At 42.6% G+C, this 276,849-nt stretch overlaps 6 protein-coding genes and 2 long non-coding RNA genes across 43 annotated transcripts; 5 read left to right on the top strand and 3 right to left on the bottom strand.

Annotated features, from left to right (window-relative positions):
• Positions 1 to 282: 282 nt before the first annotated feature.
• LOC139575204 (uncharacterized) lies at positions 283 to 1,110 on the bottom strand. Its single transcript, XR_011674909.1, has 2 exons — positions 544 to 1,110; positions 283 to 442 (listed from the first exon to the last, which is right to left on the bottom strand). It is a non-coding gene; the product is annotated as an uncharacterized lncRNA (long non-coding RNA).
• A 60,615-nt stretch (positions 1,111 to 61,725) lies between these two features.
• Positions 61,726 to 63,389, top strand: LOC139576270 (fin bud initiation factor-like). The gene has a single exon (XM_071402159.1). The coding sequence runs from the start codon at positions 61,854 to 61,856 to the stop codon at positions 62,481 to 62,483; it is 630 nt and encodes a 209-aa protein (XP_071258260.1). The 5' UTR covers positions 61,726 to 61,853; the 3' UTR covers positions 62,484 to 63,389.
• A 108-nt stretch (positions 63,390 to 63,497) lies between these two features.
• On the top strand, positions 63,498 to 63,981 carry LOC139576271 (uncharacterized). The gene is made up of 2 exons (XR_011675080.1): positions 63,498 to 63,607; positions 63,698 to 63,981. It is a non-coding gene; the product is annotated as an uncharacterized lncRNA (long non-coding RNA).
• A 9,204-nt stretch (positions 63,982 to 73,185) lies between these two features.
• Positions 73,186 to 99,895, top strand: LOC139576274 (gamma-butyrobetaine dioxygenase-like). Its single transcript, XM_071402178.1, has 8 exons — positions 73,186 to 73,321; positions 74,706 to 75,191; positions 77,014 to 77,128; positions 91,740 to 91,938; positions 95,671 to 95,776; positions 96,004 to 96,200; positions 97,882 to 98,048; positions 98,326 to 99,895. Exons 2-8 carry the CDS (start codon positions 74,757 to 74,759, stop codon positions 98,484 to 98,486), a joined length of 1,380 nt encoding a protein of 459 aa, XP_071258279.1. The 5' UTR covers positions 73,186 to 73,321; positions 74,706 to 74,756; the 3' UTR covers positions 98,487 to 99,895.
• A 574-nt stretch (positions 99,896 to 100,469) lies between these two features.
• On the bottom strand, positions 100,470 to 180,762 carry LOC139576272 (MAP kinase-activating death domain protein-like). 17 transcript variants are annotated; one of them, XM_071402174.1, is made up of 37 exons: positions 180,428 to 180,762; positions 157,111 to 157,328; positions 156,323 to 156,961; positions 153,881 to 154,184; positions 149,100 to 149,231; positions 148,546 to 148,659; positions 147,721 to 147,801; positions 143,591 to 143,647; positions 142,463 to 142,635; positions 141,181 to 141,416; positions 139,065 to 139,224; positions 138,439 to 138,539; positions 137,864 to 138,084; positions 137,380 to 137,633; positions 136,994 to 137,133; positions 136,542 to 136,655; positions 134,051 to 134,110; positions 132,087 to 132,201; positions 131,603 to 131,789; positions 131,335 to 131,485; positions 129,217 to 129,423; positions 127,647 to 127,703; positions 125,897 to 126,000; positions 125,485 to 125,568; positions 124,773 to 124,931; positions 124,405 to 124,537; positions 122,961 to 123,023; positions 122,350 to 122,470; positions 122,140 to 122,245; positions 121,891 to 122,001; positions 120,481 to 120,588; positions 120,118 to 120,282; positions 119,858 to 119,930; positions 119,029 to 119,135; positions 114,090 to 114,159; positions 104,101 to 104,147; positions 100,470 to 103,770 (listed from the first exon to the last, which is right to left on the bottom strand). In XM_071402174.1, exons 2-37 carry the CDS (start codon positions 157,167 to 157,169, stop codon positions 103,657 to 103,659), a joined length of 5,127 nt encoding a protein of 1,708 aa, XP_071258275.1. In that variant the 5' UTR covers positions 157,170 to 157,328; positions 180,428 to 180,762; the 3' UTR covers positions 100,470 to 103,656. The 17 variants fall into 17 exon arrangements, with proteins under 17 accessions (XP_071258275.1, XP_071258272.1, XP_071258270.1 ...); XM_071402171.1 differs by having other exon boundaries at positions 138,439 to 138,542; XM_071402169.1 differs by having other exon boundaries at positions 129,217 to 129,426; positions 138,439 to 138,542.
• Positions 180,763 to 184,928: 4,166 nt separating this feature from the next.
• Positions 184,929 to 209,072, bottom strand: LOC139575054 (oxysterols receptor LXR-alpha-like). 14 transcript variants are annotated; one of them, XM_071400014.1, is made up of 12 exons: positions 208,405 to 209,070; positions 208,218 to 208,289; positions 200,199 to 200,306; positions 194,782 to 194,865; positions 193,213 to 193,452; positions 192,649 to 192,915; positions 192,155 to 192,363; positions 191,584 to 191,763; positions 191,200 to 191,299; positions 189,502 to 189,630; positions 188,204 to 188,298; positions 184,929 to 187,939 (listed from the first exon to the last, which is right to left on the bottom strand). In XM_071400014.1, the coding sequence occupies exons 4-12, from the start codon at positions 194,822 to 194,824 to the stop codon at positions 187,793 to 187,795; spliced, it is 1,410 nt and encodes a 469-aa protein (XP_071256115.1). In that variant the 5' UTR covers positions 194,825 to 194,865; positions 200,199 to 200,306; positions 208,218 to 208,289; positions 208,405 to 209,070; the 3' UTR covers positions 184,929 to 187,792. The 14 variants fall into 14 exon arrangements, with proteins under 14 accessions (XP_071256115.1, XP_071256111.1, XP_071256112.1 ...); XM_071400010.1 differs by having other exon boundaries at positions 208,195 to 208,289; XM_071400011.1 differs by having other exon boundaries at positions 200,199 to 200,407; positions 208,195 to 208,289; positions 208,405 to 209,069.
• Positions 209,073 to 210,621: 1,549 nt separating this feature from the next.
• On the top strand, positions 210,622 to 213,232 carry LOC139575056 (THAP domain-containing protein 3-like). 6 transcript variants are annotated; one of them, XR_011674870.1, is made up of 5 exons: positions 210,622 to 210,806; positions 211,019 to 211,208; positions 211,316 to 211,459; positions 211,608 to 211,755; positions 211,963 to 212,100. XR_011674870.1 is itself a non-coding variant. In XM_071400027.1 (4 exons), the coding sequence occupies exons 1-4, from the start codon at positions 210,736 to 210,738 to the stop codon at positions 211,625 to 211,627; spliced, it is 477 nt and encodes a 158-aa protein (XP_071256128.1). In that variant the 5' UTR covers positions 210,622 to 210,735; the 3' UTR covers positions 211,628 to 211,978. The 6 variants fall into 6 exon arrangements, 4 of the variants coding, with proteins under 4 accessions (XP_071256128.1, XP_071256126.1, XP_071256129.1 ...); XR_011674871.1 differs by having other exon boundaries at positions 210,623 to 210,806; positions 211,617 to 211,755; positions 211,963 to 213,232; XM_071400027.1 differs by having other exon boundaries at positions 211,316 to 211,511; positions 211,608 to 211,978.
• Positions 213,233 to 233,081: 19,849 nt separating this feature from the next.
• Positions 233,082 to 243,523, top strand: LOC139576275 (potassium voltage-gated channel subfamily A member 1-like). 2 transcript variants are annotated; one of them, XM_071402179.1, is made up of 2 exons: positions 233,082 to 233,144; positions 240,674 to 243,523. In XM_071402179.1, exon 2 carries the CDS (start codon positions 241,228 to 241,230, stop codon positions 243,184 to 243,186), a length of 1,959 nt encoding a protein of 652 aa, XP_071258280.1. In that variant the 5' UTR covers positions 233,082 to 233,144; positions 240,674 to 241,227; the 3' UTR covers positions 243,187 to 243,523. The 2 variants fall into 2 exon arrangements, with proteins under 2 accessions (XP_071258280.1, XP_071258281.1); XM_071402180.1 differs by lacking the exon at positions 233,082 to 233,144 and adding an exon at positions 239,856 to 240,325.
• The last annotated feature ends 33,326 nt before the right edge of the window (positions 243,524 to 276,849 follow it).

Genomic DNA, 276,849 nt, shown 5'->3' on the forward strand with positions numbered 1-276,849 from the left:
CCTGCCGTGGCTGTGACACCTGGTCCTGCCGTGGCTGTGACACCTGGTCCTGCCGTGGCTGTGACACTGTCCTCTGAAGTCTCTCTCCCTGGCTCTTTCCCTTTCACCACCCCCACTGACTCAGTCTGTCTCCTAGAAAATAAATAAGGTGTTTGCCATACTCCTAACTACCGGTACCTAAAACTACACAATTAGTCACAACAGCAATACCATTGCCTTAAACAAATCTTAGTTCAGTCACCAGTTTAAGTTGAGAGTGGGGGTATCCATGGCATTTTCCAATTATGTCCCTATTTTACAAAAAAAAAAAAAAAAAAAACTTTCATAATGTTGCCAAAGAAAGACTCAACAAACTTACCTGAGACTCCCCGTCTCTGCCAGTCTGTCCCTGCATATCTGTCCCCAACTCTGCTGTCTGTGTGCCATCTGTTGCCTGCTCTGCCTAATGACATCATTGTGAAACATTTCCATTAGCATTTCACTTCTTTCTTATGGACATTGTATCAACTAATCTTTGAGATATTAGGCTACTAGGGTTCTTACTTTGCGTTTTGGTGTACTGAAAAATACTCTTGATGTCCGTCTTTTTTCTGCCATTTTTCTACCTGACTGGCTGGCTACACAGACGTTTCTGTGGTGTTTGCTATAATCTTTGCTACCTGATTAAATAAAGGTGAAATAAAAATAAAATAAAATGTTCACTAGCGACAATTTAGCTTTTGCAAGGACAATGGTAGAAGAGAGTGTAGTTCTGTTCTGTTCAGTTTGGACTTCAGTTTATCGCTAACCTTATCACAGGGACTTTGAAGCACTCCAGCTGCATGCTGATCTTGGAATAAACTGACGATAGCAAAGATTCCATCTTTGACGACGCCTCATAAATGGAATAGGTACTAGCTAGCTTGATGGTTAATGTTTGCTTTAGTTTGGTGCTAGTTCTGCAAATTCAGCTAGTGTGTGTGTGTGTGTGTGAACCCTGCCAACATAAAAAAAAACATTGCTATGGCCGATTGACTAGATAAACCTCACGTCAGTTACGTGCATTGAGTGCCTTTCACACAGTAGATACGAACCCTCTTTTACCTTGCCAGCTAAGGAACTGGCAGTGGATCAAACCATTGTGAGGAAAAGGGCGGTGGGTCACAATCTTTTGAAATTTAAAAACGCGCTATTAAGTGTCTATAATCAGCATAAGTGCTTTCATTGCGTATTATTAATATTATTGAAATTACATAGTTATGTTTACAGTGATATATTGGGGGGGGGACAAATCATATTTTTCCCAGGATGGGGGGATCGTGTCCCTCCCCGTCCCCCCTGGGATTTCTGCCTATGCTTTAATCAGGATTCAATGTCATTTTTCAATGTCATTTTTTTTTCTTCAAAACTCACAGGTAGTGATTAGGATAATCTTGATGACAAAAATCTGGATTATGTTGATCCCACTGGGCCAGGTGGATTCAGGGTGGATTTAGAAAGGTGAAAGGCACTACAGCCAAGAAACGTCAATGTAACAAAGGTGGTTTAAAAAAACTAAAGGTTCATTATGTTAAATTGAGTAGTTATATTGCATAGTGTCAAATAAATGTGTGTACTTACTTAAAAGTGATATGTAGGCTCTTAGCCTCGCTACTGTATATAGCCTATCTTTTTACTGTTGTTTTATTTCTTTACTTACCTATTGTTCACCTAACACCTTTTTTGCACTATTGGTTAGAGCCTGTGAGTAAGCATTTCACTGTAAGGTAAGTACCTGTTGTATTCGGCGCACGTGACAAATAAACTTTGATTAGATTTTTAAGCTCTTGGCTGCGAATACAGAGTTTTTGCCACCACCCCTCCCCCTCCCGCCCCTCCAGAAATCTCCTTCTCAAAGCTAAGGATCTGGATCACGTTCTGCACATATGTTATTTTATACTCTGAAATGAAATGGATCAAATGCAGAGATGGTATTATTAACATGAAAGGATCTCCAATAGGTCTCTCCAATCAGGAAACTACCCACTGTATTTCCGAAAGCACCTATTCTCTTCAGTAACATTTGCCCAGGAGAGCATTCTGTGCCCATAAAGATGCCAGGACCAGCATCAGGGCACAATAGAGGCATTAATGGTGCTGGCAGTAGGCAGATGTTGAGGACACGAATCCGTTCCTGTGGTGGGCACTTAGGCAGACGGCACAGAGTTGAGCACCACTGCCACAATTCACCAGCAGCACAGTCCAACGATTACCGCACCGGCTCAGCTGTGTTGCCAACTACCACATAAAATGCTTACTGCATTTGGAAAGCATGTGTGCTCCCTGCTCACCGAGCTAAAATAAGCAGGCCACATGGCTGCATTTCAAAAGACACTCAACAACTCCATTGTGTGTCTGAATTGCACTTTTAAAGGACACGGTTTGGTCTGCAATTACAACCTATTTGCAGGTGTTGGGATTCAATGATCATGGAGGGATGGCTACCACAGGACTAGTATCCTAACTTGCAAACCTATTGAAGAATAAAACAGTAGCAGAATGTGAAATGGCTCTTCTTTTATGTGACTTGAAATGATTAACATATGAATTCAGTTGTCATTCAAACCAAGTCTTTAACATTAGTCTATTTGTGGTAAGACATGACTGCTTTCATCCGATTACATGCCACATGATTGGCATTGCAATTTCCTGAGGATTGTCATGAAATTGGGAACGGCACAGTAAAATTAGAGAACAATGTATTGTGTTACATTCTGTAGACGCAATAACTGTTTCAAGGATTGTTTTGTATTTAGGTGCTATTATCAATAAATGCCATTATCAGTGAATGCCATCTCATCATCCTTAAACTGAGACTCTACAATATGATGACGCCACGAGCAGCAGGATATTGCAGATGAGAGTGACGCAAGACATTGCACTTGCAAAGAAAAATATCTGTGCAGGTGCGCTTCACACTGCTGCAATGTGATAGCTATGGGACCAAAACAGCAGAGAAGTTTAGTCACGCGATTCATACTCTTAGTTATTGTGGAAATCGGCCCAATGGAGGAACTGCATTTCCCTCTCAATTTGATGCTTGTTTGTAATGTGATGCTTTCTATGCCTTAGATTCAACATTGGTAACAGTAGAATGATGGACACCCACTGACCAGAAATTCCTTAGATTTTTGAAAGGAGTTGAGAACTATTCTTTTTCTTATAGCAAATCCCTATAGCATCAACAACAACAAAAATTATGTTTATTTCATTTAACTAGGCAAGTCAGTTAAGAACAAATTCTTATTTACAATGACAGTCTACACCGGCCAAACCCGGAAGACGCTGGGCTAATTGTGCGCCGCCCTCTGGGACTCACAATCACGGCCGGTTGTGATATAATGTAGCCTGGATTTGAACCAGGGTGTCTGTAGCGATGAGATGCAGTGCCTTAGACCACTGCACCACACAGGAGCCCGAGTCATTCACACCTGATGTTTACAATGATTCTCCCTCAACCACCTGGACATACATTCTGATCTAGAATCATCTACTTCAAACCTAATACCAAGAGGAGGTAAATTGCAAAACTGACCTTAGGTCAGTTCACAAGGGCAAAAATCCTCCGCACACAGTGTCCTACATCAAGCTGTAACAGTATGACTTGAAAAATAGCACCGCCTGTTTTTTGGAACAGACATGCACCATCTGCGACCGTTTCCCAAGGCGGAGTGTTCTCATGTAATTACACGTTGTGGACCTCTCTGCCACAGCAGTAAAAGCATAAGCTTCATTAAAAGCAGTCATGGGTCTTTCAAGGACTTTCAACGCTGACTTCATTTCTTGTTTTCCTTCCTTCCCGCTAGTTTTACCCAGTCTCCCTTGACTGAATCCAAAGTGGCACACACTTTACACCCATTTAATCCCCACTCTAACAAATGCTATGTAACATGAGTTACCCCACTGAGTTCACAAATCTGCCAGGTCCAATAAAAATACAAAAAATATGACTTAACCTTTATTTAACTAGGCAAGTCAGTTAAGAACAAATTCTTATTTACAACCCAGACAATGCTGGGCCAATTGTGCGCCTCCTTACGGGACACCCAATCACAGCCTGGTTGTGATACAGCCTGGAATTTCGAACCAAGGTCTGTAGTGACACCTCTAGCATTGCGCTGCAGTTCCTTAGACCGCTGCGCCACTCGGGAGCCCCAATATGCCATGGAAAGTGGAGATGTCACAAATATAAAAAAGTAGACATTGGTGGAGACACGTGTTCAGTTTGAGGCTGAGTTACATTTGCTAGAATGCCTCTGATTCATTCTTTAGCTTGACTGTCTGAGCTTGTTCCGTGAATGAATTCATCACCCTACTTGTCTGTCTGATTCTGTGGGTTACCTTGATCTATCCCTCGCCTTGTCAGACTGATTCTTGAGGGCGAATGTTTGATTCGCTCCACAGTTTTGTTGATTGTCAACAGTATCTGATTCAGCCCTTTATCTGTGATCCTGGCAGTCATCTGGGTCTAACCTGACTGTTTGGCTTACTTGGTTCCTGGTGAAGAGGAATCAGACTCATGTTGTTACCCCAATCTTTTTAAATCTGGAATCCTTCATTGTGAATCGGCCACGTTTGCAATACTACAACTATAAAGAAGTTACTGCAAACAATGAACACAGTTTTTTCCCTCTTGAACATCATTGCATGCGCGATAGAAGAGCAGTTTTGTTTTACCATGATGTGCGATGCTCCTCAGTTCAGCAGCAAAATCAATGGCCAGTGGCACTGTTTCCCCCTACTGCGAATTCCATCTATACATTCAGCTTGTGATCATCCCCGACTGTGGGAGGGGTCTCGAATGGTTGAGGGACAGCTATTGGGGAACTGTGGGGGGATCTTGGAGGGTTCGGGTTTCACAAGATTGTGATCATGAAAAAGGAAACTATGACATATATTTAATATCACTATCATGCACACACACCCTCACACATAAGGATGGCTCTGTTGCAGAAAGACTGATACATGTTTGATGCTGTATTGTTTGTCCTTCATGTTCTAATACTTTAATGTTACCCCTTCCTTGTGTTTTTTTGTAATAAATAATTATAAAAAATTAAAAAATTAAAATTTTAAAAGCTTGTGATCATCCTCAATGTTTTGTTTCTTTACAAATGTCTGTAGCTTTTCGGAGCAATAAGACATCAACCGAGATTACATTCTAACCATGTTTTACTAGATGCATACCATTACGCTGTTATGTTCCGTTAGTCGATTGGAAACATCTCTAACCTCTGTTCTCCATTAGTCATCCCTTTGTGCCAGCAGGCAACTGGTTTGATTTACAACTTTCAATATGAAAGCAAAGCAGAACATCCAAGTTCTCCTTATAACATGCCCGTGGATTAGTAATCTATTCGTTTTGTTCTGTACACTTTTGTATTGTGACTTTCTTAAGTTGGTTTCAAAACAGCTGCTCCTGCCAATGGCAGTAATGCTCAGAAGAAGGGTAGGATGTGCAGAAGGATTTCTGTGTACCTATATTTTGTACAATATGGATCATTTAAAAATGATTGAAGCAAACATGATTCATTCCTATTCATTCCTTTACACTTGTGTGTATAAGGTAGTTGTTGTGAAATTGCTAGGTTAGATTACTTGTTAGATATTACTGCATGGTCGGAACTAGAAGCACAAGCATTTCGCTACACTCGCATTAACATCTGCTAACCATGTGTATGTGACAAATAAAATTTGATTTGATGGGATTTTTTTGGGACATTTCCTAATATACAGTGGGGTCTGAAATGACTGACACCCTTGATAAAGATGAGCAAAAATGACAGTATAAAAGAGTTCTATTCTCATGTCATTTAACAGATTACATGAAGATAGAGCTCTTTGGCCATGCACACCATTGGTGGGTTTGGCGTCGAATTTAGAATGCATAAACAGAAAAGAACCCCATACCTACTGTAAAATATGGTGGTGGATCTTTAATGTTATGGGGATATTTTTCTTCCACTGGTCTTGGGGCCCTTGTTAAAGTCAACGGTATCATGAACTTTACCCAGTACCAGGACATTTAAGCCCAAAACCTTGTTGCCTCTGCCAGGAGGCTGAAACTTGGCCACAAGTGGATCTTCCAGCAAGACAATAACCCCAATCACACATCAAAATCCACAAATTAATGGTTAATTGGCCACAAAATCAACATTTTGCAATGCCCATCTTGGTCTCTGGACTTGAAAACCATTGAAAGTATGTGGTTTGAATTGAAGAGCAGAGTCCATAAGCACAGACGAACAATATCAGGTATCTGGAAGGATTTTGTATGGAGGAATGGTCTAAGATCCCTTACAATGTGTTCTCCAAAGGCGAGGTATTGAAAACAGGGGTGTCAATAACTTTGACCCCTACCTTTTTAAGAAAAAAAGCATTACTTGTAAAAACAAATCTCTTTCTCTGAGCAATTGTATATATATATATAATTTCCCAATTGTTTTGCTTACAATATATCTCAGTATTTGAATTATTTATTTTATATAGTCATTTTTGTTCATCTTTATCAAGGGTGTAAATAATTCCGGACCCTACTGTATTTATTATCACATGCACTCATTTAGTTCTCATTCATCAATTGGGACTATTAAGGAAAGGGGATTGATGTTGCTGTAGAAATAAGTGTTTAAACATGCTATAAGTTAAACATGTCAAATTCTATGTCCTTTGTGAACTTAAGTAGAAACATGTCCCTCTTGATCATAGGAGAGCCAAAGTCATTAATAGCTTTTTTATAGCGTTGTTGATGTCCACTTGATGTCTGCTTTCATTTAAATGAAAGATCAGGAGAAGTGAGATCAGGTGCACCATTGAGCCAGTATCCACAAGTCAGAACAAATTGTTCTCGTGATTAATCTGTCCCCTCGGTTAACTAGTGATGAATGGGTAAGAAAAATTCCTCTCAGCCTCAGTCGGGATGCAAAATATGCTTCTTCTAAGGATATTCTGCTTCTTTAGCTACTCCAACAATTTAGTTCATAAAAAAAGATGATGCCTTGTTTTTCTGGTTGCTCTTTCCATTCTGAAATGTGCTGGCAACCTGACTGCTGTGTCTGGCGTCGTTATAAACATCAGTCGGCGTCTGATAATTCACTCTCTCCCTCTCTAGTCACATTGTGTGGTTGGTGGTGCTCGTCCAAAGGAAACGCTCCTGGTTAAAGGGTCTGACAATCTGTTCTGAAGTCAGTTTTTCCTCTCTTTTACCTCTCAAAGGGAGATATGGCTTCTCCCCTAAATATTGAATGGCACGTTGGAGGCTGGAACCGGATGTTGGGCTCGGGTTCTCGCCATGGCAGCCCCAGAGGTTCATAAAACACCAACAGGCTGTTAAAAGGAACTCTTAAAAGCATGTGGATATTTGTTGGAGGAAGTTCAATAGAAACGTGAACTGGTATGACCCATTCATTCACTGCTATTATAGAATATTACGTTGTGTAGGGGGAACGGTTGTCTTTTCATCGACGGACAGATGTCCTAGCAGTATCAGTAGCAGTATCAGTAGTTGATATGGGCTAATAACAGAGTGGACTTTGTGCACAGATTTGAACACATCAGTGACCAGTGAACCTTTTCTGTGAGTTACTCAAACGCAAATGCACTAATAATTTAGTTTGGCACAACAACAACACCTAGCTGCACGATTAATGCCTCTAATCTCAAGAGATCTATGTACAAAATTGACTATAGACTATAAACGATGAATAAAAAGTACCATCAAATGTTCTCCTTTTCTCCTGCTGTGAACGAATGAAGCCATTGTGTCTTTATTAGCTTTTTTTACTCCGATGCCACAACGCTTGTTCGCTTGTCATCGTCATCGAAGGATCGTGAAAAGGTCACATCGCGGAGCGATGCCATCCTTTAAAGACAGCCATATGCAAACCATTATATTTTTATGATTATGGCTCTCCTAAAGAAACAGCATGGTTACTAGTCTCACTAAGGAGGTAATATTTTGGGGGCAAGCATGGTTACTAATCTCACTAATGAGGTAATCGTTTGGAGGCAAAGTGGTAAAACTAAGGTTCTCCATTTCTCTCCGTCTCTTTCTTCCTCTCAGCAATGTGAAACTCACTTTCAAAGAGTAAGAGAGGTAGTCAGACTCCCTCCCCATCCATTTAGGATAATGATATTGTAATTGTGTTGTGTCCTTTCTGTTCCTGCAGTGTAATGGCAGTGTAATTGCTTCAGTGTTGCTTTGCTTGAAAGTGGCCCTACTTAAGAAACATTCTGTTCAGCTTGAAATGTAAAACTTTCTTCCTATGTTTCTATAATGACAGTGAGTCATATATCCCGAAGCAGAATTCTTAAATCTGTGCAGCCAGTGACAAACCCAAGTCATGGGTATGTCACTGGAAATGTGCGTGTGTGTGTGTGCGTGTGTGTGCGTGTGTGCGTGTGTGCGTGTGTGCGTGCGTGCGTGCGTGCGTGCGTGTGTGCATGCGTGCGTGCGTGCGTGCGTGTGTGTGTGTGTGTGTGTGTGTGTGTGTGTGTGTGTGTAAGGAAGGAGTTCAAGTAGATAAGGCAAAGATGAAGGTGGGTCCTTGCATTTACTAAAGTGATTGCTAAGCAAGAAAAAGGAGCAAGTTTCAACCCAATCTTTCTTTTGTTCTATTGTAGCCACATAAGAACAAGAGGGTGTGCAACATGCGCACCAATGACACATCCCACAGCAACCTCACGTAAAGGCCCAGTGCAGTCAAAAACGTAATTTATCTGCGTTCTAACATACATTTCCACACTATGGGGCGGTTTCCCGGACAGAGTTAAATTTAAGTCAGGACTAGTTTATTTCTACTTAAATTAAGCCATATTTAAAAAATGGCTTTCTGAGAAGTTGCTTAACTTCATATTAATTCGTTCTAGACTAGGGAGTCCCAGACTAAGTTAAGTAAGGACTAACCAATTAATCTTTGTGAAGCCTAAGTAAATTAACGATGTGCCCTTGGTGCTGACCTGAGGACCAACCAGGGATGGGACACTAATACATAAGTATTGTGTGGAATTGGAGCAAGTCACCTAAACCAAACAATGGACGGAGGTAAAAGAAAATGTTCAAAGAATGTGACCCTCTTGAAGCGAATTGTGTCAAACCAAACAATTATCGAGAACAAACAGCATGATTCATCAACAGAAAACAAGAAAAAGAATGCCTGGACTACCATTTGTAATGAATTCAACTCAAATTAAAAAGTAAACAAATGGACGCTACAACAACTTCAGGTAAGATACTGTATTTATTGTTAGCCCACTTTTACAAATCAGAGTCACTTTGAAATGTTTGTTTTCTTGTATAACACTACACAGTGGGGCCTAAATGTATTTGTGTAACAGAAATGTAACACAAACAATATAATTCCTATATTGTCTTGTCTTTCTAAGTTCCTGTGGAAAAACATACAAATCTACATAACCTTTAGGATCCGCCCCTTTTTTCAATTTTCACCTAAAATGACATACCCAAATGTAACTGTCTGTAGCTCAGGCCCTGAAGCAAGGATATGCATATTATTGGTACCATTTGAAAGGAAACACTTTGAAGTTTGTGGAAATGTGAAAGGAATGTAGGAGAATATAACACAATAGATCTGGTAAAGATAATCCAAAGAAAAAAACAACTGTTATTTTGTATTTTTTTGTACCATCATCTTTGAAATGCAAGAGAAAGGCCATAATGTATTATTCCAGCCCAGGTGCAACTTAGATTTTGGCCACTCGATGGCAGCAGTGTATGTGCAAAGTTTTAGACTGATCCAATGAACCATTGTATTTCTGTTTAAAATGTTGCATCAAGACTGCCCAAATGTGCATAATTTGTTAAAAATTGTGCAATCTCCTCAAACAATAGCATGATATTCTTCACTGTAATAGCTACTGTAAATTGGACAGCGCAGTTAGATTAACAAGAATTTAAGCTTTCTGCCAATATCAGATATGTCTACATCCTGGGAAATGTTCTTGTTACTAACAACCTCGTGCTAATCGCATTAGCCTACATTAGCTCAACCATCCCGTGGACGGGACATTGATCTCGAACATTAAAGAAGACAAATGCTGTTGCTCACAGGGAGTGTTTCAAGACTGGTGGTGGACCCCCAGTAAGACCAGAGACAGATGAGCTGGGAGACTTGTTGACTGGGATCATTGATAGCCAGCAACCCCTGGAAGGTATCCCTGATGATGACCATTTGGACAGTTCAGATGGGGCACCATTCCAATCCTCATTTGGTAGGACACATTCATTCAACATGTGCCATCCCCGGACTGCCGGGAATATGAAATGTTGTCAGTCATCTCTTGCACTCCCATAATATACATTATGTAATGAACTCAACTCTTGAAGAAACAATGTTCTCTAATGCAGCAATGTCATCATTTTCTAGAGACAGATGATCACCATGGCTCGGAGGGCATAAGACAGGATGAAGGTCAGCCCGCTACATCTGCAGCAGCCAGGAGGGAAGATTGTGTCACTAAGAGGCTGAGCATGCATGAGAAACTAGCCATGGAATTTTATGAGCACCAACTAATGTATTTACAAGAAGAGCATGATATGAAGATACACGTCCTTCATGTTGAGTTGAAGGAGGAGTAGAGAAACATGAAGCAACAGCAGTACCAACGTTCTCAAACCAGGACTAGTTCTGGGTACCGATATTTCCATTTGTGAATTAAAAACCTTTCATTCATGGCTGTTGTTTGCTTCAACCACTTGAGCTATCTTTGTTGTGAGAAGTGGTGCATAGTAAAAGCATCTCTGCAGGCTAGTCCATTACTGTCATTGTCTGCCTCAACCATGGGAACATCTGGGTCATCCTCATCTTCAATGCGATGATCTGGGCAGCCATGCTGTTTGAGGTAATTGTGAAGCACTGCTGTTGGAAATATGACAATGCAGCATCTTCTTGGTTGAAAGTGCAATGTGTTTCTGAGACACTGGAAACAATTCTTCAATACACCAAACATGCACTCCACAACACCTCTGGTGCAGATATGAGATTGGTTGTGCCATTGTTGCTCACGTCCTATTGCATGAAGATAGGGGGTGAACAAGTAGTCGGTCTGTGCATACCCACTGTCACCAGGTATGATTCCACTATGTTGTCCTCCTTCAAGCTGAGCATACAAAGAGGAGTTTTGGAAAATCCTTGAGTCATGAGTTGCACCTTTCCAACATGATAGTATGATAATGCCCTTTTAGTGTAAGAGCTGTTTGAAAATAGACTGAAATGTTAGAGAACGGCAAATTGGGAGTGCACACACTTTGTACATTTATTGAGAACCAGTTTTACGGTTCCTGTACTCCTCAGCATCTGCTGTAGAGGGACAGTTGATGGGAATATGACATCCATCTATACAGCCAATGACTCCAGGGAAGTTCCCATATTCATAGAAATCTACCTTGTAGGTGGCTTGGGCAGCTGCATCAGAGAAGTTGATGTAATTGTCTTTCAGTTCACATGTAGCATTGCAGACTTTGTGGACTATTCTGCATAGAGTCGGTTCACTTACATCACACAAATCTCCTGTTTCGCAATGGAAGCTTCCAGATGCCGAAAACCTCAAGGGGATCAGTACTTGCAGGGAAGAAGGGATGGGCCTTCCCCTAAGAGAGTCAGATAAAAGCCTTGGCTCATGCAAACAAATGATGTCAGCTGAATTTTCTTTGTACACACGGAAACAGTCATTCAGTGGGTTGCTCCTGTTTATAACTGCCCTTCTGTCTGGCCTTGGTGATGCTCTTTGATCATCATTGAAATAGTCCAGGTAATCCATTTTCCTCTATTGCCAAGATCAACCTGGGGGCCAACATCCATTAATCTGAAGTTAAACCTGCCTCTGGCCAGGTTTAATTTAAGCCTTCACTTAGAGCTAGATTAACTCTAATTGTCCTTCTGGAAATCAGACTTTTTAAATCTAGACTAGGGCAAGTCTGAGACTATTGTAAACCATGTGTGAGAAATTCCATTTCAATTAGTCCAGTTAAAAAGTGCATTTTAGTCTAGAATTAGGCTTAATCTGACCGCGAAACCACCCCTATGAGGTTGGAATAATACTGTGAAATTATGATAATGCCCTTTTAGTGTAAGAGCTGTTTGAAAATAGACTGAAAAATCTGCCTATTTTGGTGTGATTAAAGTTTTGGCCTGCCTGGTGTCATCACCGGCGCAGTAAATGAGTTAACAGACAAATAAGAAACAGTTCCAAACCACTCTGACAAAAACAATAGAAGCTAGTTTGGGGTTTTCCCCTCACCACTCAGACCACTCCTAGACAGTCCTAGCAAAATTCTTGCTTGAGAAATTGCTATTGCTAAGAAGCAATTTTTGTTTCTTTTTGACTATTTTATTTGAAAACAATCACAGTAAAGTACTTAATTGTTGCCCAGAAATTATTTGATATTGAGATAAAAATGGCTACATTGAATTTTTAAGATTATATCCCATCCAATAATAAAATTGAGATCACATTTTTTGATGCTGGTGTCAACAACGAGCATCTAATGATCCATCAACAGCAAGATAACTACAATTATTTTCATATGACTGGCTTTTAGAGTCATGAAACAATTTCTGATTTCTGTACAGTCTGAGACAATGTTTCTTCCCATAGTACATTAGGTATTGCCTACCTCACTGAATTGGCTCACTCAGAGGGCAAGTGATTTTACACATCTTGGTACCCAGTTTATAAATGCTATTCCATACACTGCTTCTAAATACAAGATGGCAGTTCCAATTGCAATGCTGTTCTGGCATCTGACTCTAGACAAGGCGACAAATCTCACAACGATTTAAGGTGAATGGATGTTGATCTGTCTGTTTGAGATCCTTGACCTACAGTCTGTGTCATATAAGTAAAAGCACTACAACACTCTTCCTAATAACTCAAGGTATTCCTGGCGGATGGCTGTCAACAGAACATACTGTACATTTGATACTAACTATGGAGGAGACAGACACATGCCAATCTTTCCAGAAGTAACAGGGGTGTTCTACACCTTATCTTCTCTTGAGATAGTAGTTCTGTCTCCAACCTAAATAAGTCACATATCGAATGTGTGAATGTTTCTGAAGGTGACAGTTCTGTTGTATTGTCATGACAACGTGAATGAATCACCTCTGCGTTCTGATAGCCGCAAAATGGCTGCCGTTGCACCACTTAGGTGGGCGCATCAAATTACGGGTTGATGAGGGGAATACCCCCTACCTGTATAAGTCGTTTTAAGGCCTACGGTAGTGACACACACCATATAAATGCAATCCCTTAAGACTAGCACACTCCTAAATAATAATAAAAACATCACTTCATTTTCATGGAGGAATATATACACTGCTCAAAAAAATAAAGGGAACACTTAAACAACACAATGTAACTCCAAGTCAATCACACTTCTGTGAAATCAAACTGTCCACTTGTGCACATTTGTGGCCTGCTGGAGGTCATTTTGCAGGGCTCTGGCAGTGCTCCTCCTTGCACAAAGGCGGAGGTAGCGGTCCTGCTGCTGGGTTGTTGCCCTCCTACGGCCTCCTCCACGTCTCCTGATGTACTGGCCTGTCTCCTGGTAGCGCCTCCATGCTCTGGACACTACGCTGACAGACACAGCAAACCTTCTTGCCACAGCTCGCATTGATGTGCCATCCTGGATGAGCTGCACTACCTAAGCCACTTGTGTGGGTTGTAGACTCCATCTCATGCTACCACTAGAGTGAAAGCACCGCCAGCATTCAAAAGTGACCAAAACATCAGCCAGGAAGCATAGGAACTGAGAAGTGGTCTGTGGTCACCACCTGCAGAACCACTCCTTTATTGGGGGTGTCTTGCTAATTGCCTATCATTTCCACCTGTTGTCTATTCCATTTGCACAACAGCATGTGAAATGTATTGTCAATCAGTGTTGCTTCCTAAGTGGACAGTTTGATTTCACAGAAGTGTGATTGACTTGGAATTACATTGTGTTGTTTAAATGTTCCCTTTATTTGTTTGAGCAGTGTATATACAGTTGAAGTCGGAGGTTTACATACACTTAGGTTGGAGTCATTAAAACTCGTTTTTCAACCACTCCACAAACTTCTTGTTAACAAACTATAGTTTTGGCAAGTCGGTTAGGACATCTACTTTGTGCATGACACAAGTAATTTTTCCAACAATTGTTTACAGATAGATTATTTCACTTATCATTCACTGTATCACAATTCCAGTTGGTCAGAAGTTTACATACACTAAGTTGACTGTGCCTTTACACAGCTTGGAAAATTCCAGAAAATTATGTCATGGCTTTAGAAGCTTCTGATAGGCTAATTGACATAATTCGAGTCAATTGTCAACTGTTCTCTCCTCTCTGCACAGACCATACAAACGCTTCACACCGCGTGGCCGCTGCTACTCTAACCTGGTGGTCCCAGCGCGCACGACCCACGTGGAGTTCCAGGTCTCAGGCAGCCTCTGGAACTGCCGATCTGCGGCCAACAAGGCAGAGTTCATCTCAGCCTATGCTTCCCTCCAGTCCCTCGACTTCTTGGCACTGACGGAAACATGGATTACCACTGATAACACTGCTACTCCTACTGCTCTCTCCTCGTCTGCCCACGTGTTCTCGCACACCCCGAGAGCTTCTGGTCAGCGGGGTGGTGGCACTGGGATCCTCATCTCTCCCAAGTGGACATTCTCTCTTTCTCCCCTGACCCATCTGTCTATCGCCTCCTTTGAATTCCATGCTGTCACAGTTACCAGCCCTTTCAAGCTTAACATCCTTATCATTTATCGCCCTCCAGGTTCCCTTGGAGAGTTCATCAATGAGCTTGACGCCCTGATAAGTTCCTTTCCTGAGGATGGCTCACCTCTCACAGTTCTGGGTGACTTTAACCTCCCCACGTCTACCTTTGACTCATTCCTCTCTGCCTCCTTCTTTCCACTCCTCTCCTCTTTTGACCTCACCCTCTCACCTTCCCCCCCTACTCACAAGGCAGGCAATACGCTTGACCTCATCTTTACTAGATGCTGTTCTTCCACTAATCTCATTGCAACTCCCCTCCAAGTCTCCGACCACTACCTTGTATCCTTTTCCCTCTCGCTCTCATCCAACACTTCCCACACTGCCCCTACTCGGATGGTATCGCGCCGTCCCAACCTTCGCTCTCTCTCCCCCGCTACTCTCTCCTCTTCCATCCTATCATCTCTTCCCTCTGCTCAAACCTTCTCCAACCTATCTCCTGATTCTGCCTCCTCAACCCTCCTCCCTTTCTGCATCCTTTGACTCTCTATGTCCCCTATCCTCCAGGCCGGCTCGGTCCTCCCCTCCTGCTCCGTGGCTCGACGACTCATTGCGAGCTCACAGAACAGGGCTCCGGGCAGCCGAGCGGAAATGGAGGAAAACTCGCCTCCCTGCGGACCTGGCATCCTTTCACTCCCTCCTCTCTACATTCTCCTCTTCTGTCTCTGCTGCTAAAGCCAATTTCTACCACTCTAAATTCCAAGCATCTGCCTCTAACCCTAGGAAGCTCTTTGCCACCTTCTCCTCCCTCCTGAATCCTCCTCCCCCTCCTCCCCCCTCCTCCCTCTCTGCTGATGACTTCGTCAACCATTTTGAAAAGAAGGTCGACGACATCCGATCCTCGTTTGCTAAGTCAAACGACACCGCTGGTTCTGCTCACACTGCCCTACCCTGTGCTTTGACCTCTTTCTCCCCTCTCTCTCCAGATGAAATCTCGCGTCTTGTGACGGCCGGCCGCCCAACAACCTGCCCGCTTGACCCTATCCCCTCCTCTCTTCTCCAGACCATTTCCGGAGACCTTCTCCCTTACCTCACCTCGCTCATCAACTCATCCTTGACCGCTGGCTACGTCCCTTCCGTCTTCAAGAGAGCGAGAGTTGCACCCCTTCTGAAAAAACCTACACTCGATCCCTCCGATGTCAACAACTACAGACCAGTATCCCTTCTTTCTTTTCTCTCCAAAACTCTTGAACGTGCCGTCCTTGGCCAGCTCTCCTGCTATCTCTCTCAGAATGACCTTCTTGATCCAAATCAGTCAGGTTTCAAGACTAGTCATTCAACTGAGACTGCTCTTCTCTGTGTCACGGAGGCGCTCCGCACTGCTAAAGCTAACTCTCTCTCCTCTGCTCTCATCCTTCTAGACCTATCGGCTGCCTTTGATACTGTGAACCATCAGATCCTCCTCTCCACCCTCTCCGAGCTGGGCATCTCCGGCGCGGCCCACGCTTGGATTGCGTCCTACCTGACAGGTCGCTCCTACCAGGTGGCGTGGCGAGAATCTGTCTCCGCACCACGTGCTCTCACCACTGGTGTCCCCCAGGGCTCTGTTCTAGGCCCTCTCCTATTCTCGCTATACACCAAGTCACTTGGCTCTGTCATATCCTCACATGGTCTCTCCTATCATTGCTATGCAGACGACACACAATTAATCTTCTCCTTTCCCCCCTCTGATAACCAGGTGGTGAATCGCATCTCTGAGTGCTAAGAACCTTGGCGTGATCCTGGACAACACCCTGTCGTTCTCAACTAACATCAAGGCGGTGACCCGTTCCTGTAGGTTCATGCTCTACAACATTCGCAGAGTACGACCCTGCCTCACGCAGGAAGCGGCGCAGGTCCTAATCCAGGCACTTGTCATCTCCCGTCTGGATTACTGCAACTCGCTGTTGGCTGGGCTCCCTGCCTGTGCCATTAAACCCCTACAACTCATCCAGAACGCCGCAGCCCGTCTGGTGTTCAACTTTCCCAAGTTCTCTCACGTCACCCCGCTCCTCCGCTCTCTCCACTGGCTTCCAGTTGAAGCTCGCATCCGCTACAAGACCATGGTGCTTGCCTACGGAGCTGTGAGGGGAACGGCACCTCCGTACCTTCAGGCTCTGATCAGGCCCTACACCCAAACAAGGGCACTGCGTTCATCCACCTCTGGCCTGCTCGCCTCCCTACCTCTGAGGAAGTACAGTTCCCGCTCAGCCCAGTCAAAACTGTTCGCTGCTCTGGCACCCCAATGGTGGAACAAACTCCCTCACGACGCCAGGTCAGCGGAGTCAATCACCACCTTCCGGAGACACCTGAAACCCCACCTCTTTAAGGAATACCTAGGATAGGATAAAGTAATCCTTCTAACCCCCCCCCTTAAAAGAGTTAGATGCACTATTGTAAAGTGGTTGTTCCACTGGATATCATAAGGTGAATGCACCAATTTGTAAGTCGCTCTGGATAAGAGCGTCTGCTAAATGACTTAAATGTAAATGTAATTGGAGGTGTACCTGTGGAGGTATTTCAAGGCCTACCTTCAAACTCAGTGCCTCTTTGCTTGACATCATGGGAAAATCAAAAGAAATCAGCCAAGACCTCAATTGTAGACCTCCACAAGTCTGGTTGATCATTGGGAGCAATTTCCAAATGCCTGAAGATACCACGTTCATCTGTACGAACAATAGTACGCAAGTATAAACACCATGGGACCACGCAGCCGGCATATCGCTCAGGAAGGAGACACGTTCTGTCTCCTAGAGATGAACGTACTTTGGTGCAAAAAGTGCAAATCAATCCCAGAACAACAGCAAAGGACCTTGTGAAGATGCTGGAGGAAACAGGAACAAAAGTATCTATATCCACAGTAAAATTAGTCCTAAATCGACTTAACCTGAAAGGCCGCTCAGCAAGGAAGAAGCTACTGCTAAAAAAACGCCATAAAAAAGCCAGAATACGGTTTGCAACTGCACACGGGGACAAAGTTTGTACTTTTTGGGAAATGTCCTCTGGTCTGATGAAACAAAATTGAACTGTTTGGCCATAATGACCATCGTTATGTTTGGAGGAAAAAGGGGGAGGCTTGCAAGCCGAAGAACACCATCCCAACCGTGAAACACGGGGGTGACAGCATCATGTTGTGGGGATGCTTTGCTGCAGGAGGGACTGGTGCACTTCCCAAAATAGATGGCATCATGAGGTAGGAAAATTATGTGGATATATTGAAGCAACATTTCAAGACATCAGTCAGGAAGTTAAAGCTTGGTCACAAATGGGTCTTCCAAATGGACAATGACCCCAAGTATACTTCCAAAGTTGTGGCAAAATGGCTTAAGGACAACAAAGTCAAGGTATTGGAGTGGCCATCACAAAGGCCTGACCACAATCCTATAGAAGATTTGTGGGCAGAACTGAAAAAGCATGTGCGAGCAAGGAGGCCTACAAACCTGACTCAGTTACACCAGCTCTGTCAGGAGGAATGGGCCAAAATTCACCCAACTTATTGTGGGAAGTTTGTGGAAGGCTACCCGAAACGTTTGACCCAAGTTAAATTATTTAAAGGCAATGCTACCAAATACTAATTGAGTGTATGTAAACTTCTGACCCACTGGGAATGTGATGAAAGAAATAAAAGCTGAAATAAATCATTCTCTTTACTATTATTCTGACATTTCACATTCTTAAATTAAAGTGGTGATCCTAACTGACCTAAAACAGGGAATTTTTACGAGGATTAAATGTCAGGAATTGTAAAAAAAAAAAAAAATTTGTTTAAATGTATTTGGCTAAGGTGTATGTAAACTTCCGACTTCAACTGAAAACTAGTACTTATTTGGTGTGACAACCATTTGCCTCGTGCAGCATGACATATCTCCTTCGTATAGACTTGATCAGGCTGTTGATTGTGACGTGTGGAATGTTGTTCCCACTACTCTTCAATGGCAGTGCGAAGTTGCTGGATATTGGCAGGAACTGGATCACGCTGTTGATTACGTCAATCCAGAGCATCCCAAACATGCTCAATGGGTGACATGTCTGGTGAGTATGCAGGTCATGGAAGAACTGGACATTTTCAGCTTCCAGGAATTGTGTGGTGATGGCGGCAGATGAATGGCACAACAATAGGCCTCAGGATCTCGTCACGGTATCGCTGTGCGTTCAAATTGCCATCGATAAAATGCAATTGTGTTCATTTTCCTTAGCTTTTGCCTGCCCATACCTTAACTCCACCACCACCATAGGGCACTCTGTAGGCAAAACGCTCGCCCAATCGACACCATACACACTGTCTGCCATCTACCTGGTACAGATGAAAGCGGAATACATCCGTTGAAGAGCACACTTGTCTGGCGAGCCAGTGGACATCGAAGGTGAGCATGTGCTCACTGAAGTCGGTTACGATGCTTAACTGCAGTCAGACCCTAGACCCGGGTGGCTGGTCTCAGATGATCCCGCAGGTGAAGAAGCTGGATGTGGAGATCCTGGGCTGGCATGGTTACATGTGGTCTGCGGCCGTGAGGCCGGTTGGACGTACTGCCAAAATCTCTAAAATGTTGATGGAGGCGGCTTATGGTAGAGAAATTAAACATTAAATTCTCTGGCAACAGGTCTGGTGGACATTCCTGCAGTCAGCATGCCAATCGCACACTCCCTCAAAACTTGAGACATATGTGGCATTGTGTTGTATGACAAAACTGCACATTTTCGAGTGGCCTTTTATTGTCCCCAGCACAAGGTGCACCTGTGTAATTATCATGCTGTTTAATCAGCTTCTTGATTTGCCACACCTGTCAGTTGGATGGATTAACTTGGCAAAGGAGATATGCTCATTAACAGGGATGTAAACAAATTTGTGCCAAACATTTTTGATAAATAAGCTTTTTGTGTGTATATGTATTTCTGGGATCTTTTATTTCAGCTCATGAAAAATGTGACCAACACTTTACCTGTTGCATTTTATATGTTTGTTCAGTGTAAAATTGTAAACTTAAGTTTACAAAAACAAATTTGGTTCTGCAATGTTGACAATCCAATATGAATTTGTGGGGACCCAAAGTTTTTTGTTTCTATTTGAACTTGTTTTTAGAAGAAATAGGGAATTATTCAAGAAAAGTGCAAGGGTGCCAATATATATGTCAAATTATAACATCTAAATGTATTGTGGTATGGTGTAATAAATGTACTGTATAATAAGATGCAAGGGTGTGTCCCGCTGCTGTGTGCCACTGTAAGGTAATGGCAAAACCCTTTATAAGTCTGGAGAAGAACAACAACTTCCACCCAAAAGGCTTAGTCTGACAAAGGAATTCCAGTCTGGTGTCTGTCAAGATGAAATCCCGACAGGAAAATGTGAAAAGTGAGTCACAAGGGTGTGTCTGCTTCATTTCGTTAGAACCCTGTTGTGGCACACAACATATTGTACATGACGCATTCAGGATTGACTCGTCCACCTACCATACTTGCGTAAGATAATCAGTCTCATACAAATCCTACAAAGTGGCTCATGACCTCACTGTCATTATGCTGCAGAGACTGGAAAAGAGGTTTGGGGTGTATATGTGTTGTCCGTGATGAGTTCTGCAGTCAGCCAGAGTGGCCTTCTCCAGAGACTCTTTGAACTTTTATGACAGAGCTAAACACAAGATACCCCTTGGCCTCTTTACATCCCTTTAGGTCCGGGCCCCTCCTGAGATGTCCTTGTATCTGTTTAAAGAGGAGGTCCTGGCCTTAGACAGCAATGAAATCCTTAGATGCCAGAGAGGCTGTCACTGGAAATAAAGGTCAATGAAACACAGTAGGACCTCTTTGGACTTTATTTACTTTGCCTTTACAAGATATGATGTAGATTAAGTAGTAGTAGGTTTTATTGGTTTCTCGCAGTCAAAAACCAATTTCAATTACAATTCTTGCAATTGTACACCAATTTACAATCATAAATAATGATCAAATAGTAAAAACCTAAACTACCAAAACACTTTTAATATAATACAATGCTAAAATATATATGCAATAATGAAAAACAACAATACTACAAAGACAAGGTTTGGGGTGGCAGCTTTAGAAAACACATCTTTAGCGTTCTTAGGAAGGCATTTTAAGGCCCTTGGGCTATATGGTGTGCTCATTGATCAGATTAGTGAAGAATGCAATGGGAGAGTTTGTCACACCCTGATCTGTTTCACCTGTCTTTGTGCTTGTCTCCACCCCCCTCCAGGTGTCGCCCAACTTCCCATTATCTCCAGGGTATTTATACCTGTATTCTCTGTTTGTCGGTTGCCAGTTTGGCTTGTCTCGTCAAGCCTACCAGGGATTTTCCCGTACTCCTGTTTTTTCCTAGTTCCTGATTTTCCATTTTGACCATTTCTTCCTGCTGTTCTGTACCTTTTGGACTGTTCTAGATTACTGATCTCTGCCTGCCCCCCTGTTTTTGGAATAAACTGTTGTTACTTTGAAACTGTCTGCATCTGGGTCTTCTCCTGAGTTGTGACAGCGTTCTGATAGCGGCCTGTGTGTGTCATGGGAGTGTTCAGTTTGTGGCTGTTGCGGGTTGCCCGTCCAGGAATATGCTGTCTGGTTGGGGGGAGCCAGTCTGCAAACTGGGAGTTCTGCAGGGATTTAGCAAATGTCAGGCAGATCTGTTCCCGTCTGCTCTCCAAGGACATGATTCTGAGGGTTTCGAGTGCTTCCTGGTAGCTAGTGTACAACCCGCCCATAATTATTCTGCAGGCTCTCTTCTGCATACCTCCAGCTGAGCAGTCAGGGTTTGAGTGAAGCCATGGTGTCAGGCAGGGACAGCATACTCCAGAACTCATCTTACCTAGCCAATGTACACTGATTATACAAAACATCTTTCCATTTCCAAGGACTGACCATGTGAATCCAGGTGAAAGCTATGATCCCTTATTGATGTCACTTGTTAAATCCACTTCAATCAGTGTAGATGAAGGAGAGGAGACAGGTTAAATAAGGATTTTTAAGCCTTGAGACAATTGAGACATGGATTGTGTATGTGTGCCATTCAGAGGATGAAGGGACAAGACAAACATAAGTGTCTTTGAACGGGGTATGGTAGTAGATGCCAGGTGCACCGGTATGTGATAAGAACTGCAACGATGCTGAGTTTTTCCATGATCAACAGTTTCGCCTGTTTATCAAGATCAACAGTTTCGCCTGTTTATCAAGAATGGTCCATCACCCAAAGGACATCCAGCCAACTTGACACAACTGTGGGAAGCATTGGAGTCAACATGGGCCAGCATCCCTGTGGAACGCTTTTGACACATTGTAGAGTCCATGCCCGATGAATTGAGGCTGTTCTGAGGGTAAAGGGTGGGGGTGCAGCTCAATATTAGGTAGGTGTTCCTAATGTTTGTTATACTCAGTGTAGATGGACAGTAGGTCTGCTGTGGTTACAGAGAAGCACTTAATGCGCTTGAGGAGGAACAGCTTCCTGCTGGTACTTGTGGTCATGGTGTCAACCTGACTGCTCTGGCGCAGGTCCTGCTGAACAGTGAGACACAGCACCCTGACCTTTGATGTCTCTGACAGGGGGACACCATTGATGAAGAGGGTTGATGCAGGGGGCGGGTTTTTAGAGATGGCAATATGCATCACTAAACAATTATTTTCATTGAAGAGCATGTCATTGGTAGCAGTCCAGGTGCTGAGCTCGTCCATACTTCTGCATTGATGATGGTTGCTACAGTTTCCTGGTTTCAAGCAGATTCATGTCATCACACAGGGTTGGCAGCTGCGTGTGCAGCATCATTGATGGGGGGTTAAAAAGGACAGGTCCAAGAATGGTCCCCTGAGCCACCCCACATGTGAGGGATTCTCGTTTAGGTAGGGCACCACGATTGCGCACCCACCCATTGTCTCCTGTCAGAGATAAAGTCACAAATCCATGGACTATTTCAGGCCTCACCCCCATTGATAGGATATTTTCGATGACAGTAGGCTAGACACACATTTACATATTAAACACACGCTTATACACAAACACACATTCTCACACACACACACACACACATACAATTACATAGGCTACACGACATGCACACATTCAACAGCCATACAAGCAGACATGCATGTACACATGGATAAATGCAAACCAATTTTACAAATCACATGGTAGAAACGTGATTGCTATGTCTGAGAAATTAGAAAGTGGAGACCATTAAACGGGTTAAGTCAGACAGTGAGCTTGTACAAAACAAGTTATAGTAGTTTGCATCACTGTTTGCTTGCCTATCCGTTGGTTACCTGGAAGATTCAGACTGGCAGCCATTATGAGTACAAATGTGTTGATGTACAAAGAGAAGAAGCATGATCCATCCCTGTACCTGTCCCCTGTACCTGTCCCCTGTACCTGTCCCCTTTTGCAAAGAATGCATAGCACCAATATTAATGTCTGTTTTCTTTCATGCACACATTTCAGCAAGCGAACATTGGTTCACAGTGGAAGTGTGTCACTAAAACAATGTATAAAATTTCCATGGGGACAGGTGTGCACAGAGACTATGGGATCAATATCATGTCAAATGTATTTGCAAATGTAAATCACCAATCCACAAATGTAAATCACCAATCCACAAATGTAAATCACCAATCCACAAATGTAAATCACTTTCCACAAATGTAAATCACTTTCCACAAATGTAAATCACCAATCAACTCCATATTTGGAAGCACTTAGGTCACCTAACTTTTGGCAGGGATTTGACGTTCTCACACAGAAAAAAAGTTATCACGGCAGAAAGTGATTTGTAGTCGTAGAAAAAAGGTTAGTACCCATAGAAAGAGATTTCTATAAATCGCTGGCAGCCTCTCGTTCGGCCATGTCGATGCCTGCCTTTCAAGGCTGCAGAAATTATAGTATGGTAACCATAATATGTTAACCATATGTGTAACCATAGTATGTCCAACGTAAATAACCGAAACCCTAGCCCTAGATTCCTTTATATTTGCAACACTATTGCGGTGTACACCAGTTCATCACCCAAATAGTTGAATTAGCTGGCCAGTGTGATAGCACTTCACTAAATGTGAAGGATATGTCATACATTGTAAGTGATTATAATCCATCCGCTGTCTCATGTTGCACAAACAATGAGCATTAAGGAGGCATAAGTATTCCTGAGGCCTCTAACCGTTTTCCCAGGAGAGGCATGCAAAAGGTAGTCCATGGATTTAGGATATGTGATCAGACTTTGTAACAGTACTACTTCCGTCTCTACCCTCACTCCATTCTGGGCTTGAACCAAGGACCCTCTGCACACATCGACAAGTCACCCTCGATGCATCGTCACCCCACAAAAGCCACGGTCTTTGCAGAGCAAGGGAAACACCTACTTCAAGGTCTCAGAGAGAGTGACGTCACCGATTGAAACGCTATTAGCGCACACCGCTAATAGCATCCGGGTCAACAGCATCAACTTTTTTTTCTACAACTACAAATCGCTTTCTACCGTGATAACTTTTTCTATGTGTGAGAACTTATTGTCTACTCGTAAGAACTTGTCTTTTTCTTGTCGTAAAATCCCTGCCAAAAGTCAGGTGAACTTAAACGCTTCTTAAACGCTTTACTGAAGACCCTCGATTTACAAATACAAATCAAAAGGTGTTTGTTTGTGGATAGTGAATTGCATTTGTGGTTAGCGACTTACATTTATGGAAAGTGATTTACATTTGTGGATTGGTGATTTATGTAGCAATATTGATGTTACATATTGAAACATGGTGGTAGTGGTACTCAAAAGAACCTGGATCTCCTCGATGTAAATGAAGAATACATCCCAGGCAGCAGTTAGAAAAAGTGCCGCGTTTACAGGCTAGCCATCGCGCCGAACGTCTACGTTAGCTGGCTATCGTGAGTGACTCTATGCTAAAAGCTAGATGGCTATTGGATACAAGCAGATTCGTGAGTAGCTAACATTCCATTCTACAAATAAATTGCCATGAAAAATGCACTGAAACCCCCGGGAAAAATAGACTTTGATGATTGTAATTTAGCACTGACCTGGAAAAGATGGAAAAAGGAATTCAATTTGTACATGGCTCTTACAATGAGAGAAAAACCTGAGGAATACAAAGTGAAGCTACTGTATTATCTCATTGGGGGAAAAGGCAGAGAGATTTTTGAGACCATATGTGTGTGCAGTACAAAAGACAATCTCTCTGTTGAGGAAGTAATTGCAGCAATGAATGCATTTTGATCCAAAGAAAAATGAAACAATTGAGAGATATCATTTTTTTCATGCGAAGTCAGGGCCAAGATGAGAGTTTAGAGAAATAGCTCACTGAATTGAGGACTCTAGTGGCCACCTGCAGCTTTGGAGTAATCACAGACTCACTTATCAGGGACAGGATTGTGTGTGGCACGTGTGACCCACACTTAAGAGAGCGCTTACTCAGAAAGACTGATCTCAGTTTAGAGAAATGCATACAGATTGGAAGAGCTGCAGAACTGTCCAGACAGAGAGCTAAAGTCATAAATGTGCAGGGCCCTGTAGCAGTGAATGCAGTAACACAGAAAGCGATACCGAGAGGGAGAGGAGACCCTACAGAGGGACAGAGCAGTATACAATGCAGATACTGTGGACGGACACATGAGAGAAAAAAGGAAAAATGCCCTGCGTATGACAAAAATGTGAATCCTGTGTAAAAAACAATCACCTCTCTACGGTTTGCAAAAGTGCAGGGACCAGCAAGAGAAACAGAGTCCGGGCAATGGAAAATGCGTCAGCTGACTCAGAGAGCGGTGAGGATGTTCTCTGCATCACACTAGGGCCAAAGTCAGAGAGCATCAACGTGGTGCAGGAGAAATCCACAGACCCCAATGCAGCTCTCTTTGTAAACATGCTGGTCAACACGAAGTCAGTCAGATTTCAGCTAGATTGTGGTGCTAGTTGTAATGTTAACCCTGCAAACCTCATAAAGGCCAGTCACCTAGAGCCCTGAAGTCAGGTATTCGTGATGTATAACAAGAGTACTCTGACGGCACTTAAAGTGTGCACTTAAATCCACGCAATAAGAAAACCTACAGATTTGAGTTCGTCGTAGTCAACAAGAATGTGCACAGGTCCATTGTAGGCAGTAAGGCTATCTAGGCAATGGAGTTGATTACTGTGCAGCATCACAACATCCTGGACATCGAGAAAACAACAGGATCCTGGACTAAAGAGAAAATTAAACAGGAGTACTCTGATGTATTCCAGGGAGATGGAAGCTTACCCGGCTAACTGAAGCTGGAAGTGGATGAGCGAGTGGAGCCCGTCCAGCTGCCAAAGAGAAGAGTGCCAGTAGCACTATATAAACCACTCAAAGAGGAGCTCAGTGGTCTAGAGAAAAGAAGGATGAGAAAAGCAGTTGAAAAAAGCACAGATTGGATTAGCAGCCTGATCGTAGTGAAGAAACCGTCTGGAAAACTACGAGTGCGTATTGATCCGAAACCTCTCAACAAGGCGCTCAAGAGGAGCCATTACCCACTTCCCACTATTGAAGACGTTCTGCCAGATCTGAACAGAGCACATGTGTTCTCTGTTTGTGATGTAAAAAACGGATTTTGGCATGTGGAACTGGAGGAGGAATCCAGCTATCTCACCACGTTCTCTACTCCCATGGGACGCTACAGGTGGCTGCGCATGCCAATGGGAATCAGTCCAGCCCCAGAGATCTTTCAGAGGAAGTTGAACCAGGCAAGGGGAGGTCTTCCAGGAGTCAAAATCATTGCAGATGACATCCTGATTGTGGGAGAAGGAGACGATGATGAAGCGGTGACTCTGGACCATGACAAAAACCTGAAAATGCTCCTGGACAGATGCAGGAAGCTCAATATCAAGCTGAATCCGGAGAAGAGATGATGCAGAGAATCCATTCCTCACACATAGGAACAGAGGGATGTCTGAGAAGAGCTCGCGAGTGTGTCTACTGGCCAGGCATGAATGCACAGCTGAGAACATACATGGCACAATGTAGCACCTGCACTGCATGGGGTATGAAGCAGCAGAAAGAAACGTTGAGGCCACACGAAGCACCAAAGTGTACCTGGGTAAAAATAGGGACTGACCTGTTCCAGTTCAATGACAGACACTACATGGTCACAGTAGATTATCTCTCCAACTTCTAGGAAGTGGACCATTTGGAGAACACACAGTCAAACCGTCATTCAGAAACTGAAGACACACTTTGCACGCTATGGGATACCTGACATCCTTTACTCTGACAATGGTCCCCAGTACTCTTCAGACAAGTTCTGAAGGTTCAGCAAGGCTTGAGACTTTACACACAAACATCGTCTCCAGGATACCCCCACAGTGATGGGAAAGTGGAATAGGCAGTGAAAACTGCCAAAGACTGATGCCAAAAGCAAAGAGAGCAGGTGCTGACCCATACCTGGCCATGCTGGATCACAGAAATACCCCGTCACAAGGAACAGACAGCAGCCCTGCAATGCTGCTCATGGGAAGACTTACGAAGACCCTACTTATAATGAGTGAAAATCTTCTGAGACCGGGGATGGCAAACTGTGAGCTGGAGAAGTCCAAAGAAAGACAGCAGAAACAGGCAAAGTACTTTGACACCTCTGATAAGGATCTCACAGAGCTACAACGAGATGACAGGGTGAGAGTGCAGCCACTTACAGGACAGAAACAGTGGTGGCAGAGGGCCACAGTAGTCAGACCTGTGTAGCAAAGGTCCTATGAGGTGAAGACAGAACAGGGACAAGTCTTCAGGAGGACACCTGAGGATGAGCAGAAAGATAGAGGAGGATTTCCCCACTGTTGAGGACCCTGGCACAGAGCCAGTAAACAGAGCACCAGCTGACGCCCAGCAGGGTGCTGAACACAACCTAGAGGTGAACGCTGCACCTCAACAAGAAGATCCAAACATCTCAAGTCAAGCACCTCCTGATGTAATCAACACTCCCCACACAAGGTCTGGTAAGGCCTTGTGTGGGGAGTGAAAGAATTTGTGTGAAGGTAAACAATTATAATAATTAATGGACAGTCAGAGACAGTAAACAAACATTCAGTTCACATTCCAGTTAATTGCAGACATGGACTACAAGCCAAAGTTAGGTGGAGTCTGCCTTTGTTGTAAAAAATAAAAAAATAAAAAAAGAGAACATCTAGCCATATTGAACAGAAACCAGTTGTTACTTACTTTATTAATGTGCTGGGTGACAACATGCCTAGTAAAGTTTGCTTAACTTTATATCTTTGTCTGTCATGACTACAACACAAAGCATATTGAAACAATTTACATTTGTGGAAAGTGACTTACATTTGTGAAAAGTGACTTATATTTGTGGATTGGTGATTTACATTTGCGAATACATTTGGCATGATATTGATCCCATAAGAGATAGCAGGATCGTGCCAAAAAAAGGAGCACATTTATTACAAGACAATAAAAAGCTTTTTCGTTGGGGGAGTTGAACGGGAAATGGAAGCCGGGTGATTACTCTGGTAGAATTTGGCTAGAAAAGCTGTCAGACAGCATGCCAAGCTGTACATTTAATAAGATGTGTGTTTTTTACAGCGCCAGATCTATTATATAAATTGATCCATGGCACAGAACGCAGGCATTACTGCAAACGAGGCCCGACAAAATCCTCTTTATGGGAGCTTCTAAGAAGCCTGGTACAAGTTAAATTAAGCCTACGTCACCCTGCCGTTGTTTTCTTCGAATGATCAGACACGTGCTCCCTTTTTTAATGTGCGCAAACTTTTTTTCTACGACTACAAATCGCTTTCTACCGTGAGAACTTTTTTCTATGTGTGAGAACTTATTGTCTACTTGTAAGAACTTGTCTTTTTCTTGTCGTCCAATCCCTGCCATAAGTCAGGTGACCTTAAAGCGCTTCCAAATATGGAGTTGCAGAGTTTGCCGTATCTGTCATGTTTGCGCATATCTCTCCTATGTGCAAATCTTTACGGCAGTCATTTTACTTAAGAACCTCGATTACAAATACAAATCAAAAGGTGTCTGTTTGTGGATAGTGAATTGCATTGGTGGATAGTGATTTACATTTGTGGATTGGTGATTTACATTTGCAAATACATTTGGCATGATACTGATCCCATAAGAGATAGCATGATCGTGCCAAAAAAAGGAGCACATTTATTACAGGACAATAAAAAGCCTTTTCGTTGGGGGGGGATTTCGAGCAAGGCCTCCTTGCTCGCACATGCTTTTTCTGTTCTGCCCACAAATCTTCTATAGGATTGATGTCAGGGCTTTGTGATGGCCACTCCAATACCTTGACTTATGGTCCTTAAGCCATTTTGCCACAACTTTGGAAGTATGCTTGGGGTCATTGTCCATTTGGAAGACCCATTTGCGACCAAGCTTTAACTTCCTGACTGATGTCTTGAGATGTTGCTTCAATATATTCACATAATTTTCCTACCTCATGATGCCATCTATTTTGGGAAGTGCACCAGTCCCTCCTGCAGCAAAGCATCCCCACAACATGATGCTGTCACCCCCGTGCTTCACGGTTGGGATGGTGTTCTTCGGCTTGCAAGCCTCCCCCTTTTTCCTCCAAACATAACGATGGTCATTATGGCCAAACAGTTCAATTTTGTTTCATCAGACCAGAGGACATTTCTCCAAAAAGTATGATCTTTGTCCCCATGTGCAGTTGCAAACCTTTTTTTTTTTGCAAACCTTGCTGAGCGGCCTTTCAGGTTATGTCGATATAGGACTCGTTTTACTGTGGATATAGATGCTTTTGTACCAGTTTCCTCCAGCATCTTCACAATGTCCTTTGCTGTTGTTCTGGGATTGATTTGCACTTTTCGCACCAAAGTCTGTTCATCTCTAGGAGACAGAACACATCTCCTTCCTGAGCTGATGGCTGCGTGGTCCCATGGTGTTTATACTTGCGTACTATTGTTTGTACAGATGAACGTGTTATCTTCAGGTGTTTGGAAATTGCTCCCAAGGATCAACCAGACTTGTGGAGGTCTACAATGTTTTTTCTGAGGTCTTGGCTGATTTGTTCTGATTTTCCCATGATGTCAAGCAAAGACGCACTGCGTTTGAAGGTAGGCCTTGAAATACATCCACAGGTACACCTCCAATTGACTCAAATTATGTCAATTAACCTATCAGAAGCTTCTAAAGCCATGACATCATTTTCTGGAATTTTCCAAGCTGTTTAAAGGCACAGTCAACTTAGTGTATGTTAATTTCTGACCCACTGGAATTGTGATACAGTGAATGATAAGTGAAATAACAATTGTTGGAAAAATGACTTGTGTCATGCACAAAGTAGATGTCCTAACCGACTTGCCAAAACTATAGTTTGTTAACAAGAAATTTGTGGAGTGGTTGAAAAATTTGTTTTAATGACTCCAACCTAAGTGTATGTAAACTTCCAACTTCAACTGTATCTGTGACCAACAGATCCATGTCTATGTTCCCAGTCATGTGAAATCTATAGATTAGTGCTTAATGAATGTATGTCAATTGACTGATTTCCTTATATGAACTGTGTCTTAGTAAAGTCTTTGAAAATGTTGCATGATGCGTTTATATATTTGTTAAGTATATATACATTTTAACAAGAAACTTGCATTGTTGATGGTAGCCTACATGCAGGTATACAGCACAGCCAACGCAGGCCCATATTTATGGATTAAGGAATCACAATAATGAATTCTTAATGTTGTAGTACAGATTAACCAGGTAATCCAAAAACCCATTAGGTGTGTCATTCAGTACAAGAAAAAGTAATGTTTTATGATTTGATGGTGACGACATCTGCAGAAGGGGTTATGGAAAAACTGAGTAAAATCCATGTATTGCCGTATAAAATGTTCACAGCCAATACCAGTTTATGGTTCCTGACAAACTGAGAAAAGTATTTATGTTGATAAGTTTTCTCCAAGAAAATAAGAAATGCCAAAAGTGCCTGTAATTTCAAAATCACCCATAAACTATGTTCGTCAGGAAGTTTTAATATAAATACCCATTTGTGTGAGAATAATACATCTGCCTCTATCATTGTGCAGTAGTGGCAGCCTCAAACACCTTTTAAAGTCCATGATTTGGACAGGAGACAAACTTCACGCTAAACAATATTTGCTGGAATATATGACTTCACTTTTTTGGCGACCCCATCCTAGTTACTTTATTGAAATTTTTTCTTGTGGAGGATGTAAAGCGAGAGGCCATAGCAAAGATGTGGTGATGTAAATGCAGGACCAGGGTCTGTTCAGGCTCAGTTCCTGGGGGTCATGACCTCCAAGTCATCACTCAACAGGCCTGTATAGAATATCATCAGGTGGAGGGTTTGGACTGCACAGGGATATGACGTGTAAAAACAGAAGGACTTCTTCAGTATAAAGGGACGGGGTTGAACAGGAAATGGTGGTGTGTCTGATGTTTCCATTGCAGAACTGTGCACACATTCAGGACAGGAGAGGCACGGGAGTTAGGTAGCACTACTAAATACTATGGGACCCTATTCAATCAAATCAAAATCAAATCAAATTGTATTGGTCATATACTGTACACATGGTTAGCAGATGTTATTGCGAATGTAGCAAAATGCTTGTGCTTCCAGTTCCGACAGCGCAGCAATATCTAACATGTAATCTAACAATTCCACAACAACTGCCTAATACATATAAATCTAAGTAAAGGAATGGAATAAGAATATATACAGTGGGGAGAACAAGTATTTGATACACTGCCGATTTTGCAGATTTTCCTACTTACAAAGCATGTAGAGGTCTGTAATTTTTATCATAGGTACACTTCAACTGTGAGAGACGGAATCTAAAACAAAAATCCCGAAAATCACATTGTATGATTTTTAAGTAATTAATTAGCATTTTATTGCATGACATAAGTATTTGATACATCAGAAAAGCAGAACTTAATATTTGGTACAGAATCCTTTGTTTGCAATTACAGAGATCATACGTTTCCTGTAGTTCTTGACCAGGTTTGCACACACTGCAGCAGGGATTTTGGCCCACTCCTCCATACAGACCTTCTCCAGATCCTTCAGGTTTCGGGGCTGTCGCTGGGCAATACGGACTTTCAGCTCCCTCCAAAGATTTTCTATTGGGTTCAGGTCTGGAGACTGGCTAGGCCACTCCAGGACCTTGAGATACTTCTTACGGAGCCACTCCTTAGTTGCCCTGGCTATGTGTTTCGGGTCGTTGTCATGCTGGAAGACCCAGCCACGACCCATCATCAATGCTCTTACTGAGGGAAGGAGGTTGTTGGCTAAGATCTCGCAATACATGGCCCCATCCATCCTCCCCTCAATACGGTGCAGTCGTCCTGTCCCCTTTGCAGAAAAGCATCCCCAAAGAATGATGTTTCCACCTCCATGCTTCACGGTTGGGATGGTGTTCTTGGGGTTGTACTCATCCTTCTTCTTCCTCCAAACACGGCGAGTGGAGTTTAGACCAAAAAGCTATATTTTTGAATCATCAGACCACATGACCTTCTCCCATTCCTCCTCTGGATCATCCAGATGGTCATTGGCAAACTTCAGACGGGCCTGGACATGCGCCTGCTTGAGCAGGGGGACCTTGTGTGCGCTGCAGGATTTTAATCCATGACGGCGTAGTGTGTTACTAATGGTTTTCTTTGAGACTGTGGTCCCAGCTCTCTTCAGGTCATTGACCAGGTCCTGCCGTGTAGTTCTGGGCTGATCCCTCACCTTCCTCATGATCATTGATGCCCCACGAGGTGAGATCTTGCATGGAGCCCCAGACCGAGGGTGATTGACCATCATCTTGAACTTCTTCTATTTTCTTCTATTTTCTAATAATTGCACCAACAGTTGTTGCCTTCTCACCAAGCTGCTTGCCTATTGTCCTGTAGCCCATCCCAGCCTTGTGCAGGTCTACAATTCTATCCCTGATGTCCTTACACAGCTCTCTGGTCTTGGCCATTGTGGAGAGGTTGGAGTCTGTTTGATTGAGTGTGTGGACAGGTGTCTTTTATACAGGTAACGAGTTCAAACAGGTGCAGTTAATACAGGTAATGAGTGGAGAACAGGAGGGCTTCTTAAAGAAAAACTAACAGGTCTGTGAGAGCCGGAATTCTTACTGGTTGGTAGGTGATCAAATACTTATGTCATGCAATAAAATGCAAATGAATTACTTAAAAATCATACAATGTGATTTTCTGGATTTTTGTTTTAGATTCCGTCTCTCACAGTTGAAGTGTACCTATGATAAAAATTACAGACCTCTACATGCTTTGTAAGTAGGAAAACCTGCAAAATCGGCAGTGTATCAAATACTTGTTCTCCCCACTGTACATATAAATATATGGATGAGCAATGACAGAGCGGCATAGGCAAGATGCAATAGATTAGAGCAACGAACCGCCCTTGCTGTCTCTGCCTGGCCGGTTCCCCTCTCTCCACTGGGATTCTCTGCCCCTAACCCTATTACAGGGGCTGAGTCACTGGCTTACTGGTGCTCTTTCATGCCGTCCCTAGGAGGGGTGCGTCACTTGAGTGGGTTGAGTTACTGACGTGATCTTCCTGTCTGGGTTGGCGCCCCCCCTTGGTTTGTGCTGTGGTGGAGATCTTTGTGGGCTATACTCGGCCTTGTCTCAGGATTGTAAGTTGGTGGTTGAAGATATCCCTCTAGTGGTGTGGGGGCTGTGCTTTGGCAGAGTGGGTGGGGTTATATCCTTCCTGTTTGGCCCTGTCCGGGGGTATCATCGGATGGGGCCACAGTGTCTCCTGACCCCTCCTGTCTCAGCCTCCAGTATTTATGCTGCAGTAGTTTATGTGTCGGGGGGCTAGGGTCAGTTGGTTATACCTGGAGTACTTCTCCTATCTTATCCAGTGTCCTGTGTGAATTTAAGTATGCTCTCTCTAATTCTCTCGTTCTCTCTTTCTTTCTCTCTCTCGGAGAACCTGAGCCCTAGGACCATACGTCACGGCAAACCGGGCATGATGACTCCTTGCTGTCCCCAGTCCACCTGGCCTTGCTGCTGTTCCAGTTTCAACTGTTCTGCCTGCTGTTATGGAACCCCTACCTGTTCAACTCTTAATGATCGGCTATGAAAAGCCAACTGACATTTATTCCTGATTATTATTTGACCATGCTTGTCATTTATGAACATTTTGAAAATCTTGGCTCTCTCTAATTCTCTCCTTCTCTCTTTCTTTCTCTCTCTCGGAGGACCGGAGCCCTAGGACCATACGTCAGGACTACCGGGCATGATGACTCCTTGCTGTCCCCAGTCCGCCTGGCCCTGCTGCTATTCCAGTTTCAACTGTTCTGCCTGCGGTTATGGAACCCCTACCTGTCCCAGACCTGCTGTTTTCAATTCTTAATGATCGGCTATGAAAAGCCAACTGACATTTATTCCTGATTATTATTTGACCATGCTTGTCATTTATGAACATTTTGAAAATCTTGGCTCTCTCTAATTCTCTCCTTCTCTCTTTCTTTCTCTCTCTCGGAGGACCGGAGCCCTAGGACCATACGTCAGGACTACCGGGCATAATGACTCCTTGCTGTCCCCAGTCCGCCTGGCCCTGCTGCTATTCCAGTTTCAACTGTTCTGCCTGCGGTTATGGAACCGCCACCTGTCCCGGACCTGCTATTTTCAACTCTTGATGATTGGCTATGAAAAGCCAACTGAAAATTATTCATGATTATTATTTGACCATGCTTGTCACTTATGAACATTTTGAACATCTTGGCATAGTTCTGTTATAATCTCCACCCAGCACAGCCAGAAGAGGACTGGCCACCCCTCATAGCCTGGTTCCTCTCTAGGTTTCTTCCTAGGTTTTGGCCTTTCTAGGGAGTTTTTCCTAGCCACCGTGCTTCTACACCTGCATTGCTTGCTGTTTGGGGTTTTAGGCTGGGTGTCTGTACAGCACTTCGAGATATTAGCTGATGTACGAAGGGCTATATAAAATAAACTTGATTTGATTTGATTTGATTATATACATATGAGATGAGTAACGCAAGATATTATGCAAAATATTATGCAAGTGGCATTATTAAAGTGACTAGTGATCCATTTATTAAAGTTGCCAATGATTTCAAGTCTGTATGTAGGCAGCAGCCTCTCTGTGTTAGTGATGACTGTTTAACAGTCTGATGGCCTTGAGATTGAAAAACAGCTTCTCTCTCTCGGTCCCAGCTTTGATGCACCTGTACTGACCTCGCATTCTGTATGGTAGCGGGGTGAACAGGCAGTGGCTCGGGTGGTTGTTGTCCATGATGATCTTTTTGGCCTTCCTGTGACATTGGATGCTGTAGGTGTCCTGGAGGGCAGGTAGTTTGCTCCCGGTGATGCGTTGTGCAGAGCTCACTACCCTCTGGAGAGCCTTGTGGTTGTGGGCGGAGAAGTTGCCGTACCAGGCGGTAGTACAGCCCGACAGGATGCTCTCAATGGTGCATCTATAAAAGTTGGGGGGGGGGTTTTAGGTGATACGCCAAATTTCTTAAGCCTCCTGAGGTTGAACAGGCGTTGTTGCGCCTTCTTCACCACACGGTCTGTGTGGGTGGAATATTTCAGTTTGTCCATAATGTGTACGCCGAGGAACTTAAAACTGTCCACCTTCACTGTTGTCCCGTCAATGTGGATAGGGGGGTGCTCCCTCTGCTGTTTCCTGAAGTCCACGTTCATCTCCTTTGTTTTGTTGACGTTGAGTGAGAGGTTATTTTCCTGACGCCACACTCCGAGTGCCCTCACCTCCTCCCTGTAGGCTGTCTCGTCGTTGTTGGTAATCAAGCCTACTACTGTTGTGTCGTCTGCAAACTTGATGATTGAGTTGGAGGCATACATGGCCACGCAGTCATGGGTGAACAGGGAGTACAGGAGGGGGCTGAGCACACACCCTTGTGGGGCCCCAGTGTTGAGGATCAGTGAAATGGAGATGTTGTTTCCTACCTTCACCATGGGGGCGGCACATCAGAAAGTCCAGGACCCAGTTGCACAGGGCGGGGTTGAGACCCAGGGCTTCAAGCTTGATGATGAGCTTGGATTGGAGGGTACTATGGTGTTGAATGCTGAGCTGTAGTCAATGAACATTCTTACATAGGTTTACATACATTTTTATTTGTAATTTTGTAATTTTTTTAAATATTGTGTTTATTTTTAATTAATAGGATTTTTTTGATTATTTATTTATTTATTGTCCTTTTTTCTCCCCAATTTCGTGGTATCCAATAGGTACAGTAGTTACAGTCTTGTCCCATTGCTGCAACTCAATACGGACTCGGGAGAGGCTAAGGTCGAGAGCCGTGCGTCCCCCGAAACACAACCCAGCCAAGCCGCACTGCTTCTTGACACAATGTCCGCTTAACCCGGAAGCCAGCCGCACCAATGTGTCGGAGGAAACACAGTACACCTGGGGACCGTGTCAGTGTGCATTGCGCCACAGGAGTCGCTAGAGGGCGATGGGACAAGAACATCCCTGCCAGCCAAACCCTCCCCTAACCCGGACGACGCTGGGCCAATTGTGCGCCACCCCATGGGTCTCCCGGTCGGCCGGCTGCAACAGAGCCTGGACTCTGAACTAGGATCTATAGTGGCACAGCTAGCACTGCGATGCAGTGCCTTAGACCACTGCGGTGATATGATCATTGACTAGTCTCTCAAAGATCTTCATGATGACAGAAGTGAGTGCTACGGTGCGATAGTTATTTGCCTTCTTGGGTACAGGAATAATCATGGCTATCTTGAACCATGTGGGGAAAGCAGACTGGGATAGGGAGATATTGAATATGTCCTTAAACACACCAGCCAGCTGGTCTGCGCAGGCTCTGAGAACGCGGCTAGGGATGCCGTCTTGGCCGGCAGCCTTGCGAGGGTTAACACGTTAAATGTCTTACTCACGTCGGCCACCGAGAAGGAGAGCCCACAGTCCTTGGTAGCGGGCCACGTCTGTGGTACTGTATTATCCTCAAAGCAGGCAAAGAAAGTGTTGAGTTTGTCTGGAAGCAAGATGTCGGTGTCCGTGACGTGGCTGGTTTTCCTTTTGTAGTCCGTGATTGTCTGTAGACCCTGCCACATACGCCTCGTGTCTGAGCCGTTGAATTGCGACTCCACTTTGTCTCTATACTGACATTTCGCTTGTTTGATTGCCTTGCGGAAGGAATAACTACACTGTTTGTGTTTGGCGATATTCCCAGTCACCTTTTCATTGTTAAATGCGGTGGTTCGCGCTTTCAGTTTTGCGCGAATGCCGCCATCTATCCACGGTTTCTGGTTAGGGTAGGTTTTAATAGTCAGAGTGGGTACAACATCTCCTATACACTTCCTTATAAACTCACTCACCGAATCAGCGTATACGTCGATATTATTCTCTAAGGCTACCCGGAACATATCCCAGTCCACGTGATCAAAACAATCTTGAAGTGTGGATTCCAAGACCAGCGTTGCATAGTCCTTACCACAGGTACATCCTGTTTGAGTTTCTGCCTATAGGAAGGTAGGAGCAAAATGGAGTCATGGTCAGATTTTCCGAAAGGAGGGCGGGGGAGGGATTTGTATGCATCGTGAAAGTTAAGACCAAGTTTGCAAGTACAATAATAGCACCATATCTTGGATTCCTTTTGGGGCCCAAATGGTGCTACATGTACAGTTGAAGTCGGAAGTTTACATACACCTAGGTTGGAGTCATTAAAACTAGTTTTTCAACCAGTCCACAAATTTCTTGTTAACAAACTATAGTTTTGGCAAGTCGGTTAGGACATCTACTTTGTGCATGACACAAGTAATTTTTCCAACAATTGTTTACAGACAGATTATTTCACTTATAATTCACTGTATCACAAATCCAGTGGGTCAAAAGTTTACATACACTACGTTGACTGTGCCTTTAAACAGCTTGGAAAATTCCAGAAAATGATGTCATGGCTTTAGAGGCTTCTGATAGGCTAATTGACATCATTTGAGTCAATTGGAGGTGTACCTGTGGATGTGTTTCAAGGCCCTACCTTCAAACACAGTGACTCTTTGCTTGACATCATGGGAAAATCAAAAGAAATCAGCCAAGACCTCAGAAAAAAATTTGTAGACCTCCACAAGTCTGGTTGATCCTTGGGAGCAATTTCCAAACACCTGAAGGTACCACGTTCATCTGTACAAACAATAGTACGCAAGTATAAACACCATGGGACCACGCAGCCGTCACACCGTTCAGGAAGGAGACGCGTTCTGTCTTCTAGAGATGAACGTACTTTGGTGCGAAAAGTGCAAATCAATCCCAGAACAACAGCAAAGGACCTTGTGAAGATGCTGGAGGAAACAGGTACAAAAGTATCTATATCCACAGTAAAACGAGTCATAACCTGACATAACCTGAAAGGCCGCTCAGCAAGGAAGAAGCCACTGCTCCAAAACAGCCATAAAAAAGCCAGACTACGGTTTGCAACTGCACACGGGGACAAAGATCGTACTTTTTGGAGAAATGTCCTCTGGTCTGATGAAACAAAAATAGAACTGTTTGGCCATAATGACCATTGTTATGTTTGGAGGAAAAAGGGGGAGGCTTGCAAGCCGACGAATACCATCCCAACCGTGAAGCACGGGGGGTGGCAGCATCATGTTGTGGGGATGCTTTGCTGCAGGAGGGACTGGTGCACTTCACAAAATAGATGGCATCATGAGGTAGGAAAATTATGTGGATATATTGAAGCAACATCTCAAGACATCAGTCAGAAAGTTAAAGCTTGGTCGCAAATAGGGTCTTCCAAATGGAAAATAGGGTCTTCCAAATGGACAATGACCCCAAGCATACTTACAAAGCTGTGGCAAAATGGCTTAAGGACAACAAAGTCAAGGTATTGGAGTGGCCAACACAAAGCCCTGACCTCAATCCTATAGAACATTTGTGGGCAAAACTGAAAAGGCGTGTGCGAGCAAGGAGGCCTACAAACCTGACTCAGTTACACCAGCTCTGTCAGGAGGAATGGGCCAAAATTTGCCCAACTTATTGTGGGAAGCTTGTGGAAGGCTACCCGAAACGTTTGACCCAAGTTAAACAATTTAAAGGCAACGCTACCAAATTCTAATTGAGTGTATGTAAACTTCTGACCCACTGGGAATGTGATGAAAGAAATAAAAGCTGAAATAAATCATTGTCTCTCATATTATTCTGCCATTTCACATTCTTAAAATGAAGTGGTGATGCTGACCTAAGACAGGGAATTTTTACGAGGATTAAATGTCAGGAATTGGGAAAAACTGAGTTTAAATGTATTTGGCTAAGGTGTATGTAAACTTCCAACTTCAACTGTATAGTAATTTCCTGCTTTATAAAAGCAATAAGCAGTCATCATTTCCTTAAATACCATGTCACCATGTGTTGGACATGTGGGTTCATGTTCCGTGACCAACTTTAGCCATTGTTCAAGGTTTTATAGCCATCTTGAATGACAACGTGGTACAAAAATGTTGAATGAAAATGTTCCAATTTTAAAAATTGTGGTTAACCACTTTTCCACTGGACATTACTGACTAGAATCGGCACAGTCTAATATGGTACATATTTATCGTAAAAAAATTGTATCAATATAATATCGACATAAGAAGAAAATAAAGCCACGCTGCAATCGGTCTGTTCACCCTGTGTAGAAATTTAACGAAAACAATACTACCATAAATATGAAATTGATAGAGGTACAGTATATTGTTGATGATAACTGTCTTCAATATAGATTAGTTGCCATCAAATGTTGAGCAGTGTGGCGACAAACTTTTATTATGCTACTCCATGTTCAAAATGTTCACAATTATTTTCAGATGTACTCTTTATGTAACACATCTATTAGAGACATAAGCTAAACTGTTTTGTCTTTTTTCACTCACTCAAAAATAGGAACCAGTCATGCCCGTTTTAGGCTGCATGTGCAGTACTGACAGGTGATGGAAATGACAGGTGGCCTGTAGTTCATGGGAATTACTTTTGGTGAGGGTGGCTTTGTAAACGTGGATACTTGAGTCTACGCTTACTAGTGCTGAGCGATTAAGCAACATTTCAAGTTGAAGTTTAAGCCCATAAGTCGCTCTGGATAAGAGCGTCTGCTAAATGACTTAAATGTAAATGTAATTTCAGTTAATTTTCAGTTTTTAAACAACTAATTGACTATTTGAATTCCCTTTCGTTCATTTTTTTTCTGTGAGCTCAATGCGCACATTGCACAGTTTCTCTAGAGATAAATCAGATCAAGCCCGAAATGTGCGATGAGTTAGGGAGATATAGTTTCCAACGGGCAAATATTCTGCTTTATTTAATGTGGTAATTAATTACAATGACCATAATCCATTGGGCTCCTACTTGTCCAGCCTGTGTGTTTCTTTTATGCCTGCTACTTTAGGTTAGTGTGGGGCAGACAGTGTTGGGGAGTAACAGATTACATGTAATCCATTACATGTAAGGGATTACAAAAAAGCGTTAACTGTAATCTGTTATGTTACCAGCAAAAATATTGCAATCAGTGTCACACCCTGATCTGTTACACCTGTCTTTGTGCTTGTCTCCACCCCCTCCAGGTGTCACCCATCTTCCCCATTATCCCCAGTGTATTTATACCTGTGTTCTCTGTTTGTCTGTTGTCAGTTTGTTTTGTTTGTCAAGCCTACCAGCGGGTTTCCCCTTGCTACTGTCTGTTTCTGGTTCCTGTTTTCTAGTTTTCCCAGTTGTGACCATTCTGCCTGCCCTGACCCTGAGCCTGCCTACTGTTCTGTACCTTGTCACACCACAATGGATTATTGACCTCTGCCTGCCCTGACTCTGAAACTGCCTGCCGTTCTGTACCTTTTGGACTCTGATCTGGATTACCAACCTCTGCCTGCCTTTGACCTGTCGTTTTGCCTACCCCCTATTCTATTAATACATTTTTGTTACTTCGACACTGTCTGCATCTGGATCTTCCCTAACACGTGATAATCAGATTACGTATACTTTTGAAAAACTAGATGATTACTTCGAGACTACTTTTAAATTCAGAAAGGATGTTTGTGAATGAAAGTTGAGCGAGTCTGACCACAAATCAGAAACCCCTATGATGACACACCAAATGTGTTTGATGGATTGCGGGAAAAGAGCAGAAATAGGCTTTTGTAGGCTACAGTCCAAGCTATGTCTTCTACATAGCACATTGATGTGAATCACACTGCTGCTCTCTCATTTAGCTTTTTGCGCTTTACAGATTGTGGTTGTTATGGATAGCTGTTCACAAATCTAAATGTGTTTTTGAACCCTGTAATGGTTGAATTCAAGAAGTTTAAGCTGCCTATCAATCATTGTTTTTGAAACCAGTCTACAGCCAGTGAAAAATGTGCTCTTGCAACAGTTGCATAGTGCGGATCCCAGCCTATGGAAGTGTGGCTTTTATTGCTCAATCTAATTCATGCTGCTAAAAAAAAAAATCCATAGGCCTAATGGACACATGCTCAAACTTGCACACTTTTGATAGACTTAAAGGGACAATCGGTAGTTACTACATCCATTTTTGGACTTATAAATTATATATATATATATATATATATATGCCTTCATTCTTGAAGAATATAATTTATAAATGCCTCATGAGCTTAGTTCAACTGTCACACTCCATGAGAACCCAAAATATAAGCTTGTTTTTCTCCAATGTTTGTAAACATTGTAAATGTAAACTAACACTGTATACAGCCTCTTAACATGGTTAAGACAATCATTTTGATATCATGGATGGTCAGTCCTTGCATCCATTTCTCTGTCTATTAATCTGAGAATGGTTACATTTCTCCAGGCCCATCCTTCAGCTTTTTACCAAAACAGAGGCGGGGCGACCGTTTTGTTATTGTATCATCTGTGGATTTGCCCTTTAAACAGCTGCATATTATCAAGACATCAAAGTGTCATTAACAAAAAGGTCAACAATAGGCCTACAGCAAATGCAGCATATGGCATTCATTTTTCACATGTAAATAGTACTTTTCCGTAGTGCTCAAAGCATGCCATGCCATGAGCGCAGCGTTTATTTTTCAACTCGAATCAATGATCCCAATCAGTCCTCCATGACAACAAAATCATAAACAACAGAGTAGGGCTGGCTAATAAGTCCTTAGTTTTGGGGTTATGCTCAGGTAAAACAATTTGGCTAATCTATACTTCCATATCTCCAAGTCCTATTCTTGAAGATCAAGGCGCATGACATTTTTTGGAATGACTGGAATTCTGATATACTTGGGTTTATAATATAAAGATATCATTTAATCGTATTAGAAGCCTACATAACCAACCCATAGAGTAACATTTTACATCCATATATGGCCAGCTATGTAAACTTTAACATTGATTTATCCTGCAATAGATGTCGTTCAATTGGTAACATACATTGTTGTCTTCTTCTTTTTCCCTCATTCAACTTTTTCACTCCGGACGCTTTATCTGGACATGGTTCGTCAGCACTTTCAACAGCCGAAGCTAAGTAGTAACATTAACATGATGTCTTCTAATTGCAGTCGCTGTACTCATAATATACAGGAGAACGATCGCCTTATGGCGAGGATAGCTGTGCTGCAAGCCCAGCTTCAGACGCAATCGTTAGGCAAGGGTAATTTCAGTGTAGGAAAGGATGAAACAGCGTCTGTGCCACCAGTAAGTACAGATAGTAACGTTAGTATAAATCCCCCCGCACAGTCCCCGCAGCCGGACAACTTTCTCATGGCTTCTGGAGGGAAATGCTGTAGGAATGCTCAACTGGTATCGCTCATTCAGCCGACAGAAATTTTCAACCGGTTTTCCCCATTAAGTAGTGAGTCGGAGTCTGAGGCCGAGTCTTCTCTTGTCTCTACTCCTCCCGTTACGGGGTCTGAGACGCCGAAGGCTCCCACCATTAGCTCTGACAAATTGAAAACCCTAGTCATTGGTGACTCCATTACCCGCAGTATTAGACTTAAAACGAATCACCCAGCGATCATACACTGTTTACCAGGGGGCAGGGCTACCGACGTTAAGGCTAATCTGAAGATGGTGCTGGCTAAAGCTAAAACTGGCGAGTGTAGAGAGTATAGAGATATTGTTATCCACGTCGGCACCAACGATGTTAGGATGAAACAGTCAGAGGTCACCAAGCGCAACATAGCTTCAGCGTGTAAATCAGCTAGAAAGATGTGTCGGCATCGAGTAATTGTCTCTGGCCCCCTCCCAGTTAGGGGGAGTGACGAGCTCTACAGCAGAGTCTCACAACTCAATCGCTGGTTGAAAACTGTTTTCTGCCCCTCCCAAAAGATAGAATTTGTAGATAATTGGCCCTCTTTCTGGGACTCACCCACAAACAGGACCAAGCCTGACCTGCTGAGGAGTGACGGACTCTATCCTAGCTGGAGGGGTGCTCTCATCTTATCTACCAATATAGACAGGGCTCTAACTCCTCTAGCTCCACAATGAAATAGGGTGCAGGCCAGGCAGCAGGCTGTTAGCCAACCTGCCAGCTTAGTGGAGTCTGCCACTAGCATAGTCAGTGTAGTCAGCTCAGCCATCCCCATTGAGACTGTGTCTGTGCCTCGACCTAGGTTGGGCAAAACTAAACATAGCGGTGTTCGCCTTAGCAATCTCATTAGGATAAAGACCTCCTCCATTCCTGCCATTATTGAAAGAGATCGTGATACCTCACATCTCAAAATAGGGTTACTTAATGTTAGATCCCTCACTTCAAAGGCAGTTATAGTCAATGAACTAATCACTGATCATAATCTTGATGTGATTGGCCTGACGGAAACATGGCTTAAGCCTGATGAATTTACTGTGTTAAATGAGGCCTCACCTCCTGGTTACACTAGTGACCATATCCCCCGTGCATCCCGCAAAGGCGGAGGTGTTGCTAACATTTACGATAGCAAATTTCAATTTACAAAAAAAGAAAAATACGTTTTCGTCTTTTGAGCTTCTAGTCATGAAATCTATGCAGCCTACTCAATCACTTTTTATAGCTACTGTTTACAGGCCTCCTGGGCCATATACAGCGTTCCTCTCTGAGTTCCCTGAATTCCTATCGGACCTTGTAGTCATAGCAGATCATATTCTAATTTTTGGTGATTTTAATATTCATATGGAGAAGTCCACAGACCCACTCCAAAAGGCTTTCGGAGCCATCATCGACTCAGTGGGTTTTGTCCAACATGTCTCTGGACCTACTCACTGCCACAGTCATACTCTGGACCTAGTTTTGTCCCATGGAATAAATGTTGTAGATCTTAATGTTTTTCCTCATAATCCTGGACTATCGGACCACCATTTTATTACGTTTGCAATCGCAACAAATAATCTGCTCAGACCCCAACCAAGGAGCATCAAAAGTCGTGCTATAAATTCTCAGACAACACAAAAATTCCTTGATGCCCTTCCAGACTCCTTCTGCCTACCCAAGGACGTCAGAGGACACAAATCAGTTAACCACCTAAATGAGGAACTCAATTTAACCTTGCGCAATACCCTAGATGCAGTTGCACCCCTAAAAACGAAAAACATTTGTCATAAGAAACTAGCTCCCTGGTATACAGAAAATACCCGAGCTCTGAAGCAAGCTTCCAGAAAATTGGAACGGAAATGGCGCCACACCAAACTGGAAGTCTTCCGACTAGCTTGGAAAGACAGTACCGTGCAGTATCGAAGAGCCCTCACTGCTACTCGATCATCCTACTTTTCCAACTTAATTGAGGAAAACAAGAACAATCCAAAATTTCTTTTTGATACTGTTGCAAAGCTAACTAAAAAGCAGCATTCCCCAAGAGAGGATGGCTTTCACTTCAGCAGTAATAAATTCATGAACTTCTTTGAGGAAAAGATCATGATCATTAGAAAGCAAATTACGGACTCCTCTTTAAATCTGCGCATTCCTCCAGGGCTTAGCTGTCCTGGATCTGCACAGCTCTGCCAGGGCCTGGGATCGGGAGAGACACTTAAGTGTTTTAGTACTATATCTCTTGACACAATGATGAAAATAATCATGGCCTCTAAACCTTCAAGCTGCATACTGGATCCTATTCCAACTAAACTACTGAAAGAGCTGCTTCATGTGCTTGGCCCTCCTATGTTGAACATAATAAACGGCTCTCTATCCACCGGATGTGTACCAAACTCACTAAAAGTGGCAGTAATAAAGCCTCTCTTGAAAAAGCCAAACCTTGACCCGGAAAATATTTTAAAAACTATCGGCCTATATCGAATCTTCCATTCCTCTCAAAAGAATTTGAAAAAGCTGTTGCGCAGCAACTCACTGCCTTCCTGAAGACAAACAATGTATACGAAATGCTTCAGTCTGGTTTTAGACCCCATCATAGCACTGAGACTGCACTTGTGAAGGTGGTAAATTACCTTTTAATGGCGTCAGACCGAGGCTCTGCATCTGTCCTCGTGCTCCTAGACCTTAGTGCTGCTTTTGACACCATCGATCACCACATTCTTTTGGAGAGACTGGAAACCCAAATTGGTCTACACGGACAAGTTCTGGCCTGGTTTAGATCTTATCTGTCGGAAAGATATCAGTTTGTCTCTGTGAATGGTTTGTCCTCTGACAAATCAACTGTACATTTCGGTGTTCCTCAAGGTTCCGTTTTAGGACCACTATTGTTTTCACTATATATTTTACCTCTTGGGGATGTTATTAGAAAACATAATGTTAACTTTCACTGCTATGCGGATGACACACAGCTGTACATTTCAATGAAACATGGTGAAGCCCCAAAATTGCCCTCGCTAGAAGCCTGCGTTTCAGACATAAGGCAGTGGATGACTGAAAACGTTCTACTTTTAAACTCGGACAAAACAGAGATGCTTGTTCTAGGTCCCAAGAAACAAAGAGATCTTCTGTTAAATCTGACAATTACTCTTGATGGTTGTAAAGTCGTCTCAAATAAAACTGTGAAGGACCTCGGCGTTACTCTTGACCCTGATCTCTCTTTTGACGAACATATCAAGACTGTTTCAAGGACAGCTTTTTTCCATCTACGTAACATTGCAAAAATCAGAAATTTTCTGTCCAAAAATGATGCAGAAAAATTAATCCATGCATTTGTTACTTCTAGGTTAGACTACTGCAATGCTCTACTTTCCGGCTACCCGGATAAAGCACTAAATAAACTTCAGTTAGTGCTAAATACGGCTGCTAGAATCCTGACTAGAACCAAGAAATTTGATCATATTACTCCAGTGCTAGCTTCCCTACACTGGCTTCCTGTTAAGGCAAGGGCTGATTTCAAGGTTTTACTGTTAACCTATAAAGCGTTACATGGGCTCCTACCTATCTTTCCGAGTTGGTCCTGCCGTACATACCTACACATACGCTACGGTCACAAGACACAGGCCTCCTAATTGTCCCTAGAATTTCTAAGCAAACAGCTGGAGGCAGGGCTTTCTCCTATAGATCTCCATTTTTATGGAACGGTCTGCCTACCCATGTGAGAGACGCAGACTCGGTCTCAACCTTTAAGTCTTTACTGAAGACTTATCTCTTCAGTAGGTCATATGATTGAGTGTAGTCTGGCCCAGGAGTGTGAAGGTGAACGGAAAGGCTCTGGAGCAACGAACCGCCCTTGCTGTCTCTGCCTGGCCGGTTCCCCTCTCTCCACTGGGATTCTCTGCCTCTAACCCTATTACAGGGGCTGAGTCACTGGCTTACTGGTGCTCTTTCATGCCGTCCCTAGGAGGGGTGCGTCACTTGAGTGGGTTGAGTTACTGACGTGATCTTCCTGTCTGGGTTGGCGCCCCCCCTTGGTTTGTGCTGTGGTGGAGATCTTTGTGGGCTATACTCGGCCTTGTCTCAGGATTGTAAGTTGGTGGTTGAAGATATCCCTCTAGTGGTGCGGGGGCTGGGCTTTGGCAAAGTGGGTGGGGTTATATCCTTCCTGTTTGGCCCTGTCCGGGGGTATCATCGGATGGGGCCACAGTGTCTCCTGACCCCTCCTGTCTCAGCCTCCAGTATTTATGCTGCAGTAGTTTATGTGTCGGGGGGCTAGGGTCAGTTGGTTATATCTGGAGTACCTCTCCTGTCTTATCCAGTGTCCTGTGTGAATTTAAGTATGCTCTCTCTAATTCTCTCCTTCTCTTTCTTTCTTTCTCTCTCTCGGAGAACCTGAGCCCTAGGACCATACGTCAGGACTACCGGGCATGATGACTCCTTGCTGTCCCCAGTCCACCTGGCCTTGCTGCTGTTCCAGTTTCAACTGTTCTGCCTGCGGTTATGGAACCCCTACCTGTCCCAGACCTGCTGCTTTCAACTCTTAATGATCGGCTATGAAAAGCCAACTGACATTTATTCCTGATGATTATTTGACCATGCTTGTCATTTATGAACATTTTGAAAATCTTGGTTCTCTCTAATTCTCTCCTTCTCTCTTTCTTTCTCTCTCTCGGAGGACCTGAGCCCTAGGACCATACGTCAGGACTACCGGGCATGATGACTCCTTGCTGTCCCCAGTCCACCTGGCCTTGCTGCTATTCCAGTTTCAACTGTTCTGCCTGCGGTTATGGAACCCCTACCTGTCCCAGACCTGCTGTTTTCAACTCTTAATGATCGGCTATGAAAAGCCAACTGACATTTATTCCTGATTATTATTTGACCATGCTTGTCACTTATGAACATTTTGAACATCTTGGCCATGTTCTGTTATAATCTCCACCCGGCACAGCCAGAAGAGGACTGGCCACCCCTCATAGCCTGGTTCCTCTCTAGGTTTCTTCCTAGGTTTTGGCCTTTCTAGGGAGTTTTTCCTAGCCACCGTGCTTCTACACCTGCATTGCTTGCTGTTTGGGGTTTTAGGCTGGGTTTCTGTACAGCACTTCGAGATATTAGCTGATGTACGAAGGGCTATATAAAATAAACTTGATTTGATTTGATGATTTCTAAAAGTAATCTAAAAGTAATCCGATTACGTTACTGAGTTTGGGTAATCCAAAAGTTACGCTACTGATTACAATTGTGGGCAGGTAACTAGTTACTGTAACGGATTACATTTAGAAAGTAACCTACATAACCCTGGGGGCAAACACGGAGAGGGAAAGGAGAGACTGCAGTCGAGAGGGATAGAGAGCAGCTGCTTAGCTCGGTATCGCTACCTGAAAATACATTATCTAAGTGATTGATAGTTGGTATTCAGCAGTTATAAAAGTAGGCCTTATTTACTTTGAAGAACTACTAAAATAGTGATTTTGTCAGACAGCATAGGCAGCAGCTCTATAGAGATGAGATGATGACTTGGAATGAAATAACAAAGTCATCAAATAAAGCATGTAATATATACAACAACTGAGATATTTCATTAAAGTAAATGTAAATAAATGATGGTTAATAATTGCTAAGTAGTAATGGGTAGTCACTACCATCATGGGACTTGTATTAATTGTTTTATTCTCTTGTTACAGCATTCAACCCACATAATACATAGTGCATCTAATGTTGTAAAAAAAATCTGAAATCGAAAACTGTGACTCTCCGAAACCGAACCATCCTCAAAAAGCACTAATCGCTCAGCACTAAAGCTTACATTTGTGTAAAAGTTTTAATGTAAGCCTATTTATTATTTAACTTTGTTGCCATTTCAGTCTATCCGTCATAAAAATGACACCCAAGCCTACTTGTTTTCGAATTAAACTGGAACAATCAATGTTTCACTTCAAGGTGCACATATTGTGAATTAGTTCCCTACAAAATCATGTAGGCTAAAATAGTCTGAAACACAACCGAAACAAACAGCAAATGATTCCAAACATGTTTGTAGAGTCACAAGCTTGATGTAATCATTGTGTGCTAGGAATATGGGACCAAATACTAAACGTTTGACTACTTTAAATACACATACAGTGGGGCAAAAAAGTATTTAGTCAGCCACCAATTGTGCAAGTTCTCCCACTTAAAAAGATGAGAGAGGCCTGTAATTTTCATCATAGGTACACTTCAACTATGACAGACAAAATGAGAAAATAAACTCCAGAAAATCACATTGTAGGATTTTTAATGAATTTATTTGCAAATTATGGTGGAAAATAAGTATTTGGTCACCTACAAACAAGCAAGATTTCTGGCTCTCACAGACCTGTAACTTCTTCTTTAAGAGGCTCCTCTGTCCTCCACTCGTTACCTGTATTAATGGCACCTGTTTGAACTTGTTATCAGTATAAAAGACACCTGTCCACAACCTCTGGTCCCCTAAAATGGCGGGACTATCTACAAAAAGTGCAGTCATTTCTAAACAGTTCACTCGATATGGATAAAAATATCTTCAGATTAAAGCTGACAGTATGAACTTTAACCTCTTAGTCATTGTATTATTTCAAAGTGCTGGAGTACAGAGCCAAAACAACAAAAAATGTGTCACTGTCCCAATACTTTAAGTTCACTGTATATAATGGGGAATTTATATATTTAAAAAACTATCAAAGGGCAAACAATTCACACAATAAAACAATGAATGTACAAGAATTGGCGGGAGACAGCTGAACACATTCTGAAGAGCTGAGTGCATTCTGGAGAGAGATATTCCAAAGACACATTATCTTCACACATGTATTTTTTTCACTGAAAAGCAACTCAATAATCAGCTTGGCCTATTGCCACATGTGCTGCCCGAACTGTGGACTTCCCAACTAGGCATAGGCCTACTCGCTTGTGATTTGATACAATCCATACCAATTTTTTTTTAAAGAAGCTAATGATCCTCTGTGGCTGTCATGCTTTATGTTGGGGTATTTTGAATAATTTCATTTATTTCTGTAAAGACAGGAGTAATTATATAACTTTGGCAAATGTATTTAAATTTACTTTAGTGAAAGATCGAAATTGACTGAGGAGGCCAAACTTTTTGGGGGGCTTGGGGAAGGGTGGATCATTTTTGGGAGGGAACAGGAGAGGGTACTGCATTTTTTCCCTGGTTTACATTTGCTCTTCTGCTTGTATTTTCCCTATAAACAATGGCTGGACTTACTTTTGATATCACCATAATAAAGTTTAGAAATGTTTGTGAAGGTTTGGTATGGTGTGGCTATAGCCATGGTGTGGCTAAGCTTTAGCTACTGCAGGCCTATGATATGAAGACAGTGCACCCTGGCGCTCCAACTGACTCTGACAATTGAACTTGAGATGAGGAAGACTGTTTCAGGCATACCATAGTTACTCCTATAATCTAACAATATAATGCTCATCTTTATACAACATATTCAGATTGAATATTAACAAATTATCCTCCTTCTGCACTCTATGTCTGTATAGCAGACGCAGTAGCCATCTGACATAAAGAAATGCATGTTGGTGTCATAGCATGGCACCGGCACATCTCTATCTCTCTGGGGTTATGCCTAAGCTTCTCTTCCTTTATATATACACTACCGTTCAAAGGTTTGGGGTCACTTAGAAATGTCCTTGTTTTTGAAAGATAAGCACATTTTTGTCCATTAAAATGACATCAAATTGATCAGAAATACAGTGTAGACATTGTTAATGTTGTAAATTACTTTTGTTGCTGGAAACGGCAGATTTTTTAATAGAATATCTACGTAGGCGTACAGAGGCCCATTATCAGCAACCATCACTCCTATGTTCCAATGGCACGTTGTGTTGGCTAATTGTTCATTAGAAAACCCTTTTGCAATTATGTTAGCACAGCTGAAAACTGTTGTCCTGATTAAAGAAGCAATAAAACTGGCCTTCTTTAGACTAGTTGAGTATCTGGAGCATCAGCATTTGTGGGTTTGATTACAGGATCAAAATGGCCAGAAACAAAGTACTTTCTCCTGAAACTTGTCAGTATCATTGGTTAAGGGCTTGTAAGTAAGCATTTCACTGTAAGGTCTACCTACACCTGTTGTATTCGGTGCATATGACAAATAACATTTGATTTGCATCACTGGTCATCTCACGGCCGGGTTTCTCTTTGTAATCCATTATCGTCTGCAAGCTCTATTCTTGTTCTGAGAAATGAAGGCTATTCCTTGTGTGAAATTGCCAAGAAACTAAAGATCTCGTACAATGCTGTGGACTACTCTCTTCACAGAACAGCGCAAACTGGCTCTAACCAGAATAGAAAGAGGAGTGGGAGGCTCCAGTGCACAATTGAGCAAGAGGACAAGTACATTAGAGTGTCTAGTTTGAGAAACAGACGCCTCACAAGTCCTCAACTGGCAGCTTCATTAAATAGTACCCGCAAAACAACGTCAATAGTGAAGAGGCGACTCCGGGATGCTGGCTTTATAGGCAGAGTTGCAAAGAAAAAGACATATCTCAGACTGGCCGATAAAAAGAAAAGATTAAGATGGGCCAAAGAACACAGACACTGGACAGAGGAGTGGCCATCACATTCATCGGATCTCAAGCCTATTGAGCTGTTGTGGGAGCAGCTTGACCGTATGGTACGTAAGAAGTGCCCATCGCATCAATCCAACTTGTGGGAGATCCTTCAGGAAGCATGGGGTGAAATCTCTTCAGATTACCTCAACAAATTGACAACTAGAATGCCTAAGTTCTGCAAGGCTGTAATTGCTGCAAATGGTGGATTCTTTGACGAAAGCAAAAGTTTGAAGGACACAATTATTATTTCAATTAAAATTCATTATTTATAACCTTGTCCACGTCTTGACTATATTTCCTATTCATTTTGCAACTATTTTCATGTATGTTTTCATGGAAAACAAGGACATTTCTAAGTGACCCCAAACTTTTGAACGGTAGTGTATATGTTTACACACACTAGATGATCAAAAGTATGTGGACACCTGCTCATCAAACATCTCATTCCAAAATCAAGAGAATTATTATGGAGTTGGTCCCCCCTTTGCTGCTATAACAGCCTCCACTCTTCTGGGAATGCTGTCCACTAGGTGTTGGAACATTGCTGCGGGGACTTGCTTCCATTCAGCCACAAGAGGCATTAGTGAGGTCGAGCACTGATGTTGGGCGATTAGGCCTGGCTCGCAGTCAGCGTTCCAATTCATCCCAAAGGTGTTCGATGGGGTTGAGGTCAGGGCTCTGTGCAGGCCAGTCAAGTTCATCCACACTCATCTTAAAGCAAGGTCCAAACCATTTCTGTATGGACCTCGCTTTGTGCACGGGGGCATTGTCATGCTGAAACAGGAAAGGGCCTTCTCCAAACTGTTGCCATAAAGTTGGAAGCACAGAATCATCTAGAATGCTAATGTATGCTGCAGCGTTAAGATTTCCCTTCACTGGAACTAAGGGGCCTAGCCAGAACCATGAAAAACAGCCCTAGACCATTATTCCTCATCCACCAAACTTTACAGTTGGCACTACGCATTCGCACAAGTAGCGGTTTCCTGGTATCCACCAAAAATGTGATTTGTCCGTCGAACTGCCAGATGGTGAAGTGTGATTCATCACTCCAGAGAACACGTTTCCACTGCTCCAGAGTCCAATGGCGGCGAGCTATCCACCATTCCAGCTGATGCTTGCCATTGCACATGGTGATCTTAGGCTTGTGTGTGGCTGCTTGGCTATGGAAACCCATTTCATAAAGCTCCCGACGAACAGTTATTGTGCTGACGTTGCTTCCAGAGACAGTTTGGAACTTGGTAGTGAGTGTTGCCACCAAGGACAGACGATTTTTACGCACTATGTGCTTAAGCACTCGGCGGTCCCGTTCTGTGAGCTTGTGTGGCCTACCACTTCGCAGCTGAGCCGTTGTTGTTCCCAGGCATTTACACTTCACAATAACAGCACTTATAGTTGACCAGGGAAGCTCTAGCAGGGCAGATATTTGACGAATTGACTTGTTGGAAAGGTGGCATCATATGACGGTGCCACGTTGAAAATCCCTGAGCTTTTCAGTAAGGCCATTCTACTGCCAATGTTTGTCTATGGAGATTGCATGGCTGTGTGCTCGAAGAAATTCCACAAATTAACTTTTAACAAGGCACACCTGTTAATTGAAATGCATTCCAGGTGACAACCTCATGAAGCTAGTTGAGTGAATGCCAAGAGTGTGCAAAGCTGTCATCAAGGCAAAGGGTGGCTACTTTGAAGAATCTCAAATATCAAATATATTTTGATTTGTTTAACACTTGTGTGGTTACCACATCATTCCATATGTGTTATTTCATAGTTTTGATGTCTTCACTATTATTCTACAATGTAGAAAATACTAAAAATAGACAGCCGGCCTGTCAGGTCCAGAAAGATATATCCATATTTTGTTTTGTTATGTTTTGACATCTCCTTTTGTCTAAGTATTCAGCCCAACTAAGAAGCTTCAATTGCTGGAGAAAACTGAATCCAGTAAATATCTATTTGAGTATCAACCATTCATCAATTCTTGAGTAAGAAATATCCTCACTATATAATGATGAGTAGTCTTGTTGATACATTTCAATGTTAAACAAATTACTTTTAACATTAACACTACAATTAAAATGGCTGCTGTAGTTGTGGCTATTTCCAGCGATGCAAAAACATGGAGACCTGGAACAAGGTCGTGAGACGAAATGCCCCGAAAGGACACTGTTTTGGATTGGATGGATTGAGTAATTCTGACAAAGGAGGAGGCCATAGCCAACTCCATTGAGGAAGAGCTCTACCACAGTCTCATACATGAAATTCATCCAAACCACTTGAGGTCAGTACAGAGTACGTACACTCTGGCATATATATCTTCTTAGTAAGGAAGCAAGGGCAAAGCTTCTGATCAAAGGAAAACATGTTCAAAGAGAATAATGCTTTCAGTTTGAAGTCACGCATGGCTGACCCGAACTCAATTCAAATTATAATTAAAGAACTACCTGAATCAGCAGATGATAGTGTTGTGACTGAGTTTCTGGCAAAAGCTGTATGTAAGGTGGTGGCGAGAGTGAGGCCCATGATAAGATACAAGGGTCAACTTACAAACTGCTCCAATGGAGATCGTTTTGTATATGTTGAAGCAGCAACAATCACTCCTATAACACGGTCTGTAAAGATAGGCCCTCACTGGATCAAAGTATTTTATGATGGACAAGGCCCTGCATGTAGACAGGACTGGCAGACACAATCTCACGCTAGAGGGGGTTAGGGGATGGTAGAGTACAGGCGTACTACACTGGACAACATAAGGTGCATAGACAACTTTTTCACACTATATAGGACAACAATCCTGTCCCCATGAGTAGGGCAGACGTATCACATATCTCAGCTGAAATGACAGAAAGTGAGACAGGTTGAAGAGCATAATTTCTCAGCTCCCAAGGACAAAGACAGAGTGAATGAAACATTGGAGTTGGTACCTGGTGAGCCAGAGTCTACAACAATGACCTCTCATTCCAAGGCGAATAAGAGGAAAAATCCTAAAAATTAAGCTGGTAAAGTGCCTACTGAGACCAGTGACAATTATAATCCAATAGAAAACTCTGAGGATAGTAAGGGACACCAAAGGCGGTGCAACTCTCTGCGGAACACAAAACAAGGCAGCCAAACATAAATGCTGGCCTTCATTCAAACAATCCACATTCAACAAGCACCCAAGCAGCCCAGGGTTCCAAGCTCCCCATTAGAGTCTGTAGTTAGGTCACCTGCAGAAAAAAAGGCTGATATGGAGGATGTAATTCTGGGAGAAGTGGAGAAAAGTTCCCCTAATTAGCCATCCAGACCGAATTCATTGATGAATGGTGGAAATTATAATTTTTTTGGTTTATTATTCATTACTTGTTTTTTTATTTTTTTATTTTTGTTTTTTTTAATTTTAATATATATATATTATATATATATATATATATATTTTTTAATATATTTTAACTAGGCAAGTTGGTTTAGAACAAATTCTTATTTACAATGACGGCCTACCAAAGGCCTCCTGCGGAGACGGGGGCTGGGATTTAAAAAAAATATATAATATATATATATATATAAACACACATCACGACAAGAGACACCACAGCACTACATAAAGAAAGACCTAAGACAGCAACATAGCATGGCAGCAACACATGAAAACACAGCATGGTAGCAACACAACATGACAACAACATGGTAGCAGCACAAAACATGGTACAAACATTATTGGGCACAGACAACAGCAAGAAGGTAGAGACAAGAATACATCACGCAAAGCAGCCACAACTGTCAGTAAGAGTGTCCATGATTGAGTCTTTGAATGAAGAGTTGGAATAAAACGGTCCAGTTGGAGTGTTTTTTGCAGCTCATTCCAGTCGCTAGCTGCAGCGTACTGAAAAGAGGAGCGACCCAGTGATGTGTGTGCTTTGGGGAGCTTTAACAGAATGTGACTGGCAGAATGGGTGCTGTATGTGGAGGATGAGGGCTGCAGTAGGTATCTCAGATGGGGAGGTGGGGGTGAGGCCTACAGAGATGACCAGTTTGCAGAGTAATAGTGCAGTGATGTGTCCTATAAGGAGCATTGGTGGCAAATCTGATGGCCGAATGGAAAATAACATCTAGCCGCTCGAGAGCACCCTTACCTGCCAATCTATAAATTACATCTCCGTAATCTAGCATGGGTAGGATGGTAATCTGAATCAGGGTTAGTTTGGCAGCTGGGGTGAAAGAGGAACGATTACGATAGAGGAAACCAAGTCTAGATTTAACCTTAGCCTGCAGCTTTGATACGTGCTGAGAGAAGGACAGTGTACCGTCTAGCCATACTCCCAAATACTTGTATTAGGTGACTACCTCAAGCTCTAAACCCTCAGAGGTAGTAGTCACACCTTAAAGAAGAAAGGGTCTAAACCATCTGACCCAGATGTTTTTTGGGGATCAAGATTAAGGAGCTCCATTTACACCTCGGACTCAGTGACCACCTGCAGGGAGAAACTTTGTAACGGGGCATGGGAAAAAGAGGGAGGCGCATCGGGGATAGTTGCATTAGAAAGGGTGGGAGATGAGGAAATATTGGATGGGCAAGGAGGCATGGCAGAGTCAAATAGGAATCCTGAAGTGGTGATTAAAGTGCTCAGCCATGTGCTCCTTATCAGTAACAACCACATCATCAACATTAAGGAACATGGGCAGCTGTGAGGAGGAGGGTTTATTCTACAGGTCTTTAACTGTTTTCCAGAACAACTTGGGGTTAGACCCACAGAGAGAGAACTACTCCTTAAAGTAACTAACTTTGGCCTTCCGGATAGCCTGAGTGCACTTATTTCTAATTTGCCTGAACGAGAGCCAGTCAGCCTGAGTATGCGTGTGCAGAGCGATTTGCCAAATGGAATTCTTGAGGTGGAGTAACTCTGCTAGTTCACTGTCGAACCAGAGGTTGAACCTGTTTTTAATTCAAATTTTCTTTGTGGGCGCGTATTTGTTAACGATACCACTGAAAATATTAAAAAGAAGGTCCAAGCATTTTCGACAGAGGGGATCAAGCTGATTCTATACCAATTTACAGAGGCCAGATCATGAAGGAAGGCTTGTGCATTAAAGTTTTTTAGCAAGCGTCTATGATAAATCAGGACAGGTCGTTTCACTGAGCAGCCATTACGAACACAGGCTGTAAAACAGTGATCACTAAGGTCATTACAGAAAACACCAGACTGATACCTATCAGGATTATTTGTAAAGAAAACATCAAGGAGAGTAGCCTTTTCTGGGTGTTTGGAGTCATATCTTGTGGGATTGGTAATAATCTGAGAAAGATTTAGGGAGTCCCATTGCTTTAGGTCTTAGTCAAGTGGTTTAAGCATGTCATAGTTTGTCACCTAGCAGGACAGAGAGCTTAGGGCATTTAGGGTACAGGCCGTTGCTGATGGTGGCCGATAATACCCAGCAACAGTCAACAAAGAGTTATTTGAAAGTTTAATATGTAAAACCAGCATTAATAATCTATATTTGAATAGCCTATATTATCTGGTTATCTGGTTCAGAGAAGGATATTCTGTGTATGTGAGCATAACCTCTGTCACTAACATGGCTTTTCAAGAGAATGAGCAATCTGCAGATAATCTCTTTTTAATGCAAACTCTTGATACATGTCCCAAATAAGACCCACCTTCGAGACAAACTCAATTCCCGTAACCCAGCTATTAGAAAACATTGTACCATGGAACTTTTTCAAACTGTTAATCAGGCTAAAGTTCTCTGGTACACTCGTTCCAAGTCTAGAGGAATATTAGGCAGTCAACTGAATATTCGTAGCATTATTTCTAAGAGTGAAAAGGTAGAACATTTATTAAATGACTCATCTTGGTTTTTTTCTGTTTCTCTGAGACATGGCTGAAGAAATCTTCGCCTATTTCTGTCTTTAATGTCCCTGGATATTCCATATATATATATATATATATATATATATATATATATATATATATATATATCCTAAGGAGAGGGCAGAGGGGGTGGACTGCTTATGTACATGAAAGATAACTTTAAATGCAATCGTATTATCATATGGAAACATGCCAATGACCTTGAATGTATGGGGCTGAATCTCTTCCTCTCCCCTCATGTGTCTCACTGTTATTGGATTATATCGACCACCAACATCTATCTCATTTTATGACCATCTAAATGCTATGCTTAAAGAATGTGATCATAAGAAGTAGATCATCTTCATGGGCAATTTCAATATAAACTAGGAAAACAAAACTTGCAGATCACAGACCACAGACCATACAAGGACCAACCAGCGTAACACAGACATCCCAGACTCAAATTGATCTGGTGTTTACTAACAGACCTGATCGAATAACTAAGTCCATTACCTTACCAACTGGCATATCTGACCACAATGTTACATTGGTGATTAGAAAGCTAACTAAAAAGAGATTTAAGAACCATATTAATGTGCAACAGTGCGATAAAAAAATCCAGAAAGGTGAGCAGAGTAACTACGATGCAGCTATAAGTCAAATTGACTGGTCTGATCTGTTAAAACCTCTACAGCAGGGGTCGGGAACCTATGGCTCCCGAGCCAGGTGTGGCTCTTTTGATGATTGCATCTGGCTCGCAGATAAAACAAAATATTCTATTTTTTTAATTTTTTTAAATAAATTTTATCCCCTTTTCTCCCCAATTTTCCTGGTATCCAATCGCTAGTAATTACTATCTTGTCTCATCGCTACAACTCCTTGTTTTAATCCATCCATCGATTTTTCACTGCTCATGTCCTGTTCAGGGCTGCAGGAGCAATTGTCCATTATTTGAATTAAATGATACTGGCCTACGTTGGCCGTTGCTAGGTAAAACAGGTAAACGCCTCCTTTTGAATCAGTCTGCTCGGTCATTAGCTCAAAGCTAACCCTTCGACGAAGAAGATGGCGAAAAGAAAAAAAGATGACGAGTATCGTACATTTCAGGACGAATGGACCGAAGAATTCGCCTTTGTGGAGAGAGCAGGTTCTGCGGTGTGTCTAATTTGCAATGACAAAATTACATCGATGAAACGGTCGAATGTAAAGCGGCACTTCGACATGCGCCATGCTACCTTTGCATCAAAATACCCTGCGGGAGACAGCAGAAAGAAAGCGTGCCAAGAGCTACTGAGCAGGGTGCAAGCGAGTATTATAACAACATTATTTAAGAATAAATTCAGAGGCTTATTATACTGACATTTAGTTGAATTCACTTTTAAAATATATTATATGGCTCTCACTGAAATAAATTTCCAATTTTTTTGCTTTCATGGCTCTCTTAGTCAAAAAGGTTCCCGACCCCTGCTCTACAGGATCGGTGTCCCTCCCGTGGGACGGTTGAGCTAATGTAGGCTAATGTGATTAGCATGAGGTTGTAAGTAACAAGAACATTTCCCAGGACATAGACATATATGATATGGGCAGAAAGCATAAATGATTGTTAATCTAACTGTACTGTCCAATTTACAGTAGCTATTACAGTGAAAGAATACCATGCTATTGTTTGAGGAGAGTGCACAGTTATGAACTCGAAAATGTATCAATAAACCAATTAGGTACATTTGGGCAGTCTTGATACAACATTTTGAACAGAAATACAATGGTTCATTGGATCAGTCTAAAACTTTGCTCATACACTGTTGCCATCTAGTGGCCAAAATCAAAATTGCGCCTAACCTGGAATAATACATTGTGACCTTTCTCTTGCATTTCAAAGATGGAGAAAAAAAACATGTTTTTTTCTTTGTATTATCTTTTACCAGATCTAATGTGTTATATTCTCCTACATTAATTTCATATTTCCACAAACTTCAAAGTGTTTCCTTTCAAATGATATCAAGAATATGCATATCCTTGCTTTAGGTAATGAGCTAAAGGCATTTAGATTTGACTTCGGGCTTTTTTCAAGGAAAGATCCCATTCTCTCATCTACCTCCAGAGGTCCTCGTTGAGCCATGGTAGAGAGGTTTTCCGTCTTGGCTTACATTGAAATGTCCTGGTAAAAGAGGCATCCACTTTGTCAATAGCTGATAGAAAAGTTCTGTATCCAGACTGGGTCTTCATTGCTTAAATCTAAACTGGACATAGGTGGTGAAGTCGGCACAGTCTTTTTGGATCTTAAAAAGGCCTTTGATACTGTGAATCATGAGGTTCTCCTATCCAAACTATCCTCCCTTAATGTGTCCACTGAAGCCATTAGTTGGACGTATTCCTATCTGACAAACAGAAGTCAAAGGGTTCGTCTGGGGGACACTCAGTCGGATTCTCTTTACTGTAACATTGGGGTCCCACAAGGGTCAATATTAGGCCTCCTTCTGTTTACCATCTATATAAATGATCTTCCACTTGTTTGCCAACAAATTAACATACAGATGTATGCAGACGATACAGTCCTGTATGTACACTCAAAAAATAGAGAAGTTGTTAACTAGTTAACTGAAGCTATGGTATACGTTTCTAAATGGATGACTGATTCCTGCCTGCATTTAAATATCAACAAGACTCTTTGTATGTACTTCTCTAAGAAATTAATAGATTTTTCCCAACAAGCTGTTCTTGTTAATGGGAAGAATCTGAAAGTTGTGTCTAACTTCAGGTATCTTGGCGTCATTTTGGACTCCAACTTGACATTTAAGAAACATGTGACGAAGGTGCTTAACACGGTCAAGTTTGGATTATCCAACTTTAGGTTTATAAGACCTTACCTTCCTCTGGAGTGCACCAAACGACATATGCATGCTATGATCTTCACATCTGCAATATTACCTCACATGCTGGTCACAATCAGGAGCTACTTTTCTGAAACCAATTGAATCTACAAACAAACACTTAAGATTTCTGATAACAAACCAGTTACCACCATTGTCACATCATTCACAAACATATTTTTTTCAGTCTGGATAGCTTTAAGCAGATGCAAGCCTTGTCTTTAAGTTCCTGCTTGGTGTTGCCCCTCCACCCCCTTTAATTTGAAATTAAAATCTAAAACATGGCTCAAATCTATCCAAACTTGGTTCCTCATACACTACCGGTCAAAAGTTTTAGAACACCTACTTATTCATGGGTTTTTCTTTATTTTTACTATTTTCTACATTGTAGAATTATAGTGAATACATCAAAACTATGAAATAACACATGGAATCATGTAGTAACTAAAAAAGTGTTAAACAAATCAAAATATATTTTATATTTGAGATTCTTCAAATAGCCACCCTCCTGGAATGCTTTTCCAACAGTCTTGAATGAGTTCCCACATATGCTGAGCACGTGTTGGCTGCTTTTCCTTCACTCTGCAGTCCGACTCATCCCAAACCATCTCAATTTGGTTGAGGTCAGGGGATTGTGGAGGCCAGGTCATCTGATGCAGCACTCCATCTCTCTCCTTCTTGGTAAAATAGCCCTTACACAGCCTGGAGGTGTGTTGGGTCATTGTCCTGTTGAACAATAAATGATAGTCCCACTAAGCCCAAACCAGATGGGATGGCGTATCGCTGCAGAATGCTGTGGTAGCCATGTTGGTTAAGTGCGCCTTGAATTCTAAATAAATCAGTGTCCCACCGTGAGCATTTCTCCTTTACCAAGACAATTCATCGACCTGACAGGTGTGGCACATTAAACAGCCTGGTCATTACACAGGTGCACCTTGTGCTGGTGATAATAAAAGGCCACTCTAGTGCAGTTTTGTCACAACACAATGTCAGAGATGTCTCAAGTTCTGAGGGAGTGTGCAATTGGCATGCTGACTGCAGGAATATCCAACAGAGCTGTTGCCAGAGAATTGAATGTTCTTTTCTCTACTATAAGCTACCAATGTCATTTTAGAGAATTTGGCAGTACATCCAACCGGCCTAACAACCGCAGACTACGTGTATCCAAGCCAGCCCATGATCTCCGCATCTGGCTTCTTCACCTGCGGGATAATCTGAGGAGGGGAGGAGGGCGTGTTGAGGAGTATTTCTGCCTGTAATAAATCCCTTTGTAGGGACAAACTGATTCTGATTCGGTGCCCCTGCCCAGTAATGTGAAAGGGCCTAATGAATGTATTTCAAATGACTGATTTCCTTCTATAAACTGTAACTCAGTAAAATCTTTGAAATTGTTGCATGTTGCATTTAATTTTTGTTCAGTATAATTAGTCTCGAGTCTGTCAGGTATCAGGACTATAAAGCCAATGTAACTGCCTGTTTTTACAAAAGTAGGCTACCACATGGATAGGCATTCATTCAACTTTAAAGTGTATTGTGAACTGATACTGTATTCTACTTATCGGCATATCGGCCAGGGCCGGGCCTGCAGTCAATTGAAACTGCGCTTCCTTTTAAGTGACGGAGCAGGGATGTAATTTGAGAGTTGAGAGGGGGTAGGCTATCATCAGTCAAAACCAAGCGCGGTGCTTGAGAAATCCAGATGTTGAACTTGAAATTGAGGCACAAAGCTACGTCGGGCACTCTCACATTTATTTCAGTTGGGTGCGTTTGGTATATTACTCCTGCGTGACGTCTTTGGGGTTTCTCCGTGTAAAGCTTAGGGAAAGTATTCCAAACTTTCACGTGACTGTCTGTGGCTGAACCAACAGCTACTTTCCTTGAAAAATAGTTGGCAACACTTGCTGCATAGGCTACACGAGGAGCGACCTGAAAGTAGACTTACAAATATCACAAAGCCTGACTGGGCACCTAGCTACTTTCGGTATTTTAGCTCTTGGATACCACGTTTGGAAATGTTTGTGATTGGTGAGGGAATTAGATAACTTTTTTTTTGCGCTATAAAGGAAAGCGTCTTCTGTTGCTCACGTATTGCCAAGAAGTGGATAGGATGGCTTTTCTCCACCTACTCGCTATTGGGATGTTTTCATTGCCGCTCTGCGGTGCGTTTTTTAATGGACCTCTGTATCCCGAGATGTCTAACGGCACGTTCCATCACTACTTTGTGCCAGACGGCGACTATGAGAATAACGATGATCCGGAAAAATGTCAAATGCTTTTTAAAATGACAGACGACCGAAAATGCGTTCTTGACGAGGACCAAGATTCGGTCATCCGAGATGATTTCACGATCATCAAGAGACACATCGAAGACGCGGCCAGAATGCTGGAGGGGATCGGGAAAAGTATTTCTTTTGATTTGGACGGCGAGGACAGCTATGGAAAATATTTGAGAAGGGAGACGACTCAGATTGGCGAGGCTTTTACAAACTCTGAAAAGGCTCTGTTAGAACTGGAGGTGAAATTCAAACAGAGTCAGCAAAATGAGCTGAAGGAGGAGCACCGCATAAACGACGACTTTCTGAACATGGTTGTCCACACAAGGGACGTGCTAAAGGGAACACTGGACATATCTGTGGGGTTGAAGGATAAACACGAGCTTCTCTCTCTCATAATTCGAAGTCACGGGACCAGATTAGGACGCCTGAAAAATGAATACATGAAGGTTAAACTTGGGTAAATAGGTTAAACCTAGTTGTAAAAGTAGACTATGAGGAAAATAATATTGGCGAAGTCATGTCGAATTTCATTTCATATTTATATTAACGGAGAGATAAAACATGCAGAGACAGATATGATACCAGTGTTTTATTTATTCAAAAAATACAATAGACCTAGTAAAATGTAATTAATTGACAATGTTGACGGTTCATTTTGGGTAGGTAGGTTTACTTGTGCTAACATTATTTGGGCATTTGCAATATGGCGTTCCGTTAAAATGCCTTTGCGATTGATAATTGTCGATGCCTTGCTCTGACGGAGATTTCAAAGATGACTATTCATTCATAGCGATGACGTTGTCTAACAGTTGCAACAGGTGTTATTTATACAGTATGTGACATAAGCCAACAGAATCTACTTGGCAGCATATTTCTCTGATAAATCTTGCCTTCAGTTGAGTGAATTTGGCTGGAAATTATTGAAATGTTTACAATGCATCACAATTTGCATTTTTCTTTTTACAGTAAGGCCAATTAACAAGAGCTTTAAATAATACTTTGAACAATTCTTGACTTTGTTAAACATATAAGGTTGTGACTTATTATTTGTATATCCCTTTGCCATTTTGTGAATGCAATATAATTTGGGGAAATGTTCAGAGCATGTTATTGGAATAAATGCTGTGCGTGTCAATATCTATGTGACAGAAGAGCTTAATTGTATTCGTTATTTTTGGCTAATATGTTTCAATATCTGCAATATATATTGTTTTTCTTTTTAAAATTCTATATATGGCAAAAAGTATGATACATACTTAAGACTGCAGGCAGCACTCATGGACTTCAAACACAGATGTCTGTGGCAACATTCCTAAAAGGTTTTGTGTGTTCCGTTTTTAATTAAAGATTTTGTGTTTGAAGTTCTACTCAGTTGTTGGGACACCTCGTTATTATAGACAAGACTGAACTACAGCTGGTGAAACCAATGATTTGCACAGCTTTCTAGGTCAAATGGTAGTTTGCCTCTTTACAGGTTTATCTCTTGTATGATCTAAATTGATCTTGTTTTATGATGATACCATTTATTTTTTCATATTTGTGCAAATCTTTCGAAAACAGAAAATGGACATCAATCAACAAAGAGGTAAGAATATGTACTGAATGCTATGAGAATATGTTGAAGGCTAGCTGTATTGGGTGCCGATGACTGAACTGCTCACTTTTGTGTCTGTAGGTATCTGAACAAAATCCAAGGTATGAATACTGTCATGTGCTATTTTCTGGATTCACAGACTTCACACCCGTACATCTCTGATGAATATAACAGGAAACCTGTTTGATCACCATGCACTGTAAAATCATTCTGGCTATGTATACGGAGAACATCAACACATTGACATCAACACATCAGAGGATATACCCATTGGACTTGGGGCTCTGCTGGGAGTTTAACTCATATTTGGATATTTGTATTCTGCTTTGCCATTTAAATCATAATAAATACTGACAACTAAAATATTGTGTTATTGTTATGCATATTATTATTAATAATAATATGGTTGGGGGTAGATAAAAATTGAAACCCAAAAGGTTCTTCAAGGATCCATTAAAAGGGGTTCTTCGAAGAACTTATAGGAGTTCCCCCACAATTTCAATTTGAAAAACCCCTAAAGGATACTCCAGGAACCTTTTATTTTTAGAGTGCAAGGGCTTACTTCAAAGTGCCCCTACATGCCCACCAAGAAGTGTTTTATTACAAGGCTTTGAGTACTTCTGTGAGTAAACTGCACATACACAAATGTATGCACAGACACACACACCACGGTGTTTTCCCATGAGGAAGTAGTCTGTGTGCATTTGCAAGAGGGAGGAATAGCCTAGACTTGCTGGAAATGATACCTCATAATTGTGACCTGAAGACTTGTGTTTGCTCCCAGATCAAATGCCTAAGCTTTTGCTCAGTGGACTAAAGCAGTCTTGGTCTCACAGACAGGCATGGGCCTTGGATAATATAGTTTGTCTGCTGTTGCATTGAGGGGAGATGAGTTAACATGTTCTCTAGCAGAAGTTAAGACTAATGTTCTCTCGCAAAACTTACACTAACAGTATATCATCAAGCACTTTCATAAAACAATTCAACACAAATGGAAACTACCTGCAAACAAATAGTATCGGAAGATAATGAGTATTCTATTACAATGTGATTACTATTGTTTGAAGTATTTTCTAAGTCAATACCAGGTAAGTAGCAGACAGCCACTCAGCTACTTTTAGCTGTGTGGGTGATAATGACACTAGTACTACTACAGTCATACTCTAGACCAGAGGCTCCCAAACTCTTTCACCTGGCCCCCCTTCTAGCATTGGGGAACCACTGCTCTAGACTTATGGTGACACAATAAAAAGTAGATATTTAACGCTCAATGTGTTACATAAAGTAGGTTACATGTAGACATCTAAATGTCACATCTTGATTGACAAGATTTGAAAAACCCTGATTCGTGGCTTGATGTGTAATAATGCAGTTGATTTCCAACTCACTACATTTCTTTTTTCATTTCCTGAAATGACTGAGTTAAAATGGAATTTATCCCAACCCTGGTGGTAGCCTGACAGAAGTCAAGGGCTGTACGTGCAATAGCGATATGAGCAATTGGGCCAGAGAGAACACAATGTTCAAAGATTTACTCTTGGCATTGCTCTAGTTGATTTATTAGAAACAGTATGTACTTTATTGTTTATTATGCTGGTATTTATGATCCCTCTGTATTTATGATCATGGAAACAGAATAAAAATCTCTTGCCTAATGCTGTTTCTACACCTTGGAAGATTCCAATGCATGGACTTCAGATGCAGGCCAGTATCCTGTTATAGGAAGGATACAAGTTTTAAACAGAGCACAGACAACTTGTTTGTCATATGATTTAAAGTATCTGATAAAGTTCATTGTTGAACATCCTGGGCTAACTTACCATCACCAATGGAACTGCACAACATTTTAAAAATATTGTGGTGTTCATGTAGGCTCAGGGGCGAAAATCTGATATCAACCTTGGAGGGGACAATTACATTACATTTTCTCAAGAGCAATTCCTGAGGGGGACACCAAAAGTACTGCTGTAACACATAGATAGCCTACGTTGTAATATGTTAAATGTATATTGAGGAACCATAATTCCTACAACTGAATAATTGATAGGTACAGTAGTTAACTGAAGGGTTTAACCAACTTGTTCAAATGTTTAAATCATTATAATACTACTACTAATAATAGTTATAGCAGTGCTCCTTACCAGTCCAGTATGTATGCAGGTATTCGTACTTACAACTAGCAATATCAAGAAAGGCCAGTAGGTAACAATGGTACTGTACACTGTATGGGTGTAGTTTTCATAAATACAATGAACATGGTGTGATCTCATCTAAAAGAGTCTCCATTGAGAACCATCACAAAGTTAGTCTCCGTATTGAATTGACCTTTTAATTTTACTTTTTCTGACACATTTATATAGTCATTAAATGTGCCACTGGCCTGAGTCTACTACAATATCTTTACAAGAACAAAAAGCTTAAAATAAGTACAGTTCTAAAAGCAAAATAACTACTTCAATGAAAAACCCAAATAAATCAAACAAAATATCCTTCAGTCAGTGTCTCAACTCTTCAAACAGCAGCTATGGACAAGTATGTCGCACAAAGTATGCAATTTTAAATAAAATAACATGAAATAAATAATTTGTAAGTGTACTGTCATGTACTAAAAACTACTCTCCTCTAGGCTGCTTAGTACCCGCTCATACTGCCCTAGCACAGCTCTAATAGCAGTATTCCGCACAGTCCACCTTGTTGGACATAGGGGTTTCCGGGTGGGCAGATGTGTTTCTTTGGACGTGGCAATTGATTCAAACATGCTCTTAAACTTTCCTGACTGGCCATAGAGGACACCTAACTGATGGACCCAAGAAAGGGAATCCCGGATCAGTGGGGAGGCTGAGCAGCAAGCCTGTGTAATCAGATTTACTGTGTGCTCCACAATGTACATAGAGGGCTAATGGCTGCTGCCTTCTCACAATTGCCTGTGCACCTGTGTATTTTCCTGCCATGTTTGAGGCACCATCGTAACTCTGCCCACGTAAGCCAGACATGGGCAAATTGAGCCTCAACAACACTTCAGTTGCCACTTTCGCAATGCCCTCGCCTGTTGTCTCCGACACCCTGTATAGCCCAATAAACTCCTCGTGAGGGACAAGGTCATGGTCAACATAATGCAAAAAGACACTCCTGTTCAGCACCAGAGACATCTTGAGTACCATCAACAATTAATGTAAATTGTACAATCGGAAGAGACCTAATCTCAGCTGCAATGCCTCGAATGATTGTATTGGCCATGATGTTCAGAATTTCATTCTGTGCTTTGGGGCCTCTTGAAACGTCAACACTCTGTTGGCAAGAGTTTGCGGTTCAAAAATTGTGGGTGTGGCTGATATGGTTTTGTGCCATCACTGAGGTAACAGGACAATGCTGTGGCACTGTCCCCTATACTGGTGCTGCTGGCAACAAGGGTGACACCTGGTCCTGCCGTGGCTGTGACATTGTTCTCTGAAGTCTCTCTCCCTGGCTCTTTCCCTTTCACCACCCTCACTGACTCAGTCTGTCTCCTAGAAAAGAAATAAGGTGTTTGCCGTACTCCTAACTACCGGTACCCAAAACTACACAATTAATCACAACAGCAATACCATTGCCATAAACAAATCTTAGTTTAGTCATCAGTTTAAGTTGAGAGCGGGGGTATCCATGGCATTTTCCAATTATGTCCCTATTTTACAAGTAAAAAAATTTGAGAACCTTTCATAATGTTCCAAACAAAGACTCAACAAACTTACCTGAGACTCCCTGTCTCTGCCAATCTGTCCCTGCATATCTGTCCCCAGCTCTGCTGTCTGTGTGCCATCTGTTGCCTGCTCTGCCTAATGACATCATTGTGAAACATTTCCATTAGCATTTCACTTCTTTCTTATGAACATTTTATCAACTCGTCTTTGAGATATTAGGCTACTAGAGTTCTTACTTTGCGTTTTGGTGTACTGAAAAATACTCTGATGTCCTTTTTCTACCTGGCTGGCTGGCTGGCCTAGCTGCACACACACACATTTATTTACACAACATATGCTACAACCTTTTCTAATTTTAATATAGTTTGTTTCATATTGGCTGGCTTCCAACAATAGCTGAATTTGTAAAGCTAGCGAGCATGTCATATATACATATATGAATATATGTATATATGACAAGCACCAATTCCGTTTGTGGTGTTTGCTATAATCTTAAAAAAAAAAAGGTGAAATAAAATAAATTTAAAAAAGTTCACTAGCGACAACTTAGCTTTTGCAACGAGACCATTAAATATATTTAAGACAATGGTATAAGAGAGTGTAGTTCTGTTCAGTTTGGACTTCAGTTTATCGCTAACCTTATAACAGGGACTTTGAAGCACTACAGCTGCATGCTGATCTTGGAATAAACTGACGATAGCAAAGATTCCATCTTTGACGACGCCACATTAATGGAATAGGTACTAGCTAGCTTGCTAGTTAATGTTTGCTTTAGTTTGCGCGCTAGCTCTGCAAATTCAGCTAGTGTGTGAACCCTGCCAACATAAAAATGTAAACATTGCTATGGCGCGATTGACTGGATTAACCTCACGTCAGTTACGTACATTGAGTGCCTTTCGGACAGTAGATACGAACCCTCTATTACCTTGCCAGCTAAAGAACTGGCAGTGGATCAAACCATTGTGAGGCAAAGGGCGGGGTGGTCGCAATCTTTTGAAACTTAAGGCGCTATTAAGTGTCTATAATCAGCACACCTGCTTTCATTGCGTATTATTAATATTATTGAAATTACATAGTTATGTTTACAGTGATAGATTGGGGGGGACAAATCATATTTTTCCCAGGATGGGGGGGTCGGGTCCCCCCCGTCCCCCCTGGGATTTCCGCCTATGTGTAGGCTACTATTTATGCAGGCTCCATTAAATTGTTTGTACCTTCATCACATTGTTTGCGTTCAACACTATAATGCCCACAAAGGTCATCACTAAGCTAAGGACCCTGGGACTAAACACCGCCCTCTGCAACTGGATCCTGGATTCCTGACTGGCCGCCCATAGGTGGTAAGGGTAGGCAACAACACATCTGCCACGCTGATCTTCGACACAAGGGCCCCTCAGTGGTGAGTGCTTAGTCCCCTCCTGTACTCCCTGGTCACCCACGACTGTGTGGCCAAGCACGACTTCAACACCATCATTAAGTTTGCCGACGACACAACAGTCGTAGGCCTGATCACAGACAACGATGAAACAGCCTATAGGGAGGTCAGACATGGCAGTGTGGTGCCAGACAAAGGACGTGAGCAAGACAAAGGAGCTGATTGTGGACTACAGGAAAAAAAGGACCAAATATGCTCCCATTCACATCGATGGGGATGTAGTGGAGTGGGTCGAGAGTTTTAAGTTCTTTGGTGTCCACATCACCGACAAACTATTATGGTCCAAACACACCAATGCAGTCGTGAAGGGGGCACGACAACACCTCAGGAGACTGAAAAGATTTAGCATGGGTCCCCAGATCCTCAAAAAGTTCTACAGCTGCACCATCGAGAGCATCCTGACCGGTTGCATCCCCGCCTGGTATGGCAACTGCTCGGCATCCAACCATAAGAAACTACAGAGGGTAGTGCGTACGGCCCAGTACATCACTGGGGCCAAGCTCCCTGCCATCCAGGACCTACAGTGCCTTCAGAAAGTAGTCAGACCCCTTGACTTTGTCCACATTTTGTTATATTACAGCCTTATTCTAAAATGGATAAAATACAAATCCTCAGCAATCTACACACAATACCCCATAATGACAAAGCAAAAACAGGTTTTAATATTTTTTGCAAATAAAAAAAAATAAAAAAAGATGGTATTTGGACTCTTTGCTATGAGACTCGAAATTGAGCTCAGGTGCATCCTCTTTCCATTGATCATCCTGTAACGGTTGTCGTCGGAATGAGAAGGATCGGACCAAGGTGCAGCGTGGTATGTGTTCATGATATTTATTTAACTCAGAACACTAAGACAAAATAACAAAAATAGAAAACATAGAACACAAAACATAGAATGCCCACCCCAACTCACGCCCTGACCAAAACAAAATAGAGACATAAAGGGAACTCTAAGGTCAGGGCGTGACAATCCTTGATGTTTCTACAACTTGATTGGAGTCCACCTGTGGTAAATTCAATTGTTTGGACATGATTTGGAAAGGCACACACCTGTCTATATAAGGTCCCACAGTTCACAGTGCGTGTCAGAGCAAAAACCAAGCCATGAGGTCGAAGGAATTGTCCGTAGAGCTCCGAGACAGGATTGTGTCGAGGCACAGATCTGGGGAAGGGTACTAAAAAATATCTGCAGCATTGAAGGTCCCCAAGAAAACAGAGGCCTCCATCATTCTTAAATAGAAGAAGTTTGGAACCACCAAGACTATTCCTAGAGCTGGCCGCCCGTCCAAACTGAACAATCGGGGAGAAGGGCAACGAGCCATCCTCAACAAGGTTGGAAAGTGACAGTGAAGATGAGGCCTCAGAGTCTGATGTTCAAGAGGTTGACATTGAGGAGGTCCAGGGAGAAGACATGGTTGTCTTCCTCTCAGGCTTCCAAAGCTTTAGTTTCTAGACTATAATTTTACAGATGTATGTTGAAAACGTTTTAGGGAGATGCGATGGATCATTGGAGATTGAATATTCCCTTTCTTTTGTTGTTCAGTGAAATCATCCCATGTGAAGAGTCAACTAATTTATTTTAAGTTTTTATTTCTATTGGAATCATTTGCAATTATGTCTACTTATGATAAGGTAAAAGGTTTGTTTCTGTCTCCATATGATATGGTAAATATATCCAATGCAAAAAAACTTTACATTTAAATGGTATTAATATTAATTTGCATATATTTGTGTTAATTCCCACAGAAAGTGTCCACCTCTGAATATTCCCCAAAATGTGCAACCCTAATTGCTGCCAAAGGTGCTTCAACAAAGTACTGAGTAAAGGGTCTGAATACTTATGTAAATGGTTTTTAATAATTTTTTATAAAGTAGCAAAAATAAAATGTTTTTGCTTTGTCATTATGTGGTGTTGTGCGTAGATTGATGAGGGGAAAAATGTAATACATTTTAGAATAAGGCTTTAACGTAACAAATTGTGGGAAAAGTAAAGGGGTCTGAATACTTTCTGAAGGCACTGTATATACTAGACGGTGTCAGAGGAAGGCCCAAAAAATTGTCAAGACTCCAGTCACCCAAGTCATAGACTGTTATCTCTGCTACCACAGGGCAAGTGGTACAGCAGCGCCAAGGCTCCTTAACAGATTCTACCCCCAAGCCATAAGACTGCTGAACAATTAATCAAATGGCCACCCGGACTATCTACATTGACACCCCCCTTTATTTTTACACTGCTGCTACTCACTGTTTATTATAGTGGGGGGTACAGTGCTGGGGTACAGGTTAGTCGGTCAAAAGTTTTAGAACACCTACTCATTCAAGGGTTTTTCTTTATTTGTACTATTTTTCCACATTGTAGAATAATAGTGAAGACATCAAAACTATGAAATAACACATATGGAATCATGTAGTGACCAAAAGTTTTAAACAAATCAAAATATATTTTATATTTGAGATTCTTCAAATAGCCACCCTTTGTCTTGATGACAGCTTTGCACTCTTGGCATTCTCTCAACCAGCTTCACCTGGAATGCTTTTCCAACAGTCTTGAAGGCGATCCCACGTATGCTGAGCACTTGTTGTCTGCTTTTCCTTCACTCTGCGGTCCGACTCATCCTAAACCATCTCAATTTGGTTGATGTCGGGGGATTGTGGAGGCCAGGTCATCTGATGCAGCACTCCATCACTGTCCTTCTTGGTAAAATAGCCCTTACACAGCTTGGAGGTGTGTTGGGTCATTGTCTTGTTGAAAAACAAATGATAGTCCCACTAAGCCCAAACCAGATGGGATGGCGTATCGCTGCAGAATGCTGTGGTAGCCATGCTGGTTAGGTGTGCCTTGAATTCTAAATAAATCACAGACAGTGTCACCAGCAAAGCACCCCCACACCATAACACCTCCTCTTCCCTGCTTTACGGTAGGAAATACACATGCGGAGATCATCCGTTCACTCACACGCGTCTCACAAAGACACGGTGGTTGGAACTAAAAATCTCCAATTTAGACTCCAGACCAAAGGACAAATTTCCACCGGTCTAATGTCCATTGCTCGTGTTTCTGGGTCCAAGCAAGTCTCTTCTTCTTATTGGTGTCCTTTAGTAGTGATTTCTTTGCAGCAATTCGACCATGAACGTCTGTCTCCTCTAAACAGTTGATGTTTCTGTACTTGCTTCTCGTCTCCCAGCGTCTGTCCTCACAGAATCACATTGTCTCCTCTGAAAGTTGATGTTGAGATGTGTCTGTTACTTGAACTCTGTGAAGCATTTATTTGGGCTGCAATCTGAGGCTAGTAACTTAAATGAACTTATCCTCTGCAGCAGAGGTAACTCTGGGTCTTCCATTCCTGTGGCGGTCCTCATGAGAGCCAGTTTCATCATAGCGCTTGATGGTTTTTGCAACTGCACTTGAAGTAACTTTCAAAGTTTTTGAAATGTTCCATATTGACTGACCTTCATGTCTTAAAGTAATTTCTCTTTGCTTATTTGAGCTGTTCTTGCCATAATATGGACTTGGTCTTTTACCATATAGGGCTATCTTCGGTATACCCCTTACCTTGTCACAACACAACTGATTGGCTCAAACACATTAAGGAAATAAATTCCATCAATTAATTTTTAAGAAAGCACGCCTGTTAATTGAAATGCATACCAGGTGCCTCATGAATCTGGTTGAGAGAATGCCAAGTGTGCAAAGCTGTTATCAAGGCAAAGGGTGGCTATTTGAAGAATCTCAAATATATTTGGATTTGTTTAACACTATTTTGGTTACTACATGATTGCATATGTGTTATTTCATAGTTTTGATGTCTTCACTATTATTCTACAATGTAGAAAATAGTAAAAAATTAAGAAAAACCCTTGAATGAGTAGGTGTTCTAAAATTTTTGACCGACTAACCTGTACCCCAGCACATTGACTCGGTACCGTTACCCCCTGTATATAGCCTAGTTATTATTTTTTACTTTAGTTTATTTTGTAAATGTTCTTAACTATATTTTCTTAACTGCATTGTTGGTTAAGGACTTGTAAGAATTTCACGGTAATGTCTACACCTGCTGTACTCGGCGCATTTGACAAATAAAATTTGATTTAACCTTATTAGGATATAATTTGAACACTAACTCTCCACTAACAGGGTTCTGAGTGATGTGAATATAGTTTTAAGCAGTTTTTGTACCCAGTTCCAGCTCACAGGCTAGTTTAATTCAACCTGTTACTGACAAACTACACTGGACAAGTCCAAACTGTCTCACTGACACAACTGAAGAGCTGAGAGGTAAGAGATTGCTCTGCCATATTCTGTAATATGGAAACCGAGTGGGAGAATGATATGGATTTTCTTTAATGATTAATTAAGCTATTCTAATTGTGATCGACTTCCTAAGTTCCCAACCTTGATATTGGGACACTATAACACTGGTCTGTGGCTATCAATAAATGTGCATTGGCCTTGATGTCATCTCAGCAAAATCCAATGACGCCACGACAGTGGTTATGTCATTCACCTACGTGCTAACCTAACCTGCGTTGTTGATAGACGCTTCCTTGACAAAACACATTCAAAAGTTAAAAAGCCTACCAAAATAACAGGTAAATCCATTTTTCATAATATTTTAGATACTACATATTGTAATGTTGCGGGTAAATATAGCATGTGTTGTCACTGGAATGTCTTGTTGCGTAGTTAAAGCTAGGTAAAGAATTTGTTACCTGTCTCCACATAAATGAATGGGATATTTGCTAACGATAGCTAATGCTAGCTAGCTCGCTACAAACACTGGCTTTTTGTAAATCCTTCAATTAATGTCAGCAAGCGAGCGTCTAATGGCAACTATTTTGTCATTGGAGGCTAAATTAAATGGTAATACTAGTAGGTAACTAGTAGAAGATAGCTACAGTAAAGCTATCCTAGCAGTTCAGACTCGCATAAGTACAAATAGTTAAAAATATATAGTTTGTAAGGTTTCAAAATAACAACATTTGTCTATCTATTACATATATATATATATATATATATATATATATATATATATTAGCAATTTTTGTAAATCTGTAGCGCTAGCTGCTTTCGGGACGCTTGCTCATTGTTTTCACCTTTCACCTAGATTCCAAAGCGGAAACATGCTCAAATAAAATATTTGGATAATACTGTTCTATTGTATCACGAGATATTGTGGTTTCCACTAGATAGTCAATTTTGATCTGGCTGTGCTATCGTACAAAAATAGTTTTTGTTGTTGATTTTATCTTAATTTAAGATTAGGGTTAGCAGTATGTTTAAGGTTAGGATTATGTGTAAAATCACATTTAAGAAGATAAATTGTAGAAATAGGCGGGGTTTATGACTTTGTGGCTGTGATAACTAGTGACGACCCAATGTTTTCGCGCTTGTAATAACAAGTGAAAGCAATTTTGGATACCAAAAGTTGCAAGGTCCTATTCTCATCAGTGTGGTAGCAAGGTGCATTTAGTATTATAACACATTTTGCGTATATAACTAGCTTATTTGAAATCAAAACAATTTCAATGAAAGTGCATTTTTAAAACATCTAAGTTCCATTTATGGTGAAATATGCCTAGATAATACAAAACATTAAAACAATAATTCTAAATAAATTCTAAATAAAAGTAAAAAAACAAGTAATACAGGTCTACATGTGTCCTGACCTGTAACCTTATTAACCTTTGGAATATTTATGTTGACTTGGAACCCAGAGTGTACTGTCCTGGTGCGTGTCTTGGCATAAAAACTCTTTAGTCTTCAGAACATCAGATAAACCTAATGATGTGTCTTAGTTTCCATGGCTGTGACTGTGAAGCACACTGTCACTTGCTTGGCTGTATTTTTTCCTCATGTTTTATTAGGCCATTTATAAGAAGGTGACGTAAGGTATAATAAACCAATGCAGCAATAATCACCCATTGAAACTTTAAACCCTTCCATAAACTCCTTCTTATTCCCCTGCTTCTTCAGACACCCCTTCTGTTCTGGAGAAGCAGCTCATCCGGAGGTCCTGGTTCGAGGATGTGGACGACCACTATAGCACGATGCACCCTGCCGAGCATGCGCAAGCGAAGCTCCGTCTTGGCCTGCCATGCCTTGAGGGCTGAGGGTAGGCCTAGATGGGCAGTTGCCACAGCTGCCACCTCTCCATCTCCTTCTCTTCAACTGATCTGGAAGCAGCTCCGTGGGTATGGGACCCAGGCACCCACCCCGCTCCCCTCCACTGCTCTGGGGAACAGCCCTGGGGTGAGGCAGGTCCGTGCCCTGGAGCAGGAAAGGCAACTGGAGGTGGAGTGGGAGGACAGCAGGCAGAGCCTGTACCCGTACACATGGCTGAGGGACAACTGTCAATGCCCGCTGTGTACCCTGCAGTCAGCCCATGCGCGCAGCCTGCTGCTCTCCCAACTGGACATCCACACTGGGGTCGACCGTGTCCAAGTCACTGACAACAACAAGGTAACAGATCTTGGATCAACTTATCTTTCCCCAATTCTAAATGTAACCATAAGGAGGAAAATGTAAAACTTACCTTATATCAGTGTCAATCTAATGGCACTCATTTTACTCCACTTATGTTAATTTTGTACAGAACAAAAATATAAACACAACATGCAACAATTTCTAAGATTTACAGTTCATATAAGGAAATCAGTCAATTGAAATACATGTATTAGGCCATAATCTATGGATTTTACATGACTGGGAATACAGATATGCATCTGTTGGTTACAGATACCTAAAAAAATAAAGTAGGGGTGTGGATCAGAAAACCAGTCAGTATCTGGCCACCATTTGCCTCATGCAGCGCTACACATCTCCTTAACATAGAGTTGATTTAGGCTGTTGATTGTGGCCTGTGGAATGTTGTCCCACTCCTCTTCAATGGCTGTGCTGAAAACCACTGTCATAACACGTCGATCCAGAGCATTCCAAACATGCTAAATGGGTGACATGTCTGTTGAGTATGCAGGCCATGGAAGAACTGGGACATTTTCAGCTTCCAGGAATTGTGTACAGATCCTTGCGACATGGGGCAGTGCATTATCATGCTGAAACGAGGTGATGGCGGTAGATGAATGGCACAACAATGGGCCTCAGGGTCTTGTCACGGTATCTCTGTGCATTCCATTTGCCATCGATAAAATGCAATTGGGTTCAATGTCCGTAACTTATCCCTGCCCATACCATAACCCCACCGCCACCATGGGGCACATGGTTCACAACGCTGACATCAGCAAACCGCTCGCCCACATGGCGCCATACACCTTGTCTGCGTATGAGATGCCGGTTAGACATACTGCCAAATTCTCGAAAATGACATTGGAGGTGGCTTATGATAGAGAAATGAACATTCAATTCTCTGGCAACAGCTCTGGTGGACATTCCTGCAGTCAGCATGCCAATTGCACGTTCCCTCAACTTGATACATCTGTGACATTGTGTTGTGTGACAAAACTGCACATTTTAGAGTGTCCTTTTATGGTCCCCAGCACAAGGTGCACCTGTGTAATGATCATGCTATTTAATCAGCTTCTTGATATGCCACACCTGTCAGGTGGACGTTCTTGAAATGCCACACCTGTCAGGTGGATGGATTATCTTGGCAAAGGAGAAATGCTCACTAACAGGCATGTAAATAAATTTGTGTACAACATTTGAGAGAAATGCGTTTTTTGTGCACATGAAAAATTTTGGGGCACTTTTTATTGCAGTTCATGAAAAGTGGGACCAAAACTTTACCTGTTGCGTTTATATTTTTGTTCAGTGTAGATGGCAATATTGTTGCTAGTGTAAAGGATTTCACGCTGCTTACCAGTTGCCGCAACACGAGAAGCTAGCTATTCACTGGCGCAAGTGGGGACACTTTAGGCTGAGAAGCAAGTTTCACACATCCACATGTGCTACATTCACTCCTCAAACTTACTCAACACCGACAGAGCTGAGCGCAACTGTAGATCAGAGTCACTAGGCACCACTGAGTCACTAGGAATCACTGTAAAGGACATTACGCTGCTTGCTTAGCGAGTACCACTTCCTCGGCCCATACCTGGTGCGAACTCGGGACCTCTGCCTTGCTAGCACACGTGACCGCCTTCTTAAAGCGTCTTACCAGTCGGCACCACACAAAAAGCCAGCTATTCGCTGGCGCAAATGGGGACACTTCAGGCTGAGGAGCAGGTTTCACACATCCCCATGTGCTACACTAGTGTGAGCTGCATTTAAGGAAGGTTTGGGATTCTCATGCAAACCCTTAACCATCCTCTGTGGTTGTCCTCAGGTGTCCATAGTGTGGCCGGACCAGCACACCAGCGAGTTTGACCCAGAATGGCTGAGGAAACGGTGCTTCTCTCCTGCTGCCAGACAAGCCCTACAAGAGGAGCTCTTCCTCAACAGTAAGACTATTACGCCTAGGACTGCTATATGGTAATTTCCGTACTGTTGCTGAAAGTAGATATTCTGGAATAAATCAGGATAAATCCTTTGTTTATTTAATTATTGATTGTGATCCAATCCCAAACTGGTAGGGCCTATATAGTTTCATAGCTGTTAGTTTGGGTTGAGCATGTGTCTCTGTCTATTGAAATTCACTGCTACAGTACAGTACATGCATACACACACACATTGCCAATTCAGTCATGCTGACAGTGTCCGTTCCAGTCTAGTCTAGCAGTAGCTGACTCCTGCGTAACTCTGAAGACCCATGAGATAAAGGATTTTCGTTCTTGAAAATATCCCTGAAGAGTTTCTCTGAAAAAGAAAATAAGGGTCTGTGCCCTCATACAGTACTTAAAGCAAGAATCCTGCAAATTCCAATGTTACTTTTTGATTGGCATTTTCTTTGTGCAATACAAACTGAATTTTCATATGCTACAGGCCACAAGTAATTTAGAAAACCATTATTGATATTAAGGATTTTTACTGTATATCAGTATATGCTTTTTACAAGTGATCTAAATGGTCAGATGGTTAGCTAAGGGTTGAGCACACACATATTCAAGATTAACAGTCTAACATCCAAGATAACATTTCTGTAATATCTGTTGCATATCCAATAGGTTTCATGCACCCCCCCCCCCCCCCACACACACACACACACACACACAAACACACAGTTATAAACTAAGTTTAATCTCATTGACCTTATTAACATTGCTGATAATCTGTTTTCTCTAAAACTGAGCAGGATGAATCTAATCACATGCCATAAAAAAAACGTAAATACACTTCAATGCACCCTGAGTGTACAAAACATTAGAAACACCTTGCTATTATTGAGTTGTACCCACCTTTGCCTGCAGAACAGGCTCACTTCGTCAGGGCATGGACTCTACAAGATGTCGAAAGCATTCCATGGGGATGCTGACCCATGTGGACTCCAATGGTTCCCACAGTTGTGTCAAGTTGGCTGGATGTCCTTTGGGTGGTGGGCCATTCTTGAGACACACGGGAAACTGTTGAGCGTGAAAAACCCAGCAGCACTGCAGTTCTTGACACACGCAAACCGGTGCGCCTGGCACCTACTACCATACCCTGTTCAAAGGCACTTAAATATTTTGTGTTGTCCATTCACCCTTTGAGTGGCACACATAGACAATCCATGTTTTAATTGTCTCAAGGCTTAAAAATCATTCTTTAAACTGTCTCCTCCCCTTCATCTACATTGATTGAAGTGGATGTAACAAGTGACATCAATAAGGGATCATAGCTTTCACCTGGATTCACCTGGTCAGTCTATGTAAAAAAAAAAAAGCCATGTACAAGGCAGTAGTAAAAGTGAAATGAAAGCTGTTGCTGCATTTCAAATGAGGAGAGACTATGGTATGTCCACACGTGGTCCTGAAGGACCCACAGGTTTGAGTGGCTCCTGCTTTGTCTCCACTCGAGTGATTTAAAGGCAGTGTGTCGATAGCAACCCGCCCCTTCTCCCCTCTCTCCTTTAGTACAAGTGTAAGAGGTCCCCTTCCACACACACTTACACGCACACTTTGTCAGTGCAGGGTTTCTGTTCTTCCACTGTTGCTAGCTCAACACCAGGAGTGCTCCTACCAGACAGAGATTAGCTCATGTTCTGTCTGGCTCTGTGCGTTTTCTTTTTCTCTCTTTCTCTCACGCACGCACACACGCACGCACGCACGCGCACACACACACCAGCCCCCTTGTCTCTGGGTTTAATTATATCCTCCTGAGGTCTGGTCTGAAATTCCTCCTGCCGAAAAACCATGGAAAAGTTTACATTTTTAGATGGATGGATGGTGAAATAATGTTCACATGTGGAAGTTTTGTTACTCAAGTTCAGTTCACATCCCTACCTAGCTACCTATAGCTCTTTCTCTTTCCACTCACATATATGGGCCTAGTTTTGAACATCTGTATGTTTTCCTAGAAGACGGGTAAGATTGTGAAAGTGTAGCACCCGCTGGAGACGCCGAGGTCAATATGATAATATGAGGTGTTTCTCAGACTGAATCACAACTCACTTGTTTTTTGTCCTTTAGTGTCAGTAGGAATTAGGAGTTTCCCCCTAACCATTTACTTAAATAAAACGTATTTATCTTTAATTTATTTAGACAGCATAGAAATGAGATTCGGAGAATGGACAGTATAGAAGCTGGATTTGAACCCCCACTGTTGGGGGCACATGTAGTCCGGAGGCGGCTGTGTTGACCATTAGACCAACCTCCGGGTCCACGTGCCCCAATCATTTCCAAGGATATGGTGTTCCCCAGACACGGCTGCTTCTGTCAAAGTGTGCAGCCTGTCAATCTCTAGCCCAGAGGATGTCGTTTTCACACGTAGACCAGACTACATCGCTGAGGTATGCAGCGGCTGTATGTGAAATAGCTTAATAACCTGAGACCTTCGGCATGGGGTAAAGTCTGTGTGCAGTCCTGTTCAACTCCCCTCTTCTGCCTCTGCCATATGGAATACTGATTATAGGGAGGCTTAGTGGAAGTGGATGCTTAGAGACACCATTTTTAAGCCAAACTCAACTCTCTCTGCAACTGAGGGGACCTTGTTCTGACCAGTCTTGGATTCAAATAGTATGCTATTTGGCATTTTTTTTAGCCTGCCTGGAGTGCCAGGCGAGTGGGGTTTGCACTTTTGAGACTATTCCATTGGTTGTACTATGCAATGCAAGCTCAGTCGAGCACAGCATTAGTATTTTAATTATTTCAAGTAATATTTTAAACCCAGGTCTGGTTCTGACCTCACTCAATCATCCAGGCTAGAGCTTGAAGCCATAGTGTGTGTATAGTATACAAACAAACACTCAAAGACTTGTTTTGTGCACAGGGAGATTGGAATGTTTATCTTACCGAGGGCCTTAGCAACCGCAAGTTGTTTTGCCTTCTTATTCCTAAGGCATTCTAGGAATGGTACCATAGTCATTTTCGGTTTCCGAAACCCTTGTCTTGGAGATGTGGCTTTGGGGGCTGTGGATCTGATTCAATCATTTTATGGATCTGTTTCAATCACCCCTCCATGGGAAATACTGGATCGCGCTCTTTTATTGAAGTACAGTGGTAAGAGAAAGTATGTGAACCCTTTGGAATTACCTGGATTTCTGCATAAATTGGTCGTGAGTCAAAACAGACAGTCTGCTTAAGCTAATAACACACAAACAAAAATGTTTTCATGTCTTTATTGAACACACCGTGTAAACATTGTGAACTCTTGGACTTAATAACTGGTTGACCCTCCTTTGGCAGCAACAACCTCAACCAAACGTTTTCTGTAGTTGCGGATCAGACCTGCACAACGGTCAGGAGGAATTTTGGACCATTCCTCTTTACAAAACTGTTTCAGTTCAGCAATATTCTTGGGATGTCTGGTGTGAACCGCTCTCTTGGACTCCAGGTTAGCTGATTCCTGACTCCAATTAGCTTTTGGCGAAGTCATTAGCCTAGGGGTTCATATACTTTTTCCAACCTACACCGTGAATATTTAAATGATGTATTCAATATAGACAAGAAAAATCCAATCATTTGTGTGTTATTAATTGAAGCAGACTATGTTTGTCTATTGTTGTGACTGAAAATATGATCTAATCTTCATCTATGACCAATTTATGCAAAAGTCTAGGTAATTCCAAAGGGTTCACATACTTTTTCTTGCCAGTGTAGTTCCAACAGTAGTGTAGTTATTATTACCATTATTATTAGGCATTATCTATCTAGGCCTACATTATTAACATTATCAGTACACTCTTAGAAAAAGGGTTCCAAAAGGGTACTTTGGCTGTCCCCATAGGATAACCCTTTTTGGTTCCAGGGAGAACCCTTTTTTTGTTCCACGCAGATCCCTTTTGGGTTCCATGTAGAAACCTCTGGGGAAAGGATCCTACATGGAACCCCGAAGGGTTCGAGCTGGAACCAAAAATGGTTCTTCAAAGGGTTCTCCAATGGGGACAGCCGAATTACCCTTTTAGGTTCTAGATAGCATCTTTTATTTTGAGAGTGTAGTAGTCATTACCTTCTGCATGTTTATCAAATGTTCCAACTTGCCGCCTCCTGTGAACAGTAATAAAGCCTGTAAACTGGCACTATTGTGTCCTTAAGGTCTCTTTGAATGCTTGAGGAGGATAAGGAGTATCCTCGGTGAGTGACGTGGTGTTTTCTCACTTTCTGGCTAGTGTACTTTGAGCCTTTTACCTACCGTGAGGTGACGAAGCAGTGTTGGCTGGCTTACCCAACAGGCCACAGTTTTTTCTCACAGATCTTCCTCTGGACTCTTCTCCACCAACTGCTGCCAGTAAATGTGTCAACACCTTTACTCACTGTCTGCTTGGTCACTACTAGAGGTCGACCGATTAATCGAAATGGCCGATTATTAGGGCCGATTTCAAGTTTTCTTAACAATCGGTAATCGGCATTTTTGGACACCGATCATGGCCGATTACATTGCACTCCACGAGGAGACTGCGTGGCAGGCTGATTACCTGTTATGCGAGTGCAGCAAGGAGCCAAGGTAAGGTGCTAGCTAGCATTAAACAAATTTTATAAAAAAACAATCAATCTTAACATAATCACTAGTTAACTACACATGGTTGATGATATTACTAGTTTATCTAGCTTGTCCTGCGTTGCATATAATCGATGCGGTGCCTGTTAATTTATCATTTATTCATAGCCTACTTCGCCAAACGGTTATTTAACAAGGTCATTCGTAAAAAAAGCACTGTCGTTGCACCAATGTGTACCTAACCATAAACATCAACGCCTTTCTTAAAATCAATACACAAGTATATATTTTTAAACCTGCATATTTAGTTAATATTGCCTGCTAACATGAATTTCTTTTAACTAGGGAAATTCTGTCACTTCTCTTGCGTTCTGTGCAACAGAGCTATATGCAACAGTTTGGGCCGCCTGGCTCGTTGCGAACTAATTTGCCAGAATTTTACGTAATTATGACATAACATTGAAGGTTGTGCAATGTAACAGGAATATTTAGACTTATGGATGCCACCCGTTAGATAAAATACGGAACGGTTCCGTATTTCACTGAAAGAATAAACATTTTGTTTTCGAAATGATAGTTTCCGGATTTGACCATATTAATGACATAAGGCTCGTATTTCTGTGTGTTATTATGTTATAGTTAAGTCTATGATTTTATATTTGATAGAGCAGTCTGACTGAGCGGTGGTAGGCAGCAGCAGGCTCGTAAGCATTCATTCAAACAGCACTTTCGTGCGTTTGCCAGCAGCTCTTCCCTGTGCTTCAAGCATTGAGCTGTTTATGACTTCAAGTCTATCAACTCCCGAGATTAGGCTGGTGTAACCGATGTGAAATGGCTAGGTAGTTAGCGGGGTGCGCGCTAATAGCATTTCAATTGGTGACGTCACTCGTTCTAAGACCTTGAAGTAGTTGTTCCCCTTGCTCTGCAAGGGCCGCGGCTTTTGTGGAGCAATGGGTAACGATGCTTCGAGGGTGGCTGTTGTCAGTGTGTTCCTGGTTCGAGCCCAGGTAGAGGTCGAGCGGAGGGACGGAAGCTATACTGTTACACTGGCAATACAATAAGAACATCCAATAGTCAAAGGTATATGAAATACAAATGGTATAGAGAGAAATAGTCCTATAATAACTACAACCTAAAACTTCTTACCTGGGAATATTGAAGACTCATGTTAAAAGAAACCACCAGCTTTCATATGTTCTCGTGTTCTGAACAAGGAACTTAAACGTTAGCTTTTTTACATGGCACATATTGCACTTTTACTTTCTTCTCCAACACTTTGTGTTTGCATTATTTAAACCAAATTGAACATGTTTCATTATTTATTTCAGGCTAAATTTATTTTATTGATGTATTATATTATGTTAAAATAAAAGTGTTCATTCAGTATTGTTGTAATTGTCATTATTACAAATAAATAAAAAAATTGGCCGATTAATCGGCATCAACTTTTTTTGGTCCTCCAATAATCAGTATCGGCGTTGAAAAATCATAATCGGTCGAACTCTAGTCACTACCATAGTGCCTACTGAGTCACTCTCTTCCCTGCAGTGCAGATTTTTGGAGTGCATCCCTTCATGAGATAAACAGGCCTAATCTGACTCTGGGCCAGTTGTTAGTGGTATAACGAGAGATCCTTAAGACTGTCCTTAAAACACTCCTTGTTTGGCCACTAAGAAATGGAACATTCTGCTCTGATGTAGTTTTAGCAAGCAAGCCATGTTTGTAAATGGTAATAAAATAAAATAGAATTGTTTATCACTTTTTAATGAGACATTGATAACTAGCTTGGCTTAGAGATGAACACAAGTATGAATGTTTTTTTAAATAGTTACTTAACGGCATACATATTGCATTCACTGGGTTCACTGTCTACAGTGGCTTGCGAAAGTGTTCACCCCTTTTGCATTTTTTCCTATTTTGTTGCCTTACAACCTGGAATTAAAATATATATTTTTTTTGGGGGGGGGGGGTTGTATCATTTGATTTACACAACATGCCTACCTTTTTGAAGATGCAAAATATTTATAAAAAAATATAAATAAAAAAACAGAACACTTGAGCGTGCTTAACTATTAACCCCCCCAAAGTCAATACTTTGTAGAATCACCTTTTCCATCAATTACAGCTGCAAGTCTTTTGGGGTATGTCTCTATAAGCTTGGCACATCTAGCCACTGGGATTTTTGCCCATTCTTCAAGGCAAAACTGCTCCAGCTCCTTCAAGTTGGATGGGTTCTGCTGGTGTACAGCAGTCTTTAAGTCACACCACAGATTCTCAATTGGATTGAGGTCTGGGCTTTGACTAGGCCATTCCAATACATTTAAATGTTTCCTCTTAAACCACTCAAGTGTTGCTTTAGCAGTATGCTTAGGGTCATTGTCCTGCTGGAAGGTGAACCTCCGTCCCAGTCTCAAATCTCTGGAAGACAAACAGGTTTCCCTCAAGAATTTCCCTGTATTTAGCGCCATCTACCATTCCTTCAATTCTGACTAGTTTCCCAGTCCCTGCCGATGAAAAACATCCCCACAGCATGATGTTGTTACCACCATGCTTCATTGTGGGGATGGTGTTCTCGGGGTGATGAGAGGTGTTGGGTTTGCGTTAGACATAGCATTTTCCTTAATGGCCAAAAAGCTACATTTTAGTAAAAAGCTATGCTTTTTTTCTGGCCACTCTTCCGTAAAGCCCAGCTCTGTGGAGTGTACGACTTAGTGGTCCTATGGACAGATACTCTAATCTCCGCTGTGGAGCTTTGCAGCTCCTTCAGGGTTATCTTTGGTCTCTTTACTGCATCTCTGATTAATTCCCTCCTTGCTTGGTCTGTGAGTTTTGGTGGGCGGCCCTCTCTTGGCAGGTTTGTTGTGGTGCCATATTCTTTCCATTTTTTAATAATGGATTTAATGGTGCTCCGTGGGATGTTCAAAGTTTCTGATATGTTTTTATAACTCAACCCTGATCTGTACTTCTCTACAACTTTGTCCCTGACCTGTTTGGAGAGCTCCTTGGTCTTCATGGTGCCGCTTGCTTGGTGGTGCCCCTTGCTTAGTGGTGTTGCAGACTCTGGGGCCTTTCAGAACAGGTGTATATATACAGAGATCATGTGACACTTAGATTGCACACAGGTGGACTTGAACTAATTATGTGACTTCTGAAAGTAATTGGTTGCAACAGATGTTATTTAGGGGCTTCATAGCAAAGGGGGTGAATACATATGCATGCACCACTTTTCAGTTTAGAATTTTTTTAAACAAGTTATTTTTTAAATTTCACTTCACCAATTTGGACTATTTTGTGTATGTCCATTACATGAAATCCAAATAAAAATCCATTTAAATTACAGGTTGTAATGCAACAAAATAGGACAAACACCAAGGGGGATGTGTAATGGCTGTCAAAGTCGTTCTCCTCCTCAGACGAGGAGGAGCATGGATCGGACCAAGATGCGGATTGGTAATTGTACATGTTTAATGTAAATAACAAGAAAACACTACAAACTACAAAACAACAAACGTGACATACCTCAAAACAGTCCTGTGTGGTCCAAACACTGACACAGGAAACAAACACCCACAAAAGCCTACTGCCTATGGCTACCTTAAATATGGCTCCCAATCAGAGACAAATGAATGACAGCTGTCTCTGATTGAGACCCAATCTAGGCAGCCATAGACATAACTAGACAACCTAACAAACACTATCCCATACACATACAACACCCATAGACTAACCAAACACACACAACATACAATGCCCACCCCAACTCACGCCCTGACCAACTAAACATAATCAAAATAACATAAAAATAGGTCAGGAACGTGACATAACCCCCCCCTCAAGGTGCGTACTCCGAGCGCACCACCAAAAGTCTAGGGGAGGGTCTGGGTGGGCATCTGTCCACGGTGGTGGCTCCGGCTCTGGACGCTGTCCCCACACCACCATAGTCACTCCCCGCTTCCGTATCCCCCACCCAATGACCACCCTCCAACTAAACCCACCTAACTGAAGGGGCAGCATCGGGATAAGGGGCAGCACCGGGATAAGGGGCAGCACCGGGATGAGGGACGGCAGCTCCGGGCTGAGGGACGGCAGCTCCGGGCTGAGGGACGGCAGCTCCGGGCTGAGGGACTGCAGCTCCGGACTGGCTGGCGGATCCTGGCTGGCTGGCGGATCCTGGCTGGCTGACGGCTCTGGCTGGTCATGGCTGGCTGACGGCTCTGGCTGGTCATGGCTGGCTGACGGCTCTGGCTGGTCATGGCTGGCTGACGGCTCTGGCTGGTCAGATCTGGCGGAAGGCTCTGGCTGATCCGGTCTGGCGGAAGGCTCTGGCTGATCCGGTCTGGCGGAAGGCTCTGGCTGATCCGGTCTGGCGGAAGGCTCTGGCTGATCCGGTCTGGCGGAAGGCTCTGGCTGATCCGGTCTGGCGGAAGGCTCTGGCTGATCCGGTCTGGCGGAAGGCTCTGGCTGATCCGGTCTGGCGGAAGGCTCTGGCTGATCCGGTCTGGCGGAAGGCTCTAGCGGCTCCTGTCTGGCTGACGGCTCTAGCGGCTCCTGTCTGGCGGACGGCTCTAGCGGCTCCTGCATGGCAGACGGGCGGCTTTGCAGGCTCATGGCAGACGGGCGGCTTTGCAGGCTCATGGCAGACGGACAGTTCAGACGGCGTTGGGCAGACGGGCAGTTCAGGCGCCGCTGGGCAGACGGGCAGTTCAGGCGCCGCTGGGCAGACGGGCAGTTCAGGCGCCGCTGGGCAGACGGCAGACTCTGGCCGGCTGAGACGCACTGTAGGCCTGGTGCGTGGTACCGGAACTGGAGGTACCGGGCTAAGGACACGCACCTTCAGGCTAGTGCGGGGAACAACAACAGGGCACACTGGACTCTCGTGGCGCACTCTAGGCCTGGTGCGTGGTACCGGAACTGGAGGTACCGGGCTGAGGGCACGCACCTTAGGGCGAGTGCGGGGAGAAGGAACAGTGCGTACAGGGCTCTGGAGACGCACAGGAGGCTTGGTGCGTGGTGCCGGAACTGGAGGCACTGGGCTGGAGACACGCACCATAGGGAGAGTGCGTGGAGGAGGAACAGGGCTCTGGAGATGCACTGGAAGCCTGGTGCGTGGTGTAGGCACTGATGGTACTGAGCTGGGGTGGGAAGGTGGCGCCGGATATACCGGACCGTGAAGGAGGACACGTGCTCTTGAGCACCGAGCCTCCCCAACCTTACCAGGTTGAATGGTCCCCGTAGCCCTGCCAGTGCGGCGAGGTGGAATAGCCCGCACTGGGCTATGCAGGCGAACCGGGGACACCACCTGTAAGGCTGGTGCCATGTACGCCGGCCCGAGGAGACGTACTGGAGACCAGATACGTTGGGCCGGCTTCATGGCACTCGGCTCGATGCCCAACCTAGCCCTCCCAGTGCGGCAAGGTGGAATAGCCCGCACTGGGCTAAGCACGCGTACTGGGGACACCGTGCGCTTTACCGCATAACACGGTGTCTGACCAGTACGACGCTCTCTCACTCCACGGCAAGCCCGGGGAGTTGGCTCAGGTATCCAACCCGGCTTCGCCACACTCCCCTTTAGCCTCCCCCCAAGAAATTTTTGGGTGAGCCTCTCGGGCTTCCAGCCTCTCATACGTGCTGCCTCCTCATACCAGCGCTCCTGGGCTGTGGCTGCCTCCTTCTCCTCCCGAGAGCGGCGATTCTCTCCCACCTTAGCCCAGGGTCCTTCTCCATTGAAAATTTGCTCCCAACTCCATTCCTCTTCTCTCCATTGCTTTAGTTCTTGCCCTCCTTCCTCAATCCGCTTGGTCCTGTTGTGGTGGGTGTTTCTGTAATGGCTGTCAAAGTCGTTCTCCTCCTCAGACGAGGAGGAGCATGGATCGGACCAAGATGCGGATTGGTAATTGTACATGTTTAATGTAAATAACAAGAAAACACTACAAACTACAAAACAACAAACGTGACATACCTCAAAACAGTCCTGTGTGGTCCAAACACTGACACAGGAAACAAACACCCACAAAAGCCTACTGCCTATGGCTACCTTAAATATGGCTCCCAATCAGAGACAAATGAATGACAGCTGTCTCTGATTGAGACCCAATCTAGGCAGCCATAGACATAACTAGACAACCTAACAAACACTATCCCATACACATACAACACCCATAGACTAACCAAACACACACAACATACAATGCCCACCCCAACTCACGCCCTGACCAACTAAACATAATCAAAATAACATAAAAATAGGTCAGGAACGTGACAGGATGAATACTTTTGCAAGGCACTGTATAATACTCTCATCAGTTCAACTAGCAAACTGTCTGAATGTGATGATAATCTGAATGACTGGGCCTCAGTTAGTCCTAATGGGACTTGGTTCCTCCTCATCCAAACAGCAGCTGATATGTCTTTCCTTTGACTTAATGGGAGTCTGTGTCTTCCTTGACTCATGAATGTAGAATCCATCTGGACCTATGTGCTCTTGTGGCGATGCGTGAGAACACATCAGTTTAAAAAAACAAGGCTCCTGAAAACATAGCTGTAGTGGTGCATCAATGGAAAAACACGCATCTTTCCCCAAACCTCACCATTTCCATATATACACACACACACACACACACACACACACACACACACACACACACACACACACACACACACACACACACACACACACACACACACACACACACACACACACACACACAGTTGGATGCGTGTGGTATCCTAAAGTGGATGTGTAACCAGGTCAGCACAGCACAGTACAGCTCAGTTCAGCTCAGTTCAGCTTTACTGCTCAGGAGAAGGAAAATGATATTAAAGATCTGGAAGGACTGAATAGGTGTAAGCAAGATGGGGAAATTCCATCCAGCCCATCTGAGGGCTAGGTCAAGCTAAAACCAGAAGGGCAAGGTATTATTGCTGACTCCTATCCAAGTCTTCCAGATCTATAAAAAGTACCATGGGGCAGAGGTAGGTATTAGGGGTCCTTGAGCGTTCCAGTAAGAACACTGTATACACTGTGTTATTAAAGCTGAGAAGGCAGAGGTGGCTCTGTGGTGCAGGTTTCTCCATTAAACAGAGAAAGGTTAGTTTGTTGTATTGGACGGAGGGTGGGGAGCGTTCTCCAGAGAAGGACTAGCTGTGCCACGTCAGTTTAAGACAGACTCTTTGTAAATAGGACTATAACAGCTACAATGTGATACACCGCAGGTGACGTGTGTGTGTGACTGTGTGTTTATGTGACTTCACTTCTCACATGATTGGATGCAGGATTGTAGTAGTTTTGCGGAAACCTCCGTATTCCACTAGATGTTAACATTCCTCTGGCCGATATACCACACAATTCCATTCATCTAAAATTTCAGTACAGCTGCAAGCTTGTCCTGATAATCGTAGAGGGCACACTCACTGGCATCAGCCCCCTTTGCAATGAAAGCACTTAATGAATGCCACCATGTTTGTGAAGGCCTTTACAACAAATACAATACGGCGTCTAATTCCTCCAGTCGAAACAGAGCGCCGTCAGAAGGACTGAACTCCACAATTGACCCTCTGAGGAAGTTGATCTAGTGGATTAGAATTGTGACAGACCCTGCTTACACACAAAGCAGCTTTTTGGAGAACCACGACTCAAGTAGAGCGTTGAGAGAGCCTCCAGCTCCAGAGGAGAGCAGACAGAGAGAGGGCGAGGGATGGAGGAGAGAGAGCGGGGGGTGGGGGAGAGAGAGCGAGAGATAGAGAGAGACTGCCGTCAGCAACAGGAGCCGCAGCTTCAGGTTTCCTCGTCTGGAAAAGCCACAGCAGCAGACCAAGACCAACGTAAGGGAGGAAAGGCATTATGCACACACGAATACACTCACATAAACGTGTGTGCATACACACACTCCCATCAAACAGACAGATAACACGTACATTCACAAGTATAATAGTGTCACATAAAAACTCCTGGGTTCTAATACACATACATACTATGACAGACACAGGAACTAGCTCTCTCTAAACACACAATCTCAGGCTGTGTGTATCTCAGTTAACCCCGGCTGGAAACTATGCAAGAGTCAGGGAGACTAATCGCTAATTGGCTTGGTGGACCGACGCTACACGTTCCAGGAAATCAGAGCAGCGATTTTGCGCTTGGTGAGACGTTGAGTGTCAAGCATTACACGGCAATAACCGAGCAGAATGTTCTGGGCCCTGCACCATCTGAACCCTCCCAGCCCGGGCCCACTGCCCAGCCAGCCGCTCTTTTACCCCATCCATCACCCACTAAAGGGCCTACCTGGGTTTAGCTCTCTCTGCTCTGATTCTCTCTATGCTCCTTTCCACTCTCCACTCTCTCTCGCTCTCTTTTCTCTCCATTTGCCTCTCTCTTCCTCTCTCTTTACTCTCTCTTTATTTTTCTTGTCACTTAAAGATTGAAATCGATTTGTTCACAACATAACGGTACTTGGTTCAAAACATAACAGTGAAGGTAGTGAGTACTGGTCTTGAGTCAATCAGGAGATAACCAGTGATGTTAGACAAGTTTACCAGACAAGAAAATGTCCACTTACAGGGGGGAAGGCAAGTTCAGCCAAAACTCCTAATTCGATATGACATGCTTTTACCTCCGCTGTTATGGCTTACTCCGTCATGTGTGATATCCAAAACCTCAGGGCTGTCCCTGAATCACCGTTCTGCCTCTAGCCAAGAGCTTTATGTCCCCCTTTGTGTGCGGATACATACTAGCTGGTCAAATTGTATCTATTGGCTAGTCTGATTTCATGGGAGTACTTGTAACATTCGAATATTGGAAGGAACTAGCCTATATTCTAGAAGTTCCTCATACTTCAACATTCTCTTCGTCGGTGACCCTCAACATCAGCCAGCCTTTAATAAAGTGTTATTTTACTTTTTGACCTATGCTACAGTTTTTTGGGAGATGACAGCGTGAAGGGAGATGTAAAAAACCTGCTGTGGGTTAAGTCATCAGTATCAGTGAAGGGTATCATTGTATCTCGATGACTCATTGTTTCAGCTGAAAAGAGTCAGGATCATTCCCCAGGGGTGGCAATCAAGCTGCAGCTTCTTCCTGCATGAGCCCCTACACACACAGAGACTCCATGCGTTACCGTAGCTGTACTCACGGAGCAAAATCCATTGACTACCCCACACAAGTATTTACGTCAACTGAGTTGATGCAAAGTCAAGCTTTCTAACATCTTTCTTTGGATTTTTACTCTACTTAATCCTGATGAATTGCCACTGAAGAGGTTTGTTGTACCCCCTTGGTTTGTTTTTGAATAATTAATTAACACTAGCTTTGTACCCACACACACACACACTAAATGTGCTCGGCAGCTGTGTCTGCAATGCAGGAGCCACTGGAGAGAGCCTCTATGGAAAAAGGGCTGAAGCCAGCTGGGTGCGAAGCGAAGCGGTGGGAGGCTTTTTCCACTGCTGTCAGTCGAGAAATGCAGACTCTTCTCACCCCTCTCTCCCCCTTCCCCGTCTTCCTCACAGAGTATTCCAACCATAGCGAGCTGGCCTCCCTCCCTCCCTCCTATCCCTTGGAGGAAACGTTTCATGGACACAGACACATTATGTACAGACAGTACAGACTGTGTCCAGGAGCATAAGACATATTGCCATTAGAGTCCATTGTCCATTGACAGGCTGTGGTTTCTGTCCATGTGTCCATATGGTTGTGACAACCTGAGCTGTCCTACACCAAGGCAAACAAGCATTCTGTTCTGTCCCACCTGCACCCCAGGCAGTTTAATCACTGCACAGAGCAGAAACTGTCAGTTGTCAACATTGGTAGAAAATGGCCGAAATGTTGTATTGCAAAATTCTGACGTTGAAAAATTCCGGAGATTTACTACGTTTTTCAGAAATCCTGCATCAAGGATATTTAGTTGAAGGATTCCCTCCCTACTCATTCCCTCCTGATTCTGGGGAACCTCCAACTGGAATTTCTGAAAAACCTGGGAACTTTGACAAACAATGATACGATACAGGACGGTTAATGAAGTGCATCTATCTCCTTGGCTCTCTCAGAGCGTATGTACTGGGACTCAGAGCTACGGATCCCCACGGCCAACTTCGAGGAGGTCCTCCACGATGACAAGGCCGCCCTGGCCTGGCTGCTGGCTCTACGCCGCGTGGGCATCGTCTACCTGAAGGGGGCGCCGGTGGAGCAGGGTCAGGTGGCCCGCCTCAGCCAGAGGATCGGATACCTAAGACTGACATTCTATGGGTGAGAAACCATGCTCTCTGACTGTATTAGCTTCATACAATCTTAAGCCAAACCACGGTCATACAATTTCTAAAAGCTCTGCATTTTCCACACAGCTTTATATTTCAACCACAGCAGATTCACTAGGGTGCGTTTGAACTTTGCCATCATGTCCGATTTTTCCTAAAATATCCTAATTATAGAAAGCCATTGCTACTCTCAACTATCCGCTCCTTTTGTATACTGAGGATAACATGGACAGCCTGGTTAAACCAGACTGAATGCTACGCTCGCTATTGTTGCCTTCAGTCTGGATTAACCAAAAGTTTTATGGACATGCAACCTAATTGAGTTTTGGTAGGTGGGCCTCAGTCCAAAATTCATCCAGGGGATGTTAAGCCCGAGGTATTACCCAATACATTCAATCAAATCAAATGTTAAAAAATCAGATGCGCGCCGAATACAACCTTACCGTGAAATGTTTATTTTACAAGCCCTTAACCAACAATGCAGTTCAAGAAATAAAGTTAAGAAAATATTTACTAAATAAACTAAAGTAAAAAAAAAAAATCTAATCAAATGGGAAAATAATTACATAACAATAACGAGGCTATATACAGGGGGTACCGGTACCAAGTCAATGTGCAGGGGTACAGGTTAGTCGAGGTAGTTTGAAAAGTGACTATGCATTTATAATAAACAGCGAGTAGCAGCAGTGTAAAAACAAAGGGGGGCGGTCAATGTAAATAGTCCGGGTAGCCATTTGATTCATTGTTCAGCAGTCTTATGGTTTGGGGGTAGAAGCTGTTAAGGAGCCTTTTGGTCCTAGACTTGGCGCTCTGGTACCACTTGCCGTGCGGTAGCAGAGAGAACAGTCTATGACTTGGGTGACTGGAGTTTTTGGCAATTCTTTGGGCCTTCCTCTGACACCGTCTAGTATATAGGTCCTGGATGTCAGGAAGCTTGGCCCCAGTGATGTACTGGGCCGTACGCACTACCCTCTGTAGCGCCTTACTGTTAGATGCCAAGCAGTTGCCATACCAGGCGCTGATGCAACCGGTCACGATGCTCTCAATGGTGCAGCTGTAGAACTTTTTGAAAATTTGGGGATCCATGCCAAATCTTTTCAGTCTCCTGAGGGGGAAAAGGTGTTGTCATGCCCTATTCTGACTTGGTGTGTTTGGACCATCATAGTTTGTTACCACCTGGGGGCGGCCTTTGTCTTGGTCACGTTGAGGGAGAAGTTGTTGTCCTGGCACCACACTGCCAGGTCTCTGACCTCCCTATAGGCTGTGTCATCGTTGTATCGTCAGCAAACTTAATGATGGTTTTGGAGTTGTGCATGGCCACGCAGTCGTGGGTGAACAGGGAGTACAGGAGTAGACTAAGCACGCACCCCTGAGGGGCCCCAGTGTTGAGGATCAGTGTTGCAGATGTGTTGTTGCCTAACCTTACCACCTGGGGGCGGCCCGTCAGGAAGTCCAGGATCCAGTTGCAGAGGGAGGTGTTTAGTCCCAGCTTTGTGGGCACTATGGTGTTGAACACTGAGCCAATCCTCACATAGGTGTTCCTTTTGTCCAGGTGGGAAAGGGCAGTGTGGAGTGCGATTGAGTTTGCGCCATCTGTGGATCTGTTGGGGCGGTATGCAAATTGGAGTGGGTCTAGGGTTTCCGGCATGATGGTGTTGATGTGAGCCATGACCAGCCTTTCAAAGCACTTCATGGCTACCGCCGTGAGTATTACAGGGCGGTAATCATTTAGGCAGATAACCTTCACTTTCTTGGGCACAGGGACCATGGTGGTCTGTTTGAAACATGTAGGTATAACAGACTCGGTCAGGGAGAGTTTGAAAATGTCAGTAAAGACACTTGCCAGTTGGTCCATGCATGCTTTGAGTATACGTCCTGGTAATCCGTCTGGCCCCGCAGCTTTGTAAATGTTGACTTGTTTAAAGGTCTTGCTCACATCAGTTACGGAGTGCGGGATCACACAGTCATCCGGAACAGCTGGTGCTCTCATACATGCTTCAGTGTTGCTTGCCTTGAAGCGAGCATAAAAGGCATTTAACTCGCCTGGTAGGCTCGCGTCACTGGGTAGCTCGTGGCTGGGTTTCCCTTTGTAGTCTGTAATATTTTTCAAGCCCTGCCACATCCGACGAGCGTCAGAGCCAGTGTAGTAAGAGCGGTTACTGAGGTGATATACTCCTCAATACCATTGGATGAATCCTGGAACATATTCCAGTCTGTGCTAGCAAAACAGTCCTGTAGCGTAGCATCCACATCATCTGACCACTTACGTATTGATCTAGTCACTGGTATTTCCTGCTTAAGTTTTTGCTTATAAGCAGGAATCAGGAGAATAGAATTATGGTCAGATTTGTCAAATGGATGGCTGAGGAGAGCTTTGTATGCGTCTCTGTGTGTGGAGTAAATGTCACGCCCTGGCCATAGAGAGGTTTTTATTCTCTATTTTTGGTTAGGCCAGGGTGTGACTAGGGTGGGCATTCTAGTTTCTTTATTTCTATGCTTTGTATTTCTATGTTTTGGCCGGGTAGGGTTCTCAATCAGGGACAGCTGTCTATCGTTGTCTCTGATTGGGAATCATACTTAGGCAGCCTTTTTTCCTTTCACATTTGTGGGTAGTTATCTTTGTTAGTGGCACTTAGCCCTGTTAAGCTTCACGGTCATTTCTTTGTTTCTTGTTTTGTTGGCGACATTAAAATTAAAGTAAAATGTACGCTCACCACGCTGCACCTTGGTCTCCTTCCGACGACGGTCGTGACAGAAAAGGTGGTCTAGAGTTTTTTTTCCCATCTGGTTGCACATGTGACATGCTGCTGGAACGGATTTAAAGTTGCCTGCATTAAAGTCCCCAGCCACTAGGAGCGCCGCTTCTGGATGAGCGTTTTCTTGTTTGCTTATGGCCTTATACAGCTCATGAGTGCGGTCTTAGTGCCGGCATCGGTTTGTGGTGGTAAATAGATGGCTACGAATAATATAGATTGTGTGGTCTACAGCTTATCATAAGGTATTCTACCTCAGGCGAGCAATACCTCAAGACTTCTTTAATATTAGACATTGTGCACCAGCAGTTATTGACAAATAGACGCACACCCCGCCCCTCGTCTTACCAGATGTAGCTGCTCTGTCCTACCCATACACAGAGAAGCCAGCCAGCTCTATATTATCCGTGTCATCGTTCAGCCACGTCTGTGAAACATAAGAGATTACAGTTTTTAATGTCCCTTGGTAGGATAGTCTTACTCGTAGATCGTCCAGTTTGTTTTCCAATGATTGCACGTGGGCCAATAAAGCTGAGGTTGGAACAACAAGCATCCCACAGCCAGCAGTTTAGCTCAGGTCAGAGGAAGCTAACAGCTGCGAACCAAAGCAAGAGACATGTCATTAAAGAAGCTGCAGTTTTTGTTTATTGTAAAGGAAAAAAAGAAGTCTTCCGCAATCAACAACCCAAGAGAGACAACAAAAAACCAGGGCACATATTTGCATATATTTGAGCACAGTGACTCCATGCCAAGAGCAAAGAAGACACCTAGTATAATTGGCATACTATTTAACAAATGCTAGAAATGTAGGACGATGAATAACTTTATCCATGTCCTGTTGCTCTTGAACCTTTTTAATGTTTCCAAAGACAATGCCTTGGTCCTTAGTTCTCAACACCGTTTGTGATTAGATAATTAGTTAATAATCATTAATAATAGACCTTTCTTAACTTTTCTCATTCCTTCCTCAGGCACACATGGCAGGTGCAGGACAAATCCCAGGCTAACAACGTGGCCTACACCGCTGGCAAACTCAGTCTCCACACTGACTATCCAGCACTGCACTACCCACCTGGAGTGAGTAGACAGGATCCACCGTCATCTTCATGAAATCTACATTAATCCTCTACTTTCCCACTATCAGTCAGACAGCTGAGTCACATCTGGATAAAACACTCTTGCGCAAGCACACGCATATATTTAAACCGTTTACTGCACACAGTCCCCAACCCATGTAAGATGTATGTATCCTGTATGGGATGGCTGTTAGCAACAGTACTAATATCCTGTATGGCTGTTTGCAGGTGCAGTTCCTGCATTGCCTGTGCCAGGCTGGCGAGGGTGGGGAGAGTGAAGCGGTGGACGGCTTCCACATGGCAGATCAACTGAGAAGAGAAGACCCCGAGGCTTTCAGGACCCTCACCTCCCTGCGGGTGGACTTCACCGACACAGGGTCCGACTACTGTGACTTCATGGTGCAGTCCAAGAACCACATCATAGAGTGAGTGATCGCCACACCATTAAAATACATAAGACATGGATGCATTGGCCTGTTTTTTGCACACATAAGAGCCATCACTCAGCTTACATATTAATGTGACTTGACAGGTCAGTCTAGAACTGCTCCAGGTAGCACATGGACCAAAATACACACATATACGGACACTCACTCACTTACATTCTCAAGATTATCTTAAAGCTACATGGATGTGATTTAGGAGCTTGATAGATATGTGTCGCCATCTGCTGCTCAGAATGTAAACCGCAGAATCAATGTATAATACACAACCTGCAACCAATGTTCACTCTAAGGAGCTGTGCGCAGAATAAATATCAGCCCGCTCAGAGAAGCACGAGATTGAACTTCACACAACTTTCTAGAGTTTCCCCTTTAGTTAACACTATCAACATTTCACTCTGCTGTGGGAATTGTGCTCGAATCAACCCGTATTAGCCACTTTCAATGTAACATACAGAAACAAAACGAACTATGCAGGATTTAATATGCAAAACTAACTGTGCAAGAGATTTTCTTGTAGGAAGAGCGCATTGGAGTAGGATTCAATTGCATTGACAGGCACGACTCAGGCCCATACTCTAGATAGACCAGTGCACCATAAACAATCAGAGCTGCAGTAGGCCTATATGCAAAAACATTGCCATATGGATCTGTGCCATTTACTTTGAACTGGACTGTGTTTACAGCGTGAGCAGTCGTGAGTAGATGCGCTTGTTTTTAGATCAAAGCGAGAGCTCATGTAGCCACTTGTGCACATTTGTTCATATTATTTTCTAGTTAGTGAGTTATTATCCCAGTTATAGCTACTTTTTTGTCAGCAATGCTTCATACAAGAGCACAAAATGTGCGCATTTCTAGCCATCTTTGAAAAGCAAGTTAGGTAAAGAGCTTGTTTATGTCTTAAAGGGGCAGTGTTATATTTTGAGATGGTCTTGAATAAGCTAAGTAGCCAATAGGTAGAGGGTAGCATACTTTTTCTGGTTATCTGTAAAGTGGAATGGGAATAATAAAACATTTTACTTTTGGTTTCTTGCATCAAACCACACATGTTCAGTCCCCTCCTTGTCTGAAGAACAAGTGGATCAACAGGTTAATGTCAAGCCCTGCATGTTTTTTTCCCCAAAAGTCTCATGGAATGTAGACCTACTTTGTACACCACACATTTGCTGCTACTGTAGGCTGAATGATAGACCAACTATTTACATGTTAAAATGTTATGGGATACATTTTCTCTCCATGGTTTTTGATGGTAGGCCACTCTAGTAGGCCTACATTATGATCAAATACCCACAGTAACCTACTTGGCCACTGTTAAAACTGTAACTTAAAGCGTTAAAGCCTCAGTGTTCACAGTAAACTTGGCCCGGAAGTTGCACAGAATTTTGCTCAGTGAAATTTGCTCAGTGCCCAATTTTTTGTGAGGGAACATTGCCTTCAACTGATGGGTGAGAAGGTGATTTTAAGTGAGCAAGCAAGGTCACTGTGGGAATTTCTAATTACGGATACTGATCATTCTTGTATGATTGTATCAGATATGAGCATCTGACACTTGTCAACTTATTATGCAACAAAACCTAGATGTCCATCATGCAGTCATTTTCATAGTTTCTAAAGGTTGACACACAAACTCACTAACATTGGCACCCCTCTTCTCTCTGAGCAGTGTTGACAGTGATGGGCGGGTGGTACGGATCAACTACAACAATGCCACCAGGGACTCTGTGCTGGACCTCCCCCTGCACCAGGTCCAGGCCTTCTACAGCTCCCTCAAGGCCTACATCCAGCTGATGACGCGGCCAGAAAACATGCTCACCTACAAGATGGAGCCTGGTTAGTGTGTGTGTGCATGAGTGTGCCCCTTCAAGATTAGCAGTTCAAGTGAATCTTCCCTGGATAAAAGTTGGCAATAGGAATTGTATTGTAAGATATTGCATTAATTGTAGTTACAAATGTTGTAGGGATAGACATACCGTCTATGACTATTGGTTATCTTTTATGTGACATACTGAAGAGGCACTTGAGAGGTAGCCTATTCGTTTGAACTTTCATCTTGAAATATCTGTATATCATGGGTGAGTACTGAGTGGGCATATCCTTCCTCCTGCAGGCGACCTGGTCACCTTTGACAACTGGCGCCTGCTCCATGGGCGGAAGAGCTATGTGAGCCACCCAGACCGGGTGAGACACCTGGAGGGAGCCTACCTGGACTGGGACGAAGTCATGTCTCGCCTGCGCATACTCTGCAAGTCTGTCAACGGAGAGAGCTAGACCCACAAAGCCCCCCAGAGCGAAGCCTCCTCCAACTATATAGAACAGCATCGATCTACAGCAGGGCTCTCCAACCCTGTTCATGGAGAGTTACTGTACAGTCCTGTAGGTTTTCACTCCAACCCTAATCTAGTGCACCTGATTCTAATAATTAGCTGGGGTTGGAGTGAAAACCTACAGGAGGGTATCTCTCCAGGAACAGGGTTGGAGAGCCCTGATCTACAGGATTTCTGAGCGGGGAAAAGAGGCAGATGGCTAATTGTCTAGTAGGCTAAAGGCTACCCCTGTGTGGGTCAAGATGGCTGCCAGTCTTTTGAACAGAGTGACAAGTGGGCAAAGTGCAAGAAGATGGGGAAAAATTTGAGGGAAAAGGGTTTAGCACTTCCCTAAATGATAAACACTCCCCTTCATAAGTGCTAACAGAGGCATATAAACTGTATATGAGTAGCATACCTAAGGAAAATCTGTCATTTACTGTATGAAGCAGGTAGACTATAATGCCTTTGTTCCTATATTTTCGCTATCTTTCACTTTGCACTAATCTATTTTTCTATCGCCTGTGTTCTGCTGGTCAATGTCTTAAGGGTGTCACATCAACAAGAGGTGATGAAGTTTGTGACATTTTCTACCTCTGTCACAATATAATATTGTGTCTAGTTCAGTTACAGATATCTAACCTTAAGAAAAAAAAGGTGGGCCTACCTGTTTGACAGATGAAATTAGGCTATAGAATGCTATATCCATAGATGTGTCACTCAATTCCTCTACCCACTCTTTAAATAGACTACCTCCATATCACTGAAGGGCTGTTAAGTTACAATCAAGACTCGAATTGAGGTGGTACGAAAGGGGATGCCATTGGCCTACGTTTTATTAAAGAAAATGGCAAAAAGCACAGACCTACCTCTTGTTCGCTTAAGATATGGAAGAAAATCAAACTGATCCGATTATATAAAGTGATCTAAAGCAGCGCCTTGACCTGCGATGCTTTATGCTAGAAACAAGCGTAAAGCAAGGTGTAAAATACCCGGGAAAGATGTTACTTAATGCATTTGGGAATATCATTGTTTCATTTCTTTGACATTCAGAGGCTGAGATTAAACCTTCTATAGCCGAGAAGACATAAAATAACTTTGCTTGGGAAGAAATCTAATTCCGTCACTATAAATTGATTACGCTATTCACTTTCTGTAGGCTAAGATATGTTTAAACCTAGACAGCTTGTAGGGAAACACTTTTGGAAGTACCATGTTTAGATTCCTAATGACGTCTCAGATTGAATTATTTGCAAACAAGAAACTGATTTGGCATTGGATAAATATAAGACGTACTCTCTGTCAAATATTGATATTTGAAATGACGTAGAATTTAATGACATTTTTATTAAAGGCTTTTTAAAAACCTGCAAACACGATTTTCGATTAATGCAATGCTTTTACTATAAAGGAGATATTTCCACCCCTAGGTTACTCTTGTCCGTGGTGGTCTGAAAACCTACAAGCTTTTGGCCCGCAGCCCAGTGCGATATCAAAATTCCGGCGTTGCCATGTAATGTGGTTTCTAAAACTGCATATCTAAGGTTCAGGGACAATATATTTTGCTGAAAGGAGGGCCCTCCATTTTCATTTCAAAGATGCTTGATTTTCTCAATGTAACCCTTATTATAAATAACATTCACTCCCTAAATGGCATATTTTATTTACATTGTTTTGTCAATGAATATATCTGCCATCCAGCAAGTATTTTTTATAGTTCGTTACAATCATAGGTGTCAATTGTCTATTCTATATTACATATATAGTTCATGCTAACAGCGCTCATTGTAATAATTTGTGGTGATGTGTTAATTAAAAAAGGGTATTTGCATTAAATCTTCACAAATGTTACTCTAGATTTCATTCTAGATATGTTTTCCAAATATATGGATGTGCTACATCATTTGTGTTCATCCAAACTGTGACATAATAATGACTTGAGACAAAATGGAGGGCTTTAGTTTTGACAACTTTTATTTTGATATTGCCAAAGCTGTACATGTTCTATAAATACTTTTTTCACACCCATTTCAATTATTCCATCACTTTCTCCACAGCAGCAGGCTAGCTACCACAATAATAGGGTTGGTTGGTTTCAAATACTCCAGTTTCTTAAGGTTCTCAAATGTAACTAGTCTAAGAAACTATACCCTGTCTTCAAACTGTTTTGAGACACTCATATTTACACCAGTGTTTTTATTGTCAATAATGAAATGCCTTAAATAATTGCCTCATGGAATTTGTAACTATGTTCCTTACACAAGCATTTCCTCTCTAAAAAATAAAAGCCACTTAAACACTAAAAACAATATCCTGATCATATAGCTGTATTATTCATATATTGCTGATCTGGCAAAACAATACACTGCATGTATACACACAAACTGTGGGATTTACAGTTGGGCTGAAATGGGTCTAGAATGGATGTATTTGTCTTACTACAGTACAGACACAACATGAAGACTTAACGGACAAAACCATAACAGCAGGGCTTGATAGCACAGCAGTAGGTTTAGAATCTCCAAATAGTGATTTTGCACTTATAAACAATAGGTCATCATTTATTTACTTCAATAAATATGTAAGACAAGGAAGTCCTTTTATACATTCTTTGCACTTTGAAAGCCATAATAGCCGAGATGTTTTATCAGAACAATGATCTGGCTCTGGCTAACTATGTAAAGTATTGCACATCTAGTGAATAAACCACACATTGTAAAACATTTTCTAATGGTGAAATGTACAGCATTCTGCTTCTCTTTAAATATTTTTTCTCTCCATAGTAACATGCAATTCAATAAAGAGGACCACAGACAAGAAATTTGACAGTAGAATTACAGTAGTTTAGCCTCACTGGGCAAGCTAAAGAGATACACGCATCTTGGACCACACAATATAATTTTGTGATCAAAAGGAATGAAACCTTTAAAAAGCTTTTACATGCAGTGTTTGATGCACCATACAGTAGTAGCATTTAACAAAGTGACACCCGTCAGTACTAGAGTGCTTTTTAAACGCTTCACTGGTTTGGACTTGGACAGACTGGAGTTTTACAGTAATACCACGTAGCACATAGAATATTCATCACACAGTCATAGGGAGTGGACAGGGAGGTTGGTTGCTTTCTTATCGACTTGCAGGGCTGTGCCTCACATATCCCTCCCCCTCGCTGTCTCCATCCCATTAAAAACAACCAATGAAACCTTGGCAGCAGGCCAGGACGAGAGGACAGTCACAAAGAGGAGATGGGGGACGGACAGACCAAGTCTCCCCTTGAAGAACAAGCACGCTTACAGCCAAGGCCTCAGGCTGGGCATGTATGGGAGGAGTCTAGAGGACGTGACCAGGGTTGGGAAAGGTGTACGCACGATGCCACAGACCAGGGTTCATACATATATAAACTCAGCAAAAAAAGAAACGTCCCCTTTTCAGGACCCTGTCTTTCAAAGATAATTCGTAAAAATCCCAAATAACTTCACAGATCTTCTTTAAACACTGTTTCCCATGCTTGTTCAATGAACCATAAACAATGAATGAACATGCACCTGTGGAACGGCCATTAAGTCACTAACAGCTTACAGACAGTAGGCAATTAAGGTCACAGTTATGAAAACTTAGGACACTAAAGAGGCCTTTCTACTGACTCTGAAGAACACAAAAAGAAAGATGCCCAGGGTCCCTGCTCATCTGTGTGAATGTGCCTTAGGTATGCTGCAAGGAGGCATGAGGACTGCATGTGGCCAGGGCAATAAATTGCAATGTCCGTACTGTGAGACGCCTAAGACAGCGCTACAGGGAGACAGGACACACAGCTGATCGTCCTCGCAGTGGCAGACCACGTGTAACAACACCTACACAGGATCGATACATCCGAACATCACACCTGCGGGACAGGATGGCAACAACAACTGCCCGAGTTACACCAGGAACGCTTAATCCCTCCATCAGTGCTCAGACCGTCCGCAATAGGCTGAGAGAGGCTGAACTGAGGGCTTGTAGGCCTGTTGTAAGGCAGGTCCTCACCAGACATCACTGGCAACAACGTCGCCTATGGGCACAAACCCACCGTCGCTGGACCAGACAGGACTGGCAAAAAGTGCTCTTTACTGACGAGTTGCGGTTTTGTCTCACCAGGGGTGATGGTCGGATTTGCATTTATCGTCGAAGGAATGAGCGTTACAACGAGGCCTGTACTCTGGAGCGGGATCTATTTACAGGTGGAGGGTCCATCATGGTCTGGGGTGGTGTGTCACAGCATCATCGGACTGAGCTTGTCGTCATTACAGGCAATCTCAACGCTGTGCGTTACAGGGAAGACATCTTCCTCCCTCATGTGGCACCCTTCCTGCAGGCTCATCCTGACATGACCCTCCAGCATGACAATGCCACCAGCCATACTGCTCGTTCTGTGCGTGATTTCCTGCAAGACAGGAATGTCAGTGTTCTGCCATGGCCAGCAAAGAGCCCGGATCTCAATCCCATTGACCACGTCTGGGACCTGTTTGGATTGGAGGGTGAGGGCTAGGGCCATTCCCCCCAGAAATGTCCAGGAACTTGCAGGTGTCTTGGTGGAAGTGTGGGGTAACATCTCACAGCAAGAACTGGCAAATCTGGCGCAGTCCATGAGGAGGAGATGCACTGCTGTACTTAATGCAGCTGGTGGCCACACCAGGCACTGACTGTTACTTTAGATTTTGACCTCCCCTTTGTGCAGGGACACATTATTCAATTTCTGTTAGTCACATGTCTGTGGAACTTGTTCAGTTTGTGTCTCAGTTGTTGAATCTTGTTATGTTCATACAAATATTTACACGTTAATTTTGCTGAAAATAAACACAGTTGACAGTGAGAGGACATTTCTTTTTTTGCTGAGTTTATGTATACATACACACACACAATAGGGATTTTACTTACAGGGCAATGCACAAAGAGTAGAGGGTACTTCTTGGAGATGTACTTACAGGGTGCAAAGAGGAGTAGAGGTGTGTGCTTAAGTAGTTCAAGGATTGTCAGAACTCAATGTCATAGTAGGACCGAGATCCCACTTTGTTGCAGAGTGAGAGGCACAGAGGAGTTTTTTTGTGTGTGTGTGTGGGGGGGGGGGGGGGGGGGGGGTAGATTGGATGGGTCGTAGACTAGCTGGGCAGAGGTCTTGGAGATAGGAGCTTGGGCTTGCCTTCTGCTTCCTTCCCCTTCACCGCAGCCACGTAGGAGAAAAGGCAGAGGACGGAGTAACAGATCTGGTGTGCCTGTTTGAGAGCAAGAAAAAAAGAGAGCGAGAGCATGAGGGAAGTGTAGCTTTGACATAGCTACTTGTGGCGTAGTCATACTACTTGTGCCTCCTTACTCTTTATTATTTGGTGTCATGGCTCTGTAGAACTTACACTAATCGTGATATGAACAAAAAGGGGATTATATTATTTGAAAAAAAATATTACATGCATTTTAGAAATGAAAGGGATTACTCTTCAAAATTGTGTCAGGACATATATGCAATGCAGTACTGTTAAAACAGATCTGGTGGCTATTGAATGCCAAGAGTATGGCGTTAGCTACGAGAGCGGAAGAGTTCAACTCACCATGGGTGTCTTGTACTTGTGGATCACCACTTCTTTAGTTTCAGGAACTACAAGTGCAGGTGCAAGAGACAAAACAAAGGATTCAAGAGGTTGAAACCTCCCTTTAAGAAAGAGTGAGAGCTGGGGATTGCAGGGCGTGTAGCATGTTACCAATGTTTTCAGACTATGAGAGGGTGCGCAAAAGAAGCTGTGGGCCAAGAGAGTCCACAAGTACTGGTTCAGAGTTCACACTTATCTCGAAAATGATGCTACCCGATTTGCATTGGGCATATGCTAGATTGGACCAAATCAAAACACAGACACGCTTTACTTGGGCATGATGAAACCTGAAGTCTAAGACGTTGGATACTCTCATATACTATCTGAAAAAGTGTGGCATTGTCAACGTTAGGTCTAGCAAATATATTTGATATTTAAGGGGGAGGGACAGTAGAATCGAAGTGCAACTTTGGGTGGTTCTTGCAGACATAAAATACGTTCTTCAAAAAACCCTCTTAAATTATAGTATTGCGAAGCGAAGTTCAATAATGCGCTAAGAAAGCCACTGTAGGTGTAAGTTAGCTAGCTAGGTGAAGAACCCCCTTCTACCTCAGTCACGAACAGGGTTGGATAGGTTACTTTGTAAATGTAATCCGTTACAGTTACTACCTGTCCAAAATTGTAATCAGTAACGTAACTTTTGGATTACCCAAACTCAGTAACATAATCTGATTACTTTCAGTTCTTTTTTGATTACTTACCTCTTATGAGGCATTTGAAGCAGTGGTGTGTATTCATGGATGCCAAGGGAAGAGCGACACAGCACCCCTCTGTCTCTGTATGTGTAGGACATCTATCTGATGCTGTCTGGTCTTAAAGATGATGACATTGTTGCCACCCGTAGCATTGAATGCAAGGGAAGCCAGCGAGCATTTGGCCTCCCTTGATAATTTTGTAAGTAAAATAATAGCCAATCAGCGTTACGCTGAACTGAGTGAGCTCAACCAATTTGGATTTGGCTTCACTCCTATCACACTGCACCAAGAAAAATACGTAACTGACAGAAACAACTTGAATTGATGTAGAGATGGCGCCGGAGGAGATGGCTGACGTTTTATGGGCTCCTAACCAATTGTGTGTTTTTTGCATTATTTGTAACTTATTTTGTACATAATGTTTCTGCCACCGTCTCTTATGACGGAAAAGAGCTTCTGGATATCAGAACTGCGTTACTCACCTCATACTGGATGAAGATTTTTTCTTTAACGAGTCGGACACAAAGGATTTTCTTCAGACACCCGACAAGGCCCAAATCCCCTTAATTTGCATGAAGAGACAGAGATATCGGGGACGTAGGTCGGGGTGCCTTGTAAGGATCCGACAGCGAGTGAGTAATCCCCCCTCTACCATCAGTCCTATTAGCCAATGTGCAATCATTGAATTACAAAATGGATAAGCTCAGATCAAGATTATCCTACCAACAGGACATTAAAAACTAATATCTTATGTTTCACAGTCGTGGCTGAACGACGACATAGATAACATAACATACAGCTCACGGGGCTTTCGGTACATCGGCAAGATAGAACAGCTGCCTCCGGTAAGACAAGGGGTGGCGGTCTGTGTCTATTTGTAAATAACAGCTGGTGCACAAAATCTAATATTAAGGAAGTCAATCTCATGATAAACTGTAGACAACACTATTTATGAAGAGTTTATCATCTATATTTTCGCAGCTGTCTATTTACCACCACAAACCGATGCTGGCACTAAGACGTCACTCAAAGAGCTGCATTAAGGCCATAAGCAAACAAGAAAATTATCATCCAGAGGCAGCGCTTCTAGTGGCCAGGGACTTTAATGCAGGGAAACTTGAATCCGTTTTACCTAATTTCTACCAGCATATTAAATGTGCAATCAGAGAGAAAAAAAAAAAACTCTAGACCACTTTTACTCCATTCACAGAGACGTGTACAAAGCTCTCCCTCGCCCCCCATTTGGCAAATCTGACCATAACTCTATCCTCCTGATTCCTGCGTATAAGCAAAAAGTAAAGCAGGAATTACCACTGACTCGCTCAATAAGGAAGTGGTCAGATGACGCAGATGCTAAGCTACAGGACTGTTTTGCTAGCACAGACTGAAATATGTTCCCGGGATTCTTCCGATGGCATTGAGGAGTACACCACATCAGTCCCTAGCTTCATCAATAAGTGCATCGATGACATCGTCCCCACAGTGACTGTACATACCCCAACCAGAAGCCATGGATTACAGGCAACATCCGCACTGAGCTAGGGTAGAGCTGCCGCTTTCAAGGAGAGGGCCTCTAACCCAGGACGCTTATAGGAAAACCCGCTGTGCCCTCCGACGAAACATCAAACAGGCAAAGCATCAATAGAGGACTAAGATTAAATCGTACTACACCGGCTCCGACGCTCATTGGATGTGGCAGGGTTTGCAAACTATTACGGACTACAAAGGGGAGCACAGCCATGAGGTGCCCAGTGACACGAGCCTACCAGATGAGCTAAATAACTTCTATGCTCGCTACGAGACAAGCAACACTGAAGCATGCATGAGAGCTTCAGCTGTTCCGGACAACTGTGTGATCACACTCTCCGTAGCCGATGTGAGTAGGAACTTTAAACAGGTCAACATTCACAAGGCCACAGGGCCAGACGGACTACCAGGACGTGTACTCCGAGCATGCGCTGACCAACTGGCAAGTGTCATCACTGACATGTTTCAAGCAGACCACCATAATCCCTGTGCCCAAGAACACCAAGGTAACCTGCCTAAATGACTACTGACCCGTAGCACTCACATCTGTAGCCATGTAGTGCTTTGAAAGGCTCACATCAACACCATTATCCCAGAAACCCTAGACCCACTCCTATTTGCATACCGCCCCAACAGATCCACAGATGATGCAATCTCTATTGTACTCCACACTGCCATTTCCCACCTGGACAAAAGGAACACCTGCGTGAGAATGCTATTCATTGACTATAGCTCCGCGTTCAACACTATAGTGCACTCAAAGCTCATCACTAAGCTAAGGACCCTGGGACTAAACACCTCTCTCTGCAACTGGATCCTGGACTTCCTGACGGGTCACCCCCAGGTCGTAAGGGTAGGTAACACCACATCCTTCAAGCTGATCCTCAAAACGGGGGCCCCCCAGGGGTGCGTGCTCAGTCCCCTCCTGTACTACCTGTTCACCCATGACTGCACGGCCAAGCACGACTCCAACACCATCATTAAGTTTGCCGACGACACAACAGTAGGCCTGATCACCGACAACGATGAGACAGCCTATAGGGAGGAGGTCAGAGACCTGGCAGTGTGGTGCCAGAATAACAACCTACCCCTCAACATGATCAAGACAAAGGAGATGATTGTGGACAACAGAAAAAAGAGGACAGAAAACTCCCCCATTCTCATCGACAGGGCTGTAGTAGAGCAGGTTGAGAGCTTCAAGTTCCTTGGTGTACACATCACCAACAAACTATCATGGTCCAAACACACCAAGACAGTTGTGAAGGGGGCACGACAACGCCTATTCCCCCTCAGGAGACTGAAAATATTTGGTGTGGGTCCTCAGAAAAAAGTTCTACAGCTGCACCATCGAGAGCATCCTGACTGGTTGCGTCACCGCCTGGTATGGCAACTGCTCGGCCTCCAACCGCAAGGCACTAGAGGGTAGTGCATACGGCCCAGTACATCACTGGCGCCAACTTTCCTGCCATCCAGGACCTCTATACTAGGCGGTATCAGAGGAAGGCCCAAAAAAGTGCCTAAGACACCGGAGAGCCAAGTCTAGGTCCAAAAGGCTTCTTTACAGCTTCTACCCCCAAGCCATAAGACTCCTGAACAGCTAATCAAATGGCTACCTGGACTATTTGCATTGTCCCCACCCCCCATTTTTACACTGCTGCTACTCTCTGTTAATTTTCCACGCATAGTCACTTTACCTCTACCTACATACCTCAACTAACCGGTGCCCCCGCACATCGACTCTGTACCGGTACCCCCTGTATATAGCCTCACTGTTATTTTATTATTGCTCGTTAATTATTATTATTTATTTATTTTAAATTCAGTTTATTTTAGTAAATACTTCAACACTTTTTCTTAACTGCATTTTTGGTTAAAGGCTTGTATAAATAAGCATTTCACTGTAAGGTCTACACCTGTTGTATTTGGCGCATGTGACAAATAAAATGTGATGATTTGATTTGAATTGTTGCATCTCGTGTTGTTGTCCTCCAGTGGCTAGCTAGCTAAAATTAGCCCTTTCCTTGGCATGGATGGAGATAGGGATTTGGACTTATGGTTTTATTTAATTCTCCGTACTAGGCAATAATTATAAAGGGAATTCTGATCCAACCATAAATTCATACATTGTTCCCCTGGACTGAGAGGATGATAGTTCAATAGCTACGTAGCTATACGGAGAAGGCTAATGTTAACTAGCTCACGTTTCCCACGAAAGGAAGTTAGGCTAGCGAGCAAGCATTTTAGCCAGGTAGCCTAGGATAACAAAAAATAAAAGCGTATATTGTATGACAGTCAGACTGTTTCGTCAACATGAGAGGATGGCATTGGCGTTTCAAATTTTATTGGTCACATACACATATTTAGCAGATGTTATTGCGGGTGTAGTGAAATGCTTGTAGTAGGGTGAGTGAACATGTTTTTCTGCATTCACACACACAAATCAGAACCATGGACAGCCACATCATATTTAGCTTACGTTGATTGGACTAAATTGTTTTTGGTATCTTTTAGTTGTCACTGTATTAGACTAAGCATAGATGATTTGATGATGTTGAAATGTTGCAGTTGAAATGGTGCTGGAATAGTGGAGGCAGCTCCTGTTTTCTTTGCGACTTGCGGTAACGCTTCTTTGTTCTAAATCAATAGTTGTTTAGTAGTCAGAAAATGTCGTAAACATTAACTTGCTTGACCATGCTGTAGGTCATGTAACTGTTTGTTACACGCAATTTGCTTTGTGGACTTCAACGGACAGAGGTTACTCTCCGGTTTTGTGATGAAACAAAGGTGGTTGAATTCAGGGGCGCAACTTTGGTTTTAGAAGTGAGGGGTACACTTTCTTAATCCATTCGGATAAATACCAAACAGCCTACCCGACCGCTCAGAGGCATCCACATGGTCCTAAAGCACACCGTTGCCTCGTTTTGTTTCACATTTCAATGATAAAAGTGGGTGGGACAAAAATGCTATTTCAGAATGTGGGGGAATGTGATGTCCCCCCATCCCCAGTGAAAGTTGCACCCCTGGTTGAATTTATTCTGCCACTGTCTTTTTATTATCTCGGCCTTATATCACGGTCGCAAGGCATATGAACTAACAGGTTACAGAGCAAACAATGCAATTATCACAACACATAGGTTGTAATATTGCTTTTTTTCCTGGCTTGGCTTCCCCAGTGATTTTACCCATGCACCGCTACAGAGTAGAAGGCAAAAAGTATCCAAACGCATTTGGTGCATCATCATAGTGGTCTCTGGCTTGTGGTCAGACTCACTCAGGTGGAACAAACTTAAACGTGTCTTTTTTCCAATGCTGAATTGAATGTGATTGAGAAAACAAAGTGGTGTAAATTTGTAAAAAAAAAATCGCTATGCCTGTAATCTGATTACAAAATGTTTGCTATGCCTGTTGTATAAATCGCCACAGATAAACCAAGTTATAACTGTAACATTCTACTGCATCATTGTATCTTGCCTTGCTAACTTATCCTGGTTAGCCTATGCTAGTTCCCAGTTAATGTAGCCTTGCTACTCATTTTTATACATTGTCCATTACAAATTAATGCATCAGTATTGGGTTACAACATATAGTTCACGTTCCTTGTTTAGCTGTATATTATGTGCTTCCATCACGGTTCCTCTAACTGGTCTAAGCCGTGGTCAGAACAGTATCTTGTACAGGTTTATATTCCATATTATCTTACTTCTATACCTTTTGTTACTTCTATCCCTTTTGTTACTGTGTATGCTTACACCCTGCATGTTATTTGTACCTGTAAATTCCTATTCTACAGTGTTGTATGTAACTGTAGGCCATTTAGGCAGTTCGACATTTATGCCTGATATTCTCTATGGGGAAATACGGCACCCAGTCCAAACACGTTATTTTTACCCACTCAGCCCTTGGTCTAGCAATTGTCCCTCTGGGAATCCCCAGTGAAACTGGATGCAGTTTGATTGCCATCGGAGCGAGTGAAGAACTTTGGTCACTTGCAGGGTATCAGGATATCACCCACAATTCAATCTGTAGTCACATGTCAAACTCTGGTGGCCACAAAGTTTTACATTTACATCAACAAGGCTGCATTTTCGGCATGTCAGAAAACATTATGAACTTAGCTTGCTAAAAAAATATATAAATGACATTGATTTTAGCATTGGAAAATTGGCGTAGTCTCGTAGTGAGGAGCCTATAAAACGTAGCTAGATTCATAAACATATTTTTTGGAATTCAGATATTAGAGTAAGTTACCAAACTATAAAACTAGCTAGCCAGCTTGTGGTAACTGTAGCTAGCTACCTGACAGGAGTGCTAGCTAGCTACGTTAGCTTACTAGGTACATTGTGCTCTCGAGTGGCGCAGCGGTCTAAGGCACTGCTTCGCAGTGCTAGAGGCGTGACTACAGACCCTGATTAAATAAAAATGTAATAAACACTAATAGCTTTAGGTTGGTTGTTTTTAAGCTCAACTTCAAGATTTCCACCAAGGACATTGAATCTCCGATCATCACTCTCCCTTGCTTGGGCAAGGGACATTTAAAGAACACTCGGATGTGACGATGTAAAACGTCATTCAAGGCCTGAGGGTTAGGGCCTAGGGCTGTCTACTTTGAGTTTGAAACGCAGCCGTTAAGAGTTGTCGTTCTCTAGCGCCGCCCTTTCCGGAATCTTCCCGGATGTCAGTCAGCCTTTGCAATTAGAGCTATTACAGGGCTCGTCTGCAGCCTAGTGGCACAGTTTATTATTGCAATCAATATATGCATATTGTTTACGTGTATCACCTATTATGTATATATCACAGCCACTTATTATGTATGCCTATTTCTTAGGTATTATTGACATTATGTTTATGTATACATTCCTTTCTACTATTTATGCAGATTATTTTCTGTATGTTTATGCATATTACCTATTCTATACTTATGTCAATGTCTTATCTAGTGAATTCATATACATTACTAATATTGTATTATTATTCATTTTCTCAAATAGAAACCACACACATCGTTACTACTATATATTCACCATTATTCTGGTTACTGTGGAATTGAAGTGTTCACAGTGAATCAACGGCTTGCATGTCTTTTTGACCGAAGACACAGGGGCTAGGGTCGCACTATCCCAGGGCATAACGCACATAGTATTCTACAAGCTATGCTGACTGGCAAACAACCACAGCTAAGTTACGTAGCTAGCTATCATCTTTCAAGCTAAATATGGAAAACTGCTTGTGTGTGAATAAAACTTAGGGACAGTTTGGTTATGTTCCCACCATGTCTGCATACCGGACTACCATCTTGATGACGGTCTGCATAGTTCACCAGAGATGAGTTCACAAAGTTAGAGAATTTCATCTGCTCAGTCCACAGCGAGTGGCAAACAGCTCTGACAAAAAGCTGGCTAGTTTGTTTATTTTGCTTCATTTGCGAGAACCACCCAAACTTCAACCTCGCTTCTAGCTTGCCGCCAGCTTAATCCTTGTGGTACATGTCAAACAGTATACCTGTATGAGTTGGCTCAGTTTCTCAGCTGATAAAAAATATATAGTTTGGTTGTTTCCTAAAAAGGGTTTTTCCTGCCCCCATTACTTACTGTTCCTAGATTTGTTTTGGTGAATAGATTCAACTGTTTGTAGCAGCAAACCATTTGAATACAGGCATCAAAATGATTGTGTAAAGAAGGACATACATGGCCCACGGAAAAGGAAAGAACTCACACGAATGGCTTGAAAATACAAAAAATCTGAGACTGTGCATGAGTCACAGTGCGAACAAATGTGTACAGCAACAACAATAACAATGTAAAACAATGTGGAGAATGGGAAAGAAACTAAGCAGGACATTATAGGGGAAAAACAAAGCAAGAAACTGAACACTTAAAGACGTCACAAATACATAAACTGTTAAAGGGATACTTTGGGATTTTGGCATTGAGGCCCTTCATCTACTTCCCCATTGTCAGATTAACTCATGGATACTATATTTATGTCTCTGCGTGCAGTTTGAAGGAAGTTGCTAACTAGCACAATTGCTAACTAGCGTTAGTGTAATGACGAAGTTTTTGGGCTCACGAAACTACCTCTAACTTCCTTTATACTGGACACAGAGACATAAAAATGGTATCCACAAGTTCATCTGACTCTGGGGAAGTAGATTGCTAAAATCCCAAAGTGTCCTTTTAATGAGGCCCAACTCCCTAGACCAAGTTCAAAGCCAGTGTCGGAGGACAGACTTTTCATTAGTAACTGTGAACCTACGAAAGAAGGGACAGATGTAGAGGTCGGAAAGATGGGGGAGGGGAAGGGGGCAGTTCAAAACCCTCTGCTCTCCACATTGTCAAGTCGCTAGGTTTCTTCGTCTCAAAACATTGAGGGAAAAACAACGCTAGAGGGGTTTGCTTTTTTCAAGTGATGGAGAGGAGCAGAAAGCTTCAGTTTCATAAACTGTCAGAAGGACAGGCAGAAACTCAGGCAAGGGTACAAGAAAGGAACGAGGGGGATTCTGCATAAAGAATGAGGGGCATGAGAGAAGGTGGGAACGGAGAGGAGGAATGCTCTTAAGTGAGGAAAGGAGAAGAGAGATTTGACAGCACTTTACCTGCTGGAGAATGAAGGTTTTCATAGCGGCAAGGATGAGGGTAGCGTATTACAAAAGCAGCACAGAGACGCGGCAGTAACCCAGTCCAGCGCTGACATAGATGGGGGCTATCACCTCACAGATCTAGGCCTCGCCTAACAATCTCATTGGTCACTGGTTATCAGTTTCAAATATGGCAGTATAATAAGCCATGACGAACCATCTACTGTACACATCAAGAAGGAAATGCTCTAAATATCTAAATAGTAGCCCTGGTCTCAGGAAAGGAATCACTAATCGCATTTAGTAGGCACCATTGAGCGAAAACGTTTTGAAATGGCTGAGATACTACCTGAACATGCCTAAGAAAGCACATTTTCCTTTTCTTAATGTTTTTTGTTGTTGTGCCTACTCAACGCAACCCAGATGTGGCCATTTCAAACAAGTTAGCATCCTTCTATCCTGAAGATCAAGCAGATCAAGTCCCCCCTAGGAATCTAAATTGAAACAATTTTTCAAGATAATTCAGCTTCAACTGAGAGCTGAGAACATAAATCAACGTAGGTGTCCTTTATTCTTAATGAGCGTTTTTAAAACCGTTAAAACACGATCTGGGGCTCTGCTTCCCTTTGCTCTAGGCTTTGATGAATTTCCCTCTCATGCACATACCATCTTATTTGGTCGAGTGAACCCTAAAATGATTTCCTACCCTAAAGCTCGAATTTCCAACATTTGATCCTTACGAAAGTCTGATGCAGAAACAAGCTGTGCATCAAGTCTTCCATCATAATACGACAGATCTGACTCCTAAGACCTCATGGTTAAAAACTAAAAATACTTCTGGACGAAATAAAATGACGGCAAATAAAGACAGAACTCTCACAATTAGGGCTGTTTTGTCTTATTTTATAATCAGCAATAAATATAAAATTAGCAAACATTCCTATTTGTGAGGGCTGGACTTCTCAATTGCTAAATGAAACTAGCTAATTCTAACACTGACTATATTTGCCCCGAGGTATGCAAGAGCTGTTGTGAATCCACTGAACCCTGAGTCGTTACAGTTGCTATCTCTGTGCGTCAGCGTTGCGTTTGTCGTGAAGCTGAGTTACCGCCGTGTCGAGTACAGACCTAGAATCAATAGATGGGGTAATTACCAAATTCCTCCAGGACAAAGACTCCCTTCACAGTATTGCACTTTTTAATGTGATTCAGCTCTATGAAAACCTAAAACAAAAAACAAACAAAAACAGCAAGACAGAACATTAGCAACTCAATGACAACAGGCTGAAATTAAACATTTCAGATAGAAAATGAACAACGTTAAATTCTCATCTAGTCAATACTAAAAGGGAAAAAGGGATGGTATATGCAAGCTTTTAAACGCTACCAAAAAGAAATAGGAAAGCACAAAACAGAAGTTTCCATGATTGAATGCTTACATGGGCTGGGGTTAGGTGAGTAGAAATGCATTGTGGGAAGGTCTATGATGAAGTGAGTGCTATTAATGACTACTTGCTGAATGAAACTATAATATGGCAATTTGTTCGCACTATAGTGCCTTAGCTATAGTGTGCATCAACAAAGCTATTGTGAAGCAACAGTGAAGCAATGGTGACTGCTATTAATTCCTGTTTTCCCTACTAATGCAAATGCACTGTGGCCCATGTAATGCTTAGAATACATGGAAATTCCATATGAAAACAGAGATGAGGACACATAAAATAAAGTTTGCCACACACAGCTAAAACAATTGAGGAAAAATAACCCAACCAAAGAATGACATAACCGCTAACAAATAAACACAGCAGAGGTTGTGTACCTTCCGCTCCTTGCAGGGGAGAGAGCATGGAAGAGAAACGGTTTGAATTATTATCGGACAGAAGAGCACAAACACTGGACGGCGCACAAAGAGGGCGCTGCACTATCCCCAGAAAAACAATCCACCTAATGGACGGGACTTGACGTATTAACAGCTGTCAATGCCAATATAATATACCCATCACAGAAATTTCTACTGGAATGATAAAGTGCTAAACTACGAAAGGTGGAAAAATAACTACTGAAAGTTGGTCTAGTCTATACTTGTAACAGCTGGTCTTTTTTTGGTTTGTTCCTGGGCCTAACCCAGAAAAATACAGTTACTACCAGCTTACCAAAACCAATAATACTACATGATGTAATTACATCATTTCAACCAGTTTTGACTGCTGGGAACCCACTCCCGCCCCCCATGCCCTCCATGCCCCCTCCTCCAGCAACGAGGGCTGGCACCAACAGCTCAGTAGTACAGGTACAAGAGGGCACTCAGCCACAATCGCCTCCCCAACAAAACAGGCTGCCGCCTATAACAACCTCACCCGTCTGTAACATGCCCACGTATTTAACCCTACGGTGCCCCATGTCTGACACTGGAAGCTTGGGTGGGCCTGCACTGGGAAAATGTAATGGGTTGGCGTTAACTATTATATGAAAAAGTTCTTTACAACAAGATTGTTAAGTGTTTGTTGTTGTTGTTTTATTGCGTGAATGACGTCTATGAATATGACATCTACTACTGGTGCTTAAGCTCCTGCAGAGCTGACGGTGGAAAAAGAGGTGGTTTGAATTTGCCAAGCAGCATCTCAATGAGCGCTATGACCATTATCGTACAATTAGGTTGCACAAACGTATGTGTTGTTCCTTAAAAGGTAAGTTAGGTGTCTGTAGTAGGGAAAGGGTTTTACAAACGTATGACTCTTGTACCCTTGTTAAATTCTATATGATGATGACGATGATGTAACTGTTCTTCAACCATAGCTACCGTGTTCTCACCTGTTAGGTGGCTCAAATTAGACCAATGTGTTGAAGTGTTGCATCAAAAAGAAGGCACAATCAAATACACTCTCGATTGGCCGCTGCAATGTCTAGCCTTAATAACTTTCAATTAGGTGCGCTGTGTGATCTAAAGAAATCAAGAAAGCAGTTCAAAAAGATAGGACCTTTCATAAAGAATGTAGTGGTCCAAAACATGATTTTCTATTCTACTACAATTGAGTATTACCTTATGAGTAGGCATTTCCCTGTGTTGATTCAATGCGTTTTTGCCCCAATCCTACAGTGTGATATGTCCAGTGTGTTTCGTCACTTTGCTTATATTAAATGAGTGCCACTCCTATGACCCTCAATCATTGGCGGAGCAATTGTATAATTGTTATTTCAGATCCAAGCATTTCCTTTAGGTCCAAAAAGATCTACTTGTGACAGTCGTGAGGACTGAGGTCAATTATATTCTTACTCAAGTTGATTAAGGATATGGAATTGCCCCACCCCCAAAAGATGTGAATACTTGAAGAGGTATTTTTCATCTAACTTTAATATGCAGGTCAAGGGAATTTAAGGGGACAAAACTTTAAAAGAACAGTAAAATAAAATGGCAATTATTAATGAAAAGTCTTTGCACAAGGTCATCCGTCTTATCTCTGATCTCTGAAATCTCTCTAACACAAACAGAACACTCGCCCCCCCCCCCCACACACGAACAGACGACAAGGTTTGGGCACCACAAGTAAGAATGCTAAGTATTAACATAATATTTATGTATTTTTGAAATGTCCAATTATTATATTTCTTAACCCCTTTTTTCCTCCCCAATTTCGTAATATCCAATTGGTAGTTACAGTCTTGTCCCATCGCTGCAACTCACGTACGGACTCGAGAGAGGCGAAGGTCGAGAGCCTTGCATCCTCCGAAACACGACCTGCCAAGCCACACTGCTTCTTGACACACTGCTCGCTTAACCCGGAAGCCAGCCGCACCAATGTGTCGTACAGCTGGCGACCTGAAGTCAGCGTGCATGGCCCCGGACGCCACAAGGAGTCGGTAGAGCGCGATGGGACAAGGACATCCCAGCCGGCCAAACCCTCCCCTAACCCGGACGACGCTGGGCCAATTGTGCGCCGTCTCATGGGTCTCCCGGTTACAGCCAGCTGCGACACAGCCCGGGATTGAACCAGGATCTGTAGTGACGCCTCTAGCACTGCGATGCAATGCCCCGATCGCTGCGCCACTCGGGAGGCCTTTAACAGAAATGTTTAAGTGGATATGTGTTTTCTTCTTGAAACACACATCTTAGTGACTGCACAAATAAAACATAACATCTTTTAAATCATAGAAAGACAAAGCACAAAAATGTACAGTGAGGGAAAAAAGTATTTGATCCCCTGCTGATTTTGTTCGTTTGCCCACTGACAATGAAATGATCAGTCTGTAATTTTAATGGTAGGTTTATTTGAACAGTGAGAGACAGAATATCAACAAAAAAATCCAGAAAAACGCATGTCAAAAATGTTATAAATTGATTTGCATTTTAATGAGGGAAATAAGTATTTGACCCCTCTGCAAAACATGACTTAGTACTTGGTGGCAAAACCCTTGTTGGCAATCACAGAGGTCAGATGTTTCTTGTAGTTGGCCACCAGGTTTGCACACATCTCAGGAGGGATTTTGTCCCACTCCTCTTTGCAGATTTTCTTCAAGTCATTAAGGTTTCGAGGCTGACGTTTGGCAACTCGAACCTTCAGCTCCCTCCACAGATTTTCTATGGGATTAAGGTCTGGGGACTGGCTAGGCCACTCCAGGACCTTAATGTGCTTTTTCTTGAGCCACTCCTTTGTTGCCTTGGCCGTGTGTTTTGGGTCATTGTCATGCTGGAATACCCATCCACGACCCATTTTCAATACCCTGGCTGAGGGAAGGAGGTTTTCACCCAAGATTTGACGGTACATGGCCCCGTCCATCGTCCCTTTGACGCGGTGAAGTTGTCCTGTCCCCTTAGCAGAAAAACACCCCCAAAGCATAATGTTTCCACCACCATGTTTGACGGTGGGGATGGTTTCTTGGGGTCATAGGCAGCATTCCTCCTCCTCCAAACACGGCAAGTTGAGTTGATGCCAAAGAACTCCATTTTGGTCTCATCTGACCACAACACGTTCACCCAGTTGTCCTCTGAATCATTCAGATGTTCATTGGCAAACTTCAGACGGGCATGTATATGTGCTTTCTTGAGCAGGGGGACCTTGCGGGCGCTGCAGGATTTCAGTCCTTCACGGCGTAGTGTGTTACCAATTGTTTTCTTGGTGACTATGGTCCCAGCTGCCTTGAGATCATTGACAAGATCCTCCTGTGTAGTTCTGGGCTGATTCCTCACCATTCTCATGATCATTGCAACTCCACGAGGTGAGATCTTACATGGAGCCCTAGGCCAAGGGAGTTTGACAGTTCTTTTGTGTTTCTTCCATTTGCGAATAATCGCACCAACTGTTGTCACCTTCTCAACAAGCTGCTTGGCGATGGTCTTGTAGCCCATTCCAGCCTTGTGTAGATCTACAATCTTGTCCCTGACATCCTTGGAGAGCTCTTTGGTCTTGGCCATGGTGGAGAGTTTGGAATCTGATTGATTGATTGCTTCTGTGGACAGGTGTCTTTTATACAGGTAAGAAACTGAGATTAGGAGCACTCCCTTTAAGAGTGTGCTCCTAATCTCAGCTCGTTACCTGTATGAAAGACACCTGGGAGCCAGAAATCTTTCTGATTGAGAGGGGGTCAAATACTTATTTCCCTCATTAAAATGCAAATCAATTTATAACATTTTTGACATGCGTTTTTCTGGATATTTTTGTTGTTATTCTGTCTCTCACTGTTCAAATAAACCTACCATTAAAATTATAGACTGATCATTTCTTTGTCAGTGGGCAAACGTACAAAATCAGCAGGGGATCAAATACTTTCTTCCCTCACTGTATTCTTCCTCTAAGGTCATGATCAAAACGGTGACTGAAGTACCTTCAAAATGTGCTCTGCTTTTGCACTCAATTCAGTAGGCTATAAAATATTTATCAATGTCAAACATAAAAAACCCTAAATGCCTTCTATTCTCTCTCTTTTTTTAAAGGGACCTTAGAGGAAGTGAGCCACAGTTGTGTGTGTGAGAGAAAGAAAATAGAAAAAGAGAAGAATTGAGGTGGGTGGAAAGAGGTTAAGTGGTTTTGCGTGTGTGTATGTGTGCGTGTGTGTATATATTGTATATGTGTGTATGTGGTAATACAGGCCTCCTACCTGGCTGTGCATGAATTTGAGGTTGATGCCTTCCAGGGTGACTTGCAGCAATCCTCCCTCGCCCGTCTTCATGTCCTGCACAGGGAACTCTCCACCCAGCTCTGGACCTATGGAGAGGGGCAGATCGCTTAAACCAAAGGATCCCTCCCCTATCCATTCCGCAGTACATCTCTTTTGAAAAGTGTTAGTGATGACAGATATTAAAGTCTTTACTTGGCCAACTGAGCTGATTGACTCAAAAGGTTATAGAATTTCTTGGATGATAAAGCAGTAATCTAGAGCTCACCTTTACTCAGAGTTATTCCTACACCCTAAATGTATACTTTTCCATAGACTATGAACTATTGCTAACTGCTATTAGCCCTTAGGGCAGTGGTATACAAACCTTTTCATTGGGGACCCCATTTTGTTTGCAAGCATTTCTGGGGATACCCTTTTATTGGACAAATGCAATGACCCAACCTTAAAAATTGGAAAATGTCCATTTTTACATGAACAAATAACCTTCAATTCATTACTTTTCATCTCTCTTATCAAAATGAAAAGAACCCAATTAATACATTTCCTCAGTAACATTCATTTTTAAAATGATCTTTCTCATAAACGTTTGTATATTTTCCCATACAATAATCTGTACTCTTAAAAAAAAAAAAACTCCAAATTTCTTTAATATATTTAGGCAATCCCACTGCTATTCCTCTGCAACTTCACTAGGGGTCCCGACCCAGACTTTGAATACCATTGCCCTAGGGCTATACATTTCCAAACGCAGCGCAATCATACATTGGTGCTGCCTCAAAGAAAGGGTCTAGCCAACGTGCACACATACCTGGTTTAATGCTCTGCTGTCGTGCAGCAGCCCTTTCCATGCTGTCCTTCACGCAGTAATACAATTCACGACACTAGACAAGAAAACATTTGAATTCAGATTATGGACTATGGAATACGAAAGTTGTCTATACAAAGTCTGACACGAAAGTCACCACATTTACAGTCACCTTAATCAGAGGTTCCACTGACACGGATATCATTGTGTTCATAATTGCTAGCCGCATTTCAGTACGCGAAGCGCAGACGGTAGAGGCTCACCTTCTTGGTGTAGAACTTGTTGAGTTGGGTTTCCTGGCCATTGCGTCTCCACAGACACAGCACCTTGGTCTTGGGACAGTAGGTCATGTTAATGAGCTTCTCGTACCACCAGCGCTCATACACTGTGCCGATGTTGCTGCGCAGGACTATGCAGTCGTCACACACCTGAATGGGGGAAATGGACAGAGGCAAAGAATGCAATTAATTGATATCTACTGTAGAGCTAAACGCTTGATCTACTGAAACAACAAATTGCAGCATTTTGACAGTTCTTAAATTTGATCTATTCAGATACACTTGTCTGGCTTTCATGCATCTCTTGGGCACAATAAAAAGTGAATTCTGAAAGTGTCTTTCTCATACCTCCATGAAGAAGATGTCCCCCGTGGTGTCTGTCCCAGCATGCACCACGAAGGTCTGCTTCTTGATGTGACGGCTTCCACTAGGTCTGATGGACAGCTCGCGGCCATTCTGAAATGTGAGTGAACAAGACGTTAAGTTAACCCTTCTCTTACAATTTTTGCGGGGCCCCATGGAAATATAATTAACATAAATAAATCTGTGTCAAAATACATCTGTTTAAGCTAGAGATATGTTTTTTGTTGTTGCATGGGCTGCCTCTCAATCCACCGCATCCGCTGAGATCGCCCTACCACATCTGGGGTGAAAGGTGGCAGAATTAGAAGAACGGTGTTTGTCAGACCACGAGATACTCAGAAAAATCGGTCTTCTCACAAAAACGTTTGTAGCGTCTGAACAGTTTGGCCTATAAAACTATTATGACCCCTCTGTGGAAAGATGACTCTCACGAACCCGATGGTGTTCTCCGTTTTGCTCTACGGAGTTGTGACAGCCCCATCTGCCAATTTCTGTCTGTAGGCTTCAAACAGTTTGGGCTACACAGTGATATGACCCCTCTGTGGAAAGGTGAGTCTCTCACGAACACGTCAAAAGTTTGGACACACCTACCAGTCAAAGGTTTGGACAAACCTACTCATTCCAGGGTTTTTCTTTATTTTTGAAAAAGAGAAGAGAATGCCAAGAGTCCAAAGCTGCCATCAAGGCAAAGGGTGGCTACTTTGAAGAATCTCAAATATAAAATATATTTCGATTTTATTTTACACTTTTTTGGTTACTACATGATTCCATATGTGTTATTTCATAGTTCTGATGTCTTCACTACTATTCTACAATGTAGAAAATAGTACAAATAAAGAAAACCCGTGAATGAGTAGGTGTGTCCAAAGTTGACTGGTACTGTACATGTCGGTTGTTTTGCTCTAGGAAGCCCACAAGCCTCATCTGAAGGTCCACATAACCAGTTTTTTTTTTTTTTAAATCATGGAAGTATATATGGAGACTGTTTAGTGACTAAAATAAGGGGTTAAATACATGGAAAATTATAAAACACATTTCCTGATCTTTCTTATATCTCTCAGATATAAGACAGAACTTCCTTTACATTTTTCTAGGGGATTGTTGTTCCATGTAATGAATCTGTTATTCAATGCTTTTCTATGGGCTAATAGAAGTAATGCCAAATCAAATGTTTCATCCCCGGCTTAGACAGGGCTTAGACTCTAGCGGGTTAAACAGAGATACTGTCTCAGCAACACTGATATTCTCACACACACTAAAAACATGTGTTGCATAAAATGATCTGGCTTGAAGGACCATATAAAACTTTGAATCTATATGCCACTTGGTAGAACAGTTGACCGCCTTAGTGGCTCCTGTTTTATTGAAGAGAGAGAACCTTTGGTGCCTTCTTACCAAATTAGCCAGTTTGTCCAGACACTCGTTGATCTCCTGGCTGTGGCTGAGGCCGATGTGGGACTTCCCCATCAGACGCCTCACCTTCTTCCTGATGTCATTCTTGCTCACCTGGACAGACAGAAACGGACAAACAAATTTCGCAAGACACATTGGAAAATATACGATGCCTACCTATCTTAACATTTGTAGTTGCTGCAGTTGACATACGGGGGTTACGGAGTAAAACATTGTGTATGATAGGCCCACCTTAACCATTAGCATGTAGGCGATCATATTATGCAGTAGAGTAGCTAACAGCCTGTCCTCATCGTCCTCCAGGCGCTTACGGTCGTGGTCCCCGAGTGACAGGTATCTGTGTAAACAGTGGTAACCATCAGCCTCTAAACAGGAAACACAGCTATACAAGGATGGCTGACATTTCAAAAATACAGATCCACTCTAATAGGCAACTTGTACCTGTCAATCATCTCTTGAGGTCCCTGGTCCATGCCCATCCCCTCCCTCTCCAACATGACAGCATCCAAGTAAGCATCCTCCCAGAACTGGACCTGGTCCCACAGTGTAGAGCGCTCCTTACCTACACAAATATAACACACACTGCTTATCTGTGTCCAAAAGGACACACACAAACACATCATGACCACAATCACAAGGGCACACAAAAACACAAAACTAGTGTTACTGTACAAAATCATCACGAGGTCAAAATCCCCTTCACACTGACAACTACGTCACCCCACACTCGCCAGTAGACATGCATTAACAGACACATGATCCCACAGAACCTTACATAACTGCACACACGCACACGAACACACCTGACCTTGTGATTGTTGAAAATGTGTTTGTCAACCAAGAGACATTTTCTCTTGTTTACTTATTCATAGGAGCCGTGCTACATTGTTTACAATACAAACCCCTCAGTGTGATGGGAAATCCAGTGGTGGTAAAGATCAAAGCACCACATCAAAGCACCAGACAATACACAAGTGAGCACCAGAGCCCAGGTGGGCATTGCATCCAAGCATAAACATAGAAGGTCAAAAGATGAAAGAGGTCAGCCCTACTCAGAGAGAAGGTTTCCATGGCAGCATCCTCCAGCTGGTCCCACATGGAGCTCTTGTCGCGCCCTGCAAGGCGTTCCCGGGACACGCAGCAGGGAGGAAGAGGAGCAGCAGAGCAAAGAGGGTTAAGCTCAAAGCTGAGTGGGTTAATGGCAAGCCAAAAGCAGAGAGAGAGGAGTGAAAGGACAAAAAAATTGACCCAGCCTCATTCACTTCAGACCTACCTTCACGCTTTATAGTACAGTTCATGCAGTGTTAGTCAAATAGTGAGACAGAGTTTTAGATAAAGAGTTTGACGAATCATGTATATATGTAGCTGGAAACGGCAGATTTATGGAATATCTACATATGCGTACAGAGGCCCATTATCAGCAACCATCACTTCTGTGTGCCAATGGCACGTTGTGTTAGCTAATCCAAGTTGATCATTTTAAACGCAAAACACCAGTCTCAACAGTGAAGAGGGGACTCCGGGATGCTGGCCTTCTAGGCAGTTGCAAAGAAAAAGCCATATCTCAGATTGGCCAATAAAAATAATTGTGTACCATTGGTACACAGGAGTGATGGTTGCTGATAATGGGCCTCTGTACGCCTATGTAGATATTCCATAAAACTCTGCCGTTTCCAGCTACAATAGTAATTTATAACATTAACAATGTCTACACTGTATTTTTTATCAATTTTATGTCATTTTAAAATCGACAAAATTTGCTTTTCTTTCAAAAACAGGAAGATTTCTAAGTGACCCCTAACCTTTGAACGGTAGTGTATACACACACACACACATACAGTACCAGTCAAAAGTTGACACACCTACTCATTCAAATCAAATTGTATTAGTCACATGCGCCGAATATAACAGGTGTTGCAGTGAAATGCTTAAAAATACTGATAAGAAGTAAAAGTAACAAGTAATTCTTCTTTATTTTTTACTATTTTCTACATTGTAGAATAATAGTGAAGACATCAACACTATAAAATAACACATATGGAATCACGTAGCAACCAAAAAAGTGTTATATTTAACTTAACAAGACACGTCTGTTAATTGAAATGCATTCATTGAAAAGTGGGTTGAGAATGCCAAGAGTATTTTGAGTAGGTGTGTCTAAACTTTTGACTGGTACTGTATATCTGTGTTTTGCCTTATAGGAAGGATTCACTTTAAAAAGGTAGACTTCGCGAGATGACGTTACAACGAGCAGCACCGCAGATATGAGATGAGCACGATGCAAGACAGCAGACACGTTTAGCCTCGCGCTTCAACGCTCTTAGATGTGGAAATTGACCTAATATTTTGTTTACTTTGTGCATGCAACATCTTGCTGAGTCTACTACATATTTACTGTAACTTTTTACCACAAAGTTGAACAGAGGGAGACTAAAGAAGACACGAGTAGATATTAAACCATAGCCTTTCTAAAACATCAGCCATCTTGGAACATACCCAGCAGGCCATCACACAGGTAAATCCTCATGCTGATGTCCTCCAAGGGCTGGGCGGGAGGCCCCTTAGCCAGGACAGGCACAAGTTTTGCCTTCGCCTCCTTCACACCAGGCTTCATCTTTTGGGTCTTACCCTGGGCAAACACCACAAAACATAAATCATGGGGTAATTTCATCTTGCCAAAGATAGTCAAAAATTGGAATCACCCCTCAATCCTGCATTTACAAGATTGACATCCACAGGTAGACTTCATGTCCCACAGGGAATGCATTCGCACATCTAGAAAACACCCCCAAAACAAAACAATTGCACTAATATTAACTGGTGAATCAAGCAGTGTGATCAGCCAGGAAGTATTTTCCACTCACAAACACTGAGCTGGTGGCCGGGTTGGTCTCAATCTCGCTGTCGGACAGTGTTCCCCTGGAGAGGTTGAGGTGGGGGGCTTGCCTGCCACCCAAGCCCTCCCCAGCGGTGCTACTCAAGTCACTGTCAGCTCCCAGCGTCTCCCCTGAGCTGTTACTTATCTGGAAGTGTCAGGGGTCAAAGTGTTAGGAGACTAGTGAATATCAGGCATACAGATACACAGAGAACTCACACTGAGTAAGGCTAAGGCTAAAAGACACACAGGATGTGTTCGACTAAGGCCAAAAGAGACAAGAGTTAGATCAGTACTCCTCAACCCTGCTCTTGGAGAGCTGTTTTTTTTGAGAATCACTGAGTTACACTAAGGCTAAGAAACACTGGGGATGAGGTAGATTAGTATGACACGTACGGTTTTGGTAAGAGCCATTGTGCCAGGCTGAGACAAAGCAAGACAAGAGATGAGTAGGACCAAAGTTAACAAAGACTAGAAATTATTCAAGCTTGGAATTTGGTAAGATTGGGAAGCAACCTGTTTGGGATAAGTGTTACTGGGGATGTATGGCTTGAGCTTGAGTGTAAACCTTGTAAGACTAGACTAAGGATAGAAATCACACTTTGGGAGTAAGCGGTCCTTGGGATGAGTCACACGGAGGTAAGGTTGAGAGGGGTTTAGGATTGGGGTGAGATTGTTTCTCTGTATTGGCCATGCCCTACCACTGTGCTGGCCTCTGAGTCCTGGCTGGTGCTTCTGGTAAGGACTGGTGGTTCAGTGCTGGTCACAGACTCTGTGTCACTCTTCTGCAAAGCAAGACCAAGAAAAAGAGAGGTGAGCAGACAGAGGCATATAGAAACAGTGGAAATGAACTTCTTTTCAAGGGCCGTAGTGACTCCTGTTTTTTGTCATCTCCTTAATACTAATTCACAAGTCCATGCCATCAAAACCCAAACACTCAGTCTACAACCCTGGTTGCCCAGGTCTATATCAGACTCAGATTAAAAGGCAAGAATGAGAATCAGCAGATATTGTGGCCCTCAAGCGCCAGAGTTGGGAGATAACCGACATGAAAAATGTCAGATTCCACGTGCTTCGCTTAGTTACAAGAGCTGGCTTTGGAAAATAACAGACCTGGGATCCGGAGGTGATGCTGAGGCCACTGTCAGCACTGATCTGGGACTTCTTCTCCTCCGTGTCGGTCAGCTCAGGGTGCTGTTTCTTAGCCCCCTCCGCTCCTGCAGGATACATGTTGTTGTCAGCACGGGTGCCATGGGCACTTCCACACTGCCCCCTTACTGAGTGTCACATGATTGGCAACTGGCAGAGAGGTGGGGGGGGTGGTGACCTAACTGCTATTGAAAGGCTCGCACACGTCGCACTGAATGTGGATTTAGCGTTCGTCTTCCGATCTGACTGACGACACTTTTCACACGATTCTCCATGTGAAATTGGTGCGCACTCGGTTTGCAAATTACGTTCAGAGGTGCAAGGTACTCTCTGCCTGCAAACGCTATTGGTGTGTCTGACCTCGAACACCATAACTTTGACCGGAAAAACTGGCCCTAAAATAGGGACACTTCCATTCAGCCGGAGGATCTTGTCTTTCTTTTTTGTTGTGGAATTCAATGAACAAAAGTAACAACAGCTATGTTGTTTTTTTAATATTCAGGAAGCATAAAAAAAAGAATAAATAACAATAGCTCATGTTCAGTAGGCCAAAACAGAAGTAAATAGCCCAAAACAGAGAGATACTATCTCATTTGTTTTCGGTTGCAAAACATTGGTACGTGTGCCCTAATGAACATGATCCAGTGGTCAGCTTTCAAAGGACCAATCATGTGACTTTTTAGAGGCAAGTGGAGAGTGCAAAATCAGTAGGAATATTGATGGATGTAGATCAAACTGTAATTGACAAAAGGCAGATACCAATATAAAAAGAGGTCAAAGTTGACATACAGACTCAGGCAGTTAGACATGCAGACAAACTGAGGGACAGTCAAAATAGGGGACCATTTTCTGCACAAGTTTGCTTTTAGACAAGCATTGAACAACAGCACTTTTGTTAATATATCAGTCAGTTGTTGCAGAAACACCTGGTTATGACTCACATAATGCACCTCTAGGAACATTTTACTACAATGAAACAAACGCTGGCCTGCAATCTGTACATTTTGAAGAGTCCAGGATATCAAACCTTTACATTGGAAGAAAGTACAGTCAATTATAATAGTTCAATGCAAATGTAACCATGACTTCTGTGATACATTTGGTCATGCAGCCAAGAAACCTGCAAGCAGTGTTTGTACTCTAACAAACTATTATGTATTCATTCATGGCTCAGCTATCTGATTTGGGGAAAAAAGTACAATTTACCTTCTGGCCGTGAAGTGATTTTCCAGAAAAGGACATTTGTTAAATGAAATGCCACAACTGTCTTAACCTTGACAGAACCTCAAGAGCCCAGGAAAAACAGGGAACGATTGGGTATGTGTCAGACAGACTACGTTTCCAACGACTATTTCACAACTCAGGGAATAAGAATGGAACGAGTTGTTGGCAAACATATGACAGAGTATCTCTATGGAGAGTAAGAGACTCACTAAGTTATGACTCCTGATTTGAGATATGCAGGCGTAACTCAGTTATTCCACTGATACCCAAAATGTACAAACCGTTACGAACACACCTCAAATCAAGATTATAGACCTAGTCCTAGAATCATTATCCATGTCAACATGATCACTTATATTAACTATTTAAATCATTTGTGACTAATAAACATAAGTAGGTCGGGGAAAGGTGGAGAGAAGGGCGTGGAAATGTTAAGAGCTGGCAGTTATGCAATACCCCCAGTCTTTTTTGTGTGTGAAAAATATCTTACTCTGTTGTTTTTCCATAGCTTTTTGCTTATCCTTTTCATGGTGCCTGCTCCACAATTCTACCCAAGATGCATTGCAAGCAAGGAGAGAAAGACAGAGAGAGTGTCAGAGAGCTGGTTGAGTAGGCAGGTATGGAGGATGAGCATTAGATAAACCATAACATAAAACAAAATTAGGCATTCAAAAAATCTGTTATTTTAACAATTGAGGATGTTTTGTAATGTCTGAGAGTAGTCACATTTCAGCTTGGCAATATGGAACACTATGACATAATTATATGTATGCAAAGTTTGATCCATTGCCAGTTACTGCTACTGAGGTGTAACATTACAACACACCCAACACTCCTGGACCATGGTCCTGGAGAACCACACAAGGTGGAATACTGGGGTTCCTTTCAAATGTTCTGTGACCGAGGTGCTAACTTATTGGCTAGCAGTGTGTGGCTCTCCAGAACCAGGGTGACTGAGGCAGCAGGGCTTTGTGAAGGGCATGGAATGGGGGTGGAGTGGCCAGCCAGCTAGCCAGCAGGTTGAATGGAGCTGTTGCAGAAGCAGGGGTGCAAGTCTCAAAAAGACATTCCGTAGAATTGAAGCTGCATCTTCCCAAAGAGAAAAAAGGGGCTGGTGAAGTGAGCTTAGGTTGGGAGATTGAGGGAGTTGGGTGAATCTGTCCCCTGTATACAGACCCAAAGTAACATTTGAGATAGTAGAACGGTGGTCGAAAGGGGAAGCAATGCATCGCTCCTTTTCCACGATGTTCAGTGTTAATTAGCCCTATCCCTCAGCTAAACTCCAACCGTGGCTTGCTAACGGTGAGCATGAAATTTGTCTCTTCCTTGGGCCTGTTTACTGGGGAGTGACGCTCCACCCGCCATGCTAGAGCTGAGAGAGCTGCTACTTGTACAGCACGCTTTAAGGAAACCTGCAGTAAAGGCAGAGACAGGTCTTCAGACTCCTTAGCACGGTACTGCAGATTTTGAGTTGAGAAGACAACGGAAAACGAAGACATGCAGTCAAGGTGCTAGAAGGCAAACAAAGGAGGACTCCACGAGAGGAGGCGGCAAACTGGGGCACTCAACATTCAGAGAAGGGTGGGTGGGGAGGGACACAACACATCCAGGCCGTGGGTGGTGGGCTCAATGCAAATATTTCACACACGCCTACACCGCTCAAGGCTGTTCCAATCTCGCACACATAGCAACATATTATCCAAGGCCAGATCTGGAATTCAAATGTGGTTATTTGTCAAATTTAATTAAAGTTGCATGATGTGCAAATATGCAACCTGTGTCCAAATATTATGGCAAACCAGCATATTGTATTTACGTTCTAAATATATTTCAGAGTTTTACAGCTTTAAATGCTGACCATTGGGCGCACATCACTGGTGTGGGTCAAAGTGAATGGAATATCATAAGGGGCTCTTTTTTAATGGAAGGGAAAGCACGCCCCTTGTTGCCTGGTTGGAGAGAGGTGGGTCAAGGGGTAGGGCAGGGTTTAGACTGGTGAGCAGGGGGGGCAAGGGGTGCTCTCAGAGTGCATGCAAGGGGGGATGGGGTGGGGTACACACCAATGGAGGCAATAAAATTCTCCTCGTTCAGACTCCGGGTGTCAAAGTGGCGGGTGCCTTTGCCCCCCGAGGTGGGGTGCGACAGTTGGAGACGGGGAACCAGGAGGAGCCCCGGGGGCTTGGTGCCCTCCATGCGGGGAGATGGGCTCCCTTTGCTGCCCGGGCTGCTTGCAGCGTCACTGGGGCTCTGCTTGCGCTTCTCTGGGTCTACTGAGGCCACCAAGAAGGAAAAAGGGAGAAGAATAGGGAAGAAGGGGAAGAGATAGTAACGAGAGAAGAAACAGTGTAGAGTTGCAGTGGGAGGTTTGAAGGTTAGAATAGACAGTTGTTTGCAGGGGTGTGAACATTTAAAACGCTAAAATGAAATTGGGTTCCTTAACATTTAGAATAATCCCAAACCGAAAAAACATGTTTTGTTGTCCCCCCCACATAATTAAAATAGCAGTGCAGTGATCACAAAACATATTTATATATTATTAATATGTTATAGCCTAACTAGAAAAGTTGTGTAATTTAATTTAAATATAACTTTAGTCTACTTTGGTGAATTTGCGAGGCATGCAAGACAGATTACCAAGACATATAGATGGGTTAGCTGACACGAAAACGATGCGCATACGTCCGTGAGTTGTGATTGAGGTTGGCCAGATAGCTACCAACACTGACAAGAAACTGCCATTGTAAGTAACTCATTGTAAGTAACTAATTTCAGCTAGTTTCATCTTGTTCTTGTTTTGAGGTATTTTGACATATTTTATGTCAATGCAAATATGGCAAAAATTCACTAGCTTAGCTAATCGTCAACTGTAAAGATGTATTTGAGAGACAACAAGTGCTCATTGTGCAAATGTATTTATGTTTTCAATAAACATTGGAGACTAAATATAGTTTACATGTCAACAATCTAAGCCAACCCAGTCTGTTTTGCCCATAGTTGCTAAACAACCAACCCGTCTATGCACAAAATTTTTGCTGCCGGCCCCCTCCTCGCTCTTCATCACGCTGGCTCGCCTGTAACTATTTGGACTAATGATTACACACACCCTTGCTCTTTCTCTTCGTTAGTGATACGAGTGTGTTCAGTCTTCGGTCTGTTGTGTGTAGAATATCCTAGCTTATTAATTGATGATAGGCCCTGCTTTACTGAAGTTGCGAGACATTGTAAGCCAAGAAATACAGCTTTTGATTGCCGATGCATAGGTCTAGTGCACGGTTCTGACTATCTGCCTGGTGACCGACCTGCCTATACTGTGCCCCTCCCCTCTCTCTCCATCCCTTGCTAGCTATCTATGAAAGATGCGAGTGTTTGTATTCTTGGAAGTACGGCAACTAATCAGTTTCTTCCGTTCCAAAAATACTGAATCTTAGGAGTCGAATCTTAACACTAAGAGATGTGAGTCGACACGCAAGGAGTCGAGGAATCAATTATTTTGGAGTCGACACTACGTCATCGTCGTTAACAGTTGGAAAAAAAGCAGAGAAAGGCAAGCAACAGCAGCGAAGTCCTGTATTGCAATACTTTAAGAAGTTAGATGAGGAAGGAAATGTAAACTTTGCAAAGTGGAATTGAGGTACAGTAATGGTAGAAGAGGTGCAATGCTTAAACATCTGAAAGGGACGCACTGAGACCCAACCCATTGCTGGCAGCAGCGAAGCTGCACTGTGAATTTGAGTGGAATTTTATTAAACGTTATCGTTTGTCATATCCCTAGTTGTTTTGTCTTCTGCTCTTATGACCCAAATTTGCTCGGTGAATGCTTAAACAAACTGCAAAAGTCACCTAAAAATGAAGCATGCGTTGGCGGTACTGACTCAGAGAGATTAAACCAGAACTCACTGCTGTAAAAACATATTGCTTACTTTTCAAATGAGTTGCTAGAAGAAATTCTCCAGATTGCACTCCATTTCCTATCCAATACTTACGTTGCCTTTAAATAAGTGGAGTATATGAAACGCTGATAAGCACTTTCAAACAAGAATCAAGCATCAGTACCTTTCATTTTTTCAGAGGAAATAGTTAAGTCATAGTTTTGGGAGGGGGAATGACATGCTGATTGAATGTGTCCGTTGAGAGAAAATGTCGACACTTTCATTCGAGTATAGGTTTCTGAACGTTACCTTTGGTTTGGTAGTGGGTGCGTGCTATTTCCAGCAAAACGAAGACGCTGGCCATGCCTCCAAGCCCGGCATTGGTGTATGAGTGTTCCAGACTAGAAACGGTGCACTTCAGTATGTCTAACATGCCCTTGTACACCTTCCTGCTAATCTCCTGAAGAGTAGAACACACACAGAGTTTAATTGTAAGGTGTTATTTAATTAAAATGTTCTTTCTCCCCCTCTCTTGCCCCATTCCTTTCTCCCCACCTGGGTGGGTGGAGCCACTCACCACATCACGGATGACCTCCTGCCTGACATCCTCCTCTGACTGGACGGCCCGGTTCAGCTTGCTCAGCACGAAGACGCGTAGCTGCTCGTTCTCCAGCAGGCGGCGCACCTTCTTCATGTTGAGCCAGCCCACGCCTTGGCCCTCCAACACGCTCTGCACCACCTCCTTCAGGAACTGCTGGTTCTCACTGGGACGGACACAGCTCTGGTTCAGTCACTCCGATCACACTCCCCTTTTTTGTATGTCACCATTGGCTCTTAAGTTAGACAACCCTTCTCCTAAAGGGGATTGATATATTACCTATCCAGGTCTGTAATTTGACATTATATTGAAAGTTTATGACAACCAGCTTTTGCTTTTGATGGCCAACATTATACCATGAAGACATTATGCCATGAAGGTGGTAAACTAATTTAAATAAATGTCAGTCAGCGTTAGTCAGTCAGCAATGTCCTGGTAATACAGTCTCATAGGGGTCTGTTACCTGGTGTTGTTGGCACGACCCTGGGGAGAGGGGGACTCTCTCTTGACCGTGGGACTGTGCTTAATGACCGACGACTTCTGGTCAACGAGGGCCCTGGGGGGACCGCGGGCGCCTCCTGCAGGAGCCATATAGAACAGTGAGGTCTCTCTAGTAAATACCATGGAAAGCACAAAACCATAACAAACGACAAGTCAGAGACATACAAACAGAAATACTAGCTGAATTGATACAGGATGAGCTTATACACTTCACTGCAAAGCCCCCAAATCACACTACGATGTACTAATTAGATAACCACATCAAAGACTAATAGACAAAGAAGATGGGACCCATCCTGCATATATGAAAGGACACACACATTTTCAGGGGCAGGGACACTAGCTAATGACTAGCTGAGCTACAGGTTTCATATTCAGACACTAAAAGATGAGGGACAGATCAAAAGGGACATCACTCAGAAGGAGTCAAAATGGCGCTGTGTTTGGGCATCACACATTAGCAGATGTCAGATTGGAGCGGAATCTGCATGGCAACAAGACAGACAAGTTGTGTCATGCAGAAAAAGAACGAAAAATAAAGATGGGTCAACAATCACACACACGGCTAACGGGAAGATACATATGGTAGTGTTCATACTGTTAGTCACCTTGTACAGTTAGACAGACACACACTCACATGAACGCACAGTGCCATGTTATACAAAAGTATGGTGGATCACTTGCAGAGATTGGGCCTGTGAACAATATCATTATCAAACTGATTATAATATTGTTGCGCCTACATAGCTTACCCACTGGGCAGACCTCAGTTCAACGTCTTTTTTGGTTTACATTTGGTTGAGTTGTCACATTTTGATTCCCTTACGTTGATGACTTTTTGCAAATCCAATCAGTTTTCCACGTTGGAACTTGGAAACAATGTCGAGTCAACCACCACACTGAACATTTAGGCAATGCCTTGAAAGTGAGGATACAAATAAAAAACACCCACCAAAAATGTATTGGTTCCTTGTCATAAACAGACATCATCTGTTACCGGTATACCCGATTTTGTCATGGCATTACGTATGCATTATTGTAGGCTCTATGACCGCATGTTACCAAAGACCTCACCTGACAATGATGCCATTTTGCCCCACATTTTCCGAAGTATCGTCCATAAGTTGTACAACATGCATCACAGCACTTCAAATAATTCCATTCCATTTGATCATTGTGGTACTGGTACAGATGCTCATTAACCACAAAGCCAACTAAGTGTCCAATGACAACTCCAATCAAAACCGGTGACTATGAGTTTAGGAAGTAAGACAGAACAGCACTCTTGGTGCTGCGAAATTGCACTGCTTAATTCAATTATAAATTAAACAGTGATTAAAACTAACTCACAGCATTGGAAGAATGATGTCATGCCTTACCTACAGGGTGGCAGTTTTGATTGGCTATGGCCTGCCTCCACTGGCAAGGTGATGGGAGGTGTAGGTGTGTATGTGTGAGACCAAAGAGGTGGCCAAACATGCAAATATAGCTTCTTGCTTGGCTTGGAGAATAATGGGAAAGCTGATGTTAACCAACTCGAATCAACATCTTGTCAGGTCCCATACAATACTGTGGAATGCAGACTTAGATTGGCACAACAACAAAAAAGAATGGCATCATCTTCGCAATTGTTAATATGGGATGCACAGCTTCTAACAAGCTAAGATTGTAAGGGCCAAACCCAAACTAATACAAAGACGTGTAGATGGGTGGAGTGACTCTGCAAACTTTAGTGATTGGGGCAACAGTCACTGTGGATGGTGAAAGACAACAGAACAGACTCGATGTATGGCGATGAATCATGTCTCGATGGTGCATGTCAGGTGACAGAGGATTGAGGGGGTGAGCGAGGAGGATGCTGGGAGACGTAGTTGACTGGCTAGGAGAAGCATGCAGCCCACACAGTTTTTAAAGGGCGGAACCCACCTTCTCCGCTCCCCGGGCCGGCCTCTGTAATTATCTCCATTAGAGAATTTAGTCCAAATACTGGACACAAAACCCAGAATTAGTGCAGAGAAGTGGAAAGAGGGACAGAGAGGGACACCGGACCATACCGAACCAGTCTGAACATCAACCCACAACACACATGCACCGCAACACACTGACAGAGTGCACAAAGAAAGCAGAAAAGACCGAGGGAGAAAAAGAAAGTGCGAGGGAGACAGATCAAGGAAGGGGGCAGCACATTTTTAACAAGAAAAAAAAAAAGTGTGACTTAACCTAAAAAGGTTATAGCCATTAAATGTCATGACCAATCAGATTTAGGTTACTTTTGTTAGGATCCCGACATATTTAGGGTTGGGAGAAAGCATTTGCCAATTTTAAGTGTCTATGTCCAGAAGAGCACGAGTTTATGGGCCCTCCGACCATAGAGAACTCAGACGGAGAACACACAAGAATGATGGAGAGCCACTGAACAGGCGAGCAAGAAAGGCAACAGACTGCAAGGAGATCATGTCAGTTTAATTTAAATTCCAGTCCACTTGGGTAATCAATTGTACTTCAATCAATGAAATGAAAAATCCTCATCGAAAGCGATGGGTAATTTGCCATTCAGGAACTGAATTCATCTACAAATATTGAGTGGACTTGAAATCAGACTTGACCCCAACCCTGCTGGGAAACCAAGAGAAAAACACAAAATTCCAGTGAAAATGCCACATAAAGGGGATAATATGTATGCAAATTAAGAGATCTGTCGTCTATAAATGTGTGCATCGTCGCACATCAGACTCCCACCAAACAGAGAGGAATAACAAGCTAACAGAGGGAAGGACATGGATATACATGAATGAAAATACAGGTATATCTCCTAGTATGCAACCTGAGTAATATGGACTCAGATAGGTAGGATCGAATAAGGGTCAAAGACGGAGCTAGTTATAGGGCAAAACGAACTACCACACCAGACAATAACATACCGGGACTGTCTGGGCCCGGGCTACTAGTCGGGCTGTCATCTGAACAGTCAATTCAAAACAAAATCACCATCAAAGGAAAAAAGAAACAAAGGTTGGTTTATGGCAGCTGTCACACACAGTGTGGGGGTATTGAGTTTAACACATGCATTTCTTATTTTCTCTCACAAATGTTCTCATAACAAAAATCAGGCAACCATGTGGGATTGGGAACATAGAAAACGAGGTACTTGAGAGAAAATTCTAACTTTTGTCAGGTCCTCAATATCCACCTAATGCCATACATCAACATGGCAGTCCAGAGGGGGACAACTACAAATTTAGAATGAAAGTCTATTCATTCTAAAAATACAAATATATAATAAAAAATAAAGATTTCTACAAACCTTCCTCAATTTCGTCCTCTACGTCAAAATTAAAATATTCTATATTTTTGTAAAATTAAACAATTAGAGGGGAAAAGGCAAAAGGAAAGAAGGTAAAAATCTACAATATAAAGTTGCATAAATGCTATACTGTGTGGCCTAAACTGGCTTGCCAGACATTTCAGCATGAGCACTGAATGCTTACTTGACATACTGTCAATACTACTCCTGGCTACTCTACTTAGTGCAAACAAAGCAGCAGCTTCTGAAGAAGAAATTAAAGAAGTTCAACATGTCAGTCAGAGTTACACATTATGGTCATCTAATCTCCTTCCTTCTCCACACCATTGAAAGTAGGCCTAAACGTCAAGAGAAAATCTTACTTTTAAAATAAAATATTCTGTTAACTCATACCCAAATAATGTTGTTAACTCATCCCATACTTGTATTTGTGGCAAAACCATAAATTGGAGGAGAAAAAAACGTTGGCTGAGCTGGCCAATCAGCAGTTTTAAATGACTGGTATACGCTGACACCATTCTGTTGTTGGGGTATGCCCACATAATTCAAACACAGAAAAGCTACTTTTGAACATACTTAAATACAAAATTGGAATTAAAACTATTTCCTCATATTAATTATAGGTCATATTTCAAAGAATTCTGGAAACACTGGACAGTTACTTTAAATGATTAAGATGCCTTCAAATGGGAATAGCTTATGCTCAATGTGTCTTGTCATGATACGGTACATACAATATTGTAGAAATGTGCACTCTGGTGATATTTGCACTCCAAATATTATCATTTTTAATGCCCATGACAAAACGAAAACATTTATACTTTGTAACCACTGCAAGAGCTGTATGACAATCCTTTGAACTTTGAAAGGGCATTGTTTTAGTAGAAAGCCTGCCTCTACTGCCTTCAACTAACAAACCTGACCGCAATCTGCTGTAGGGCACAACAATTGTACAGAAAACAGATAGGAGGGGAATACAGCCACAGAGAGTGAAATTGAGAAGGAGATGAGATGGATAAAAGGTCAAAGAAATAAAAAAGAAATAAAAAATGAAGGATGAGTAAACATGAAAGGTGGACAAAACAGGGAAAAGGGCTCCATTTAGTACTGTACCTTTGAGATTGGGAAAGGGCCCAGCCCCAGCGGCCTTCTCCCTCAGCCCCCCCTTATTGGGTACAGACAGGTTGGAGAGGCTGAAGCTGGTGCCGTGGTTCTTGTACAGATTACCTGCAGTGATGGAGAGAGAGTCGCTGATGACCGATGAAGTCTCGCAAAGAAAACAACATGTCTCACCATCCTATAGTATACCCATGATGATTTGCAACCTAACGTCAAGTTCCACTTCAATCCCTACCTAGCAAATATTGTCAATTTCTGGTTGTAAACTGTACATTTCTGGTTGTCTTCCTGGGTGAGAAGCCCAGCAACCAGTATTACCCGCCGAGTAACCCTTACACATTCCCCCTTCAGTGTTTTGGAGGACAAAGTGTATCTGTCACCGATCCAGCCTTTTCAGGTCTGTGATTATCATACAACTGAAATAGGCCCTGGTTGAGGAAACTCACTAGCAAAGGACATGAGGCCCCCAAAGCCATCGCTGCTGTTGTTGGAGATGGTGGAATTTGGAGAACTGTTGCGGGAGTCGCCCTCTCCGTCCGACTCGCCGGGCAGCTTTAGACTGCTGGGCCTCAGGGGGCGTTGGGCTCTGTGGAGCAGAACATGTGTTAGAGGTCCGGAGGGAGTGTCACCTTTTGTTAGCGTAGTTTTCCGACTGCTACACCAGAGGCATATCATAGATGCAGAATTCAGAAGCTGAGAGACTTAATTAGGTGTGTATGTTTAAGAGATGTATACATCCCTGTTTTTTTTTTAAACTATGGTTTTCAGAATGTGTGGCTTATGATGCTTGTTTGTGTGTACAGTGTTATGGCGTAGGTGTGTTGTAACATACTTGTTGCCGTTGAGGTTCTGGTTGAACCGGGGCGTGTACGTCTCCTCTTGGTCTTCTGCCTCAGGGTCCTCCTCAGCAGGGAAGCCATACTGAGGCTCAAAGTAGGGGTTGTCGTACTCTCCCTTCTTATTGGCTGGTCCCACCGGGGCGGCGTCTGGAGGAGGTCTGGAGAAGGGAGGAGCGCCCAATCCCGGGACAGGGTTCTGTAGAGCTACACTGGCCAACGCCTCCATTTCCACTGGTTCTGCCTGCTCCTGGACACAATGAACATCAAATGGTTACTAATGGTTGATATTAAATACACTTTAGATTGCCACTTTATAAGGAAGGAAAAAAACTCAAGCAAAGATATAAGTATTGCCATTGTGTTCTCACAGTTAACAGTTATAAACAAATTCAAACGTCAGTTACCAAAAATGTCAGTTGCTAAAAACAGTGTTAACTGCATCATTTTATACTGGTGTAAATTGAGCGGTTCACTGACATTGTTGACTCCCTGAATGATTGTGCTGGGGCTGGAGCTGGCGGTTGTGCTGGAGCTCGAGCGGAGTGCTTGTCCATCAGGAGGGTCAGGAGCTCCATCGCCCCCCTCGGGCAGTGCCTTCTCTTGAGGGAGGGGACCCTCTCCTCCCTTGAACTCCTGGAAGTCCTGGAACTCCACTTCGCTGGCATCTCCCAGTGCAGCGTGGGTAGGGGGATCCAGGTCTACGACACCAGAAGACAGATATTAGTTGCTATTGATGGCCAACGGGTCACAAAACAAAATGTTTAGCTAGTGACTATCTGAAAGGAATTGGTTATTTTAGGTTTCCATTTTTCAAGATGAAAACAACTCTGTTATTATAATAAGGGGGAATTGAGAGTTTTGTTTTTGTCATAACAGTAAGTATGTGTAAGCTGGGTGGTTCTTGGGCTGCAATTACACAGGCAGCTCAATTCTGATCTATTGTTCATGAATTTCACTGATTCAGATCAGCTCTTCTGCCAATAATTAGGCAAAAGATTAGAATTTGGTTTCCTGTGTAAATGCAGCCTTGGTGAAATAGCACAGATACGTACTTGGCATGTCCCCTTGGATGTCACATTTGATCATTTCGTTCACCAAGTCTCCAAGTGACGAGTAGGAAGAGCTGGAGTCATCGTAGCCAGCCTCGCTGTCGCTGCCACAGAGACAAAACAGAGTGGCATTACCCTGGACGCCATCTTGGTGACACCGTACACGTCTACAGAAGGCTAACCAAAAAACGCTAACTAAACCTTTATTTCAGACTCAAATTAACCTCAATTGATATGATACATCATTTCTAGCAAGACTAGCAAGCTAACTATTGAGCTAACTAGAAAATCTACTAGTTAATGTTTAGAGTTCGCCATCTAGTGTTGTCTATCAACATTCTATAGCCTACCATGCTGCTGCTTCTGCAATGTCTCCGCCGGCCACACTTGCACACACACACAGAGAACTCAAAGATCAGACACTGGAAAGGACCTCCCTTCAGATCTAGTTTTTATATGCTAAATGGCTCACTAACAGGTTTTCCACATTGCAAAATTGCTTTTAGACCTTTGGCAGTACCTGGCACTGAAAAAAATCTTTCATTTAACATTTTGTCAATTATGTTATCACAGTAGTATCAAAGAATCGTTATGCCTTCCAAACGTGGAGGCGTCAGTGTTTTTTTTACCTGTCGTCTGTGGGGTCCGAGTCATTAGCCTCATCCTCTAGGGGTCCGCTGATGGCCTCGGCCAGCTGGGAGCTGCCGTCGTACACGCGGTAGAACACTGGCTGCAGCTGGTGGGCGAACCACTTGCCCTTGTCTCCGATCAAAGATGGGTCATACACGTCTGCAGAACACAGAGGTACGCTCAGAAACATTATGAAACCTTCAAACTGCCTGTATTGCTCAGAGAAATATACACTGCACAAAACATTAGGAACACCTGCTCTTTCTATGACAGACTGACCAGTTGAATCCAGGTGAAAGCTATGATCCCTTATAGATGTCACTTGTTAAATCAACTTCAATCAGAGTAGATGAAGTGGAGGAGATAGGTTAAACAAAGGATTTTTAAGCCTTGAGACAATTGAGACATTGATTTTGTTTGTGTGACATTCAGAAAGTGAATCGACAAGACAAAATATTTAAGTTCCTTTGAACGGGGCATGGTAGTAGGTGGCACACACACCGGTTTGTGTCAACAACTGCAAAGCTGCTGGGTTTTTGATGCTCAATAGTTTCCTGTGTGTACCAAGAATGGTCCACCACCCAACAACTGTGGGAAGCATTCGAGTCAACATGGGCCAGCATCCCTGTGGAACGCTTGAACACCTTGTAGAGTCCATGCCCCGACAAATTGAGGTTGTTCCCATTTGACCTAAAGAAAGTGCAATAATTGATAGCATAATTTACTTTTTACTTAATCCTTTACACACGTGGAAATTGGCCTATATGGATAGGGCTAAATTGAAATGTTTCTTACGGAAGAAATATGAAAGGCATATACATAACAATTGAACAGTTTGGAGATAATTGGAAAAGTATTAGACCAAAAAGTGAGCACACAACAGTTCACCTGACAAGACTGAATCCAAACATTACACTGTTGATTTCATGTGCATTTTACATTTACTGTACTTTTGCCGCATTTGTAAAAACTCTGGATCCATCCAGTAACATGATAAAACTGTTCCTGGAAAAGGTGGGGTAGGTACAACAAAAGACAAACATTTAGAAGGGTTTGAGTGAGAGAACTAAGTGGCCACACACCGTTCTAAAGTTTGCACAGTTCCTAAGCAATTTCAAAGCCCTTTTATGACTCAAAGAAGAGTCTTCAACTATAAAGGTACTTTTCTGAGCTCTCCTGCTGTGCCGTGGGGGAACTGTAGCAAGAATACTTGTAGTTGTATCGCATGGAACACAACCGTGCAGTCACACAATTACTGTTCTTGTTTACGCAGTCCAAAATGGTTCATTGTAAAATCGCAATCTGGGTCAGATGTGCATTATTTGAAAGCTTGGTGTTTTGCCAACATGACTAGCTAAGTTGTAAAATATTATCTTACCGTGTTAGGCTTTCACAAGAAACAGATTATAATTTTTGGTGCGCATAGAAAGGAAGCATTAGTACATTCAGGTGCGTGTCCTGCGGCAAATTTTCGTCACAATAAACAAACATAGGCTCATTCTGTTCAGAACAACCCAGGGTATGAGGCCATGTAATCTTGTAAGTGTACGTCAAACATAGTGACCATAAACATTGACACTGTATATGATAAGTTTTAGGATTTGGAAATGTTAAGTGCACATTTGGACTGTTTGGCTTACTTGAATGACATCAAAGCGGTATTTATTATAATCCTCAATGTCTCATCTTTCAAAATACATCGAGTCATCTTAATTTACACCATCTCCCTCACTCAGACAACCAAAAATGTGCTAAAGTTGCCCAATTACCAGGAGGGATGGGGGCAACTTCTAGTCGCTTGGTGCTCAAGTTCAGAACGTCTGTCAGTCAAAACCCATACAATGCTGTGAAGTGCAGAGCCAGAGCTCTAACTTCATGTATAGCATGTTACTGTACAGCCACTATGTTCCAATTTAGACAATTAGCGCACAAATCTGCCATTTTCAACTCGTATATTGGTACGAGTGTAAAGGGCTACACTTAACTTCACACTATAAATATCCCAAGCTAGCAGGAGTATGGTTCGTGTCAGCTCTAAACACAAATACACCAATTGTCAGTCAGTGCATGGTATATGCAGTACAGCAGGTGTGTAGGCTAGGGTAAGGGACTTACTGTTGTGGATCCTCTGAAAGGCCAGGTTGGTGGGGTTGAGAGCCCACTCGCCGTAGTACTCCACCGCCTGGGTGTGCGACAGCTTCTCAGCGAAGCCTGAGCGGCGGGGCCGCGAGGCCAGGAAGGACGTGGCCTGGAATGCCACCACAGGCCGGGGAAAAAGGCGCAGCGTGCGCGTGTGCATCTGGAAACCCTGGAGCACGTTGGGGGAGTTGAAGAACCGCACCATGGCAACCCTGTTGGAGAAAGAAGGAAAGTTGTGTGTTAACGGTTCAATTAGTCATGTTTAAATTCAAAAAGCTTTCTTGTTTATCAAATTTACGTACAAGAGACATTTGTCTTTGGTATGAGGCTCAAATGAAACGCATTGTTTCACATGACATTATGACTGTTGAGTCATACACACAACATTGATACAACAGTCGCTAGGATCGGGAGAATAAAGCGCTGCTTTGCATTCTTAACAGCACTATCAACAAGGCACCTGGACTACTGTTCAGTCATGTGGTCAGGTGCCACAAAGAGGTACTTAGGAAAATTGCAATTGGCTCAGAACAGGGCAGCACGGCTGGCCCTTGGATGTACACAGAGAGCTAACAATAATATGCATGTCAATCTCTCCTGGGTCAAAGTGGAGGAGAGATTGGCTTCATCACCACTTGTATTTGTGAGAGGTACTGACATGTTGAATGCACCAAACTGTCTGTTTGAACTACTGGCACACAGCTCAGACATCCATACATACCCCACAAGACATGCAACCAGAGGTCTCATCACAGTCCCCAAGTCCAGAACAGACTATGGGAGGCAACCAGGACTACATGGAACTCTAAGCCACATCAAGTAACTCATGGAAGCAGTAAAATTTGATTTAAAAACAGATAAAATACACCTTAAGGAACAGCAGGGACTGTGAAGCAACACAAACATAGATGTTTGGATTTTGTGTTATAGATATGTGGTAGTAGAGTAGAGGCCTGATGGCACACAATGTTGTGAAATCTGTTATGAATATATTGTAACGTTTTTCAAATGTATAACTGCCTTAATTTTGCTGGACCTCGCACGCACTTCAGATTTTAAGAATTCAAGTGGGAACAGGGATCAATCCATAAATTGTGCATATGCAAATAGCCCTTCATATCTATAAAATATCTACAATATTCAGGGACTAAATCAAATGGAGTGTAAGAGTTGAAATTCATCCAACCCCACACATTGCCTTGCATGGATAATATGAGATCTACTTAAAAAGGGATAGAGAAACTTTGTTCAGCCTTGCCTGGTGGCCACATCCACAGAGTCCACGTCGTTGCCGTAGATGAGGGGGTTGAACTCGGTGGAGGAGGGCGACGCCTTGTTCTGGCCGGGAGGGAGCAGGGGTAACTCCTGACCTTCCTGAAACTTCTCCAGGTTCAAAATGGGTTGGGTGTTGAGACTCATGCTGGCCAGGGCCTGGAGCAGGTAGAGGTGAGGAAGGTTTTAATCAACACACTGTCGTGGAGATGAGATGACGGGGGTCACTCGGCCCCACTAGAGGGCACTCTCACCTCAGGCATCAGCTGAAGGGTAGTGCAACAGAATGATTTCACTAGGACCAGTGTGGAACTGTCCGTTTGGGGTTCAAAACGGTGCAAGAGAGTAGTACAGGGGTTCGGAGACCTCAAAATTGGATAAAAATGAGTCACAACTAGTATAATTTATTATTTTTGGTTACCCCTTTATTTGTTAATACTTTTTAATTTAGTATTTCGTTTTTTATGTTGTGCTGCTTCATTATATTTTGTCTGTATGATGCAAGTTCTCATTTGAGAATAAATCATTCATAAAACACAAGGACTAAGCTAGGAGGACTCAAAATGTGACCGTTATAAGCTGACAGGTGAGAGTGTGGGACAAAATGAGGAAGCCCGTTTCCCAGCAAATTAATCTGAAGAGTGCATGTTTCTGCAGATGCCTGAAATGGGAGCGTCATTTGGGAGAGGTTGGGGGAAGAAGTAACAGCAGAGGGAATTCACTAGCACTCTGGGATTGCTGCAGACTCATTCAGGGTTTTGCGCGATGTTAGCACAGTGGATCGTTTGATGGCTAGGTCAGTCCTGGACGCAACCTATGGTGTTACAGCAAGAATCTGCATATCCACTGTGTTTGCTTACAAGAACACTCACTGATGAAAAGATAGATGTGCATACATTCCGGCATGCTCAAGCCAAAACTAAGCAGCCAATAGTGGGTCTTCAAAAATGACCTATTACGAAATCTCTCTATGCCACCAGTCTGTTACAACATCTCAACAATAGTGTATGACATTTCAGAAAATAACAAGCAACAACAAAAATATTTAAGTTTGGTGAGGAAGAATATCCGTGCAAGGAGCATGGCACATTCCGCAGAAGGAGAAATTAGGAACCTTATTGTCAGAGTAGAAGATCTGCTTTTGGGTGATCACGGTCAACCTAACCAGACACTAGGGAATAGGAGGAGGGGGACAAGAGAGATGCCAGGAAGAGGATCACATGAAAAAGGCTGAGCTGACCAATTGCTGAGCAGAATTGAAACCACACATGACAAAAAGGGTCAAGATTGGAGGCTGTGTGTCCAATTCCCTTTAAATGGATTCCTTTCCTAATCTCCACTCAAGCCTGACTACAAAACTGCTGAAAGGACGGGGTGCTGGAAAGCAACGTGGAAACCTCGACTAGCCAATAAGTGGGCTAGTGGGGAGAAGGAGATGCCTCTATGTTGCTTTCACATAGTCTTTTCAGCTAAGTGGTTGCCAAAGAAGGGAGAAAAGGAAAGGTGCAGTTTTAAAGAATTGGGACATAGCCAGAGAACAAGAGAGAAAATGAAGTAGAAAAGTAGAGAGAGAAGAGGTGGTGCATGAGAGAAAGAGAACAAACACGTTTACAGAGATCAAACCATGACAGAGACGAGAGACACACAAACAAACACGAGTGCGACAAAACAACACACAAAAAGGAACAGTAATGCACCACACCACAACCAACACAAGTTAGCCACTGTTAGCCTAAAGAGGCTATCAATGGTTACCAACTGAGAGGATAACCGGTGGCTACAATGGAGAGGTGATACTTAGACACAGAAGGGAGCAGATCTCTTGACAATAACGAAAAATAATTAAAAACCTTTTGGCTCTTTGTTTACTGTCCATACACCCCCAACTCAAATTCTCCCCTCTCTTAACCTGTGAGATGCTGACATACACTGAGTGTAAAAAATATTACAAACACCTGCTCTTTCCATGACACAGTTGAAGTCGGAAGTTTACATACACCTTAACCAAATACATTTAAACCCAGCTTTTCACAATTCCTGACATTTAATCCTAGTAAAAATTCCCTGTCTTAGGTCAGTTAGGATCACCACTTTATTTTAAGAATGTGAAATGTCAGGATAATAGTAGAGAGAAGGATTTATTTCAGCTTTTATTTCTTTCATCACATTCCCAGTGGGTCAGAAGTTTATATACTCAATTAGTATTTGGTAGCATTGCCTTTAAATTGTTTAACTTGGGTCAAACATTTCGGGTAGCCTTCCACAAGCTTCCCACAATAAGTTGGGTGAATTTTGGCACATTCCTCCTGACAGAGCTGGTGTAACTGAGTCAGGTTTGTAGGCCTCCTTGCTCGCATACGCTTTTTTAGTTCTGCCCACAAATTTTCTATAGGATTGAGGTCAGGGCCACTCCAATACCTTGACTTTGTTGTCCTTAAGCCATTTTGCCACAACTTGTGAAGAATGCTTACTTGAGGTCATTGTCCATTTGGAAGACCCATTTGCGACCAAGCTTTAACTTCCTGACTGATGTCTTGAGATGTTGCTTCAATATATCCACATCATTTTCCTAACTCATGATGCCATCTATTTTGTGAAGTGCACCAGTCCCTCCTGCAGCAAAGCATCCCCACAACATGATGCTGCCACCCCCCGTGCTTCACGTTTGGGATGGTTTTCTTCGGCTTGCAAGCCTACCCTTTTTCCTCCAAACATAACGATGGTCATTATGGCCAAAGAGTTCTATTTTTGTTTCATCAGACCAGAGGACATTTTGCACATGGGGACAATGGCAGTTTTGGAGCAGTGGCTTCTTCCTTGCTGAGCGGCCTTTCAGGTTATGTCGATATAGGACTTGTTTTACTGTGGATATAGATACTATTGTACCAGTTTCCTCCAGCATCTTCACAAGGTCCTTTGCTGTTGCTCTGGGATTGATTTGCACTTATCGCACCAAAGTACGTTCATCTCTAGGAGACAGAACGCGTCTCCTTCCTGAGCGGTATGATGGCTGCGTGATCCCATGGTGTTTATACTTGCGTACTATTGTTTGTACAGATGAACATGGTACCCTTAGGCGTTTGGAAATTGCTCCCAAGGATGAACCAGACTTGTGGAGGTCTACAATTATTTTTTTGAGGTCTTGGCTGATTTCTTTTGATTTCCCCGTGATGTCAAGCAAAGAGGCACTGAGTTTGAAGGTAGGCCTTGAAATACATCAACAGGTACACCTCCAATTGACTCAAATTATGTCAATTAGCCTATCAGAAGCTTCTAAAGCCATGACATAATTTTCCAATCTGTTTAAAGGCACAGTCAACTTAGTGTATGTAAACTTGTGACCCACTGGAATTGTGATACAGTGAATGTATCTGTCTGTAAATAATTGTTGGGAAAATGACTTGTGTCATGCAAAGTAGATGTCCTAACTGACTTGCCAAAACTATAGTTTGTTAACAAGAAATTTGTGGAGTGGTTGAAAAACGAGTTTTAATGTAAACTTCCGACTTCAACTAGACTGACCAGGTGAATCCAGGTGAAAGCTATGATCTCTTATTGATGTCACTTGTTAAATCCACTTGAAATGAATGTAGATGAAGGGGAGGAGACAGGTTAAAGAAGGATTTTTAAGCCTTGAGACAATTGAGACATGGATTGTGTATGTATGCCATTCAGAGGGTTAATGGGCAAGATAAAAGATTTAAGAGTCTTTGAACGGGGTATGGTAGTAGATGCCAGGCGCACAGGTTTGTGTGTCAAGAGCTGTAAAGCTACTGTGGAAAACAAATGATTCACCACCCAAACGACATCCAGCCAACTTGACACAACTGTGGGATGCATTGGAGTCAAAATGGCCCAGCATCCCTGTAGAATGCTTTCGACACCTCGTAGAGTCCATGCCCCAATGAATCAAAGCTGTTCTGAGGGCAAAAGGGGGTGCAACTCAATATTAGGAAGGTGTACCTAATGTTCTATACACTCAGTGCATACTAACCCATTCTCTGTGCGGGACTGCAAGGACCTACCAGCTACCACTTGTTTGTTACTGTTTTGTAGAGCTGAGGACTGCTTTAATCCTTAAAACAATAGAACCTATGAAAACTCACCTTTACCCATGTCTTTTCACTCAAATGGCATGTTACCACATCAGATTTTTGGCTCTGCCAACACACGGGTCTATCTTAATCAATCGCACGCACACTCTAGGATAGGGCCAAGTGTATCACACACAAATACTGCACTGATTCTGATTCAAAGCATATCAACAAACTATGATATGCAGGGATTTTCAACATGACGAGGTATGATTGGGGATTCAAACTGGGGTTACTGGGTTTGGATGTTAAAAAACAACCACTGAATGACATTTGGTGACGAGTTGTGATGCAATTTAATGGTGATGATGAATTATGCCTAGAATGTTCAAATGTGACATTTGTTCATATGGTGGATTTTATACATTTTGTTGTACTTTTCATTTAGCTTTTCTTCATAAACCCTCTTGTGCTTAATATGCTCTTTAAAAATCAAATAAACTCAAAAAACAGATGATGACAATGTTGGGTAGGAATAGTTACTGGCAAAATGTGCTAATGATAACTTGATGTCTAGATGGTAGGTGGGGGTTACTAGATGTCCACTGATAATTCAAGGTGGTTTTAGTTACAATGCCAAACTGATGTGGTACTACAGTGGAATGTTTGATTGGCATTTCACAACATGCGAAAGAGAGGTTTATGAATCAGAACCAGCTTCTAATCTACATATTGTTATTTGGGCTTAGAGGATTTGGTTAGATCTACTGCTACAGCTGTTACTGAGGTCTCAGGGAGTAAGACCTAGTATCTGCTTTTACCTCCAAGAGCTAGCGCATGCACAGAAAAGAGAGAGAGAAAAACAGAAACACTTGTTTTCGTTAGGACATTACAACGGTTAACTCAACAATGCTCCCACGCTATATGCATAGTTAGTACATACAACACGGTGAGAGAACAGGGACACCGACGTGCCTGGCGCAACTCATCAAACCTCTTTTGAAACATATCTAAAACTGAAAGAAGAGAAGTTGATCACTTGAAAACAAATAGTTTACACATATGGTAATATTGCAGGTTTTCTTATGTAATAAAGCAATACAAGATGTTGAAATAAACAGAGTTAATTGTTGGCAGTGCTAACATACATGCTTAGTGAACGACCACTGAAAATAGTGCTATCGGGTTTTTTGCGACAGGCTATATTTACCTGTTTCAGGTGTTTCTTGAGTTCTGTGGATTCTGGCTCGGGAAGAGGGGGTAGGTGCTCTGCATTGGTGGGTACTTTGACCTGTGGAGCAACAAAGCATGCTTCAATTGTAACATTTTTGCAAAACAACCATGTACACTACACACTCACAAGTGTACACAAATACCCCTTCAAAATGTTGAAAACATACATCAGTCACCATTACCTACTAAATAGTAGATGAAAGGGAAGGAGTTTGTCCCTAGAAAGACAGACTGGGATGTGGGTGTGTGTTTTAGCACTGGATGCTCTCGGTCTCACAGAGTGGGAGGACTTTTATGTTGAAGTCAGTTTCTGCACAGGTTTGAAATGAGGATGACAAGAGCTAGGTTTCTTCCTCCTGCATAAAGTCGATATCTAGCCTAACACAATAACGGTCACAATGAGAGAACTGAACCCCAAACGGGATTTATCTCGTTAAATCTCAAGCAAGTGTCTAGACTCGTCTCCCAATCAGAGAGAATGCCGTACGGAACTCAAATAGATCTGCAAACGAATAGCACGGACCTGCGAACGAATAGCACAGACCTGCGAACGAATAGCACAGACCTGCGAACGAATAGCACAGACCTGCGAACGAATAGCACAGACCTGCGAACGAATAGCACAGACCTGCGAACGAATAGCACAAACCTGCGAACAAATAGCACAGACCTGCGAACAAATAGTAGATGAAAAGAATAGCATAGATCTGCAAAAGAATAGCATAGTCTGTCAAAGAAGAGCATAGATCTGCAGAGACCGTGGCAGGGACGCTGAAGCGCACCTCCATTTTGGGGCACTTACCTTGTTACAGTCCAGGTCCACGAGCCAAATGTCGTCGGGCATTTTGAAATCGGATTTGTAGAGGAAGAAGCTGGCAGGCACACCTATGATGTAAGGGGTGGGGGCAAGGAGAAGCTACAAAGGAGAGAGAAAGAACAGTGTATGACGTCACGATCAGACAAAAACAAATCAGCACACAAGGAAGACTAGCTCCAATAGGAGGAGCCTCACACCATAGACTAAAGCTAGTGGGCTAGAACTCCACTAGGTATGCATTCAAATCCCAGGTAAAACTCCCAACATAATACAGGGACTAATCTCTTCTTCAACAACTACAATCACAAATCACCAAAAAAGCAATGGATGATAAAATTGGCAAAACAAATAAAATAAAAAATTGTGAAATGTTCAAAGGCAATCAATTAGGGTGCAGGAATTCCCCCCCAAAATGTAGTGTATCCCTTAAAAAAAAAAAAATCCACAACCTCTGGTTCCAGCTATTAAAAAGCCCTCTATTTGTTCTCCTAATAGTACTACAACTACCAGTACTGCAGTCATTGGTTTGATTGACGTACCTGTTCAGCGGATGCCATGCAGGTGGGCAGTAGGGGAATGACAGGGAACATGTACTCCAGGGGGTAGATCATGGCTACAAACGCCATGACACTCATGGTCAGGGCATTGTAGTCCCGCGACTGGAGGACCACCTGGAAGACACAAATCAAAACAAACTATTTGAAGTGCATTTAAACATCTCAATTGTAAATGGACAATAAATACTTCAGAAGCCTGTTGGCCATAGGTGATCACATGCTGTTCGTTCCATACAAGATACTCAATTACATTCAATGACCAACCTAGTTGTATTCCTTCACAATAAGAGATGTAGCATTGACTAGTTGAGTGGTTGTTTCAACAGCCACATACAGACCAAAATATGCTGTTTTCACTATACAACAGTGACATGTTAAAGCTTGAACAGCGAAAGGAGGTCCTTCAAGGGTAAGCTGACACAGTTTAGAGTATAGAGTAGTATACAATATATCCTGGACCTCGAAGCCAGTTCCACTGCTTTTTTCCCCATTGTTCCCCTCTAATCAGACACTGATTTAGACCTGGGACACCAGGTGTGTGCAATTAATTATCAGGTAGAACAGAAAAAAACAGCAGGCTCCGCACCTTGTAGGGTAACGGAACCCAAACCGGCTGCGCGCGTGCGCCATCGTGCGCTAATGGTAATTTGTCCTATTTAGCTAGCTTGCTGTTGCTAGCTAATTTGTCCTGGGATATAAACATTCAGTTGTTATTTTACCTGAAATGCACAAGGACCTCTACTCCGACAATTAATCCACACATAAAACGGCCAACCGAATAGTTTCTAGTCATCTCTCCTCCTTCCAGGCTTTTTCATCTTTGAACTTATATGGTGATCACATCTAAACTTTCATTGTATTACCACGACAACCGGCATCAAAGTTCGTCTTTCAATCACCCACGTGGATATAACCAATGAGGAGATGGCACGTGGGTACCTGCTTCTATAAACCAATGAGGAGATGGGAGAGGCAGGACTTTCAGCGCGATCTGCGTCAGAAATAGGAATGAATTCTATTTTAGCCCTTGTCATTGCAGACGCTCATTGGCGCGCGAGCAGTGTGGGTGCAATAATTGAATAACATGGATTTCTAAATTTATTTTACTACGCTCGCACATGCGACGTGTCCAGTCTGGTCAGCATGTAATGCTCGCGCACGCGATGTGTATGGTCTGGTCAGCATAAAAAACGAGACCTATATCGACATAACCTGAAAGGCCGCTCAGCAAGGAAGACGCCACTGCTCCAAAACCGCCATAAAAAAGCCAGACTACGGTTTGCAACTGCATATGGGGACAAAGATCATACTTTTTGGAGAAATATCCTCTGGTCTGATGAAACAAAAATAGAACTGTTTGGCAATAATGACCATCCTTATGTTTGGAGGAAAAAGGGGGAGGCTTGTAAGCCGTGAAGCACGGGGGTGGCAGCATCATGTTGTGGAGATGCTTTGCTGCTGGAGGGACTGGTGCACTTCACATAATAGATGGCATCATGAAGTAGAGAAATGTGGATATTTCGAAGCAACATCTCAAGACATCAGTCAGGAAGTTAAATCTTGGTCGCAAAAAGATCTTCCAAATGGACAATGACCCCAAGCATACTTACAAAGTTGTGGCAAATTGGCTTAAGGACAACAAAGTCAAGGTATTGGAGTGGCATCACAAAGCCCTGACCTCAATCCCATAGAAAATTTGTGGGCATAACTGAAAAAGTGTGTGCGAGCAAGGAAGCCTACAAACCTGACTCAGTTACACCAGCTCTGTCAGGAGGAATGGGCCAAAATTCACCCAACTTATTGTGGGAAACTTGTGGAAGGCTACCCGAAACGTTTGACCCAAGTTAAACATTTTAAAGGCAATGCTACCAAATACTAATTGAGTGTATGTAAACTTCTGACCCACTGGGAATGTGATGAAAGAAATAAAAGCTGAAATAAATCATTCTCTCTACTATTATTCTGACATTTCGCATTCTTAAAATAAAGTGGTGATCCTAACTGACCTAAGACAGGGAATTTTTACTAGGACCAAATGTCAGGAATTGTGAAAAACTGAGTTTAAATGTATTTGGCTAAGGTGTATGTAAACTATATGTAAACTCGACTTCAACTGTACGTATGGAATCACGTAGTAACCAAAAAACAGAAGTGTTAAATCAAAATATATGTAACTTTTAACAAGACACACCTGTTAATTGAAATGCATTCCAGGTGACTACCTCATGAAGCTGGTTGAGAATGCCAAGAGTTTTTTGATTTGTTTAACAATTTTTTGGTTCCTACATGATTCCATGTGTTATTTCATAGTTTTGAAGTCTTCACTATTATTCTACAAAGTAGAAAATAGTCCAAATAAAGAAAAACCCTGGATTGAGGTGTCCAAACTTTTGACTGGTACTGTGTTTTCCTAATAGGAAGGATTCACTTTAAGGCAGACTTAGCAAGATGACCTTACAACGAGCAGCACCGCAGATGAGATGAGCACGATGCAAGACAGCAGAGACATTAGCGTCGCGCTTCAACGCTCCTAGACGTTGAGGAAATTGACCCAAATAAATGCTTCACAGAGTTCAAGTAACAGACACATCTCAACATCAACTGTTCAGGGGAGACTGAAATCAGGCCTTCATGGTCGAATTGCTGCAAAGAAACCACTACTAAAAGGTCACCAATAAGAAGAGATGCAGAGTACGTGAACGGGTGATCTCCGCATGTGTAGTTCCCACCGTGAAGCATGTGATGGTGCTTTATTGGTGACACTGTCAGTGATTTATTTAGAAATCAAGGCACTCTTAACCAGCATGGCTACCGCAGCATTCTGCAGCAATACGCCATTCCATCTGGTTTGGGCTTAGTAGGACGATCATTTGTTTTTCAACAGGACAATGACCATACACACCTCCAGGCTGTGTAAGGGCTATTTTACCAAGAAGGAGAGTGATGAGTGCTGCATCAGATGACCTGGCCTCCACAATCATCTGACCTCAACCCAATTAAGATTGTTTGGGATGAGTTGGACCGCAGAGTGAAGGAAAAGCAGCGAACAAGTGCTCAGTATTTGTGGGAACTCCTTCAAGACATTTGGAAAAGCATTCCAAGTGAAGCTGGTTAAGAGAATGCCAAGCGTGTGCAAAGCTGTTATCAAGGCAAAGGGTGGCTATTTGAAGAATCTCAAATAGAAAATTATTTCATAGTTGTGATGTCTTCACTATTATTATAAAATGTGATTCCATGTGTTATTTCATAGTTTATGTACACTATTATTCTACAATGTAGAAAATAGTAAAAATAAACTCTTGACTGAGTAGGTGTCCAAAATTTGGATTTTATATATACAGTAACAAAGTAAGAGAAGCTTAGGCCTATCCCCAGCGAGAGATCGAGATATAAGAAATTGTACACAAGAGGAAATGTCTCAACAGAATAAAAAAAAAACACGTTTTACATATTTAAAGAACTAGTTTAGATAAATATGCATTACAATAACAATGACATACATTAATGATAATGCTAAAAAAGTATTATAAATAAAAAAAATAAAAAAATTGCATCCTACCTGAATAGAGTTGCACAGTAGCTTGCATTTGGCTGCGCCAACTTTCTTCCCATATTTGTCTACTAATACATACGTAATGGGAATATTATTCTGCATTGTGAATTGACATCGAATCTTATGATTTAAAAAAAGATAGTTAACGGGAAAAATGGCAGTTTAAGGAGAAGTGTATCTAAAGTTTCATGTATAATAGCTGTATTTTCATCAACATTTATTATGAGTATTTCTGTGAATTCATGTGGCTCTCTGCAATATCACTGCATGTTTTGGAACTACTGAATCTAACACGCCAATGTAAAATAAGATTTTTGGATATAAATATGAACTTTACCGAACAAAACATACATGTATTGTGTAACATGAAGTCCTATGAGTGTCATCTGATGAAGATCAAAGGTTAGTGATTAATTTTATCTCTATTTGTGCTTTTTGTGACTCCTCTCTTTGGCGGGAAAAATGGCTGGGTTTATCTGTGACTTGGTGGTGACCTAACATAATCGTTTGTGGAGCTTTCGCTGTAAAGCATTTTTGAACTCAGACACTGTGGCTGGATTAACAAGAATTTTAACTTTAAAATGGTGCCTAATACTTGTATGTTTGAGAAATTTGATTTATGAGATTTCTGTTGTTTTGTATTTGGCGCCCTGCAATTTTATTGGCTGTTGGCGAGGGGTTCCGCTAGCCTAGCCAGGTTAAACATTAAGCAAAATTGTCCATCGTACACATCCCTAACATATAGCTGTTGAGGGCAGGAACACATAACAGTACTCATTCCACTGACAAACCTAGAAGGCAATGGGTTGATTTGTGAATGGGCAATAGCCATATTTAAAGGCAGAGGCCGTGTTCGAGAATATCAAAACCTTGATATATCATAGGTTAATTGTGACTGACTGATCTACAAATAATATTGAGTAGTTATTTATGATGCAAGGTGATTTCTAGATCAGTCAGTCTTGACTTGCCTTTAAAGTCGGCTGTAATGTGGAACGCGACCAGATCTGTTTGAGAAAATACATTTTTCTGAGTCGCTGATCACCGACTGCACCAACTGACTGATCAACAAATCACTTTGTATCCTAAATAACTACTTATTATGATTTGTAGATCAGTCTGCTCAGTTGCAGATTTGAAGCTCACAAACACGGCTATAAAGTAGTTCTCAGGATAAACTCCATTCAAAACGTCAGCCCTTTCCCCTAACCTTGTGCTCCAGCAGGATGCAGCTGAGCACCATGAGGCAGGCGTCCACACCCAGCAACTCCAGGGGCAGGTGCAGGGGAAAGTCCACCATGGAGAAGCGAGAGTTGTCGGGCAGGGCAAAGGTGAGTGCCGGCTGCATCTCGTGGGGCAGCACCTCTACATCTACGCGCCGCTGGCCCGCCACGGGCACCGGAGAGCGCAGGAGGCGGTAGACCCAGGACTCGATCTCCCGCAGGTCAGCCAGCAGCTGGCTGCCCTTCTCCTCAACCAACAGGGCCCCCGTGAACACGCGCCACATGGTGTCCCTGATGGGAGAATGACAAGTCAGTCAACAAACTAACAACAGACAGTTTAGATACACATGGAGAGGCCTCTGTGACATGGTGTCCCTGACAGGAGACAGTCAACAAATCATATCACAATCAAATTTCTCAACAGGTGATAAAAGCAAGCCCATCCTGGGAGATAATCCACCCAAACAAACCGTGCCGCAACTTCACCTGTTTACATAAATTATTCTAATATTAGGCGAGCGCTACATCATCAAAACCTTATAAATAAATTTACACAGACAAAGCACCACTCCCTGTGCATTCTACTGTAAGTTGTCATTGTGCAAACAAGACGCCGATATAGGCCGCCGATATGTCGACAGCCCTCCACTCTGAACGTACACACCCTTACACACAACCTGGCGGCATTAAACCCTCTTTGCAGTGGCCTGGCGTCTGTTGGCAAAGGAGGGAGATTAATCATTAGCTCGTCAGTGCTCGCCCTGGGCCACCACCCACTGCAGCTGCTCCCTGAAGGCAGTCAGAGACCTCAATCTGTCAGCCGAGCGCTGTGTGTGTGTGTGTGTGTGTGTGTGTGTGTGTGTGTGTGTGTGTGTGTGTGTGTGTGTGTGTGTGTGTCAGAGACTTATAGGGAGTGTGGAAGTGTGACTGTGTGCGTGTTTGTATGTGCGTGTGTGTCTGTCTGTCTGTGCGCCTGTGTGTATGTGTGTGTGCTGCAGCAGCAACCTGCAACGCAGTAGACTGACACAGTGTTATGTAAGGCAGCACAGCCAGGGCTCTAAAGTGCTCACCAATTTGGACGCATATACGCCTAAATATTTTGCTGTACTACCTGGGGTTTTATTTTGGGAGCACCAGAGGAACTAAAAGAAAATCTAAAATAAATAAATGTCTAACAGTGTTTCACCGTAACGCTCTTCTCCACACTGCTCAAACAAGACAGGCTGCCTACAGCAAATAAATAAGTTCAAATTATTAAAACAATAAGTTCCAATTGCAGCCTTATTTTCAATATAATCTCTAAGGAAACATAATAGAACTTGTGTTAAAATAATTAACATTTTGCTTATTGCATGTAAAACTAAATGCTTTTGCATGGGAACGTCTCATATCCTGTGTGCGTAAAGGTGCGCGCACACAATGTTCTCAGATCTTCATCAATTGCCTTGCATGAACACCAGCTGACAGCAGCATGACAGGCCATGTGCCAGTGTGTATGTGTGTCTTCGAGAGCAGGGGAACCACGCATTTCCTACAGCATTTTGTTAGGAGACCCCACAATATGGGACGAGGCAAGGCCATGCTGACTCACTGACACTACATCCAAGAACTGAAGGTCAAAACCTCTGGCCTTCAGACCAGTGTTGTTTAAAAAAGTAATGAGTGGGGCAATTCCAACTAGTCCATTAAATGTCATGAGTGGGGTTGAAAGGCCATAAGAAATTGGTACATTGTCCATTACTGTTTTTTCAATACGTTTTTATTCCCAATTCATTAACTCAGTCTCAATGAATTCCTGGATTTCAAAACAATAACTTTTATTTTAAAAAACAAGTAGTTGAGTATTGGAATGTATTTGAAAAAACTCAAATACATTCCCATGCATAATATATTTTTTTTATGAATACTTTCAAATACAATCTGTTTTTTATTTTATTTTTTATTACAAATAATCATTCAAATACTCAAATAAAAATGCTTGTTTAGGGCGGTGTATATTACAACCAGATCATACTGAATCTGTTCTGGACGTTGATATGGATTTACTGTGACCAGATCCCAAATATCAGCTCTGGATTTATAAACATAGGAATTTAGGTTTTGCAAACAGATCTTCCAAGATAAGTGCGTACGACTAATACTAAACTCATCTTTTCTTGTTTTCAAATAGAGGTGGTCAACCACTTGTGGTTGCAACTGAGCTGGGTGGTTTAAAATAAAAACAGCCTAAATAAAAAAACTATTGACCGCATACCTTTGAATCACATTTTTGGTAGGGATAGGCCTACGGTTGGAAGTGTTCTAGTCTGGGTAGTTTTAGGATAGTTTTAGCAACGTTGTGTTTTTACTCAACTGAATTTCCTGAAAGAAATTATGGAAACCAGGGGGCTCCATTGTTTGATAAGCCTGGCACCATGCATTGGTCTCACCTCTGAGTTCCGCGGGGCAGGCCAGCGCGCTGGGTCAACCTGTGGCTGCAGCAGTCCACCATTCTCTTGAGGATGTACAGGCACTCCCTAAAGGTGGAGAAGAAGGGGTAGTGGCTGATCATGCACAGCGAGGTCAGCGTGCTGTCGCGGTTCCGATTGACCATTTTGGCAGTGCTGCGTTTGTGCCGAGGGGACCTGCCGGCATTTGGCTCACCACCGGGCGGTCCCGGCTCCGTGCCTGGCGCAGATGTGGCTGTTGTGTCGGCACTGGCAGGTGTCGGCAACGTGGAGGCAGTGGGGCAGCCACCGCTGCCATCAGAACCCTCGCTGGTCGCTTCCGCTGTCTGTGCCGCCGTTCCACCACTACCCGCCTTGTCACGGCGGTGCCCCCCACGCTGGAAGGAGCGGTAGAAGTTAACGCAGATACCGTAGCGCGTGATGCCCGAGTCTTTATCAGTGAGTGCGAAGACGAAGGAGGCGTCGTCTCGCAGGCTGACCCGGCGCTGCCGGATGCTCTGGCATCCCTCAGGCTGACAGAAGAAGACCACGTCTGGGGACAGAGGGAAGTCCGGGTGGTCCTCCAGCGGGTAGCGACGAAGGAGCTGGGGGGTCTGGGACCCGGTATCAGTGCTGGGCTGCCTGGAAGGTAGGATGGAGGGAGAAATGGGCATAGAAACAGTATTGTATTTAAAAAAATCACAAAAACAAAGGCCTAATGATATGTGAGGTAGTAGGAATCAGTTTGGGATTGGACTGTTATCTCCCAACCATCCCTACGAAGTCCTCACCTGGCTCCGACCACCACCAGGTAGTCCAGCAGACGGGGGCACATTTTCTTTTTCTCCATATTTGATTGATGACGTCTTTAAGTCATGGCAACACAGACATATATCACCTCTCTGGTCAGTCAGCAGCTGTTCAATCACGAAGAGGCAGGGCTAGGTGTGGGAGGAGCATGCAGGACCTTAGTGGTCATTGTGGACATCTGAGAAAAGAATGGGGAAACCTGTAAAACAAAAAAATGTAGTATGTTACGTCTACGGTTATGGTTTTCAGCTTTATTCGTTCACTAAAACCTTGTTCACACTGGCAGTTTGAAGTGACTCAAATCCTATTTTTTGGCACACACATTTTTCCTGCAGTCTTTTTTTAATTTCACCTTTATTTAACCAGGTAGGCCAGTTGAGAACAAGTTCTCATTTACAACTGCGACCTGGCCAAGAAAGCAAAGCAGTGCGACACAAGCAACAACACAGAGTTACACATGGAATAAACAAACGTACAGTCAATAACACAATAGAGAGAGAAAAAAAAAAAAAAATCCTGCAGTCTGAACAGCCCAAAAGCACATGGGATATTTCAAGCCACATACAAATCTGATTCCTGGCCATGCGATTTATTTTCCCTCAAGTGGTTTTTAGACTGTTATTTGGCATATTTTGTTGCTTTCTAGCTACTCTGATGACAGTTTGACGAGAACATGTGGTAGCTATCTAGCTTGTTAATTGTTTACAAACAAATTAGAGAAATTGCTAGAAAGCTGAAAAACTACCTAGCTAGCTAGACTGCTGTGATTAGCCAAAAAGGACTCGTTTTGATAGGAAGCACGAGCACCACCAATCAACTTACACCACTGCGCATACGCCCGTCGTTACTATGAAAACAAGCATAGCCATGTCAGCAAATGACCGCGGTCTGAATACACACAAATGCAATTTGATCACTTGTAACTTACTGTTTGAACAGTCAGTATTTCAAAACGGATTTGAGCATTAAGGCCTGCTTTGAGCATTAAGGCCTGCTGTGTGAACAAGGCTAAAGTAGCTAGGGTAATTGTACTTTTTTTTTAATGGAAATCTATTGCCTAAAAGTGTCGGTAAATTGAAAAAGCAGCTAACCACACAAGGCTTATTTGTTTAACACTTTTTTGTAATTCAAGCTTGTCTAGCTAATACTGCTATGACAATTTGAACAAGTTTGTTAAAAATTACTCATTTGAGGTAGCGTGTGCCGTGCACATGCACAGTTTTACGGACTCTACAGAAAGGAGAGTTCCCACCCCACCTCAGACAGTGCGGACAATTACCATTGGAAACATGTCCACTCCGGGCAAATATCTTAAGAATCTATGATCAGTTGTCTCTTATGTGACCAACTTTTCAGTTAGTTAGCCTTTAGGCATCATTATGATTACACTTTTAGTTTTGTTTGGGGCTGATGAAAAAGCAGCCAGTTTGTACAAATGGTTCCCATTCTATGCGAGTCCTTTTGAACCAGGTGTGTTTCTTGGAGCATTGCTCTATCAACATGGTTTCTTGCTAGGATATCAAGACAGCCGGAACATTTAATAGGACCGTTTAGGCCTTTCAGATTCCAAGAGAGAATAGCTAGCATTGCCATTGTTAAAAAAAAAAAAAAAGAATGTAGTATTAATGATGTAATCGTTATCTTTAGTGTTAATAAGCCCCCCCCCCCCCCCTACGGTTCCCCCTGTGAACCATTCCCCACTTCCCTCCCCAGCCCTTCATTCCCTGGTTCACCACCCATAGGAAATCCAGCCAACTTGACACACTGTGGCAAGCATTGGAGTCAACATGGGCCAGCATCCATGTGGAAGGCTTTCAACACCTTGTAGAGTCTATGCCCCGACAAAATGAGTCCGTTCTGAATGTAAAAGGGGAGGGGGTGCAACTCAATATTAGGAAGGTGTTCCTAATGTTTAGTATACTCAGTGTATGTGCTCTATGTATAAAAAAAGATTTAAAAAAGATGAGGGTATGTGCAAGAAGAAATGCATTCTATAATCTAGATATTCACAATAATTAAATGATGGCCTTTAGGCTAAGTCCTAATGATCAGTTGTCTCTGTATCTAGATAGCAACTTCTGTTGCTAGTCAATTAACACAATTGGTAATCACTATAGAAAGCTAGATATACTCCCCTTTTGTTCTAATATAATTCTAGTATTAGCTATCAACACTGCACTTTCAAATGGGGAATGCATGACGTTTAGCGCTTATAGACAGCTAGCTAATACAGCAAGAAAGAAATCACATTTCGTTGTGTGAAAAAATATGTAGCCACGGCTATATACATGAGTGTGTTGATGCTAGCTAATGAAAGTGCTAACTAGTGCTTGATAACTTTGTCGCACATGGAAGTATGATTACAAGGAAAACGCACAAACACCAACAGTGGCATTTCTGTGTTGAGTCTACACACTCTACTTCACATCTACTGCAGAATGTGACAATAAGCTCTCCATCAGGAAATGTCTATACTGAGCCTCCTTTCTGTTGGAGGCACTTGTAGGACTTAGGGAGACTTTTCAATAGCGTCTCTCTGATGAAGTAAGCAGCTTAGGGGCCAAAGGGGTCCTGTGCGAGAGATCTTCCCGGGAATGTAAGCTCCCTCAGAGCTTGCACTATGGTCCAGCCATCACTCTAACAGGTACTGGCAGCAGGCTCAGCAAACAGGAGTAACCATGACCATCCCCCACTGCTGAACCACTTGGATAAGAACCAAATATTTTTTTATTTTATGATAAATTTATGAAACTTGGTACATTAATACTAGATACCGTAACAGTTTGCATTTGACATTTTAGTAATTTAGCAGATGCTCTTATCCAGACTGACTTACAGGAGCAATTATGGTTCAGTGCCTTGCTCAAGGGCACGTAGACAGATTTTTCACCTCTTAACCGCTAGGCTACCTGCCGCCTACTTAAGGAACATTTTAAAGATTGGAGGCAGTCTGGGAAGCGTCAGTCAACAAGGGTGGTCATTTTAATCAAATGGCTGCCATTTGGATTTCCCTGTACTTAGAATGTTGAAAATGGAACAATATAACTCTACCTTTTTGAATGGGATGTATGGGACACAATACTAAGGCTACCACTACTTAATATGCAAGCACTGTTTTGGAACATGTCATATATCATTCTAATCCACAGATACAGTATCACACAATATTTTGAAATCATTAGGAGCATTCTGAAATGTTATCCTATCAATCGAGGGATCAAAATATCGACAAAAATCTGTGATTTTGAAAGCATTTTAGGCGTGTTTTCAAAGGGATCTTAAACAACACAATCCATTTGATTGTATTAGCATACCACTTACTAATGAAGTTATTGCCAATTCAAATTACAGAAGAGTAGGGTTGGGCAGTATTCCAGATTTCCATACTGTCATACAGTTTCTGTACCACACTGTATTACCGAATGTGCACACAAGGGCCGCTATTTAAAAAACAGGGTTCTTAATCCAGGAGTGGATTGAATGTGTCTGCTGTAACCAAGAAACTTAATCGTGACATCTAGCAAGTTAGCAAACCAAATGTATAGCTGTAGCGCTGAGCTGGATATAATTTATTTGACACATCTTAGGCTTCTTATAGTTATAAGCAGTGGCGTATACCACAGTAATTTAAGGGGCACATGTCCACCACATTTCTGCCTAAAGTGTCAAGGACACATATACACTGAGTGTACAAAACATTAGGAACACCTGCTCTTTCCATGACAGACTGACCAGATGAAAGCTATGATCCCTTATTGATGTCACTTGTTAAATCCACTTCAAATCAGTGTAGATGAAGTGGAGGAGACAGGTTAAAGAAGGATTTTTAAGCCTTGAGACAATTGAGACACGGATTGTGTATTTGTGGCATTCAGAGGGTGAATGGGGAAGACAAAATATTTAAGTGCCGTTGAACGGGGTATAGTAGTAGGTGCCAACAGAAAGGAGGCTCAGTATAGACATTTCCTGAAGGAGAGCTAATTGTCACATTCTGCAGTAGATGTGAAGTAGAGGTGTAGACTCAACACAGAAATGCCACTGTTGGTGATTGTGCGTTTTTCTTGTAATCATACTTCCATGTGCGACAAAGTTATCAAGCACTAGTTAGCACCTTCATTAGCTAGCATCAAAACACTAATGTACAGTTGAAGTCAGAAGTTTACATACACTTAGGTTGGAGTCATTAAAACTCGTTTTTCAACCACTCCACAAATTTCTTGTTAACAAACTATAGTTTTGGCAAGTCGGCTACTTTGTGCATGACACAAAACATTTCCCAACAATTGTTTACAAACAGACTTTTTCACTTAAAATTTACAGTTTCACAATTCCAGTGGGTCAGAAGTTTACATACACTAAGTTGACTGTGCCTTTAAAAAGCGTGGAAAATTCCAGAAAATGATGTCATGGCTTTAGAAGCTTCTGTTAGGCTAATTGACAACATTTGAGTCAATTGGAGGTGTACCTGTTGATGTATTTCAAGGCCTACCTTCAAACTCAGTGCCTCTTTGCTTGACATCATGGGAAAATCAAAAGAAATCAGCCAAGACCTCAGAAAAAACATTGTAGACCTTTACAAGTCTGGTTCAACCTTGGGTGCAATTTACAAACGCCTAAAGGTACCACGTTAATCTCTACAAACAATAGTACGCAAGTATAAACACCATGGGACCACGCAGCCGTCATACTGCTCAGGAAGGAGACGCGTTCTGTCTCCTAGAGATGAACGTACTTTAGTGCAAAAAGTGCAAATCAATCCCAGTACAACAGCAAAGGACCTTGTGAAGATGCTGGAGGAAACAGGTACAATAGTATCTATATCCACAGTAAAACGAGTCCTATATCGACATAACCTGAAAGGCCGCTCAGCAAGGAAGAAGCCACTGCTCCAAAACCGCCATAAAAAAGCCAGACTACGGTTTACAACTGCACATGGGAACAAAGATCGTACTTTTTGGAGAAATGTCCTCTGGTCTGATGAAACAAAAATAGAACTCTTTGGCCATAATGGCCATTGTTATGTTTGGAGGAAAAAGGGGCAGGCATGCAAGCCGAAGAACACCATCCCAACCGTGAAGCACGGGGGTGGCAGCATCATGTTGTGGGTGCTTTGCTGCAGGAGGGACTGGTGCACTTCACAAAATAGATGGCATCATGAGGTAGGAAAATTATGTGAATGTATTGAAGCAACATCTCAAGACATCAGTCAGGAAGTTAAAGCTTGGTCGCAAATAGGGTCTTCCAAATGGACAATGACCCCAAGCATACTTACAAAGCTGTGGCAAAATGGCTTAAGGACAACAAAGTCAAGGTATTGGAGTGGCCCTCACAAAGCCCTGACCTCAATCCTATAGAAAATTTGTGGGCATAACTGAAAAAGTGTATGCGAGCAAGGAGACCTACAAACCTGACTTAGTTACACCAGCTCTGTCAGGAGGAATGGGCCAAAATTCACCCAACTTATTGTGAGAAGCTTGTGGAAGGCTACCCGAAACGTTTGACCCAAGTTAAACAATTTAAAGGCAATGCTACCAAATACTAATTGAGTGTATGTAAACTTCTGACCCACTGGGAATGTGATGAAAGAAATAAAAGCTGAAATAAATCATACACTCTACTATTATTCTGACATTTCACATTCTTAAAATAAAGTGGTGATCCTAACTGACCTAAGACAGGGAATGTTTACTAGGATTAAATGTCAGGAATTGTGAAAAACTGAGTTTAAATGTCTTTGGCTAAGGTGTACGTAAACTTCCGACTTATCTATAAGCGCTAAACGTCATGCATTCACCATTTGAAAGTGCAGTGTTGATAGCTAATACTAATCAAATTAGAACAAAAGGCAAGTATATCTAGCTTTCTATAGTCAGGATCGAGGGAAAGATGAACGGAGCAAAGTACTGAGAAGTCCTTGATGAAAACCTGCTCGAGAGAGCTCAAGACTGGGGCGAAGGTTCACCTTCCAACAGGACAATGACCCTAAGCACACAGCCAAGACAACGCAGGAGTAGCATTGGGACAAGTCTGTGAATGTCCTTGAGTGGCCCAGACAGAGCCCAGACTTGAACCCGATCAAACATCTCTGGAGAGACCTGAAAATAGCTGTGCCTCAATGCTCTCCATCCAACCTGACAGAGCGTCAGAGGATCTACAGAAAGGAATGGGAGAAACTCCCCATATACACGTGCCAAGAGTGTAGCTTCATACCCAAGAAGACTCAAGGCTGTAGTCACTGCCAAAGGTGCTATAACAAAGAAATGAGTAAAGAGTCTGAATACTTGTGTAAATGTGATATTTCAGTTTTTTTATTTGATAAATTAGCAAAAATGTAAACGAAACTGTTTTTGTTTTGTCATTATGGGGTATTGTGTGTAGATTGCTGAGGGGGGGAAAGGATTTAATACATGTCAGAATAAGGCCGTAACCTAACAAAATGTGGAAAAAGTCAAGGGGTCTGAATACTTAACGAATGACTGATGCATTGTGGAGGCCATGGGGATGGCACAGTCCATCAGTCAGACGTGCTACTGAAATTGTATATGGTTATATTATGTAAGAACAATGATGCGACACTAATAAAAATATTATTTTATAACAAATGTGCTTTCTCCAGCATTGGATAGTGGTCGCAGTCCACGGTTCAGACACACATCAGTGCGCTGTTGAATTGGCGCCTTGTCCTAGACCATGTTGCTATGTGCATAATAGCAACGTTAACTAGCATATTGGTGTTGAGAACAATGCAGCGGAGGCAGTAGCAGAATGAGGAGATGAGAAAACAGCCCTTGCCTTATTGTCTAAGAAAAGTGAGGAGAGAGGAAACCAACTTAATTGGGTCTAAAATCAGCCTGGCTTTATCAACAATATATCTACAGAAATAAGACAGATCCTGCTTCTGTTGCCTGTTTGAGTGTTTGTTTAATAGCCTACTGATTCCATGAGCACCAAGCCTCATGCAATGAATGACATGTCAAGTAAATAACTTCCCAAATGTGGCTGTTTTTAATCTTTGCTTGTAATAAAGGCTTTAAACTTTTTCAATTAGTACAGCCTCTCTGGTATTATTTATAATTTATTTAGTGTGGTTTACACTTCCAAATTGTCCGAAAAATGTCATGTATATTTGTTATTATTACTATTATGATCATAAGTAACGTCATTGTCATTAGTACCCCTAGGATAGCAGCCTTGTATAACCACCATTGAGCTGTAGGCCTAAGAGCGCATCCTGTTTAGTCTTATACCGTAACTTACTTCGGTCTACATTTCAATACTTATCTAGGCTACTGTATCAATCATTCATTCATTCATGTCATCACACAGCATACAAGTCATTCATGATTTGAAATGCAATCAATCATTTTCGTTTTAAAATATAATAAAGCCAGCCTTGAATAATTAGTTTAAACAATAAATAAACCGTTCCATTACGGAAACTGCATTCACAAATGAATGCTCCTGTTTTTAGTCTTTGCTGTAATAAAGGCTTAACAAAAACAAAAGTTTTACAGAGTCTCTGGTAGGCTTATAATTTATTTAGTGTTGTTTACATTGTTCAAAAGGGTCAGAAAAATCATATTGTTTTCTATACAGCCCCTATTTGCCACACATAATATGCACCCAGCTCTTGCTCCTTATGTTATTTTTCTTGTTCTCCAGTATTTTCCACAACTAGTCAAATTTATTCCACCCATCTGGCTTTCCATTTACCTCCTGAGCAACCAGTAAACATTTTTCCATTCCCAGTTTATTTTTCACATCCTCTGCATCTATTTTGCTGTCACATGTGTTACAGTGTTCAGTTTGTAAGATAAAATTTCATAACATAAATAAATTGGTTAAGTCAGGCCCTATTGTGCCATATTCAGACGGGATAGGTTTTACTGGGGGAGGTCGGGAAATGTAATTATGTGCACGAGCACACAACACCATATCTGTCATTTTATTTCTGTCCGAATCTGTCATGTCAGTATTTGTTTTACATGGCATGAGAGTAAAAACTCCAGCCAGAATAACCTACTGTTTTTTGGCGAACTCCAATGTCCTCTGACAATACAAGTCCCGTGCGAATCGACATCCCTGTGTTTTGAGAGAAATGTCTGCGTTTGACAGCTCGCGGTTCGTGCAAGAAAACAATAAATGATTCGATAAATTTAACTAAGTGCTGCACATAAGCTATATATGAATGGCCTACATGTAGCCTATCAACTTTCACAGTGAACGCTTTTGTTTATATAATTAAATATTGGCAAAATGCATCAGTAAAAACTATTGAGCCTATTTAATGCAAACCTTGCTGTTAGATAGCAAAGCAGCATAACTGACCTAAACATTTGGAAATGACAACTTCAGTGCTTCATTTGTAAATTGGGAGGTGCCGGTACAAAAAGTGAGCGCGAGAGGGGGGGTGACCTGGGGAGTTCCGAGGTAATGAACGCATAAACAAATTTATAAATAAACTTTATAATAAAGCATTGCATGTATATCATTGCATTTGCATAGTAGTATTAGAGCATTAGACACACAAAAGTACTCTTTACATTTGGAATGCTTAGCAGGACAGGAAAATGGTCCAATTCACACACTTATCAAGAGAACATGCCTGGTCATCTCCACTGCCTCTGATCTGGCGGACTCACTAAACACAAATGCTTCGTTTGTAAATTATGTTGGAGTGTGCCCCTGGCAATCTGTAAAGAAATTAATAAAAATTGTGCTGTCTGGTTTTGCTTAATATAAGGAACATGAAATTATTTATACTTTTACTTTTGATACTTAAGTATATTTCAACAATTACATTTACTTTTGGTACTTAAGTTTATTTCAAACCAAATACTTGTAGACTTTTACTCAAGTAGTATTTTACTGGGTCACTTTCACTTGAGTCATTTTCTCTTAAGGTATCTTTACTTTTACTTAAGTATGATAATTGGGTACTTTTCCCCACCACTGGTCTTTGGTCATACCTGTCACATAAAGAGAGCAAGGGTTGAGGGAACAGGGAATGTTTTTCCTAAACAAATGAAACATTTCGGTAACAGAACAGACAACTCTTGGTCGACCAAGAGTTTATTATTTTATTCGGGGACAGCCTAAACTCGCATGAATATTTTTTATGACCACACCAGTTGTGGGACGCCCTCACCATTCCAACACAGAAAATATGCTTTTTAACAAAAACATTTTTGAAATGGAAGGAAAACTATTTCACTCATATTGTATATTTCATAGAAATCTGGAAACACTGGACAGTTACTTAAAGGGAGCTAAGTTCATTGTGCATGACACCACAAAGTAATGCTTGCAAGGCCTGTGGCATTCTGGTATGCCTAACAGGTATCTGATATTCCCAGAAAAGCTGTGCTGATGTTGAGTTATAAGCCCATCTGATGAGGCACTTTCCTAACGCTAGAGAGAGGGCATTTGCTGAGCTATAGTCTGTAGTGAAGACTGCAAACTCAAGTGTTTGAGAACATGAGAAGTAATCCAGCTAAGAATTTATGGAGATGTAGCCCAAAGGACAGGGGATTCGAAATGTGGAAATAAGCTTTCTCCACATCCACCTTTACAACTTCACCAACCCATGACTAAGATGTAGGAATTCAAAACACACGTTACAATTCAACATAAACAGGAAGAGTGACCAGTGAGTTTGTGTATCATAGGCTATAGGTCTCATTGTGCCACATTCAAAGACCTAGTACTCCTCTTCCAATACAACACATTTTGATGAGATGAATACTACTATCATAATGAAATACTCTGATTAGGCACTGCTTCTGGAGAATCGCTTGGGCTGCAAGTCTCTCGCAGCACTCGACCCAGCAAAACTATCAATCTGCCTCAATGGCAATGGGGTGGAAATTAAGGCATGATTCAGTGATTAGAGCAGACACTTCTGCTCGGAAAGCAGTTTTTGCTAAGAGTCAAAATATCTCACAAATCAGCCTGTGGACAGAGATTTGAGATTGATAGCTGGGCTGACGTTGTAAGTTAACAGAAAATGGGCCATTTGGATAGTAAATACAGCAAGACAAACATGTCTCCAAGTACCGTTTAGGCTACAGGACAGATTAACATACTAAAAGAGACTGAAGCGACTTAATGGAGGTATGTGTCTGACATGTGAATTTGAATACAGTGGGGAGAACAAGTATTTGATACACTGCCGATTTTGCAGGTTTTCCTACTTACAAAGCATGTAGAGGTCTGTAATTTTTATCATAGGTACACTTCAACTGTGAGAGACGGAATCTAAAACAAAAATCCAGAAAATCACATTGTATGATTTTTAAGTAATTAATTTGCATTTTATTGCATGACATAAGTATTTGATACATCAGAAAAGCAGAACTTAATATTTGGTACAGAAACCTTTGTTTGCAATTACAGAGATCATATGTTTCCTGTAGTTCTTGACCAGGTTTGCACACACTGCAGCAGGGCCACTCCTCCATACAGACCTTCTCCAGATCTTTCAGGTTTCGGGGCTGTCGCTGGGCAATACGGACTTTCAGCTCCCTCCAAAGATTTTCTATTGGGTTCAGGTCTGGAGACTGGCTAGGCCACTCCAGGACCTTGAGATGCTTCTTACGGAGCCACTCCTTAGTTGCCCTGGCTGTGTGTTTCGGGTCGTTGTCATGCTGGAAGACCCAGCCACGACCCATCTTCAATGCTCTTACTGAGGGAAGGAGGTTGTTGGCCAAGATCTCGCGATACATGGCCCCATCTATCCTCCCCTCAATACGGTGCAGTCGTACTGTACCCTTTGCAGAAAAGCATCCCCAAAGAATGATGTTTCCACCTCCATGCTTCACGGTTGGGATGGTGTTCTTGGGGTTGTACTCATACTTCTTCTTCCTCCAAACACGGCGAGTGGAGTTTAGACCAAAAAGCTCTATTTTTGTCTCATCAGACCACATGACCTTCTCCCATTCCTCCTCTGGATCATCCAGATGGTCATTGGAAAACTTCAGACGGGCCTGGACATGCGCTGGCTTGAGCAGGGGGACCTTGCGTGCGCTGCAGGATTTTAATCCATGACGGCGTAGTGTGTTACTAATGGTTTTCTTTGAGACTGTGGTCCCAGCTCTCTTCAGGTCATTGACCAGGTCTGGCCGTGTAGTTATGGGCTGATCCCTCACCTTTCTCATGATCATTGATGCCCCACGAGGTGAGATCTTGCATGGAGCCCCAGACCGAGGGTGATTGACCGTCATCTTGAACTTCTTCCATTTTCTAATAATTGCGCCAACAGTTGTTGCCTTCTCACCAAGCTGCTTGCCTATTGTCCTGTAGCCCATCCCAGCCTTGTGCAGGTCTACAATTTTAGCCCTGATGTCCTTACACAGCTCCCTGGTCTTGGCCATTGTGGAGAGGTTGGAGTCTGTTTGATTGAGTGTGTGGACAGGTGTCTTTTATACAAGTAATGAGTTCAAACAGGTGCAGTTAATACAGGTAATGAGTGGAGAACAGGAGGGCTTCTTAAAGAAAAACTAACAGGTCTGTGAGAGCCGGAATTCTTACTGGTTGGTAGGTGATCAAATACTTATGTCATGCAATAAAATGCAAATTAATTACTTAAAAATCATACAAAATGATTTTCTGGATTTTTGTTTTAGATTTCGTCTTTCACAGTTGAAGTGTACCTATGATAAAAAGTACAGACCTCTACATGCTTTGTAAGTAGGAAAACCCTGAAAATCGGCAGTGTATCAAATACTTGTTCTCCCCACTGTATATATATATATCACCTTTATTTAACCAGGTAGGCTAGTTGAGAACAAGTTCTCATTTACAACTGCGACCTGGCCAAGATAAAGCAAAGCAGTGTGACACAAACAACAACAAAGTTACACATGGAATAAACAAGCGTACAGTCAATAACACAATAGAAAAAAGAGTCTATATACTGTACAGTGTGTGCAAATGGAGTGAGGAGGTAAGGCAATAAACAGGCCTTTATGTTAAATAAAGGACTGTAGTCTAAAACCAGCGCTACAGCACCCGTCAGAGAAGTAATTTGAGAGCAGGAGACAATAGAAACACAAAAGGTAAACTATAGCCTATAGCCATACTGACAGACACCCAACCCCATCTAGTAGTGTGCTCTCTCAAAGTGGACACTTAGCACAGCTGTGTTATTCTACATTAAACTCCAGAATTTGTCCTCCATAGCTTGTTCTCCATATTCTTTTAAATAGGGAGCCAATTTGTTTTCAGCACATTTATTTCCACCATGATTGAGCAAAACTCGTTTTCTCATGGCTCTCGTCCCTCTGCAGCAGATATGTTAGGAACATCGAATGGCAATAAAATCACAGTATCAAATCCCAACTTCACTTTGAGCCAATCAGAGAGCACGGACCTCGGAATAACAACAAAAAGGGGGAAATTGTTCTAACTAAAACAATAAAGCTACCCAGAAAAAAATAAAAGTTATTGTCCTGCTTAAAAAGGTGAATTCATCTCCCAGTGTCTGTTGGAAAGCAGACTAAACCAGGTTTTCCCTTTAGGAAGTTTTTTAGGATAAAAAGAAACAGAATAGATCTAAGCACAGGCAAAATCCTAATCCTTCCCGATGACAAGCACACCCATTACATGATGCATCCACTACCATGATGGAAAATATGAAGAGTGGTCCTCAGTGATGTGTTGGATTTGTCCCAAACATAACACATTATATTCAGGACATAAAGTTAATTTCTTTGACACATTTTTTGCAGTTTTACTTAAGTGCCTTGTTGCAAACAATATGCATGTTTTGGAAAATGTTTATTCTGTATAGGCTTCCTTCTATTCACTCTGTCATTTAAGTTTGTATTGTAGAGTAAATACAATGTTGTTGATCCTTCATCAGATTTCTCCTATCACAGCCAATAAACTCTGCAACCATTGGCGTCCCTGAGTGTTTTCCGGAGAGGAAGGAAACAACTGAGCTAGGACGGAAACTGAGTTAGGACGGAAACCGAGTTAGGACGGAAACCGAGTTAGGACGGAAACCGAGTTAGGACGGAAACCGAGTTAGGACGGAAACCGAGTTAGGACGGAAACCGAGTTAGGAAGGACGCCGGTCTCTTTGTAGTGACTGGGTGTATTGATACACCAGCCAAAGTGTAATTAATAGCGTCACCATGCTCAAAGGGATATTCAATGACTGTGTTGTTATTTTACCCATCTACCAATAGGAGCCCTTCTTTGCGAGGCATTGGAAAATCTTCCTGGTCTTTGAATTTCAAACCCAGATTCAACCACTCTGCTTGACTGAGGGAATTTACAGATAATTGTATGTATGGGGTACAGAGATGAGGTAGTCATTCAAAAATCATGTTAAACACCATTATCGTACACAGAGTGAGTCCATGCAACTTCTGACTTGTTAAGCACAATTTTACTCTTGAACTTTTTTAGTCTTGTCATACCAAAGGTGTTGAATACATATTGTCTCAAGACATTTCAGCTTTTCATTTTTTATTAAAACCTCTACAGGATCGGTGGGTCCCCCACGGGACGGTTGAGCTTACATAGGCTAATGCGATTAGCATGAGGTTGTAAGTAACAAGAAAATTTCCCAGGACATAAACATATCTGATATTGGCAGAACGCTTAAATTCTTATTAATCTAACTGCACTGTCCAATTTACAGTAGCTTTTACAGTGAAAGATTACCATGCTATTGTTTGAGGAGTGTGCACAGTTATGAACTTGAAAAGTTATTAATAAACCAATTAGGCACATTTTGACAGTCTTGATACAACAGTTTGAACAGAAATGCAATGGTTCATTGGATCAGTCTAAAACTTTGCACATACACTGCTTCCATCTAGTGAACAAAATCTAAATTGCGCCGGAGCTGGAATAATACATTACAACCTTTCTCTTGCATTTCAAAGATGGTACAAAAAAATACATGTTTTTTTTCTTTGTATTATCTTTTACCAGATCTAATGTGCTATATTATCCTACATTCATTTCACACTTCCACAAACTTCAAAGTGTTTCCTTTCAAATGGTATCAAGAATATGCATATCCTTGCTTCAGGTCCTGAGCTACACGCAGTTAGATTTGGGTATGTCATTTGAGGTGAAAATTGGAGAGAGAAAAAGAGGCGGATCCTTAATTAATTAGTAAAAAAAATAAAAAAAATAAAAACATAATTCCACTTTGACATTATGGGGTATTGTGTGTAAACCAGTGACCAAAAAATCTCAATTTAATCCATTTTAAATTCACACTGAGAACAAAATGTGGAAAAAGTCAAGGGGTGCACCTAGGCCTATTTAATTGCCCACCCTAAACAACATTGTTTTAGGCCTAGGCTTTCTCCTCAAAATCACTGTCTAAACATGGTTAACTTTTCATTGGGAGAAATTTTACTGGTGAATGTCGGCATTAGATATAAAAAGTGTTTGGATACCTTGTGAGAATAAGGTCTATGACACACTCATCTACACATATTTGATAGCCATCTTGCATTCCCATCTAAAACAATTAAGGCTGGTTTATACCTTACGTACGCAACACAAAAACAGTACGCAAAATGAGAGCCTGCATTCTTGTGTAAAATTATGAATTGTTGGGCTGCACATATCTGTGTAGGTTTGCTACGCAACACCATTCTACATCATCTCTACATTCTCCTCTTCTGTCTCTGCTGCTAAAGCCACTTTCTACCACTCTAAATTCCAAGCATCTGCCTCTAACCCTAGGAAGCTCTTTGCCACCTTCTCCTCCCTCCTGAATCCTCCTCCCCCTCCTCCCCCCTCCTCCCTCTCTGCGGATGACTTCGTCAACCATTTTGAAAAGAAGGTCGACGACATCCGATCCTCGTTTGCTAAGTCAAACGACACCGCTGGTTCTGCTCACACTGCCCTACCCTGTGCTTTGACCTCTTTCTCCCCTCTCTCTCCAGATGAAATCTCGCGTCTTGTGACGGCCGGCCGCCCAACAACCTGCCCGCTTGACCCTATCCCCTCCTCTCTTCTCCAGACCATTTCCGGAGACCTTCTCCCTTACCTCACCTCGCTCATCAACTCATCCTTGACCGCTGGCTACGTCCCTTCCGTCTTCAAGAGAGCGAGAGTTGCACCCCTTCTGAAAAAACCTACACTCGATCCCTCCGATGTCAACAACTACAGACCAGTATCCCTTCTTTCTTTTCTCTCCAAAACTCTTGAACGTGCCGTCCTTGGCCAGCTCTCCTGCTATCTCTCTCAGAATGACCTTCTTGATCCAAATCAGTCAGGTTTCAAGACTAGTCATTCAACTGAGACTGCTCTTCTCTGTGTCACGGAGGTGCTCCGCACTGCTAAAGCTAACTCTCTCTCCTCTGCTCTCATCCTTCTAGACCTATCGGCTGCCTTTGATACTGTGAACCATCAGATCCTCCTCTCCACCCTCTCCGAGCTGGGCATCTCCGGCGCGGCCCACGCTTGGATTGCGTCCTACCTGACAGGTCGCTCCTACCAGGTGGCGTGGCGAGAATCTGTCTCCGCACCACGTGCTCTCACCACTGGTGTCCCCCAGGGCTCTGTTCTAGGCCCTCTCCTATTCTCGCTATACACCAAGTCACTTGGCTCTGTCATATCCTCACATGGTCTCTCCTATCATTGCTATGCAGACGACACACAATTAATCTTCTCCTTTCCCCCCTCTGATAACCAGGTGGCGAATCGCATCTCTGCATGTCTGGCAGACATATCAGTGTGGATGACGGATCACCACCTCAAGCTGAACCTCGGCAAAACGGAGCTGCTCTTCCTCCCGGGGAAGGACTGCCCGTTCCATGATCTCGCCATCACGGTTGACAACTCCATTGTGTCCTCCTCCCAGAGTGCTAAGAACCTTGGCGTGATCCTGGACAACACCCTGTCGTTCTCAACTCACATCACGGCGGTGACCCGTTCCTGTAGGTTCATGCTCTACAACGTTCGCAGAGTACGACCCTGCCTCACACAGGAAGCGGCGCAGGTCCTAATCCAGGCACTTGTCATCTCCCGTCTGGATTACTGCAACTCGCTGTTGGCTGGGCTCCCTGCCTGTGCCATTAAACCCCTACAACTCATCCAGAACGCCGCAGCCCGTCTGGTGTTCAACCTTCCCAAGTTCTCTCACGTCACCCCGCTCCTCCGCTCTCTCCACTGGCTTCCAGTTGAAGCTCGCATCCGCTACAAGACCATGGTGCTTGCCTACGGAGCTGTGAGGGGAACGGCACCTCCGTACCTTCAGGCTCTGATCAGGCCCTACACCCAAACAAGGGCACTGCGTTCATCCACCTCTGGCCTGCTCGCCTCCCTACCTCTGAGGAAGTACAGTTCCCGCTCAGCCCAGTCAAAACTGTTCGCTGCTCTGGCACCCCAATGGTGGAACAAACTCCCTCACGACGCCAGGTCAGCGGAGTCAATCACCACCTTCCGGAGACACCTGAAACCCCACCTCTTTAAGGAATACCTAGGATAGGATAAAGTAATCCTTCTAACCCCCCCCCCTCCCCCTTAAAAGAGTTAGATGTACTATTGTAAAGTGGTTGTTCCACTGGATATCATAAGGTGAATGCACCAATTTGTAAGTCGCTCTGGATAAGAGCGTCTGCTAAATGACTTAAATGTAATGTAAATGTAATTCTACATAGCTACTTGTAGTTCTTCCACGCGTCTGTACATAGGACATAAACTAGGCTTAAGGCGCAATTCATAAAGGAAATATTGCATACTGAGTGTGTGTAAAACATGCTGGATCTGAGAGAAAAATCTCTAGAAAGAAAGAGAATGGAAGTCTTACATCCTTGCTCAACTGGTCATGTGACCTGCTTGCTACGCAGTCCATCATCTTTTATTCCGCCTACAGCCCTAGCATCAGCCCTGAGGTAATAACAATCAGCATAGTCGTCATAGCAACCCAAATCTGCTTTTTTCTTGCTCAGCTGTGTGTCGGCTATTCTTAAAATCAGAGAATGTTAGTGGGCAGGGCACCATGTTATCAGTGGCACCAAAGGATTTATTATCTAGGCTAAGGGGCCATTTTACAAAATACGATGAGGTCAAATGAGGAAATTAACCATGACAGCTACAAAGCAAAACCCAGGAAGAATGTGGCCTATATATGGCTCTGGACTAGGCCTGACCAAATGGAGAACCTGGGGGGGGGGGGGGAAAACTGACAAACAAACTTACCACAGAACGGGAAGAGGACAAGTACCTCGAGTAGACTCAAAGAATAATATGAATTGGTTCATAAAAAAAAAATGTGGCTGTGATCTAAAATAGGCATGAATCCTGATGAGTTTCTCTGGCAGAATCTGTACATAACTGGCCTTTCACTGAAAGGTAGCCGAATGTTTGATAAAAGCAGCTCTAGTTCATTCAATTTCCTCAATGACGCCTGTAGCTCATTTGTTTCGTTGCTCCTTTCACAATAAAGCCTAATTACCTACCCACAGGTCTCGGATATGGATAAAGCTTAATTGTGTGCTCAACTCCAGGTCAGGCCCTTACAATATTAAGCAGACGTCAAAGGCTGGTACAAACAAATGTCCATGGAAGGTTATTCTCAGGTGTCAAAAAAGGCCCACTCCTATGAATGGTCAACAAAGCAACTAGGCCTATAAACGGTCTAGAATCTTCATTTAAGATGCCACCGCATGTACACAGGCCTAGCTTTTTTTTCTATCAATAACACAGAGGAAATATTGCCTGAGCCTTCCTCACAGGTTTGTTTACCTTCCTTCTTGGAGTAGCATAATTAACTTACAAATGTGTGGGCACTAATGCACTAGGGACCTCAGATTTGTTATTTGCTGCCACTTCACTGCTATGTGGCAATGTAAAAACTGTGCACACTTGTATCTTGTTCCCAGTAGCCTCCTTTAGTTTTTTGTTATTTAACCAGGCAAGTCAGTTAAGAACAAATTCTTATTTACAATGACGACATACCCCGGCAAAACCCAAACGACACTGGGCCAATTGTGCACTGCTCTACCGGACTCCCAATCCCGGCCGGATGTGATTCAGTCTGGATTCGAACCAGGGACTGTAGTGATGCCTCTTGCACTGAGATGCAGTGCCTTAGACCGTTGCGCCACTCGGGAGCCCTTCTTAATGGTGTTGAAATGTTGGCTCCACCTACTATCTATAATTCAGAAGCTAGGCTTAGGCTACATCTAGAGCCAGACCACGTGACCATTTAACAAAGTAGTCCAGTGCCTACAACTACTTAGTGCATTCCGCACTAGAAACTAGATACATTTGCAAGTGGTGCCTTTGAAACTCCACCCAGAAAGACAAACGCTCCACAACCAGATTAGCTTACCAGTAGCCTATATCTGATAAAGATGGTTGTGTTTGATCTGATGGGTCAAATATTAGCCTACTAGGCTTAAGTGATCAGCAAAAAGAAATAGCCATGCAGAATACAGTAAAAGCACCTGACCGTCTGGATAGAATGTGTGCCCGGAGATGGAGACATGAAATACAGGCCGTTCGTGCCATTCATTTGCTGATGGTGTGACATTTGGAGTGGCTATGACTGAAAACAGCCTGTAGCAGACTGGAAAAGACTCCTTGTGTGTCATTCAGCTGCTAAATTTCATGCCTCAAAGGCCTAGACAACAATTATAAAACAATTCAAACCTGTCCAAGTAACAAGCTACCATTAGGATGCCTTCCTCCAATTGGATTCAACAAGATGTTATGAGGCTGAGATGGAATCTGTGTGCAAAAACTAGGGCTGGGAATTGCCAGGGACCTCACGATACAATATTGTCACAATACATAGGTGCCGAGAAGAGACGTATTGCGATTCGAAACTGCAAATGTATTGCTATTTGATGTTCCAAATATATTGCTCAATATACACTATATCAACAAAAGTATGTGGACACCCCTTCAAATGAGTGGATTTGGCTATTTCAACCCCACCCGTTGCTGACGTGTATAAAAATCGAGCACACAACCATGCAATCTCCATACACAAACATATGGCAGTAGAATGGCCTTACGGAAGAGCTCAGTGACTTTTAATGTGGCACAGTCATAGGATGCCACCTTTCCAACAGGTCAGTTCGTCAAATTTCTGCCCGCTAGAGCTGCCCCAGTCAACTAGAAGTGCTGTTATTGTGAAGTGGAAAGGTCTAGGAGCAACAATGGCTCAGCCGCGAAGTGGTAGGCCACACAAGTTCACAGAACGGGACCACCGAGTGCTGAAGCGCATAGCGCGCACAAATCGTCGGTCCTCACTACAGAGTCACAAACTGCCAATGGAAGCAATCTCAGCATAAGGAAATGTTTGTCGGAAGCTTAATGAAATGGGTTTCCATTGACGAGCAGCTGCACACAAACCTAATATCACCATGTGCAATGCCAAGCGTCAATTGGAGTGGTGTAAACCACGCTGCCATTGGAGTCTGGAGCAGTGTAAACGCGATCTCTGGAGTGAAGAATCACACTTCACCATCTGGCAGTCAGACAAACAAATCTGGGTTTGGCAGATGAGAGGAGAACGCTACCTGCCCCAATGCATAGTACCATCTGCAACGTTTGGTGAAGGAAGAATAATAGTCTCGGGCTGTTTTTCATGGTTCAGGTTAGGCCCCTTAGTTCCAGTGAAGGGAAATCTTAATGCTACAGCATACAATGACACTCTAGACGATTCTGTGCTTCCAACTTTGTGGCAACAGTTTGGGGAAGCCCTTTCCTGTTTCAGCATGACAATGCCCCCGTGCACAAAGCGAGGTCCATACAGAAATGGTTTGTTGAGATAGGTGTGGAAGAACTTGACTGGCCTGCACAGAGCCCTGACCTCAAGCCCATCAAACACCTTTGGGAGGAATTGGAACGCCGACTGCGAGCCAGGCCTAAATGTATACAGTTAGGGCCTAGCTAGGTAGGTAATTTCTGTCCAATATATAGCAAAACATTTAACTGCCACCTTCATTATGCCACATTAATGACAACACCAGAGTTTGTATATCTGGCCTGGAATTGAAGGCCCCCAGCATCAACATACAGGGCTGACAACATCCACAATTTCCCCACCAAAACCAATAACCCTACTTCATTATAACGTCACTGTGTACACTATGCATAGCGTACGTCACTGTGTACACTGCGTTGAATGCCGGGTTTCGACAGCGGGGGGAGATATTAATAAACACCTCAAAAGAACTGCACATTTTTAGCACTGACATAATATTGAAATAGGGTTATTGAAAATACACATTTTAAAGTAGGGGTAACAGAGCTAGAGCTCCTGGTCAAGTTTACCAATGCAACAGCAACACTGGCAAAATACAAGATACACTGTAAACCTCTCAGCTGCCTCATCTGACAAGAGGTGAACTCTGGGTCAAACAATCAAAGCCTTCCTTTCTCGGAGAGCAGGCAATCAGAGTAGGCTAGCCTAATGACTGAACCATGTGAGAGAAAGCAGGTCCCCGCCAATCGAATGATCTTCACAGGCTAAATAATGGCACAGGTTAAGGCAACAGCTGAATCTGGTCAGAGTGGTCTACTCTGCAGGCGGTACTGACTGGTTATGTAAGCATTGAGGGGAGATATGATTCACACAACATGCAAACCAACTCTTAGCAGTAACACTGAATTGCAACCAAAATGGAAAGGATGTAGCCTATTGCAGTGGGCTCACATTTTTAAATAGCCAGATTGTCCCTTTATTGGACAAGACAATGTCTTGTTAGTTTTGCTGCGAACAAAACTAAAACTGTGGAGACAACTAGAAACATTAAAACATAGGTACACAAAAGTGCTGTACAGTCGGAAATATTCTGAAATACTGCAGTTTAAAATACTGCATTTTCACCATTCACTGGAAATTGGTGCTCTTGATGGTGTTTCAAAACATGAAAATGACTCCATCACACCAGCTGGCTGGCCATGGTCTTATAGTTAATAAACAAATGTTGCTATTTCTTCACATCTCTTTTGGGCTGCCTAAAGGAACAGATATTGATGTTGTGGCTAGTGTGTCTGCATTCAGACATAGGCCTAATATAATATATATTTTCTGCCTAGGTGCCTACATGTTATGCTTTCTATCAAATGAAGAAGACACTGACTAGTACAAGCAAAACTGCTTGAGTAGTACTCATGCAAGTACTTAAGCTATAGGCTTGAGATTCATTCTTGCAATGTCATCATAATTTGCCTGACGTGCAACTGCAGCTAGACAGTGCAAGACTCTTCTGCATGGGTGACAATATACATAATTTGTGACAATGGGTCAAAATGCCCTTGACCCCAAGATCCAAGGTAGCCTTTACCTTACTTAACTCAGAGAAATAGGGCCAACAGAAACGTTTTCCCTCAAAGACCTCTGCGTAGCATCCACATTGTGTCTTGCTAGAAGCAGGCTAGCTCAGTGCGTGATTGCGGCCTGCATGAGCACCCCCCCCTCGAGCATCCCATTGTTCCTGCATGAACGCCCCCCCCAAGCACACCATCTTCATGCTTGAGTGACACTTTTGATATTCTGATTGTCTATGGATTAAAATGTGGGTCAAAGGGGAAATAAAACTATTATCTGAGTTTGAAGGACACTGTCTACCGGTGTCCTAGCTAGCTAGCTACCGATGTTGCACCTGCCTACCGCCCGCTGTGTACCGGAGTCCGCCTAGCTAGCTAGCTTACTAGCTAGCACACCGTGTCCTTTGCTCCCGCCTGCCGAACACCTGGCCTCGCCGTCGTTAACAGAACTGCGGGAAAGCAGTGTCCGACAGGCGTGAGCGAAGTGCAGTCTACTGGTGTCCTAGCTATTGTTAGCTACCTATTCCGCCAGCTAGCTAGCACCCAGTGTCCTTCACTAACACCTTCCCTCGCCTTCATTAACAGAACTGCGGGAAAACAGTGCCCGACAGGCGTGAGCGAAGTGCAGTCTACTGGTGTGCTAGCTAGCTACCTATCCCGCCTGCTGTGTACAGGAGTCCTAGCTTGCTAGATAGCTAACACAGTATCCTTCGCTCCCACCTGCCGAACAACTGCCTCGCCATCGTTAACAAAACTTCGGGAAAGCAGTGCCTGATAGCCGGGGCGAAGGACACCGTCTACCTAGTGATGGTACGTTTGATCCCGGAGCTCCGAGGCACGTGTCAAAATAGCTAAGCAGTGTACTTCAAAGCAGTGTGCCAATCCCTGTATCAATTTATCAGAAGCATGTGATCAATGACGTCCGAAGCTTCATTGCACCACCACCTGATTGGTTTGGTAGAAGACAAAAAGGCTAAGTTGCGCACGTGCTAGGGATGTGGGACGTCATATCTAATAATTTGGCAGCTCTAAATTATTTTGACCAGCAGGTGCCAATAGTAACTGTGTTGGTCAAAGCCTAGAGTAATTAACCTATTTTCGACAGAATTGGGTGGACAACCTCAAAGCTTAGTTTCCCCATCACTAAGGGTGGCAGGTAGCCTAGTGGTTAGAGCGTTGGGCCAGTAACCAAAAGGTTGCTGGATGGAATCTCCGAGCTGGCAAGGTAAAAATCTGTTGTTCTGCCCCTGAACAAGGCAGTTAACCCACTGTTCCCCGGTAGGCCGTCATTGTAAATAAGAATTTGTTCTTAACTGACTTTCCTAGTTAAATTTAAAAAATAAAAATAAAATACGGAGAGCTTATCAGCAATTGGCATCCAATGTTACAGTGCATTACCGCCACCTACTGTACTGGAGCGCCTAACGCCAGCTTTTATACCAGAGTCCTAGTTTAAAAATGGATCAATAGAAGTATAAAGAGGGATGCAGGAACGCCCTGAATTGCGGTCCGCAATGGCACCCTTCTCAGATAGCTACATAGCCTGGTTTGCTGGCTAGATAGAGCTTAGTTATGATACTACCTCGCACTGTCCTGACGGAATAATGACGAATACCGTGGTAATGGTGACTTAATTATGTTTAACGGAAAAGCTACTGCCAAATGGTTGACAAGTACCATGCCATGTTTAATTACAATTTCAATAAGGACGTGGATATTCTATCTACAACGACCTGCATTTAATTTTTGTTCCAGTATTTAGCTGATTATTACCATCTATAAATAATCAGCATCCTCAAGAACACAGTTACAGAGCAAACCAACTCCATCACTTATACGTACGTCACGAGTGCATTAGCTAACAGCTATCGTAAGTAGCTAACGTTAGCTATCATAAGTAGCTGGCTATCTATCTTTAAGTTTGTTTACCATGGCAAGTAACATATTATATTTTATCATCAGTACTAATTGACGTTGTCACACTTGTGAAATTTGCTACCAAGAAAGATGCGAATCGAAAATGCAATTACATCTTACCAGTATGTTAGCTAGGTGGCTAGGAATACCCGCTAGCTAGCTGTCGTCGTCGGCCTGGTATGTTATTGGTGGTAGAAAGAAAGCCCGTGAGTGAGGAGATGAATTGAGACGTATTTCAAATAGCGAGATGTAATAAGTATCCTGGATCCATTTCCTAGAGATGGTGATTCAACAGCTCTTCAATGTGTGCACTCCTAATTTTAGACTGTGAAATGCTTGCTCGCGTATGATTATTGGCTTCAAACCTGTCTTCATAACATTTCCACCAGATCATCTGCAGGGACTGGAGTTCCGCGGATGGGGGCAGACTGTACCATTGTGACACCTATGTGAATCTAGCCACAATAACGATTAGCCACAAAGTGGAATTTGCTGTTCGTCTTCAAACTAAAAGTCCCTCGTTGAAAGAGATGCAAATATTTCGGTCATGTCATATTTTGACTACATAATGTTAAACAAGGTGGGACTGTTAAACACATTTAACAATCAGTTGAAATCGCACTGTGGATGTATAAGACTTCCTAATTGCATTGGGGGCATACTTATTTCACTGTAAAGCCTTACCTATGGCTTGTGGATCAATTCAATAGCGTATCAGTCTTATTTATTTATTTTATTGTTTACCTTTATTTAACTAGGCAAGTCGATATTTATTTTAAATTATTTACAATGACGACCTACCAAAAGGCAAAAGGTCCTGTGGGTACGGGGGCTGGGATTAAACATATAGGACAAAACACACATCACGACAAGAGAGACAACACAACACTACATAAAGAGAGACTCAAGACAACATAGCATGGCAGCAACACATGACAACACAGCATGGTAACAACACAATATGGTAGCTGCACAGAACAGGGTACAAACATTATTGGGCACAGACAACAGCACAAAGGGCAAGAAGGTAGAGACAATAATACATCACGCGAAGCAGCCACAACTGTCAGTAAGAGTGTCCATGATTGAGTATTTGAATGAAGAGATTGAGACAAAACTGTCCAGTTTGAGTGTTCGTTGCAGCTCGTTCCAGTCACTAGCTGCAGAAAACTGAAAAGACGAGCGACCCAGGGATGTGTGTGCTTTGGGGACTTTTAACAGAATGTGACTGGCAGAACGGGTGTTGCATGTGGAGGATGAGGGCTGCACTAGATATCTCAGATAGGGGGAGTGAGGCCTAAGAGGGTTTTATAAATAAGCATCAAGTAGTGGGTATTGCAACGCGTATACAGAGATGACCAGTTTACAGAAGAGTATAGAGTGCAGTGATCTGTCCTATAAGGAGCATTGGTGGCAAATCTGATGGCTGAATGGTAAAGAACATCTAGCCGCTCGAGAGCATCCTTACCTGCCGATCTATAAATTACATCTCCGTAATATAGCATGGGTAGGATGGCCATCTTAATCAGGGTTAATTTGGCAGCTGGGGGGAAAGAGGGGCAATTACGATAGAGGAAATCAAGTCTAGATTTAACTTTAGCCTGCCGCTTTGATATGTTTATTATTTATTTAACTAGGCATATGTGCTGAGAGAAGGACAGTGTACCGTCTAGCCATACTCCCAAGTACTTGTATGAGGTGACTACTTCGATCTCTAAACCCTCAGATGTAGTAAACACACCTGTGGGGAGAGGGGTATTCTTCTTACCAAACCACATGACCTTTGTTTTGGAGGTGTTCAGAACCAGGTTAAGGGCAGAGAAAGCTTTGTTGTAGAGCGTTTAACACAAAATCCGGGGAGGGCCCAGCTCAGTCTACTAAGTGACACCCACAGAACAACTTTCGAATAGTTTACACAAATATTAGCACCATAGCTCTTATTGTAGGACTTTGACTGTGGGCCTATTGTGCATATTTATATTCATATTGCACTGTATAGCCTTACCTATGGATTGTGGATAAATTAAATGGTTTATCAGTCTACTCAGTGACACCTAGGGCCACAGATATTAGCGGTGTTGCTCTTATTGCAGGACATTGACTGTGGGAAATCACTTGTACAGTACAATATGAATGTCAATACATATTAGGTAGAGCACAATAGGCTGATGGGGAGGTGATTTCCCACAGTCAAAGTCCCGCAATATGAGCTACCACACTAATATTTGTGTAATCCTTCAGTTGTGTTCTGTGGGTGTCAGAGTAGACTGATAACCCATTTCATTGATCCAGGATCCATAGGTAAGGCTGTACCGTGCAAAATGAATGTCCAATACACATAGTGGCTTACATGGTAAGCTTAATGTAGCTAATTTCAGTGGTTTCAAATCAAAATCACATTTTATTTGTCACATGCGCCCGAATACAACAGGTATTCAGAAATGTTTACTTACAAGCCCCTAACCAACAATCCAGTTTAGAAAATACGAATAAGAAATAAAAGTAACAAGTAGTTAAAGAGCAGCAGTAAAATAACAATAGCGAGACTATATACAGGGGGTACTGGTACAGAGTCAATGTGCCGGGGCACCGGTTACTCGAGGTAATTGAGGTAATATGTACTGTACATGTAGGTAGAGTAATTAAAGTGACTATGCATAGATAATAACAGAGAGTAGCAGCGGTGTAAAAGAGGGGGAAAGGGGGCAATGCAAATAGTCTGGGTAGCCATTTGATTAGATGTTCAGGAGTCTTATGGTTGGGGTAGAAGCTGTTTAGAAGCCTCTTGGACCCAGAGTTGGTGCTTCAGAGTCCCGCAATATGAGCTACGATGCTAATATTTGTGTAAACTCTTCACTGTTCTGTAGGTGTCACTGAGTAGACTGACACCCCATTTCATTGATCCCCAATCCATAGGTAAAGCTGTACAGGGAAGTACAAGTATGCCCCAAATGCAATTCTGAAGTCTATTTGTATCCATTTGCATCACTTTCAATGAGGGACTTTTTTTGTGGGTAATCCTTACTATGGCTAGCTTCACATAGGTCATTGGGAAAACGGGACAAGGAGCTAGAATGTCACTTTGCTGCCACTACAGCAGCACACACCCTTTTTTATACATGTTTTACATGTATTTGTCTAATGATTGCATTGTGCAACATTGGGTGGATGTGTTATTGCCAGTTCTTAGTCCAATATTGAATGCAGGGCCTAATTCATTGAAATGAGTTAATGGACAAAAAGGGTCCCCTAAATGGCCAGAAATATTGTATGGATTGTGTAGTTTAAGGAGAAAACAGTCAACACTGAATTCATTAGCAACTAAAACTTGATTAGTGTACCTTTAGTCATCATTACAATGTATACTGAACAAAAATATAAATGCAACATGCAATAATTTTAAAGATTTTACTGAGTTACAGTTCATGTAAGGAAATCAGTCAATTGAAATAAATGAATTAGGCCCTAATCTATGGATTTCACATGACTGGGCAAGGGTGCAGCTATGGGTGGGCCTGGAAGGGCATAGGCCCAGCCACTGGGGGGCCTGGGAGGGCATAGGCCCAGCCACTGAGGAGCCAGGCCCAGCCAATCAGAATTAGTTTTTCCCCACAAAAGGGCTTTATTACAGAGAGAAATATTCCTGTTTCATCAGCTGTCCGGGTGGCTAGTCTCAGACACAGGTGAAGAAGCAGGATGGAGGTCCTGGGATGGTGTGGTTACACGTGGCCGGCGGTTGTGAGGCCAGTTGGACATACTGCAAAATTCTCTGAAACAACTTGAGGCGGCTTATGGTAGAGAAATTAACATTCAGTTCTGGTGGACATTCCTGCAGTCAGCATGCCAATTGCACACTCCCTCAAAACTTGAGACATCTGTGGCATTGTGTTGTGTGACAAAACTGCACATTTTAGTGTTCTTTTGTCTCCAGCACAAGGTGCACCTGTGTAATGATCATGCTATTTAATAAGCTTCTTGATATGCCACACCTGTCAGGTGGATGGATTATCTTGGCAAAGGAGAAATGCTCCATAACAAGGACAAACACATTTGTGCACAACATTTGAGAGAGAAACATTGTGTGCATATGGAACATTTCTGGGATCGTTTATTTCAGCTCATGACAGATGTGACCAACAATTTACGTGTTGCGTTTATATTTTTGTTCAGTATATTTGGGAGCTGTCACTAAGCATAACTTAAATGACAAGCATAGACCCCAAAAGGACTAGAACTATAATTGCATGAAGCCTACTGTGTAATGCAGTAAAATGCCAAGGTAGTTTCCAACTTACCCAAATTCATTCTGTATTTACAAGCTCTTCTGATAAAAATATATAGAGCAGTCAACAGTTCTGTTGCTATTTGACCACAGAACACACAAGTGTGGGTGAATAAATTCCCAAGACCGGTTTACTGGCCGTGATACATTTAAGAGAATTAATTTCTTTCAACTAATGTTGAAATATTTTTTAAAAAGCAGCATATTGGGAAGAAAAAAATATAGGAACAATTACAAGTTATTAATGTTGTATAAGCTTAAATCACTTTGAAATTTGAATAATAGAACAAAATCGGGAAAATGTTTGTTTCGGAAACATAATCTGGCAATAGGCTACAATATTTTTGTAATGTTTTAATTTATACATATAAAAGAATATAGAAGGTCCTAAAGTGTTAAAAAACATTCAAATAAGTTTGCATTTCTATGTCAATATCGTTTACAGCTTCACCCTTTAAGATGTAGAGAAGGGAATTAAATTAGTTCTGCACACCAGAATGTCGTAAATTCTATTACAATCCACTTTCAGTTACCAACAGTATTAACAATAATTTCAATGAACATTGTGTATTCCAAAATGAAAACATAATTTAGACCTAAGACCCCATACCATTAATCGCATACCTTGTGTTAATGCTTAGTTTTCTATTAATATTGAAAATACTGAAATCATGTAATTTAAAAATGCAGACAATCATTCGCTGGTATGAGTTACATATTGAAGGGGGGGGGGGGGGAAATAGGAAAAGTGGGATTGTATAGTTTTGACATTTGTCTCAAGAGTAATTGAAAATAGATGGCTCCACACACATTCACAGGGAAGAGCAAACCCTTTGAATAGTGTAGAAGATCCATCTTCAGGTTATGAGTCAGCTCCATCAAAGACAGTCTCAATATCAACCCAAACTAAATAAAACAAATAGCCATAATAACCTGATGGTTGACATTGGACGATAAATAGGAGACCACCAACCCTGATATTACACATGATCATATTTTTTAAATAATTACATTGCTTTTCTTCTCATAACTGAAAGCTCCATCGAGTAATTGTTCCATATATATCTTACTCCCTTATCTCTGTGCTACTTTGACATATTATGCAACTTCTAATAAATCTCCCCATTTTGTCTCGGAGTCCTCAACTCTCCTCTATTTCACACTGATTTGAGTTGTAAGGTAAGGAATGGACAAAACTGTCACTCGGAAATCGCAACAAAAAAACATTTCCTTCTCTAATTCCTTCTGATCGATTGTTTAATAAAAGTGTCACATTAGAGAAGTCATCATCATACAAAGGACTGTGGTAGAAACAGCATCATGAAAAAAAACAGATGAATAAGAGAGCTTAGTCGAGTGAAACGTTATAAATGGCCTATTAGTAATCAAATGGGTAAGACTATAATAACATTCACGAATAACCATTTATAAAGTTTCAAAACGATTGAGTATTTAATTATTAGTCGACATTCACAGATGTATATAAGCGTTTAAACATTTACAATGGTTTATTCATTGAAGTTATAAAGTGTAACCCAGAAATGTTACCGTTGAAGAAAGTACTGCAGTGCCCACACAAGGAGCACAATTTTACTTATTTTGCTATTCCAACTATTGTGGGATGCAAAGCACATTTTAGACGAAGTTGCAACTCAATGTCTTGAATCATGCTGATTTGGTGGAGGACCGTACATATGACTAGACCAGGGATGGGGTCTCAACTTACTGTTGCGAGTTACAATAATAAAAGACAAAGTGCAATTTAAAAATTTGGTTGTGCATCAGCAGTCAATTAGCCTAGGTCAGCTTAATTAGATAGTCTAGCGGCCAGCTACATTTACCAAACTTGTAGTAAGCCTGGTCGAATTACCGACCGGTTGATAAATCCGTTATTAAAAACTGCAAACATTTGCCTCCGCCCGAAGGCAAAATGTGTAGAATTGCAGGAAATTAACTTTAAAACTAAAATGTGTTGTCATGAGGGAGGAGCACTAAAATGTTTTGTTCGCAAGGTAGGCGGGACAGATTGTGGGTAAGCAGACCCACAAGCCACTACTGCATGAGTTCAGTTTTTTTGTGCCCCCACCCATAGCCTAAGCTAACCTAGCGTAGCATTGAAGTTGTTCCAGTGTATAAGGTCTCAGCTTGTCCGTCACATACCCAGTCATGCTTAAAAATAAAATCACCGCTTGCTTGTGCGTTAGTGAGTGTTGATTGTACAGTCATTTCGTATGGATGTCTTCACTTGTGGGCATACTAAATATATATATTTTGTCATAGTAATATATACTTTGTACATGGAAATCAATGTTTGAGTGCATTTACAAATGGTTGGTGGGGGCCCTGCGCTTGGAAGTGGTAGACTACGCATCTCTATACCAACACTTCCAATCACTTTACCATAAACAATTCAACACCAATCAGAATTGCTTTCCTGTTCCTTCCAAGAGGAGAACAAATCAGATGGCTGAATTTTAAACTGCTAAAATCGCAACAGTATCAAGCAGGTGACCTACCATTCTAACATACATCTGGACACCAATAAGACATTCCTTAACATTGGGCAGCAGTTAAAATACCTCTATATCCTATCCCATCGCAACACAGGGCTATAACATGTATTTTTCCATTTAATTTCACTATGGGGTTATCATCGATGATGTGGATCTGAGAGTGGAGCTTCATGGCAATTGAAGCTTCATGGCAATTGTCGTTAAAGGTATGTCTATCACGAGACTGACTATCAACAGATATCAATAGATTTAATGGTTAACACTGGCTAGCAAGTCTGAGCCAAACTGACCATGGCAGCACAATCTCACCACAAGCCGTCTCACCTTTAATACAACGGAATGAGCGAGGGACAGAAATCAGGTGTGCACAATCCTCAACCCATAGAAATACCAATTATATTCATTCTATTTCTATGCCCCAACCTCCCCCATGAGATTAGTGTCCCAGTCTGCAGGACAGAGGGCCATCAATATCCTGCCAAACTGCACTGAAGACATAAAAAAATAAAAATGTTCCTCCAATCCGGCAACCAATCTGTAGGTTTGATTCGTCGTGTTTGGGTAGCCTGGGAGGCATCGCTTCATTCTCAAGTCTTTTTTTCAATACTTGAAAGACAGACCCAATGTTAGTGTCCATCCAAGTACACGTCTGCGAAGCGCAGCAGAGTTCCGTGAGGGCATCAAGCGGAGTCACTCGTGGACGTCCCAGATTTCAGATAGCAGCGGCGGGAGCTTCTTGTCCTGGAGGCGCAGGGCGAAGACCTGCTCAGAGTGGACGCTGCTGAGGGTGCGGAGGCTGACCAGCTTCATGAGCATGCGTGGAAACATCAGGTGATCCTAAAAGGAAGAGGTTAATTTAACCCCATTCATAATTCAGTGTTGGGGACCATTACATTTTGTATTTTTAAACATAACATTTTCATATTACTTTCTATTTGGATTTTCCCACTTATGACCTGCATTTCAATATATTTCCTGTACCGACTGGAATTGAAAACGGAATTGGACTCAAGGGTGTGTGTGTGTGTGTGACAACTGAATCCTCAACCTACACATGGCGGCTTGTACAAGTTAAATCATATATATAACTAGGGCACTCACGTTTGGTCTCTTTATCATGATGTAAGAACGAAGTGCGTCCACGTACGGCTGCTGCAGTCGCTCCACCAGTTCATGGTCCTGCACATTGGGCCGGTCTGGGAAACATACGAATACAGCTGAATGTTTTATACCTAATACAATGCATAGATATGTTGAATATTACTTTCTACATATGGGGAAGGTCTTTGTAGTACCCAGGTCAAGACATTAAAATTTTGATATTCCATACTCTTTGTTTAGAATTCTTTCGCATTTAGGCAAAGAGACCAGCGAGGCGAGTGAAAATAACTTGTGAACTTTCCGTGCCGCTACCATTCACTCAGTGAAAATAGACTCCTCAGCAAACGCATGCAGTGCCTTCAGAAGGTGTTCACACCTTTTTAGGATAAAAAGAAACAGAGCTAAGCACAGGCAAAATCCTAGAGGAAAACCTGGTTCAGTCTGCTTTCCAACAGATACTTGGAGACAAATACACCTTTCAGCAGGACAACAACCTAACACACAATGCCAAATATAAACGAGTTGCTTACCAAGATGACTGAATATTTCTGAGTGGCCTAGTTACAGTTTTATAGGCCTAAAAATCGATGGCAAAACTTGAATGGCTGTCTAGCAATGATTCAACAAACTTGACAGAGCTTGAAGAATTTTTGTAATAATGTGCAAATATTGTACAATCCAGGTGTGCAAAGCTCGTAGAGACTTACCCAGACACTCACAGCTGTAAATCGCTGCCGAAGGTGTTTCTAACATGTATTGACTCAGGAGTGTGAATAGTTATGTAAATTAGATATATGTATTTCATTTCTCAATAAATTTACTACATTTTCTAAAAACTTGGTTTTCACTTAGTCATTATGTGGGTATTGTGTAGATAATATATTCAGTCCATTTTAAATAGGTCAAGGGGTATGAATACTTTCTGAAGGCACTGTATCATTAACTGTCATTCTATTTATTGAAAAGTTTTTCAAAATATCTACAGCCACCTTATTACATAATTTCCTGACCACTGGTCATATTTTCACCTGAAACCCTGTAGAATCTTTGAAAACGGCGCTGTTCCCATGAATTTGTTTGTTTTCGGGACGCTTCCGCATATGATTACTAGAGATGCACAATATGTCAGTGACAATATTGGTATCGGCTGATAGCTTAAAAATCGATATTGCATAGAATATTTTATATTGGTATCGGCCCAGAATATCCACATCAGTGAATCCCTAATGATTACGACGATGTCCAGACCTTTGTAATAAAGGGACCTTGCATATGGGCTCTGTTCCACACTAGCATACCACTTGACCTCTGACCTGCAGAGAAGATGTTAATGGCGATGAGCAAAGCATACTCCGCCTCGTCCAGGTGCAGGTCATTCATGCCCTTGGAGAACTCAAAGATGGGGTTGATAAACTCCAACTGCAGCCCTGAGGGGGATGAGAGAGGAGAGGGAAATACAGACAGAGGAACAAATATGGGTTAAGGGTAAAAGGTCAATATCTCTACAGAGTATGGCAAGGGTTGAGCCAAAGTTTCCTTGAGGGGGTGCAGGATCTTCCTTGATTTGAGGGATATATATACACACACACGTTCAAAAGTTTGGGGTCACTTAGAAATGTCCTCGTTTTTGAAAGAAAAGCACATTTTTTAGTTCATTACAAAAACATAACATTTATCAGAAATACAGTCTAGTCACTGTTAACGTTGTAAATGACTATTGTAGCTGGAAACGGCTGATGTTTAGGTAATATCTACATAGGCCCATTATCAGCAACCATCACTCCTGTGTTGCAATGGCACGTTGTGTTAGCTAATCCAAGTTTAACATTTTAAAAGGCTAATTGATCATTAGAGTTGCAAAGAAAAAGCCATATCTCACTGACCAAAAAAAAAGAAAAGATTAAGATGGGCAAAACACAGACATTGGACAGAGGAACTCTGCCTAGAAGGCCAGCATCCCGGAGTCGCCTCCTCACTGTTGAGACTGGTGTTTGCGGGTACTATTTAATGAATCTGCCAGTTGAGGACTTGTGAGGCATCTGTTTCTCAAACTAGACGCTCTAATGTACTTGTCCTCTTGCTCAGTTGTGCACCGGGGCCTCTCACTTCTTTCTATTCTGGTTAGAGCCAGTTTGCACTGTTCTGTGAAGGGAGTAGTACACCGCGTTGTACGGGATTTTCAGTTTCTCGCATGGAATAGCCTTCATTTCTCAGAACAAGAATAGACTGACGAATTTGATTAGAAAGGTCTTTGTTTTTGGCCATTTTGAGCTGTTAAATCAAACCCACAAATGCTGATGCTCCAGATACTCAACTAGTCTAAAGGCCAGTTTTATTGCTTCTTTAAAATCAGGACAACAGCTTTCAGCTGTGCTAACATAATTGCAAAAGGGTTCTCTCATGATCAAGTAGCCTTTTAAAATTATAAACTTGGATTAGCTAACAACGTGCTACTGGAACACAGGAGTGTTGCTGATAATGGGCCTCTACACCATTAAAAAAAAAATCTGCTGTTTCCAGCTACAATAGTCATTTACAACGTCTACACTGTATTTCTGATCAATTTGATGTTATTTTAATGGGAAAAAGTGCTTTTCTTTCAAAAACGAGTACTTTTCTACGTGAACAAACTTTTTAACGGTAGTGTATATACACACAGTACCAGTCAAAAGTTTGGACACACCTACTTATTCAAGGGTGTTTAATGTTTTACTATTTTCTACATTGTAGAATAATAGTGAAGACATCAAAACTGAAATCATGTACTATCCAGAAAAGCCTACCTAAAATATGTCATGAATCTTGTTAAACTACATGGAATTGCAGGAAATGACCTTCAAAACATAAATTACTTTATTTTAAAAAAATGATGTTAAAAGGGGGACCCTGGGGGGAAAAAGGGTGGGAGCCCCTGGAGTATAGAACAGGAGGGAGTTGAAGGCGAGCAGCTTGATTTTGACTGATTGGAGCTTGAATGTGGATCATGAACATCTCACCTGCTTTGGCAAAATCCTCCTTGTTATAACTGAAGTCCTTCAGGAACGTGATGCTCTCAATGGCAGGGTTGTATCTCCGCGATGTCTCCAGCAGCATGATCTGCCGAAAAACAAGGCACATCTCAGTGACTGGGGATCAAGTGAGAAACATTGTGCAAAGTAAATAATCTACTTGACATATTGAGACATGTGATCCTGAAAACAAACATAATGCTATTGAGCCAGACATGATTCCCCCCTCCCAGTGGTCCTGACTAGAAGTGGGGGGGTTAATAGGCGAAAGACAATATAAAGCCGGCATTTGTTATTACTGTATTTACCACTTTAACAAACCTGTTTGAGAATGAGGGGAAAGAGTAATACACTAGAAAAACGATGACTCACCTCAATGGTTGAGGTCTTCAGCAGGGCAATCTGGTCCTCTCTGGTGAGCTCTAGGAAGCCAGGCAACTGCTTGGCAAAGTCCACTATCTCCTGGACCGACATGATGGCCAGCTCAGTGAAGTGGGCAAAGCGCTGCTGCCGCACCTCCCTGTTCTGGGGGTCCTGACTCTGGGGCCACGGCTGGAAATTAGATGGAGACAAAGACATCAATAGATTAATGAACAAATGATTCAATTCATCAATAATTTAAAAGAAAAGAAAAACACCTAATACAATGCAGAAATTTCAACATGTGCTCAGAGCTGCTGAACTACCAAAAATTGTCTGGATGACAGTTAATTTGGCCAAAATTCAACAGTAACAATATTTTTTGCAGTATTCTTGGCTAACATGTCTTTGAACATGCGGAGGTGTTGTGGAATGCAGAAATGTTGTATTCCACCTCCATATCAAGATGACGATTTCATACCAATTCTTACATTAGTGCAACTGTATATAAATCAAAACTGTTTAAGATAACATATGTTAGTAGTTTGCCCTATGGCGTCAAAGGATTGGGACACTCAGAGACAATCACCGTGACTTTGGGCCGGTCGATGAACGAGCGCTTGTTGCACTGCTTCTGCATGGCCACCAGCTTCTCGATCATCTCCAACTGCTCGGGCGCCAGCGGGACCACCTCCGGCACCGGGGTGGGGGTCACCACCGCAGACGTGCGTGCAGTCTCTTCTTCGTTCTTCTTCATCTTTTTCACTCGGATCTGCTCCTCTGAGAGAACGCCTGGGGGTGCCAGGAACACAAGCAGCACAGTAATGAAAAGTAGGAAAAATAAGTACTACCATAGTTTGGGAGGTCAATTTCAATGATGTACTTCAGCTTTTTATAGAGATCTTGCAGAGCCATCTCCAATCAGTATCTCTACATTTAAAATAGATCATCTTCTCTTTTTTTTTTGCAAAACCGCTACATTTCCCGACAGATCTAAGGAAAAGGTCTAAAAAAGCACAGGTGTTATTGAAGATAAAGGTGTATATATATATATATTTTTTTTTTTAAACAACTCACATTGCTCCAGCATGCCCGCTTCACGGCACTTGCGCAGCCGGCACTGCTGGCACTTGCGGCGCATGTACATGTCCATCTCACAGCGGCCGTTGTTCTTGCACGAATACTGGGCACTCTTGATTACGCTGCGGCGGAAGAAGCCCTTGCAGCCCTCGCAGCTCAGCACATTGTAGTGGAAGCCTGAGGCCTTGTCCCCACACACGCTGCACACCTCGTTCCCCAGCATCTTGGGGGCTGGACCCTTCTTCCTCTTCACCGGCTGGCCCTCTGGAAATTATAAAATGTATGTACTATCAATAGATATGCAAATTTCAGAGAAAATAGTAAATGCATACATGTACTGTCAATATACTATATGGAACTATCTGGGGAAATATAGGCATGTACTCTAAATATATAAGATGAGACGGATTAGACTGATGCTTGGACCAGTCCGACTGGTTTGATGACGTCACTGAACACACAGGTGTCAGGTCTCCCTCACAAAATAGGTATCTTGAACTCAAATGAGAATTTCTGGATAAACAAAGGTTAAATCAAACCAAAATACAAAAACACGCGCACCTGTATTGGCAGGCATGCTGCCGGCGGGGTCAGCCTTGATGTCGCTGGGCTCCATGGGCAGTGGGCTGCTCTTCTCAGCTAGTGAGGAAGGCCCTTTCTGGGGGGGGCTGGAAAACCCTACATGGTCAGGTGGTTCCAGGGGGAGGAGGTTGCCCTCATGCTTCATTTCTGCACTGCTGCGGTCGTCACCACTGCAGAGGCAGTCCAGCTGCAGCTCTGGGGCCCCGTCAAATACCTCACCTGTGATACGGGGCGGCAGGTAGCCTAGTGGTTAGAGCATTGGACTAGGAACCGAAAGGTTGCAAGATCGAATCCCCGAGCCGACTAGGTAAAAATCTGTCATTCTGCACCTGAAAAAAGGCAGTTAACCCACTTCTCCTAGTCCGTCATTGAAAATAAGAATTTGTTCTTAACTGACTTGCCTAGTGAAATAAAAGGTAAAACAAATAAATAGAAACACACATTGTAGGGTATCCAATCAAACACGCAAAAACATCCAATCAAAAACATATTGAGTAATGAGTAAATGAGTAATGTTAATTGTGTAGATCAGTGGTTGTCAACTGGTTTTGACCCAAATTGAACCAGGTTGTCTCAGTAGCGACCCAATATTCACACCACGAAAAAGATTCACCAAAATACAATCTGGAAAACAATTTTTTTATGCTATATTGATAGTAAATGTTGCAATTATATGACAAGGGAAGATCCTTTCCACCTCTTTCAATGTCAATAATAAAATTATGCCCATATTATTAATGACCTCACTGGTTTGAGACCACAAATCTACCAAAAATAGCACTGCTAATAGCTCTACATTGAAAATATTGTGATTAAATGAAAATTGTTGAGATTAAATTATTAAAACATTTACATGTGTAATTTCTTATCCAGAGCGACTTACAGTAGTGAGTACATTAACACTCCACATACCTGGTTTAAGTTCAAATAGGAGTACTATTGTATTTTACCCACGACCCATTCAAAACCTTCAGTTGAGAATCGCTGGTGTAAATAATCCTCAAAACTCCAATAGATGTTTTACCCTTGTAGGCTGGGCAGAATAAGGGTGACTAAATAAAATTAACACAACTTGAAGCATATAAAGTAGATGTTTTACTGCCGATCGGCTGGTAACGCTAGGTTCTACGACAATGTATACAAACAGCAACGTCTTCCTGTTACACTATTGGTTCTAGGAGGTTGAAAACAAACAATATAGTAATACTTCACATCCCTGAAACGGATGCGTTTTGGATTATGAAAAGGTAAGAAAGTAATCATACTAAGCCATTTCATTTATTTAAACATTTTATATTTTCAATACAAGAAGCCAGTTCAAGTTCTTTTCATCTGTATTCTTAAATAATGATCTAAAATTGTCACTAGAATGATACAAATTCTGTAGTGTACTTTGTGGCGTGACCTACAATGTCAGTGCTCCCAATCAGTGTAATGACACGCGGGTTCGACTGAGAACCCAGCTGATGAATGGGAGTTAATGTAAATTTACATCTCAACAGTTCAAGGACCTAATCAGATCATGACTAAAACACGGGGCTCTCTTACCATGACCAACATCTGTGATATCAGTCGCAGACAGTGTGGACATCTTCTGCACAGCAGCTTGTCATTACGAAATCAAATCTGCACCTGGGGGTAATAAAATAATAATATCAAATAATTAATATAAGAGCCAATAGACCACTTTATTTAAAGGAAAATGCCATAAAGTGAAAAAGTAGAAAGCGTGCCAGATCAAGTGCGCCTATACGTGTGGTCACAATTAAATAGCCTGTAGACTAGGCTATATAGGATGCGGAAGCACAGCACTCGTCTAACTTCCTAAATATGACAGGGTATAGTTTAAATAGACTCCAACACCGACTGGAAATACATTTTACACTTCTTGAAAATCATCCGGTTCACATTTTGTCATTTATAGCATATGCTCTTATCAAGGGCACAGACAGGTTCACCTTGTAGGCTTGGGGATTCGAACCAGCAACCTGTGTTACTGGCCCAACTAACCGCTAGGCTACCTGCCGCCACAACTTATGCAAAAATGCACCTAAAAGTTATACAACATGTAGCTTAAGTCAAGAAAGTGTCCACTCTCCTATATTTCGCCCCAACTCCTCTTTCAAACTAAATCTACCCTGTTGGCTGATATAGTCCAATAATACAACTAGCCTAATATAAAATGGGCCACGTAAGAATCTCTGGTATTTTAACCTATTTCTTAGGCTATTTTTGCGCATTATAATTTTGACTAGATTTTCTCCCATCAAAGCCAATCAACTACACTGCTCAAAAAAATAAAGGGAACACTAAAATAACACATCCTAGATCTGAATGAATGAAATATTCTTATTAAATACTTTTTTCTTTACATAGTTGAATGTGCTGACAACAAAATCACACAAAAATTATCAATGGAAATCAAATTTATCAACCCATGGAGGTCTGGATTTGGAGTCACACTCAAAATTAAAGTGGAAAACCACACTACAGGCTGATCCAACTTTGATGTAATGTCCTTAAAACAAGTCAAAATGAGGCTCAGTAGTGTGTGTGGCCTCCAAGTGCCTGTATGACCTCCCTACAACGCCTGGGCATGCTCCTGATGAGGTGGCGGATGGTCTCCTGAGGCATCTCCTCCCAGACCTGGACTAAAGCATCCGCCAACTCCTGGACAGTCTGTGGTGCAACGTGGCGTTGGTGGATGGAGCGAGACATGATGTCCCAGATGTGCTCAATTGGATTCAGGTCTGGGGAACGGGCGGGCCAGTCCATAGCATCAATGCCTTCCTCTTGCAGGAACTGCTGACACACTCCAGCCACATGAGGTCTAGCATTGTCTTGCATTAGGAGGAACCCAGGGCCAACCGCGCCAGCATATGGTCTCACAAGGGGTCTGAGGATCTCATCTCGGTACCTAATGGCAGTCAGGCTACCTGTGGCGAGCACATGGAGGGCCGTGCGGCCCCCCAAAGAAATGCCACCCCACACCATTTATTTATTTTATTTTTTATTTATTTCACCTTTATTTAACCAGGTAGGCAAATTGAGAACACGTTCTCATTTACAATTGCGACCTGGCCAAGATAAAGCAAAGCAGTTCGACACATACAACAACACATAGTTACACATGGAGTAAAACAAACATACAGTCAATAATACAGTGAAACCATGACTGACCCACCACTAAACCGGTCATGCTGGAGGATGTTGCAGGCAGCAGAACGTTCTCCACGGCGTCTCCAGACTGTCACGTGCTCAGTGTGAACCTGCTTTCATCTGTGAAGAGCACAGGGCGCCAGTGGCGAATTTGCCAATCTTGGTGTTCTCTGGCAAATGCCAAACGTTCTGCACGGTGTTGGGCTGCAAGCACAACCCCCACCTGTGGACGTCGGGCCCTTATACCACCCTCATGGAGTCTGTTTCTGACCGTTTGAGCAGACACATGCACATTTGTGGCCTGCTGGAGGTCATTTGGCAGGGCTCTGGCAGTGCTCCTCCTTGCTCAAAGGCGGAGGTAGCGGTCCTGCTGCTGGGTTGTTGCCCTCCTACGGCCTCCTCCACATCTCCTGATGTACTGGCCTGTCTCCTGGTAGCGCCTCCATGCTCTGGACACTACGCTGAGACACAGCAAACCTTCTTGCCACAGCTCGCATTGATGTGCCATCCTGGATGAGCTGCACTACCTGAGCCACTTGTGTGGGTTGTAGACTCCGTCTCATGCTACCACTAGAGTGAAAGCACCGCCAGCATTCAAAAGTGACCAAAACATCAGCCAGGAAGCATAGGAACTGAGAAGTGGTCTGTGGTCACCACCTGCAGAATCACTCCTTTATTGGGGGTGTCTTGCTAATTGCCTATAATTTCCACCTGTTGTCTATTCCATTTGCACAACAGCATGTGAAATGTATTGTCAATCAGTGTTGCTTCCTACGTGGACAGTTTGATTTCACAGAAGTGTGATTGACTTGGAGTTACATTGTGTTGTTTAAGTGTTCCCTTTATTTTTTTGAGCAGTGTATTTTAAAGTCACAATTGGCCTCATGGCTAAATCTGAGCAGTTTACTTCCTTCTCTGGCAACTGAGTTAAGAAGTATCTTTGTAGTGACAGGGTGTATTGATATACCATCCAAAGTATAATTAATAACTTAACCATGCTCAAAGGGATATTCAATGTCTGCTTTTTACCCATCAACCAAATAGTTGCCCTTCTTCACAAGGCATTAGAAAACATCCCTGGTCTTTGTGGTTGAGTTTGAAATTCACTGCTCGACTGAAGGACTAACAGATAATTGTATGTGTGGGGTACAGAGATCAGTCAATCAAAAATCTGCTTAAACACTATTATTGCACACAGAGTCCATGCAACTTAAGCTATTTTTTACTCTTGTCAAAAGGAGTTGAATACTTGACAAGACATTTTAGCTTTTCATTTATTCATTCAACTGTAGTTGAAATTGTCGGTCCATCACCTGGCATTAATTTCAACATCCAAACGTTTTTTGGTCCTTAATTGGCCTTAAATTTGGCCCAAATCTAGACGCCCATGATTGGTTCAGATTTGGTCCGGTCCAAATCTGAACCAATCATGGATGTCCAGGTTTCAAAAGTTTGAACAGTACAATGAGTATAGTACACTAAAGAAAAGTACAGTACTTTACGAGTATAGTTCAGTAGAATAGAGTGGAGTAGAGTTTAGTATAGAACACAGTAGAGCACACTAGAGTTGAGCAGGGGTTGCATTAGAGTTCAGAAATCTGCATTTTCAAAACGCTGACCTTTCACAACAAAAAATCTGCATTTTAAACCATTTCACCCGCGTTATATATTGAAAGTCAGTGTTTTTCTGCTTCAATAGGGTGATCAGGGGAGTGCAACTATAGTGTTTCTTCACAGAAAATACATTAGTGCAACACATTCGGCAGAAATTAGCTTCATTTTCATCAGATAACAGAAGTGCAACGCTATTTATAGCAGCCACAGGTAAACGAGCTTACAAATGAAAATAAACCTAGGTATTCTTTGTCGAAACTATTCACGGCCGTCATATTTCTAATGTTCATCATAGAAAGAACGTAGCCAGCTACATTTTGTAATGTTTAGCTTAACGTTCATCTTGCATATTACCGGAGAAAAGGAGACAAGTAGGTTACACCTAGAAAAGTAGCTACACAGTCAGAGCGTTGTCTGCTGATAAAATGCCCATTTGTGAATTCTCATCCGAGTGGAGAAGTGCGACTGATTAGCGCTTACTATGTTGCATTTTAGATCCGAGTTATCAAAACGCAGCAAGATATTTCTTGAGCGGCTACATTTTTTCAGTGTGAAAAATGCTTAATTGTGCGTTAACACAACCCATGTTGAGTACACTATTATGTAGTGTACTATACTTTACTGTAATCTACTGAGCTAAAGTGTGCTGTACTTTGATGTCCAAACTTGTGCAACAGACGTTTATAATTGGTTCGGATTTGGTCCTGTCCAAAACCAAATTTGGTCTTGCATGGTGCCAGAGCTCATTAAAATAAATAGACAACAGTGTAGAATAATACCCAAATATGCAAAGGAGGATATTGCATATTTTTACCTTTGTGAAGCTATTAAGGATACGTCACCATGAAGAGAATGACATTCATATCCATAATTATGCAATTCTGTGTAGTATAGATCAGGGACCCATGATGAAATTCCATTAGCACAATTCTGTTACCGGGAATAAATCCACTTCACTTACTGTAGTTCAATAACCAACTGAGATGTTCAACGTGTCATGTCAGTTGTCACCCCATTCTTTCTGCAGACATCTTTGAATCTTAAATTTGGAGCAGTTATTTAACATTTTTAGGAAAACGTGATGACTTTTGTTACTGAAATTGCTACTAAACTTGACATCTGCACAGTTTGAGTAAATGTGTTTTTATAAAATGTCCTGGGTCAATTCTTAAAAGTAGTCCTTGAGCATAGAGTTTAAGATTAATGTTTTTGATTGGTATCCATTTTAAGGGTCTCGGCGCAAATCCATTACTGTGGAACTGCCCATAACTAGGGCTTTACAGTGATGTTGAAGATTTAGGAGACATTGAGGTTAAGTGGGTTGAAATCTTTCTAGAAGTCTGAAAAACATTACAAAAATGCTGTCTTTATTCATACATTTTTAAAAATAATTACGTTCCATGTGGTCTATATTGAAGGGCGCTTCATTTAATCTAACATGCTTTAAAATAAAGGGATGTGAATTGTACTCTATTTGTAGAACAATTGATACCAACTGATCCTTTAATATATAAATGCCTCATGAGCTTAGTTCAACTGTCCCCATCAGAACCCAAAGCTTACTTTACTTGTTTACGTAAACAACGTAAGTGTAAACAAACTGTATAGCCCCAAAACTAATGATTGTATAATTTTGACACTAGTTGGCTGTACCTGCAACAAAAACAACTTCAACTCCTTTCCTTCATCAGCATTGTTCAAACATGATCAACTAAGAAAAAAAGCAGGACGGCAGGTGGCCTAGATTAAGAGCGTTGGGCAAGTAACCGAAAGTTTGCTGGTTTGAATCCCCGAGCCGATTAGGCCCAAAATCTGTTGATGTGCCCTTGAGCAAGGCACTTAACTGTAATTGCTCCTGTAAATCACTATGGATAAGAGCGTCTGCTAAATTACTATAATGTAAAACACTTTCAGCTGATTGCCGTCTGCCCTGTCTTCAGATATGACATTTACATTTTACATTTAAGTCATTTAGCAGACGCTCTTATCCAGAGCGACTTACAATACCATTGACATTAATTGAATCAAACATTTTAGCAAATGTAGGCATAATAAAATGTTTTTAAAAAACAAAAAAACAGACTTAGCATAGACCTGTTACTCGTTTGAGCGGCACAAGTGAATTGTGTGTCAGTGTGTTTAGGAGATTTACCAGAGAGACAGTTGAATTGGGCAACTGGGGTTCAACATACCTTTAAAGTAATTGTTATGATCTGTCCATCTTCCCCATGTGAGACTGAAACCTCATTCAATGTGGCTGCTACCCTGGCATTGACAGATGAACAGCTTTAAGGACAGACCTGTGTGTTCCACAAAAAAAAAAAAAAAAATCCCTCTGTCACGTGGAAGTTTTGCGACAATAATATCTTCAGAGAAACAAACCCTTCTGCTTGTCAACACTCTGTGGGAGTCAGAGAGAAACAGAAAGAGGGATTGAGGGGAGGCAGGGTGAAAATGGGAACACAGGAGAGGTAACTATCGGTCATTTGCATGGCTCTGAAATCCCCATAGGGCCTTGTGCTACTCAAGTCTTTCCCTCTTGGAGTGTGTCTAACCAGCCACTTCTCACAAACACACCAAAAAAGGGGCCTAAAGTAGGCTAGTTAACAGAACTAACAAATCACAAGTTAGGGTGTAAAAGTAGACTATTTGTACGGAACTGTTTGGTACAGAGACCTCAGGTCTGTCCTCATTGTGAACCCAAACCAATATAAAAATATATATATTTACAAAATTAAAATAACACGAGGCCTATAGGCTATGCCGTGTTGCAGGCCTATGCCTCGAGTAAAACAGAGCTGAAAAAAAACATTTCAGGCTATTCCATTAAAGCAAAGCACGTTGTAATCAAAAGTCTAAATCTTAATTGCCGAATTTGAAACTGCTTTTGTGAGGCGCAGCCAGGAACTAGTTTAAATCTCCAGTTTGGGAACATTACGTCTTCCCAGATTACAACAGCGAAGGACAGGGAGTGGATAAAACGTTAAAAGTATGTTGCCACGCTCAATGAGAATAGCTTTTGCAGCTGCCAACACATCTCAGGGCTCTCTACAGACCCGGGTTCGATCCCAGGCTGTCTCGCAGCCGACCGGGAGATCCATGAGGCGGCGCACAATTGGCCCAGCGTCGTCCGGGTTAGGGGAGGGTTTGGCTGGCTGGGATGTCCTTGTCCCATCGCGCTCTTGCGACTCCTTGTGGTGGGCCGGTGACTTCGTCGCCAGCTGTACAGTGTTGTTTCCTCCGACACATTGGTGCGGCTGGCTTCCGGGTTAAGCGGGCATTGTGTTAAGAAGCAGTACAGCTTGGCAGGTCGTGTTTCGGAGGACGCACGGCTCTCGACCGTCGCCTCTACTGAGTCCGTAAGGGAGTTGCAGCGATGGGACAATTGGATACCATGAAATTGGGAGATTTAAAAAATAAACACATAGTAAAGTACAGATACCTCCAAAAAACTAATGAAGTAGTATTTTCACACCACTGCTTTTTACAAATCGATTCTTGGGACAAATTATTGAAATAATGTTGTGATATGTAACCATCTACCCCCCCCATCACTACTGACAACCCCAAATAGGCTATAGTTGTTTTAATCCATTGTTTTTAAACAAGTTTAAAACTAGCTTTTTGATATCATGGACTGTCAGTCGTATCCATAGCACTATCTATGAATGTGAGAGTGATTAGGCCGAAATTTCTCCCAGCCCATTTCTAAGAGTTATGGCAAAACAAGAGGCTGGGCTGCCGTTGAGATGAAAAGGAAGGATTGTTCATTAAAGACTTTTTGCCTATTCAAATGTACTGTGTCCTAGGCTAACAATTTCCACTTTAGAGGACAGGAAAGCTGCAGCTGGTTTGAAAGCTTGAGTTGACTGGGTGAATAAGGTTCTTTGGGCTGTGGGCCACTGACCTAAAGTCACCTCACTCAAGTCCAATGTTCTGTTGAGCTTGTCAGGTACCTTTGTCCAGGGAATGAGTGCTACTGTTATCAAAGACAGGTAGAATTTAAATCATAGGAGGCATTCACAATACATTTTAAAATCTTAAAATGGGAAATCTGCATTTACTACATCCATTTTTTTTATTCATGATATACACCCATTGATTCCTGAAGAGGCCTAATTCAAAAACCTGGAAGATATCATTTTGGTCATAAATAGATGAATTTATTACCATGGCTTGAGTGGACATTGAGGTAGGAAGTTAGGAATATGCCCTTTAACCTATTTTATTCTGTACTTTATTCTAAGCCTGTCATGAGAACTATATGGAACAATCCCCTCACTTGTAAACATGGGATTGTTACTGAACAATGGTGAAGATACCATACAAAGCATTAATAAAAAAAAACAGTTGCTTATGTCCAAGTTTCAGTACCTCCTTTGATGGTGAGCATGCATGTGAGTGTGTGTGTATGTACAATCTCACAGTGAAAGGCAGCAGAAGACAGAGTTCCATCACAGTAGAACATCTAGTGCCAGTAAGCAAATTGGGTGTAACTTTAATTTTTCTCCTGAATGTCACATCAGTAGATGTAACTCTACTGGTTAAGCAAAAGTATTCCATACTCAGCACCGAAAACAGTGTGTGAAAGGAAGATACAGTAACGTTAGCAGATTGACTATCCAGAATCACATTTCAGGGAATTTAAGGTACAGAACTAGTCATTCTATTCTTATGAGTTTAGCCTCTGTTGACCCACTGAGGAAAGAAAAGTAACTTCAAATTAAATTTCCCCACACACCCAGGTAGAATTGGACACAATCACTTGCTTTGCTAGCTAATAAAGGGATGATGTGATGCTCAATTAGCAGTTACAGGATAGGTACTGTTTGGAGTAGCACAGAGAACTTTAGACCAACCATAACGATACTATCCTCATTCTCAAGTTGGCCAAACATGTACAGTGCATTGTGAAAATATTCAGAACACGCCCCTTTTCCCAACATTTTGCTACGTTACAGCCTTATTCTAAAATGGATTAAATAAACAATACCCCATAATGACAAAGCAAAAACAGATTTGACATTTTTACAAAAAGTATTATATAAATAAGCTATTTCTGTTATATTTAAGTATTCAGACCCATTTCCACAAGACTAAACTGACCTCAGGTGCATGCTGTTTCCATTGATCATCCTTGAGATGTTTCTACAACTTCATTGGAGTCCACCTGTGGTAACTTCAATTGACTGGACATGATTTGGAAAGGCACACCGGTCTATATAAAAGGTTCCGAAGTTGACAATGCATGTCAGAGCAAAAACCAAGCCGTGAGGTCGAAGGAATTGTCCGTAGAGCTTCGAGACAGGATTGTGTCAAGGCACAGATCTGGGGAAGGGTACTAAAACAATTCTGCAGCATTGAAGGTCCAAGAAAACAGTGGCCTCCATCATTCTTAAATGGAAGAAGTTAGGAACCACAAAGGCTCTTCCTAGAGCTGACCGCCCAGCCAAACTGAGCAATCGGGGGAGAAGGGCCTTGGTCAGGGAGGTGACCAAGAACCCGATGGTCACGCTGACAGAGTTCCCGAGTTCTTTTGTGGAGATGGGAGAACCATCTCTGCAGCACTCCACCAAATCAGGACTTTATGGTAGACTGGCCAGATGGAAGCCACTCAGTGAAAAGCACGACAGCCCACTTGGTTTGCCAAAAGGCACAAAGGACTCTGACCATGAGAAACAAGATTTTATGGTCTGCTGAAACCAAGATTGACTCTTTACCCTGAATGCCAAGCATCACGTCTGGAGGAAACCTGGCACCATCATGCTGTGGGGATGTTTTTTTAGCAGCAGGGACAGAGACTAGTCAGGATCCTTGATGAAAACCTGCTCCAGGGTGCTCAGGACCTCAGACTGGGGCGAAGGTTCATCTTCCAACAGGACAACGACCCTAAACACACAGCCAAGACAACACAAGAGTGCTTCGGGACAAGTTTCTGAATGTCCTTGAATGGCTCACAGAGCCCGGACTTGAACATCTCTGGAGAGACCTGACAGAGCTTAAGGATCAGCAGAGAAGAATGAGAGAAACTCCCCAAAAACAGCTGTGCCAAGCTTGTAGCGTCATACACAAGAAGCCTCGAGGCTGTAATCGCTGACAAAGGTGTTTCAACAAAGTACTGCGTAAAAGGTCTGAATACTTTTGTAAATGTGACCCGTTTTTGCTTTGTCATTATGAGGTAGTGTGTGTGTATATTGATGAGGGGGAAGAAAAATACATTTTGGGCTGTTACTTAACAAAATGTGGAAAAGGTGAAGGGGTCTGAATACTTTCCCGAATGCACTGTACCTTCTAAAAAGTCAGTGTCCAGTTGCAGGTGGTTCGTTGGAGCATTTTCTAAATTCAGTTATTAAAAGAAGTCGATGTTTTCCTTCATGAAGTAATCCAACAATGTGTACGTCACCATCTTGTCTAATTCAAATATTCTGTCATTGATCGAAACAGGTGAGTGTCATAATGGCATACTGCACTTTGGGGTGGACCCACTGGAGTGTATTTTTGTTTTTTTTACTTTATTTAACTAAGCAAGTCAGTTAAGAACAAATTCTTATTTTCAATGAAGGCCTAGGAACAATTGGTTAACTGCCTTGTTCAGGGGCAGAACGACAGATTTTTACCTTGCCAGCTCAGGGATTCGAGCCAGCAACCTTTTGTTTACTGGCCCAACGCTCTAACCACTATGCTACCTGCCGTGTGAAGCATGCGTTTATGTATTGTTCTAAGTACCAGTATGTGGAAGAGGGAAAGATTGATGTGTATGGTTATTGAGGTTGGACAGGGATGGAAGGGATTTGGGGGATGGGGGAGGGTTTGTGAGAAGTTAGCTGGCCTCTTTTTTCTTAATAGTACAGGATTAGGTAAGAGGGTTTAGTTTCTCTTAATGTTTCTTTATTCATTTAGTCTGTAAGCTGCGATTGACTACACACTACAGTAGGTGGCATGCACCTCTAACGTTTGTTCGCGGACTGCTATAATCTTATAGAAGGGGTGGACACACTTGTCTCAATCAATGACTTAAAACCTACCAAACCAGAAACCATGGATAGATGGCTGCATTTGTGCTAAACTGAAAGCGCAAACCACCGCATTTAACCATGGTCAAATAACTACAATAAGGCAATCAAACAGGCAAAACGTCAGTACAGAGACAAAGTGGTCACAATTCAACGGCTCAGACACGAGACGTACGTGGCAGGGTCTACAGACAGTCACGGATTACAAAGGGAAAACCAGCCACGTTGTGGACACTGTCGTCTTGCTCCCAGACAAGCTAAACACCTTCGCACGCATTGAGGCTAACAATGATATCGACGCGGCCCGCTACCAAGGACTGTGGGCTCTCCTTCTCCATGGCCAACGTGAGTAAGACATTTATGCGCGTTAACACTAGTAAGGCTGCCGACCCAGGCGGCATCCCTAGCCGCGTCCTCAGAGCATGCACAGACCAGCTGACTGGTGCGTTTATGGACATATTCAATCTCTCCCTAACCCAGTCTGTCCCTACATGCTTCAAGATGGCCACCATTGTTCCTGTACCCAAGAATGCAAAGGTAGCTGAACTACATAACCGTAGCACTCACTTTTGTCATCATGAAGTGCTTTGACTAGTCAAGGATCATAATCGCCTTTAACTAACCCGCGACCCTAGACCCTCAATTTGCTTATACCGCCCCAATAGATACAGATGCCATTGCACTGCACACCGCCCTATCCCACCTGGACAAGAGGAATACCTATGTAAGAATGCTGTTCATTGACTATAGCTCTCTGATTCAGAGGGGGTTGGGTTAAATGCGGAAGACACATTTCAGTTGGACAATTGACTAGGTATCCCCCTTTCCCCTAGCTCAGCCTTCAACACCATTGTATCCGCCAAGCTCAACTAGGTCCTGAACTTCCTGACAGGTCACCCCCAGGTGGTGATGGTAGGAAACATCTCACTTCACTGATCCTCAACATTGGAGCCCCACAAGGGTGCGTGCTCAGCCCCCTCCTGTACTCCATGTGCACCCATGACTGCGTGGCCATGCACGCCTCCAACTCAATCAAGTTTGCAGACGACAACAGTAGTAGGCTTGACTACCAACAAGACAGCCTACAGGGAGGAGGTGAGGGCCCTGGCAGAGTGGTGCCAGGAAAATAACCTCTTCCCTCAAAACGAAGGCACTGATTGTGGACTTCAGGAAAAAGCAGAGAGAGGAGGCCCCTATCCACATTGACAGGACCGCAGTGGAAGGTGGAAAGCTTCAAGTTCCTCGGTGTACACGTCACTGATGATCTGAAATGGTCCACCCACACAGACAGAGTGGTGAAGGCGGCACAACAGCACTTTGTCTTTGCCCCCAAGACCCTCACATACTTTACAGATGCACAATTGAGAGCATCCTGCCGGGCTGTATCACCGCCTGGTACGACAATTACACAGCCCGCAACTGCAGGGCTCTCCAGAGGGTGATGCGGTCTGCCCAACACATCACCAGGGGCACACTGCCCACCCTCCAGGACACCTACAGTACCCAATGTCACAGGAAGGCCAAAAAGATCAACCACGCGAGCCACAGCTTGTTCACCCCGCTATCATCCAGAAGGTCAGTAGAGGTACATCAAAGCCGGGACCGAGAGACTGAAAAAACAGCTTCTCTCAAAGCCATTACTGTTAAATAGCCATCACTAGCCAGCTACTCAACCCTGCACCTTAGACGCTGCTGCCCTATATACATAGAACCGCTGGTCACTTTAATAATGTTTACATACTGCTTTACTCATTTCATATCTGTATACTGTAGTCAACTATACTGTATTTTAGTCAATGCCACTCCGACATTGCTCGTCCTAATATTTATATATTTCTTAATTCCCTTATTTAATTTCAGATGTGTATATTGTTAGATATTACTGCACTGTTGGAACTAGGAACACAAGCATTTCACTAGACCCGCAATAACATCTGCTAAATATGTGACCAATAAAATTTGAGATTAGATTTTTTTTAAATGGACAAGATGGCAGCGTACACATTGTTGGTTTACTTCATGGAGCAAAACATTTTAACAGAGCATTTTCTAAATTCAAATGAACCACCTGCAACTAGACAGACATTTTACAAGATACGTGTTTGGCCAAATCGAAAATGAAGATAGTGTCACCAAGTTTCGGTTGATTAAACTCTGTGCTAAACCAAACAGTACCTGCCCTGTATGGCGGCAGGTAGCCTAGTGGTTAGAGCGTTGGACTAGTAACCGAAAGCAAGATCGAATCCCCGAGCTGACAAAGTAAAAATTTGTTGTTCTGCCACTGAACAAGGCATTTAACCCACTGTTCCTAGGCCGTCATTGAAATGAAAGATGTTCATAACTGACCTGCCTAGTTAAATAAAGGCTGTTAGCCCGTTACAATCTGCTAGCTATGCATCACATTGAACTTCCCATGTTCAAAAACACAACTGTAAGAATTCTGTCTTTAAAGTTGAGCACAGGCTCCATTAATCACCATCATCTTTGATGTCAAATTTAGCGGCAGAGTAGCCCAGCGATAAAGAGCGTTGGGAAAATCCCCGAACCGGCTAGGTGAACAATCGGCCAATGTACTTTAATTGCTCTTCGGTCTGGATAAGAGCGTCTGCTAAATGGCTAAAATGTACATATGAAGTTGTGCCTAGCTAACGTATGCCTAACACTGTCCTGCTATTGAAGTTAAGTTGCAATCTATGGCAAGATCCCAACGTACTATTTCGCAATCAAGTCAGCTAACTAGATTGTTTCCTGATGACATCAGTAATGTTGACGTTAGCTGGCTAAATAGGTAGCGTTAGCTAGGTAACTAATAGTAGCTAGCTAACTTGTTAGCAAGTTGTTAACGCAGCAAGCTAGGCACAGCTCATTTAACTTTACAAACACTTCACGTTTCAGCTGTTAGCCATAGCTTTAGCTATGGTCTTCTGTGGCTCGTCGTGCGCTGTTTTTCTATAGTTAGTTAATTAGAAAAGCGCTTACTAGCTAGCTAATGTTAGCTCGTTCAGTAAACTAATAGACAGGCTTAGCACGCTAACTCTGGCTGGTGGTGGATTCTAGCTACCAAGTTCGTCAGCTAGCTATTCCAGTAGACCGAAAAAGACAACTGTATCATGTCTAAACTGGCATCAAGACAAACTATCCTAATCAACACAAAAAGTCAGAATTGGTGGCTTGCCTGAGTTTGTAACCGATAGTTACCCCGTTTCGTAGCGACTAGCCAGACAGACCCCACGAAGTACTGCTGCACGGTTGGTGTAGTCAATCATGTGACTTGAGCAGGAAATAGGTATAAATACATTTCACCCGACGCAACAAAGATTTGTCAGAGTTGACACACAACTAGACACAACTAAAAGGAATACATTATTACGAATGACACATTTACCTGCACCACCCCCGGCCGTGTCCAAAACCTTCTGATCGATAGCACACGACGTCACGACGACAATTTGTAAACTCGCTCCATTTTGAAGAGGGGTCGCAATGTATGCTGCATTCAAAACAACTGTGAACTCGGAAAAATACGAGGTCAAATCCATCAAATTATGAACTCGGTGATCTTCATGTCGGAGATATAGAAAGAGGCCCGAGTTCCGGAGTTGGCATTCCAAATTAGATGACCGTTCAAATCTTGGACCGTTCAAATCCAATTTCGTTTTTTTCCGAGTTCCAAATTGTTTTGAACGCACTGAAGTCGGTTATTTCCGAGTTCCAAGCTCCCAGTTGTTTTGAACGCGGCAGTATATCTGGAATATGTGGGGATTTAAGAAAACGTTATCATTCCTGCCATGGTTTTATTTTAATTTGTTTAACCTTTATTTTATCAGGGAGTCATACTGAGACCAATGTCTCTTCTACAGATGAGCCCTGGATTACATAAATTACAGACAATACACATCGAAATATAAATACGAAATGCAAGCAGAAAGAAAACACGGTCATAAAGAAAGTATTTCCATGTTAGATCACCGAGGTCATGGTGGTTTGTCATAGTGGTTTGGAACCATGCTCATCCTCCAGGCGGCGAAAAGGAGCATTGCTTTGGCTACCGAAAGCCATAGAAAAAGATTAAACAATAATCTGTCGTTCTGCCCCTGAATAAGGCAGTTAAATATAAGGCAGCCACTGTTCCCCGGTAGGCAGTCATTGTAAATAAGAATTTGTTCTTAACTTACTTGCCTGGTTAAATCAAAAGGAAACAATGGCTTCAGTCCAAACACTTAAAAGACAAACCTACAGCCCTCAAATGAATTGGACACTTCTGATGCCGTCTGACGAGAATAAACTTGCAAATACCCACGTGTATTTCCTGTATTGATTTGTTGTTAATAAAAATAAAAAAAGGAAGGATCTTTTTTTTTTAATGGCTCGCCCTTGCCCGGATATGTGTCACTCGTTCATCCCGCGATGATTGTGTTTTCAGCCACCGGTAGCTCCAGTAAATTGTGATGGCATGTGTAACAGTATAACTTTAAACCGTCCCCTCGCCCCGACACGGGCGCGAACCAGGGACCCTCTGCACACATCAACAACTCTCGCCCACGAAGCATCGTTACCCATCGCTCCACAAAGGCCACGGCCCTTGCAGAGCAAGGGGAAACCCTACTTAAGTCTCAGAGCAAGTGACGTAACTGATTGAAATGCTAGTAGCGCGTACCCACTAACTAGCTAGCCATTTCACATCCGTTACACTCACCCCCCTTTCAACCTCCTCCTTTTCCGCAGCAACCAGTGATCCGGGTCAACAGCATCAATGTAACAGTATAACTTTAAACCGTCCCCTCGCCCCGACACGGGCGCGAACCAGGGACCCTCTGCACACATCAACAACGGTCGCCCACGAAGCGTGGGAAAAATAGTTATTAGCTTATTGGGTTAGTTCCCTGTCTGTATTGAATTGTTTATCATCTGGAAAATCTAAAAGGAGTGGCCTACTATTGGAAGTAATAAGGTTATTATGCAGAATTGAGAGACTGGGTGTGGTAGTGAGATTCTGCTCTGTCCCAGCCCATCGGGTGTGGAAGAGAATGAAATTGTAGACCAGTTAGCCAAAAGAGCTTTAAAACAATATATAATTGATACTAATGTTCCACTGGTTAGAGGTGAGGCGAAATGTAAGATTAGAGCCATTTTGATAGATGTGTGGCAGAAGTGATGGGACTCTGAGCCCAAGAGCCGGCATTTACAGAATATGCCCTCTAAAGAAAGGTCGGTGGACCAAGATTCATAGGTCTGATTAGGAAGGAAGAGGAGGTGTTTGCGCCATTGCGCCTAGGACATTGAACTCGTCATTACAGCTGGTTGGCAAGCATGTGAATGGTTTGTCTCAGGAGTGTATGGTTATGAAATGGTGGAGCATGTGTTACATTGTTGTAAGTATGTTGAAGAGAGGGAAAGATTGAAGTGTAGGGTCATTGAGGTTGGTGGGGTTTGGAAGGGATTTTGGTGATTGGGAAGGGTCTATTGGAAGTTAGTAGGGCTCTTTTTTATTTTATCAGAAGTACTGAGTTAGGTAAGAGGATTTAGAAATGTGGCGCTAATGTTGTAAACCGTCATTGACTACACACTCCAGCACAGTAGGTGGCGGCAAACGTATGTTTGCAGACAGCCATTATATAATAGAAGAAGAATCACAGGAGTTGTGGAAGCGTGCTTTTGATAGGTTGTATTGTTACTAAATAAATAGGTATCAGACCATACGAGAGGGAGGTTCATCATGCCTGTCACCTGTGCAGTAAACGGCTGCACCAACAAGTTTATCAAAGGGTCAGAAATAAGATTTTACAGGTAAGGAGTAAAGGGCTTCAAGCTATCGTTAGTAAACTCTTTCTTCAAATGTTGTTGTCGCTAGTCGTTAGCCAGCTAACTAGATAGTCGCTGTTGAGTCTAGTTAGCTAAATTAGGTGTGTTTATACGTGCGAGAGAGAGGGAATGCATGCATGCATGTGTCAGCTGCGCTTGCTTGTGTTAAGCAGTGTTTCTTGTCCTATTGTTCTTAGGTTCCCCATCAGTAAACCTCAGCTTGCCAACCAATGGGTACAAAGTTTGGGGATGAAAAACTTCATCCCTACACCTAACACTTGCCTCTGCTCAGAGCATTTTAACCCAGATTGTTTCCGAGACTACAATGGCAAACAGTTTCTTAGGGAAGATGCAGTGCCCACCAGTTTTGGTGCTGATTCATCGAAGGTAATGTTCATAGTTACTCCATCGAGCTTTGCCTACTGTCTTTTAAAAAAAAAAAATATTCAACTAGACTATAAGATGTTAACAGATGTATGTTAAAAACATTGCAGCCTGAATTACGAAAAAGGGGGATGATGACCAAGGACACAAATGTGGCTAATCGCTTCGGGGTACCATCAGACCGGGAGAGGGCGAAGGCGCTGGAGAAGAGCAAGGCCAAAGAGAAACGACAGAGTACCCGGGATACTGGCACGGTGTGTCTCATGTTTTCTCAGCTCACGCACATGTCATGCTTTACATTTTTTGGTAAATCACCCCTCAATGATGTTTAAATTAATGTTAGTGTAAATGCACAAGAGCCTACTTCCCCTTGTCATCAACATTCACTCAGTTCTTTTTTAGTTTTTGCAGGGAAGAGGTGATGGCAGAAGACGGGGAGGAGGACGAGGAGGAGTCTCCTCAAACACTGACCGATAAGAGTGGACACATGTTTCCAGAATCCATCACTGCATTGGTGCACTGCTCCGCTACTTTCCTCAAAGGCTGCAATGTATGCTTGTCATTATTGCGTTTCGAATTGTTGCCTTTTTTACTGGAGAGACTAGCCAGTGAAAATTAGTGTAAGGGAGAAGGTAATCCAGCAGAAAGCAGTGTCATTCCGTAAATGATGCAAGACGCAGACTTTAGTTACTTGCAGGAGGCAGGTCAGAGAAAACGGACAGGGCTGTCATACGTTCCCGTTTTTGTGTATTTGCAGACAGACTAGGGGCGAAGAGTAAAGTGTATGACAACAAAGGCCGCCTGCTCTCCTGCGGCAAGGACATGTGTGACTGCCTGGACGGGGACTGCATGGGCTGCTTCTACCCCTGCCCCGAGTGCAGCTCCCGCAGGTGTGGCGTGGAGTGCTGCTGTGACCGGAAGTGGCTCTACGAGCAGGTTGAGGTGGAGGGGGGAGAGATCATCCGCAACAAGTACGCTGGCTAGTCTCCCTCACACTTAGACATTGAACTATGACTGTTGTTGAGATCAATAATATATTTTTTTCTTTCTGTAGAGCGAGAATAAGAAATGGTCTGAAGTTGCCAAAAGAGAAACTTGATTTGATTATGTGTCAAGAGTAAATGAATAAGAAATAATTCTCCCACAATGGTTTCAACCAGGTGTTATAGACACTGCATATGTCGTTTAATTCCTGTACAGAGGTTCAATTCAAGAAAGTGTATGCACATACACTTCACCGACGCCTCGCTACAAGAACTTATGCAAGGGGAGAAAAATGGAGATTTGTTTTGACCTTTTCTCAAAAGTATGCATGCGTGAAGAATTTTCTATGTTTCATTTTCTGCCATTCTGCATTATGGTTTTTGCAATTCTCCACTTGTTTTTTATTAGTGATTTACATATAGTTGTTTTGTGCCCACAGCTGTCAATTACATTGGTCTTAATTCATATTAAAATGTGAGTGTCCAGAATCCAACCCTTGTGGTCAGGCCTACGAAAAGTTTATAATAATTACTGGTGACTTCTTCAGTATTGTATGTGTGGTTTTGCATCAATTTCCTTCAAATGTCCACGAGGTGTTAAGCGGCTAAAACTAGTGTGCTGCTTTACCACAGATGAGCTCTAATACAGGGTGTTTTGTGCAATTTCACAATTATTTTCTGTGACATATTAGGTCTATTTTTGGGTAGTGATAAATGACCCATAGTCACAGTGGTGTATAAAAACTGGAAAGTACTACTTTAGTAGTTTTTTTGTTCTGTACTTTATTATATCTTGACTACTTTTACGTCACTACATTGCTAAAGAAAATAATGTACTTTTTACTCAATACATTTTCCCTGACACCCAAAAGTTACTTTTTGAATGTGTAACAGGAAAGAAAATGGTCTACTTCACACATTTATCAAGAGAACATCCCTACTGCCTCTGATATGGCGGACTCACTAAGCACATGCTTCGTTTGTAAATTATATCTTAGTGTTGGACCGTGCCCCTGGGTATCAATAAATAAAAAAGAACACGAGGCTCTGGTTTGTTTATTATAATTGTCTTATTTATACTGTTACTTGATACTTAAGTGTATTTTAGCAATTACATTTACTTTTGATACTTGTAATTAAAAGCAAATACTTTGACTGAAGTGTTTTATTGTGCTAGCACATCAGTGATGGAAACAGTATCATAAAATAGTCAAAATTGCTTAATATAGGGTTTTGGAGCAGCCACAGTTCAACTCTACAGTATTACGTTTCTAGTGGGTTAACTACACATCTGGGTGTTGCCATGCTTATGCAATCACAGTTGGAGTTGTCCGTCTTGCATTTGATGCAGTCACATCTTTTGGCAACAGGTATGACGTAGGGGTTGGCCCCGGATGGACAGCCTTCCAGGTAGACCTCGTAGGACCACTCCTTGAAGTTTCACACCCCCTGGGAGTGTGGCAAACGTTTGCCCTGATAGTTCAGATCCTGCCAACGACCGCATGCATACCAGTAAGTTGAAACACTGGCCTGGTCCCGGATCCGTTGTGACGTATAGTCAACTAATGGCATGGCAATAACCATAGGACTTGGCAAGACAGCTCAAACCGGTCTGCAATTCGGGTAATGGAAACCATTTTTTTTTTATTGCATGATTCATTGTGTTACTCTTCTGCTGCAATTGTGATCTACACAGAACACAAATATAAACGCAACTTGTAAAGTGTTGGTTTCATGAGCTACAATAAAAAAAAATCCAGAAATGTTCCATACACACACAAAAATCTTATTTCGCTCCAATTATATGCACAATTTTCTATGTTTCATTTTCTGCCATTCTGCATTATGGTTTTTGCAAGTGTCCACTTGTTTTGATTAGATGCACAATTTTTAGCCTCCTGAGGTTAAAGAGGAACTGTTGCGCCTTCTTCAACACACTGTCTGTGTGGGTGGGCCATTTCAGTTTGTCAGTGATGTGTACGCTAAGGAACTTCTCCACTGCAGTCCCATCGATGTGGATGGGGGGTGCTCCCTCTGCTGTTTCCTGAAATCCATTATAATCTCCTTAGGTTTGTTGATGTTTAGTGTCAGGTTATTTTCCTGGCACCACACTCCCAGAGCCCTTACCTCTTCCCTGTAGGCTGTCTCATCGTTGTTGGTAATCAAGCCTACTACTGTTGTGTGTTCTGCACACTTGATGATTGAGTGGGCGTGCTTGGCTACGCAGTCATGGGTGAACAAGGAGTACAGGAGGGTGCTAAACATGCACCCTTGTGGAGCCCCAGTGTTGAGGATCAGCGAAGAGGAGGTGTTGTTTCCTACCTTCACCACCTGGAGGTGACCCGTCAGGAAGTCCAGGACCCAGTTGCACAGTGCGGGGTTCAGACCCAGGGCCTCAAGCTTGATGATGAGATTGGATGGTACTATGGTGTTGAATGCTGAGCTATAGTCAATGAACAGAATTATTACATAGGTATGCCTCTTGTCCAGATGGGACAGGGCGTTGTGGTGGCGATTTGCATCGTCTGTGGATCTATTTTGGCAGTAAGTAAATGAGGGTCTAGGGTGGCAGGTAAGGTGGAGGTGATATGATACTTGAATAGTCTCTCAAATCACTTCATGATGACAGAGGTGAGTGATATGGGGTGATAGTCATTTAGTTCAATTACCTTTGCTTTCTTAGCCCCCATTGTCCCTGTACCTATCTCGAAGCATGTGGGGACAACAGACTGGGATAGGGAGAGATTTGAATATATCTGTGAACACACCAGCCAGCTAATCTGCGCATGCTCTTAGGACGCGGCTAGGGATACCATCTGGGCCGGCAGCCTTGCGAGGGTTAACACTCTTAAATGTCTTACACGGAACCCAAACCAGCTCCGCGCGTGCGCCATCGTGCATTTTGTCCACCCACACCAAACGCGATCACAACACGCAGGTTAAAATATCAAAGCAAACTCTGAACCAATTATATTATTTTGGGGACAGGTCGAAAAGCATTACACATTTATGGCAATTTAGCTAGCTAGTTTGCTGTTGCTATTATTGACAAAAATTATCTCGGGAGATAGTATGGTTGGCATTTAATTGTGAGATATTCTAGGTCAGGTGAACAGAAGGACTTGAGTTCCTGTATGTTATCACAGTTACACCATAAGTCGTTAATCATAAAACATATACAGTGGGGAGAACAAGTATTTGATACACTGCCGATTTTGCAGGTTTTCCTACTTACAAAGCATGTAGAGGTCTGTAATTTTTATCATAGGTACACTTCAACTATGAGAGACGGAATCTAAAACAAAAATCCAGAAAATCACATTGTATGATTTTTAAGTAATTAATTTGCATTTTATTGCATGACATAAGTATTTGATACATCAGAAAAGCAGAACTTAATATTTGGTACAGAAACCTTTGTTTGCAATTACAGAGATCATACGTTTCCTGTAGTTCTTGACTAGGTTTGCACACACTGCAGCAGGGATTTTGGCCCACTCCTCCCTACAGATCTTCTCCAGATCCTTCAGGTTTCGGGGCTGTCGCTGGGCAATACGGACTTTCAGCTCCCTCCAAAGATTTTCTATTGGGTTCAGGTCTGGAGACTGGCTAGGCCACTCCAGGACCTTGAGATGCTTCTTACGGAGCCACTCCTTAGTTGCCATGGCTGTGTGTTTCGTGTCGTTGTCATGCTGGAAGACCCAGCCACGACCCATCTTCAATGCTCTTACTGAGGGAAGGAGGTTGTTGGCCAAGATCTCGCGATACATGGCCCCATCCATCCTCCCCTCAATACGGTGCAGTCGTCCTGTCCCCTTTGCAGAAAAGCATCCCCAAAGAATGATGTTTCCACCTCCATGCTTCACGGTTGGGATGGTGTTCTTGGGGTTGTACTCATACTTCTTCTTCCTCCAAACACGGCGAGTGGAGTTAGACCAAAAAGCTCTATTTTTGTCTCATCAGACCACATGACCTTCTCCCATTCCTCCTCTGGATCATCCAGATGGTCATTGGCAAACTTCAGACAGGCCTGGACATGCACTGGCTTAAGCAGGGGGACCTTGCGTGCGCTGCAGGATTTTAATCCATGACGGCGTAGTGTGTTACTAATGGTTTTCTTTGAGACTGTGGTCCCAGCTCTCTTCAGGTCATTGACCAGGTCCTGCCGTGTAGTTCTGGGCTGATCCCTCACCTTCCTCATGATCATTGATGCCCCACGAGGTGAAATCTTGCATGGAGCCCCAGACCGAGGGTGATTGACCGTCATCTTGAACTTCTTCCATTTTCTAATAATTGCGCCAACAGTTTTTTCCTTCTCACCAAGCTGCTTGCCTATTGTCCTGTAGCCCATCCCAGCCTTGTGCAGGTCTACAATTTTATCCCTGATGTCCTTACACAGCTCTCTGGTCTTGGCCATTGTGGAGAGGTTGGAATCTGTTTGATTGAGTGTGTGGACAGGTGTCTTTTATACAGGTAACGAGTTCAAACAGGTGCAGTTAATACAGGTAATGAGTGGAGAACAGGAGGGCTTCTTAAAGAAAAACTAACAGGTCTGTGAGAGCCGGAATTCTTACTGGTTGGTAGGTGATCAAATACTTATGTCATGCAATAAAATGCAAATTAATTATTTAAAAATCATACAATGTGATTTTCTGGATTTTTGTTTTAGATTCCGTCTCTCACAGTTGAAGTGTACCTATGATAAAAATTACAGACCTCTACATGCTTTGTAAGTAGGAAAACCTGCAAAATCGGCAGTGTATCAAATACTTGTTCTCCCCACTGTACCTCCACCCTTCTGCTTCCCGGAGAGATGTTTGTTCCTGTCGGCGCGATGTACTGAGAACCCAACTGGCTTTACAGAGTCAGACAGTATATCTTGAGAGAGCCATGTTTCCGTAAAGCCGAATATGTTACAATTCCTGGTGTCCCTCTGAAAAGTAACTCTCGCCTTGAGCTCATCAATTTTATTATCCAGAGATTGGACATTAGTGAGTAAAATACCCGGGAGCGGTGGGTGGTGTGCACGCTTCCTGAGTCGGACCAGAAGACCGCCTCGAGTACCTCTCCTTCACCGGCGTTGTTTTGGGTCAGCCTCTGGAATAAGTGTGATTGCTCTCGGGAGAGCAAACAAAGGATCTGCTCCAGGGAAGTCATAATCCTGGTCGTAATACTGGAAGTTCTGGTGAGTTACCGCCGCTCTAATATCCAATAGTTCTTCCTGGCTGTATGTAATGACACAAAACAATTCCTGAGCTAATAATGTAAAAAAGATAGTACATAAACAAACAAAATGCTGCAGAGTTGCTTAAGAGCTAGTCGCGATGCTGCCATCTCCGTCGGTGCCATTGTGTGACAGCATATTTCTGTTTGTTATAAGGCCCTTTTGTGAGGAAAAACTCATTCTGATTGGCTGGGCCTGGCTCCCCAGTGGGTGGGCCTATGCCCTGCCCAGGCACGTGAAATCCATAGATTAGGTCCTATTGAATTTATTTCAATTGACGGATTTCCTTATATGAACTGTAACTCAGTAAAATCTTAGAAATTGTTGCATGTTGTGTTTATATTTTTGTTCAGTATTTATCAAACGGTGTAGTATAATTAATGATTTAGCTCAATTAGCACATAGTCCTAGTCAATGAAATTAAACAGCAGAAACTGTAGCATGGCTGCACTACAATATATTACACAACAGCTCACATGCAACATAATATAACTCAATGTAACGAAAAACAATTGTAACCTTCTTAGATAAACAACAGTGTTGTGTTCATTAGGGCACTCAACAGAGATCTTTTTGTATCAGATAAGAAAGATATGTCCAGGTAGGCCCTCCCTGTTTCAGTCCGTCTTGTCCAGTTTGGTACCTAATAAACACACAACCATAAATAAGTACTGTCTATCCCGATTTCGCTACCGTTGTCTCGCACAGCCCGGCGCATGTGGTGATGGTGATGCTTCCGTGACTGTCCTCTCTCTCCAGGGTGATGGTTATGTTGTTTAGTCGGCAGCCACATCTGCAGTCTGTCCCCGCCCTCACTGGTGTCATCCACAGTGTTGCCTTGATGGCCAGCTGCAGCGTCCTTAAGTGGGTGCAGTACATAATGCTTCCAAAAGAAGAACAGGTCCCTTCAGGTATCTGCTACAGTAGGGAAACACTTAGGGACCATGCCGCGCACGTGCGTTCGTGTTTGCCATCGCACGCATGTTGATTTTGTCCACCCACACCAGACGCAATCAGGACACACAGGTTGAAATATCAAAACAAACTCTGAACCAACTATATTAATTTGGGCACATGTTGAAAAGCGTTAAACATTTATGTCAATTTAGCTAGCTAGTTTGCTGTTGCTAGCTAATTTGTCTTGGGTTATTTTACCATAAATGCACAAGGTCCTCTACTTCGACAATTAATCCACAAATAAAATGGTAAAAAAAGTTTTTTTCTAGAAATCTCTCCTTCTTCAGACTTCTTCTTTGGACATTATATGGCGGTTGGCAACCAATTTTAAGGTGCATTACCAACAACTGGACTGGAGTGTGGACCTCAGTTCATCTTTCAATCACACGAGAGGTGTGGTCAGCATGTTACCAATGGGGAGATGGGAGGGCGGGACTTGCATGGCGTCACAAATAGAACCAAGTTCTATTTTATTGTGTACATTTATTTTGCAACGCGAGCGGTGTGGTCAGCATGTTACCCACGTGCCATCTCCTCATAATTGTTTTGTGAGCATATACCTACGTGGGTGATTTAAAGATGACTTGAGGTCCACACTCCAGTCCAGTTGGTGGTGGCAATGCACCTTAAAGTTGGTTGCCAGCTGCCATATAAAGTCCAAAGAAGAAGAAGAAGCCTAAAGAGGAGAGATTACTAGAAACAAATTCGGTTTACCCTTATATCTGTGGATGAATTGTCGGAGTAGAGGCCCTTGTGCATTTCAGATAAAATAACAACCCAATGTTTATATCCCAGGACAAATTAGCTAGCAACAACAAGCTAGCTAGCTAAATTAACATCAATGTTTAATGCTTTTCGACCTGTCCCCAAATTAATGTAGTTGGTTCAGAGTTCGTTTTTATATTTCAACATGCATGTCCTTATCGCATCTGGTGTGGGTGGACAAAATCAACATGCGCACAATGGTGCATGCGGACGTGCCCAAGCGGCCTGGTCAGCATGTTTGGTCACACTTTAAACAACGTTTATCTTATAAGGCCTTCAGACTTCCTTTATAAGGGCACCCCAAATCATTAAGTGAATGTAATCCTATATGAAGGGTGGCATATAGGATCATGAAAAGTCGTGCAATAAATTCTCGGACAACCCAAAGATTCCTAGATGCCCTTCCAGACTCCCTCCGCCTACCCAAGGACGTCAAAGTACAAAAATCAGTTAACCACCTAACTGAGGAACTCAATTTAACCTTGGGCAATACCCTAGATGCTGTTGCACCCCTAAAAACAAAACACATTTGTCATAAGAAACTAGCTCCCTGGTATACAGAAAATACCCGAGCTCTGAAGCAAGCTTCCAGAAAATTGGAACGGAAATGGCGCCACACCAAAATGGAAGTCTTCCGACTAGCTTGGAAAGACAGTACCGTACAGTATCGAAGAGCCCTCACTGCTGCTCGATCATCCTATTTTTCCAACTTAATTGAGGAAAATAAGAACAATCCAAAATGTATTTTTGATACTGTCGCAAAGCTAACTAAAAAGCAGCATTCCCCAAGAGAGGATGGCTTTCACTTCAGCAGTGATAAATTCATGAACTTCTTTGAGGAAAAGATCATGCTCATTAGAAAGCAAATTACGGACTCCTCTTTAAATCTGTGCATTCCTCCAAAGCTCAGTTGTCCTGAGTCTGCACAACTCTGCCAGGACCTAGGATCAAGGGAGACACTCAAGTGTTTTAGTACTATATCTCTTGACACAATGATGAAAATAATCATGGCCTCTAAACCTTCAAGCTGCATACTGGATCCTATTCCAACTAAACTACTGAAAGAGCTGCTTCATGTGCTTGGCCCTACTATGTTGAACATAATAAACGGCTCTCTATCCACTGGATGTGTACCAAACTCACTAAAAGTGGCAGCAATAAAGCCTCTCTTGAAAAAGCCAAACCTTGACCCAGAATATATAAAGAACTATCGGCATATATCGAATCTCCCATTCCTCTCAAAAATTTTAGAAAAGCTGTTGCGCAACTCACTGCTTTCCTGAAAACAAACGATGTATACGAAACGCTTCAGTCTGGTTTTAGACCCCATCATAGCACTGAGACAGCACTTGTGAAGGTGGTAAATTACCTTTTAATGGCGTCAGACCGAGGATCTGCATCTGTCCTCGTGCTCCTAGACCTTAGTGCTGCTTTTGATACCATCGATCACCACATTCTTTTGGAGAGATTGGAAACCCAAATTGGTCTACACGGGCAAGTTCTGGCCTGGTTTAGATCTTATCTGTCGGAAAGATATCAGTTTGTCTCTGTGGATGGTTTGTCCTCTGACAAACCAACTGTAAATTTCGGTGTTCCTCAAGGTTCCGTTTTAGGACCACTATTGTTTTCACTATATATTTTACCTCTTGGTGATGTCATTCGGAAACATAATGTTAACTTTCACTGCTATGCGGATGACACACAGCTGTACGTTTCGATGAAACATGGTGAATCCCCAAAATTGCCCTCGCTGGAAGCCTGTGTTTCAGACATAAGGAAGTGGATGGCTGCAAATGTTCTACTTTTAAACTCGGACAAAATAGAGATGCTTGTTCCAGGTCCCAAGAGTCAAAGAGATCTTCTGTTGAATCTGACAATTAATCTTGATGGTTGTACAGTCGTCTCAATTAAAACTGTGAAGGACCTCGGCGTTACTCTGGACCCTGATCTCTCTTTTGACGAACATATCAAGACTGTTTCAAGAACAGCTTTTTTCCATCTACGTAACATTGCAAATATCAGAAACTTTCTGTCCAAAAAAAAAATGAATCCATGCTTTTGTCACTTCTAGGTTAGACTACTGCAATGCTCTACTTTCCGGCTACCCGGATAAAGCACTAAATAAACTTCAGTTAGTGCTAAACGTGGCTGCTAGAATCTTGACTAGAACCCAAAAATGTGATCATATTACTCCAGTGCTAGCCTCTCTACACTGGCTTCCTATTAAGGCAAAGGCTGATTTCAAGGTTTTACTGCTAACCTACAAAGCATTACATGGGCTTGCTCCTACCTATCTTTCCGATTTGGTCCTGCCGTACATACCTACACGTACGCTACGGTCATAAGACGCAGGCCTCCTTACTGTCCCTAGAATTTCTAAACAAACAGCTGGAGGCAGGGCTTTCTCCTATAGAGCTCCATTTTTATGGAATGGTCTGCCTACCCATGTGAGAGACGCAGACTCGGTCTCAACCTTTAAGTCTTTATTGAAGACTCATCTCTTCAGTAGGTCCTATGATTGAGTGTAGTCTGGCACAGGAGTGTAAAGGTGAACGGAAAGGCACTGGAGCAATGAACCGCCCTTGCTGTCTCTGCCTGGCCGGTTCCCCTCTCTCCACTGGGATTCTCTGCCTCTAACCCTATTACAGTGGCTGAGTCACTGGCTTACTGGTGCTCTTCCATGCCGTCCCTAGGATGAGTGCGTCACTTGAGTGGGTTGAGTCACTGACGTGATCTTTCTGTCTGGGTTGGCGCCCCCCCCTTGGGTTGTGCCGTGGCGGAGATCTTTGTGGGCTATACTCGGCCTTGTCTCAGGATGGTAAGTTGGTGGTTGAAGATATCCCTCCAGTGGGTTGGGGGCTGTGCTTTGGCAAAGTGGGTGGGGTTATATCCTGCCTGTTTGGCCCTGTCTGGGGGTATCGTCGGATGGGGCCACAGTGTCTCGCGACCACTCCTGTCTCAGCCTCCAGTATTTATGCTGCAGTAGTTTATGTGTCAGGGGGCTATGGCCAGTCTGTTATATCTGGAGTATTTCTCCTGTCTTATCCGGTGTCCTATGTGAATTTAAGTATGCTCTCTCTAACTCTCTTTCTTTCTTTCTCTCTCTCGGAGGACCTGAGCCCTAGGACCATGCCTCAGGACTATCTGGCCTGATGACACTTTGCTGTCCCCAGTACACCTGGCCATGCTGCTGCTCCATTTTCAACTGTTCTGCCTGCGGCTATGGAATCCTGACCTGTTCACCGGACGTGCTACCTGTCCCAGACCTGCTGTTTTCAACTCTCTAGAGACAGCAGAAGCGGTAGAGATACTCTGAATGATCGGCTATGAAAAGCCAACTGACATTTACTCCTGAGGTGCTGACCTGTTGCACCCTCGACATCCACTGTGATTATTATTATTTGACGCTGCTGGTCACCTATGAACATTTGAACATCTTGGCCATGTTCTGTTATAATCTCCACCCGGCACAGCCAGAAGAGGACTGGCCACCCCTCATAGCCTGGTTCCTCTCTAGGTTTCTTCCTAGGTTCTGGCCTTTCTAGGGAGTTTTTCCTAGCCACCATGCTTCTACACCTGCATTGCTTGTTGTTTGGGGTTTTAGGCTGGGTTTCTGTACAGCACTTTGAGATATCAGCTGATGTAAGTAGGGCTTTATAAATAAATTTGATTTGATTTTGTGTGTGCCACATTTGCCAAAGCACCAGACAAAAGTACCTCACCTGTTGTGTCACTTATATTATATGATACATTTTATTTATTCATTTACAACCTGAATATGATTATGGCCATAATGGCAGGTTTCCTAACTGAGATTTCTCAGACCACATAACATTCCCTCTTGGTCTCCCAAATGGACATTTTATGTATCATTTCAATCAGTGATTCACAACCGCTCGGAGGGCATTGCTGTGGATCTGTTAAAGATGTTTGTCAGAGATAATGCCATCAATATCTGAGATATACAGATGCGCAAAGAGAGATTCTAATCAAATCACATGAGTCATTTTCTATTTGGTCATGAGCCAAAACCAATAGTAGATTTGGGAGGAAAAAGATAGTATACTGTTGGAAGCTACTTCACTCATTAAGAGAATAGATTATTCTACATCAACATAGCCCTCTTAGATGAAATTTATCACCAAACTGATGTTGAATTAGATTACATGAAATGTTCAGATTAAATTGTCAATTAGTTTATCAAATAATCTGTGCTACACTGAGTCTTTTGAAATTAGGAAAAATGTATTGTTATTGTATTATTATTTTATTCCATTACAAAACGCTACAGCCAGGGTACCAAAGCAAATTAGAATGTGAAAAGGGGAGACAATTAAGAGAATACATTTGTACAGTACATCTCAAAATCTTAATTTAAATATCAAATCCCATGAAAGGCTTTCAACTTTTCAACATTAGTAACAATTTAACATTCACACAATATAAAACCAATTAGAATTCAAATGAACATGACACTATCAATTTATCAATGGCATTTTTCTTATATTTTTCTTCTATTCAGATTAGTCCCTTCCAGATTGAGTTATTCCTCTCTCCACAAGCTGTGTCATCTATTTTGAGCATGACAAATACAAAAATTACAGTCAAACATAAAGATTCGGGGGTAACACACATGCCATTCAGATATTTACTAGCTTACACACACACACACTAAGAAATGAAATTTAGAGGCAGAGATAGTCAATGAAATCAGCAATGAACACAAGAGTCTGCAAAATCAACATGCTCACCTGTTGGGTTCTCCCTTTTGATTTAGTGACCAAGAAGAGTTGCTCCAGCTCTGTTATCCTCTGCACGTATAAATATTATCATAAGGGTATTGCTCCATATATGATTGCTTTAATCCGACAAGGACCTTTCTTGCATGGGGGTGGACTCAAATCTTTTATGCTCTGTTGCCTTGGAATAGTGAGATTTTTCCTACCTGTCTGTCTAAGTGTAAATATAGAGGTTTAGCTCCTTTGGTACGTGGATAGGCTCAGGTCTGTAACTCAAGGTCAATTCACCCACACAAGGGGAGCAAGCTCACGCCTTTAGACGGTCTGTATCAAAACACAAGGCAGAATGGCTTAAATGGATTAGCAATGTGTGTGCTCCCACTAGAACCAACATGTAACACTGCCAACGCATGGAAAACCCATATAACGCCTCCATCTCCTATAAAGGTGCCTGTCAGCCCCCTCTCAGAAAGAGGACAGCACACCAAATCCTCTGTCATTTCAGACTCAAAACAGTGTTGTCCGCACTATAGGTATTCCTTGGATACATTAATATGTAACAGAGATGGTTGTGTGACTACACTTGTAGAAGTCCTGTCCATTTGACCACTTGGTTGACAATCCCATTCTGTGGTGTGTCATAATTATTGCATTCTCCTCTGAACCATTGGCTGTCTTTATAAGTTCCCGATGCATAAGATGGCTAAATCGAGACGAATCTCTAAAGAATCTTATTTGGCATAGCTTAATTTTCATGAGAAAGTGCAATCATTTGACTAAGCCATTATTCAGTTTAATATGAATCCTTTTCGAGGGGACTATGCTAATTAAGTGACTCTAGTATTTTATCATTTCTGACACCTTCACCAACCATGCTCACACTTGAAAATAAATTCTGTGTTGGGAAAAGTACCCAATTGTCATACTTGAGTAAAAGTAAACACCTTAATAGAAAATGAGTAAAAGTCTAGAAGTATTTGGTTTTAAATATACTTCTGTATCAAAAGTAAAAGTATAAATCATTTCACATTCCTTATATTAAGCAAACCGTCTTCTTTTTTCAATTTTTTTCATTTACGGATAGCCAGGGCCAGGGGCACACTCCAACACTCAGACATCATTTAGAAACAAAGCATTTGTGTTTAGTGAGTCCGCCAGATCAGAGGCAGTAGGGTTGACCAGGGGTGTTCTCCTTATATACAAAACATACAGTCAATAATACAGTAGAAATATAAGTCTATATACAATGTGAGCAAATGAGGTGAGATAAGGGAGGTAAAGGCAAAAAAAGGCCATGGTGGCGAGGTAAATACAATATAGCAAGTAAAACACTGGAATGGTAGATTTGCAGTGGAAGAATGTGCCAAGTAGAAATAAAAATAATGGGGTGCAAAGGAGCAAAATAAATTAAATAAATACAGTAGGGGAAGAGGTAGTTGTTTGGGCTAAATTATAGATGGGCTATGTACAGGTGCAGTAATCTGTGAGCTGCTCTGACAGCTGGTGAGGGAGATAAGTGTTTCCAGCTTCAGAGATTTTTGCAGTTCGTTCCAGTCATTGGCAGCAGAGAACTGGAAGGAAAGATGACCAAAGCAGGAATTGGCTTTGGGGGTGACCAGTGAGATATACCTGCTGGAGCGCGTGCTACGAGTGGGTGCTGCTATGGTGACCAGTGAGCTGAGATAAGGCTAGGCTTTACCTAGCAGAGGCTTGTAGATCACCTGTAGCCAGTGGGTTTGGCGACGAGTATGAAGCGAGGGCCAACCAACGAGAGCGTACAGGTCGCAATGGTGGGTAGTGTATGGGGCTTTGGTGACAAAATGGATGGCACTGTGATAGACTGCATCCAGTTTGTTGAGTAGTGTTGGAGGCTATTTTATAGATGACATCACCGAAGTCGAGGATCGGTAGGATGGTCAGTTTTACGAGGGTATGTTTGGCAGCATGAGTGAAGGATGTAACCCATTATAAACTCAGCAACAAAATAATCGTCCTCTCACTGTCAACTGCGTTTATTTTCAGCAAACTTAACATGTGTAAATATTTGTATGACCATAAGATTCAACAACTGAGACATAAAATGAACAAGTTCCACAGACATGTGACTATCAGAAATTGAATAATGTGTCCCTGAACAAAGGGGAGGTCAAAATCAAAAGTAACAGTCAGTATCTGGTGTGGCCACCAGCTGCATTAAGTACTGCAGTGCATCTCCTCCTCATGGACTGCACCAGATTTGCCAGTTCTTGCTGTGAGATGTTACCCCACTCTTCCACCAAGGCACCTGCAAGTTCCCTGACATTTCTGGGGGGAATGGCCCTAGCCCTCACCCTCTGATCCAACAGGTCTCAAACGTGCTCAATGGGATTGAGATCCGGGCTCTTCGCTAGCCATGGCAGAACACAGACATTCCTGTCTTGCAGGAAATCACACACAGAACGAGCAGTATGGCTGGTGGCATTGTCATGCTGGAGTGTTATGTCAGGATGAGCCTGCAGGAAGGGTACCACATGACGGAGAAGGATGTCTTCCCTGTAACGCACAGCATTGAGATTGCCTGCAATGACAACAAGCTCAGTCCGATGATGCTGTGACACACTGCCCCAGACCCTGACGGACCCTCCACCTCCAAATCGATCCCGCTCCAGAGTACAGGCCTCGGTGTAACGCTCATTCCTTCGACAATAAACGCACCCGTTGAGACAAAACCGCAACTCGCCAGTGAAGAGCACTTTTTGCCAGTCTTTTTGCCAGGAACTTATAAAAACATTACCGGCCATTTTATCTGATCATAATCCCATTCTTTGTACATTTCAAATCTTCCCAATGAAAACGTGTGCGCTGAGATTGAGGTTTAATAATACTTTACTACACAACTCTTGACTTAATCTTTCAGTTTAGATCCAATTTAAAATAATTTTTTGAAATAAATACCACTCAGTGGAGGACTCAACTATGGTATGATTAGCTGTAAAAGGTTTCATAAGAGGAAACACTACACATCCTCTAATTATCCTCTAATTTACAGAAATTAAGGTTTCATAAAATCAGTGAATTGGAAAGTCTTCCTTGTAAAATCCTGGAAGACTCTATTAAAAACAACTATTCAACAGAGAGAGAAATTGAGCTAAAAACAAGTAGACTGGAACTAACTGACCTTTTATTTTATTTTATCTTTATTTAACCAGGTAGGCCAGTTGAGAACAAGTTCTTATTTACAACTGAGACCTGGCCAGGATAAAGCATAGCAACACAGAAAAAACAACAACACAGAGTTACACATAAACAAACGTACACTCAATAAAATAAAAATAAAAATAGAAATATCTATGTACAGTGTGTGCATATGTACAGTTGAAGTCGGAAGTTTACATACACCTTAGCCAAATACATTTAAACTCAGTTTTTCACAATTCCTGACATTTAATCGCAGTAACAAATCCCTGTCTTAGGTCAGTTAGGATCACCACTTTATTTTAAGAATGTGAAATGTCAGAATAATAATAGTAGAGAGAGTGATTTATTTCAGCTTTTATTTATTTCATCAAATTCCCAGTGGGTCAGAAGTTTACATACACTCAATTAGTATTTGGTAGCATTGCCTTTAAATGGTTTAACTTGGGTCAAACGTTTCGGGTAGCCTTCCACAAACTTCCCACAATAAGTTGGGTGAATTTTGGCCCATTCCTCCTGACAGAGCTGGTGTAACTGAGTCAGGTTTGTAGGCCTCCTTGCTCGCACACCTATTTTCAGTTCTGCCAACAAATGTTCTATAGGATTGAGGTCAGGGCTTTGTGATGGTCACTCCAATACTTTGACTTTGTTGTCCTTAAGCCATTTTGCCACAACTTTGGAAGTATGCTTGGGGTCATTGTCCATTTGGAAGACCCATTTGCGATCAAGCTTTAACTTCTTGACTGATGTCTTGAAATATTGCTTCAATATATCCACATAATTTTCCTACCTCATGATGCCATCTATTTTGTGAAGTGCACCAGTCCTTCCTGCAGCAAAGCACCCCCACAACATGATGCTGCCACCCCTGTGCTTCACGGTTGGGATGGTATTCTTTGGCTTGCAAGCCTCCCCCTTTTTTCTCCAAACATAACAATGGTCATTATGGCCAAACAGTTATATTTTTGTTTAATCAGACCAGAGGACATTTCTCCAAAAAGTACGATCTTTGTCCCCATGTGCAGTTGCAAACCGTAGTCTGGCTTTTTTTTATGGTGGTTTTGGAGCAGTGGCTTCTTCCCTGCTGAGCGGCTTTTCAGGTTATGTTGATATAGGACTCGTTTTACTTTGGATTTAGACACTTTGTACCTGTTTCCTCCAGCATCTTCACAAGGTCCTTTGCTGTTGTTCTGGGATTGATTTGCACTTTTCGCACCAAAGTACATTAATCTCTAGGAGACAGAACGCGTCTCCTTCCTGAGCGGTATGACGGATGCGTGGTCCCATGGTGTTTATACCTGCATACTATTGTTTCAATATATCCACATTCATTTTCCTACCTCATGATGCCATCTATTTTGTGAAGTGCACCAGTCCCTCCTGCAGCAAAGCAACCCCACAACATGATGCTGCCACCCCCGTGCTTCACGGTTGGGATGGTGTTCTTCGGCTTGCAAGCCTCCCCTTTGCGTACTATTGTTTGTACAGATGAACGTGGTACCTTCAGGCGTTTGGAAATTGCTCCCAAGTATGAACCAGACTTGTGGAGGTGTACAATTTTTTTCTGAGGTCTTGGCTGATTTCTTTTGATTTTCCCATTATGTCAAGCAAAGAGGCACTGAGTTTGAAGGTAGGGCCTTGAAATATATCCCCTGTTATACCTCCAATTGACTCAAATAATGTCAATTAGCCTATCAGAAGCTTCTAAAGCCACAACATAATTTTCTGGAATTTTCTAAGCTGTTTAAAGGCTGATATCTGATCCTACAAAAATAAATGCAACTTTTAGAGCGTAGTATTCAGATTTATACAATTCCTCACATAGCTTTGATACTTCTGCTTGTCGGCAGTTCTTGGAGATCCTTACGTTGCCCAAACTCTCTCACTTTATCTGAACTGAAAGCTGGTCTTTTAAATATGAAGAAAGATAAAGCTCCTGGTATTGATGGAATACCTCCTGAACTCATTCTCAACTCACTTAACATTTTTATTGAAAAAGGACAATTCCACAGAGACATCAATACAGCTATTATATCCCTAATCTCTAAGAAAGGAAAAGAACTCACAAATTGTGCTTAATTTTCGGCTAATCAGTTTAATCGGAAAAGAAATGAAGATGTATGCCAAAAGTTCTAGCCATGCACCTAGAGAAAGTTATTAACAAGCTCATACATCCTGACCAAACAGGGTGTCACGTTCCTGACCTGTTTTCTGTTTAGTTTTGTGTGTTAGTTGGTCAGGACGTGAGTTTGGGTGGGCATTCTATGTTATCTGTTTCTATGTTGGTTTAGGGTTGCCTGGTATGGCTCTCAATTGGAGGCAGGTGTTTGGCGTTCCTCTAATTGAGAGTCATATTTAGGTAGGCTGTTCACAGTGTTTGTTTGTGGGTGGTTGTCTCCTGTGTCTGTGTCAGTGTTTGTCGCACCATACGGGACTGTTACGGTTTATGTCACGTTCCTGACCTGTTTTCTGTTTAGTTTTGTGTGTTAGTTGGTCAGGACGTGAGTTTGGGTGGGCATTCTATGTTATCTGTTTCTATGTTGGTTTAGGGTTGCCTGGTATGGCTCTCAATTGGAGGCAGGTGTTTGGCGTTCCTCTAATTGAGAGTCATATTTAGGTAGGCTGTTCACAGTGTTTGTTTGTGGGTGGTTGTCTCCTGTGTCTGTGTCGATGTTTGCACCATACGGGACTGTTTACGGTTTGTTCATTTCATGTAGTCTGTTCCTGTTCATTTCGTTCTTCACGTTGTATGTAAGTTCGTTGTTCAGGTTTGTCTACTTTCGTTTTGTTATTTTGTATCATTTTCAAGTATAGTTCGTTTTCGTGTTTGTTCGTTTTGTTTATTTAATAAATCATTCATGTCATTTCAACGCGCTGCACCTTGGTTCAATCCCTGCTCCTCCTCTTCGGATGAAGAGGAGGAGGACCGCCGTTACAGAACCACCCACCAATCCAGAGCCAAGCAGCGGTGTAAACGGAGTAAGGGACAGCGAAAGAAGGAGGAATGGACTTGGGACGATGTATTGGATGGTAAAGGTTGCTACACATGGGAGGAGATCCTGGCTGGAAGGGATCGCCTCCCATGGGAACAGGTGGAGGCACTGAGGAGAACAGAGGCAACCGGAGAAGGGAACCGGCGTTATGAGGGGACGCGTCTTGCACGGAAGCCCGAAAAGCCCGTGAGTAACTCCCAAAAATTTCTTGGGGGGGGGCTAAGGGGTTGTGGGCCAAGGGCAGGTAGGAGACCTGCGCCCACTTCCCAGGCTAACCGTGGAGAGCGGGAGTACGGGCAGACACCGTGTTACGCAGTAGAGCGCACGGTGTCTCCTGTACGTGTGCATAGCCCGGTGCGGGTTATTCCACCTCCCCGCACTGGTAGGGCTAGATTGGGCATTGAGCCAGGTGTCATGAGGCCGGCTCAACGCGTCTGGTCTCCAGTGCGTCTCCTCGGGCCGGCATACATGGCACCTGCCTTACGCATGGTTTCCCCGGTTCGCCTACACAGCCCGGTGCGGGTTATTCCACCTCCCCGCACTGGGCAGGCGACCGGGAGCATTCAACCAGGTAAGGTTGGGCAGGCTCAATGCTCAAGAGAGCCAGTACGCCTGCACGGTCCGGTATTTCCGGCGCCACCTCCCCGCCCCAGCCTAGTACCTACAGTGCCTACACCACGCACTAGGCTACCAGTGCGTCTCCTGAGCCCTGTTCCTCCTCTACGCACTCTCCCTGTAGTGCGTGTATCCAGTTCGGTGCCTCCAGTTCCGGCCCCACGCACTAAGCCACCTGTGCGTCTCCTAAGTCCTGTACACACTGTCACTTCTCCCCGTACTAGTCCTGAGGTGCGTGCCCTCAGCCCGGTGCCACCAGTGCCGGTACCACGCACCAGGTATAGAGTACGCTTTGAGAGTTCAGTGTGCCCTGTCCCTGCTCCCCGCACTAGTATGAAGGTGCGTGTCCTTAGCCCCGTGCCTCCAGTTCCGGCACCACGCACCAGGTCTACAGTGCGCCTTATCCGGCCAGAGCCATCCGTCTCCCCAGCGCTATCTGAGCCATCCGTCTCCCCAGCGCCATCTGAGCCATCCGTCTCCCCAGCGCCATCTGAGCCATCCGTCTCCCCAGCGCCATCTGAGCCATCCGTCTCCCCAGCGCCGTCTGAGCCGCCCGTCTGCAATGAGCCTGCAAAGCCGCCCGTCTGCCATGAGCCTGCAAAGCCGCCCGTCTGCCATGAGCCTACAGAGCCGTCCGCCAGACAGGAGCCGCTAGAGCCGCCCGCCAGACAGGAGCCGCTAGAGCCGTCCGTCAGACAGGGTCTGCCAGAGCCGCCAACCAGACAGGATCTGCCAGAGCCGCCAACCAGACAGGATCTGCCAGAGCCGCCAGCCAGACAGGATCTGCCAGAGCCGCCAGCCAGACAGGATCTGCCAGAGCCGCCAGCCAGACAGGATCTGCCAGAGCCGCCAGCCAGACAGGATCTGCCAGAGCCGCCAGCCAGACAGGATCTGCCAGAGCCGTCAGCCTGCCATGAGCGTCCAGAGCCGTCAGCCTGCCATGAGCGTCCAGAGCCGTCAGCCTGCCATGAGCGTCCAGAGCCATCAGCGAGCCATGAGCAGCCAGAGCCGTCAGAGAGCCATGAGCAGCCAGAGCCGTCAGAGAGCCATGAGCAGCCAGAGCCGTCAGAGAGCCATGAGCGTCCAGAGCCGTCAGAGAGCCATGAGCGTCCAGAGCCGTCAGCCAGCCATGAGCGTCCAGAGCCGTCAGCCAGCCATGAGCGTCCAGAGCCGTCAGCCTGCCATGAGCGTCCAGAGCCGTCAGCCTGCCATGAGCGTCCAGAGCCGTCAGCCTGCCATGAGCGTCCAGAGCCGTCAGCCTGCCATGAGCGTCCAGAGCCGTCAGCCTGCCATGAGCGTCCAGAGCCGTCAGTCAGCCATGAGCTGTCCCTCAGCCAGAAGCGGCTAGTAATTCAGAACTGCCCCTCAGTCCAGAGCTGTCTCTCTGTCCGGAGCTGCCCTTCAGTCCGGAGTTGCCCCTCTATCCTGAGCTACCTCTTTATCCTGAGCTACCTCTCTCTCCTAAGCTATCCCTCTGTCCTGAGCTATCCCTATGTCCTGAACTACCTTGTCCCAGAGCTGTCCTTGATTCTGGTGTTGCCCCTAAATTTAGGTGGGGTTATTTGGAGGGTGGTCATTGTGGGGAGGCTAAGGAAGCGGGGATTGATTATGGTGGGGTGGGAACCACGCCCGGAGCCTAAGCCACCACCGTGGTCAGATGCCCACCCAGACCCTCCCCTGGACTTTTTGGTGATGCGTTCGGAGTACGCATCTTGAGGGGGGGGTTATGTCACGTTCCTGACCTGTTTTCTGTTTAGTTTTGTGTGTTAGTTGGTCAGGACGTGAGTTTGGGTGGGCATTCTATGTTATCTGTTTCTATGTTGGTTTAGGGTTGCCTGGTATGGCTCTCAATTGGAGGCAGGTGTTTGGCGTTCCTCTAATTGAGAGTCATATTTAGGTAGGCTGTTCACAGTGTTTGTTTGTGGGTGGTTGTCTCCTGTGTCTGTGTCGATGTTTGCACCATACGGGACTGTTTACGGTTTGTTCATTTCATGTAGTCTGTTCCTGTTCATTTCGTTCTTCACGTTGTATGTAAGTTCGTTGTTCAGGTTTGTCTACTTTCGTTTTGTTATTTTGTATCATTTTCAAGTATAGTTCGTTTTCGTGTTTGTTCGTTTTGTTTATTTAATAAATCATTCATGTCATTTCAACGCGCTGCACCTTGGTTCAATCCCTGCTCCTCCTCTTCGGATGAAGAGGAGGAGGACCGCCGTTACACAGGGTTTATTAAGGGTCGTCAGGCAACCAATAACATGCACCCTCTGTTTCATTTGGTTCCTGAGGCTTCCAATCTGGATACCCAGTGTGCTGTGTAATCATTATGTAGCCAGGTGGTAAAAGAGCATAGCTGTATTAATTTATATACACTAGATGGCACTGTCCCTTTAAGAGATCCATAAATAAGGTGTGCAAGCGGTTACGGGATTGCGCATGCGCAGTGTGTAAGAGTGAGAGCAAGCAATTACACTGGAGAGCTGATGAAATCCATCGTGAGTACAACATTACTTTTGATGGAGTGACATGAGGATGTTAGCTTCTTGCTAGCTGAATACCAGGGCTCTCAGAACCACATTGTGGCGTTGATGATAATATTATTTGAAGCTGTTTGTTTTGGAATATTTGTATCCTGTACAGGCTTCCTTCTTTTCACTCTGTCATTTGGGTTAGTATTGTGGAGTAAGTACAATGGTGTTGATCCATCCCCAGTTTTCTTCTATCACAGCCATTAAATTCTGTAACTGTTTTAAATTCACTGTTGGCCTCATGGTGAAATCCCTAAGCGGTTTCTTTCCTCTCCAGCAATTTAGGAAGGATGCCTGTATCTTTGTAGTAACTGGGGATATTGATACACAATACAAAGTGTAAATAATAACTTCACCATGCTCAAAGGGATATTCAATGTCAGCTTTTTTTTTACCCATCTACCAATAGGACTCAAGACATTTCAGCTTTTAATTTTTTATACATTTGTTTAAAAAAAAAAGTAAAACAGTTGCACTTTCAAATGATGGGATATTGTGTGTAGGCCAGTGACACACAATCTAAATTGCATATATTTTAAATTCAGGCAGTAACACAACAAAATGTGCTCTTTCCATGACATAGACTGACCAGGTGAATCCAGGTGAAAGCTATGATCCCTTATTGATGTCACCTGTTAAATCCACTTCAATCAGCTGAGATGAAGGGGAGGAGACAGGTTAAAGGACTTTTAAGCATTGAGACAATTGAAACATGGATTATGTATGTGTACCATTCAGAGGGTGAATGGGCAAGACAAAATTATTAAGTCCCTTTGAACGGGGTAGTATGTGCCAGGCCCACCGGGGAAAGTATTCAGACCCCTTGACTTTTGTTACGTTACAGCCTTATTCTAAAATTCATTAAATTGTTTTTTTCTCTCCTCAACCTACACACAATACCCCATAATGACAAAGCAAAAACACGTTAAAATAAATGTTTGTGTTAATAAAATAAATAAGCTGAAATATCACATTTACATTATTATTCAGACCCTTTACTCAGGACTTTGTTGAAGCACCTTTGGCAGCGATTACAGCATTGAGTCTTGGGTATGATGCTAAAAGCTTGGTACACTTGTATTTGTGGAGTTTCTCCCATTCTTCTCTGCAGGTCCTCTCAAGCCGTATGAGGTTTGGAAGGGGAGCGTCGCTGCACAGCTATTTTCATCTCTCTCCAGAGCTGTTCGATCGGGTTCAGGTTCGCGCTCTGACTTGGACATTCAAGGACATTCAGAGACTTGTCCCAAAGCTACCCATGCGTTGTCTTGGCTGTGTGCTTAGGGTTGTTGTCCTGTTGGAAGGTGAACCTTTGCCCCAGTCTGAGGTCCTGAGTGCTCTGGAGCAGGTTTTCATCAAGGATCTCTCTGTACTTTGCTCCGTTCACCTTTCCCTCGATCCTGACTAGTCTCCCAGTCCCTGCTGCTGAAAAACATCCCCACAGCATGATGCTGCCACCACCATGCTTCACCGTAGGGATGGTGCCAGGTTGCCTCCAGACATGAGGCTTGATATTCAGGCTAAAGAGTTCAATCTTGGTTTCATCAGACCAGAGAATCTTGTTGCTCATGGTCTGAGTCATTTAGGTGCATTTTGGCAAACTCCAAGTGGGCTGTTATTTGCCTTTCACTGAGGAGTGGCTTCGGTATGGCCTCTCTACCATAAAGGCCTGATTGGGGGAGTGCTGCAGAGTTAGTTGTCCTTCTGGAAGGTTCTCCCATTTCCACAGAGGAACTCTGGAGCTCTGTCAGCGTGACCATCGGGTTCTTGGTCACCTCCCTGACCAAGGCCCTTCTCCCTCGATTTCTCAGTTTGGCCAGATAGCCAGCTTTAGGAAGAGTCTTGGTGGTTCCAAACTTCTTCCATTTAAGAACGATGGAGGCCACTGTGTTCTTGGGGACATTCAATGCTGCAGAAATGTTTTGGTACCCTTCCCCAGATCTGTGCCTCGACACAATCCTGTCTCGGCTCTCTACAGACAATTCCTTTGACCTCATGGCTTGGCTTTTGCTCTGACATGCACTGTCAACTGTGGGACCTCATATAGACAGGTGTGTGCCTTTCCAAATCATGCCCAATCAATTGAATTTACCACAGGTGGTCTCCAATCAAGTTGTAGAAACATCTCAAGGATGATCAATGGAAACAGGATGCACCTCAGCTCAATTTCGAGTCTCATAGCAAAGTGTCTGAATACCTATGTAAATAAGGTCTTTTTGTTTTTTATCTTTAATAAATTTGAAAAAATGTCTAAAAACTTGCTTTCGCTTTGTCATTCTGGGGTATTGTGTGTAGATTGCTGAGGATTGTTATTTATTTAATCCATTTTAGAACAAGGCTGTAACGTAACAAAATGTGGTAAAAGTCAAGGGGTCTGAATATTCCCCGAAGGCACTGTGTATATATATATATAAATAATAGCGCATTAGAATATCAGTATACAGCTACCATAACATCAGGTTGACTTTGGCCTTAGAGATTGCTGGCATAACTGACATTTGCTCTCCATCCAGGCGCACTGTACGAAGACTGACCCCTTGTCTCTCTAGCATGTTTCTGCTAGAGAAACATTAGAGAAACTAATCTTAATTTCTTAAGATTGTAATATCCTTTTTATACTATGGATGTATAAAAATTTCTGCTAGAGAAACTTTTCCCCAACACACCGTTGGGGAAAAGGCAGACATCTCCGTTCGAACCAAATGAACAATAAAGTATCTATTCTATACTATGCTATTCGATGATGAAATTCTGTAAATGTAGGCATAAGTTAATCGCAACTAGTCCATTAGGTCAATACTTTGAAGACAGGTCAAAAAACTGTCTCTACTTCTGTCTGAAGCTGACTAGAGACACAGATTTGCTATCCATTTTTTAAATAATTTGTTGTGCCTGTTTTATTACTTTTTAACTTTGCATTCGCTTCGAGATGGTGCAGGATGCATGTGCTCCATGTGTCTTTCGATCTGGTTGCATAGTAGACGGTCAAATGATATCAATGGCACTTTGGAGGGTTACCTTTGATAGGTGACAACAGTTGCATTTGACCATTTGACCAAAACAACATCCGGCGCCGAAACGAGATGGCCGCCTCGCTTCGCGTTCCTTGGAAAATATGCAGTATTTTGTTTTTTTATGTGTTATTTCTTACATCGGTACCCCAGGTAATCTTAGGTTTCATTACATACAGTCGGGAGGAACTACTGAATATACGATTAACGTCAACTCATCATCGTTCCTACCAGGAATATGACTTTCCCGAAACGGATCCAGTGTTTTGCCTTCCACCCAATACAATGGATCTGATCCCAGCCGGCGACCCTGTGCGACGCCGTAAAAGGGGAAAACGAGGCGGTCTCCTGGCCAGGCTTCGGAGACGGGCACATCGCGCTCCACTCCCTAGCATACTACTCGCCAATGTCCAGTCTCTTGACAATAAGGTTGATGAAATCCGAGCACGGGTAGCATTCCAGAGAGACATCAGGGATTGCAACGTGCTCTGCTTCACGGAAACATGGCTAACTCAAGAGACGCTAACGGAGTCGGTGCAGCCAGCTGGTTTCTTCATGCATCGCGCCGACAGAAACAAACATCTTTCTGGTAAGAAGAGGGGCGGGGGGGTATGCCTTATGATTAACGAGACGTGGTGTGATCATCATAACAACACACAGGAACTCAAGTCATTCTGTTCACCTGATCTAGAACTCCTCACAATCAAATGTCGACCGCATTATCTACCAAGGGAATTCTCTTCAATCATAATCACAGCCGTATATATTCCCCCCCAAGCAGACACATCGATGGCCCTGAACGAACTTTATCTGACTCTTTGTAAACTGGAAACCACACACCCTGAGGCTGCATTCATCGTAGCTGGGGATTTTAACAAGGCTAATCTAAAAACAAAACTCCCTAAATTCTATCAGCATATCGATTGTGCTACCAGGGCTGGAAAAACCCTAGATCATTGTTATACTAATTTCCGCGACGCATATAAGGCCCTCCCCCGCCCCCCTTTCGGAAAAGCTGACCACGACTCCATTTTGTTGATTCCGGCCTACAAACAGAAACTAAAACAACAAGCTCCCGCACTCAGGTCTGTTCAACGCTGGTCCGACCAATCTGATTCCACGCTTCAAGACTGCTTCGATCACGCGGATTGGAATATGTTCCGCATTGCGTCCAACAACAATATTGACGAATATGCTGATTCGGTGAGCGAGTTCATTAGGAAGTGCATTGACGATGTCGTACCCACAGCAACGATTAAAACATTCCCAAACCAGAAACCGTGGATTGACGGCAGCATTCGCGTGAAACTGAAAGCGCGAACCACTGCTTTTAACCAGGGCAAGGTGACCGGAAGCATGACCGAATACAAACAGTGTAGCTATTCTCTCCGCAAGGCAATCAAACAGGCTAAGTCCCAGTACAGAGACAAAATCGAGTCGCAATTCAACAGCTCAGACACAAGAGGTATGTGGCAGGGTCTACAGTCAATCACGGATTACAAAAAGAAAACCAGCCCCGTCGCGGACCAGGATGTCTTGCTCCCAGACAGGCTAAACAACTTTTTTGCCCGCTTTGAGGACAATACAGTGCCACTGACACGGCCCCCTACCAAAACCTGCAGGCTCTCCTTCACTGCAGCCGAGGTGAGTAAAACATTTAAACGTGTTAACCCTCGCAAGGCTGCAGGCCCAGACGGCATTCCCAGCCGCGTCCTCAGAGCATGCGCAGACCAGCTGGCTGGTGTGTTTACGGACATATTCAATCAATCCTTATCCCAGTCTGCTGTTCCCACATGCTTCAAGAGGGCCACCATTGTTCCTGTTCCCAAGAAAGCTAAGGTAACTGAGCTAAACGACTACCGCCCCGTAGCACTCACTTCCGTCATCATGAAGTGCTTTGAGAGACTAGTCAAGGACCATATCACCTCCACCCTACCGGACACCCTAGACCCACTCCAATTTGCTTACCGACCCAATAGGTCCACAGACGACGCAATCGCAACCACACTGCACACTGCCCTAACCCATCTGGACAAGAGGAATACCCATGTGAGAATGCTGTTCATCGATTACAGCTCAGCATTTAACACCATAGTACCCTCCAAACTCGTCATCAAGCTCGAGACCCTGGGTCTCGACCCCGCCCTGTGCAACTGGGTCCTGGACTTCCTGACGGGCCGCCCCCAGGTGGTGAGGGTAGGTAACAACATCTCCACCCCGCTGATCCTCAACACTGGGGCCCCACAAGGGTGCGTTCTGAGCCCTCTCCTGTACTCCCTGTTCACCCACGACTGCGTGGCCATGCACGCCTCCAACTCAATCATCAAGTTTGCGGATGACACTACAGTGGTAGGCTTGATTACCAACAACGACGAGACGGCCTACAGGGAGGAGGTGAGGGCCCTCGGAGTGTGGTGTCAGGAAAATAACCTCACACTCAACGTCAACAAAACAAAGGAGATGATTGTGGACTTCAGGAAACAGCAGAGGGAGCACCCCCCTATCCACATCGACGGGTCAGTAGTGGAGAAGGTGGAAAGTTTTAAGTTCCTCGGTGTACACATCACGGACAAACTGAATTGGTCCACCCACACAGACAGCGTCGTGAAGAAGGCGCAGCATCGCCTCTTCAACCTCAGGAGGCTGAAGAAATTTGGCTTGTCACCAAAAGCACTCACAAACTTCTACAGATGCACAATCGAGAGCATCCTGTCGGGCTGTATCACCGCCTGGTACGGCAACTGCTCCGCCCACAACCGTAAGGCTCTCCAGAGGGTAGTGAGGTCTGCAGAACGCATCACCGGGGGCAAACTACCTGCCCTCCAGGACACCTACACCACCCGATGTCACAGGAAGGCCATAAAGATCATCAAGGACAACAACCACCCAAGCCACTGCCTGTTCACCCCGCTATCATCCAGAAGGCGAGGTCAGTACAGGTGCATCAAAGCAGGGACCGAGAGACTGAAAAACAGCTTCTATCTCAAGGCCATCAGACTGTTAAACAGCCACCACTAACATTTAGCGGCCGCTGCCAACATACTGACTCAACTCCAGCCACTTTAAAAATGGGAATTGATGGAAATTATGTAAAAATGTACCACTAGCCACTTTAAACAATGCCACTTAATATAATGTTTACATACCCTACATTACCCATCTCATATGTATATACTGTACTCTATATCATCTACTGCATCTTGCCATCTTTATGTAATACATGTACCACTAGCCACTTTAAACTATGCCACTTTATGTTTACATACCCTACAGTACTCATCTCATATGTATATACCGTACTCTATACCATCTACTGCATCTTGCCTATGCCGTTCTGTACCACCACTCATTCATATATCTTTATGTACATATTCTTTATCCCTTTACACTTGTGTGTGTATAAGGTAGTAGTTGTGGAATTGTAGGTTAGATTACTTGTTGGTTATTACTGCATTGTCGGAACTAGAAGCACAAGCATTTCGCTACACTCGCATTAACATCTGCTAACCATGTGTATGTGACTAATAAAATTTGATTTGATTTGATCCCAGTGTTTGAAGTGGTGGTGGTGGCTGAGGTGCGTAGTGACCCGCTCTATCCACTGGGGGATGATCGAGCTCTGCATGCGCTGCGGCACATGCTCGACTTGGACGAGGCACAACTCCTCAATAACACGCACAATGGGAAATAGGGGAGGTAGAGGCAACCGACAGATGTGTGATGCGCTAACTTAACCGTGGGTTATTTCACATATCAACATAAACTTTAATTTCCCCTCTTTTTCCGACGCAGCTTCTTTGAATAGGCTGAGCTATTGATACTCGCTAGAGCTGCGTTTTATATTGTTTCGCTGCCAGCACTGATGCAGCGGTGGATCTTTTTTCGGGAATGGGGGTGATACTCAATAGATAGATCCTGTTGAATTGAGACAAGACAACGTCGAGACGCGTCAAAAAAAGTGTCATCCCTCGAGTGCAATCGAACACAGATGTATAGGTGACATGTTCGCCGGTTGGATACGTCGAGGGATTTTAATATTCCCAAAACAAGATGCGAAATTGGGCAAACCAAGGAATTGCATCCTCACCTACAGCACATTTTGTAAGGTGCTGAAACGATTTCGTTCGGCCTTTATCAAATGTAAGTAGAATGTCTAAATGAATGAAGGTGGGGTATTTTTTTAACAGGGTGAAAACAATTTCGTGCGTAATTGAAGGAATGTTTATGATTAACTACACAGACTAATGTTGCAGTTATCATGCGTTGTCTCCTGTTGCCATGCTAGTTATTATTATTATTACGATTAATGATTCATTCGTGTTATAAATATTGTCATTATAATTATTAGTATTATTAGACTTGTCGTGTTTGCTGGTCTTAAGTTGGTGATGCGTAGGCTTTAGTGCATGCATCGCCCAAACACGGGACATGCATTTGAATACATACATTTGTAGGTTGTCTAATCGAACTGCTCTTTCTCCCTTGCAGCTGCTGCTGAAGACGTCAGCAGAATAAAGTCATTCAGAATAACTGAAGGTGTACAGGATAAAAGGGCCGGTTTTCTCATCACCTAAGATGGCACCCAGGAGGGACCACGAAAATGAAAAAATGCCGTATTTCTGCAAGTACTCACACTGGAGTTAACCACCTGAGGGACACATGAGGTGGTTTTGTGAATATATTGTCCAATATCTGGTGATTTAATAGGCGATACATTCGAAAAGCATTTAAGGCCTACACAATCACAGCCTATATTCACTTGGCTGTAATAATGATGTCATAAAATATGAGTTCGTTTACAAAAATATAGTAATGTGTTTTATGTCAACGACAACGTGAACTGTGTTAAAAAATTGACCTTTAATTACGCATTCTTAACTCACCTACGCCTCACTGAATAACAGGTGCCTGCTATCTGTCAAAGCAGGATCAGCCAACCTGTGCGCCCTTTGCTACAACTTGTTACTTTCCATTGGCCTACACGGGTCGTCGCTAAAGGGATCATATCATTCACTGGGAACTGAATTTACCCCCTCCTCAAAATGGAGTTTGCCATGATAGGTTCAGATAATGGGTGCAAAACTCGACTGCCTTATGGGTATGCTCGCGCACGGGAAAGGGAGCACGAAAGGGAGAGACAGGTACAGCAGGCAACAGCCGCTGCTGAAGGTGCAGCAACTGGAGAGGGAGGGGAGTCCTCTGGCCACCTCCTTAACAACCACCAGCAGCATCAGTCTCGCACCGCCTCCTCATCAAATGCCAACAACAGTAGCGGCAGTACCGCCTCGCGCCCCTCCTCCTCGCAACAGCCACAGCAGCACCACCATGAGTCTGAGCAGCAGGTTCTCAGAGAAAGGATAAAGCAACGCGGTGTAGGACGTTGGAGAAGGAGTCGCCAGACTCTCGGTGGGGACTTGCGCCACTCGGAGTTGGCGCTACTTGGATCCGAGGAGGATATGATAGAGGAGGACGAGGCGGAAGGAGGAGAAGAGGAGGACGGGGGAAGCAAGAGTTCCAGTTTTCTCTGTAATATGGATGATGAAGAGACTGTCTCACTCACAGATAGACATCCCCAATCAGGATACGAAAATGTTTACAGTGAGTATGTGTGCTGCGAAAGAGTTGTTATTAATGTGTCCGGACTAAAGTTTGAAACTCAACTTAAGACTCTCACACAGTTTCCTGACACTCTTTTGGGAGACCCGGACAAACGAATCAGGTACTTCGACCCTCTAAGAAACGAATATTTTTTTGACAGGAACCGACCAAGCTTCGATGCCATTCTTTATTATTACCAGTCGGGGGGGCGATTGAAGAGACCGCAAAATGTACCTTTTGACATCTTCTCTGAGGAGGTGAAATTCTATGAACTTGGGGAGGAGGCAATGCTGAAGTTTCGGGAGGATGAGGGTTTTGTCAAAGAGGAAGAGAAACCCTTACCAGAGGACGAGTTCAAACGCCAAGTTTGGCTTCTTTTTGAATACCCAGAGAGCTCACAACCTGCGAGAGGGATTGCAGTCGTGTCGGTTTTAGTCATCGTTATATCAATAGTCATTTTCTGTATGGAAACGTTGCCAGAGTTCAGGGACGAAAAAGAATACCTTAAACCACGAGATAATTCGACAGAACCCCATGGACAGACCCCCTTTAACGACCCATTTTTCATTGTGGAGACGGTATGCATTATTTGGTTTTCATTTGAGATTATAGTGCGCTTCTTTGCAAGTCCAAGTAAAACGGATTTCTTTAAAAACATTATGAATACTATAGACATTGTATCCATTTTGCCTTATTTCATCACGCTCGGCACAGATCTTGCTCAACAGCAAGGCAAGGGGGACCAGGCAATGAGTTTTGCAATCTTGAGAATAATCCGCCTTGTCAGAGTCTTTCGCATATTTAAACTCTCCAGGCACTCCAAAGGACTGCAGATCCTCGGACATACCCTCCGCGCCAGTATGAGGGAACTAGCGCTTCTGATTTTCTTCCTCGTTATTGGTGTCATTTTGTTCTCGAGTGCAGTGTACTTCGCGGAGGCAGACGAACCCGCGTCTCAATTCACAAGTATTCCCGACGCTTTTTGGTGGGCTGTCGTCACTATGACCACGGTCGGATATGGAGACATGAAACCAATAACTGTCGGTGGGAAGATAGTTGGCTCGCTCTGTGCCATAGCGGGTGTGTTAACCATAGCTCTTCCAGTGCCCGTCATTGTATCCAACTTCAATTACTTCTACCACAGGGAGACTGATAATGAAGCAGACTCGCCACCGGTTGTTGAAACCCCACCACCTGCCTGCCCATATTTCCCCAACTTTCTCAAAAAATTTAAAGGTTCCCCCTCAGGCTCTTCGCTGGGTGATAAAGCGGAGTACATGGAGATGGAAGAGGGGGTAACGGAGTCGCTGTGTGGGGTGGACAAAAGCCCGAGTAAAGGAAATGGGACAGACATTGGCAGGAAAAACAGTACAAGTTCAAAGTCACAACAGACTGATGTGTGATGACAAAAAAATGATTATTCTCGTGAAGAAAGATATGCTGTCAAATCACACACACATAGGTGGTCAGACTCACACAAGTGCGCACTTGCGCGCACACACACACACACACACGCACACACAGACAGACAGACGCACACATACTTTATATTTAGCTATATTTTGGGAAGCTCAAATATGGGGTTTTATTTTGCCATGTGGCTGCTTAGGGGAATATAGGCCTACGGGAAAATATACGCCCAAATCAAAAGCTTTATAACTATTATGACCAATGTAATCCGATGATATCAGATATAGGCTACCTATCTGGGCCTCGTAAACCTACAAATGAAATCGAAAATATTGAATAGACAGGCTATGCATACGCACTTTATGAGTTTCATTTGTCAATAATGGAAGGGGAGATATATATATATATTGTTTTGCTGTTATGCGATAAAGTCCAAGTTTATAGTAGGCCTAGTTTGCACTATTGTAAAAGCTTGTTCGAGTCGCTGACTTTCAAGAGAGATAGACTTGGAAGTTATATTGAGAGACAGAAACTGTAGGCCATATGGCAACCTATACACCCTTCGTTTGACTAAAGAGTAATGAGATATTTTTATTATGAACAATAATCCATTCTTATTGCGTGTCAGTGTAGGTCTAACCCATCTGTGTAGACAAAAAAAAAATCATTCAATACCGATCGGAGACATTGAAATAGCTAAATCACGTGTGAGATTCTTGAGTAAATGAGCATGATACCTATTTCGGCAGCACACTGCGGTCAACAAGTGAGACGCTTGGCAAACAACATTCTTTGCAACGCTTAGGCCTAAATAAAGCCTTTTATTGACCAACCACCGAGGTGAAGCACAAGAATTACAATAGATACTCTGCAGACTGACATGAGAAATTGCTCCACACTGGCTGTCACGGGAGGTCCTGCACGGATATCTTGCGCGACTACAAGCCCGTCCCTTTAAAACCACCTCAAACTGACTGACAATATCCCTTTACACGGACGTTGACTGAAACCAATATGGGAAAAATGACTGTCATCATGGAAACGTTGGGTTTGTGAACTGTATCTCTTGTTCGCTGGACCTAGTGCACAGTTCTCTAATATAAGAAAGGAAGGTCTGTTGGTCATCCCAGAAAGCACCAAGATCTCCAGCAGGTGGTTGATTCCAAGGTATGTTCACCTTTTAAATACAATCATCATTCACAGATACACATTTTTTTGTGATGGGGTTTTCTGTATATGAGCATGACACACACACTGATGTCACCGCACACTTTATGTGACGCACTTTGGAACCATTTGGAGACGTTCCAAATGAATTGATGAAAGACTTAGTTGCTTGCTGCATGTTTTTGAATCAGGTCAGGTACTGCCATACTACACCCACATTTTATAGTAGGATATACATATATTTCGTACTATATTGAATAATGCAACATTATAAAAAGTAAGATATGCGCGTACATAAAGGGATAACTTTACGCACTTTTTCCATTGACGGTAGTAATCCCATTAAATATGAATAGACTAGGCCAACTGTATCAAAACAAATGATAATGTGCGGCACAGGCCACTACTAGCCTGCTGATTGCATTCATTTAATTAGTCACCCGAAACTACTTGGTTGTACAGCCCCAATACACACACACAAACACACACTCTTGATGTTGACAGCATTGATGCTTTTGGGGCCCTGACGTTCTGCCTGATATAATAATTAAATATATAAAACTGAGTTGTACAAAGCAATATTTGTATACTCTTTGCACTCAGAGCTCTCGGTCTTTATCCAGAAAACCTGTCAATGCCTGTCAGACAAATACATTCACTGGCATTCATTGTTCTTTTGAAACGGTACATCCAGACTCATATCCAGACTCATCTAAAAGGTTACTCAATATCTGCTTGTCGTTTCCCCAGCATGGCATCAATGCCTTCAATTTAAACTTAAAACATTTTACTTAAGCCCATGTCAGCTACGGCTACTGCTTGCCATCAAGCTTGGTTAAAAAGAGGTTGGGACATCACATGTCAATGTTAAGTCAGATGTCATAAGTTTACATTATTATGAGTGTGTTTGACCTCTGATTTCATGTGCGTGATGGTCGTTGCAGTGTCAATTGTTACCATACACTCACCTCATATGAAGAGTAGGATCAATTAGTGTAACATTTTCAGATTTGCAGGGGGTTTCCTCATCTCCAGGCATCAATTCAAAGGATAGAATGTTCATTTGGATGGCTGTTGCTATAGATGACCTTTGGTGACCCTGGCAAGTCAATTTGTGTACACTGTATTTGGTCTAATGCATTTTCCCATTGAGGCTGTATGTACAACCAGTCTGACTGAAGCTACATACTGTATGTGTGGAATACTCAGTGAATCTACATAATTGGTCAGATCTGATCGAAAAGATAAAAACAGTTAACTTAGCACAAAGTTGTCTCTCCCTTTTATGTTTTATTCCCTTGGGAGAATAATAGGCGCAAACTTGGCTCCGATGCAAAAACCGTACATTTCTGTTTTGATCCTTCTCTAGTACAGTTTATGATATACAGTATAATATATGCCATTTAGCAGACGCTTTTATCCAAAGCAACTTACAGTGCCTTGCAAAAGTATTCATACCCCTTGGATTTCATTGTGTTACAAAGTGGGATTAAAATGGATTTTGTTAATAAAAAAAATTGTCTACAATCTACACAAAATACTCTGGAATGTCATAGTGGAAGAAAAATGAATGAAAAAAATAGAAATACAATATAGTCATTGCATAAGTATTCAGTTTCCTGAGTCCATACTGTACATGTATGAAATACCTTTGGTAGCAATTACAGCTGTGAGTCTTCTTGGGTGAGTTTTACACACCTGGATTGTGCAATATTGGCCTATTATTCTTTGCAAATTCTTCAAGCTCTGTCAAAACGTTGGGGATCATGGCTAGACAGCCATTTTCATGTCTTGCCATAGTATTTCAAGCAGATTTTGGTCAAAACTGTAACTTGGCCACTTGGGAACATTCACTGTCTTCTTGCTAAGCAACTTCAGTTTAGATTTGGCCTTGTGTTGTAGGTTATTGTCCTGCTGAAAGGTGCCTGGTTTAAAGCAGACTCAAGCAGGTTTGCTCTTGGATTTTGCCTGTGCTTAGTCCTGTCCCGTTTTTTTTTATTACTCCCAAGCATTTGCCGATGTCAAGCATACTATGATGCAGCCACCATGCTTGAAAATAAGGAGACAGTTACTCAGTGACATGTTGTGTTAGATTTGCCCCAAACATAAGGCTTTGCATTTAGGCCAAAATGTGTATTCCTTTTTTGCAGTATCACTTACGGCCTTGTTGTGTACAAGATATATGTTTTTTTTTAAATATATTTGTGTTCTTCTTTTCACTCTGTTGACCCATCCTCAGTTCTCTCCCGTCACAGCCATTTAACTCTGTAGTTGTTTTAAAATCACCAATGGCCTCATGATAACAACCCAGAGAAGTTTTATTCCTGACCTGCAGCTCAGTTCAGAAGGATGACTGTATCTTTGAGATGTTTATGTGGTTTAATACATAATGCACAGCATAATTATTAACTAGACCATGCTTAAAAATATATTCAATATCTAATTTGTTATTGTTAACCATCTACCATTGCCTGTCCTTTTTTATGAGGCTTTCAAAAACCTCCCTGCTCTTTGTAGTTGAATATGTGCTCGAAATTCAATACTTGACTGAGGGACCTTACAGATGTTGTATGTATGTGAGGAAGGGTTAGCAATTAAAAAATAATGTCAACCCCTATTATTTCACACGGAGCGAGTCCATGTAACTTTTTATTAATATTTGTTAAGCCAAATTTTACACCTGAAGTAATACAGGCTTGCCTAAACAAAGGGGCTGAATACTTACTGTATGCAAAAACAATTTTTTGTTATTTGACATTCAAGAGTATTTTGTGTATATTTAAAAAAAAAAAAAAAAAAAAAGTACATTTTAAGACATTTTAATCGCAGTTTGTAAGAGAATAAAATAATTCAGAGGGTTCTGAATACTTTTATTTGTGCTTACATTTTACATAAGGGTGGTACCAGGAATCAAACCCACTATCCTGTCGTTGCAAACATCATGCTCTACCAGCTGAGCTACAGAGGACTCTTTGGACATGTGCAGTATGTCCGGGCCTCCCTCTGACATATTTATAGACTATGTTATGTCGTATTGCATTGCAATTCTAAGTTACACAAATATTGTGTGCGCATGGAAACTGAAAGGCTGATCTGTATGGAAACAATCCTACTGTTGTTCTCAATTGCGGAAGAGATTGACTAATGTACACGTGGGAGCTTTAGGAGACTAACCTCTGTGTAAATGGAACCCACCCTTGGGGTTTCAATGTTGAAGTCACATAATATGCCTCCATTGAAAGATAGCAACCTGAGTCTTTGTTAACAACACAAAATCTCACAGCGGATCTTTCCAATGAGCTCAATTAATCTGACAGTGCGCGCAGGAGTCGATTATGTTACCTCATTCTAGACGTGTAGATAATGTTGCTAGTTACACATATGCTTTAGTGTAGGGTTTCAGGGTTTCCTGACTCACATGTATGGAGATAACGGTTGTTGCGTGATGTTACGGTGTAATGACAGTAGTTACACTCTTATTACAGAGTAATGAAAAAGCATGACTTATGGTAAGGTGACATAAATTGGCACAACAATGCTACCAAGTCTTTGTCTTTATGAGTCTTTGTAGTCTTAATGAGCGTAGCTAGGAAGTGTGTATATTGTCCATAGAATAGACTCAAGTTTGGAGTCACACATGTAAACTGGGGCAGGAGGAAATTAAATCTTAGCACACCGCTGGACAGGTAAGCACTTCCCAGAGTTGTCACATGGAGTCTTACTCAGACTTGGTTGTCCCTAGGGGTGCAAGCGAAGGCCCTGCAGAGATGCAGTGGTAGTATATTAACAAGCTCGAGATTTAATGCAATGCAACAGCTGCTCAACCATAAAACTTTTTCTTCCTGACGATGCGGGCTGCTGGCTGGGAGGCTAGCGGCCTGCTGGTAAACTTTAGTGGCTCCAGATGTGTCATCAGCTTTGGGAGTCTTGAACAGAGCGTTGAGATAAGTAAGGAACGAGTAAGCAGGGTCTCGCTGGTTGTCGTAAACACCTAACAAACAAGGTCACATGAGCTGTACAGTGTAAACTTTTCATGTAGTGTTCAAATGCAAGCTTGATTGCGCAGGGTCGAACAATCAGGTAAAGCAACAAGATAAAAAGGTAAAGTTGATGGAGTTTTGAATAGCAGTTGATATAATGAAGGCCTATAGTGTAAATGTTACACATTACAAATGTGGGTTGCTTCAAAATAGATCCTAGACCTAGATAATCCAACCAGGTTATTTGTGTAATCCAACCACGGAATGACAATGTATGTGAAGAAGGTAAACCACTTAATTAGTTTGTTTTTCCATGATTTCATCCTAAGTAAAATCATGGTTTACAATTCGATTACGGTAACAAGCACACGTTTTACATTTGATACCATATGTAATGAAATGTAATGAGCAACATGATCATGTTTCCTAGTCGGGGATATATGTAATCAAGCATAGTCATTTTTCACTCATGACTAATCAAGGCCACTCCCAATGGACGTTGAAACCATCAATCCTGGATGAGCCGTGATATGTGACCAGAGCCTCCCTCTGTATTGATCAGCTTATATAAACGTAAGCCTGTATTCCCAAAATCAAAGCAGTGGCATCTTTAGTCCAGGTGGAGCCAAAATGGCTGCCATAAATGGAGACCAAGTAGACCTAGTCTCCCACTCGCTCTCTGTGCTCTCCTGCTTTGGAGTGACTGGAAGCTTTTATGTGGAGTGACTAATGCTAGCTCTCCAGGGCCCGGGGTGTATCGGTGCATGTGTGAGTGCATGCGTGTGTACACAAGGAGCCAGCCTACAGGGGCCTCCACTCACTGTTGATGACTCAGAAGGCAACCCGGAGGACTACAAAGACCAAGATCCCCCGCATAAAGTGCATGGGAGTTGGTCTTTAGTAAAAAATGATGAACATTCTGATAAATGAAAGAGAACCCGTATTGTTATGGCTCTTGACAAACCACGTGGTTTTGTTCAAAGATATGCTTAGGTCAAGGGAAGCAAGCAGAATCATATTTTCTCAAAGTGAAATGATTCAAACCAGGTAACACTTTACATCATCAAGGTATGCCTTGTAAAGGGTTTGTAAGGGGTTTATCGACTATGTATTATATGTTTATAGGTAATATAATAAACAGCTATACTCATTGAAATTTTGATTGACAAATTGTGAGACTAATATTAGTTATAACTGCTTATTATTAAGCGTAAATTATTAATGAAGTCCATAAGCTACTTACAATCCCTTTATGAACCCGTTATAATGTATGCTTAAATGTAGTGTTACCCAAAATCAATTGGCCGTTTTGAAGAAAAAGTTGAAACGCATGGTTGTAATTGGTCTAGTACAGAGTCAAAGAGAGCTGTTTTTAAACCAACTGAGGTAAGTAGTTACAGAAATACTGCTGAGGGGTGGAGAATGCTGTTGTTTACTTTATATTGCTGATGTCATAACATCCATCATTTAATTATTTATTTACTTCTTGAGTCTCTCATGGCTTCGTCTGATAACATAGACATGTCATTACCCCAACCATAAATGTTTGAGATATATTTCCCTAAGGAACCGTTGTGGAACGTTTGCTTTACTATTATCCTTGTCTTTGATTTTATAAAAACTCATGTTACAAAAATGTACCAGTAAGCACTTGAATGGTAAAATATTATTGGTTTTGGCTTCCTCACAGAGGTTTTGATGGAGACTTGCAGATATGCCCCTTGGCAAAACATGCTACTTCTCTTTACAAGTAACAGTCAGTGCTCAAGGGCTTTGTATGTCTTCAAATTTTATTTGGCCAGATCCACAGAATTATTTTGGGAAGGCGTTCACTTCTTTGGTGGATTACGCAGGAAACGACAAAGTTCTCTTTTAGGATTTTGTTTTACTTCTTGAGCCACTAACAGTAAGTCCTTTCTCCCTCAAGCCAAGTCTTGGTTTTTATACAGTCATGGTTTTCTGCTCATTCGTCAGAGGTATTCTACAGCTGGCACGTTAAAACACTGCTCGGGTGATGGAAAATTCCCTCTCCATTTTTATAAATAACAAATGGTTTATTTGTTATTTTCTTCTATAATCCCTTTTACCCATACTTGAGAAACAACTCTGCTGCACCGGCAGGTGGAAAGAGAATGATTAAAGATTGATCTCTAGAGTAAATGATTATACAGCAATTACGTTTATCTAACAATTACTAGGTAACGTACACATGATGAAAGACAAAGTATTATTTGTTTCTTCTTCATTGGTGATTTATAAAGGGATCTTCAATCCTTAATTCCAATTAACATAGCAGCTTTTTATTTGTATACCTGGTAGCTGGTTGTGCAGTAGTTAGTTGCAGTGTAGTGATGTTAATGGTTTTATCAATACGTTCTAACCATTTGACATCGATTAACAGATCACACAGCCAGTCTACTGTACTTTTCACTGCATGTCAAGAAATACTGAAGATGCACACAGTACTCTTTGGGTTGGTTTCCTGGACACAGATTTTTAGTCCAGAACTAAGCTTAATCTGTGTTCGGGGAAACCGCCCCTCTATGTCCTATGTAGAATTAGGCCTACTCTTTCAATGTTCCAAAAGCAACAAAACACCTGCATTTAACAAAATGACCGAGCTGTAAAGAAATGATCAAGTCTGCAATATCCTGAATGAAGTGGCTTAAATGCTGTTCATTAACATTTATCCCACTCTAAAAGGTCACAAAGAATTCTCCATTTTCCACATTATCCACTTAAAAACTGTCCAATTTCCTCCCCGTAGCCTATTACGCATAGTCTACTAAACAACGATAATTTTTTGTTGACTGCTATTGTTTAGGAGACTAATAATAGTAAGGCCAAACACCATTGTTGTACAACACATCTGCGAGGCTGTGGTACTGGCCGCCTTTTGAGATCAAATAAAATATTCTAGCTTGTATTTGAGCATCTACCTTATCATTAGTGATCTCACTGTTTGTCTTGGTGAGTTTCCGGTGAGTTAATTGGGACTTTGTGCCCTCCCTTGAGTGCCGGCTGAAAAATTGCACGTTTGAGGCTATAAATAGCTGATAGCATTTCCTGCTCTGCTGGGGAGAGATTTTGTATTTTGAAAATAACCTGTCTTGATGCCATTTGTTGTTGTTGCATTGCCAGCTATCTTTATTCTGTATAGACACACCAACGGGTGTCATGACAGAGAACAGAGAGAACCTTGTGGCACGAGATTACCTTTGTCTTAATGTAAGTTCAAAAGAGGAGGATAAAGATCTGTAATACACTGTAAGAGCTCCTATTCAATTCAATTAGTTTTCTGTTTTTCTCTCAATACATATGCCAACAAAAGCTCAAACACATGACCTTTTCATACTTTCATCATTGAGTATTACGTCATTTCCAAATAGCTTTTTGAAATAATTGGGAATATTAACATCTGGAAGGTTTAACTGTATAGCAGGCTCTAGCTTTGGAACCCAAATTGGGCAATCAGAGTTGATCAATCACTTGAGGCTTATGCTTTTCCACTGTTATGTTCCCAGGCATAAAGTTAAAAACAGTTTTCCCACGGGGGCTGGGGGCCACGATAAGCTGCAGAGGAGAACATTTGTGGTGTAAGCGTTGTCATAGCAACCGTGACTGGAATTTTCGGATGTATACTGTGTCGGAGTAAAGTGCCCGTGCGCGTGTGTGTGTGTGTGTGTGTGTGTGTGTGTGTGTGTGTACGCTCATCTGTATATGTGTATTTTTAAGTGTTTTGAGAGTCTGTTTTTCCAACTCTCACCCTCTGTTTGGAAAATATGTGCAGTTTTCCCCCAAACAAACCACTGGCAGACTGCAACGCTTAATATACGAGAGATTTATTTTGTGACTCCATCTAGCAGTTACAGCACCTGTGGGTTGGAGTCTGAAATTCAACTGCAATTCAGCAATAGCGGGGAAACACTTAATATCACTTTTCCGATCCTTTTTGATGTGTTACATGCTGTGCCCTTAAGTGGTTTCTGTCCTCTGACTGGGAGCGTGGTTTAACTCTCAGTGTGCGGTTGTATTTTTCACCACACTGTCAGAGTTGCAACGCCACGTGTTCAAATGTGGCACTTCGCTATCATTTCTGTCGCGCGGCAACATTTCACACAGCTATGGACGCACAGGAAGTGTGTGTTTGTTATTGTTTGGGTGTGTACCTGCATTTCTTTGTGTTTGTTTTGTTTTTGAGATGTATCCACCCCACAACTTTTGTGAATTGGACGGTTAGAGTAACCGTGTAAAAACAGTGGAATAATAGCCGTATTACCCTAGGCCTAGCGATACAGTACACCAGTGTAACGTGTGTTTTGCACTCTGGCTGATGGAACTATCCTATTCTAACTATCCCAAAGCTCCTGAACATGGCACCGTCAACACCTATTGACCTCCTCCTTATACATGTCTGTCTGTGTTTTATCTCCTGACTAGGAGAGCGTAAATACTGTTATCACCCACATTGACGTTTGTATTGGTTTTCAAAACGTCTTCTTTATCGACGTTCCTTACCTCCCATCAATCAAGTAATGCTGCTCAGATTGGTTCCTTGGCATTCGGATAGTCACTGGAGACCTGTGGTTCTGACTAATATCATCACTTCTAGGAAGTTCTCGAGTATTACAGCAAAACCATTTGGTTGTTACAACGGGCTACATCTGTTAGATGCTATTATTGAGGGAAGGGTATTTGTTCTGCAGCGGATTCATTTTAGTCATTTAGCAGACCCTCTAAGCGACGTACAATTAGTGCATTTATCTTAAGATAATTCCAGAAAGTTCCTGTGTGAACAATCATTGTGTAGTCAATCACACTGGCTAATCACGCTCACCCGCTCCCAGCCCCTTTGCAGTTAACCCAAACTAGCTAATCAATTATAATAAGCCAAGAAAGAGAGCAAACCAACAATTTTATGTGTTTTTCTCAGCTGTTCTCATTCACAGCTCCCCCTTAATCATCCCCCCACATCCACCTTCTCCTTCTCATTAATGAAGTCCAAATGTTTCAGTCAGGTCCAGACGCCTGGGCAGCGTTTCATGGCTTACTGGATTCCTGGCACAAGATAATTATGAAATGCGTTTTTTCACTATTCACGCCAAATGCACTTTTCATTTGCATTTGACTTTATTTATGTGTGTCATGTCCTACGAGTTGCTTGCTTGAACCCGAACTCTTTACTTAATGTGTGTAAGTGGGTCGTCCATACATTTCTTTCTTTATTTACTATAAGTTATGCTTAATGTACAGTGTGACCAACTGGCGTCGCTAACTCAAACGGTTGTTTATTGCATTGGCCTTCTGAGGTAGGTGAATTGTGGTAAGTAAAAAGGACTAAGTTGTTCTCCGGTGTTATTGTAAGATTAGGCAAAGGAGCTTCAGCAGTGCTGTGCGGTCAGGAAAGGTACTTGTGGCCAAAGGCGTTACAAAGAAAGCTGTGTCTAGTGACCCCAGCGTAATATGATCCAATAGGCAGACAGAGTTGTGGTAATGAAGAGGAATGGAAAAGCAATAACGATCATGTGATCATGTGGCCACTCGCGTGAGCCAGATTCGATCTTGCGACTTCAGTAAGGTCATGGCCTAATTGGCCATGTAACATTCATGTAAAATACCTGACCGCGGCCATCCATCCCACTTCTGACACCAGTGTAGCATATTTGTGTGGTTTGCTGCCTAACTGTAACTGCGATAAAACCAGGGACCTACTGCACGCTAACTCAATACTTTACTGACACACACACATACACGCGCACACACACATAAACAATGGCATTTATGGAGAGATCATTTGTATGAGCTGCAATCCATTGGAAACAAATGGCTTTATCATTCTCATATGGATGAAGGTCATTGACAGTATAAATTAATTCGAAGAGGAGGGATGGAAGTCTGGGTAGAGATGACTGCTGATATAATTTTTGTTTCAGATGCATCTGTGTGATTTATTATGTGGCAAGTGAGGCTATAAATCAACCATTCTGGCATTTCTCCTCTGCTAGGGAGTCACAGACATGTTACCGTTTCTGCTTTTGGCTGTAGAGGCATGAGAATCAGACATGCTAGCTGAACTTTTCCATTTTGGCTGTGGTTTCACACGATGCAGGGTTGTCCTGCTAGTGCATTCGCAATCCTCTATCCTCACATTTTTATGTTTTGTTTCTAGTTTTTAGGGAGGTATTTTAACCCCAACTGAGCAAATAGGTGTCAACTTTGTACTTGGTTGTTAACACTTTATAAATATGGCTCTTAATAGTAGTATATCCTTCCTAAGCTTATAAGGTAGACATGCACAGTAATTCTACTGTTTGCCCGTGTGAGTTGGTGCATAAATAAATATTAGTTATTCATGGTTGGACCTCTCACTCTGTGCCAGTAATGATGCCCTGGTCCTTTAAAAATGTGTCTGCGACTTGTACAATGTGGCACAATCATGGTAGAATTGCACATGTATAACTGTGTATAGCTGCCATTATTTGTTATTATTTCAATATCTTTGGCATATATTTGCTATGGACTTCTATTATACCAGCGATGACCTCCCTACATCCCATAAACACAGTGCATTTGGAGCGTTTGCCACTGTCTAGCAACCTGACAACTGTAGCCAGGTTTGCTTTCCACTTGTACGCCAGTAGAATAGTGTCTAAACATAGTTTCTTCAACCTCACAGCAATGTTCCAACAAAAAAAGCTTTTGTGGGACTGAAGTGATTTGAGTTGCGACTGTATAAGCTCCCTCAGTCGGCTTGTAGTGAATTCACTCATAAACACCGTATTTCATAGATCTGCTCTTGCCAGTCCTGCCATCCCATGTGCACAGAGCTTGTTTACAGGGGACGAGGGCGTCTTTGCATTAATGATGTTTACTGACCGCCGCCACCCCGCCAGCGCCATGCCTTTAATTCGCCGTGATGGTCTGTCATGGTGTAATATGACTCACAGTGCATTGCACATGTGCTTTCAGAGTGGCGCCCCCCCTTTGTCGCTTTGAATCAACTTGAGTCCCACAACCGTCACATACGCCACGTTTGTTTGCATGGGCTGCCTTGGCTAGCACAGCTGACCAACACAGCACAGCCAATGAGAAAAATAAACAACAGAATCTGTGTGGGCACTCAACCATGCCAGCAAAAGAGTACATTGCAGATAAATCTGCATTGATGAACCGTAGCAAAACGACGTCTGAATATTTTCAGCGGACAACTGGCGGCTGTGGGCTTAAAATGAGCTTGAGAATGGTGAACCGAACGTTGATTGTTTGTGTGTGTGTGCGTGCGTGCGTGCGTGCGTGTGTGTGTGTGTGTGTTTGTGTGTTTGTGTGTGGCCTGCATATTTATAGTCTGCTTTGTGTGACTGTGAATGTCAGGACTGATCTGAGAGCAGTGCCTGCAGGGGAATGAGGAAAGAATCCCCCAGCCTTTGGATTAGTGTCAGTGTGCAGGAAGCGAAGGCTGCACTCCCCCCCCCCCCCCCCCCCCCACCCCCCCTGAGCTACGTGTGTCTGTTGGGTCTCTAAAGCTGTCTGTTTTAATTCTCTCCATACTACAGTACATAGCGTTTCCATTATAGTCTCTCGATTGTCTTGAAGCCCTTCATAACAGCCATCATCCTCGCCATTAGTTCAGGTTTTCAGTTCTCTCCATATCGGTTTGTATCCACTTGAAATGCGTGCCACTTGAACATCAATAGAGATTGAATTCAAAGAATCTGAATGCGGCTGTTGAGAATTCTTAGCAGTCCAAGATAATTCTACATTTCATCAGTCAGTCTGTGTCACTGGCTCAAGGGATTTGGTCCCTACGTTAGTCTATCAAATTATATCTGCGAAAGATGTGCCTTGGGTTTTGGTCATTATTAAGCTTTGCCTATGAGGTTGTCGTATCTATGAGTATTGGTACCAAGAAATCTGAATGTTTAAGGCAGGGTAGGCAGCTTCTTCACAGGCAATTTAGATCAGTAAGGTTATGGTGAAACACACTGTATAGGCCTACCTCTTGTTCACTGCTTGGATATGCCTGTCCTTGGCAAGGCCTAGATTCAATCAGATCAAGCGTTAACCGGTGATAGCCGACACCCGCATTAGCTGATGTTCAAGTTCAAGTTTTTACTGATATCCACATGGCAGTCAAAGATACTGAAATACATGGATATTACAATACATACACAATAACCCATTCAAGTTGAAATCACAAGTAAAATTCATGACAATATGTACATTAAGGAGACTCACAGGGTCCCTCCTTGCGAACATTAGAAAAAGTTTTAAGTTTAAACTGGACATCAAAATTAAATTGAATTTACTTATTTGCACGTGATCAAACGCTACGTTAGCTGTTCCAATTACACAACCTGACACATTTAGCCCTATGCTAACCTGAGCAGGTGGCAGTGATTATTTCCTGTAACAAATTCTGCATCAGCCTATCAAATATCTTAGACTTTATATCCACCAACCAATGGCATTTCTCAAAATAGGTCAACTGTGCATATTTCCTTTATGCGTATTTTAGAATATTCGCATGAAAATCTGTCGCCAATTGGATGGAAACCTAGCTTGTGAGAAAATCCAAAATTTTTGCTCATCCATTTCACACATATCCATGTGCTTTTATGGAAAGAAATATGCAGTTATCAACAACATTTAAGTTGATCATTCATCCTAAAAAGATTTTTGAAGAGCATTATGGACTTGTCAAATAGCTGTAATTTACTGTCTTCATCATTTCTATCTGGTAGCACACACTGCTAAAGCGGTTGACACTGAAACAACAGTGCACATTAACATTGGATTCAAGCGCCCCTCGCATCAAGCATTTCTGTTAAGGATAACACTGTTCACTGCTGGTCCTCGATGCTTGATTCAAATAACACATACGTGACAAAGTTGATGATTATAATAATGCATATAAATAGTATATGTAAGTGTAGCTTACATGTCTATGTAATATAGCCTATAGTAGCGATTATTATTTATGTAGCTGTGCTATGTATGTAGTAGCCTATGTAGTAGCCTATGTGACGTCTGCAAGAGGTATTCCAACAAGAAACTCATTAAATGTATTCATAATCTTCATTTACAAGGTTTTCCTGCCCTTCTCTTCTCTTCTCAACACACTAACACAATAAATGTGTTCTATATTTTCAAAGGGGGAAAAAAATCGAATGTGAGACTCAAACCCTTGCCACAATCTGCAACAATTACGTGGAGTTAGGTACGTTAGGTGGAACGACCCAGCCACAGTACGTAGCCAGCCTGCATGCAATTAGTGCTGTTGACTCGCTAGCGCCACTGCTTTAGCATCCCGCTAAGAGCAGGTTTCCACTAGTTTTAGCAGCTTCTACTCAAGGTCTCTAGCTCTACGTTGGTTCCCACCATTTAGAGTTAGCTCGCTGAACTGTCGAGTGACCTATCTAGATAGATAGCGAACGGCACCACACGTGTCAAAGCTAGCAACCTTTCGTGCTAAGCCACCATTTGTTTTGTTTGGCTAACAGGAGTGTGGCTGTTCCTTCAAAGTGTGTTACCCCAACATTGAAGCACCATCCCCTTTTACATTCCCTTGTAAAAGATAAGCCTAGCAGTGCATTTTAACTCAAGTTACTTGGTTTAAACACAGAGTCGGCATATGGTATTAACACCCACTGGCGTGGCTAGCTACCTATTGTCACTCAGGTGGTTATAGCCTGCTAATTAGCTAGCATCACTCTTAGAGCTACTTTCACTAACCTGAAAGTCTATAGAATTACTTTATTTCCCACCCCTGGTGAATAAAGCTTTATTTTTCTGCTTACCTAGCTTCCAGCTAATGTTACCTTTGTTGAATAGCAGCTTGTGGTGCGGGTATCCTTCGCTTCCCTCCCGGTCGAAACGAGATGGCGACAGGTTTACCGACCAATTCATCAGGGAAGGGGGAGAGAAAGCAGTCCAATGCTAACAAGGCTTGTCCTGGCAATTTCAGCAATTACATGGCCCATTCTGATTCCCATCAGTTATGTGCTGCCTGCCTCGGTGTAGACCGTGCAATGGCAGCTTTCGTGGACCACGCTAGATGTGCGCATTGCGCCCAGATGGGCCCAGATGTCCTTAAACGTAGAGCAAGGTACATGGAAAGGGGAACCTCCTACTAGGGGAGTGGCGACTTCATCCTGAAGTTGTCGAGGAGGTGTGAGGACATTACGGCAGAGCTCTGCCGCTGATCTGTACTAATCGCAGGACAATGCACACTGTCGCTTGTTCTTCGCGATGAGAGATCACAGCGCTCCTCCACAGTGCTTCTGTATGCCTTTCCTCCCTTGGGCCTTTTTCTTGGTCTGTTAGTAAAAAGATGGAGAGTGTTTCATTTGTAACTCCCCAAATGTCACAGGTAACTTACATTTGGTGCCAGAATTGTTATTGGGCCACTGTAGACTACATTTAGCGTTCTAAAATGTTTAACAGTCTACTGGAAAGCCCATGAGAGTTTTGTCTAAATTGTGATGCGTCATGCGGGCCCTCTCAAATCAAATCAAATCAATTTAAGTAGGCTAGTTGTTGTCTTCTTACATCAGCTGATATCTCAAAGTGCTGTACAGAAACCCAGCCTAAAACCCCAAACAGCAAGCAATGCAGGTGTAGAAGCACGGTGGCTAGGAAAAACTCCCTAGAAAGGCCAAAATCTAGGAAGAAACCTAGAGAGGAACCAGGCTATGAGGGGTGGCCAGGCCCTCTTATGGCTGTGCCGGGTGGAGATTATAACAGAACATGGCCAAAATGTTCCAATCTATTAACCCATCAAACCCCTCCTTTACTCTCTTATTTCCTGAATCACATTCTATTTCTATGACAACAACTAGCCTACTTCAAGCCCATTCCATGAAATCTAACAAACCAATCAGCATTCATCACACATTCGACTCAGGTGAAACACAGCTTGTAGCTGCATCCGAGAAGAATGTTGTTGGTATTGCAGATTCCCGAAGGTCGGAAGTAATGTTGTAAATAAAATGTCACAGGGAAAACATTCTATTAAGCCATGTTTTGATTTTCCTCTGGCCAGGAAATGTTTTTTCCTTCTTTTTTTATTATTGTTATTGGGAGCAGTTTGTGATACCGCTGCTGTCGACGAAAGCCTTTTCCACAGCAATTTAAAAAGGAGCTGCTACAGTGTTACTGCGGTGACGTTGTTCCTTGGGAAGCTATGTTCGGGAGTTAGCTGCATCATAAAGCACATGTCAATAGTTTAAAATGTCTCATATTTGAAGTTAGAACTTCTGAAATGATTACGCCAATACCAGGATGGTATTTAAATATGGTTTATTATGAGATTATTATAATAGATTTAAGTGGGGTCATTCATGCTCATGACAACTGCTCATGATAACTGCATATTTTTTTGTGAACAATTATCTTGTATTATATTAAGTATAAGGTAACGTAGAGGCAGTACACAGGGGAGAAACATCAAAATAAAAGAGAAAAATAAATAAAATGAAGAATCAAAAAGAAAGCACAAAACAAACAGTGTCACAGTTCATGTGTATTCTGTGGTGAATTATGATAACTGCATCATAATGCATTATACCTGCAGGTTTTAAGTAAATTGTTACCGGAGTGGAATTTGTGGTAATGTGGCTTAAGGAGAAATTTATGGCATCAGCTTTGGTTCTGAAGTCATTGGGCACACAGATCCACTCCTCGTTGCACGCTGATAGGCTCCTGTTTGACCTTGGCAAAATATTCATATCAATCTCTGTCAGGGTAAAGGGACTGACGATAGGTATTTAAGCCCTGCACTTCCCTCGTTAGTCACCTTCAGTCCTGTACAAATAAAGTGTTCCTTTTCAATAAAATGTAATTAGAACCCTTAAAGGGGAAGTCCAGTCAGAGATATATGTTGCTCCTCACATTTATTGGTATATTTGATATCATTTATTTTATTATATTATTTATTTATTTGATATAATTTGTTTCAAAACAAATCAAATTGTATTTTTCAGATGCTTTGTAAGTGAAATGCTTACTTACAGGGCCTACCCAACAATGCAGAGGGAAAAATAAAAGACAAATATTAACACGAGGAATAAATAGTCAATGAGTAACGATAACTTGGCTATATACACGGGGTGCCAGTACCGAGTCGATGTGCAGGGGTACAAGGTAATTGAGGTAGATTTGTACACATAGATAGGGGTAAAGTGACGAGGTAAGAGGATAGATAATAAACAGTAACAGCAGCACAGATGATGAGTCAAAATAGTTAGAGCAAAAAGTGTCAATGCAAATAGTTAAAGAGTTTAGCTACCAATAGCTACCCGGATTATTTAGTAATTTTATGGCTTGGAGGTAGAAGCTGTTCAGGGTCCTGTTGGTTCCAGACTTGTTGTATTGGTGCCGCTTGCCATGCGGTAGCAGAGAGAACAGTCTATGACTTGGGTGGCTGAAGTCTTTGACAATTTTTAGGGCCTTCCTCTGACACCACCTGGTATAGAAGTTCTGGATGGCAGGGAGCTCTGGGCCGTCCGCACTACCCTCTGTAGCGCCTTGCAGTCAGATGCCAAGCAGTTGCCATAACAAGTGGTGATGCAGGCAGTCAAAATGCTCTCAATGGTGAACTTTTTAAGGATCTGAGGGCCCATGCCAAATCTTTTCAGCCTCCTGAGGGGGAAAAGGCGTTGTCGTGCCTTTTTCACAACTTGTGTTGGTGTGTGTGGACCATGATCATTTCTTAGTGACGCGGACGCCAAGGAACTTGAAGCTCTTGACCTACTCCACTACAGCCCCGTCGATGTGGATGGGGGCATGCTTGCCCCTCTGTTTCCTGTAGTCCACGATCAGCTCCTTTGTCTTGCTGACGTTTCGGGAAATGTTGTTGTCCTGGCACCACACTGCCAGGTCTCTGACCTCCTCCCTGTAGGCTGTCTCATCGTCGTTGATGATCAGGCTTACCACAGTGTCCTTTGCAAACTTAATGATGGTGTTGGAGTTGTGCACAGCCATGCAGTCGTGGGTGAACAGGGAGTACAGGAGAGGACTAAGCACACACCCCTGAGGGGCCCCCGTGTTGAGGGTCAGCGTGGCGGATGTGTTGTCGGCCCGTCAGGAAGTCCCGGATCGTGTTGCAGAGGTAGGTGTTTAATCCCAGGGTCCTTAGCTTAGTGGTGAGCTTGGAGGGCACTATGGTGTTGAACGCTGAGATGTAGTCAGTGAACAGCATTCTCATGTAGGTGTTCCTTTTGTCCTTGTGGGAAAGGGCAGTGTGGAGTGCAATAGAGATTGCATTATTGTTGGATCTGTTGGGACGGTATGCGAATTGGAGGGTGTCTGGGAGGATGGTGTTGATGTGAGCAATGACCAGCCTTACAAAGCATTTTCAAATCAAATCAAAGTTTATTTGTCACGTGCGCCGAATACAACAGGTGTAGACCTTACAGTGAAATGCTTACTTACAGGCTCTAACCAATAGTGCAAAAAAGGTATTAGGGGAACAATAGGTAAGTAAAGAAATAAAACAACAGTAAAAAAACAGGCTATATACAGTAGCGAGGCTATAAAAGTAGCGAGTCTACATACAGACACCGGTTAGTCAGGATGATGGAGGTAGTATGTACATGTAGATATGGTTAAAGTGACTATGCATATATGATGAACAGAGAGTAGCAGTAGCGTAAAAGAGGGGTTGGCGGGTGGTGGGACACAATGCAGATAGCCCGGTTAGCCAATGTGCGGGAGCACTGGTTGGTCGGCCCAATTGAGGTAGTATGTACATGAATGTATAGTTAAAGTGACTATGCATATATGATAAACAGAGAGTAGCAGCAGCATAAAAATAGGGGTTGGGGGACACACACAATGCAAATTGTTCGAGTAGACATTTTATGGCTACAGATGTGAGTGCTACGGGGCGATAGTCATTAAGACAGGTTACCTTGGCGTTCTTGGGCACAGGGACTATGGTGGTCTGCTTGAAACATGTAGGTATTACAGACTGGGTCAGGGAGAGGTTAAAAATGTAATTGAAGACACTTTCCAACTGGTCAGCACATGCTCTGAGTATGCGTCCTGGTAATCCATCTGGCCCTGCGGCCTTGTGAATGTTATCTTTAAACAAGTTCTTTCTCACATCGGCTTTGGAGAGTGTGATCACACATTCCTCTGGAATAGCTGGTGCTCTCATGCATGGTTCAGTGTTGCAAGCCTCGAAGCGAGCATAGAATAATTTTAGCTCGTTGGTAGGCTCTCGTCACTGATCAGCTCTCAGCTGGGTTTCCATTTGTAATCCGTGATAGTTTGCAAGCCCTGTCACATCCTACGAGCGTCAGAGGCGGTGTAGTAGGATACGATCTCGGTCCTGTATTGATGGCTTGGGGATAGAAGCTGGCCTGTTGGATGGTTCGTTGGAGGGCATAGCAGGGTATCTTATAAGCGTCCGGATTAGTCTCCCGCTCCTTGAAAGCACCAGCTCTATTCTTTAGCTCAGTGCGGATGTTGCCTGTAATCCATGGCTTCTGGTTGGGATATGTACGTACTGTCACTGTGGGGACGATGTCGTTGATGCACTTATTAATGAAGCCGGTGACGGATGTGGTAAACTCCTCAATGCTATCGGATGAATGCTAGCGAAACCATCCTGTAGCTTAGCATCCGCTTCATCGGACCACTTCCGTAATGAGCAAGTCACTGGTAATTCCTGTTTGAGATTTTGCTTGCAAGCAGGAATCAAGAGGATAGAGTTATGTTCAGATTTGCCTAAGGGAGGGTGAGGGAGAGCCTTGTATGCTTTTATGTGTGTTCAGGAAAGGTGAGCTAGAGTATTTTCACCTCTAGTTGCACAGGTGACATGCTGGTAAACATTTGGTAAAACTAATTTTGGTTTCCATGCATTAAAATCCCCGGCCGCGAGAAGTGCCACCTCTGGATGTGCATTTTCTTGTTTGCTTAGGGCCCTATACAGCTCATTGAGTGCGGTTTGTCACATATAACCCTTAAGGAGCACAGAGAAAAAGACAACTCCAGACAAAAGTAGTCTCCGATGTCACAGGTCTACATTCCCTCTCCTCTACCTATTCAGGGGAATAGTTTTAAGTGTTGTCATCATCAATGATGGTATATCATGCCAGAGGATACAGTAGCTGTATGATAGTATTGTGGCAGCGCAATTAGCTCAATTGAGACTGGGATTTCCACTTTGAACTTATGCAGACTTACAGTGAGGGAAAAAAGTATTTGATCCCCTGCTGATTTTGTACGTTTGCCCACTGACAAAGATATTATCAGTCTATAATTTTAATGGTAGGTTTATTTGAACAGTGAGAGACAGAATAACAACAAAAATATCCAGAAAAATGCATGTCAAAAATGTTATAAATTGATTTGCATTTTAATGAGGGAAATAAGTATTTGACCCCTTCTCAATCAAAAAGATTTCTGGCTCCCAGGTGTCTTTCATACAGGTAACGAACGGAGATTAGGAGCACACTCTTAAAGGGAGTGCTCCTAATCTCAGTTTCTTACCTGTATAAAAGATACCTGTCCACAGAAGCAATCAATCAATCAGATTCCAAACTCTCCACCATGGCCAAGACCAAAGAGCTCTCCAAGGATGTCAGGGACAAGATTGTAGACCTACACAATGCTGGAATGGGCTACAAGACCATCGCCAAGCAGCTTGGTGAGAAGGTGACAACAGTTTCTGTGATTATTCGCAAATGGAAGAAACACAAAAGACCTGTCAATCTCCCTCAGCCTGGGGCTCCATGCAAGATCTCACCTCGTGAAGTTGCAATGATCATGAGAACGGTGAGGAATCAGCCCAGAACTACACAGGAGGATTTTGTCAATGATCTCAAGGCAGCTGGGACCATAGTCATCAAGAAAACAATTGGTAACACACTATGCCGTGAAGGACTGAAATCCTGCAGCGCCCGCAAGGTCCCCCTGCTCAAGAAAGCACATATACAGGCCCGTCTGAAGTTTGCCAATGAACATCTGAATGATTCAGAGGACAACTGGGTGAACGTGTTGTGGTCAGATGAGACCAAAATGGAGTTCTTTGGCATCAACCCAACTTGCCGTGTTTGGAGGAGGAGGAATGCTGCCTATGACCCCAAGAAACCATCCCCACCGTCAAACATGGAGGTGGAAACATTATGCTTTGGGGGTGTTTTTCTGCTAAAGGGACAGGACAACTTCACCGCATCAAAGGGACGATGGACGGGGCCATGTACCGTCAAATCTTGGGTGAAAACCTCCTTCCCTCAGCCAGGGTATTGAAAATGGGTCGTGGATGGGTATTCCAGCATGACAATGACCCAAAACACACGGCCAAGGCAACAAAGGAGTGGCTCAAGAAGAAGCACATTAAGGTCCTGGAGTGGCCTAGCCAGTATCCAGACCTTAATCCCATAGAAAATCTGTGGAGGGAGCTGAAGGTTCGAGTTGCCAAACGTCAGCCTCAAAACCTTAATGACTTGAAGAAGATCTGCAAAGAGGAGTGGGACAAAATCCCTCCTGAGATGTGTGCAAACCTGGTGGCCAACTACAAGAAACGTCTGACCTCTGTGATTGCCAACAAGGGTTTTGCCACCAAGTACTAAGTCATGTTTTGCAGAGGGGTCAAATACTTATTTCCCTCATTAAAATGCAAATCAATTCATAACATTTTTGACATGCGTTTTTCTGGATTTTTTTGTTGATATTCTGTCTCTCACTGTTCAAATAAACCTACCATTAAAATTATAGACTGATCATTTCTTTGTCAGTGGGCAAACGTACAAAATCAGCAGGGGATCAAATACTTTTTTCCCTCACTGTATGTGGCGGTGTTGAAGAATTGAGACACATAAACAATAGTGATTACGCTCATAAAACTCATGAACATCTTTACAATGACATGTTTAGCCAATGCATACATTTGAAAGTAGTGCTTTCTTAGGTATAGACTGGGGAGCTACTGTATAATCCATTGTATAATTGTATGACTTACACTAGCTAGTGTGAAACCTGTGAAAAGCTAACACTTTTGCTTCTCCTAGACCTATGTTCTGGACTTTGCTACTAGTGTGTCAATTGTTTGTCGAAGAATGTTTACACACTTGGCATGTTTACCCATAAGTGGTTTAGGATAAACACAAGTGGCATTAACCAGTCATAAAATAGCCATAAAGTCATCAGAAGAAACTCTCTACAACACTCTTTATAGCTTACGGTAGGTTTCACTTATTCAAATATTACAAATGTTGATTGTTGCCACCTTAAACAAAATGTAGCAGGAGAATGTGAAGGAGTTTCATGTATTGTCTGTATGTGTCAATATGGGAGTCTATTTCTATTTCATGTTTCTGGCTTCAGTGCATGGAAACAATGTACAGTTTGTGTTGTAAAATGAGACAGCAGGACATGTCACATAGATGCAATGCTAATTCCGTTATTTCGGAGTGCAGCCTAAGGACAGACATGACTGTCCTTGAGCCTGACCATTCACAACACAACCACTCAGTGAGAAAGTTGTAGTTGTCTAGTCTCTGGCATAGCTTGGAGTTAACACAGAACGTCTGGGTCTAGGCCGAGACAGTGTGAGGAATCTGCGAATCCTGCAATTACTGATATACTGAAACACCAGCTGTTTCATTCAAAGAAGAGGGCTGTCTTGAATCGATCATGTCTTTGCTATTAAATAAATGCACATGAAATTAGGTACATTTACATTACACAGAAAAAGAAGAGAAATGCTAAGGAATTGTATTGCTAATTCAATCAATGTCTCATATATAGATATTGCGAGACGTGTCAATTTTCACGATATGCTCTAGGCAATAAAAAAGATCTTTAATACATTTTATCTATCCAAATGTTTAAATCGGGGTTTATTTTCCCAATGAGGCCCTAGCCTCAGAGGGAGCAGGCAGTTCACCAGTAGTGGAATGACGCACCCCTCCATGTTGGCCTCCAGTTCCCACCCCTGGCAATCCAGGTTAATGTTTTGGAACTACATGAGTCGTTTGGCTCCGAGCTGAACGGAGGACAAAAGGGTGTCAGGGACCCAATAACTCAGACTTAATGGCCGAGCTAGGGCGATTGTTATCTGCTGTGGTATGCTGCAGATATTCCCCTGGGCCATAATAAAAAAGAGACTGCAGTGTATTGGTACCCATGAGATTCTAATATGGGAATGGTTTCACGTTCATAAACGCTGACACCAGTTGCTAACCTGATAGATATTGTATATGCTGTATTGATAACCTGCTGTTAGATAACCTGGCATGATAAACTGGTATTTGTAGATAACATGGAATGATAATCTGGTATTAGATAACCTGTAATGATAACCTGGTACCCATACATAACCTGTAACGACAACCTGTAATGATAAATTGGTCTTTGTAGATAACTGGAATGATAACCTGGAATGGTCTTTGATAACCTGGTATCTGTAGATAACCTGGAATGATAACCTGGAATGATGACCTGGTATTCATGTCCTGTTGATCTTTTGTTACAGTGCTATCAGTTGACGGCTTAGGAGAGGATGTGCTGGCTGGTACTCTTGGAATTGGCAGAGAAAGAGCAAATATTATGACTGGTCATCTGGGGTGAGATAACGGACATCGATGACCACAGATCTACTGCAAGAGTGAACCCAGCGATCGCACATCAGAAGTTTGAACGGACAAATTAGACATTGGGACATTATACGGAGCGCACAAGGAACAGAAATCTTTCCTAGAAAGCCTGGAAGCAGGGAAATGAGTAAGTCATGGCCCAAATGATTGCCTTAATTATTACATATATACCTATATATGAAGTGATGAAACTAGAGACTTATCCGAGTTCAAATATGTTTTTCTTTATGTGTGAAACAGTGTCTTGTAAGGAACAGATGTGAATATTTTAATAAGATAGAGAAAAATGGTTTGGTTGTAATGTCGACAATGTTTTAGTTGGGTCTGCTTTGTAGGTGTCATTGATAACCAAATGGTGGAGTTTTTCCTCTGCTTACGTGCAGCAAGCAGAATGAGTTGATCTATTTTTATCTCGTTTCGTATTGTCAACCAAAATAAGGCTGGCTTGAGGCGGAGCTGCTCACTCAGCTACCAGCTACAATGTCTTTCAATTCACAACATCATGTTATGACAACTATATTACAATTCAGAAAAGCGTAGGGAGTCCAAAACGAGACAAAATGACTCTACAATATACATGAAACATATCTGATTATTTTTGTCCTCTTTTTTTCCCCACATACTGTAAGCATCTGTTCACACACTCTCAAACACAAAAGATGTCAGGTGCGCATACACACACACAAACACACAGAATGATCTACCGAAGGGACACAAAGGGTTTTCCCTAAGATGCAAATTTTATTATGTTAGTGATATAATTGACCAGCTGCTTTGTTGACACAAACCTCGATCCATTTAAAGTTAACTGTATGCAAAGTAACATGGAAGTGTGTTATATATTTTTTTAAACCTAGCCTTGACTATTACTTAACCAAAGTTTAAACCCTGATTTTATTGTACACTTCCTCTGGAGATGTTGTGAAAATAGATACACATTGAATAGAACATATGCTGATGTTTATATTTCTGTGTCCAACAATGTGTCGCAAATCATGACATTTGAGACAATTCTACTTAGTTTGACTGTTAACAATGTCTTCAGAAGCCATGTTCCATTTTTATTTACATGAACATTGAACATGTTGTGGATGCTGCTCCAACAAGATCCATGATTTTGCCCTTCAATTTCTATTTGAGATGTTTTCATTTTAGAATTTAGTTTCTTATTGTGCTGTTCTCATATAACTGCTCGTAGAAAATCCGCCCACTCTCTTTTGGTCTGCTTTCAAAGACACATAGTTGTACGCACTGCTTGCTTGTTGCAGCTTTGTCAGACAAATCAAGTGTTTGCTTTAAAAAAAAAACAGAAATACCATCTTATGTTTAAGCCCATCCTTCTTACGTTCAGTCAACAGCCAAGAACTTAGCAATCCTCGCTCCTGGGCGTGCTGTCTATTATTGTGATGTCGGCCCATGATGACTGTGCTTCAGTGCATCAACAACACAGAGCTCTATTATTCTTTTTATGTTATTGAAAGGGGTGGAACCTAATATTATGTACAGTATTATTTACACAGACAATGGACTGCATTTCTATTCTCTTCCATAAAAAGAAAACATACATATTTCATTGTACTGTCTGAAAAGACATAGAACACTTGAATCTGGAGATGAAATGTGCTCTCATATCAGTGTCTGTTCTTCATCTACTTACATAGAAAATCCTAATTACCCCCCCCCCCCCCCCCCCACCACCACCACTCCACAAATACACATCTATTCTTATTGGTTACGCTATATCCCTCTATTACAAAAAACGTTGAAGGTCTGTAGTCAAGATTTTCCTCAACGTTCAGAAAACCCTATCAAACATACCATGCTAGCCTCTGCTAAAATGTACTTTGTTATCAAATTCCTTTAGCATCACTGGTTATTTACCAATGATTTCAGAAAAGTAAGTGCTGTTTATTCCCTGATCCCATAGTCCCGTTGTTTTACACTTTGAAGCAAACACAAAGCCCAATGCACATTCTGATAATTGATGTCTGTCAAAGTGTAATAGTTTAAAGAGAAATCCCTCAGCAGTTCACGGTATCATTTAGTGTGCCTAGCAAGAAGTTGTTGTGTCTTGACATAGTTAAGCTAAAATACTCTGGATTCCCAAATTGTAGTTGAATAAGCAGTAACTTAAGGGAAAACAAAGAGAAAGATGTATCTTTCAATAGCAAGTTTTTCTAGTATGTTACGATGTTACTATACTGTTAGATACTGTATACTGTTAGAAAAGCTGACCAAGAGAAAGATGTATCTTTCAATAGCAAGTTTTTCTAGTATGTTACGATGTTACTATACTGTTAGATACTGTATACTGTTAGAAAAGCTGACCTTCTCCCTAGTTATCTACCCAATCCGTAGTATAACTCCGAAGTGGTGGCTTCTTTTGAAAATATCAATCAGTGTTATGTCCCCGCCTAAAGCACTACGCATAATGATGAGAATGTAAAAAAAAAAAAAGCCATTCTAAGTCATTGGTATAGCCTGTGTAGCCTCAAGACCACAACAATGATATTTGACTACATTATGGTAACATATTATGGTAATGGTTTAACTGTGATTGGACTGAACTGAAAAGACAAAATCAAAGAAAAGGCTTTTAACAATGGCCTAATATCAAAGATGGGGCTTAGCCCTGCCTACAGTATCTAGACGTATCCTTAGTATAGATATGAGGCCTGCTTCAAGGTGTGACTAGTTACAGTGAAAAGGTCCAGAAAATTGACAACTATAGCTGGTCTGTCTTTGAACACTAGCCTGGGACGATCATATTCACACGAAGTGTCTCAGAGTGCTGATCTAGGATCAGTTCCCCTGTCCAGTTTATCTTATTTATTGTGATCTAAAAAGGCAAACCTGATCCTTTATCAGCACTCCTACTCTGACATGCTTGATACATACTGCCCCAAATATAACAAACATATACAAATCAAATCAAGTCCATAACTTGAAAATCATTATAATGACATGTTTAACTATTGTATACATTTTAAAGTCGTGCCTTCTTAGGTATAGATTGGGTAGCTACTAAGGGTCCATTGTATATATAAATATAACGAACATATACAAATCAAATCAAGTTTTATTTGTCACACGCTTCGTAGACAACAGGTGTCGACTAACAGTGAAATGCTTACTTAAGCGTTCATTTCCAACAATGCAGTTAAAGATTAAAAAAATGTAATACAACATTTAAATAGTGACACAAGGAATAAATACACAGTGAATAACAAATAAAAATAACATGGCTATATACAGGGAGTACCTGTACCGAGTCGATGTGCAGAGGTACAAGGTAATTGAGGTAGCTATGTGCTGTACATATAGGTAGGGCTAAAGTGACTAGGCAACAGGATAGATAATACACAGTAGCAGCAGCATATGTGGTGAATGTGAAAGTGTGTGTGTGTGTGTGTGTGTGTGTGTGTGTGTGTGTGTGTGTGTGTGTGTGTGTGTGTGTGTGTGTGTGTGTGTGTGTGTGTGTGTGTGTGTGTGTGTGTGTGTGTGTGTTGCGTCAATATACATGTGTGTGCATGTTATGTGTTTGTGGGCATATGTAGGGAGTGTGTGTGTATGTTTTGGTTACAGTAATATGTTTCAGCCATGGAATCATTGTACCATCACTAAGTACGTTTACCATGAACATCCACATGGAAATGACATGTGTTATTTTTCTGTTAAAATGTAACTAAATGTTAATGCTGTCCGAGTATGTGTGTGCATATGAACCATTAGTTTTCATGAACACTGGAGGGTCATTAAGGGAGCGAAATCAAATTAGAACTGACTCTTAAAGTTGATATTAAAACAATTCCGTAGAAGTGTATTTCAGGATGTTATAATATTTCTACAGTCCAAATGTGATAAAGTACCGATGTTTTGGTCAGCCTTGCTTTTTTCTGCATGATTCTTTGTTTTTGAAAAGTGCATCCTAATCTGAGATGTTTGTATTCTTTTCTTGCGGTTACTTCTTCTCTCTGTACTATCTTTGGAGCTCGTTCATTTCCTACCCTCATTTTTAAATTTAATTTACATTTTTATTTAGGTAAATCTTCAGACTTTTGGATTTTCTACATTAATATCATTTTTGTAGGCAGCAATATGAGATGTCATCGAAACGGAGTATGTGCAATGTTGAATAAAGAAAAATATAATATATGAAATAAAAACAACTGCGAGAGTGACTTGAAGGGATTGCAACAACATGATCTATGAGTGGTATTCATATGTCACCTCATAATTTACTGGTTATGTCCTTATGCAAGAAGCACCTGTTGGAAATGTTTTGCCTTATTTTCTCCCCCATAGCTGTTGATATATAGTGTTTGGCAGGGTTCAAGATTTAGAATTTTACAGTAATAGGACCCATGTTGGCACCAAAAGTTCTAAAACAATGACATAGGATTCCACTGTTTACATTTACATTTACATTTACATTTAAGTCATTTAGCAGACGCTCTTATCCAGAGCGACTTACAAATTGGTGCATTCACCTTATGATATCCAGTGGAACAACCACTTTACAATAGTGCATCTAACTCTTTTAAGGGGGGGGGGGGTTAGAAGGATTACTTTATCCTATCCTAGGTATTCCTTAAAGAGGTGGGGTTTCAGGTATCTCCGGAAGGTGGTGATTGACTCCGCTGACCTGGCGTCGTGAGGGAGTTTGTTCCACCATTGGGGTGCCAGAGCAGCGAACAGTTTTGACTGGGCTGAGCGGGAACTGTACTTCCTCAGAGGTAGGGAGGCGAGCAGGCCAGAGGTGGATGAACGCAGTGCCCTTGTTTGGGTGTAGGGCCTGATCAGAGCCTGAAGGTACGGAGGTGCCGTTCCCCTCACAGCTCCGTAGGCAAGCACCATGGTCTTGTAGCGGATGCGAGCTTCAACTGGAAGCCAGTGGAGAGAGCGGAGGAGCGGGGTGACGTGAGAGAACTTGGGAAAGTTGAACACCAGACGGGCAACATTTACAACATCGAGGAGCATTTCATCATATAGAGCATTGCTTGACCAGTACAACAATATTCAAAATCCAAAGACGCATATGGCAGTTACAATAAATAAGAACTTTATGAATTTAATTCAGAATAAGATGTTCCCATGAAAAGGTTTATTGTTGCCGTAGGCATTCTGTGACAAATTTGGAAACAGAGTGTCACCCAGGGTCTTTTAGAATGTTCCAAGCTTTCTTACATCTGTCACCCAGTTGCCTCGAAGGCTTCCCAATAACCAGACGTATTCTGTATGAACTTCTCTTGACAAATTTTCTTTTACTCTTAACTCATCATTTGAAAGACATTGTACACCATTGCTAAAATGTGTTAGTCCACAACAATGTCCTCAAAAAGATTAGAGCTGCATGGATTTCTCGAGACTATAACCAGCGTAGGCAAGCGTTACCGGAGGGCCAAGTCTCGGTCCAAGAGGCTCCTAAATAGCTTCTGCCCCCAAGCCATAAGACTCCTGAACATCTAATCAAATGGCTACCCAGACTATTTGCATTGCCCCCCCCCCCCCCCTTCCTCTTCTACACTGCTGCTACTCACTGTTATTATCTCTGCATAGTCACTTTAATAACTCTACCTACATGTACATATGACCTCGACACCGGTGCCCCCGCACATTGACTCTGTACCGGTACCCCCTGTATATAGCCCTTGTTGTTGTTGTTATTTACTGCTGCTCTTTAATTGTTTGTTCTTATCTCTTACTTTTTTTAGGTATTTTCTTAAAACTGCATTGTTGGTTAAGGGCTTGTAAGTAAGCATTTCACTTTAAGGTCTACAGCTGTTCTATGTGACAAATACAACTGTATTTGATTTAATTTGAAACCTACAAAATTCTCTCCACCAACAAGAGGGGTGTGAACAGTTTATGTCATGAACAGTGCTTGTGCCCATTGAAATAGACGTGGCGTGGGATGTTCCCCAATGCTGGAAGGGGTGCCCCGAGAGAAAAAGTTTTGGAACCCCTGGTATAAACAACAATAGATAATTGAGTAGTAACAAGTAGGCTAATATTACTAAAGCATCATTTCAGGTGAACAAAACTCCTTACCAGCGGTGGCCAACCTTGCTCCACTGATCCCTGATCTACTGGGTGTTCTGACCCAGCAATAGCACACTTGATTATCAACTCATTAGGTTTCATAAGTTTAATCAGGTGTGTTATTGCTGGGCTGAAACATAACCCTGCACACCCAGCAGACCTCCAGCAGGATTGGCCTGCTCCAATTGTAATAGGTTTATACCTTGTGTATGATGTTTAACTGTATTTTTTGTATACAACATGTGCTTACATAGGTAGGCATACACACATATAACCCATGGCATATACACTCAGTGGCCAGTTTATTAGTTACACCCATCTAGTTCCGGGTCGGACCTCCCCCCTTCCCCTCCAGAACAGCCCGAATTCTTCAGGGCATGGAAATGTTGATCAATTGGTATCAAAGGACCTTACGTGTGCCAGGAAAACATTCCCCACACCTTTACACCACCACCACCAGCTTGTACTGTCGACACCAGGCAGGATGGGGCCATGGACTCATGCTGCTTACGCCAAATCCTGACTCTGCCATAGACATGACGCAACAGTAAACGGGATTTGTGATGTTCTCAATTGTCCAGTGTTGGTGATCGTGTACCCACTGGAGCCGCTTCTTATTTTTAGCTGATAGGAGTGGAACCCGTTGTGGTCGTCTGCTGCAATAGTCCATCCGTGACAAGGATCGACGAATTGTGCGTTCCAAGATGTCATTCTGCACACCAATGTTGTACTGCACCATTATTTTCCTGTTTGTGGCCTGCCTGTTAGCTTTCACGGTTCTTGCCATTCTTCTTCGACCTCTCTCATCAACGAGCAGTTTTCGCAGTCAGGACTGACACTGACTGGATGTTTCTTGTTTGTCACACTATTCTCGGTAAACCCTAGACACTGTCGTGCTTGAAAAGCCCAGGAGGCTGGCCATTTCTGAGATACTGCGACTGGTACGCCTTAGACCGACGATCATACCACGCTTAAAGTCGCTTAGGTCACTCGTTTTGCCCATTATAACATTCAATTGAACAGTAACTGAATGCCTCAATGCCTGTCTGCCTGCTCTATATAGCAAATAAACTGGCCTCTGAGTGTAGGTAGGCCTACCTATGTTAGCGAATGTAGTATACAGAAATACCGCTGGTATGCACAGTTTCTTTGTGAGAAGGTGTTAAAGTTCACAGTTAGCCATTGTTATGTACTTAATTCCCTTAGCTAAACATTGTGTAAAGTTAGTTAGCTAGCAGCTCAGTTGAGTTAGCCTACAAAGTGGCCTACTACTAGGACTGTAATACATAATAATAATTCAACGTTTTCAAAATTAATTTACTTACTTGAATAGGTTCTCCCACTGACTCTGTTTTTTGGATCCTTACAAAAACTAAATAATAATCTTCAAGATGTTTCCAGTGATAGCAAAGCGCAACCATGTGGTCAAATGGAATTGTCACCAGAGCGGTTTAGAACGTGTTGTGACCTTTGACTTTACCAGCATGATCCACTTTCAGTTGTAAGAAATATAAATTGCAGACTGTCAGCCACACTTGATAACTTGAAAACGAGCACTTGAAACTAGCAACAACTCTCTACAAAATGTGTCCTACCCGGATGGAAAACAATGATACACATAACACACAGCACCTCTTCTATGGGCATGTGGGTGGAGGGTTCTTGAAATGTAACATCCAATCAAAATCTTGTCGATGGGAGCCAGCGGACAATTCAAACCGTTTTTGTGATACAAAATTCTCCAGACCTCCAAGGGAGGCGTGACAACGATGTGCTTTTGGAAGTACGGCAACGCGAGACTATAACCAGTGTAATCTCTGAAACTCACATCTAAATATGAATCATGTTTTTCAAAATCGTCAAATACTTCAGAAAGTAAGCTATCAACTGTTGCTGGTTGGAATGAATGTGAACTGTCCCTTTGGTTTCATCATTATTTATTTATTATGAAAGCAGAATGTTCATGTCATGGAACATTTGACGCCAACATGGAGGCAGTGGTCCGCTGGCTCTGAGTCTCTCCCTCAGTTACTGTTCAGTTAGATAAAATGATCCAGCATGTTTTTTATGACTGGCCCCTTTTGTCTCTCACTCAGTGTCAGCTCACTTCCGTCACTAGAGACTGAGGATCACTATAACGTTTTCTTCCAAAGTGGTCTTTAGGTTGTTGTTTTTGAAACCTGATGCTCGAGTCATTCATGTTTGGCGCTGTTTAAATATTTTAAATGGGTCCGTCGTGCTGCAATTACTTGACTCTTGGACAAGCGCCAGCCGCATCAGTCAAGCCCTCGACAAAGGCATTGCGCTGTACCTGCTCTCTGTGCTTGTCACAATTAGCTCCACAGGGACACGTCCACAGCAGCAGCCACTGTTCGCAGCCACTGTTCGCAAACCACAAGCTTGACCACAGGGACATTTTACCCAGCTGTTTTTAGACAAATACCACTGAAGCCATAAATCTTACAAATAGCTCAAGTATTTGAAAATGTTGAAGGAAACATGAAATAAGTGATAAGTGCATATTGCTTGGTCACGTTTTTTTAAAGGGGTCACAACATTTGAAACACACCTAAAGCAAGGGTAACAAAACAATTGTCTCCTTGATGATTCTGGATTCTTATCATAATGATCATCAAGGAGACACAATTCTTTTGTTACCCTTGCGTCAGGTGTATTTGAAATGTCCTCTCCCCTTTAAGAAAAGGAATGAGGTAATAATGCACTTGTCATTGTGTGTGATAGTGTTCTCTCTCAAAGGTCAATGTGGGACACTGGGGCCAGACCACGAGGGCGTAAATTAGACCTGTGTGGAGTTATATATAGCCGGGCGCCCATCACAGCTGTCCTCTGAAACTGGGTGAACCTGCAGAGGGGGATACAAAAGGTTCTGGCTACATACACTTGCTGCGCACACAATCACATGTCGGGACACACAATTACTTACACGCACGCACACACGCACACGCACACACACACAGAAACACACAGAAACACCCCAAGACCGCATATAGAGTAATGTTTGTTGTTGGTTTCATAGCTTTTGTTCGCGCCTGCCACCGTCTTCCAGGAATAGGCTCCATCACTCAAAGGCGTAACACAAGACTTGACAGGGAACAATATCCCTGCACATGGCAGGCCCAGCACTACGTTCCCATGCCAGCAAATGTGGTGTTCATCTTTTCTGCCGCCTTCCACTCGGAGCACTGGAAACATAATGCCTCTGTACAGTACCGGCCCCTGAAATGGGACACCCCAAATCCCCAATGGTACCTGTCTACTACTCTACACACCACTGTTCCTTCCTATCCCTCCCTCCTACGAGCGATCTTACCATTTGCAATAGTGGTGTTTACAATAGGACTGCAGGTTGTCAAATATATGGAGATAACTTACGTATATGTCCTACAAAATCACCACTAATGTCAATAGGTGACAAAAAACATGTAATGTTGATGGATAAGGCTGATGGATAAGATGTTCCTATACTTTTTGAAAACGATAATAGTCAGAGACAACCGTGCTATGACTCAAGCACCAACCTTCCCTAAGGGTGTGTTTACAAAGAATTGCAGACAGTGTGACTGGCCCTGACCTTGGATGTCGAGCAATAACATTTTTCTTGCTCTGTCAACTCATCAAATATTGCTCTCATAGTAAATGTAAAACTGCTAAGATGAGCACATTAAAGACCTTCGTCGGAATAATGTAAACAATAGGTTTTGAGATGCAGTAGTGTTTGCTGAGGTGTTTTTTCTGAAAGGACTAAATAGGAGTCTGTTTACCTAATCTAAGGGTGAATTTAATCACATCTGCTTTAGCAATGTTCGTGCACTATCTTTGTTGACACGACTGCTAACCTTGCACG

The sequence above is a fragment of the Salvelinus alpinus genome, chromosome 5 (assembly GCF_045679555.1).
Source record: "Salvelinus alpinus chromosome 5, SLU_Salpinus.1, whole genome shotgun sequence".
In the NCBI taxonomy this organism is placed as follows: Eukaryota; Metazoa; Chordata; class Actinopteri; order Salmoniformes; family Salmonidae; genus Salvelinus; species Salvelinus alpinus.

What these genes read in the sequence shown, in the direction of transcription:
- LOC139576270 (XM_071402159.1), top strand. Translation starts at nt 61,854, where the DNA reads ATGGCTTTTCTCCACCTACTCGCTATTGGGATGTTTTCATTGCCGCTC.
- LOC139576274 (XM_071402178.1), top strand. Translation starts at nt 74,757, where the DNA reads ATGTGGACGACCACTATAGCACGATGCACCCTGCCGAGCATGCGCAAG. An exon ending in CACTGCACTACCCACCTGGA is followed by an intron (nt 95,777 to 96,003) that starts GTGAGTAGACAG and finishes GGCTGTTTGCAG; the next exon opens with GTGCAGTTCCTGCATTGCCT. An exon ending in CACCTACAAGATGGAGCCTG is followed by an intron (nt 98,049 to 98,325) that starts GTTAGTGTGTGT and finishes TTCCTCCTGCAG; the next exon opens with GCGACCTGGTCACCTTTGAC.
- LOC139576272 (XM_071402160.1), bottom strand. Translation starts at nt 157,169, where the DNA reads ATGGAGAAAAAGAAAATGTGCCCCCGTCTGCTGGACTACCTGGTGGTG. An exon ending in TCTTCTACTCTGACAATAAG is followed by an intron (nt 142,636 to 143,590) that starts GTTCCTAATTTC and finishes TACCTGCTCCAG; the next exon opens with GCCCTGGCCAGCATGAGTCT. An exon ending in CCTGTGTGATGGCCTGCTGG is followed by an intron (nt 123,024 to 124,404) that starts GTATGTTCCAAG and finishes AACGCCTTGCAG; the next exon opens with GGCGCGACAAGAGCTCCATG.
- LOC139575054 (XM_071400016.1), bottom strand. Translation starts at nt 194,824, where the DNA reads ATGTCCACACTGTCTGCGACTGATATCACAGATGTTGGTCATG. An exon ending in GGCCCAAAGTCACGGTGATT is followed by an intron (nt 191,764 to 192,154) that starts GTCTCTGAGTGT and finishes TCTAATTTCCAG; the next exon opens with CCGTGGCCCCAGAGTCAGGA. An exon ending in TCATGATAAAGAGACCAAAC is followed by an intron (nt 187,940 to 188,203) that starts GTGAGTGCCCTA and finishes TCTTCCTTTTAG; the next exon opens with GATCACCTGATGTTTCCACG.
- LOC139575056 (XM_071400025.1), top strand. Translation starts at nt 210,736, where the DNA reads ATGCCTGTCACCTGTGCAGTAAACGGCTGCACCAACAAGTTTATCAAA. An exon ending in TCAGAAATAAGATTTTACAG is followed by an intron (nt 210,807 to 211,018) that starts GTAAGGAGTAAA and finishes TATTGTTCTTAG; the next exon opens with GTTCCCCATCAGTAAACCTC. An exon ending in TTGGTGCTGATTCATCGAAG is followed by an intron (nt 211,209 to 211,315) that starts GTAATGTTCATA and finishes AAAACATTGCAG; the next exon opens with CCTGAATTACGAAAAAGGGG.
- LOC139576275 (XM_071402179.1), top strand. Translation starts at nt 241,228, where the DNA reads ATGGAGTTTGCCATGATAGGTTCAGATAATGGGTGCAAAACTCGACTG.